Genomic DNA, 288,358 nt, shown 5'->3' on the forward strand with positions numbered 1-288,358 from the left:
GTGCAAAATAACACACTCCTTTGCTTCCTTTTGGAAATTCATTTGCCCTATTGTGGGAATATGTGGTGTTCAGGAAACATAAATCCTTATTTGCACAATGAAAGCATCCAGCTGATCAACATTTCTATGTTGCCCTCAAGATAATACTTTATTTGAGCTGCTTATCTGAGATCTTCTGGGAGGATTAGCTCTTGATGTGAATGCACATGATTGTTTAAGGGGAAATAAAGCATATTGTTAACTGCATTACAACTTTGAATTGTTTTCTGCTTGAGCATCAAGCTCAGCTTAAGTCTTAATTTCTGTTCTCTAGGCTTTTATAACAAATGCTACCCATAAGTAATTTTATTTTAAAAAGAAACAAAATACCCTATTGATAATCAATCACTGTAATTTCTTCTGCTTTACACATAAGGTAGTGGTAAAAGAACACTTTTTGTTTGATTAAAGCATAATAAACATGAGCAAATAAAATAAATTGAATGTGAACAAGGAAAAGAATATTTCTCCTGAAACTACTCTTTAAATCACATCCTGTTAATAACCTAGACTGTGCATTTAATATTGGAATGCATAATTTTAATGTAAACAATTAAGTGTTGTTTACATTTATTTAGTTCATAGGAATGTATAGTAGTCTAATAAATTTCACAGTAAGTTTCCTTCATTTTTATGTAATCAGGAGCAATTGGTAAACTGATATGCACTGCTTAAAATGGTTTTTAATCAAAATTTTATTGATAATAATAAAGATTGTTGTTATATTTGTTATTTTACCTGCTAAATGATTTAATTTGGATTGTGTTTTTCTTATTATGTCGTATACGTATTCGCCCTCTGCTTTGTAAGGACATTTCAGACTATCCTCTCTTCCTTATGTACTGCCGCAGCAGCTGAGATCAGCTGAAGAGCTCATACTAAAAGAGTTCTCATGTTCCAATGATGGGTTGCTGTTTGCTCATGGTATTTTCATTGAAGCATCCTCAACTTTTTGCTTGCTTCCTTGGTCCAGAAGATCCCGGACTTGTTCATCTTAAAGGGATGTTGGGCTCAACAGCCATCTCTTTTTAGATGTTTTCCCAAGAGAGGAAATGGGCATTATGGGAGGACAGGTGATGCCTCCGGGGATTTTAAAATGTATTTTATAATTGATTGTATGTGCTCCTTTTAAAACGTTATGGTTTACATTAGAGTAGAGGAAATGAGTAACCTGATTAAAATGTAGACACAACGTGTCTTAATTGTTTTTTTTATTATTATTATCCAGCAAAAATTGGACTGTTGGGTTATTATTTTCCATATCCTGCACAACCTTTGCCAGCAGGGCTCTTACAGAATCCCAGCCATAAACTGAAGCTTTTGCTCTTGGTAGATCCCTGGTAGGGGTGCATCAGTCATACTCCTCCCTGCCCTTCCCCATGTGGGTGAAGGGGGTTTGAAGTTTGCTCCCTAGGTACTTCCAGGTCCAAAAATCTTTGTGTGATACATGTATGGGTTGTGTACAAAGAGTTATAAATGTGTGCTGGAAATAAGTTCTTAAAATGTGTTTGGGTGGCACTGCATAACCCCAGCTTGCTCTAGGCAATGGTATTTATCTGTCTGACCAGCTAGGTTACTGGCAGAGGACAATAAAAGTACATTTACACAGAAGGTAGACAAAGCTATCAAGCTAAAGAAGTAGGGGAGAAGACCATTTAACAATCACACCAGGGGACAGAATTTTTACCTCAGGAAGCCTTCCTAGCTCTTGAGCCAGAAATGTAGGGTAACATAACGGGAGCAAAAAGACCTTTTAATTATCCATTACTAATGGGAAATGTGGTACAACATCCTTTGAACTGTGAAAGTTGCATCCCCTAGAGTGAAGGGTTAGTGATGTTGGTAACTTGGTGTAAATAAGAAAACTGCTTAGGCAGAGCTTGTAACTTGCTCAGCTTTTTGTTTTAGTCAGTAGAAAGTAAGTTTTTTGTTTTATTTGTAATCATGCCTGTGTCTTTTTCTCTTGCTTAGTACCACTTAAATCTCTGTTCTGTGCTAATAAACTTATAGTTTTATTAGAAAACCATCTCAGTACTGTGTATTAAAGTGACATGTGAGTCTTCATCTAACCTTATGGGCTGGTGTGTGTGCTTCTTCTTTGGAGAGAGCAAACTTAATTTCTGAGAGTGTCCAGTGAGAGGGCATGTTCACTGCAGGAAGATGTCTCTGGGAAACTCGGAAATTGGTATTCACTGATTGTTACCTGTTAGGCAAGGTTAAGATTGGCAGAGTCTTGAAGAGTTTGCTGGCAAGGCAGACAGGCTGGTGTCAGGGAACTGACAAACAATTTAGCGAAAGCAAAGCGCTCCCTCTTGCTAAGGCAGAGTGGTAACACAGTGGCTCCCCATTCTTGGTGTTCTGAGCACAACATTACAACATGTGGATCTGGCACAGCAGGAACGTGTAATACGCACTGACCAGTGAACGTGCAAATTCTGTACCACAATGTAACATCTTCTGGGGGATGAAGTAGGATGAAGGGAGATCTTAAATGGTGGTGGGGCCTATGTAGTGACCATTAAGTTGTATTTCAGAATTTTCTTTTAGTGTCAAATGATTTGTCTGTGCAGCATTTTATGATGCTCTGGCATTTTATGCAAAAACACATTTCTCTTGGGTAGAGGACAGAATCATAGAATCATAGAATATCAGGGTTGGAAGGGACCTCAGGAGGTCATCTAGTGCAACCCCCTGCTCAAAGCAGGACCGATCCCCGACTAAATCATCCCAGACAGGGCTTTGTCAAGCCTGACCTTAAAAACTTCTAGGGAAGGAGATTCCACCACCTCCCTAGGTAACGCATTCCAGTGTTTCACCACCCTCATAGTGAAAAAGTTTTTCCTGATATCCAACCTAAATCGCCCCCACTGCAACTTGAGACCATTATTCCTTGTTCTGTCATGCGCTACTCGGATACTTATTCAAAACTGGAAAGTACGGTTTTAATTACCTTACAGCCCATAAAGTATTTTGACTGAGATTCAATCCTTTAGGTTCCTGGCTTCTGTCATGCTATCTGAGGCTTACCAGTCCAGGAGCGCCATGCCACCATTCAGCCTGGCAGCACAAAAATTAAAGCAAAAGGATGCTGGTGTAATGCTGGTTTGAGAATCTCTGTTCATTAAGCAATTTTCTGTAACCCCAGCTTCCCTGAATCTTTGAGTTTACCCATCTGCAGCCAATCGGTCTACAAAAGGCACAGCAATTTGGGGGATACTGTACTGGAAGGGAATTCAGGGAGAAAAGCAGCAAGGGGAATCACATGGGCATGGAGAACCTGTGGAGCAGCTGGCAACGCCATGCATTTAAGAGAAGCAACGGTGCTGCTTAGCCTAGGGAAGCATCTCCATCTGTGAGCCGGCTGTGCACAGCAATGGAGCACTAATTTTTGCCTTTGTCTTTGATGTTCTGTGTGACTTGTTTACAGGAACATTCACATGTGGATGCAGCTCTCTGCATTGTTTGGGTTCCTCCAGGGGTGATCCTCCATCTGCTCCTCTGTGTTACAATATGTCTCGAAACCTTTGATCTGGTTGAGATTTGACTGGTTTCATGCAGTCTTTTGCTCCAGCTTTCTGTTCCTCTCTAACTTTGTCTCTGAGCCCATGCTTCATAACATGAACTAGCTCCAATCTCTTGCACTAGTTGCATACATACAGTATGTCTCCGTTTGTTTTTGTATAACCTACAGTAATTCCAGGTACAGCCCAGTGGAGATTGGTTTGAGTTACAGAGTTTGGATAGAGTCTCTGATTCAAAATTTCCTAAAGTTTGGAGTCTGGATTTTGGTTCAGCTCATTGTGGTTGTCACCTTTCTCAGAAAGTTCAGCTCTTAAGCTAAATGTCCCCTAAGTTTATGTTGTTTTTTAGAATACTTTTATTTTGCTGTTTTAACAGGAAAAATAATCATGTGCCTTTAAAGGTTTACAAGATCTTTGCCAAATTTGTTTTCCTTGTGTTCAAAACTGTTTTCCAGGAACAATTATACTTAGATCAAAATGTCGTTTTTTCCTTTGTGGCATCTGAGAGCTCTCTCCATCTCATCTGGGCTGGCTGTAAAAGCTCTCTTTCAGAAGCATTCTGCAGAGAGACTACAGCCTCTGATTCCCTATGGTGTGATTACATGCTACTCACCCTTAAAAACTGTAGTTGCTTTAGATAACAATACTGCATTTGAAGCGAGTTCATTTCAGTATTTGCAACTTCACTACCTCAGTTAAGAGTCTTTTCTATAGGAAGTATAAGGAAGTATACTGCAAATACAGAGGTAACTATTTTGCTACGTTTAAATTGGCACATTTGTAGCGACCATCACCATAGCTCCTCCTCCTCTCACAAAGGACCCAATAAGATTGCAGAGTTCCTCATTAGACGAATTAGTAATAGAACAGGTTGTTTTTGGGTAAAAGGGGGGGAAATGTATTTGTTAACCTGAAAGTTCACATCTCGAAGAGATCATCTATTAAGTAGAATATTTTGCTTCAGTTATGGTGGAAAAATAAGTTATTTCATATTGTTGCTCTCTGCTGTACAAATATCTCTATTAATTAAAATGGCCTCTTCCTGTATTTAAAACTTAATATTCCATTTTTTTTACACAAAAGCAATGTACGAGTATTAAAAACATGCTCATAGAAACATATGGGCCAGAATCTCAGCTGGTGGGAAACAGCTGACAAAGCTTGAAAATCTGTCCTCATATAGTTACATGACTGTTAGGATAAACAATATTGCCTTATTCTTAAGTAACTGTAAAAATGGAAATTCACAGGTAAGTGGCAACATTAACCTAGAATTGTTTTGAACTAGAGAAAATCCAGAGGGAAATGAAAATCTGCCCTTAAATAACTTTAATCTATAGATATTTCAGTATCTTGGTAGCACAGTGCTCATAAGGATGGATTTTGAGCATTAACTCTGAGAATTCCCTGACTTTTGTTTGTATAAGATGGTCCTGCACACTTATTTTTGTGATTTAAAAATATTTTAATAAGGAATATTTTCAGCAGATAAAAATATTTTATCTGCTTTTAAAACCTCTACATAAGTGATGTGTTAATTGGCTTCCAGACTTTGTAGATTTGTTTGCTCTGCTTTTTACTGAGAAACTACATAAATTAATATAGATCTTAATTACCATATTGACTACAGCTGTGCAACCATCTCTGAATTCACCCTGTTGATTGATTAGTATAATACTAGCCAGCAGGAACTTATTCTGATGCATAAAAGCACAATAACACTGGAGGAAAAAAAACCAAAATTTCTATGTGTGCTTAATTTGGCAAGAAGGTGATGGTGGATTTACAGATAAGAAGCTGTTTTTGCCTCTTCCAAGCATTTAACAGAGTAATGCAACAGGTAAACCTAAGTCAGGAATTTGAGTCTCTTGAGTTTCCCCACTGTACTCCCACTTAAAATAATTTCTCATCTCTGACTAAATAATCTTCTGTATATACTTGACTCTATGTACTTGGACATTTTATTAAAGAAGGGACTAGGAAATACAGCAAGAGACTGTTTATTGTGTAATCCAGTCACTGCATTTGCAATTTATGGACTGGAACAAATGAATGCTCTCATTCTAGTGGTCAAACTTTCACATCAAAATGCTAGTAGCTCTCAGAAAAAACAGCCTATGTAGGGCTGATCCAAAGCTCATTTAAATCCATGGAAAGACTCCCGTTGGCTTCAATGTACTTAAGATCAGGCCCCTATCCTGCACTTACAATCACACTCAATTATTAAAATAATAATAACAATAATCAGCATGTGACCATAGTCTTACTATGGAAAAGGAACAGACCAAGATTTAAATTATGAAGATTAGATGTTCATGAAACAAAAGATAGGTTAGGTATTCCTAAACTAGAACTATTACACTGAAAACTGACTTTCACAATTGGCTCAATTTCTTGGATTTACTTCAGAAAGCCTACTTACTGTCATACATTTAGAAGCCCCTAGAAATACCCCTTTTCCAATCCAGGCCTGCAATCAAATTTAAAGTCTGTTTGGTTGTGAAAAGAGATTGCCAGATCCAGATTAGATTCCTCATTCTAAAAGAATCTCTCACTCAGTGGTAGAATGTTTCAAAATGGAAGAAACTTGAGGAATGGCCATTGTAGTTGGATTACTGAAAATGATTACTAACCCAGTATCACACTGTAGTAATTATATCTGGGTCATAAATTGATCAATGCTTTTCCAGAATTAACCCATCACTCTTAAATCTGGAATGCTAAAATAAAAATTGAGATCAAGTTCCTTTATTGGGAGGATTAGGAATTGGCATAGATTGTTCCTACTGGGGATTTTTATCCAGAGATCTTTCCAGCTACCTTTGCAACCTCCCTAAATGATTTTAGCTCAATGAGCAATCTACTAGAATTATTCGAGGGACTCAGCAAGTATGTGGACAAGGGGGATCCAGTGGATATAGTGTACTTAGATTTTCAGAAAGCCTTTGACAAGCCTCACGAAAGGCTCTTCAGCAAAATAAGCTGTCATGAGATAAGAGGGAAGGTCCTCTCGTGTGATCAGTAACTGGTTAAAAGCTAGGAAACAAAGGGTAGGAATAAATAGTCTGTTTTCAGAATGGAAAGAGGTAAATAGTGGTGTCCCCCAGGGATCTGTACTGGGACCACTCCTATTCAATATATTCATAAATGATCTGGGAAAAGGCGTAAACAGTGAGGTGGCCAAATTTGCAGATAATGCAAAACTATTCAAGATAGGTAAGTCCAAAGCAGACTGTGAAAAGCTACAAAGGGATCTCACAAAACTGGGTGACTGTGCTGCAAGATGGCAGATGAAATTCAGTGTTGGTAAATGCAAAGTAATACACACTGGAAAACATCATCCCAACTATACTTATAAAATTGTGGTCTTTATAAAAATGAATTGTAATTCTTCTGGGTTTTGCAGTGGTTCATCCTGAGAAGTTGGAAAAGCAGTTATGGACCTCTTTAGAAAGAGTAGTATATTGACCTGGCATCAGTTGCTTCACATGAACATCTTATTTATTAGATTAATGACAAAATGAAGAATGTCAGGGAAACATTTATTTCTTGCCTATTTTCCTGTAGACGTGCAGTGAGAGGCAGATGAGATTGCAAAGGAGTTATTGTGGGCATGAAGTGTTGCAGCAGGGTTTGTAATTAGTTTACTTGTTCTGTTTTGTTTTTGTCCTTACTATTCTATTATGTATAATTTTGCATAACTGTCTTGAAACCAAGAAATAGATTTTAAAAATCAATTCCCTTATGTAAGGGCCATGGATTCTCAAGATATGACGACTTCATTAACTCAGCCAGAGGTTATGGGTCTACTGCAGGAGTAGGTGGGTGAAGTTCTGTGGCCTGTGGTATATAGGAGGTCAGACTAGATGAAGTTGATGCTCCCTTCTGTCCTTAAAGACTGTGACTCTAAATGAAACTATTTAGAGACAGAAAGGCGTTTCATCTGAAGGGTTTAAAAAAGGTTTGTGTGTCTATATCCTAAGATACAAAGGGCTTAAGAGGATGGTCTTTTCAGAGGAAAAAAAATGTCATAATTGCTAAAGAAAAGAAACTTGCAATTTACTGTTTCTGCAGAATATTTAGCTCAAAAACCCCTATATCTGAGATTTTGAAATCTATTTTTCTTTTAAACTTCCCTGCCAAATTACATGATATGAAAAAATGTGTAAAAAAAAAAATGTGTCCTGTTAAACATACGCAGGAGCATTAAGCAAAGTGACCAGCAAAGCTGACGTTAACAAATGAAATGTGAGTATGTAAAGTCTGCTTTGAATCCCTTAGCTCTTGTGATCCTCCCTGGCCTTTGTATTGCACTCCTCTGGTGGCAGACCAAAGCCTTTCTGGTGCCTTGATTCAGGTTAACATTACCTCCACCTCCCTTTGTTTTCTGTGTGGTCAGAATTTTGTTCCTGTGACAAAGGTCAGCTAGACTTAATCCTCAAATTATTCAGGTTAGATAAAACAAAGTAACATCTTTTGGCAGTTTTACCGAAATGAGAGAAAAACAGACATGAAAATCGGTTTCAAATTCATTCATGTCTAAACTATGAAAAACATCCTTAGATTGCTTCTGAAGGTGCTACTGACTATTTACTGAAATATGAGTGCTTTCTTGCTGCTTATGAGAAATGCAACTGCATGGCTTCTGTTGGTATAAAATAGGTGACAAAACACAAATTATCCTTTGGTTATCCTTTGAATGTAATCAAATTATAGGGTTGTCTTTAAAAAGAAAACAGAAACCTAGTTTTATTTGATTAGTTTGTCCCCTGAAATTATTCACAAACATGTAATGTTCTTTCTTCCTGCATCTTATGCTAAAATATTGTTTCTTCTCAAAATTATAAGTGTTGGTGTGTTGTTCTTTCAGTGCTGTGGTTCAGGCTTGGCAATCAAACAAGTTGCATGCCTATAATTGAACTTAGTGTTCTTCGGTTAACAATTCCAGATACTTCAGAGAAGATCCTTCCCATGTAGCATACCTCAATTAAAAAATATACACATAAGTAGCAGAAATCCAGATGAAGCAAAGATTAAAAGTTGGCTTGGCTGGACACAGCTCATCAGGTGGACAGAAGCTATACACATTAAGGACAAATTTCGGTTTAATTTATCCGTGATAGCTTCTGCTGTTGGTTTAGAGGGCTACATGACCCTCTACGCCAAGAAAGAATTCTTAGCAGGTAGTAATTTAAGCTACAGTACAGTTAGGGTCAGACCATCTCTTTGCACTCCACTTAGGGACCAGCCACTGCTATTCTCTGTATTACCTGAGTTCAAACACTGCACTAGCACCTCCTAGAGTATGGCTGAGAGGAGGTGGGATTGAAGTCCCGAAATGGCTGGCCAGGGCATTCCAAAGAGGGATTAAACTCTGCTGAGATGCCTCCTGATGCTCCCACTGGGACAATGCATAGCCAAACCTCACTTTCCCAAATGAAGAACAGTCAATAACTGTCACAAATAACACATGGAAATGAACTTTAATAAGCCGCCCTAGCTGTTTGGGCTTCAGTTTCTGTAACACAGAAAGCCTTGGTTTGCTCTACATTTTATCTACACCAAGGGTTTCTCAAACTTTCATAGTGTGGGTCAGATTTTGATGCACAGGTTGTCGCATGGACTGCCTTCCCTCCAGTTTATAAGTGTATGGGCCACTGCCTCATTTGTGGCATATAGCATTATTGTGGCAAGCAGAACAATTGTTTACTTAGAAAAGAAATCTTACAGTATTTAGTGTATATATAACCAGGTTGTAATGCAATTTAGTAGATGCAAATGGAAAGGAAAGCTAACCTAATTGAATAGCCATCTTTCTGCAGACCACCAGTGGTTCGCACATGATCATTTGGAAACCTCTGACCTTCACCAGTCCATCCAAGTGGAGTCTGAAAGAATGTTTATAAATTGTGTTTCTAATTTGTATTTACAAATTGAAAGAAATCTGTGGAGCTATCTTCACTTTGTTCATATTAAACATTAGAAAATAAAATGTCATGTTTAGACTTGGAAGATAATCAGATAAATCATTTTTGCATCTTAGTTTGAGAATTTAATGAAGAGCTTTTACTAAGTGAGCTTTTCTCTATGGTCCCTAGAAGACTCATTTGTTCAAACATTAAACATCATCTGAACAGAATTTGTCTATTGCAGTTAAAGTAAGATTTGAAATGATACTGTAATTTTGGAACTGAGTCCCAAATTCTGCTTTCCTTATAAAACAATGGGGTTGCACAAATATAGTAAAGAGCAAAACAGCCCAGGGTGGAAGATATTAACCAGGGGTCTTCATGATTCAGATGAGTTTAGTTAATTGTTAACTAGTGGTTTGAATCCTGGGTAACATGCTGTTTGAATCTTAGAATATTGATTGGATTCAAAGACCTAGAAAGACAGGTTATAAAAACACAACATAGGCCTGGTCTACACTAGAGGGTGGGGGGCGGGTTGATCCAAGTTAAATAACTTCAGCTACATGAATAATGTAGCTGAAGTCGACGTATTTAGATCTACTCACCGCGGTATTTTCACTGAGGTGAGTTGACTGCTGCTGCTCCCCCATCGACTCTGCCTGTGCCTCTCGCGGTGGTGGAGTACAGGAGTCAACGGGAGAGTGCTAGGGGGCCAATTTATCACATCTAGACTAGATGCGATAACTCAACCTCCGCTGGATCGATCGCTGCCCGCCGATGCGGCGGGTAGTATAGACATACCCATAGGATGGACTGAAGGAAAGGAAGAGAGAAATAGATTAACATGACATGACATGAAAAGAGGATGCTACTGAGTGAGTTTCGTTCTTTATTAAATGTTTTTAAAAAAATGTATGGTACCCTTTTATTGGATTATGGTAATCACATAATTCTAGTCAATTACAGATTATATCTATATTTAGTATATTTGAGTTTATTGAAAGACATATTCTGTTCTCTGTGTCATGGTAAATTTGGACAATCTTCTGCTGCTATGTCAAGACCTCTATCAGTTGAATAGTAAAAGAATCTCTTCTCCCATCCTTGTTGTTATAGTTGTAGAGCATTTATGGGCCAGCTACTGGTCTAGAGGATGAAATATTCACAAATACTTGAGTGTGATCAATAACCTATGCCTTGTCACAGAATTTAGGTGCAGCTTGACATAGAATGTAACTGGCCTTTCATTTAGTGGAGGGTATATACACCATCAGGGGAGAACAAAACAACCTTATAGTGTCAGGGTAGAACACTTAAACAACAAGATTTAATTTAACTCTCATCTGACCAGCTTGCTGCAATGATTCTCAAGAACATTTCTTACAAGTGCAAATAGATCCTTGTTGGCTTCATAACAGTAAATGCCACCTCAGTTATAAATGGAACATCCAGGCAATAGCTGTGCACCAGAAAAAGCACCCAAACGCAGGCAACTAAATTCAAGTGAGACCATAAGCCACTCTGTTAATAGCTCCAATTTGATTGATTCAGATGCACTATTCCAGACCACTTAGACTCTAGATACACAGAGGACACAAAAGAGTTGGATAATGCTAGCATTATTTCTGTTCTCCTTAGTCTTTAGAGAGTTAGAAATTCTGGAGCAGAGAAACAAAGTAATCTTAACTTGTGGTCACCTATGCAAATTGGTGAGGCTTTTTATCCAACATTTCCCAGGAAAGGGGGCGTGCAAGTGTTGGGAGGATTGTTCATTGTTCTTAAGATCCAAGGGTCTGGGTCTGTAGTCACCTAGGCAAATTGGTGAGGCTTTTTACCAAACCTTGTCCAGGAAGTGGGGTGCAAGGTTTTGGGAAGTATTTTGGGGGGAAGGACGCGTCCAAACAGCTCTTCCCCAGTAACCAGCATTAGTTTGGTGGTGGTAGCGGCCAGTCCAAGGATAACGGAGGTAATATTTTGTACCTTGGGGAAGTTTTGACCTAAGCTGGTAAAGATAAGCTTAGGAGGTTTTTCATGCAGGTCCCCACATCTGTACCCTAGAGTTCAGAGTGGGGGAGGAACCTTGACAAGGAGTAATTGCTTGCTTATAAAAACATGGGGGTGGAGGGGAATGCAGTCATCTTGTGCCACTTGGTAGGCCTGTCAGTAATGTTAAAGGCATATTATGAGCTGGCTTTTAGCTGTGACATGCCTCAGGAGAAAAGCCAGAGTATGACAAGCCATGACTTTCACATCACTGAGAGACATGCTACATTGCAAAATTATGCTGCAGTCCCTCACTCTCACTTAGATCATTTTCATTACAATATGTTGTGTGTCCTCACAGCAGAAGCTGCTAAATACAATGAGGGATATTTCTAATTTACACTGAATTATACTGGGATGAGTGGCTAAATGAAGTATGTTACTGATGCTGTATCTGTCACCCAGGTGTGGGAAAACTACATACAATATACATATCTGTGCATAGAGCCAATGAGATGAGATGTGACCTTTAGTTAGGATATACTTAATCATGACCGATCAAGATTGGGTCAGTCAATTTAGTCAATAATTAAGACAGTAGGATGAACATATGCTAAATATGGACAGACAGAACTGTGGAAGATTATTTCTTCACTGTATGTTTTATTTTTTATATTATTTACTGCATATGAGACTGAAAATTTGCTGTTGAATTCCCTCAATGGGCCTGTTAAAGGTATCTTACCCAATGGCGTCCGTCTCTAGCAAGGAGAAATACAGCCCTGAGCCTAATGTCCCCTTGTTCAAAATGGATAATCATAAATCATAGAGCTTACTATATAATTTTGAAATATCCTCAAAGGTTTCTGGCTACATTAATTGGGCAGGCATGGTACACACATGGGATTGGAGAAAGAAGCTTGTGACCTTAAAGTTTCTGTTGTTTTAATTATTCAGGTTTGGTTTTGATATGTAAGTTACATAGAATTTGCCTAATGAATCCAAATGATGCCCATTTCCCCATAACTCAGAGCCCGGTAGAACCAGAGTGGAAATGGAAGGAGGATTTGATGACCCTGTGCACGGGATCCACATCTCCTGACTTCTTGTCTGTTTTGCTTAGGTGCATAAGAGGCAGTTCATGAAAGGGATGAGGCTGGCTGATCTATGAGAAGAGCCATATTTGATTGACAAAAAAGTTTCCTTGTTTAATTTCCTAATTCTTTAAGGTGCTACCGTTTCTTATTTGTTGTTTGTATTACTGTAGTGCCTAGGGAGACTAGTCATGGTCAGGGCCCCATTGTGCTAGGCACTGTACAAATCACAAGACCCAGAGAGCTTACAGTCGAAGTAAATGGCATGCATGGATACCGTGATAATGGATATGGTATAAGAATCTAAATAAAGTAATCCAGAATGGAGAAAGAACTCAAATTATATGGTTAAAAATTATTTAAAGTATTTTGCAGTTGCAGGCTGTCAGTGCTTATATTGTTTAATATTTTCTCCCAGTTAGTTAACAAAGTGCTGCCTTTTTAACTGACAAAGACACATATTAATAAAACAATAAGATCTTATCAGGACTATTTACAGATTATGGTAAATCAAGTTCTCTGTTCTGTGGCAATGAGTTAGATATTCAGCACCCTGTTAGCAAAATGTGTAATAATATTAGGAAGTTTATTAAAAGTTATTAAGCATTATCTACATGAGTTCAGGGGACCAGGAGTTTTTGAAGTATAAGAAGAAGCCAAATTAAGGACACAAACCCCATATCTCAATTAACAAATGGATCTAGGCATTCAGTATCTGAACAGGGCTTACACTCTTGAATTTAAAGTGTTCGTATCCTTGTTTGGTTTGCTTTTGCTTGCCCAAATTTATTAACTTGCAGTTGGGAATTTTAAGATAAGAGTAAATTAATAAATATATTTCATTTGTGATTCAAATTTGGAATTTTGCAGCTTTTGTCTTCACTTTTTCCCTGTTTGAAGGCAGAGTGTATGGATGCTGTAACAGTGATGGCCGTGACAGCCAGCATCAAAGAGTAGAATTGACAGTGGGACCGAGGTCTCTCAACTTCCGGTCTAGGGCCTGCCTTGGCTTTGTCTTCATTAGAAAAAAGGTGTGGTGTTAACTGAAGTTAGCTGACTGAACTTAACTAACACGAGGTAAAATCCTAATGAAGACCAGAGAGTTTCCGCATGGGTTAGCGGGTCCAGGAAAGTGATAGGCACCTCCATAGTCTTTAACTCAATCTCTAACTTTTTTGAAACATACAAACAGCCTTTTCTTTACGAGGATGTTAGTTAACTTGAGTTAAGAACATACCTTTTTCTCTAGTAAAATCAGACTTTTCCTTGATCCAAGGTCTTGGTGTGTTGATGAGACCATTGTACACCACTGTTCTAAAGTTGGCTAACTGAACCAATGAATGCTAAGTCTTTAGTATTAGGAAAGCTTTGTCTAACACCATTCCGTCTAATTTAATCCAAAATATTTTAAGCAGAAAACTTTGACTATTTATGAATATTGTAAAAGCATTTGACTCCAATATACATATGTTTTTAAGTGGTGCCATATGCTGCTGCCGCATTTCTTAAAAGCCTTTAATCAAGTTAAGGCTTAATAAAGCTAAATCCACAATTTAGTTTGTCATCAGGTTGGAAGCTAGTTTTCTAAATCCCAGCACTTCTAGAGAGTTGAGTTCACGATAGATAGTTGAGTTTACCATGTTGTGGAGTAGACACAGAGATGTGCATTGGGGACAGTTTTGTCTGGGGGAGCTGCTGGAGGACTTGCCCTAGTTTAGCCCCTAGCAAGGATTGTACCTCAAGAAAGCACATTCCTTCCTGGAACTCCCTGCTGTTCAGAGTGAAGTGTGCATGCTACGCTTTCCATTATTATACAGCCAGTAGAGCTGGCTGGAGCCAAGAAGGATTCAGAGCCACCTCCTTTGGAATGGCCTTTTCCCCAGTGTTAGGAGGGAGCATTCCCAGAATTTAGGAGTGAAGCAGTAAAGGGATATTGGGGCAGGCTTCTTTCCACCTTTTGTGCTTGCAGAGCAGCCAGACTTAGTCTGTCCTCAAATGCGGGTGACATATCCAAGCTATTTCAAAGAACAAATTAGGCAAGGTTGTAGTAGGATAAAGTGACTTAATAAAGGAATCTTTATAGAACACATTTCACTCCTGGCTTTGGAAATGAATAGCACTAGAGAACAATAAACTGGAAGAGGATAAATCATCAGTGAACAAATACTGACTTTTATTTTTTTTAATGTACAAGATTGTCAGTAAGTCAGTAGTACTATAATAGCCAAGTGGAAACTCTGTACTATCAAATGGATTTAGAAGTGGCTTTGTGTTGTCTGTCATAGATGCGGCAGTTTAAGCGACTGGAATTATGGAAAAATTGCCAGGACATGCATTTTATTTAAATAGAATGAAAAACAGATGGAAAAAAAAAAACCCTTGTTTTTTAAACAAGGGAACTTATATTATTTTTGTAGAAAAGAATAACACTAGACAAAACATGGAGTCTACATTTGAAGTGACTTCCAAAAAAAGACTGTTGATTTGTTACAGTGAATGTAATGAGTTTTGATATTTGTATATGGAAAAAATCAATGTAAGATCATTTGTAATGCATGCTCTTCCAGGACTGTGATTTTGTTTTCTCCTTCTTTTGAGCTAAGCATGGGTGAAATCAATCTGTGTTTATACTCAATATGTGTCCTTTGTCTGGCTAAATGCCAGCTTAAGTAATTACATTCTGCCTATCAAAATTCTCTCTAGAAATCACACACTCACTCACTTTCCTTGAAAAAACAAGCAAAAAAACAACAACAAAGAAAAACCCCCCTCTCCTACTCTGCCCGTGTAGAAAAACACCAGTCCCAACTTGTTGCTAGTGCACCCTGTAAATGGATGCGTTTTAGGGGTGGATAAAGCAATCCCAATGAGTATAGTCTGTAAATCACTTTTAGATTAAAGGAGAAATATAATAAGGTGTTATTATATTTGCCTTTATTTCCATTAGAATTTCCTTTTCACCCATTTTGTAATGTAAACAGATGTGTTTTAATAGTGCCTTGCCTTGTCTATCATCTATGTTACAACTATGTATATGGATTTTAGAGAGCATGCAAGATTCTTCCTTAAATAGAAACCCTGATGCTGCCTTAACAGTGAGGTGAGTGGCAGTCGCTCCATAATTCATTAGTTATACATCTTGCTTTTGTTGTAATTTGTCCATTTTGGGGCCAAATTCTGAGGCCCTTTCTCAGGCAAAAACCTCATTTTCTTGGGAATATTCAAGAAAAGGGAGAAAGTAAGAGACAAAGAGAAAAGCCAGTGTATATGAACTACAGATGCAAATCCTTTCCTTCAGTTCTGCATAGATACAGTCGCTGCTCTAAAGGAAGAGAAATAGCTGCTCACTTTGGGTCTGGTTGGGACAGAGACATGATCCTTCCTCCGCAGCCTACATACAGTTCATCCATAATTGCAGTCCCTGACTCTGAGGAGTTCTGGGATTGCCACCTTCCTGTGCCCCTGGAAGCATAATCCATCTCAAAGCGGGCTGGGATGGTCCAGGTGGAGCAAAGTGTATCACTTGAAGGAAAAATGTTTTTGAGGTTGGACGTCTCTACACCATATCTTATTGTCGACTTGAGGCTAATTGCACAATCCAACCTTTTATTTTAAATCAAGCCTGCTCTGAATTTTCATACTTTGATTCATGAAAAGTCTTCTTATAATCATGGTAAGAAGCACAGTAGCTTTACACAATAGATGCTTATTTATTAGGTTAATTCACTTTCATCCGGAAAATGTTACATGATTTCTGAAATTGAAAATAAAAGCTTATTTTAAAAATTTCAACACCGCACTTTCCATTGCCACTTTGTGTTTTCATTTATAAATCATATTAAAATGGAAATTTTCCTTCATAAAAATCTTTCACTCAATGAGCTTGTAAGGTTTCCACTCTCCTGAAACTAAATTTAAGTGCATTATTATTTATGCTCTTGTTGTGATACATGAATTGTTACATTTTGGATCTCTAACTACATTTACAGATTTAGCAATGCTCGCGTGTAACATTCCCCACTAGGAGCAAAAATGGCAAAATATCAGAATGTCACATAAGGATGCATCCCTGTTCATCATTGTCACTTCCACTGGTTTTTATTTTAATATTGTCACTTTATTTATTTATATATTTCTCACCAAAGATAGCATCTTTGTCTTGTTAAAAATGCTCCCCCTTGAGACTGAGAGGGCAGGGTAATTCAAGAAGCGAAATCCCTTTTGCTTACTCCTTAGCGATACAATGTCCACAAGGAGCAAACTAAATATTGAGGCGCTGACAATAGCTACAAATAGCTGGAAATGTGGAAGGTCAGCTGGACTCAGCTGTTTGCCTCATGAGCTGTTAGTACCCACTTCAGGACAAGAGCACAGAAGTGGCTTCTTGACTTCTTCAGCTCTTACACAGAGACAGTGCAGACACACAGGTTGTAGAGACAGGCCAAAGTGGTTGCCTCACTGACACAGTGTAAAGACTACCACCCAGTATCCTTACTCTGCTTAACTAACAAGCTATATGAGCAGATGATAATGGGTAGAATAGCAACAGTAGTGGAAGGGCAACTGATGACCAAGCCGGTTTCTACCCACAATGTCCATGCTGTGGCCAAGTTGCGAACTTAACTAAATATATTAAAGATGGCTTTGAAACCTGCAGAATCTCAGGGGCTGTGTTTGTTGATCTGTTGGCTGCTTGCTACACTGTGAAGCATCATGCACTTCTACTGAAAACAGCTGGAGTTTTGAAAAAAGAGCAAGATGGTCCAAGTCATCACCTCCATGCTTGAGAAATCGCTGTTTCTTTGTTGAGATGGATGGTCAAAAAAGTCAATGGCAAACTCAATAGAATGGGTTGCCCCAAGGTTCAATGCTAGCATCCTTGCAACAGCACACATCTACACAAATGGCCAACCAAAATTATCTGATTTGTGAAGATTTCTTCAATCAGATGATCTTTGTATTGCCACCCATTCAGAAAGGGTTGAGGACATTGAGTGCATTCTAACTGGCTCCCTTAGCATGCTTGGAGAATACTATTGCAGATGGCTACTAAATGTGACACCTAGCAAGGCAAAAGTGTGCCCCTTCCATCTGAAACACCATCATGGAATGGTACAATCCTTGAACGTTATGAACATCTGGTCTACCTTAGGGTCATATTATACCAAATGATGATATTCAAAGATCACAGTAAGAAGCTGAAAAAGAAAAAGTGAACTCCAGCAACTGGGGAAATTGGCCAATACAAAATGGGGAGCTGAGCCCAAAACACTCTGAGAAACTGGTCTCACTCTGTGTTACTCAGTTGCAGAGTACTGTGCCCTAGTATGGTCACACTTGAGCCATGCACACACAGTTGATACTGAATTCAGTTGTTGCTGTAGGATCATCACAGGGACTTTGAAACTGACTCCCACATTCTTGTTATACGGCTTACCAGGGATTGCATCACCATCAGTGAGGTGAGATGCCTTAACTAGAAAGGACAGACAAATGAGAGGTGCATGATCCGAGACACCCAGTGCATGGACACATTGCAACAACCAAGAGGCTTAAGTCCAGAAAGATCTCTGCCTCTGAAAATCCCTTTCCCCAAAATACCACAGTGGAAGGCTACAGAGTAACAAAATGGTGGGAAATGCTGATGATCGTAGAGAACTTGGCTCATTCAGAACATCTCTCGCAGGCGCCAGCCTAGAAAGAAAATTCAGGTATACTCTAAATTGTGTGAGCGCTGAGGTGACAATATGACCAAGTGGAAGGTGAGGAATGACCCGAGATGTGAACATGGAGAGACTAGACAAACACGTGAACACTGTCTAATGCAATGCCCTCTGTCAACATCCTGTAGCCTTGAGGAACTATTCAAGATCAGTAACTCCACCAGGTCTTGGAGGTGGTTTTGAAGCAACAAACTACAATGATGATGTTTGTTCTTACCTAGACTAAATCCTGTTACACACAGAAACACAATCCTGACTTGTGATTGACTGAAAACAGTCATGTGACAAGTGACATTTCTATTTTTTAATTCTTCAGAAGTCAATGATGCTGTTGTCTGCAGAAATGTAGATATAATCCAGTGCACAGTCTTCAAATAAATCTCCAATGACAATGTAATATCCATAGATTACTCAATGAAAAGCCTAAAATGTTCAGACCTGGAGGAAACATTACTTTCTTTTTGGTAGACCCAGAAGTTTCACAATTGATTAGAGTCACCATTGTGAGATTTGTGTTACCCGAAGAAAGTTCTATGATCTGTCAAGGCAGAACCAAATATGTGTGGCATGCACTGAAGCCGCGGATAGGCAGCTGCATCAGATTATGTTTATATTAAAAAAAATTAATACATGTTTGTGCACACACACTTTTTCCTGCAACTGTAGACTTGAATAGTGGACCACTGTTGTTTATACATCTAGAAAATGCCTGGATCAGCACATACTCCCATTCAAATGCAATTAGTCTGTTTCTTGGTAAGCCTCTGGACTTGTGGGGAGTTATGTACTTGCTGTGTAAGGCTCCACTGACAGAAAACTTACTGTTAAGCCCTGAATAGACTTAAAAAAAAATCTGTTTTGAGGAAGCAGGAGAAAGACTTGTCACAGAACCTCAACATAGAGGCTTTCCTCACTGGAACATTCCTCTTTTGGCTCTACAGGAAGTATTGCCCAAATACATGTGATTGAATCGGGGCATTTTTAAAACCAGATAAGATTTGTTTAATATAGTGTAGTATTTAAATTTAGTTTTACACTTTACAAATTATTTTCTAAAATATTTTGCTGTTTCCTCACCTAGTGGATAGTTTGAATTGAAAACAAACAGTACTTTGATTACTTAAGTGGGTCATATTTCAATAGTATAAAAAATAACCATGACAAACCAAATAATGAAAGTCAAGAGCCAGCTAATAAAGCATTATCTGTCATGCTGTTGGCAAAGTGCAATTTCTTCAGATGTTGAGTGCTCAGATATTCTGCAAGCGCTCAAATGACTGCAAGTGAGGTCTTCGTGATCCTTCCCTTGCCATTGTGGCCAGTTAGATGATGTAGATCTGCATCCATCAGCACGGGCTGCCTCGTTCCTTCCTAGACTTTGCACAATGCCCTTCCCTCAGCTACTGAATGGTTAAGGCAGTTCGACTAACACTCTCGAGTTGAATGTCTGTGTAAAGGCAATCTCAATAAAACAGAAACCTGTTATCTTTTGATTGTTGTAGGTAATCATTCTTAAAAAAAAACAGTTGCAGAGGTCATTTTATAAGGACACTGACAACAAATACACATTGTACTACCTGAAATAGAAGTATTTATGGGCGTATTTTTAATTAGTGTAATATGTTTTCTTTTTAGGATAACATGCTTATAATCGATTTTGACCTCTCCAACACTGGGTGTGGCTATAGTCTGTTTCTTCTTTCCATGTTGCTTTGGTTTCCTCCCTGGAGATTGTCACCCTCTGTAAGATAGGTGACCTTGCTGTGGTTTGGTCCTCTGTCCAAATTTCTGTGGCAGTAGAGACTTTTCCCTGCACATGGGGAATTCTCCAGGGTCAATCTCCAGCTATTTTAAGTTCACGTCAGCATAGTGAAGAGTCTGACTCTAAGTATTTAATGACATAGAGACTTAATTTCCCCTACTGCCTTTTGAGCAGTTCAGGGATGAGGCATATGTGGACAGTGATGTAAGAAATCTTGTATTGTGACTGCCTGTACTGTACTGTAGCTGTTCTATGAAATATAGAATTGAATTACCAGTACTGCCAATCTAGTGACTTTCTCAAACATTAAATTATTTTGAAAAACTGTTTTGGAAGTGAGACTTTTTCCTTCACTTGAATATTCAGGAAGCACAGACCATATTGCCAAGTGGACTGGCTGGCTAACCTAGTGTTTGTTCCCCATCTGTAACATCTGTGACGCTACACATTGCTTTCAAATATTCCATTACTCTGATAAAGTAGTGCCTCCAACTCATTTCTCAAGTCACCGTTGCTAAGGAGTGAGAAAGAAATGTCTCGTTTAGAACATTAGTCTCTCTGTGCCTGAGTTTCCCATATGTAAAATGAGGATAACTGTACATACTTACTGGAAGGGTGTTGTGAGAGATAAATACATTGAAAACTGTGAGGTCCTTAGATACTATGGTAATATAAGTATTGAAGATGGATGGCTACTTTGTATGATAAGACGTAGTAATGTGATCAGTTGCCTCAGAGTGGTGTTATTTTCTTATACTGTCCAACAGTTCTGTAATACACAAAACGTACAATGTGAGTTGCAGCTTCTTTAACAAATCCAGTTTGCCAAATTACTTTTGGAATTTATCATCTTGAACTAGGAAGACTCAAAATCACTTTGCTTCCAGTACAGCGCAGTGTCCTCTGTGCACAAAGATGTTACAAGATTGCATCATGTTACGAGACATATTCATACTGTATAAGATCCAGTATGTGGTACCACCTAGTGGATATTACATGATGCAGTACTTTTCCACAGTGGTAGTGCTCAAAAAGCTTGTCTCTTTAAAAGCCCCTTTTGAAATGGTATCAGAGGTGCTGAGAGAGTGTTAGGATGTTTAAGCCACTGACTCTCATAAACAAGGAAATAATATTGGTAATCAGAAACCTCAAAAGTCCAGTGAATGAAAAAACCCATATGTTGCAAAATAAACTCAATTGGAGGGGCAGGAGGGGGCTACTAACACAGCCTTGAAGTTCACTAAGGTCTGGTTGCTGACTGAACACTTTTTGGTCACGCTGGAAAAAACACAGACTAGCAACTGAACTGTGAGGGTGAAGCTGGGGGAGATCCTAAGGTAAGGATTACTTCTTTATGTTAAATAGTGAGAAAAAGAAATACTTAGCATATCCATGTCAAAAATAAGGGTGTTACACAGACCCTTAATGCACTGAAGTAACATTTCCTTCATCCTGAAAGGTTATATGTGAACAATATATTTTTAACCCAACAAATCCCAGAATTAAAAGGCCAGAAGTATGAATGAGAGTGTTAGCTGCCAGGAACAAGTTCAAAACATGAAATAATCAAATGATGAGTGCATACAGTGCTGGGGTCTATGGCTGCAGGTGGTTGGGTTAGGATGTTAAGAAATTAAACTAGATTTTCCATGTGCTATGGAGTTGTGTGGAGAAACTGTATAAATGCAACTGAGTGCTGCAGGCATAGGAAAAAGTACAAAACTTGTTTAAAAAAACAAAGCAAGAAAAAAGTTATAAAAATTACAATATAGATGCCATTATTTTGATAAGTATTTTAGGAAATATTTTAGGATCAAAGAGAAGTGTCCAGATTACAGAAGAATTACAAGAAAATCAGTTTATGAAAGTCTGAAGGAAGCAAAAGTAGCTCACGAAAGCTTATGCTCAAATAAATTTGTTAGTCTCTAAGGTGCCACAAGTACTCCTTTTCTTTTCGCGAATACAGACTAACACGGCTGCTACTCTGAAACATGATAGTAAAGTAATTCAAAGACAAAGAGGATAGAATACAGGAAAACTGTATTCAGTATTGTATGTCATGTAAGGGCAATGAAAACACAATTAACATGATGGTTCATAATGACTAATATGAACACTGACAAGCACCCGGATAAAGAAATCCTATGACAAATGGGCTATTGATCCATAGTGAATGAAACTTAATCAGTAACAAAGATTACTGCAAAAAATAAGGCAAGATGGGAAGGTGACTTTAGAGCACAGTTGAGCCAAACAAAATGTATAGTAGTTCAGATGCTGCCTGTAGGCCAATACATATTGAACTGCACAAACAAGTATAAGGACCTCTGTGTACTCTGTCTGATAGTGCGGAAAAAAATCCAATAAACCCCCCTTCTCAGTACAAACATGCTAAGAAATTTAAAGAAGTCAGCGATTTCTACTGGAAATTCCTGGTATGTAAGAGAAATCTCAACTGATGTAAAACTGGCAGAGGTGGCGCTACGCTTCAAGTGCCAGAATCCCCTTTCCATCATAAGGGAAACGTTGGGGGAGGAAATAGGAGAGGAGTTGGCAGTGGGAGGAATGAGGCTCCATTCTCCACTGATGTATGTTCTCTCAGGACCTTGTATCAGAGGCTTATGTTAAAACTGTCCCACTGCATCATTAGCATACACCAGGGCTGAGCAGCTAAAAATTAGGGAGTCATGACTAGCTCCTTGACAGCCTCCCTTCTCCACTGGGCCTGAGCAGGCAACTTGAGCAGAGTTCACGTGGAGTGGTGAATAACGTCTTTTCTGTTCCAAGTACATTGGTCTCAAAAGAAGATCAAGATAGAAACGCCTGGTTCTGAATCAGAAAAGAGACATCCTTCAACAAGAACAACACTAGAACAAATCAACTATGCTGAATTCCTCAGAGCTTCAACTTGGCCCAAATACAAATAAGATGAAATACTGCAGGCAGCAAAAGCAATGGTTTTAGTTGGACAGCCAGATGTGAAGGACAGGGTTCCTTCCAACACTAGAGAGCGCTGGACATACTGTGAGGAAATCAGTGTGCAACAGGGAGTCCTTACAAATGACCAAAACTTATTATATACAAAGTTAAGAAATGTTAGCAAGAATTTATCCTAGCCACCCTAAGAGCAGAAGGACCTGCTTAGAATGCATGAACTGGTCAACTGACCTTATAGCAAAGTGAGTATGGATTTATTTGTGACATAAGATCAAATTTATTTAATACACTCTTTTTAATATTCTGCCTTCCAAGAGGTCTCTTTTCATAGACATATAACAACTTGCGGAATATTTGAAAAATGAATGTTAGCTATAATTCTCCCCATGCAGTGGTGAATAATGGTCTACAATTCACGACTAATGAGCTTGCTGGGTTTGGTAAGGAACAGGCACATAATCTAATTTACATATTGCATACAGTCAAATGAGGAAAGCTGAGTCACCAGTCAAAACAGAAAAAAGTAAAAAGAAAGCCAAGGCCATTTTTGCAAAGCAATGTAAGTCTGGTAGAATACACTAGCAAAAAATACAAATAGCAAACTTGGACAGCATCTAATGTCCAGTTGAGCCCCAGTACTGCTCTTCTGCTCTTTCAAATGTACTTTCAGGAATAATAAACTAGTAAAATCGGTCGGAAAAAGGTGTACCGTGACCCAGGAGCCAAGAATCAAGTAGAGCTGCAAATAAATTAGAGTATAAGGTTGAAACCATCTCCAGCTGAGAGAGAGAAAGTGGGGAGGGGGAACCAGACTGCAGGTAGCAGTATGCTTATCCACTGTGCAGCGGGACAGAAGATGTTATAGTGTAACTATGTTCTGAAAAGAAAAGGAGTACTTGTGGCACCTTAGAGACTAACCAATTTATTTGAGCATGAGCTTTCGTGAGCTACAGCTCACTTCATCGGATGCATACCGTGGAAACTGCAGTAGACATGATATACACACAGAGACCATGAAACAATACCCCCTCCCACCCCACTGTCCTGCTGGTGATAGCTTGTCTAAAGTGATCATCAAGTTGGGTCATTTCCAGCACAAATGAGGACAAAGGCAGGGACGGGTGAAGAGCCAATAGCTTCTCTTGTTTCTGTGGACAGTAGAAGCTGTGCATAACAAAGGCACAGCAGCATATGAAAAGGTGCCAGCAACAACCTCAGCTGTCAATGGATGGTTAAAACATTGATAAGACTTAAAGACCATGGGCTTGATTAGCTCCTGTGAGGTCCAGGGGAGCTGCACTGAAGTCAGGATTCACTCCAGGAGGAGTGGTACTGCTACCACCATCCTGTGGAGTTCCTTGCCAAGGAGATGTGCTGAATGAGCACATTAGCTGCCTTTTCCCTTACCCTGTTTTTCTCCTGCCTGGCTCTGGAAACGTTCTCAGCCATAACAATTGGAATAAAGCCATTCAATTGGAGGTTACTGGCAGCCTGCATTGCTACATCCCCACAACAGAAGACTTTCCATCAGCACAGCAACAGCCTGTATTCCACTGCCTCCGAGTACAGATGCTACTCGTTTATACAACGAGTTAAATATACCTCCCACTTTGGTTCACCAGGCTAATATCAAAGTCAACAACAGATGGTTGTGAGATCCTCCATGTGAATCATGTTGGCTGAATTTCTTGCTTTGCAGTACTGTCTTGACACCTGTAATTTAAGGGCTGCGTAAGCTATCTATAAAAGTGTGTGTGAAATGGAAGAGATTTTGAATAACTATAGTTTTTCAATCAAAAAGAATTTTGCAAACTATGAAAAGATTTAGTGACAGGCAGGGTCCATGATTGGTGTCAGATGTGATGTGCTCATGCACCATATCCCAGTAAGAAAAGAAGGCACCTGGAAAAGAAATATTCAGAACCGTTGGGGGAGAATGGGTACTCTAAACTCAAAAAGAATTGACATGATTATTTTCTTCCTGTCTAAGGCAGTTTGAACTCCTTTAGTTCGTCCTGCCTAAAACAATGTAGCACTTAAATAAAGGTATAATTAAGGTATAATTACAGTCACAATTTACTTGTACTTTTTCAAGTCTGTTTCATAGTTTTCAATTAGAATTTCAGATCTTTTTTCTCTTTACTTGCATTACAATAACAACATTATCAAGTAAGTGATAGGAAGACACTTTTTATGCTGCTAATTTGCATAAGATAGCATAATCATATAGAATAAACTCATTTTAAAATTTCCATTTCCACAGTAGAATCCTTTCAAATCTGGAGTGAGCCTTACAATACTGCTTTGTCACAAAGTTTGCAAGAAAATGTTCCAATTTACATGCAGTACACTAAGGTTTCTTACATCTCAGAAGTGTATTTGAGAAGTTCATCCAGAACCTGGCAGTCAGAATGCTTGGCTTGTGTTCCAGAGTTGTCGACTGATTCCCTCTGTGACCGTGGGCAAGTCAGTTATTTTCTCTTAATTTATCCATATGCAAAACCAGAAAAATAGCATGGCTCTTATAGGGAAGGCTTATAGACACACTACAAGTACTCTCATGTCCTCTGGTGAAAGAAGCGATAAATGTTAAGCGTTATGGAAGAGCAGCAGCATCTCCATTACCAGTAACATTGCCACTAGCTTCTTTTATAAAGCCTTGTGTTAGCTCCACCGCCTCCATCACTTTGGCTTGGAAAACTGGTTTGGCTGAAGTTTGTGGTATTCATTGTGAAGACAAATGAGAATTGACTCTGCAGTGTCAAGAAAATTTAGATAGTGATCTTTGAGTGAAGTCACTTTAATATTAACCTGATCTGATTTTTTTTTTTTTGGCTATCATTAATACAATTTTTTATTGTTAGTATTGTAATAGCACCTAGCATCCCGAGTCATGGACCAGGAGTCCATTGTGCTAAGGGCTGTAAAAACACAGAACAAAAATATAGTCCCTGCCCCAGGCAGTTTTTGTCTCCTACTTGCTTATAATCAACATATCATTAACATTTCAAATTTTTACATATAACTAAAACTTTGCTATATTTGAATGCACTACAGCTTACAGTGGGAACACTCAATTTACCTCCCACTCGGAAGATTTCGCCTAGGGCTTGTCTACACAGTCAGGTAATGCATTTTCTGGGGTGTGATTTCTAAAAATGTACTCAAAGGTGAGCATTAATTGGTCCATGTAGACCCTGCTGGTGTGCTTTAATGTAGTATTGTTTCAAACAGAACTATGCGAAAGTGCACCAGTGGGGTCTATAACATGTACCCGGATAAATTTAATGTGCGTACACTAGTGCACTTTAGAAATCACACCCCAGTACAGCACATTAGACAAGCCCTAAATGGAAGATCCTCTTTAATATTCAACCACTGTATTAATGGAGTATTTTTTGTTTCTGAATAGTTAGAACCAACCCTGCTCCCTCTGATCTCAGTGAAATTTTTTTGACTTCAGTGGAATTAGGCACTATGAGTTGGAAGTCAGTGGATTTACACTGATTTACAGTAGCTGAGAATATTTCACCATACGTCTGTTTGAATCTGTTGCTATATGAGAACAGTTGGCTGGCTGCAGCCTAGAAAGAACATAAGGGTATTTTTTACAGGTGACAGATTGCTTCCTTTAGTTCAAGTGGCAGAGGTCTATGATTTTGGATTTGTAGGATCAGGTTTCCTGTTTCAAGTCTTCACTTGTCTTTCATTGCGGAGAGGCAGTGGCATAACCCCATTATGAGGCTGATTTTAATCCCCCATTTAACATTCCTCATACTGTCAAACTCTTAAGTCTGATTTTTTTTAAAAAAAATGCTTTTTATAGATAAAAGTTTTAAAATGGCTCCTTTTAAATATTTTAATAAATTTTGTCTCTTTTTTTTTTTTTGCCTCTTTTTGCCCAGCAATATCATGTTATGCCATGTCATCTGAAACACAGATTTTTACATTGGCTGCGTGCAAGAGGCAGTTTTCAAGGACAGGAACTATATTTGAAAACTAGAGGTGATTCTCTGTCAGTGAATCTGGTGAATAAAAACAAACATGGCAACTGAGAACGTTTTAATTGTTGATCATTTAGCTGGCCAGAGCTACTTTTCAAAAGAGAAATCTAGACTCCAGTAAAATGACTCCTCCTCACGCATTCTCCTCCAGAATGTCTGCTTAGCCTGAGGAGAATGTACACAGGTGGGGTAGCAGAGATGCAAAGAAGCTGCTTTTCAACTGCCTTGCCTCTTATATGGTCATTTAAACTTGTGCAAAGGATTGCCATTCTGCTTTGGTTGCATTTTATACACACTTTGCACGTTTGTAAATGACCACACAAGGCAATGGAGAATCAAGTCCAGAGAGTTTAAGTGACTTGCCAATTGAGGTTTGTGGCAGAACTGTGATCAGAGCTCTAATCTCTGTGGCTGTGCCCTATCTCTTAACCACAAGGAGACAGCAGGCATTGGTGGGAAGCAGCTTGGAGGTGACTGCTGGTAATGCTACTATGATAAGTACTGTACAAGTAACTCTGCTAATCAGCCAAGCAAACATTCCCAGGTTTTACAGAAATCGGTATCAACCCCTTAGTTTCAGTAAAACTAGAAGGACATCCAAACTGGGACAATCCTGTAAACTGCATATCTTGGTCTCACATTGACCAGACTTCTGTTATGCTAACTAATCTATATAAATAAGTAATTAAACTAAATAACAGCATGACTTTCTTAGGAAAAACAAACCTTACATTTCTACTTCTCCTTGCTTTCTTCACTCCCCTGAGGACACCCGCCCTCACAGTATTTATGGCAGGCAGTGAGATATATTTTTGAAAATCCACTAATATATAAAGTATCCAGTTCCTGAGTTAAATAGAAAGATAAGAGGTAATTATGAATTTTGGTGTGTAATGTGCAAGTCCAACAGGATTTGAATTTAGGTAATTTTAAGAAAAATGAATTGGCTGCATGTTCAAAGTTCCAAACAAGCTAGCAGGGAGTAATATGGTATTCAGGAGCTTCTATTCATAAATTATTTTCAAAATAGCTAATGAATATCTGTTAATGTTCTTAAATTAGCATGCTGAATACTAACTGCAAACTGTTTCATGCATCAGATTAAAAGCCATTTGAAATTATTTATGATCATGTAATATTTTTTAGCTCAACTGCTTCTGCATTTCTTGATCATCCTCTTGTCATATATTCCCCATATTATGCTCAATTCATTTTTTTCATTGTTGTTGCTTCTTTCTGGGAAAAGTCTATTGCATTAGAATTTAACAGAATAGAAGTTTATTTTGGTCTTTGCTTAGTACCCCTAGCTCCTCATTATGAAAATGAACTACCATGAAATATACATATGTAATTGAACGTCTCTAGTGATATCTGGCTCATTGTGTGGATTCTTTGACTGCTTAATGAATTTAAAATGATTCAGGAAAACAGCATTTAAAAATATAGAATGTTCTGTAGATCATTTAACTTACAGTTTTGATAGACTTTATCCTGCTTTATAAAAATTGTACTGAAAAATATCCCTCCAAACATAAGCATTATTATTGTCCCCTCTTGGTATAAATGTTTTTTCCCCACCCCATATATGATGGGTCAGTCTGGGAACCCATACAGCAGGAGTCCCATTCAAATCAGTTGGCTTACTTGTGTATATAACCACGCACTGGGAGTAAGGGTGAGAGAAAGGAGTTCACAATTTAGTCCTAAGAGTACATGTTGTCACCTTCTCCTTCTAGAAGCTAAAGATGCAGGATGAAACAAGTTCATTTGCTGTTTTGTGAGGGTCTCCCATGCATAGGAGTAACCCATTTAGAGGAAAGGTAACTTGCTGAGTTTCCTGTGCATTCTTCCATCAGGTGTAATTTGCCTCCCTTCTCTTTCCCACCTCCTGGGATGAACCAGGGAGTTCCGTCCTCACAAATCATGGGGAACTCTGCACAGGTACTATTGCGGAGAAGGATTTGGAAGAGCCCTCTGAGGGAAGGTATCAGAAGGAGATCCCATCGGCCGGAAGGCATGGCATTCCTTGTCCTAGGGATGGGGATTACATGACCACCACTCCCAAGAGGAGGAGACAGGTGCTGGTGGTCGGGGACTCCTTCCTAAGGGTGACAGAGTCATCCATCTGCCAACCAGACCGGAAAACTCGAGAAGTGTTCTGCTTGCCTGGAGCTAGAATCCAGGAGTGTTTGCCGAGACTGATCAAGACTTCAGACTGCTACCCCTTCCTACTTCTCCAAGTGGGCACCTGTGATACTGCCAAGAATGACCTTGAGCAGATCACTGCAGACTACTTGGGTCTGGAAAGGATAAAGGTGTTTGAGGTGCAAGTCGTGTTCTTGTCCATCCTCCCTGTCGAAGGAAAAGGCCTAGGTAGGGACTGTTGAACTGTGGAGGTGAATGCGTGGTAACGCAGGTGGTGTCAGAGAGAGGGCTTTGGATTCTTCGACCATGGGATGTTGTTCTGAGAAGAAGGATTGCTAGGAAGAGATGGGATCCACCTAACAAAGAGAGAGAAGAGCATCTTTGCAGGCAGGCTTGCTAACCTAGTGAGGAGGGCTTTAAACTAGGTTCGCTGGGGGATGGTGACCTAAACCTAGAGGTAAGTGGGGGAGTGGGATACTGGGAGGAAACACTAAGAGGAAGGTACAAGACGGGAAGTCTCCTGATTCACACTGAGAAAGAAGGGCAATCGGCTAGTTATCTTAGGTGCATGTACACAAATGCAAGAAGCCTGGGAAACAAGCAGGAAGAATTGGAAATCCTGGCACAATCAAGGAACTATGACATGATTGGAATAACAGAAACTTGACGGGGCAGTTCACATGACTGAAGCACTGTCATCAATGGGTATAAGCTGTTCAGAAAGGACAGATACGGAAGGAAAGGTGGAGGAGTTGTATTGTGTGTAAGAGAGCGGTATGATTGCTCAGAGCTCCCTTTTGAAACTGGAGAAAAGCCTGTTGAGAGTCTTTGGGTTAAGTTTAGAGGCGAGAGCAACAAGGGTGATGATATAGACCACCGGATCAGAAGGATAAGGTAGACGACAACTACCGGACAACTAACTGAAGTTTCCCAATCGCAGGCCCTAGTACTAATGGGGTACTTCACTCACCCTGACATCTGCTGGGAGAGCAATACAGCAATGCACAGACAATCCAGGAAGTTTTTGGAGAGTGTTGGGGACAACTTCCTGGTACAAGTGCTGGAGCAACCAACTAGGGCCATGCTCCTCTTGACCTGCTGCTTACCAACAGGGAAAAATTGGTAGGGAAGTAGAAGTGGGTTGCAACCTAGGCAGCAGTGACCATGAGATGGCTGAGTTCAGGATCCTCACAAAAGGAAGAAAGGAGAGTAGCAAAATATGGACCCTGGGCTTCAGAAAAGCAGACTTTTACTTCCTTCGGGAACTGATGGGCAGTTGGGAAGGTAATATTAGGGGCCAAGGAGTCCAGGGGAGCTGGCTGTATTTTAAAGAAGCCTGATTGAGGGCACAGGAACAAACCATCCCGAAGTTCAGAAAGAATAGCAAATATGGTAGTTGACCAGCTTGGCTTAACAGTGAAACCTTCGGTGAGCTTAAATTAAAAAAGGAAGCTTACAAGAAGTGGAAATTTGGACAGATGACTAGGGAGGAATATAAAAGCATTGCTAGAGCATGCAGGGGTGTACTCAGGAAGGCCAAAGCGCAATTGGAGATGCAGCTAGCAAGGGATGTGAAGGGTAACAAGAAGGGTTTCTACAGGTATGTTAGCAACAAGAAGGCGGCCAGGGAAAGTGTGGGACCCTTCCTGAATGGGGGAGGCAACATAGTGACAGATGATATGAAAAAAGCTGAAGTACTCAATGCTTTTTTTGCCTTGGTCTTCACAGAAAAGGTCAGCTCCTAGACTTTTGCATTGGGCAACACAGTATGGGGAGGAGATGAGCAGCACTCAGTGGTGAAAGAACAGGTTAAGGACTATTTAGAAAAGCTGGACATGCACAAGTCCATGGGTCCAGTTCTAATGTATCCAAGGGTGTTGAGGGAGTTGGCTGATGTGATTGCAGAGCCATTGGCCATTATCTCTGAAAACTCGTGGCGATCGGGGGAGGTCCCAGATGATTGGAAAAAGGCAAATATAGTGCCCATATTTTAAAAAGGGAAGAAAGAGAACCCGGGAAACTACAGACTGGTCAGCTTCACCTCAGTTCCTGGCAAAATCATGGAGCAGGTCCTCAAGGAATCCATTTTGAAGCACTTGGAGGAGAGGAAGGTGACCAGGAACAGTCAACATGGATTCCCCAAGGGCAAGTCATGCCTGACCAACCTGATTGCCTTCTATGATTAGATAACTGGCTCTGTGGATATGGGGAAAGTGATGGATGGGATATATCTTGACTTTAGCGAAGGTTTTGATACAGTCTCCGACAGTATTCTTGCCAGCAAGTTAAAAAAAGTATGGATTGGATGAATGGACTATAAGGTGGAGAGAAATCTGGCTGGATCGTCAGGCTCAGCGGGTAGTGATCAACGGCTCAATGTCTAGTTGGCAGCCGGTATCAAGTGGAGTGCTCCAGGGGTTGGTTCTGGGGGCGGTTTTGTTCAATATCTTTATCAATTATCTGGATGATGGGATTAATTGCACCCTCAGCAAGTTCACAGGTGACACTAAGCGGGGGCGGGGGGGGAGAGGGGTAGATATGCTGGAGGATAGGGATAGGGACCCGAGTGATCTAGACAAATTTTGGGATTGGGCCAAAAGAAATCTATTGAGGTTCGACAAGGACAAGTGCAGAGTCCTGCACTTAGGAAAGAAGAATCTCATGCACCGCTACAAACTAGGGACCGAATGGCTAAGCAGCAGTTCTGGAGAAAAGGGGATTACAGTGGACAAGAAGCTGGATATGAGTCAGCAGTGTGCCCTTGTTGCCAAGAAGGCCAATGGCATATTGGGCTGTATTAGCAGGAGCATTGCCAGCAGATTGAGGAGAGTGATTATTCCCCTCTATTCAGCACTGGTGAGGCCACACCTAGGGTATTGCTTCCAGTTTTGGTCCCCCCACTACAGAAGGGATGTGGAAAATTATTAGGGGGCTGGGGCACATGACTTATGAGGAGAGGCTGAGGGAACTGGCCTGATTTAGTCTGCAGAAGAGAAGAGTGAGGGGGGGATTTGATAGCACCCTTCAACTACCTGAAGGGGGCTCCAAAGAGGATGGAGCTAGGTTGTTCTCAGTGCTGGCAGATGACAGAACAAGGAACAATGGTCTCAAGTTGCAGTGGGAGAGGTCTAGGATGGATATTAGGAAACACTATTTCACTAGGAGGGTGGTGAAGCACTGGAATGTGTTACTTAGGGAGGTGGTGGAATCTCCATCCTTAGAGGCTTTTAAGCCTCGGCTTGACAAAGCCTTGGCTGGGATGATTTAGTTGATGTTGGTCCTGCTTTGAGCAGGGGCTTGGAGTAAATGACCTCCTGAGGTCTCTTCCAACCCTAATCTTCTGTGATGCTATGATTCTGTTATACCAATAAAATAAAAACCAGCAGGATCTTATTAAAGGGGAAAAGGCAAAATGCCACATTTATTGTGAATACAGAAAGAATCATAGTAAGCAGTTAGTTATAGCTATAACATTCCATTCAGTTTCATATTTATTCACACATTCATTCATATACACACATACACACAGGTTCTGCAAGGTTGTTATCATAGTTACCAGCCTTAGAGTTGCTCATGCCAAGCCACTGGCCAGGTGGCCTGGACATGAGGAGGAAGCAGAGCCTTGTCAGATGGTCATCTGATGCTCCTGGAAGTTGGTTTGCAGAATCAGACCCCAAAGTTCTCACTTTTTAGAGTCCATTTTTATAGGAATTTCTTCCTATGCCAGTCTATGGGAATTGCTTCATCATGCTGTTGCTGAATCAATCAGCAGATGTCACATTCCTGATGGCTCTGTGCTGCCAGATGTTATCTTGTTCTTTGGTTCTCCCATTCTAGAGACTGTTGGGTGGATTCCAGTCTGCCCTCCAGGGGTCCTCTGGTTATTTCCACTTGACACCTTCTTCAGCCGATGGACACTGGATTCTTAGGCTGGCTCCTCCCTGATCATTCAGTTATTATCCACACCAAGAATCCATCCACATACATCCTCTATTTTAATCACAATTGTTAACAAAGTGAGATGAATACAACAAAAGGACAGGAAGTCTCTGGGTGCTGTTTCTGTTGTTACAGAGTATTGCTTTGAGTCTCTCTCTCTGTGTGAATAGTTGTTGTTACAAAGAATTGCTTTGAGAACAGACTCTGTCTTAGAATGTACTAACACAATTAGCAGCTTACAAGTTTCACACATAGAGGGAGAGAAACAGTACCAAAAACCAAGAGACCTCTTAATTCGTAATACCCTGGAATTTAAACTATGGGGAATCAAACTCATTTGTGATTTTAATACAGAACTTCTTTAATATGATCCAACAATTCTACTTCTCAACTTCACTAGCCCCTGAAGAGTACATCCTTTTGGGTCATGCTTCTAGATACTTCCTCAACTGCACTGTCTCTGGAACCCTCTCCTTAAAAGGGGCTTCATATCAAGAAGAAGGAATAGCACAGATTAGTATATCTGCAGGTTGTATCAACTTTGTGTTTCCCCTTCAGTCTGAAAGAACCTACCTGGCTCCCAGCAGAAATCATGGTATGTTTCTCCTCCCTCCTCATTTGCTCCGTTCAGCCCATGAAACTCTAATCCTATAGAAATCCAGGGAGAGGCTGTTGTGGGAAAAGGGGAGAACATGCAGCAGAGGTGGAGTTTCCCTTCCCTAAATTAATGGACAAAGAGAGGAGCATAGGATTCTTAGTGACTAGTTAGTTTTTCTACGTGACATTATTTGGGGTCAAATCTGAACCTCCTTGACATTTGGAAAAGTTTGGACTGTGATAGGAATTTGAATGAGAGTAACCAGATCCAAGGTTTTTCGTTTGGACTGGTAACATGTTTAGATCTGGGGTTCAGCTCTGGTATTTTGAATTGGACTCACTTGTATTAGTAACTAATGGTATAATGATTGCAGTTTACTTTTGGGGCTAGCAGCGGCGTGGACCTACGGAACCAGGCTGAGGTAGCATAAAAGAAGAAATTCCTTAGTCTCTGTAAAAGCCGAAGTAATTATATTTTATGTGGCTGTCCAACAAAGTAGGAGGAGTATGAAATGCGGTCCTCAATTTTGGGGCAGGTTACAGTGTAGCCTCTTCATTGCATTCTGCCACCATATCTCTAGCCAATAAATTGGAGTACAGTGTCTGCTCTCCCCTCGTGTCCCAGCCATGTGAATGTGTCCAGCTGGAACTGTGTAAGTATAATTCCATTATTCCAGGGCTTAGTTTAACATTCCTCTCTGCATTGGAGTATTTGGATCCAGCACTGAATGCTCCTCTCCTGTGCACAAGACTGCAGGCATCTTATTGCTGAGTGACTTCACCCACATCTTGCCAATGGATGTATTTCATCCTAATAGTAAATTCTGCCAGATTCTACTGCTTAGGGATGTGCATATCTATGCAAGGAATGCCAAGGGTCCAAAAAAGGTAAAGAAAAGTGGGATTCTGACATTTCTGTGCTGAACTGAAAACACCTTAATTAAATACAAATCAAAATAGCAGTTCGGACCCGTGGTTCATTTAATCTAACGTGATGTCTCCAACAGTGGCCAGGTGATTTAGAGGAGACTATAAAAGACCACATAATGGATAATTCTGCAATACCATGCCTATGGGAGAAGTTTCATCTTAACTGCTATCAGTCAGTTGCTCTTTATATCCTGAAACATGAAGTTTAATAATTCTTATACATTTTTATCCTATCTAGTTTTACTATGGGTGATATTAATATAAATGTCTGATCTTCTTATGAATCCTCATTGCCTCAACATCTTCTGGCAGTGAGTACTGCCAGTTAATTATGTGTTATGTAAAAAGTAATTTCCTTTCATTGTAATATAAATAATCAAACAGAATAAACAAAGCTCCCAGTTAAAAAAAGGTCACAAAATAACTGTTACTACAAGCTTCTGGATTCTTGTAGTCATGCATTAGACTTTGAGCAAGTGAGTGAGGGTGGGGTAGAGGGAGCAACGGAGGGTTGAGGGATGGAGTGAGTGGGGTGGGGCCTTGGAGAAGGGGCGGGGCATGGGTGTTTGGTTTTGTGCCATTAGAAAGTTGGCAACCCTATGTATATTCAAGTTCATACTTTTAAATATATTAGGTGAGATTTTCAAGAGTGAAAACTCTACTGTAATACAAGTCAATGGGAACTTTATCATTGACTTCAACAGAAGCAGAGCTAAACTAGCACTGAACACTTTCGAAAATCCCACCCGTTATCTCTCTACTATTGGCATTATTAATGAGAGCTGGAAACAACTGCTAGTTTTCAAGAATGCAAACTGCATACATTTCCCATCCTTGTGTTTGTTTTTTTAAAAACTTACAGACCTGAGTATTCAGAAAATGTTGTAGACTTTGTATTTGTGGATATACGTAATCCACACCATTATGTCAATTAATCTGCAAAAATCAGTTTATGCTACTTCTTTGCAGTTGTCCTGGAAATAGCTTGTCTGTCTGAATAATTACATGAAAACACCTCTCTGGATGGGAGTGTATTGTATTTTTCAATTCTGCATGTGTTTTCTAGAAAAGAAATGAGTTATTTGCAGTTCAGTTCATAGATTAAAATACAATCAGTCCACATACTAGCACTTCTATGAACGGTTTAGGCAACAAAACAGATGCAGAATGAAACTATGTTTGCAAATGCACTGTTTTAGCGGGCAAATATTCTCATCTGATACATTTTAACTTTACTTATACTTCTTCTGGAAACCAAAAAAAGTTATTCTAGGACTCAGAGACTGGAACGTTTAATCTTAGCAACTAAAACTCAAGGAGTACTATGTATCTTAAAATTCTAATTCTAATGTATTTATTATTTTTGAAATTTTCTCCTAGCCTGGGATCTTGAAAGTCAAATTCCAGCTCAAGGTGAATCCAAAAGACTATAGATCTAGATATGTTGGATCTTAAGTTTTCAAATATTGTGGACTGGCACTTGAAGAAAAAAATATATACAAATAACTTTTTGCATAATTTAAATACATTAATTCTTGGAGATGGGTAACACAAGGAAGTATCTTCCTCTGGTAGCAGGCATAAACAGAAGACAGTGAAGATTAAATTTAATTTTAGTTCTGAAAGTATCTCTCTCTTAATGTTTTGAGTTTTTGGTTACTATTTGCTCCTGAAGAGTCCCAAATGATTTCAAGATTGGTTGCTATTTGCTCCTGAAGAGTCCCAAATGATTTTTGGGCTTGGTTTCTTCATAATGACATTTTGCTCAAGTCTATAACACACACACGCACATACGTTTTCTATTCTGAGTTTTATTATGTTATCTATTTTTAAGTACAGAACATTTGATGAGTTATATGAAAAGAATTATCTGTGGGTGTGTGTCACATGGGCTGCATGAGGGAGTAGGATGTACACTGCTGGAGATTTGCTCCTCACACAAGAAAGGACGAGATTTTCAAAAGAGTTCCAGATAAGATTTTCAAAATGCTCAGAACCCACTGCTGAGGCCAGGTTTTCAAAAGCACCAACGTGAGTTAGAAACAAGTCCCACTTTGAATGCTTAGGTGTTTTTGAAAATCCAGACCACCTATGGCCTAACTTTACATATTATGACCCAACGTGCTGAATTCTTGAAAACTGACACAAAATCATCAGCATCTAGGGTCTGATCTAGACCCCACTGAAGTTAATGGGAGTCTGCCCATTGACTTCTATGTGAGTTAAATCAGGCCCTTACATTTAAACAGAAAACTCTCCCCAGCAGTGTCCTTTCCAAAATCTTGGGTGTGACAAATTCCAACGTAGTAATGGGCAAAACTGAAAACAGAAAATGGAAATGCCAGATAGTGCCATTATGAGATGACACAGCATAAGATGAACTGTCAGAGGACCATGCAGCTAAGAAATTTTATCCAATCCAATTTTACAGTGATCTCATAGTACTGTTGGATATAAAATTTGAAAGGCAAGCAGGGAAGACACATAAAAGAAAAAATCTTTCCTCTTTCCATGGACAATGGTGAGCTGAAGAAATGGGTATCAGATTTAGAAGATGTCAAGGTTCCTTCCCCACTCTGAACTCTAGGGTACAGATGTGGGGACCTGCATGAAAGACCCCCTAAGCTTATTCTTACCAGCTTAGGTTAAAAACTTCCCCAAGGTACAAACTTTGCCTTGTCTTTGAACCATATGCTGCCACTACCAAGCGATTTAAACAAAGAACAGGGAAAGAGACCACTTGTAGACGTCTTCCCCCAAAAGAGCTTGGGAAGGCTTGATAATAATATCCTCACCAATTGGTACAGGTGAACACAGACCCAAACCCTTAGATCGTAAGAACAATGAAAAATCAATCAGGTTCTTAAAAGAAGAATTTTAATTAAAGAAAAGGTAAAAGAATCACCTCTGTAAAATCAGGATGGTCAATACCTCACAGGGTAATCCGATTCAAAACATAGAGAATCCCTCTAGGCAAAACGTTAAGTTATAAAAAGACACAAAAGCAGGAATATACATTCCCTCCAGCACAGCTTATTTTACAAGCCATTAAACAAAAGAAAATGTAATGCATTTTCTAGCTAGATTACTTACTAACTTTACAGGAGGTGTAAGGCTTACATTCCTGATCTGTTCCTGGCAAAAGCATCATACAGACAGCTCAAATCCTTTGTCCCCCCCCACCCGCCCTCCAGATTTGAAAGTATCTTGTCCCCTCATTGGTCATTTTGGGGCAGGTGCCAGTGAGGTTACTGTAGCTTCTTAACCCTTTACAGGTGAAAGGGTTTTGCCTCTGACCAGGAGGGATTTTATAGCACTGTATAAAGAAAGGTGGTTACCCTTCCCTTTATATTTACGACAGAAGATAAAGAGATTAATCTATCATTTACTCTTAAAAACCTGCATGCTTTGATCCCATCTCTGTGAAATATTATAGAGGACTCCTTCAATTTTTCTTGTCTATATGTTAAACCATACTAACTTTGGAATTTCTATTATGTGGGTGTGTCAGTCCTCAGTTGCTCTCATGATTTAAATTAGTAATTTGTTCCAGAATGGAACGCATACTAGTCTCTGCAAATAAAATCCCTAATAACCTCAACAGAATGCAAAAGTTTAACATCACTCCTTTAACATAAATTAGTATTATTAAAGTAAGGAGATTAATCTCCTCCTCTCAGTATTTGGTGGATCAGCTACAATAAATTATTTTGCTTCCTTGGCTTTTATGCTAATCTCATCTGTATTTCTATAACCTAAAACCGTATTGTTTCAAAATGTTGTGTAAAGGATTTTCAGCTTTCATTTGGAATAAAAGATAAATAAGAACTATGTTATAAAAGCCTGGGAGGCTTTACTCTGCCAAATTTTAAAACTATAGTTTTGAGCTTGTCACCTTGGTATGACTCAGAATGGGTCATAGGATGTTCTTTCCAATGTGGTGACCTTTGTCTGGATATTGAAAACAATCATGATCATTCATAGCTCAGCAGAAGAATATATTTGTTTATCTCTGTCTATGTGATTGGTTGCCTCATACTAACCAATGCAGGGCCTGATTCTGTGTGCACAGAAGTGAATGGGAAACCAGTGGCTTCAGTGGTGCAAGATCATGGGCTAAGTCATATAGACTAGAGAGATACAATTATATTCAAAAAGACGCTAGATAACGTACATATATTAAGAGTGTGTTAATAATTGATTAATAGATGCTTTAATAAGTGATAGATCATCTGTTAGACAATTACAGAGTCCAACAGGTGAATGTCACTTAATACTATCTTTGATGCTTTCTACTAATATGCTTATAATGATCTAAAACATGAACTAGTCAAATATTTTAATAAACTATTTATAAATGTATCCTTAATAAAAAAGTGTGACCCCAAAGTGTTATGCAACCATTGATGGCATTAGAGTAATTTTGATACACAACCCCCTGAGATGTTAGGAAAATTGGAGGAAATGCTTTCTTTCTCTGTGAATGTCTTGCCATATCACGGACTCTATATATTGACCTAAGTAAATGTTTGGGAACCACTAATAGAGCTAGTTGAAAAATGGACGCATTTCAGGAAAATCCTCAAGAGGCTTTCCCTTTTTAATTTGTTGATGTCATTTCTAAATGTTCCAGTTAGCTTTAATCACTCAGGTGGCCATGTGTGCGTGTAAAATAGGAATCTCCGTCTTTTTTAGAGCCTGTCTGTCCTGCTGTCCTTGTTAGTTTTGTGGAAGAAAACAGCCAGTGTTGTGTCCTGGTTTTTGCACAAGCTGGCTGCTTTCGAGGGCCTCCCATGTGAGGTCTTCTTCCCTGCACCAGCCCTACATGACTCTTCAGTTTCAGAGAAGAAAGGGTTGTGAATAGGCATGGTTTCAGGTATTGTTTGAATAGATTCATGGGGCTGGTCTTCACTGCCGGGGAGATAACTGCTGCAATTGATGCAGCGGGTGTCGATTTAGCTGTTCTAGTGATGACCTGCTAAATCGATGGCAGAGCACTCTCCAGTCGACTCCAGTACTCCAGTTCCCCGAAAAGAGTAAGGGAAGTCAATGGGAGAGCGTCTCCTGTCAATGCAGGGCAGTGAAGACGGTAAGTCGACCTAAGCTATGTCGACTCCAGTTACATTATTCCCGTAGCTGAAGTAGCGTAACTTAGGTCAACTTACCCCAGTAGTGAAGACAAGTCCAGAGGTTAAGGCCAGAAGGGACCACTAGATCATCTAGTCCTACCACCTGTGTATCACAGGCCACCAGCACTGCCCAGTATTTGCACACAAAACTCAACAACAGCATAGGAAGAGGAGAATATGTTGTGATTATTCTGTGATTTTCTCTCGCTTTTATTTATTGCTTCTGTCTAGCCTTTCACTGTTACTCCTGGCTTTATATCTGGAGGAAGTTGTTCATTTACTCATTTAGTCTGTTTGATTTGTCTCTATTACATACTTTCCAGATTTCCTCTCATTGTTGTGAGCCTTTTAGTTGGTGGAGTAAAGTTTTTTTTTTCTGTTAAGACAGATATCAGGGAGGTTTCTAATTGGAGAGGGAGGTTACAGAGAGCTCAATATTAGAGCAGGGAGCTGCTGGATAGGGATCAAAGTCTTCAAAAGGAGCAAAATTATATTGGAGAATGGGGGGTAGAAGTTGCCGAAGCGGTGAAGAACTGTCTGGTAGGGAAGTAAAGCAACAGTGCATAGGGGGGATGTTTGGGAGTGGGAAGGAGGAGAAGAGCTGGGAAAGTACAAGCAGATAACTGGGACAGGAGGAGTGGTACAAAGAATGTTCAGGTAAACAATTTCTATATGGCTAAAGCAATAACATAAGCTTTACTGATACTTGTTTTTGCAAAGTATAAGTCAGAGATGGGAGGCTGCAGGGGGAGCATGAAACATGCCATTTTTATCCAGATTGTCTAGACAATCCATATCTAATGTAATTTTTCAATGCATCTGCTTTCATTCCCTTCCCAGCCCACTGGCTTAGGGGCTGCAGTTCGTAATCAGTTTGCACATTCAAATTATTAGTGGCAGCAGCTCATCTCATGGGAATTCAGAGACTGATGAATGATTATTGTTTCTGTTTGCAACAGCTATATTTTAATTTGTTTATTGCAGTTTTAGCTGGAACTTGTAGGATTGCCACCAACTGATTAGTTTCTAATGCCTTTACATAACACTGGAGAGAAAATCAGAATGAGACGCTTCATTTCACAGGTTTTTTTTATCATCACACCACATCTAATTGCTGTAGTCATGTAATTCAATTCAATCGTGTACATTCATAAAGTTTATGAAGCAGAAGTAGCCGCTCTGTAGTTAAAGTTGAAGACATCTTCCCATAATTTTAAGCTCAAATTTCAAAACCTGTTCCCCCCAGTAACTTTTCTCAAAAATAAAAACCCTGATCTTCCTGAAACTCCCTAATGTCACATATCGTCCCAGGATACTTTGCCAAAAGCACAGTTTGATAAAAATCAGAAATGGAATTTTAAAGCTATTGGGTAAAATTTTCAAAGCTGTAAAGTGAAACAAGACCCTAAATCTAATTTTCAGAAGTGTCTTAACCAATTGGACTTACTCTCTTAAGTACCTAGATCACTTTTGAAAATAGGAGTTAGGATCTTGGGTCACTTGGATGTTTTGAAAATTTTACCTGTTGTGTTTGAAGGTTTGAGTTCACTGTTGACATTTTTCTTTTTCTTTATTTTTAAAACTATTTTAGTTCATTCAAAGCTCCAAAATGGCTTGACCTGTATACTCCACCTTGGTCTGGTTTTGTTGACCTTGCTTAAAAGAACCTTTTGTATTTTGGAGGGGCAAGGAGTGAGGGAATCACAAATATACAAAATACCCAAACCCAGCTTATGATGCCACACACTAAGGATACATCTCTACTGCACAGTTAACCTGGGCTCCTACCCAGGTTTTAGTCCAAATTCTCCTACCATCCACACAGAAAAACCTCTGATCTGAGTTTGGAGGTACTTTAAGCCTTAGCTAGTTCACATGGATGGTGGTTAGGGTAGAGCCCAGGCTTCAGTTTAACTCAGGTTGGAAGCTACCTTTTTGCAGTGAGGATACAGGCAAAATCACTCAAGTACATATAGTCCGCTGATGCCCTTCCCACAATTCCCATGGAAGGGCAAGTTCTCCCGCAACTGACACAATTGCCTGAGAAAGAATCCTAGAGCATCTCAGCAGAAAGAACCTTGGAAGAGGCCCTCAGACACACGTGAGTGAGTACAGAAACAGAGAGGACACAGTAGTGCGGGTAAGGCTTTGTAGTGAGGATGATCACACCTGGGCTAGGCGAACCCAGGTGCTCAGACCCAGGTGCCAAACACTCAGGTTTAAATGTGTAGTGAAGACATACAATGAGGTACCAGAAACAGTTTTAACTAGGGGTTCATTACAGCAGAGTTATGAAAAAGAGCCAGTGGAATGTGAGAGAGGGGCCCTGAGGTTAAATCAGGACAAATGAGTGTCCAGACCGCCAGCAAAAAGGAAATGGGAAACATAAGATATGGTAAGTTAGGATAGTTTATTTCATCCCCTGCATAGCTGCCAGGTCTCCCAATCAGTCCAAAGCTGTCCTAAGTTATAAAGAGCTATCCTGGAACTTACCATCCTCACTGAAATCCTGGGCAGTTGGAGTTTTGTGTTATCCCTTCAGAGTTTCCTTGCAGCCACTGAGGACTACTGAGATATGTCAGCTTAGTGTGCAGCCACTCTGCCCTCCTCCCCCCATTTTGCCGCTCCTCTGCTGGATGTGAGCCAAGGAGGGGTGGTCAGGAGGACATACGTTGAAGGGGACAGTACCAGATCCAGGAACCCCTCTTCCTCAAAGCCCACTGCCCACCTATCAGCCCCAGGGTCCAATCACCCTGAAAAACTCCCACCACCCACCTAGTTTCCCCAGGTTCCCTCACAACCTTCACCACATAGCTGCTCCTAGACTCCCCTCACCACCCCATGGAGCTGTCCCAGGCCCTACCCCTTCCCCCCACTACCCAAATATATTGATGAAGTGGGGATAAAGCAGAAAGGGAAAGAAATGCTTTTACATGTCACCGGTTACCTGGGTTAGTGTTAGTTCCTTTTATAGCCTCAAAGCTATGTCTTCACATGCCACGTAAACAGCCAGAATTCACACTGCTCAGAGGGTGACCTTGCAAATAGCTCAGGCTGCTGAGTGTATTCTTATGAATTTTGGGTTATTTTCTCTGCCTTTTATATTCCGCTTCCTCAAAGAAAAAGAAACCTAAAATTCCCCTCAGTGAATGCACATCCCTCAGATGGCTCAGTCCCTGGTTACCCAGCCTGTGTGAAAATTTGTCCCTACCAAAATTCTTTGCATGTTGGCAACTATGCTAGAGTCAAGTGTAAGTTAGCTTTTGCTTAATGAGGTTTGGTTTGGTTTGGTTTTTTGAAAGAGGAGGAAGAAAATGCCTAGTTCTGGGATGGAGAAATGCTCTCCACAGAGGCGTGTGTTCCTTTAAGATGCAGGATGCAGTAGTTTGTTTTCCCCTCTCCCTCCCCGCTTCTTCTGTTACCTTTACTTGTCACAAGCTGCTTTACTCTTTCAAACATGTGTGCTTCCCAGTGGCACAGTGAAATCTGTAACTGGAATAAACAGCATCTGTTACAGTTCAGGAATGAGCTGTCCCTCTGATCTCTCTCTGTCTGTCCATTGGACAACTGTTTCAAGTGAGTCCTGCATTTCTCTCAGAATAGAATCCCGTGATTCACCACACTTTTGACTGGTTGTGAAAAATCCTGTTACCTGCAGCAGGTTCAAATAGGCCCCTGCTAGAGAATTCTCTCCTGGAGCAGTGACTAGGGTTGCCAACTGTTTAATTGTACAAACCGAAACACCCTTGTCCCACCCTCTGCCTTGTCCTGCCCTTTCCCTGAGGCCACGCCCCTGCCCTGCCCCTTCTCTGAGCCCCCTCATTCACTCCAGCCTCCCTCCCTCTGTCGCTCTCTCTCCCACACCGTTACTCACATTCACCGGTGAAGGGGTGTGGGCTCTGGGCTGGGAGGTCGGGCCGAGGAGATCGGAGTGTGGGAGGGGGCTCCAGGAGGGAGTTTGGATGCGGGAGGGGGCTCAGGGCTAGGCGGGGGTTGGTGTGCAGGAGAGGGTTTGGGGTGAGGCCTCTGGGAGGGAGTTTGAGTGCATGAGGGGGCTCAGGGGTGGAGCAAGGGGTTGGGGTGTGAGAGGAGGCTTGGGGTGTAGGCTCCTGCCGGGTGGCAATTACGTTGGGTGTCTCCTGGAAGCAATGGCATATCCAGCAGGGGCTCCTAGGCTCGAGGCAGCCAGGTGGCTCTGCGCACTGCCCCTGCCTGCAGCTCCCATTGGCCACGGTTCCCCATTCCCGACCAATGGGAGCTGCGAAGTCAGAGCTCAGGGTAGGGGCAGCGTGCAGAGACACACACACACACACGGCCGCACCTCCGCCTAGGAGTCAGAGGGACATGCTGGCAGCTTCCGGGAGCAGCATGGAGCCAAGATAGCTAGGGAGCCTGCCTTAGCCCCGCTGCGCCACCAGACTTTTAGCACCTAAAATCTCCCAGACTGGCTTCAGTAGCCTCCAGGAGATCAAGCCCGATTCCAGGAGACTCCTGGAGGGTTGGCAAAGCCTTGCAGTGACCAACTGGTAAATGCAGTGATAGAGAACAGCTTGTTCACATTAGGGTATGACTTATTTATTCCTAAGAACACCCCAAGTAGGGAGAAAAGACTTAAAAATAACTAAAGCCTTAAATGCATATTGTCTTACCTAAACTTAGCTGACTTTGGGTTGGATGAGATACGTTGTTATCTACAATTGCTGTCTCTCTGACAGTCTGCGTCTCAGTTAGCCTGTGTCCACCTCAAGACACAGGCTGTCTTTTATCCATTTAAAAGGTCCCTTGATTGAAAGTTCCTGCCAGAAGATCTCCTGAGGTTTCAAGTAGAACTCCTGAACCTGGTCAAACTATTCATGCATTTCTCCAGAGCGGGATGGAGGTAGTCTTCATACAGTGGATTCCTGGTATTGTCCATTTGAGCACCAAGCCGTTGTGTGTCTATAGTCATTGTTTTGGATTCCTGCAGGATTTGACCCTTGGCACCTTTTGAGCCAGCAATAAATAAGCCTCAAATCCATATATTATATATACATACACTCTCATACTGTCTCTCTCTGTCTCTCACACTCACAAATTAATGTGGCTGCTCTGTTTTGGCTTTTTATGTCCTTCACAGCATTTCATAGCTAATTTACAGAAAGCCCATTCAAGTCAGTGGACAGACTTTCATAGATCATAGAATAACAGAGTTGGAAGGGACCTCTGGAGGCCATCTAGTCCAATCCCCTGCCCAGAGCAGGGCCAATCCCAACTAAATCATCCCAGCCAAGGCTTTGTCAAGCCTGACCTTAAAAACTTCTAAGGAAGGGGATTCCACCACCTCCCTAGGTAATACATTCCAGTGTTTCACCACCCTCGTAGTGAAAAAGTTTTTCCTAATATCCAACCTAAACCTCCCCCACTGCAACTTGAGACCATTACTCCTTGTCCTGTCATCTGCTATCACTGAGAATAGTCTAGACCCATCATCTTTGGATCCACCTTTCAGGTAGTTAAAGGCAACTATCAAATCCCCCCTCATTCTTCTCTTCCGTAGACTAAACAATCCCAGTTCCCTCAGCCTCTCCTCATAACTCATGTGTTCCAGTCCTCTAATTATTTTTGTTGCCCTTCGCTGGACTCTCTCCGATTTCTCCACATTCTTCTTGTAGTGTGGGGCCCAAATCTGGACACAGTACTCCAGATGAGGCCTCACCAATGTCGAATAGAGGGGAACGATCACGTCCCTCGATCTGCTGGCAATGTTGGGTATTGGATCAAATCCTATTTGTGTTATAAAGTGTCCTTATAAGCGATTCATAGACCTGATAGCACTAAAATGGAGTCAAAATAATAAATATTTGAGAACCGTTAAAGGTAGCTGCAAGCTGGGTTCTTCTGCTTAGTTTTAAGAGCTGAGTCAAACATTTCAGATAATAATAAGGATGAAGTATATGCGATAAACCTACCTAGGGAGGTGGTAGAATCTCCTTCCTTAGAGGTTTTTAAGGTCAGGCTTGACAAAGCCCTGGCTGGGATGATTTAACTGGGAATTGGTCCTGCTTCGAGCAGGGGGTTGGACTAGATGACCTTCTGGGGTCCCTTCCAACCCTGATATTCTATGATTCTATGATTCTATGAACAATGATTATTAATAAAAATGGTGTCAGTTTCCTTCCAATTTACAGTCTGTTGTTTTATTTAATCTCAGTTGTGTTGTGTTTGATTGCAAAAATAATTTCAAACTAATCTCTGATGAAAGATTCAGCAATGAATTTTTCACCAGTCAGGTAATAGAGAGGTTTTGGCTTTTTATTACTACAGGTTTCTTTAAATATTAGCCTTCATCATTGCTCTTTAAAGAAAAGAGATAAGCTTTTATTTTCAAATAGCTCTCAGAAATTCAATATATGTAAACACAAAATGAGGAACCAAACTGCAGCTTGTCACTAGATTTTTTTAGAAACTGATAAAGCAGCTATTTTAATGGTGTTTATATTTTCCATATGTTAACTTAATCTACCTTCGGTCTAAATTCCTTTTCGGCTCAAATCAGTAAAGTTACATCAGGCATAAATTTGGCATCTTTTTAATTATGCTAACACTTCAGTAACACAATGATAAATTATATTTGTAAATGACCTTCTCTTGGATCATTTCTTAATTAGAAAGCTTCAGAAGTTATTCTTGGTTACTTTTATATTTTAAATCATGGGTATGTTAACACACTTAGTGACTGGTATATATATTTTGGTTTGTTTTAGAATAGTTTTTTGAGGCCCCAACAGAGATCCGCTCCTTGTTGGGTAGGCTTTGTGTGTATTGTGTAGAAATGATCTCAAAGAGCTTTCAGTCTACTCTAAGCCCTGATTCAGGAAAACATCCTTATTCAGGAAGGGTAGTTAAGTACATGCTTAAGTGCAATTCTGAATAAGGGCTTAAATAGACAAAGACTGGGAGAAAGAAAATATTATTATCCCCATTTTAAAAATGGGGAACTGAGCCACAGAGAGATTAAGTGATTTGCCTAATGTCACATGAGAAGCCTGTGGCAGAGGTAGGACATTGATGATCCCTAATCTTCTTACACCTTAAATAGAACACCATCCTTCCTCTCTTTTTATTGATGCTCTGAGTCTGGTAGCATGTTACTAAAGTATGACATTAAACAAAATAGGGATTTTTTTTTAAATAAAACTTTCATCACTTAAGAGCAGAATAAAATGTAAGTCCTGCAAAGACTTCTGTAGGCAAACTGCTAAAGCATTTGGCTAAATGCTTTCTTCTGTTGCTTGAAATTCATATGTTAGTAACACTGCTGGCCACCTCACTTAGATTAGCTACCAGAATTTTCATTACTGAAAACTATTGATAGTTCATCTGAATGTATCTTCCCCTGTCATGTACTAAATCAGGTAGCATTGCCTCTTATACCGCTAAACTCAACATGACTGACACATTTAAATAAACCATGCTTTTGATTATGATTACCGACACATTCTTTGTTAAAGCAGGTAAATTGATTGTCTGGATACACCGCAAGAAGGACAGGAGACACTTGTTATAGATTTTAACCAGGCCGCAACTTTATTATATAGATGCCTGGGACTACCCGGCAGATAAAGTGTACTGTGCAGGCAAATCCATGTTTATTCAAATCAGTTCTCTGCGGCTTACTCCAGTCCCCCTTTGTTTCCATCCAGGTCCCCCAGCTGACCCATGGCTTGAACCTTACCATCCACCACCCTCATAAGAGGGTTAAGGTGGGCTATGAGAATGGGGCGGGGGTTGGCTCCCTGCCGTACCAGTCAGAGGAGTACCCAACCCCCTCCTCCGTTCTGTTCCTTTATCCAGTACCTCCTTTTAGGTCCTTTATCAGGCCATTTATCTCGTCACTGGCTGCCTTCCCAATGGAGTACCTGCACTGGACATCTGGCCAACCTTACAAAATAAGTTGCGACATATGGCCTACCACCTTTTCTTCTCACCAGAAAAGATCCTCCCTCACACCCACTGTGGGGAAGGTGAAAAAACCTCACTCCACCGAATCCAATTCAGGTGATGTGGGAAAAATTCCTTCCCAGACCCGCTTTAAAAGGAGCAACTAGCATAATGCCCACAGCAGGTCCTAACCTGGGAGGGAGGGTGCTGGCTTTCTCGCTGCGTGAAACAAAGACACTTGCCCCACCCAGGCCCTTCGGACCTCACATTCCTGGGGGAGTGGGGGTGAGTCATTGCTGCAAAGGAATTGCTATAATTTAATATCAGTGCTTAAATGGCCGATATGTCTCTAACACAAGGAGATAAATAGAATAGTGTCTGTGTCACTGTCTTCCTAATATACAGAAATGAGCAATATGTGGTGAAAATAGTATTTTATATTGGGGTTAACGGCTTTCAATTTACATTGAAATTGTCAATGCAAGGACAGAAATGACAGTAATTTTAGAAAAATAATGACTTTGTTTTAAGATTATTCGATTAGTTGTGTTTCATTGCCATGTAGATTTGACGAGTGTGACAGGTGGACTTGCCTTTGTAGAAGATCTGATTTGAAAGCACAAAACTCCACCTCCCCCATCCCCACCCCTTACCTAATATTCTCCTCCACTACCTTACAGGTTTTAGTAAAAAATTCCATTAAAAAGTACTGGTAAATACATCTTAGAGAGCATAGTAAGTTATTTGCAACCCAGGCTAATTCATCATAGAGTAAATAGGTGGTAATTATGCCATAATTTGCATAGTGTTAATCAGATATGAAAACTATCAAATATGTAGTGATTTTAAAATAAAATACAAAGGATTTAAGTATAATTACCTGTATACCTTAATCTAAAAGACATACAGTCTTTCCATGGAAATAAGGATGTAATTACTGTATTAAGAACTATATATAGCTATTTGCAAAACAAGACAAAATTTGCAAAATGTAATCCACGTATTTGCATTCAAAAGCTTACACTAATTTTCCTTGGCCATCTTGACAATACTATTTGAAGTATTCAATGTTGGCCTAACATTGCTCCCATCAAAGTCAATGGTAAAATTCCCATTGATTTCAGTGGGAGCAGAGTTATGGTAACAATGAGCACTTTGAAAATCCAAATTTTTTTTTTCATTCTTCCTCAAGCTCAAAATGCCATGGGAAGAGCAGGATAGAGGGAGGCCATTTTCAAATACCGTGGATGGAGTATGTTGGCTGGGGCATCTGGACAGAGGAAGGGAGGATGGGCGAGTAACAATCCAAACAAAAAGTGTTTTAAGCAAGGGGCTCCAAAGGAAGATTTCCCTGCCTACACTGGGAAGTAATGGGATATTTCCAAATTAAGCGTAGGATTCCATGTCTGTAAAATGCTAGCAAAGAGAAAATACAATTCTAAAGATATTATCAAGGTTTGAGTCTGAAATCAGGATAAGAATTTTGTGTCAGAGGGTGTGATTTTATATATATAAAAAATCTGTTCCAGTCTGGGAGCTAGGTGTAGGTAAAGGATACAGGTCTGATATGGTGGGAACACTGTCATCAGCAGATGACAATGGTTTGAAGGAAAAACTTTCTGGGGAGCACAACTTGAAAAGACAGTCTCAAGGCACAAAACAGGGCAATATAATTCTGGGTATATCTTACTGAATGTTGTTATTGACTTTCACAGTAGCTATTCAGCATTCATTTTAAAACTTCTTTTTCTGTCTGTGTAGACTTAATGTTCTTTGTTTAGTATATATTTAATCCATTTCCACTTGTGTCTATTAAAGCGCAGTGAGGGGAGCTTTCCAATAATCATTAAAATGTCATAAGAACATAAGAATGGCCATACTGGGTCAGACCAAAGGTCCATCCAGCCCAGTATCCTGTCTACAGACAGTGGCCAGTGCCAGGTGCCCTAGAGGAAGTGAACCTAACAGGTAATGATCTAGTGATCTCTCTCCTGCCACCCATCTCCTCCCTCTGACAAACAGAGGCTAGGGACACCATTCCTTACGCATCCTGGCTAATTGCCATTAATGGACTTAACGTCCATGAATTTATCCAGTTCTCTTTTAAACTCTGTTATAGTCCTAGCCTTCACAACCTCCACAGACAAGGAGTTCCACAGATTGACTGTGTGCTGAGTGAAGAAGAACTTCCTTTTATTTGTTTTAAACCTGCTACCCATTAATTTAATTTGGTGGCCCCTAGTTCTTATATTATGGGAACAAGTAAATAACTTTTCCTTACTCACATTCTCCACACCTCTCAAGATTTTATATACCTCTATCATATCTCCCCTTAGTCTCCTCTTTTCCAAGCTGAAAAGTCCTAGCCTCTTTAATCTCTGCTAATATGGGAGCCATTCCAAACCCCTAATAATTTTAGTTGCCCTTTTCTGAACCTTTTTTAATGCCAGTATATCTTTTTTGAGATGAGGGAACCACATCTGTACACAGTATTCAAGATGTGGGCATACCATGGATTTATATAAGGACAAGAAGATATTTTCCGTCTTATTCTCTATCCCTTTTTTAATGATTCCTAACATCCCATTTGCTTTTTTGACTGCCGCTGCACACTGCATGGATGTCTTCAGAGAACTATCCACAATGACTCCAAGATCTTTCTCTTGATTAGTTATAGCTAAATTAGCCCCCATCATATTGTATGTATAGTTGGGATTATTTTTTCCAATGTGCATTACTTTACATTTATCCACATTAAATTTTATTTGCCATTTTGTTGCCCAGTCACTTAGTTTTGTGAGATCTTTTTGAAGTTCTTCACAGCCTGCTTTGGTCTTAACTATCTTGAGCAGTTTAGTATCATCTGCAAACTTTGCCACCTCGCTGTTTACCCCTTTCTCCAGATCATTTATGAATAGGTTGAATAGGATTGGTCCTAGGACTGACCCTTGGGGAACACCACGAGTTACCCCTCTCCATTCTGAATTTACCATACTTGTCATATTCAGTTTCCCTGGGACATTCAAAGATATACCTTCCTGAATCACCTGATTTTTTTTTTCACACCAATGTTCATATATAATAAAGGCAGGCGTATGCCTATAGATATATGTACATGTAAGTTGGCCAATTCAGTTTTAAAAACATTTTGAATGTCACATAATATTTAAATAATCTGTTAACTTGACATTTTATTATAGATTTGTCTCCTTATTCTTTCCTTTTGTGCATTACTTCTCAGGTTGAAGTGCCACAAAACAGAAAACATATTTGATTGGCTGATTCTCAACATGAACCGTGCTTTCAGCAGAAAAAAAGGTAAATAGTTTGGCTTTCATTGTATGGGAGACCAAAGTAATTCTGCATAAATACTTGTAAAGGTTAAAAAATACTAGTATTACAGAATAAATCCTTTCAGAGTAGTTGTATTAGACCAATTAATTTAGAAAGGAATGACTTTCTGGAAATTGTATGGATCAAGTCACTCCAGATACGTACCTATAAAGAGTCCTCTGTCTGTAGTATGAGGCTCTGAGAGCCTCTACTGAATCTCATGCTATTTCCTTTACTGATTTCTGATCAGAGGGAATGCAAGAGGGTGTTAGAACAGCTAAAGGGAGGCATGTAGGTCTCTGTGCTGCTGTTTATTGTTTCTAGTGGTTGGGCTTTTATTCCTGGTGAAGCTGTTTTGGAAAATCACATTTTAATAGAATTAAACCACCCTGTGTTACAGAAACTTTGTTCATTCTAAAGGCATGGGCTTTGAAGGCTAAAATTAATCTTGTTTTTATGTTGAAAAAGAGACTTTCTAAAACTGTATGTATCTACTGCCAAATAGTCTCTAACAGATAAATTCCCAGTTATAGATCTTTCAGTTCATTCATTTTTTTCATTCTGTTATTTTAATACTTTTAATTTTTAGACGGAGTTTTACAGATAGATTTTTCTTTTAAAGCAAATACAAACAAATTTGTCTGATGTGAGTGAAAACATTTAACATAAAATGATATTTGTGTATTAATAATGAGGAAAACATTAACAATAAGAGCTGCATTTTCTGATCTTATGTTCACATAATTCAAATAGATCTTTGTTCTAAAAACCCTTATTAAGTGAAAAAGACCATTGACCAAAGTCTCTGCTGGTGTAAATGAGTGAAACTCCATTGACGTCAATGTGAATGCATCCATTTACACCACAAAAAAGTTGGCCTCATATTTGCCATAGCTATCTATATTAAACTTAGAAGCTTAAGGTGTCTTATAATAGAACCTAACAAAATGCAGTAACAGTATCTCTGTGGCCCTTGTGGAGCATACATCTACTTAGTTTATTGACACTAAGATCACAGACCCATCTATATGCAGTCATAGATTTATTCTCTGTTCAGAGAGGTAATCAAATGTTTTCCTGGAGATGCATTGTGTTTATTGGTGTTGCCTAATTTTCCTTAGCATATTTGTTTTTATAAACAATTTCCACACATTTTATATTAGTTTCCACATGGTTCTTTTTCCCCACAGCCATGGGAAGAGTTTTTTTTCCTGTAGATAACCTTTCCCCCTATTCTACTCTGCTGGGTGCTGATACTGTTTGCAACTTGGTCTCTCCCTCCTTGAGAAGTAGCCTGTTCTTCCTATGTTTTGTGCTGGTTTTCTTGGTAGTTCACCTGGCCATTGGGTTATCCTATGGTCAGATACTTCCTTACTTAATCACTGTGGCTCCCAATCCTCTGAAGCTCAGGGTTACAGTGCAGAACATAGTCCCCTCCCATCCCCCTGCCCACAACATATTTTACGTCTTATGTGGTCCTTATATGTTTAGTTAAATACAGGCAGTCCTCAACTTTATGACATTCTACCTAAAATGAACGGCACTTATGATGTTTCTGAATTGACATTGTGATTCAACTTACAACCGTTGTTTTCAACTTTACGACACTCCGTCGCTCAGTGATTGCAGTTCTAAGTTACAACCATTCGACTTATGATGCAATTTTCAGGAACCAGTTGTGTTGAAAGTACAAGGACTACCTGTAACAGTAATCAAATTAGGTGAGGGTTTAATTGATTAATTGAAATCTCAAATTAAATATCTAATATCAACCCACCCATCTTTCAGCTTAACAGTGACAACTGAAAGCATTCATAAGTGAATATTTAACAAAACAAACTGGTTGAGTCAGGAAGCACTTATTCACCCAGGCAATCATAAAGAATTAGAATCTCTGCAGACAAAAGTTGTAATTGAAAATAATATGGGTATCAGGTGAGACCAGATTATATGAACACAGGCTTCATAGAAGAATACTTTTTCCTGATTTGTTATGTTAAAGTGCAAGATAAATGTAAGATCATCAAGTATCATGATTATTAAATTTTGATACTTATGCTTTTGATACTTGTGAACAAAGTAGCATAGAACTCAGTGGGAACTTTTCCACTGACTTTAACAAGAGTTGGATTACCTATCCATTTTTATATTTCATGGAAGCAATGTTCTTTGTATTTGACTTGCAGAAACATTAAATAATTTACGAACCATGAAAAAGAAATTAATATTAGAATGAAAACTATCTACTTTTAAAATCAACAGATGCAAATTATATACCAATTTATATTAATAGAGTTTTCATGGATCTTATTCAAAACTAAGTACGACAACTAAAGGGGAAAACTGAGATGTCATTGTCAATGATGTTGGAAAGTTGTTTTTTCTGCAACATGTTTTCAAAAACAGCACTGTGAAAATTCCTGCTTCTTCACTGTCAAAAGATGTGAACATTTTCTTTAGGTCAAACACATAACACATATATGTTTCTCTATGTATTCCTCTGACCCATTTTTCTGCGCCTGGTCCCATCCTTACCACCTTTACCATGTACCACCTTTAATTTAAATGTACCACCTTTAATTTAGCTTTGTATAGTGATACCCAACCAACCAAGGTGACTATATTGAAAAACTTCATCTCCTCAAGTGCAGCAGTAAATAGTTATATTAGTAGAGATGTGCAGAGATCACACTCTCCCTAATCTCAGTTTCCGTATGTCTTGTCTTTATTGTCTTCAGTCTTAGTTGTAAGCTCTTCTAGGAATTTAATATGTTTTATAGTAAAGAAAGAGATTTCGTATTGTAAGGGCAATCATAAATGTTGTGACTACATATCGGTGATCCTTATTAGTAATATTGGTATCCAAGTCATCTGTATATAACTGAAGGGATGATCTGAGTCTAAACATATATACACACATACACGCACTGTGTGCATGTCTATATAACATATTATAAACAAACAGACAAACAGAAGGCATTAGATTATTAACTTTTAAATGAACAATTATCAGTATTTGAGGCCAAATCTTAAAGGGTGTCTGCTTTTTTTGCTGGCTCTGTAGCCTGAGATTTATAGATATTACTGTAGAGAGTGATCATACTGATGCACAAATAGGAAAGTTAACAGAATGGAGCTACAGTTTGTTGATTTATGCTGCATTAGAAACACAGGAAAAATGTATTATTTTTGTCAGATGGAAAGAGACATTTTTAAGCACAGGGTAATCATGCTGGAAATGTAGGAAATTTAAGGCCACATTTTTTCACTCTGGGCCAAATTCAGCATTGAATTACAAGCTGTGAAATCTCACTGACTTGTTCAGGGTATGGATCTGCACTGAATTTGGCCCATAGTTTGTTATACTCTAGTGCCCAGATTTCATCCAAAAATAAATGCGCAGTTGTCAACCTTAGTTTAGATATGGGTACACAGGTCTATGTCCAGACTACTGTTCTGTGGGAAAATCTGATTTCTCTAACATCATGTGGAAAAACATCATTTTTAAAAGCTATGATTGCTGCCCAGTGATTGATTCATGAAACATGGAAGACCCCCACAACACTAAATTACATTGCAGTAATTACAAATGGCAAAGTTTGAGAAATTGTATCTGTACTGACAGCTAAACCAAATCATCATGGTTCTTTATGACAGTCATTTATGGAAATAGACAGACAAAATGTAATGGACAAAGTTTGAAATATCATGAGAATGCCTCAAGGAAAAGTTACAGAATACAATTTCACTTGAATGGACTGTCTATAAAATGATCTTCAGAATTATTATAATCTCATGCTACATTTCACAGACAACATAAGTTTAGTGTTTCCTATTCTTCCTTTGGACACGAAGGAAACAAGTGAAGCCATAAAAGTGGAGGAAATAACTATGGCATATAAATAAATAATGGTAACATGTAAAAATCAATTTCTTCTACTGCTAGTTTCTTTTGGTTTCATATTTCTTATTTAGATGTATGTAATTCATTTATCACAATTTTTTAAATAAGCAATAAAAAAGAAAGAAGGATATTTTCTATTGTATTCTAACCTGTGAAAAGTTGAAGAAAATTAAGCAAACAAACAAACAAACAAACCAGAGACAATATAGCTGCCAGTGAACTTTAAAACTCTCTTTGTGGAATGCATTAGAGTTTTTCCAAAATTTTAAAAGTTATTATCTTTGTTCTTATTAAGAAAAGGAGTACTTGTGGCACCTCGTGAGCTCTTGCTCAAATAAATTGGTTAGTCTCTAAGGTGCCACAAGTACTCCTTTTCTTTTTGCGAATACAGACTAACACGGCTGTTACTCTGAAATTTGTTCTTATTGTGTTCTTGTTGCTGTGGTATTTTTTTCTTAGATAGTCACTCAATAAGATCTGTGTTTTTTTCATAAAAATAACGATCACCTGGCTAAAAGGTTTTATTTCATTAGAAAACCAGGCCTAAACAAAAATAAAGCAAAAAGCTAACACATAATGTAAATGCCTGGCTTTTTTTTCACTAGACAACCATACTTACAAGACAGAAACTGGGAGCATGTGAAAGGTACAGAATTGCATGCCAAATAGCTCTTTGCTACCCCAGTTTTGTTGGCCTTTTGATATAGAAATTGGTCATTTACTTCTTCTTCTTCTTCTAATACTTTAACTTGCTTCCAATATTAGAATTTTTGCATGAAAGATTATCAGATGGTTTCAGTTATAGCTCTTCTAGTGTTTGAAATATAGTGATAGGTGAAACCAGAATTTCAATGAGAGGCCCTTTCAGGTCAGTAACCTAACACATATTATTTTCTCAGGGCCTTTTGTAACTATTATATTGTTCTCAGTTGGCTGCTCAGTTTCCTTTCCAATATGTAAAATATGAGAGAGAATTCAGAAAGTTTGCAGATTACACTAAGCGGGGGGGAGACGTAGATATGCTGGAGGGTAGGGATAGGGTCCAGAGAAACCTAGACAAATTGGAGGATTGGGCCAAAAGAAATCTGATGCAGTTCAACAAGGACAAGTGTAGAGTCCTGCACTTAGGATGAAAGAATCCCAGGGACCACTACAGGCTGGGGACCGACTGGCTAAGCAGCAGTTCTGCAGACAAGGACCTGGGGGTTACAGTGGACAAGAAGCTGGATATGAGTCAGCAGCGTGTCCTTGTTGCCAAGAAGGCAACGGTATATTGGGCTGTATTAGTAGCAGCATTGCCAGCAGATCGTGGGAAGTGATTATTCCCCTCTATTCGGCACTAGTGAGGCCACACCTGGAGTATTGCGTCCAGTTTTGGTCCTCCCACTACAGAAGGGATGTGGACAAATTGGAGAGAGTCCAACAGAGGGCAACGAAAATGATTCGGGGGCTGGAGCTCATGACTTTTGGGGAGAGGCTGAGGGAACTGGGTTTGTTTAGTCTGCAGAAGAGGAGAGGGAGGGAGGATTTGATAGCAGCCTTCAGCTACCTGAAGGGGGGTTCCAAAGAGGATGAAGCTAGGCTGTTTTCAGTGATGGCAGATGACAGAACAAGGAGCAGTGGTCTCAAGTTGCAGTGGGAGTGGTCTAGGATGGATATTAGGAAACACTATTTTACTAAGAAGGTGGTGAAACACTGGAATGTGTTACTTAGGGAGGTGGTGGAATCTCCATCCTTAGAGGTTTTTAAGGCCCGGCTTGACAAAGCCCTGACTGGGATGATTTAATTAGTGTTGGTCCTGCTTTGAGCAGGGGATTGGACTAGATGACCTCCTGAGGTCTCTTCCAACCCTATGATTCTATATAGGGGAGAGCCAATATATCAATATGGTTTCTGAGAGTAACCATGAGCGAGAAATTCAGAGAAAGTTTCTCGGTAGGGATGTTCTTGAGTTTGTAGGGTTCTGGTCGGATTTCATTTCCGAACTTCATGCGGTTGTACTGCTCCTCTTTGGTCCCATATTTTTCACCATGCAGGAAGCATTAGGCAGCACCTGAGAAAGTTCTAACTCATACAGTATTTTGCAATATATTCTCCTCTCCTTTCTGTGTGTGAGAGGGTAGTTTGGCCCTTTAGTATTTCGAATTTGGTATTTTCCTGTTTGCTAATTTGTCCAAAATATCTGTAGAGCATTCTTATTATAATCATATTATAGGTTCCTACTTATCATAGTATTTTAGGCAGCTCAAAAAAAAGAGCTCTGATTTTCACCTGAATAAAATAACCAATTTTCCCCTCTGCTAAGCTTAGGAAGCTCCCTCGAGACATAGGTTCATTATTTGCTCTCCAGGCACTGAAGCTGTAGCTTTCTAGAACATAATAGTTGAAGAATGTTGAGCCTCTTTGTCTCTTTCCATTGTGCGATTCAGGGCCTTAGGACAATTTAAACAGCTTAATGTACATAAGGTCAGATATTTTACATAAAGGCTTTCAAGCTGAAGAATTTGAGCTCTATAACCAATGAATTGTCCATTTAGAATTGGTGTTTGTTATTACCCATTTGTATAGTAAGTTGGACGTTGTGGGCCAAATTTTCAAAACTGGCCACAGAAAAGTGGCTTCAACAGATGCACATGTGCCCAAATCCTGCAGTTATATGGACAAAATGGGTAATTCTTCATGTAGGTAGACAGGCACGTAAACATTTGTGTTAGCACATAGAGGTTTTGTATGTGTGTAAAACTTTCATATAGGCAGTTATGTATTTGAATATCAGTCACTTAAAAGTCTACAGTGACTTTTTTGGTGGAAGGACAAGTTTTGATAATTGTTGGTTAACTTTCATACTAATGCATATTTCTTAATCTTCTGAATTGCCGGCTATCATGAAAAATCATTTCTTGTCTGCTGAATTAAATTTTGGAGCTGTATTCACAATGTCATACCCTGATAAGAGTGATAAGGATTATTTCATATTTTGCTCATTCTCTTATGAAACTGCTAGAAAATTAGCAAGAATATCCAATATGATTAAACTTACACCATATTTCTGTCAAACACAAATGCTCTGCCAGGAAAAATGTTATATGTCTATCTGTAAATACATACACTGTCTCAGACATATAGTCTTGTTTTTTATTTAGGTCTTTTTTAATAGTCATCTCGACCATTTCCCCCCCTTTTGGATCCTCCATTCTCAAATTTTGTATCATTGTGGTGATCACTGGATGACTTTGAGTTCATTAACTTTGGAATATTTCCAACAGTTCTATAAGACTAAAGGTGATTTAATAACATCAGATAAATGTTGTTATTCTTTATACCAGAATAAAGTTTGGTGGACACTTTTCCCTTCAAATTTCACTAGTGCAAAAATGTCACTTCATTGTAGTAATATCCAGCAATTCAGAAAAAATTAGCAACATGCTAGAGTACCAAAAGGGAGAAAAATTAACTGAGGTCAACTTTTTACCTAAAGATTTCTCTTTTGAAACTTCAGGGTCAGTTTAAGCATAAGAATGTAGGTAAGCAGCTGTGATTGTAATTTTTACACTGACAAAAGGCTGTACCTTTCCCAGCCTGAATATCCTGTACATAATGCAGGCAGCAAGATTCCTGTCACCCATTGTGGAGGTCACAACAGTCAACTGAATGGAGCCACCACTTTAGTTAAGGTTACACATGTTCTAATACTGTAACCCCTTTTTGTCCTATGTGAACTTTTGGCTTTGTAATAGAGCGGCAGCATCCCAACAGCTCCATCGTGGCCTGGCTGGCTCTGGAGCCCTTTGCCTCAGTTTCCGTCTTCTTCAGGGCTCCGTAACGGGAGACTGCTGAAGATATGGCTTGACCCTCCAGCCAAGTCACAAAAAAATATGATGCCTTCTGGGAGTAACAAGAGTCCAACCAAAAGTCCCAACAAAGAAAAAGATTCTTCCACTCATCCTGAGCGTCTCTGCAGCCTAACCGTGGTCCTACGCCTCAGGCTAATTAATTATGGGACAGCTCAGGCTGGCCCCACCCCATCTCCCCTTTAAATGGGCCAATGACCCTGTAGCAGGTTGAAATGTTCCATGTTTGATCTCTCTCCAGAAGTGATTTTTTCCCCCTTGGAACACTCTCACAAATTCCCTCTAATAATTTGTGATTTAGGAAAGGGTGGTAAAATATACTTAGAGCTGGTCAAAACTTTTTGATTTTTTTTTTTGGGGGGGGGAGATGTATCGCAAATTGGAATAAAACATTGAATTTCAAAATTTTCCACAAAATGAATTGTTGGTCTGTGTTCCACACCTACACAGGGGAGCAAGGGGGTGTAAAACACTCTCTTACTTCTCTTTGCAGGCTGACTATACCACAAGTTGCAGTCCTGTGGTGAGAACAGCCACTACAGAACCTATAACTCACCCTCTTGCAAAGGTTGGTGGGGAGTGGGTAGTCAATGATGAAGAATGGATAGAGCTTGGATTCCATCTGCTTCCTCTCTGACTTTGTTCACCTAATGTGCCAACCAGTGCAGTTAAATTGTAATGGAAACAGTAGTACTTTGCACCATGCGTTGGGCTGGCAAAAATTACTTCCCCTTCTGGAGCCTGGGAGGAACGAGGGACCACTCTCAGAGTCGCACTACCATCTCTGGCTTGCTCCTGGAGCAATATAGCCGTACGCTGCCCCTTTCAGGGCTTCTGGCTAAGCCACAACATAGTCATTATGGAGCAGCAGAACTAGTAAGATGCACAAACTGACTAGCTTAACAATTCTAATCCTTTTGTTAAAAAAAAGTTAATACATCATTAAACCTGCATAGTTAGTGTCACAAAAAGTGAAGAAATGCAAAAGCTGAGGATTCATGATCAGTGTTACATATCTATTATTGCTGTTCTTTTTTTCTGCTTAAATATGTAGATCACTTTATTATTATCTATGTCCTAAAATGTATGGCATAAAACACACCGTATATGAGATAAGGTTGTGATAATGTCACTGTTCGAATCTAGCATTTACATTTCCTGACTTTTCGTAATTTTGTAACTATGCAAACTCAACATTGTCTTAATAACATTTTGTTATTTTAATGTGAGCAGCCATTGAAAGCCATTCATAAGGCCCTGAATCTCATGATGGAAGGACACTGAAAGGCTCTACATTCTGCAAACTTCATTCTGTTCTAGGAAGATAAGACTTCAGTGTCTTGACAAAGAATGAATGCTTGTCTCCAAGAATCACTGGGGGAGGAGAGATACTGAGGGCGAAGGAAAAAAACTCCAGCAACACAACACTTAGTTTTTGTATCACGTATATTTCACTGGGACTTGTGTATGCATACCTAAGAGCAGAATTTGGTTCATAATTTTGATTGTGTGCTTAATCATAGTAACCTAGTAACTTTAAAAAAATTGCTTTTATTAAATACTTAGGTCGTAGTCAGCATCTGTAATTCTCTGCTCCTACTGTCATTGAGACACACACTGTGGTTGGGTGATAGCAAAATGGATACATGTATGACTACTAATAACACTGTAATTACTGTATGTAAGTGAAAGTTCTGACAATGGTAATCAAATCTCATGCTCCAGGATATAAACTCCTGGCCTGTAGGGGTGAAGAAAAATGTATGTAATATACAGCATTGAGTAATTAACTGATGTGCAATTTGCAGGAGCTCACCTTTCTCTGCAATAAGTTACTAATGGAGGCAAGATACATCACTAGATGAACCAATAGGGTGTTCATTTTTGTGTGTCCTATTGTGAAGTTTGTCTTTACTGATATGAAGATAGATAACCAAATTCAAAAAAGAATGTATACAGTGTGGAAGTGACTACCCTGATACCTGTTCCTTGTCATTCATACAGAGGTATTGACACAGTGGAGATTGCTTTTGTTCAGAAGACTAACGTTATGAGATGTGCTGGGAGAGCAGAGTTAAGCAGAGTGAACTGTAGCATAAACAGCTAGGGAACTAAGATACTGGCATTAGTGCTAGGGAAGTGTTGATCCCCAACCGAAGTAATAATGCAAAACTGTTTTGGTCTTTAATTGAAAAAATTAGTCTAACTATCCCTCTCCTCCCTTTGGTATAGCTGGTACAGATGGTAGTACTATGCAGTTTGGAGAGGGGGTCACCGCACTGGAAGTAGTAACCACTGACATCTTTAACAGTGCCCCCTCATGCAGATTTCACATGAAAGGTCGTCAAGGCCATCTTCTAACTTCCTGTGCAAGTAAAGACACTGTGTTTTAATAAATTTTATTGGCCCAAATCCTGTTGACTTCAAAGAGTGTTTTGCCGTGGTAAGGATTGCTGGATTTGTCCCATAGTTACTGCATAAGTGGTTTTGATGGTAAAGTTTCCCACAATCAGTATGCCCCCAAAACACCTCTAATTGGTTCTTCCTGTTTCCATATACTGTGATACTTTGACCACGCATTAGGCAATGCAGATCATGACAGAATCATTGTTCATTCTGGAGGGGGATACGTGTCGTCGTGAACTGAGCTAAAACGCATTTGAACAATCCTACTATCCCTTACATTTTCAGAATGTTATCCATGCAACTCACATTGGGTCAGTCATTTCATAGAATCATTGAATATCAGGGTTGGAAGGGAACTCAGGAAGTCATCTAGTCCAACCCCCTGCTCAAAGCAGGACCAATCCCCAACTAAATCATCCAAGCCAGGGCTTTGTCAAGCCTGATCTTAAAAACCTCTAAGGAAGGAGATTCCACCACTTCCCTAGGTAACCCATTCCAGTGTTTCACCACCTTCCTAGTAAAAGAGTGTTTCCTAATATCCAACCTAAGCCTCCCCCACTCCAACTAGAGACCATTGCTCCTTGTTCTGTCATCTGGTACCACAGAGAACAGTCTAGATCCATCCTATTTGGAACCCCCTTTCAGGTAGATGATAGCAGTTATCAAATCCTCCCTCATTCTTCTCTTCTGCCAACTAAATAATCCTAGTTCCCTCAGCCTCTCCTCATAAGTCATGTGCTTCAGCCCCCTAATCATGTTTGTTGCCCTCCACTGGACTCACTCTTTCCAATTTTTCCACATCTTTCTTGTAGTGTGGGGCCCAAAACTGGATACAGTACTCCAGATGAGGCCTCACCAGTGCCGAATAGAGGGGAATGATCTCGTCCCTAAATCTGCTAGCAATACTCCTACTTATACAGCCGAAAATGCCGTTACCCTACTTGGCAACAATTGACTCATATCCAGCTTCTCATCCACTGTAACCCCTAGGTCCTTTTCTGCAGAACTGCTGCCTAGCCGCTCGGTCCTTAGTCTGTAGCAGTGCATGGGATTCTTCCATCCTAAGTGCAGGACTCTGCACTTGTCCTTGTTGAACCTCATCAGTTTTCTTTTGGCCCAATCCTCTAATTTGTCTAGGTCCTTCTGTATCCTATCCCTACCCTCCAGTGTATCTACCACTCCTCCCAGTTTAGTGTCATCTGCAAACTTGCTGAGGGTGCAGTCCACACCATCCTCCAGATCATTAATTAAGATATTGAACAAAACCGGCCTCAGGACCGACCCATGGGGCACTCTGCTTGATACTGGCTACCAACTAGACATGGAGCCATTGATCTCTACTTGTTGAGCCTAACAATCTAGCCAGCTTTCTATCCACCTTATAGTTCATTCATCCAGCCCATACTTCTTTAACTTGTTTACAATGCTGGTGCAGTATAGGAGAAGAGGGCATAAGGAGCCAATCCTGCCCAGCCGCAGAGCATCTGTTTGCTTGGGGTATTGCCAATCCCAAGTACATACCACTCAGTTGTCCTTTCCCTCTGCTGCCTTATAGCAGAAAAATATATGTGGGATCCACTACACAGCCAGTATTTCCCTTTTCCCTTTTCCTAGTCTTTGCGCACTCCCAAAATATTCAATGTAGAATTTTACTTTTATGTTTTAATGGGCTTTGGCTGAAGTTCATCGTGGTCAGAAATATATGGGCTTCTATCTTACCTCATTATGCAAGTTCCTCTCTAATGTGTGTAACCAAATTCCTTTTTCATTTAAACAGAAGGCTGTTATGCCCAGTGTTGTGCCCTCATGTTGCTCTGAAGTCATTCATACTACCAGGGGTACTGAAAGCTATGAATTTATTAGTTCAAATTGCCTTTAGCCGTTCAGTAAACTCAAGCCTAGTACACTACAGCATTTTTTAAAAATTTCTTTCAGTATATTATATGTGTATGTTTGCTAGCTTGATTTAGGTTTCAAGTTCTTCTGTGCTGGGGCCTTACTGTTTTATATGTCTGTAAAGCATTAGCACACCGTTGGTGCTATATAAGTGATACAATAATAATAATTAATAATTAATATATCATCAGCTGTTTGTTTTTGTTGATTGCATTATAAAGTTCTGTTTTGTTTTATATTTGAGAATGAATAATTAAGTACTAAATTAAGAAGCCCTGTTAAAATTAATTTTAACAGGAAGGAATGAGGGAGCAGAACAAACTGCATTTTACTCTTGAAAGAATTTGTATATTAAATTAAGTATTCCTGTTTTGTTTTCTCATAATGTTCAGTGTGGCTTTTTGATGCAATGTCTCTGCCATTTTCTGGATTTTATATATCTAAAATGGTCTTGTTTTCCTGTTGCCTTGAAATGAGATGAAATCACAGCAAAATTTTAATAAGATGCTGCAAGACAGTGCCAGAAAGCAAATCAGAACTTAGCATGCAAGGGAAAAATAAGGGTTAGGACAGGGGTGGGCAAACTATGGCCCGGGGACCACATCTGGCCCTCCAGATGTTTTAATTGGGCCTTGAGCTCCCGCCGGGGAGTGGGGTCCAGGGCTTGCCCCACTCTGCGCAGCTCCCACAAGCAGTAGCATGTTCCCCCTTGGGCTCCTACACGTAGGGGCAGCCAAGGGGCTCCGCACGCCGCCCCTGCAGCTCCCATTGGCTGGGAACCGTGGCCAATGGGAGCTGCAGGGGCAGTACCTGCAGACAGGGTGCCCCCAACCGCTCAGCCCCACCCCAGATCCTGCACCCCCAGCTGGAGCCCTCACCCCCTCCTGCACCCAACCCACAATTTCATGACCATTCATGGCCCTCCATACAGTTTCCATACCCAGATGTGGCCCTCGGGCCAAAAAGTTTGCCCACCCCTGGGTTAGGAGATATTTCTTGTGACTTTTCAGTATATCTTCACCATTTATGTGAATTTTGCCTAAGCATGGCCTTGCTTTATGATGCAAACAGTGCTGTCAACCTGCAGCCACAAGCAGCCCCATGCTAATGGGATTCCAATGCTAGTGTAAGGTTTACAGCTAATGCTCCAATGTCCCTCTTGTGTGTTCACGAGCTGCTACTTGCTAACTAAGGGCATGTCTAAGGGCATGTCTACAGTTTGGACTATGGGGTTGTGAATAGGAGTATTACACCAAAGTGCTGTGCTGTCACTCCCCTGTGTGGACACTGCGAGCACAAACTAAAAGGTTCCTACCTCATGTAAATATAGTCCTGTTTGAAGAGAACTACGGTAATGCGAACTAGGAACCTTTTAGTGTCCTGCAGTGTCCACATGGGTGAGTTAAAGTGCATGCATCCAATGAAGTGAGCTGGAGCTCACAAAAGCTCATGCTCAGATAAATTGGTTAGTCTCTAAGGTGCCACAAGTACTCCTTTTCTTCTTATATACATAGACATCTGATGGTATCCCACTGAAGTCAGTGGAAATTTTACAGTCATAAGAAATGCAGAACCATTAAAACATTTTCATTAATATTTTAAATTCACATTTCAAGGTAGGTTGTCCTGTGTAATTGTGCACTGCTTTGGAACTGCACTCATTTAAAGAACAGGGAGAAGTCCAGTTCTCAGTATGTCTTGTCTGTACTGTAATCGTGGAGTGTGATTACAGCTCATTATGACATATCTGAGCTAGTTTTAATCTATTTAGCTACAAGTCCAGAGCAGTGAAGCTCTGGCATTGTGAGCTTTGGTGTGGGCTAGCTCCACGAGTAATTACTCATGGTGGGTTTGGTGTGGGCTAGCTCCACGAGTAATTACTCATGAACTGCCACAGCTTCACTGCTCCGGTACCTGAGCTAGCTAGATTAAAGCTGTATCAGACTGAGCTGTAATTACACCAAGTGATTACAATATAGACACACTCATCTGACCTCTCTCTCTTAATTTGGACCTTCCTGCTACCTGGCAAACCCACTTTTCCCTCATCTCCCTCTAAATAGTGTACTGATTTTTAAAACTATGATTCTTTAAAAAAATATATAATATATAAAACCAAATTAATCTTGGTTATGACGCTTTATCCTTTATTTTTTGTCTTCCAACTGTATTGATTATTAATTTAAAAAAATTTCATTACATCCTGGTGATCCCAGAACAACACATCACATCAGGGCCATTGACAGCTGATTTAATGTAGAGAAGTCTTCAGCTCAGAAATTATGCTGAGAGATTAGCCCAGCACACAGCAAACCCAGGATCAGGGGAGCAGAAAGGTCACTGTTGCATACACTTCCTCTCTCCCCGCCTTACCCCCCTGATATGCTGTGTGCTCCTCAACCATAGCCAAAAGCGCATTTATAGATACTGTAAAATATCAAATATTAAATTATACCACTTTAAGGAACAAGTAGCTAAATCTTGTTCTTTCATGCAAGAGCTTCACTTTCAAAGAATACTGCTTTGTATGCTACAGGACAGATTCAGTTTTTTTTTATACACACACCTTCCATTGAGTGGTGATTTTGTTATGAAAGTGACTGTGTAAAAATAGGTTTCAGAGTAACAGCCGTGTTAGTCTGTATTCGCAAAAAGAAAAGGAGTTCTAGTGGCACCTTAGAGACTAAACAATTTATTTGAGCATAAGCTTTCGTGAGCTATGCATTATGCTTATGCTCAAATAAATTGGTTAGTCTCTAAGGTGCCACTAGAACTCCTTTTCTTTTTGTGTAAAGATATATATCTTACAAATCAGATCTGCTCCTTACGCACATTCAGAGGTATAGCTCTTTGTTTAGTTAAAAAAATAAGTTTTACTGCTTTTACTCCTGTTAAGACTGCAAGAGCAAGCACAACTCAGAGAGAATGAGCTGGATTTTATTCATCCTTGTGTGTTATCAACAGAAAAAGTTAATTATTTAGTTATATCTGTGAAAACTCACTGAAGGCAAAGGGAATTGCATGTGCTTATTCAAGGGCAGAATTTTGCCTTATGCTACTCTTGTGGTGGTTCATTCAATGAGGTTCCAGATTCTGCTTCCATAACTCATGCTAACTGAAATGAGAATAGTCATATGTATAAGTAAGCGCTACTCACTGAGAGTAAAGTAATTCATCACAATTTTTTAAAAATCAGGAATGCCATGTAGTTATTTGAAAAAAATGGCCCAAGCCAAACATTTAATTTCTCCTCTACATCGTGTTTTAAGTGGATTTCTAAAATTCTGGTGTTCAGAATTATTCTTCTGAAACTTTAGCAGATTAGTTTTACATAAAATAGGCATTTTAAAATAGTCATTACAAAGAAAAGGAAAGGCAAATGTGTTTCACTGAGCAGTTAACACATGCTGTCAAAGCATAATAAAATTCACAGCAGGAAAAGTAAGACAATAGTGTACATTTCTTAGATGGATCATTAAAGGAAAATATGCAACTTTATTTAGGCCATCCAGTGAAAGATTAAAGTTTTAAAACTCTGGAGCTAATTGTTAACATGGTTTAAGACATCATTTTTTTACAGGAACCTTCCCTGTAGAAATATTGGAGATAACAGTTTTGTTTTTGATTTATTGTTTTTTATTGATTTTTGAAGAAATGAATACAATAGAGAAATCTAAGAAAAACAGTCTTCTAGATATACAACATAATACATCAGAATAAAGGTAATATGCAGTCAATGTTTGGAACATCTGCATGGTGAAGAAAATATCAGAAAGACAAGGGCAAACCACCTGGGATTGAAATACCACTTTTATAGGGAGGAGGAGGAAATCCAGAGATCAGGGCTTCAGATCTGATTTTAAGTTCAGTGAAAGGTAATTAAAATGGAAAATCTCATAAATGCCCAGGATGAAAAGTTAAGTTATTATATACCATTAAAAAGTCACAAAGCCTTTCTGGATAGTCAAATTTGTTTCTTATCTAGATTGATGTCGCTTATCTGGTCTTATCTTGTCTCCTGAAATAATGGAGTTACGGGACGAATTTGACGTTCATTTTCCAGCAAGAATTTTACCTAGCGGTCAGTGTTAAGCATAGTTTGTCATCATTATTCTAATACTATTCCCATAATATTTTGACATATTATAATTAGTTAGAAGCAGCTGAAGCCTTGTACAGCCAAGGTATGTGATTTTAAATTGACATGCGGGGATCTGCATTCATGCTTGTAAAAGGAAGCTCTTTCACATGACTGTGTATCTGCTGTAACTCCAATACCAAACAACTCTGCTGATTATTTTCTGTTTGGTTAGAGATAAGGTACAGCAATTCTACAGAGTGGTAGTACTTTGGAGAGGAAGGATGCTCCAGTGTAGAGTACTAGCCTGGGACTGGGGAAACCTGGATTCAAGTGCCTGATCTGCCACAGACTTTCTGTGGGATTATGGACAAGTTTGTTAGCGCCAGAGTTTTAAAGGTATTTAGGTGCCTAATGATGTAAATAGGTATCTTTTGGCATCAGAGAGTCAGGCACCTTGGCACTTTTGAAAATCCAAGTAGGTGCCCATCTGCATCTTTAGACACTAAGTACCTTTACAAATCTGGCCATTAGCCTCTCTGTGCCTCATTTCTCAATCTGTAAAATTGGGGAAATAGTACTGCTTTACCTCACAGGGATAAATTTATTAAAGTCTGTGAGGTGCTGAGATACTGTGGTAATGTGGCCCTTTATTATTACCTGCGATAGAAATATACTTATCTGAATAAAATTAGGATGACTGATGCATTTAAAGTTACAATAAGAATCAATAAGGCATTTAATCTAGTGCAATTTTTTTTGTTTTGCTTTTTTGCAGACAAAACATGGATGCACACTCCTGAGGCTTTATCCAAGCATTATATTCCCTACAATGCAAAGGTAAGAAAATGTCAATTAATTTCCTCTTTGTTTAAATTTTTAAAAATAAAATGAAAGGAAATTTTGAAATAAAAAGTCATTTTGAATAGAAAAATTGAAACATTTAATTTTGAAAATGTCAAAATGCTTCCATTTTTTTGATTTTCTTTTACTGAAACAGTTCAGCGAAATCAACCCGAATTTGTGAAATGTTTCAATGTTCCCAAATCTGCTTTTTAGTTTTATTTGTTTGCTGGAAAAACTTTCAGGCAAAAAATTTCACCCAGTTCTGTTTGGTGGATTCACTGCTGCATGGATTCTCTTCCTCTCCTCACAAGGAGTGCTGCCAATGTATCAAGCTACTTCAGCTCATCAGAGAGGTTCCTCAGCCAGCTCGTGGTCTTAGCGATGAGGATTCCTTCCTCATCCCCTATACATCTGACCAGCACCTGTTGTTCTGATTGTGTGCTGGGCCTCTGATTTGTCCTGTAGAGGCAGGTGATGAGAGACTGTTACAAAGATTTCAAATTTTGAAGGTTGTCACATCAGACTGATAACAAGATTTTTTGCTATAAGCTGGGGACTTATCAGTTGGAAGCAACAGAAGAGGACAAAGACCTGGGTGTACTGGTTGATCACAGGATGACTATGAACCATCAATGTAATATGGCCATGAAAAAGGCAAATGCAGCCCTATGATGCATCAGGCAAGGTATTTCCAGTAGAGACAGGAAGTGTTAGTACCATTACACACGGCACTGGTGCAGAGAAGGGCTACTAGGATGATCCAAGGAATGGAAAACCTATCTTTTGAGAGGAAACTCAAAGAGTCTGGCTAGTTCAGTCTAAACCACGGGTTCTCAAACTTCATCGCACCGTGACCCCCTTCTGACAGCAAAGTTACTGCATGACCCCCAGAAGGGGAGCAGAGACCAGGCCCCACTGCCTTGGGTGGGAAGAGAAGGGGCCACAGCCCGAGCCCCACTGCCCGAGGTGGACCTCAGGCTTCAGCTTCAGCCTGGGTCCCAGCAAGTCTAGTGCTGGCCCTGGCGACCCCATTAAAATGGGGTCACGACCCACATTGGGGTCCCAACTCACAGTTTGAGAACCACTGGTCTAAACAAAAGAAAACTGAGGGGAGATATAAGTGCTCTCTATAAATACATCAGAGGGGTAAAGGAGGAGGAGTTATTTAAGTTAAGCACCAATGTGGACACAAGAACAAATGGATATAAACTGGCCATCAATAAGTTTAGGCTCGAATTAGGCGAAGGTTTCTAACCATCAGAGGAGTGAAGTTCTGGAACAGCCTTCCAAGGGGAGCAGTGGGGACATAAAACCTAACAGACTTCAAGACTGAGCTTGATATGTTTATGGAGAGGATCGTATGATTGGACTGCCTACAATGGCATGTGGCCCATCAGCTACTGCCAGTAGCAAAAATCCCAATGGCTAGAGATGGGACACTAGATAGGAAGGGCTCTGAGTTACTACAGATAATTCTTTCCCAAGTATCTGCTTGATGGGTCTTGCCTACCTGCTCAGGGTCTAACTGATTGCCATATTTGAGTTTGGGAAGGAATTTTTCCCTGGGTCAGATTGGCAGAGACTCTGGGGTTTCTTCACCTTCCTCTGCAGCATGGGGCCCGGGTCACTTGCAGGTTTAAACCAGTGTAAATGGTGAATTCTCTGTAACTTGAATCTTTAAACCATGATCTGAGGACTTCAGTAACTCAGCCACAGGTTAGGGGTCCATTACAGAAGTGGGTGGGTGAGGTTCCGTAGCCTACAATTTGCAGGAGGTCAGACTAGATGATCACAATGGTCCACTCTGACTTTAAAGTCTAGGAGTCTGAGTCTTCCTGTCATAGATATTTGGTGGAATCATTGTTTCATCCATGTGTCAAGAGCAAAACCGTAACTGGACTTTGATCTCATAAAATAAATGTCCATGACCAAGTTACCTCCTCCATCTTCATTTTTCTTCTCTAGCTCTGATTTCTTTCTTGCATCTGTATAGAGGCAGAGGAATCTCATAGATAGGAGTTGATACAGGTATTCTGGAAAGTATTTCAAAATGCAGAAGGAAACAAAGAAACAGTGGATGACACAGTAATACCCATAAAAACAACAGTCCAGCATCAACAATTGTTAATGGAAATAATATTCAGTGGAAGACTATCTTCAGGTTTATTGTAAAGGTCAGTCATTCCAAGCAGATATCTATTTGGCTGAATGCATTCTCTAGTATATCTACCATTTAGTATGTGTTCACAACATCTAAGTTGTATTGGGTCTCTCTGTTACTTACCTTGAGCATTGGCAGATTGTGCAGCATACTCACCAGGATATCTTTGTAACTTCTCCAGTGCTGAGAGCATGCAACTGGTTTCCATCAGTGCAGCACATTGGTATAAAATGTTTGGCTGATATATCATAAATGAGGCTGCGAGTCTGTCACGAAGGTCATGGAATCCGTGACCTCTGTGACTTCTGTATCCGCTGGTGCTGGCTCAGCCCCTGGGCCAGCAGCAGCAGTTTGAGTGTGTGGGCAGGGGCTAGCGGTAGGGGGTTGGGTGGTGCAGGGAGCGGGGAGGGGCACTTACCTGGGGTGGGAGGCTCCCCGGCTCCCACTGGCATGCCCCCTCTGCAGCTCCCACTGGCTGAAGCTCCCGGCCAATAGGAGCTGCGGCAGGTGCTTGTGCCCCTGCCCTGGCCCCTGCCTCTGCCACCTAGGTGCTGCAGGGACGTGGAACCGGGTCAGAAGCCACTGACAGCCCCACCACCCGCCCCTCCAGCACAGACTCCGGGCCGCGTGCTGTGTCACGGCCCAACTCCTCCCACCAGCACCAGCGGGGGTCCCGGGCTGCGCACTGCACCATGGATCACCACCCCCCAGCATCAGTAGGGTCCCGGACCACCTCCCCCAGCACCAGTGATGCCCCTGGACCTCCCTCCCCAGCGCACCCATGGTCCCCTGCCCGAGTTTTAGTCACAGCGGGTATTTTTAGTAAAAGTCATGGACAGGTCACTGGCCCGTGAATTTTTGTTTATGGCCCGTGACGTGGCTATGACTTTTTTACTAAAAATACCCGTGACTAAAACATAGCCTTAATCATAAACAAGCCTCTGCACATGCTTTGCTAGAAGCACCACAGCAATAATCACAAGCTCATTAAATAGAATCTTTCAAAATTTCGCTTTAGTCTTGCAAAGACCAGTTGTTTCTCAGCAGTCAGCATTGCTATCAATTCAGGTGCCAGTCATGCTATTATCTTGTATTTTGAAAACAATATTGTAAGATTTAGGGAGCAAAAATCTATAAAAATGGAATACCGCTTGTAACGGATCAGTCAGCGAGAGTGCCTGAGTTTGAAACTACTATATTGATTCCTCTATTTATAAGCCTATATTTCAAAATAATAGCCCCAGAATTAAATTAATTACATTAAGTATAAATGTATGATGCTATAGTGTAGCAGTAGTATGATTTCTAATGGTAAAGAATTATTATTTTACTCAGGATGAGCTTTTTACATGGATTACAAAAACAGGCTGTTATTTATTTACAATATGAATATAAAACCCAATATCCAGCTCTAATATTTGAAACATTTGGCTCCCCACCAATGGCAATAATTTTCCTGGCTGAAACAGAAAGACTGAAATCCAGATCCTCAGCTGGTGTAAATCGGCATAGATCCACTGAGGCCAATGAGCTGTGCAAGTTTACACCAGTTAAGGATCTGTCTTTTCAATCCCAACTTTAAAGTGTCATTTTCATTACATTTTCTTGGCTTCCAATATTTTTCTTAGCTTTTAAGATTAAGGACATACATACATAAGTCCATCATTACTTTTTGTAGCACTCCAATTTTGTAACTCTATAATACTAAAAAGTGTATCCAACCAATTGAATATATTGTGCAAAATAATGGAACAAGCTTACGAAGCATTTATGAAGTTCCTGAGACTGGGATCAATAGTTTTTAGAAAGTGCTTACTGGCCACATAAATAGTACCCCATTGAGAATTCTACAGTATTGCGTATCCTATCTTCTCCTGCATTTGAACACTGACAAAGAACGATACCGTGACACTATTTCTCATGGGAATGATTGGATAAGGTAATTAGTTTCGTGAAAAGAAATAAAGATGAACTGCTTAAAAAGTCAAACAGAATAAAGCTTTATTATGGAAAATAATACCATAGAATCACATCCAAGTACATAACTCAGTTTAAATCAGCTAAACTAAAATAAATTCTCCAGAATAAAAAAAAGGAGTATACTAAGAATTTTTCCCAATTTTTTTTCAAAAAGTTAATGTTTTTTTCTGAGATGATGGAGAAGAAAATAAATTGGTAGTACATAACCAGAAATACTTTTTTTTTTTTTAAAGGCAGTGTACGTGCAATACATTACTATAGGTCTTTTTATATAAAAAGGCCAAGCAAAAGCAAATTCAGTGCAAGCTGAAAGGCCTAGCACCTTGCAGAATGGAGCTTTTATGTACAAATTGTAGAAGATTCATTGATAGTTTCTTTTTCTTTTTTTTGTTGTTGTTGCTTTAGAAAGTCCTTTTCATATATTTTAATAAAGAATTGGCAATGTAATATACTTCAGAGCACAGCATAGGCAACTTTAGTTGGGGTCCATGGCTGTAATTGCATCCACAGAAATCAGGCCAGGTCAGAACAAACCCAAGTGGTGGTATGATCTGGCACACGAGGTTGCAGTGCTATTCAGGTTTTGTTCCTGCCATTGATGGTGTGGGAAGTGACTAGCCTGCCCCAGACAGGCCCAGATCCAGTTGTTGCTGCCACTAGCATAATTGCATCAGGCCCAAAGTGACCCACAGGGCTGAAGTTCAGCAAGACGTGGGACGGGGAACAGCCCCCCAGCAGCACTGCCCTGCTTTTATTCCCCACAGATTGGGCAGCAACTCCACAGGGCTGGGCCCTCTCTGATCCTCCCCTCTCCTCCGCCCCTACCCCCCACCATCCCGTCTCCATCCCAAGTGGGATGGCAGCAACACCACAAGCCTGGGCACTCACTGACCCTCCCTGGTCCTTCATTCACACACCTATTGAATCGAATGGCTACACCCACTCCTGCAGCACAGCAAGTCCTAGACTCCCCACACAAACACACGCACACACACACACACACGCTACTGATGTGTTATTTATTAAAGAGTCTACCTCCAAAGGCAGAGTTCTATGATTTCATTTGTTCCCACTAGGGATGAAATCCTGGCACTATAGAGCCAAAGGGCGTTTTGCATTGTTCTCAATTTAAAATTCAGAGAAGTGCTTTTTGTTTTGGTTTTTATAAACCTAAACATTTGAGATTCCGGCCAGGAAAGATAAGAATGACTCCAGATGTTATTTCAAAAGAAGGGCTTTGTGCTAGTTTCCACCACTGTCCTATCCTGCTCCCACTGAAGTCAATGACAGAAAGCTTGCAGTGACTTCAGTGGAATCAGGACTGAGGGTGTTTTCAAGATGTAACTGTGCTGGAAGCTTAAATGGGTGATAAAAAGCATTTTTGAGCTAAAGGGAGGCAAGCTTTATAAAAAAATTAAATATTTCTCATTGATGTAATTCTCATAGTGCCTTGTAATTAAAAAACAGATTGATGAATTGTCTTCAAACTTTTGAGAAAAATTCTCCTTTGCCTTAAAGGTAATTCTGGGCGTTTTCAGGTTCAACACATTTTCCAAGACAAAATGATTAGGGTGATTAAAATAGAGTTTTATAACAGACTCTGGTTGCACCTTTAGTTATGGAAAGATTGCTCTCTCTCCATAATCTTCCCCTACTGAACTAAGGTATGTGTTCTGCCAATAGCAAGTTATTTCTTCCCAAAGCAGCAATAACTCTACAGTGTCACTTCGGTAGTACATTATATTGTTTTTCCATATTTCATATGTAATCATTTGGCTATTCGCTGACTTCTTTCATATTTCCATAGGGGGCATGCACACACGTTTGTGCTTTTTATTGGATCTGCCACATGGGTCCAATATTAGTGCTGGTGGCTGGCATCATGGTAAGAAGATGGTTTTGGGATTACGCTGCGGCTGGAGGCTATTATTGTCATACTTTACTATACATGCCACACTAAACTCACGGGAATGTACTGCCCAAAGACTGATAATGGCTTGGTGATGTATGAGGCAACCATGTTTTCAAATCAGTTTCAGGCTTATTTTCTTTCCACCACTTAAAACTTCAAGTTTGAGCTATGGATGAATTTGTTGATTCTCACCCAAGTTCATACTTGTCATTTAAAATAATAATAATAACCTTCCAGAAAAAGTTGTTGTGACCCATCTGTGCTACCCTACCTTTGACAATCAATCATTTGAAAACATTCCAGACAGTACACATATCCCTACACAACATGCCATCAGGGATATTTCATCCCCATTACTAAATGTGCAGTTTGGAATTAGAAATCTATAATACAGGCTAGATATGTAACAAGCACCAAATGCATTACAATTACATATCTAGCAACAAAATATTGCCTGAGAAAGTTATGTGGTGTCAATCCTGGCCATAACACACAAACTTTATTCATTGCAGTCTAAACTGATTCATTTTTATCTGATAACACTTTCTCCATCATATGTTAGTCCTGGACTAAGCTCAAAAGTTTTGCCAGAAGAGCTATGTTGGTTAGGAGGGTGAAAAAAATCACACCCCTAACCAATATAGCAATGCTGGGAAAAGTCCTGGTATAGACACAGTTATAAATTGGCAAAAAAAGTGCTTTTTCTGGTATAGTTTATTTCACTCAGAACACTGGAAGAAACTATACCTGCAAATACTCTTGCCCAAATAAGCTGCCATCTCCATTAGGAGGATTTCCTAGTATAGCTGTGCCTAGGTAGCTTTCGAGAGTCGACAAGGCCTTATTCTCTTATAGCCTTCTGCCTTATAGGTCTGTCAGATTCTGAACGCCCTTGGTTTATTTCCTTTTTTCCGTCGTGATTTTCCTTTTAAGCCGATACATTTATCTCAGTTCCTCTTTCTGTTAATGACGCTTTCCTCTGGAATTCCTATTTATGCCTATTATAAATTAGGGTGCCATTGGATGAGGGTAGCCCCATGATGACTGATATTAGCATGAGGAATAATTCTAAAATTGTAATAAATATATCACAAACAAAGGAGGCAAATGACAGAGTCTGGAATGACTATGGTCTTGGGCAGGTAAAAATAAATGAGACAATGCAAAGGGAAATTGTATACCATTTTCAAGAAAACTAAATGTAAAGAATGCCGGAAATGACAAGACACGGTAAAATAAAATAATAAAGATTAGAAGGTAAATGTTAGGTATAGTGAGACATTCTGAAGAGAGCTCCAAAATATCAGAAGTAAGAAACTAATGAAAGAGAAAGGGAGAACATAACAGGACATATAATGAGACATAGGAAAAGAAGATAATCATATTAAAATAATTATATTAACATTGTTTCAAATAATTTTCATTAAATAATACCAAAATATTCTAGATATCTTCATATTAATGTAGCAAATGTTTAAACACACAATAAACTCAGTATTGAAAGAAAAATTAAATAATAGACAGGGCAGAAAATTAAAATTAGTGCAAGAAAATGTAGATCCATAGTTATTGTATTATATTAGGATCCCTAGCTTTGGGTTCCATTGTGCCAGATAGAACAAACACATAGTAAGAGACATTTCCTTCCCCCAGAGAATCTTGAACTTTAGATCTCCAAAGAGAACTGCATGGAAAAACCCTCTGTGACTTCAGAGGGCCGGGAGAGTCTGCCTGTGCAGTTGTGTTTTGAGGGATCAAACATTTGAATAACAAGAAAACAGAGGGTGGGAGAAAGGAGGGGAACTGAAGTACAGAGGGATTAAGGAGCGAGATTTTCAAAGGAACTCACCTGTCACGGAGGCAGCTAAATGGGCCAGATTTTCCAAAGTTCTCAGATCCCAACACTTCCCATTTCTCTCATTGTTCTCAGTGGAAGTGGGTGGATGCTGAGCACTTCTGAAAATCTGGCCACTTATTAGGTCCTTACATGGGAGCTTTACGGTACCAAGCTCTTTTGAAAACCTGGTCCTCAATGACTTGCCCAACGTTACTCAGGAAAGCTGCAGCAGAGCCAAGAATTGAACCCAGATCTCCTGAGTGTCAGTCCATTCTTTTAACCACAAAACTGAGGGATAGCTCAGTGGTTTGAGCATTGGCCTGCTAAACCCAGGGTTGTGATTTCAATCCTTGAGGGGGGCCATTTAGGGATCTGGGGCAAAAATTGGGGATTGGTCCTGCTTTGAGCAGGAGTTGGACTAGATGACCTCCTGAGGTCCCTTCCAACCCTGATATTCTGGTAATATTCTGACCCTCTCTGCTGGTAAACTGTCCTGTCAATAATTAAGAGATTATGGTGCAGTAATATAAATAATATGTACAGAATATAGCACCTATGAATGGAGGCTTCCAAATTCAAAACCACATGCACACTGTGTGTGCCAGTCAAGCATACACACAAATGTACAATGCATGTGCACAAGTCAGGGTAGCTTGCATACCTTAATAGGTATGTGGCTACTGGCTAGTGTATGTGTACAAATGTTTGCCTTATATGTGCATTCGTTTCAGCTCACCCACAATCTTTGGATAATTTGGACCATATTTCATATATGCCGCTATGGAGATTAAACTTCAAAGATTTTGTATTCCTACTTCCTTTTTAAGATATCTGCAGGCTAAGTTTATAATATCAATGCCAAGTTTATAATATCAATGCCCACATCAGAGTACTACTGTTGTACTAGTTACAGGCATCCAGGGAAATATGTGCAAAAGATTTGGCAAAGATATACTTTCATAAGATAATTCATATATGATAAATAATTGAAATAAAGAGAAAACACTTAGCTACTTCTAATTTCTGAAACCCAAACTTTGAGCAAATACTCCTATACCTGGAACTTGATCTGTAACTAAGCTAATGTGCCATCAACTGAATGTAGTTTTAATAAATAGGTGGCCAATGTGCCATCAAGGCATAGCCACAACTCTGACTTTCAACAGTATTCAGTTAGTTTGTTCTAAAGTTTGTTCAGTGCTGGTTTGAATGAAATGTTATGGCATACAATTTGCTCATTTATCCAAATGTGCATTCCTGTCCCTTGCTTAAAAAAAAAAAGATAAAATAAAAGCAACATTGGTCAAATATCTTTGCCTGATTCTGATCTCAGTTACATTAGTGAATTATTGCCTTATTGGAATTAAGCTTTATATATAGCTTTAATTCCAATAAGGCAATATATATATAGGTGTAAGTGACAGAATCAGAATATTGGCTACATGAACTGTAACTAACACACATTAGAAATAACAATTAAAAGGCAAATTCAGATATTCAATCCACCCAACAAATCTCTCATTTGCTACGTATATCTCTTTCATATTCTGCACTTGGTCCCTTCACAATACCAATTAATAGGATTTTTCTGTAGGGATCAGGTACAGAATATAAAACAGAGATCTGAAATGCAAATAAAAGGTATAAGCTGTATATTCCAGAGAAGGACTTGACCTTACCAATTTTTCTCTCTAGATAGATAGATAGAAACATCATATATGTATAGTATTTATATGTATATTACTATATAATGTGTGTGTGTGTGTGGAGAGAGAGAGAGAGAGAGCAAACAGAATATAACCTAGTATACATAAGCTGCCAGAAAACAGTGAGAGCAGCTGTATACATGTAGCTAGGTCTTCCATGTTTGTGTATCTCATTGTTCTTGACTGAAGCAGTTAGCTCCATTTGTTTTGAGAAAATTATTTTATAGGACAAGCATACATTGAGATGATAATCCAACATGCTCTGACGTTTTGTGCAATAACAAAGTCAGTGTAATAAAAATTATTTACAGAGAAGACAAGTGGAAATTTTCCCATTGTGGCAATATCCCTCTTCCTGCAGCAAGTTTACATTAACATACTTTGACATTATACACTATATCAAAGGAGATATTTCCAGAGATATAACTTGAAGTTTAAAAACAGGCATTTGTTGAATCTTTATATAGCAATTTTGAAGGGCCTTTATGTCAGATCCTGTCCCATTGAAGTTAGTGACAAAACTCCCACTGACTTCTCTGGGGGCTGGAACATGCTTCTACCGGGTTAATGGTATACCAACTACTCTTTGGATTCTTCCACCCTGTGGCACTTCTCCTGCCTGTGAGTCTGCACACTGTTTATACTGTCCTTATTTCTCTATTGAATTAAACTAGTGAAACACAATTGTTTAATCTTCTCCACAGGATTATCTGAAAATACTTAATGAGAAAAATTGACTATAAAGTAAATAAATTTGAGGGAGGAAAGAAAATAGTTCTTAATATTTTAAGCTAATGTAAAATAAACCCAAGTGATAAAAGTCATTTATAGGAAAAATCAATAAGCTAAAGACTTAATGTTGATCCATATAAGAGTACATTAGTTAGATAACTAAAAGATTTGCCAGTCATAGTAACTGAGTTGGAAGTAGGATCAATAAGATGACCTTTGGCTTAAGAATCAAATAAGGTGCAAGCGAGCTGGAGGTATAAGATGACACAAAAAAGTAAGGTCCACAAATAATTTTAGGTAAGGGGTTTTTAAAGCTGGAATTGAAAATAATTTATGAGAGTCAACAAAGTCCTCAAAGGTTGGGGGTGATGTGCTCAGAGTTATAGCCCTGAGCAAGGAGCTGTATGTGGTAGAGCTTTGAACAACTAAAAGTTTGGGAAGCAGAAATAAGTGGTGGCGTAATAAGGAATTGAATCTTATGTATGTACTTCATATTACAAGATGAACAAACAAACAGATTGCTGAAAATGTCTTTCCTGCTGTTCAGCGGGAAGTTTTTTTCTGAAGCTCCATGAAATTGGTTCATTTAAATATCATTCGTGACTGGGTCTTCAGCAGCTGAATAAAATATATATATAGCTGCTGGCACAGAATGGGGCTTCATGCATATTATGGCCATGTAGACCATAACATCACAAAGACTTTTTTATATCCTAATATACTTTTGACTGGCATAAACATAGCAAGAGTAGAAAGATGGGAAAACACCTTTAGACTGCAGTGATAAGGAATAGAAATGGAAGATGGTAGAAAGATGAAGGAATGTTGCTGAAAACCTGGAGGGGCAGGAAAGGAACAAATTTAAGGATTGATCCTGTAGGCTACTGAGCTGCTCCTATAGAGGACCCTTGGGAGCTGAAAGGCCTTTGGGGCCACACAGGTACCATTTAGCTCCTTGCAATCTTTTTATAATCTTACCCCCCAAAAAACCTGCAAGGAGTGCCATGTAGGCCATGTTCTGCACCCAGGCAGAGCCTCACTGAAGTCAGAAAGGATCTTTGCAGGCTCAGACGTCCACCTGTGTTGGGCAGCTTGTCGGAGCAGGACCCAAATTTATATTCATTACATAAATATGTATTTTGACATTGACACCATTATATAGTGGTAGTGCTATCTGAACATTGCTGGGGTTATTTGTCAACTAACCATTCATGCAAATACTTAAATATAGTACTACAATAATATTGTTGTCTGTAAAACTGACCACAGTTTACCGAACTAATGATTTAGTGCAGTATTTATAAGGGGGAAAAAATGAATCTAGCTGTCAAAGCTATAATTTAAAGCCATCGGAAAATACCCTTTAAAATTTCTATTCACCTGAAAGTAGTTTCATAGAATCATAGAATGTCAGGGTTGGAAGGGACCTCAGGAGGTCATCTAGTCCAACCCGCTGCTCAAAGCAGGACCAATCCCCAACTAAATCATCCCAGCCAGGGCTTTGTCAAGACGAGCCTTGAAAACTTCCAAGGAAGAAGATTCCACCACCTCCCTAGGTAACGCATTCCAGTGTTTCACCACCCTCCTCGTGAAAAAGTTTTTCCTAATATCCAACCTAAACCTTCCCCACTGCAAATTGAGACCATTACTCCTCGTTCTGTCATCTGCTACCACTGAGAACAGTCTAGAGCCATCCTCTTTGGAACCCCCTTTCAGATAGTTGAAAGCAGCTATCAAATCCCCCCTCATTCTTCTCTTCTGCAGACTAAACAATCCCAGTTCCCTCAGCCTCTCCTCATAAGTCAAGTGTTCCAGTCCCCTAATCATTTTTGTTGCCCTCCACTGGATGTTTTCCAATTTTTCCACATCCTTCTTGTAGTGTGGGGCCCAAAACTGGACACAGTACTCCAGATGAGGCCTCACCAATGTCAAATAGAGGGGAACGATCATGTCCCTCGATCTGCTGGCAATGCCCCTACTTATACATCCCAAAATGCCATTGGCCTTCTTGGCAACAACGGCACACTGTTGACTCATTTTCAGCTTCTCGTCCACTGTAACCCCTAGGTCCTTTTCTGCAGAACTGCTGCCGAGCCATTCAGTCCCTAGTCTGTAGCAGTGCATGGGATTCTTCCATCCTAAGTGCAGGACTCTGCACTTGTCCTTGTTGAACCCATTAGATTTCTTTTGGCCCAATCCTCTAATTTGTCTAGGGCCCTCTGTATCGTATCCCTATCCTCCAGCGTATCTAGCTCTCCTCCCAGTTTAGTGTCATCTGCAAACTTGCTGAGGGTGCAATCCACACCATCCTCCAGATCATTAACGAAGATATTGAACAAAACCAGCCCGAGGGCCGACCCTTGGGGCACTCCGCTTGATACCGGCTGCCTACTAGACATGGAGCCATTGATAACTACCCGTTGAGCCCGACAATCTAGCCAGCTTTCTATCCACTTTATAGTCCATTCATCCAGCCCATATGTCTTTAACTTGCTGGCAAGAATACTGTGGGAGACCGTGTCAAAAGCTTTGCTAAAGTCAAGGAACACCAAATCCACTGCTTTCCCCTCATCCACAGAGCCAGTTATCTTGTCATAGAAGGCAATTAGGTTAGTCAGGCATGACTTGCCCTAGCTGAATCCATGCTGACTGTTCCTGATCACTTTCCTCTCCTCTAAGTGCTTCAGAATTGATTCCTTGAAGACCTGCTACATGATTTTTCCAGGGACTGAGGTGAGGCTGACTGGCCTGTAGTTCCCAGGATCCTCCCCCTCCCCCTTTTTAAATATGGGCACTACATTAGCCTTTTTCCAGTCGTCCGGGACCTCCCCTGATCACCATGAGTTTTCAAAGATAATGGCCAATGGCTCTGCAATCACATCCACCAACTCCTTTAGCACTCTCGGATGCAGCACATCCGGCCCCATGGACTTGTGCTCGTCCAGTTTTTCTAAATAGTCCCGAACCACTTCTTTCTCCACAGAGGGCTGGTCACCTCCTCCCCATGCTGTGCTGCCCAGTGCAGTAGTCTGGGAGCTGACCTTGTTTGTGAAGATAGAGGCAAAAAAAGCATTGAGTACTTTAGCTTTTTCCACATCCTCTGTCACTAGGTTGCCTCCCTCATTCAGTAAGGGGCCCACACTTTCCTTGACTTTCTTCTTGTTGCTAACATACCTGAAGAAACCCTTCTTGTTACTCTTAACATCTCTAGCAAGCTGCAACTCCAGGTGTGATTTGGCCTTCCTGATTTCACTCCTGCATGCCCGAGCAATGCATTCGCTGGTCCTGGTCCAATCTTCCCTGGTCATTTGTCCAATCTGCCACTTCTTGTAAGCTGCTTTTTTGTGTTTAAGATCAGCAAGGATTTCACTGTTAAGCCAAGCTGGTCGCCTGCCATATTTACAATTCTTTCTGCACATCGGGATGGTTTGTCCCTGTAACCTCAACACATGTTTTCCAGCATGACTTTTTAAAAAAAAGTTTATAAGGAACAAAATAGCTATGCTGCATATCAATATTGGAATTGTTTAAAACAATGTTTTTTCCCCAGAACACAATAAGGTATATTAAATATTTTTATATATATAACTTGCATTACATTTACATTTCTCTCTTTTTAGTGAACTCCTATAGGAATCAGCTGTGTTTAATTAGATTGTAATGACACCATATTTGTCAACTGAAAAATATTTTACGGGTGTTTCTTTTATTATTTAGATGCACAGTAAATGATGGGTAGGCCCTAATCTGCTTTTCTTTTAGTTCAGCTTGTTATATTTATGGATGCCAAATTCTTCGTAAACTATCTGTCCTGCTTAACTGTCTTTACCCCAAAATTCAGATTTACTCTAGGGGCATGTGCAGGTTCTAATGTTTGCATTTCTTGTGTTTTTGTTTGTTTTTCACTCAAGAAGCTATTTGTGACCCAAAATAATGAGACACCTGTTCTTTTCATTGGCATTCAATTCATGAATGGTGGAAATACTATGAGAAGATTTCATGTTGCCTTATTTCAGTTCTATAAATGACTTTTGGAGGCCAGAAAGCTTTTGGGAAAATGCAAATACCAATAACCAGATACTCCAGTGTAGTAACATTCTATTCTACACAATGCGCCAGACCCTGTCCAATCGTTAGAGAAATATATAAGGCCCAAAAGACAGCAGAACAGGATAGTTTTCCCACACAAGTAGGGCAAGCCAGAATTTATTCAAGTGGGTTACTATATCCACTGAGTGCTATATAATTGGGAGAGGGACAAATAGATTAACGAAGATGTGACTCCACTGGTGAAACGTCTTATGTGGAGATCTGGTGCTCCGCAACCAGCCCTTCCACCACACAGAACCCTTGTGCAAAGCTCAGTTCAATAGGGCTTTGTGAAGGGAGTTAGGAATTGGCCCAGGCTGAATAACTGATGCAATGCAAATGCCTATGCTATATTACGACAAGTACATAAAGCAAAGGATTGATACACAAATGGCAGAAGACACAGCATATGAACACTTTGGGTCTGATTCTCCAACTGCCTTGCACCTTGTGTAGTTGTTACTAACTGTATAAAAGTGAATGAACAGAAGGTGTCCTTAAGCATTTTATGTTCTTTCTACACCGATGCAAATGACTACACAGAGTGCAAGGCAGTTAGAGAATCAGGCCTTTAGTCTTCAAGCTACAGAACAACATATCAGAATATAATACTGCTTAAGAAAGCTTTTTCACTTTTCTGAAGAAAACGGGGGGACATGCTGTGTTTGAAGCTACTCAGAGCTTTATATGCTTGGAAGTAGTCCTTTGGGGAGTGGAGCCTCAGTTTTTGGGTGGACAGAATAAGAAATTATGAAGTTGCTAGATAATAGGGTGACCAAATGACAAGAACAAAATAATGGGACACATGGGGGAGCAGCCACAGGGCCGGGTCTAGGTTTTTTGCCGCCCCAAGCAAAAAAAAACCACCAAAAAAAGCCGGAGTGCCGCCGAAGCAAAATATCGGGACAAATGGCATCCCAACTGTACATCGGTCGGGACACGGAACAAACAACGAAATATCAGAGGTTTCAGAGTAACAGTCGTGTTAGTCTGTATTCGCAAAAAGAAAAGGAGTACTTGTGGCACCTTAGAGACTAACCAATTTATTTGAGCATAAGCTTTCGTGAGCTATAGCTCACTTCATTGGATGCATACTGTGGAAAATACAGAAGATGTTCATATACATACAAACCGTGAAAAAATGGGTGTTTACCACTACAAAAGGTTTTCTCTCCCCCCACCCCACTCTCCTGCTGGTAATAACTTATCTAAAGTGATCAATCTCCTTACAATGTGTATGATAATCAAGGTGGGCCATTTCCAGCACAAATCCAGGGTTTAACAAGAAAGTCTGAGGAAGGGGGGGTAGGAAAAAACAAGGGGAAATAGGTTACCTTGCATAATGACTTAGCCACTCCCAGTCTCTATTCAAGCCTAAGCTAATTGTATCCAATTTGCAAATGAATTCCAATTCAACAGTCTCTCGCTGGAGTCTGGTTTTGAAGTTTTTCTGTTTTAATATCGCAACTTTAACGTCTGTAATCGCATGACCAGAGAGATTGAAGTGTTCTCCGACTGGTTTATGGTTTGTCTGTAGGCAAGGACTGGCCTGTCTCCCAAGGTTTGTGAGAGACAAAGGATGACCTAACACTCTCACAAATCTTGGGAGACAGGCCAGTCCTTGCCTACAGACAGCCCCCCAACCTGAAGCGAATACTCACCAGCAACCACATACCACACAACAGAACCACTAACCCAGGAACCTATCCTTGCAACAAAGCCCGTTGCCAACTGTGCCCACATATCTATTCAGGGGACACCATCACAGGGCCTAATAACATCAGCCACACTATCAGAGGTTCGTTCACCTGCACATCTACCAATGTGATATATGCCATCATGTGCCAGCAATGCCCCTCTGCCATGTACATTGGTCAAACTGGACAGTTTCTACGTAAAAGAATAAATGGACACAAATCAGATGTCAAGAATTATAACATTCATAAACCAGTCGGAGAACACTTCAATCTCTCTGGTCACGTGAATACAGACATGAAAGTTGCGATAGTACAACAGAAAAACTTCTAAACCAGACTCCAGCGAGAGACTGTTGAATTGGAATTCATTTGCAAATTGGATACAATTAACTTAGGCTTGAATGGAGACTGGGAATGGCTAAGTCATTATGCAAGATAACCTATTTCCCCTGTTTTTTTTCCTACCCCCACCCCCTTCCTCAGACGTTCTTGTTAAACCCTGGATTTGTGCTGGAAATGGCCCACCTTGATTATCATACACATTGTAAGGAGAGTGATCACTTTAGATAAGCTATTACCAACAGGAGAGTGGATTTGGTGGGGAGGGTGGGGAGAAAAACTTGGATTTGTGCTGGAAATGGCCCAATTTGATTATCATACACATCGTAAGGAGAGTGATCACTTTAGATAAGCTATTACCAACAGGAGAGTGGGGTGAGGGGAGAGAAAACCTTTTGTCGTGGTAAACACCCATTTTTTCATGGTTTGTATGTATAAGAACATCTTCTGTATTTTCCACAGTATGCATCCAATGAAGTGAGCTGTAGCTCATGGAAGCTTATGTTCAAATAAATTGGTTAGTCTCTAAGGTGCCACAAGTACTCCTTTTCTTTTAACTAAATATCAGGACAGTCCCGAATTTATCGGGACGTCTGGTCAGCCTACTAGATAAATTGCACTGCCATGTTTTGCATTCTGTTTATGTGGTCCTGCAATCACATGTCCCTGCATTTTATCACATGGGTATTAGATAGTCCATGTGCAAGAGGTAGCAATGTTCCTACCCACCATGATTTTTATTTACTTTCTATACTGCAAATGTAATTGCTTGCAGTGGGAAATCATATTGTCAGGAAAATGACTTTTTACTGAAGCACACAAGTTTTTAAAAAAATTAAATGGAATTTTCAAACCGATAAAGTAGGGTTGCTTGCTATGGTCCTCCTGATATGTATTGTGGTTGTCAAAACTTCAGCAGGGACCTAAGTATGATAGTATTCAATTTGGTGTCTCCAGAGTTTATTACATTAAACTGACGTGAGCACTAAGTTTAGTTCTTATGCATGAGAAAATGAATCTAACTGGGAAGACTCACATTAAAAAGGAAAATGAATAGCAGCACTGTTAAAGCTTTTAAAAATCACATTTTCTTACCCATTAGAAGTAATTTAAATTTGTACACTACATCTGATATATGCAGTAGAGGGATCTGCTGAGGTGTTAAGTATCCTCAACTTCCATTGATTTCAGTGGGGGTTGAGGGTACTCTGCATCCCCTGGGAATTCCCTCAGCACTTGAGAGGACTAGATCCCAAATTACTTGCTTGGAACAAGATGTGTGATGGCTACTCAGAGATGTGGCTATTTGTTCCAGATCGAAGAAAACTAAACCACAGGGATTTCGCCACACAGAATAATAAGGCCTGTTGCAGATAGAGACAAACAAAATAAAGAGAAGTCTACGTGAAAAGGGGGTTGTTCCCTGAAGTCCAGTGAATAGAGATTTGTATAGTTCTCTTAGTGTCCCTTTCTGTTCCTTCCCCCTTGCTGGTATATATTCCTCCATCGCTCCTGAACCAGCTCTAAGCAACCAATTAGGCTCATTGACATTCCCCTCCAGGAATTCTTGTTGCACAATTAGATTGTCTGCTGAATTGTAGGCCACTCAAACCTCAGGTTGCAGTTCCCCCTGAAATCACAAGCAGCAGCTGCAGCAATGTGAGGCTGCTTTAAACAAGGCTTTAACCTCCTGTCTGCCACAGGCCTCAGATAGTTACATGGCAACTATTTCAACTAACATGCTGCACAATCCAGCGAGAGGTTTTAGATTATCTGAGTGTTCTATAAACATACACGGCCCGATTCTCATTTAAACTCAACTCGAAACTAATCTGTGTTTGTATACTGTACACTGCCAGGGTGATGTAAGTGGCCTTTGTTTCAATGAGAATTGGAACCACAGCTATTATATGGATACGGTATTTGTACCTTGTCAAAACCTTTCCATAATCTGTCAGGCAACAGGAACTGGGAACTACCATTCCCTTTTTCTCATTGACTGTTTTTCTTCACTCTGTAAAATTAGCAAACTATCCTCCCTTCCTCTCCTATAAAAAGCTAGAAAAAATAACTATAATGTTTCTACATAAAAAAAAAAAAATCGCTTCTTGAACAGGAGCAGCAGCAACTGCTGAGCAACAACCAGAAAAACCTAATCTGTTTACCAACAAAAACAAAACTACAGGAATCCCACTAACCACCAGTCAAAACAACATGAAAAATATAGTCAGCCATTTTGGAAAAATCCATTTCACACTTACTGAACTGTCTGTCCTCATGTAGAATATCATCCTCAGAAGGAAACTGTTGGACAGATCACTAGCTCCTCTCAGTGACCAGTGAAAACCATCTTTACCAGAGAGTTACATTCACTAGCCAGTCACAGAGGCTGAATCCCCCATTTTGCTGCTGCTGTCAGGAGCCTCTTCTTGAGTGACTCAAGCACAAAGAGAGCACAAAGGTGGCTTACAGCCCTGGCCCCACACTCCAGGCTGCATTTTGCGCTTGTATCAGGGAATTGGGGTTAGGATTTAAAAGGAATCTCACTATTTGTGTTTCAGGACATAAGCAGGCCACTAAGAAACTATTCCCATAGGCATAGTATTGTATAAATGTCTGTTACAGCAGTTTTACACCTTCATTTGAAGTATCTAATATTTGCCCGACACAAAATCTTGAAGGAAACCAAGTCGAGTTCATTGCCTGCATCCTAGCAGGATTACTTTTCAGTTTGTTAATGTTGCTTTAATATCACTAAAGATAAGATAACTGGTAGTAGAATAGGATTATTTAGTCAGATGATAAATGTGTGAATGAATGTTGCACTGTTATAGACAGACAATTTGAGGCACTGCGTAGAAACATCCCTGTGGCATATATCTGATTATAACTCTAATAATCAGCATATATGCACATTCAGAGTATCTAAAATCTGAGATAGAAAAGAGATAAGTAGTTAAGCTAGTTACAATTTCAGTTAAGACACTGTAGGAGGGAATGCAAATCTTGTCAACAATCAATTACAGTATTATGGCTGGAATCTCATTGATACTACAGAACAATAGCTTTCCTTAAGACAGGACTGCATATCCAACATGCACTAGGATAGGGTCTTGAGGAATTACTGCAACTATTTGATATATAACAGTTGAACCTCTGCAAAAAATGTAGACGTATCTTAATGACAGAATTACAACTTTCAAAGGGCAAATACAAAAGCATCTCAAATACCAACTCATTACTCTGCTGTCACTAATTGTGTTCAAGGCTACAGTTAGAGCAAATAAAATTAAGGCTGATTAAGACACCAGAATGATAATCATTCTGAAAAGGATGATCAGAGATTGCAACTATTTTTATTTATTTGTATAATGATGACTTCCACTACGTGTTGTCCACATTTGAGTTCTTCCCTCCCAATATGCCTACACTCCAAAATCAGACCCTCAGCAGTGAGTCTCAGAGCCCGGGTCAGCTGTCTTGGGCTTAGGATAACCATGTGTCCCAAATTGGGCAGGATAGTCTGGAAATGCAGAGTTCAAGTTCCAGTCCAGGGCTGGAGGAGTAGGGGCGGGGCCACAGAGAGGGTGGGGTTCCTGCATCTGTCCCACTTTTGCCTTTTGAAAAGGTGGTCACCCTATTCAGTCTGAACAGGCTCACACTACAGGGCTAAAAATAACAGTGTAGAAGTTTGAGCTCGGGTTGAGAGCCCAGGCTCCGAGACCCTTCCTCCTCACTGAGTTTCAGAGCCTGGGCTCTGACCGAAGCCCGAATGTCTATACTGCTATTTTTAGCCCCATAGCAAGAGCCCAAGTTAATTGACCTGCACTCTGATACTTGCTGCTATGGGGTTTTTTTATTTTGTTTTATTTTTGCAGTGTAGATGCACTCTCAGCTCACAATTAAGAATTAAAAACTTGTCAATCAAATTTTAAACGTGAGGCATAATCCCTCTTTTAAAAGCAGACAACCTGGCAATCTGATTTACGTTTAAGGTTCAAAACACCTATGCTTCACTGAGGATCACAACATTTCCATGCACTACCTCATCACTTGATGAAGCTTATTAAATAGCTTCTTTTCTCCTTCTCCAAATATCTCCACTCCCGGAGTTCTGCAGTCCAACCTTCTCTGCTACTAAACCATGCACATCTGGAAATGAGCTCTTTGCTATCATGTTTTCCCATCTGCTGTTTATTTAGCTTTGATGGTCAAACTTACTAGCAATTGCTTAGATCATTATGTATTAATTCTACCTCAGAGCAGTAAGATGGACTAGATGATCTCTCAAGATCTCTTTCAACACTACATTTCTATGATTCTGTGAGTGGTCTTGGTTTCAGGACGTGATCAGTCTAATCTCCCAGCTCTGGACACCTTTTTCCCCCTGTATAGGCCGTTTTGGCTCTCATGCTCTTGCAATTTTTTCTTTTAAGTTACTGGGGATCCCCATTATTAATGACTTTTTCCTGTTTCTTTCAGTTTTGAGCCTTTGTAGAAAGAGGGATGAGAGGCATTACACACTAGTTTGGCTCTATCAGTTATGATACTTGCACTTGCTAGCACTGCTGTTGGAACAGCACAGATGGGCCACACATGGGCCAGGAATGTGGCCCGATGTTGTTGTTTCTATTTTAGCACCAGCCATTAAATGAGATCAAAACCCCATTGTGTTGGGCACTATAAGTAATTTATTGCAATTATAAAAGCTTACTTAGATTGTAAGCTATTTGGGGTTGGGACCATCTTTCTCTTTTGTGTTTGAACAGTGCCTGCCACAACTGGGCTGAGAATCTAGGTGCTAACATAATACAAATAATAGAACTAATAATAAACATAATGAGACTCAGTCATTGCCTTCAAGAATTCATTATATAAGTAACAAGACAAAGTGTGGGGACCGGGAAGTATTATTGTCCTGAATTTTACAGGTGATGAATTCAGGCAATAACTTGCCCAAGGTCATGGAGAAAGTTGGTTGCAGAGCTCACAATTTAACCCAGCTCTCTAGAGTCCCAGTCCAGTGTATTCAGCACAAGACCAATCCTCTCTATGTATTTTCTAGAATGTTTTCATTTGAAAGACAGCATTTATTATATAAAGCATTTTACAATAGTAAGCCTCTTCCTTATTTCACATTTAATTAAAAATGTGAGTCCCCACTGTAATGACTTAGACTAAATTAATTTTACCTCTCTAATACCTGAAAATAAACCATTTATTGAGAAGCAGAATCACTTTTATAAAATATTACATCAACACTATCAACCAAATCTGATATCAAATTAGTTTAACAAGATGTATTTTCTATAAAACCATATTGATTTGCATTAATCATATTACATTCCTTTCATTCTTTATTAATCAAATCCTATACCAGTCATTCCATTATTTTGTCCTCGATCGATGTCAGCCTGATAGGCATGTAATTACTGGAGTCATCCCATTTACCCTAGCTTTCTTCCAGTTCTTGGGAACTTCCCCATTGTTCCAAGACTTACTGAAAATCAATATTAATGGTCCTCAGAGCTCCACAGCCAGCTCTTCTAAAGCTCTTGAATGCAAGTTATCTGAATCAGGAAGGATCTCCAGGAAGATCACTTGGACATTCTTCTCCTTCAGCGCTCTTCTGAATTCTCTGAAGTCATCTATAACCTGTGAGCTATCCCACAAAGCAATGTCATTAGTGCTGATATACACCATCGCCAGTGGATCTTTGCCCACCAAATTCAGAAGTCTATCGAATCTTAGACTCACATCTCAGAGGTTGCCACCATCTTTTAGTATCCTGTCCATTGTAGAATGTTCTTTCCATTCTTCTTAGAATAGAATGTTCAAAAGGATCTTCTGTCTTCCTTTGGTGGTTGGAAATCTCTTCGTGGGTGAGCTTGATTTTCTTATGGGTTGGGCTTTTATGTGGTGTCCTCTATATACCTCTCCATTCCATTTGACCAGCTGGATCTTCAGAAATATAATCCACAGTTTCCATGCTGAGGCCATGGTAATGATTGAAAACTTCTAGCTCTGTGAAATTCCTCCTGGTCCTCTTTTTTTCTGGTGGTCAAACCCTGTCCTTCCTCATCTGCCACAGCCCTGTAGAATGCTGCCTTGTCCTCTTGTCTCTGGTGATTATGATTTGCCAGACCTCCTTTCTGATTTTTACTCTCTGTTTCTTTGGTAGCCAGCTCCTTCCTTCTTTGAATCTGCCAAATGCCTCAGCTTCTCAGTTTCCCAAATGCCTCAGCTTCTCAGCATATAAATAACCATCAGTTTACATTCCATAGTAGTAGTAATATAATTTAAAGACCATATGATATGCCACAATGATTGTACAAATTGTTTAACAGCTAATGTTCAGATAGTGTCCTAAATTTTCAGTTTATAAAAAAGGTTATGAAAAGCTCTACTAAACTTCTGAACATGAGTAGATTAAATTAACTGCTATGAACATTCTTATGTTTCTTTTCATCTTATCTAACTTTTTCTCCACAATGTTCATTGAGTTTGCTGATGTATGTTTTTGTCTCAGTTTGAAAACCACATATTTCCATGACACCAAAATGAAAACCAGAATATATTTTTAAATCTGTGGTACACGGATAAAACTTGAACTCACAATAGCAGCCAAAACTTTTATAAACGCTGCTGTAGAGCAGACAAGGCATTCTTAAACTAGGGACTTCCAGGCTTGAGCAAATTTGAAAAAAAAAAATGGCCATTTAAACCAAAAAGCAAAGGACAGTAGATTTCTATGTTCCTATTACTGAAGATATTTGTGTTTAAATGAGAATTTTCTTCCTAAATATGACTTGTGCTTCTACTTGATTCCACAGGGAATTCATATTTCTGTGTTTATGTAGTTGTTGTCTATTGCTATGGCAAAGACTGTTCCATTGCAAGTTCAACATTACAGCTTCAGTGAAGGATAAAGGGAGTGGAAAATTGACATTAAAGGGGAAAAGAAATCTTGCCTTATTAATGTATTAATTAGCACAATTGAAAAACTATTCTTAAATATACTTTTGAGTGTGCTTTTGTAGGATAGATTCTTAACATTTCTCAATATGAAAGGGCCTCTTCAACATGGCCACGCATTATCCAGCCGTGTTAGCATTTATATACAATGGAGCCGATTCTTTGATGGATGTGGCAACGCAGAAGTCTCTTAGGAGGGTTGGGGATAGCTCGCACGAGGCATTCAAATAATATGGCCATATAGGAATCTTAATAGACAGATATCAAGCTCGATCTATAACATCCTAAAAACTGATGGTTTCATTCTCAGCAATGCTGAGCAGTTCTGGAAATCAGTTTTTTAGTGAAAGCATGTACTCAGGGTTACTTACAGTGTGCCACAATAACCTGAGGAAATTTACCTTGAAAATATTTGATATCACAATGCAGCTGTTCAGTTAACTGAAGCATTATGGTGGCTCATTTTTCTATTTTGTATTAGCATTGCAGGAAAACTATAGGAAATGAGCCATAACCTAAACTTGTGTAGTCTAGTGGCCTCATGCAGTAAGTAACAACAAAAACATTTTTTCACACTTCAGTGGTTAAGTGGAAACATTACTGATAACTCTATTGTCAATGGATTTACAAACGTATCCAAAGAGAATCTGAAGAGATGGAGGTAGAGGAAAAGCTAATCTCTCCACCCATTTGTTCAGTTTCTGCAAAGAGAATTTCACAGGTTTATAGGTATGTCAAATGCAAATAATTCTCCTTAGCTGCTGAGTCTGTTTGCCTTTAAACTACCTTGCTCAGGTCATTTGGGTGGCATGTAAGAATTCTGAGAGTTATAATTATTGAAGTTATGTCATATGATTAACTTACAAGAGTACAGAATTTATTGGCATTTACTTTTCAAAATGGAATGTCAAATAACATGACAACTTACTCATATTTGAAAAATTTGAATATGAGAGAGCATCCTGGTAGAAAATAGTGGTTTGGTAAGTACTGATTACATGGCTGTGGTGATCTCATTTATACCTAGCAACTGATATTGCCTGAGAAGAATCTAATTCCCACTGTAAGAAATTAAGCATAATGGACTACTTTGTCTATTGTCTAATTATGTGTTGTGCTTGATGGTCCATGATTAACGTTGTTGCTGAGTTTCCATTGTATGTGAAATTACTTCTCAGATCAATAGACAAAGGTCTACTGTATATTCACTGATCTTTGAAGTGTATATATGTGGCCAAAGAGGAGAATTGGACAAGAGATTCCTGAATCATGATACCTTAAAAATAAATATATTTATTAAAGTTCAAGAACTCTTCTATTTTTTTAAGTGAACACAAATTCTTTGAGCCAAAAGATAAAAATAACTTCAACTGGTAACAGTTAGCTTAGGACGTTTTGTGGACAAGAAACAATCTAGGTATAGAATCAAATTTTCTGAATTTAGGCATTCAAATCATATTTTGCAGGTCTAAAATGAGTGGATGCTTAAATGTCAACTTGAGCACCCATATGTGGAATTTGTCTTCCTAAAGTAGGTGCCCACCTTCAATATGCATACATACAGTGGTTCAGATTTACTCACACTACAGTAGAACCTCAGAGTTACGAACACCTCAGGAATGGAGGTTGTTCATAACTCTGAAATGTTCGTAACTCTGAACAAAGTGTTATGGTGGTTCTTTCAAAAGTTTACAACTGAACATTGATTAAATACAGCTTTGAAACTTTACTATGCAGAAGAAAAATTTTGTTTTTAACCATCTTAATTTAAATGAAACAAGCACCGAAAAAAATTGCCTTAGCTTGTTGAATCTTTTTTAACTTCCCATTTATTCTTTTTAGTAATTTACATTTAACACAGTATGTACTGTATTTGCCTTTTTTTTTCTTTTGTCTCTGCTGCTGCCTGATTGTGTACCTCTGGTTCCAAATGAGATGTGTGGTTGACTGGTCAGTTCGTAACTCTGGTGTTCGTAACTCTGAGGTTCTACTGTACACAATATGTATCATGAATATGGAGCTATTTGCATGAGAAATGTCACTGTAGGCTTTGAGTTCCTGGATCTGCTCACCAAATCATTTAGGTAGGGATGTGCTAGAAAGGGTATGTATTTATGTATGTATTTCAGCAGTATGTGTAAAGTTGCCACACACAGTGTTGTCAACCCCAGGTGTTCAAAAGTCATAAGTCAAGGATCAAAATATTACAAGATTGGCTTAAAATAATGATAATTTTAAAATATGCATTTTTAGTTTTCTTCGTTTGTTTTTTCAGCATTTAGGGTTCACATTTTTTAGCTTTTTCCCACAGCTATGAAGCCTAGAATTTTTTTCTTTTTTATGAAAGCTGTGTATGACTCCAGAAAGTCAGGGCTTTAAGAAAACCACAAATATCATGGCACTTGTAATAAAATTACAAGAGTTGGTAACACTGCACGTATTTCTACAGGACACTATGCAGTGCTGTCCTTCCTGATGACTCTCTTGCACTTCTTCAGAGAGATAGGAACCAGATGTAGAGACTAAGGGCTTGTCCACACTGAGACTTAGTGCGTGGCAAGCCAGAGTGTGAATGTACAGAACACCAGCCTGCTGAATACTAAGTTTCTGTGTGGACCCTGCTATCCCATGCTAAAAGCTCCCTAGTGCGCTTTGACTTTCTGCACAGCAGGGTGCACATGGCAACTCAGTGCATGGCAGGCTAATGCACTGTAGAGTTACACCCCAACTTGCCCTGCAGTTGTAGTAGGGATTAGTGCTCTAGACAGCTTTTAAATACAATTAGCTCTGCTGACAATGAATGGTGACTGGCTGCGTAACACCTTCTTCCCCGCACAAGCAAATCCTCATTTGTCGTTAAGAGAGATTGAGAGCCCCCAATAACAGAGGTTTCTAAACAAGTACAAATAGTGAAGACAAAAACATTGCAAGATGACAGCATTACAACTTTGCCACCCCCTCCACAGCACAAATCCACCCCTCAGGTGATAACCGAGTGTAATGTCACAGGAATGAATGGTGAATGATCTTCAGTTGCAGGGGAACAAAACACTCACAAAGCTACATAGCCCACAAGTTTTGTGACAGTGTTCCCTCATGTATCTCTTCCAACAGCTGTACAGGATGTGAAGGTGTCCATGAGCACAGGCAGATGTCATCCTCTGCCTTCCTGCTGTGCCTACATGTGTGTACATATGGTATCCCTGATTTCCCTTGCCCAGTGGGAACCACGACCAGCATGCACGTGGGTGGGATCCAGCTGCCTGTGCAGTTTGCAAACCAGATTTGTCCTGAGCCCACTCAGGATGGAAGAACTGCTTTTCACCCTCACAAATGTTATGGAGTGCATAGTGGGGGACTATTATATGAATGGTATGTGCCACATTGGCATCCAGACAGGTGCATATACACCACCACTGAGTCTTCAGCCTACTAAATGTGCACTCCATGACCATCCTGCTGCTACTGAGCTTGTAACTGAATTCCCTTTTTCCAGGGTAGCTGATGTTGAGGTATGGTTTCATGAACCAAGTTAGGAGTGGGTAGGTAGGGTCACCCAAAATAACAGTTGGCACAAAAACACCATCCAGAACAATATCTGTTCTGGGGAATATCAGCCCCTTCTTCCTCCTTCAAGTACAATCCTGTTGGCATCATGAGAGTTTCCCACATTTGTATTCATGCCTCTGTGATCCACTAAGCTTTGCAGAATGAGTGCACAGTAACTTTTCAGTTCATATATTCACTTACCTCTTGTGCTGGACAAAGTATTAAGATATGGCTGCCATTGATGGCCTTGCATAGTTCAGAAACCGCATCCTCTGAAATCCACCTATTATTTCTGGAACTTCTCTTATGGCAAACAGCTGTGGGTAGAGCACAGTGTTAATTGCAACAGTATGGCAAACACCTGTGTGTAGAGCACAAACCTGCACGACAACTACCCGACAGTGGACTTTCCATCTCCAAAGTAGTTTGCAGTGGACCTGTAGCTGTCTTGTGTTGCCAGATTCTACAAGGCAAGAGAAACCCACTTCTGAAGCAGTGTGGCTTCCCTGTGTCTGTCATTGGAGGTTTGGTGCAAGCTCCTGACACAGCTCCATGAAGGTCTGTTTCCTCATTCTGAAGTGCTGGTTGTCCCAGGTTTCCAAAGTGATGTGATCCTACCGCACCATGCCGGTTCTTCTGCACCAGAAGTGACAGTCCACCCATAGGTATACCATGGAAATATTGGCATTCACTGTATGTGAATGAATGAATGAATGAATGGTCATTGACCTTCAAAGTCATCTGTCTTCAGTGTATCAGAAAGTTCTGTCTAAATTCCATCCAGGGTTCCTGATGATCACCTTCCACTGCATAACCATCTGTCCCACAGTAAGGAGCAGGACCAGAACCGCCTCATCATCCCAGTGCTTCATGTCTTCCATCCAGTTTGCAGGAAGTAACAGTAGGGGAAACATGATCAGGAACTTCCATTAGCAAATATGTGAAGGCGGGGGACAGGAAGGACTGGCAGAGAAAAAAAGGGAGGAGGTGTTGCTTTATATATTGAAAATGTATACACTTGGACGGAGATTGAGATGGAAATAGGAGACAGACTTCTTGAAAGTCTCTGGGTAAGGATAAAAGGGGTAAAAAAAAGGGTGATGTAATGGTAGAGGTCTACTACAGACCCCACCTAGCCAGGAAGAAGAGCTGGATGAGGCTTTTTTAAAAACAGCTAACAAAATCATCCAAAGCACAGGACTTGGTGGTGATGGGGGATTTCAACTACCCAGACATCTGTTGGGAAAATAACACAGCAGGGCACAGATTATCCAACAAGTTCTTGGAATGTATTGGAGACATTTTTTTATTTCAGAAGGTGGAGACAGCTACCAGGAGAGAGACTGTTCTAGATTTGATTTTGACAAATAGGGAAGAACTGGTTGAAAATTTGAAAGTGGAAGGCAGCTTGGGTGAAAGTGATCATGAAATGATAGAGTTCATGATTCTCAGGAATGGTAGGAGGGAGAACAGCAAAATAAAGACAATGGAGTTCAAGAAGGCAGACTGAAGCAAACTCACGGAGCTGGTAGGTAAGTTCCTTTGGGAAGCAAGTCTAAGGGGAAAACAATAGACGACAGTTCACAGTTTCTCAAAGAGACATTATTAAGGGCACAGTCAAACTAACCCACTGCGTAGGAAAGATAGTAAGTATGGCAAGAGACCACCCTGGTTTAACCAACAGATCTTCAATGATCTAAAAATCAAAAAGGAGTCCTACAAAAAGTGAAAACTAGGTCAGATTACAAAGGATGAATATAAACATAACACAAGTATGTAGGGACAAAATTTGAAAGGCCAAGGAACAAAACAAGATCAAACTAGACCAGTCCTTGCTTACAGACAGCCCCCCAACCTGAAGCAAATACTCACCAGCAACCACACACCACACAACAAAAACACTAACCCAGGAACCTATCCTTCCAACAAAGCCCGTTGCCAACTGTGTCCACATATCTATTCAGGGGACACCATCATAGGGCCTAATCACATCAGCCACACTATCAGAGACTCGTTCACCTGCGCATCTACCAATGTGATATATGCCATCATGTGCCAGCAATGCCCCTCTGCCATGTACATTAGCCAAACTGGACAGTCTCTACGTAAAAGAATAAATGGACACAAATCAGATGTTAAGAATTATAACATTCAAAAACCAGTCGGAGAACACTTCAATCTCTTTGGTCACTCGATTACAGACCTAAAAGTGGCAATTCTTCAAGAAAAAAACTTCAAAAACAGACTCCAACGAGAGACTGCTGAGTTGGAATTAATTTGCAAACTGGATACAATTAACTTAGGCTTGAATAAAAACTGGGAGTGGATGTGTCATTACACAAAATAAAACTATTTCCCCTCCTACTGTCCTTGTCAACTGCTGGAAATGACCCACCTTGATTATCACTACAAAAGGTTCCCCTCTCCCCCCGCTCTCCTGCTGGTAATAGCTCACCTTTCCTGATCACTCTTGTTACAGGCTGTATGGTAACACTCATTGTTTCATGTTCTCTGTGTATATAAAACCTCTCCACTATATTTTCCACTGTATGCATCCGATGAACTGAGCTGTAGCTCACAAAAGCTTATGCTCTAATAAATTTGTTAGTCTCTAAGGTGCCACAAGTACTCCTTTTCTTTTTAAAGGGGAACAAGAAAAGTTCTACAAATATACTAGAAGAAAGAGGAAGACCAAGAACAGGGTAGGCCAATTACTCAATGAGAAGACAGGGGAAATAACAGAAAATGTGGAAATGGCAGAGGTGCTTAATGACTTCTTTGTTTTGGTTTTCACCAAGAAGGTTGATGGTGACTGGACATCTAACGTATTGAATGCCAGTGAAAATGCGATTGGATCAGAAGAGGCTAAAATAGAGAAAGAACAAGTTAAAAATTACTTGGACAAATTAGATGTCTTCAAGTCACCAGGGCCTGATGAAATACACCAGGACCTGACTGAGGAGATATCTGAGCCATTTGTGATTATCTTAGAGAAGTCATGGAAGACAGGAGAGATTCTAGAAGACTGGAAAAGGGAAAATACCGTGCCAGTCTATAAAAAGGGAAATAAGAACAACCCAGGGAAGTACAGACCAGTCAGCCTAACTTCTGTACCTGGAAAGATAATGGAGCAAATAATTAAGCAATCAGTTTGCAAACATCTAGAAGATAATAAGGTGATAAGTAATAGTCAGCATGGATTTGTCAAAAACAAATTGTGTCAGACCAACCTGATAGCTTTCTTTCACAGGGTAACAAGCCTTGTGGATGGGGGGGAAAGTGGTAGATGTGGTATATCTTGACTTTAGTAAAGCTTTTGATACTGTCTTGCATGATTTCTCATAAATAAACCAGGGAAATGCAATCTAGATGGAGCTACTATAAGGTGGGTGCATAACTGGTTGGAAACCATTCCCAGAGAGTAGTTGTCAGTGGTTCACAGTCATGCTGGAAGGGCATAATGAGTGGGGTCCCAAAGAGATCAGTTCTGGGTCTGGTTCTGTTCAACATCTTCCTCAGTGATTTAGATAATGGCATACAGTGTGCACTTATAAAATTTGCAGACGATACCAATCTGGGAGGGGTTGCAAGTGCTTTGGAGGATAGGATTAAAATTAAAACAATCTGAACAAACTGGAGAAATGATCTGAAGTAAATAAGTTGAAATTCATTAAGGACAAATGCAAAGTACTCCATTTAGGAAGGAACAGTCAGTTGCACACACAGAAAATGGGAAATGACTGCCTAGGAAGGAATACTGCGGAAAGGGATCTGGGGTCATAATGGATCACAAGCTAAATCTGAGCCAACAGTGTAATGCTGTTGCAAAAAAAGCAAACATCATTCTGAGATGTATTAGCAGGAGTTTTGTAAGTGAGACAGTAATTCTCAGAAGTAATTCTTCCGCTCTACTCTGCTCTGATTAGGCCTCAACTGGAGTATTCTGTCCAGTTCTGGGCACCACATTTCAGGAAGGATATGGACAAATTGGAGAGAGTCCTGAGAAGAGCAACAAAAATGATTAAAGGTCTAGAACATGACCTATGAAGGGAGATTGAAAAAATTGGGTTTGTTTAGTCTGGAAAAGAGAAGACTGAGAGGGGGCATGATAACAGTTTTCAAGTATATAAAAGTTTGTTACAAGGAGGAGGAAGAAAAATTGTTCTTCTTAACCTCTGAGGATAGGACAAGAAGCAATGAGCTTAAATTGCAGCAAGGGAGGTTTAGATTGGACATTAGGAAAAATTTCCTAACTGTCAGGGTGGTTAAGCACTGGAATAAATTGCCTAGGGAGGTTGTGGAATCTCCATCATTGGAGACTTTTAAGAGCAGGTTAGACAAACACCTGTCAGGAATGGTCTAGATAATTAGTCCTGTCATGAGTGCAGGGGACTGGACTAGATGACCTCTTGAGATCCCTTCCAGTTCTATGATTCTATGACAGTAACAACAATACACATCAAAGTGATTCCTAGAGTGTCTTTCTGTCCTCACAGAGCCCTGGGATAATGCCAAAAATGGTAGCGCTAACATTATGAAATAACAGCAGCAGTGTGGACACAGGTATACACGTGTACACCACATTACACCCAGGTCCAGCACAGTGTAGTGTGGACATTTGGAACAGCAACAGGAAGCATATACATGGTCTCATACTCATCTATGCTGGCACACATACTCATAGCCTGAGTCTCCATGTAGACAAGCCTTTGGAATACCATCAGGCCAGATTACAGTAGCATCAATATTGTGTTTATTTTGTAAGTTATTACTTGTTGTTAGTTATCCTAAATCTTATGTCAGTCATCACTGAAATACTGCAAAGGGCTCTACAGGGAGGATAAATAATAATGTAAAAACAGGACAGGTTAGCTTGGTGGCATCTGTCCAAAGGCAATTAGATGTCTGTCAGGTTAGTAGTGAACTTGATAGATTTGGAATAGGGAGTGTAGGAACTGTAGTCATTTGGGGACAGTGCCCTGACTACACGCACAGAGCCCCCAGTGAAGTGCATGGAAATGGTGTGCACTCATGCAAGGAAAAAGTTTGCTCCCTTGTGTAACAGCCAGAAATGAAAAAAAAAAAATTTATGTCCAAATAAAAATCCAAAGGATTGAGCTTGGGAGCTTTGTCTTTTTTGACACTGATAATTTTTTGTTATGGTTTCTGTTTTCCCTACATCCAAAAGCAAAGTTTTCTTGACTGTGAGGAGTAATGCATCATGTGAAGAGAGAGTAGTAACTCAGAACTTCGGACATTCAGAGTTTAAGACACTACCTATAACAAAGAATGTATAAGAAGACGATATTTTCAAGAAATAAATTGATACCATCAGGAGAGAATTCTCTCTCCCTCCTAATCATTTTTCCCTTTCATGCCTGTCACCAACTCTGAAGCTGTCATGTTTACATATCTGCTCTGGTCAGTTTACATGTCAATAATTCAGAAAAAAACAGCCAACAAATTGATGTGCATGCCACAGCAGTATCTCTTATCTTGTACTGTGAAAACATGTATCTTCCTCATACTTGCCTCCCCCTTATTATTTGTATGGGAGCTGCGGGAAGAGGCGTGGGCTAGGCCACTGCTTCCCACAGCTCCCATTGGTCAGGAACGGTGAACCGCGGCCACTGGGAGCTGTGAGCAGCCGTACCTGTGGACGCTCAGGTAAACAAAGCATCTCACGGCCCAGCAGGGGCTTACCCTGAACAAGCCGTGAACCAAGTTTGGGAACACCTGCTATAGAGCCTATGACCCTACTGCCTGATCCTGCAATCCTTGATTCACGTAGGCTAAGACTGTGCCCAAGAGAAACACTCTGAGCCACTTTTCCTCCCCTCCTTGCTCCTGGGAAGTAGCATTGTATTGGTTGCCTACACCAGCAGTACATCGCTACCTGTGGCCGGAAAGACAACAGGAGCGATCCACCCATTCCCCGTCCTCTTGTTCTGGGAAAAAAGTGAGTTTGCATGTAACCCTGCTTATTCTTTCATGCCTGTAGCTAAGATCCAGGTAGCCCTCACAAGTTGAAAGGGATACTGTTTTTTCTGCCTTTCACAGACTCATGGTCTGAGTCAAAATCTGGCTCTATAGGTTTTCAGGATTCAGGTTTGGAGTGTAAGATCTTCAGGGCATGATCATCTGGTTACTTCTTACTAAATTAATTCCATGTCACTGCCATTGGAGGGGTCTTGGACATTGGTGCCCCTCTGTCCCTTTTGTTTGCTGCCTGTGGCACATAATAGTTTAGTCTCCTGAGAGCTGTAATACTTTGATGTAATTCTGGTTGTTGGCTTGGTGTGGGGGCAGCTGGATGGTGTTTTGTGGCCTGTGATGTATAGAAGGTTACACTACGTGATCTGGTGGTCCCTTCTGACCTTAAATGCCAACTCTTTAAAAACATGCCTGTAAAATGCTGTTCAAATCTATAACACTGTAGTATATGTTTTGTTTTGTTTTTAATACCAATATCTTCTGTGGTGAGAGTTCTGTCAAGATAAGCTTTGTCCTTTGCAGGAAGTAATGCTTCCCTCTCTTTGTCTAATCTGCTCTTATCTTCCTTGTAGAGATGTGGGCAGTATCTTTTAATGTTATAATTTCTTGGGGATTTGTTATTCTTACTCCTATTTACAGTCTGATGGCTACCCCATTATCTGATTTTTTTTAATACATCATGTTAATTGCTTTTCTTACAGATCCCTGCAGTGTTCTTTCTCTGATAAACCTGAGAACATGAGTTTTGATTACTTACAAAGTTTTGGGCAATTTTGGAGACAAATTCTGCTTACAAATGAGCTGGGTCAGCTAATACAAATTTATACTCTAGAATCTAGATTCTTGACCTTTTTGTCTCTTTCAAGCTTGGAGGTGTGTCCAGCAACAGTGGGTCAAATTCAGTGATAAATCAAAGGGAATCTAAGATGGTATAATTCATACATTCTTCTGGTCTCCTTGGCTTTTAAACTACACCAAATTAGATTCAGTTACACTCAGCCTCCCTTACCCCCATATCCACTTAGCAACATGCAAATTTGTAATCTACACTTCTTTTCCCAAAAAGAAAAGGAGTACTTGTGGCACCTTAGAGACTAACCAATTTATTTGAGCATGAGCTTTCGTGAGCTACAGCTCACTTCATCGGATGCATACTGTGGAAACTGCAGAAGACGTTATATACACAGAGACCATGAAACAATACCTCCTCCCACCCCACTCTCCTGCTGGTAATAGCAGGAGAGTGGTCACTTTGGATGAGCTATTACCAGCAGGAGAGTGAGTTTGTGTGTGTATGGGGGTGGGGGGGGTGAGAAAACCTGGTTTTGTGCTGGAAATGGCCCACCTTGATTATCATGCACATTGTAGGGAGAGTGGTCACTTTGGATAAGCTATTACCAGCAGGAGAGTGAGTTTGTGTGTGTGGTTTTTGGAGGGGGGTGGGGGGGTGAGAAAACCTGGATTTGTGCTGGAAATGGCCTACCTTGATTATCATACACATTTTAAAGAGAGTGGTCACTTTGGATGGGCTATTACCAGCAGGAGAGTGAATTTGTGTGTGTGGGGGGGGGGCGGAGGGTGAGAAAACCTGGATTTGTGCTGGAAATGGCCCAACTTGATGATCACTTTACATAAACTATTACCAGCAGGAGAGTGTCTTCTGCAGTTTCCACAGTATGCATCCGATGAAGTGAGCTGTAGCTCACGAAAGCTCATGCTCAAATAAATTGGTTAGTCTCTAAGGTGCCACAAGTACTCCTTTTCTTTTTGCAAATACAGACTAACACGGCTGTTACTCTGAAACTTCTTTTCCCATAACCTCTGAATTTGGCCAGGCGGGAGAGGTCAGAAGAGAGGTGTAGCAAGAGAAGCTATGAACTGAAGGGTGTAAGAAGACGTAAATTAAAGCAGAAGCTAGTCTATTTCCCACATTCCTATTCTATTGTGCTGAGGTGGCCTATTTTAACCTATGCCTTCTCTTTGGTTCGTTTCCTTCCTATATCTTCTGGCCCATTGATATGTAAGTTACACCAGTTTAGATTCCCTTAGGCTATGTCTACACTACAAGCTAGGGGTGTGATTCCCAGCTTGTGTACACGTTGCCGTGGTAGTTCGATGAGAGGTAGCCTGAGTATAAATTGCAGTGAAGTTGCAGAAACACGAGCTTCAGCATAGGCTGTACAAGCATGGGTGCTTCCTCGGCTAGTCCACACTGAAGTCCATGCTGCCACAACTTTGCTGCTACCAGTACTCAAGCAAGCTGGCTCAGGGAATCGCTGTACTAAAATTGGAAGAGTGATTGCAGCTTGTGTAGATATACCTAAATCATTACAACACCTCTAGACCCCTAATTAAATTAATTATTTTTATAATTAAAATTAAATTAAACCAGTTTATATTCCCTTGGATTAATTTAGAATTTGCCACATTTGCCATATCTTCAACATTCTCAATGAACAAGACAATTCTTTTTCTTGTTAAGTAACTAAAAATCTAATTTATAGCCCTATTTCTTCTAACTTGAGATTCATGGCTTCATCATCTCCTCAGAATCGTTCTGCAGTCTGGGTTCTCCTGACTAGAATAAGATGTTTACCATCCTTTCCGTTTACTAAAAAAGAACACCTTTGCAGCCTATTACTAAGTCTGGACTGTATTTGATTTATTATGCAAATCTCGTAGAACAGCAAAGAAGGTCCCTATTCCCACAGCCTTAGAAGATAAGCTCAGAGAGTTTTCAATCAGTTGCCAGAGACTGCAAGCCACTGCTCTCAGTGCCTTTCAGGGAATCCAGTAGTGTCCATGCAGTATTGAGCAGTTTCTTAAATGTGCTTCCAATCAGAGACCCCTGGCCCCAAATCAGGTTCCTTTCTGGGGAATTAATATTTATTCAGACTATTTTTTTCCAATATGTATTCACATCCTGGGAAGGACAGTGCTATACAGGCCCTGTGTCCATATTAACAGTGCCCGTACTAACGGGAGAAAAGTCTTAGAGAAAAGTCTTAGAGAACTTAGAGAAAAGTCTTGCCTGTTAATTATTTTCCAAGGTGTGGCCCTCCTAGGACTCCCCTATGCACACGCACACTCTGACAAAGGTTTTAGCTAAGAGGGAGATCAGAAGCCTATCTCAGCTGGAACTGATTGTCAGAGAATCATGAGGGGGAATGGCACAAGAGCCAAAAGTATTTTTAAATAATGCATCCATATCTCAGACTGGAAGACAAGACACCCCACCCCCAAGTCTACACTAACATAGCTCATACCTTGAGTAATGATTAGTAAGTTAGAAATATATTCATCTAACTATTTTCAGCATGAATTCAGAACAACTGAATTTGGTTTCATTTGCAACTCTTACCCTTCTGAAGCACTCCATTTTTGTCCCCCCGTTATTGTTTTGTTTCATTACATACCTTCATTATTGTAGTGTTGTGAGATTTGGGTATATTTAGTCTTACTTTCAGCAGTAAATCAACATCTTTCCAACTTCTACTTTTTAAAGAGTTAATTTATCAGATTTTGGCAGCAGGTTGCTAGTGAAATTTACATTGCTTTCTGCCTTTCTTTGTTAATGGTATGAATTTGGTGGGTACTTTATTTTTTCTATTGCTGCCTTTAAATTCAGATAAATGAGAACTTTTAACATTCAGTGATTTCAAAGCCACAAGGAAATTCTAATTCAGAAAGATTAAAAGCTTGCGGGGGGTTTAAACTAGGACTGCAGTAACAAAAGAAAACAGATCTTATTATTGCATCAGTAAAATATCCTGCACTGCTCTCTACTGGGAGAGTGGAATTTAAAGCTTTAATATCCTAAAATGCATCTAAAACTAGTCTACCAGTCAGATTTATCATTAATGTACCATCATCTTTTTAAAGTGATCAGTAGTTAATTATTGAAACTTGTTTTTCTGGATCTTATATTTTGAAATTTTTTTTTCTTCATTCTGAAAGATAGTTTTTCAGTGTAAAAATGTTTTAAAGAAGTAGAGTATATAATTAAATCTAAAATATACTGTCAGGGGAGGGGAAGTATTACCTCAGTAGAGGAAGAGATTAGTGACATTAGCCTTTGTGGACAATGGACAAAATATAGTAGGAGCTCTAGGCATCATTATTTTTTTATGAATAGGTAACTACTTAGCATGCTCAAGCGTGATAAGCTGGTCAGGTAAAAAGGAGTCCGAGTTTAGACAGCGTTTAAACAGGCTTGGGTGTGTTTCATTTACACAACAAAAAAGCAAATGTTAAGAGAGGCCTCTTTTTATGGAAACAAATAAAAATGCAGCTGGGCTTCAGCCAAGGTACAATTACAAAGGGCTCCCAGTAGCTTCAGTGGGACTTGGGTTGGCCCTAAATGCACCTTGCTTACGCTGAATTGAAAGCAACAGTCTCAGCTGTAGCCATCTTCAAAGTGCTGGAGGACACATGATTCCCACCCTGAGGGGAGGGGGCTGTTTTCTTGCTCCTTGCCTGACACAGCCCTCTGGGCCGTGTTTCTCTTGTTGGGTGGTGGGCCAGGTTTGTTACCTTGCTGAGGGCAGGGCAGGTAAATTTGCTCCTTCTAACCTTTGACTGTAAACTCTTTGGGGCAGGGACTGTCTTTCTGCTGTGTGTTTATACAATGTCTGGCCCAAATGGGGCCCTGGTCCCTAACTGAGGCACCGAGCTGCTACCACAACACACATAATATCCAGAAGGGTAATCTCTGGTGAGTTCAATACAGAGTTGTATATCAATAAAATGCAGTATCTGTGATATAATAATATGTCAATAGTGCCTGTAAAATAAATTAGTAACTAACAGTAGCAAAATAATAAACAATATTATAAAATGTCAAAGAGAGTAAGGCCATGTCCAATATGTTTTAAATATAAAAGTTTGTATTATGGAGTCTGACTTGACCTGTCTCAGAGGATTCATTGACAGGATTCCTGATAGATACAGGTGCAAGTGAGATCAGAATGAGTCCCATGGTTAAAAGCACAGCTTTTGATTAATCTGTGGAGAAAATAAATGTTTGGAAGAAAGGCAAACAACAATTAAAATATATACTATTTTGTGTAAAAATAAATCAACTTTACAACAGTTTAATATATATTTGTACAAAGTGTTAAAATTCATCAGTTTTGAAAATCCAGCTTCGTAAAATATACAAATGAAAACTTTACGCAGCATTACTAAATGTTTGCTTTAGTTCTAGACTTGCACTTGAAATATCTGACAAAGATAAATATAGTCACATAAGTATTATACTGTGTGCCTTTTTGTTTGGAATGTTTAAAAAAACCAGAAGGATAAATCTGTTACATGAATAACTATTTTATCAGTTGCAAATATCAAGTATAATTAGGAAATGTAATCAAATACATATATGTATTTTCTCCAAAGTCAATCCATGCTGTAAAGTGAGTAAGTGAACAATCTCAAGGCATTAATATATTGACTGTACACTGCATAAAGAATAAACTCTTAAAAGAGAAAAACTTTACATATATCATGAAGAGATGTTGATTTTTTTTTCATTTCCCCTTCATGCTTTGTGTGTATATAAAAAGATCTTCTACACTTTCCACAGTATGCATCCGATGAAGTGAGCTGTAGCTCACAAAAGCTTATGCTCAAATAAATTGATGGGAGAAGGTATTTTTTCATGCTTTGTGTGTATATAAAAAGATCTTCTACACTTTCCACAGTATGCATCCGATGAAGTGAGCTGTAGCTCACGAAAGCTTATGCTCAAATAAATTGGATTACCAGCAGGAGAGTGGGTTTGTGGGGGCGGGGGGTGAGAAAACCTGGATTTGTGCTGGAAATGGCCCACCTTGATTATCATACACATTGTAAGGAGAGTGGTCACTTTAGATAAGCTATTACCAGCAGGAGAGTGGGGTGGGAAAAGGTATTTTTTCATGCTTTGTGTGTATATAAAAAGATCTTCTACACTTTCCACAGTATGCATCCGATGAAGTGAGCTGTAGCTCACGAAAGCTTATGCTCAAATAAATTGGTTAGTCTCTAAGGTGCCACAAGGACTTCTTTTCTTTTTGCGAATACAGACTAACATGGCTGTTACTCTGGAACATTGTACTAACTGTATCAGAAGTATTAACTCAATGACTAGAATTGTTCATATTATTAACTATTTATTTTATTATATTTTATTTCATTTGTTTATTTCAGTGGTGCCCAGAGATGCTAATGGTGACTGGGGACCCATTGTTCTAGGGCTTGAACAAACACTAATCTCTGTCCTGAAGAGGTTACGATCGAAAGCCCTGAACCTGCAAACACTTACATATCATGAGTGGTCCCACTGAAACCAATGGGACTCCTGATGGTCTTGAAATTAAACATGCATGTACATGTTTGCAGGATTGGCACCTATTATTTGACAAGGCTCAACAATTGGGCAAAATTATCAGAAGGAAGCAATTGAAAAGAGAGGATGTGGGCAACAGTGATAGGAAATATGTAGTTACGTAGACGAGCTATATGCACATTTAAATGGCTATAGAGTCAGGTGGTTTTTAAATTAGAATTAACTAATCAACATTTTCTGAATTTTGAATTTTTGACAAGATTTTCAGTTGAAAATTCAGTTTTAATGAGGAAAAAAATCAAAAATATATAATTTTTTGCAGGTTGATCAGCTTTAATTATAATACAGATACTCCAACGCATAAAATATGGTTTTGTTCATTGTTAACCTGTACAAAGTTTGTAGCTTTACACATATGACTTACCCGAAGACCAAAGGAGACAGTTAATTTACAAAGGTCATGGATGAGACATGATAAACATATAATAGTCAATTACTAACGTTATTACAAAAATAAGAACATACCTGAATAAAACAGCTGCAGTCAGTGGATGCCATAAACAAATTTCAGATACGGACAACTTAAATAATGACATTAGCCCATGGACTCAGATATTGTATGAGTAATATTGACATTTATGCTACAAACCTTCATTTGTTTTTAGAATAAAATGTTTCCCACTATCTTTTCCTATTCTGCATACTTTATTATGTATAATCTTTGATTCCACATGTAGTATAAAATTGTTGAGTTTAATAAAACCTGTTATAGTGATGCTAGATGTCAAAACTAATATTAATCCATGAGGCACTGCATTGCAAATGATTGGAAGAATTTTGATGAGTTAATTTTTCTTCCATAAATGTTGATGTAACTGACAAAATATTTCCATATAATTTATGGGAAATGCATGGTCTTCATTGTTGATTTGTTTTTGGAAGATTTTGCATAATCTACATTTACATAGTTTTTGAATGAGTTTGTCACGTAATCATGTAATCCTATGCTTGCAATATTTTATCTTTCAATTTTAGATGTCTGGCCCCATCCCTTTGCTCCCCACCCCCAAGTGCTCAGTTGGGAATATACCTGAGAAGTATTAAAATTTAAAAAGGTTTATTTCTACTTTGGGTAATATTCATTGTGGATCTCCATGTACAAGCTGTTGTTTGAAATCCATGTAAATCAACAGGACTGATAACATGGATTTTTACTGCCGTAGCGAGTGTCAAATGTAGGCTCAACAAGAGACAAATTTGATAGTAATTTTATTTGCCTTCAAACCTGTATTGAGAGATGGTGGGCTCCTTACCCTGATAACTCTTTTGGACATGTTAGGTGCAACCACATAAAAGTATTAAGAGGCACCCGTGAGAGAAGTTCTCTTGTGCCCAGGCCTGCACACCCATTTATTCATGCCACCTCCACACACACAACCCTCACTTCTGAGGCTCACTCAAGAATCCTGCCCCAACACCCCATCACATATATTGCACTCAATACTGCCCACATGCTCAAATACCCACATGAACACACCCCACCCCAATCACTCCTTGCAATCTATTCTCATGTATATACATATCCATATTCCCCTTTCATTCTTACCTATCCACACTCACGCTTCTGCCCTTTTACCCATCCACTCCTCACTCCTGCCCTCATCTTTGGGCATATTCCGGTGCTCTAGCTCCCACCTCCTCACACATACCTATCCACCCTGTCCCCTTCTTTCTATCTCTCTCACATACAGCATCAGAGAATTGTTCTTGTCCACCCATAGACAGACATGTCCACTCCATCACTTTTGTGCCCAATATATTACCTCCTCATCTAAAAGAAAAGGGGGAAAGGATATGGACTGAGAGAGCCTCTTTACAGACCAGGGCTCAAAGCTCAGAGGAGGAGGAGTTGAGGGGGTTATAGAAAGATCTTCATTCCCCGCCTTCACATGGGCCTATGGAACTAGAGCTACTGGACAGTCTTCAGTCTCCTTCTCTGATGGTACAGCTGCTGGAAGCCTGAGCCAGTTTTAGTTCCCTAAACAAGAGAGCTGCTGGGGAGTTGACTGAGCCAGAGGCAGGATAGGGCACTGGGGTGCACACTTTGCTGAACACGTGCATTTACTTTGGGGCAGGGAAAGAGAATTGCCACTGGGGCACCTGGCTATATTTGGGATGGAGGGATATCAATAGAGAGAGGAGAGAAAAGACATATACCTCTCCCTCATGTTAATTCTTTAAAATTATTCCCTGAGTGTCATTTATCCAGGGAAGAACCTTCCCTCTATTTTAAGACCTCAGGAGATGCACTGAGTATGTCAACAATTCATAAAAATAAAAAAAACCCCACTGTGTAAACCTTTTGATGTGGCAAAACCTCTCTCTCCCAAGTCGGGTATTACAATAATGTTGAGTGTTGATGACAAACGTGCATGGTATTTTTATGTACACGCTGTTGTACTCAAGATGGCATATTCTACTCAGGTAATAGGAACAGATTTTTAGTGAGACTGTGTTGTTTATTATAAGATATATCGATGGAGTAGGTAAACTTTTATATAGGTGCACTCTAGTTTCTTCAAAATGATCACAAAGTACATTGCTCTGAGTACAGTAGCTGTACTGTAGCAAGAAATTTAATGAAATTCTTATCAAGCACCTTAGGGAATTAGAAGAATATTGGAAAACTGCTGTAACATGAGCAGCTTGTGAATTGCTTTGAAGTCACTTTAAATTCACTATTCATCACCTCTCTGTGCATTATGTATGTTGGTACAAATGAATGAAAATCAAATATTGCATGAAGAACCCTGCTTTTTATTCATATTTAGAGTATGTGTGTATATATATTTCTCTGATTACTATTCTTAAATTTTCCAGAGTCCTCAAAACTTACATGTCTAAATCATTGTCTTAAGTTTTTGTGTTCTTCTTTTCTGACAGAATTGTGCATACACAAACCCTCAGACATGGGTGAAAAAAAACCGTGTAATTTTATGTAGAAATCAGATAGGTACATAATTACTTGATTTAAGCCCACAAACACAATCTGAGCACCTCCACTGCACCTTACACATGCAAAGTTTTGGAATCCAAGCAACTGAGCATGCAAATATCTTAAGAAAGGTGCTTTTGGCCTTCAAATCTCAAAGCTAGGAGAGGTGTCTTGAAATAATTGGCCCTCACTGCACATTTTTATGTGCATACTTGTTTTTGTTAAAACAAGATTTTGTCAAAATATAGAGCTAAATTTCTGATATTCTATTATTGTGTAATTTGTTTCAGTGTTACTTTTGCCAGTGTAAGTCAGAAGCTATTCCACTGAAGTCAATGTATTCCACAATGAGAGTGGAATCAGTCTTCTAATTATCCTTTACCATGCTTGTGAAGCAACCTAGTTCAAACTGGTAGCTGAATTTACATCTTGGAAACATCTTATTTCACTGGTGCTTCTAAAATACTTGCACTGTTCCATTCTTTCCCAACAGTCATGACATTTCCATTATGACAATGCCAGGAGGAAAAGAATAAAATTATATTCTACAGAGGGAAAGTAACTTGACCAGAAATCCAAGGACTTCTGTGAGATCAAACTAAGTAAAATGGGTTTTAAAGACTGCTTCAAAGAACTTTGATGTTTTCACTCTAATTAGGAGTTTAATTTCTATTGCCTTCATTTCCTTTGATTAAAAATAAATATATAAAGATCCACCATTAGACAACAAAATCAAATGCTGAAAGAATTGTATTTCCAAAATATTATTTACAAAGTTAATCAGTAAATTGTGCCTTTCAGCATGTCACATTTTTCTCACAAATTACAATATTTTCAGTTTCTTGGCAGTACAGAAGTGGAGCAGCCCAAAGGTACAGAAGTTGTGAGAGATGCTGTTAGAAAACTAAAGGTAGGGAAGCATTTTTATAAATATAGATAAAACCGATGCATATTATATTGTATTATATATAGCTAAATAAATGACAGTGGACATTTACAGCATGTCAAAAGCTGTGACTTTTACTAACCTCACTACTATGTAAATACTTTTGTATTGTGTATATACCACCAGATCTTCTACTCTTCTGCCCAAATGTTTCAGAGACTGTCTTGCTAGGAAAGATAACTCCCAATAGTAGCATAATACCTGCATTCAGCAAATTGTTTGGACCTTTTTAATTCTAAATTATTTATCAACAGTTTTATTTAGTTTCAGCTAACCACATAACCATTCTAATCGGGATATAAAAAATCCTGTTGCCTGTCAGTGCAAGACAACCAAAAACTTGTTTAGACTTAAGGCTCATTTCTGAGAATCACATCTAATCTGAGGTTGAAAGTGAAAATGCCCTGCTGCATCAGTTTTCCTGGAAGTGCCACCGAACAATCAAAGAAACGGGTGACTGGTGCTCTCAGCTTAGCACTTGGTTGAATTCCAGTCATTTTCATCCTGTGCAGCACTTCAGGAGGAATGAACGGAACTAACAAATCCTAGAATCCTTACTAAGACCTGGTTTACACTACAGTCTTATATTGGTATAACTATGTAACTCAGGTGTGAAAAATCGCCCCCCTTCCCCAAGCAACGTAGTTATACTGCCCTAACCCCTGGTGTAGACAGTGCTATGGCAACAGGAGAGGTGGATTAACTACACCAATGGGAGAAACTCCCCTTCGGCATAGTGGCATCTTCTCTAAGGGCAGGCACACTTGAAATGCTGCATTGGCCCAGCTGCAGTGCTTAAGTGAAGACGGTCCTGCACCAATGGGAGAGGTGGATTTTTCACACCCTTGAGTGACGTAATTATACTGATATAGGTTTGTAGCATAGACCTGGCCTAAAGCTCTATAGCAGCACAGCTGCTCTGCTGCATGTGAAGAGAAGCCCTAAGCAGGGGTAGCCAATTGGCAGACCACGGGCCACTTTTGAATGGACCCTGAAATCTTTTTATTTACTTATTATTTTCATTATTTTTATTATTTATGTTATTATTTTCTCTGGTATCTGGGTCTTTTACTATACCTTGATCAAGAAATTTGGACCTTGACAAAAAATTATTGACTACCCCTGCCCCAAGGTCAATGGGAATTTTCCAGAGTAAAGGCTGAAGAGATGGTGGCCTTAAAAAAAAAAAGAAAAAGAGAAAGAGAATAATTGAATATCAACATTTGACACCTAGGTTTTTCTTGGAAAAGCATTTCTAAGAGCAATTAGTAGCCTCACTGAGATGTGTTGGAATGAAATTCTTAACAATCGTTTTCACTCTGCCCAAATAATGCAGGTGCTATTAGGTTTTCACTTAGACAATCAACTGACAGGGAGACTCACTCTAAAAAGATGACCTCCACTGTATCGATTCATGTTCCCAAACACAAACGTTACAGCATGGCTGCTTTTGAATTTATTATGTTAACACAAGTTTGACCTCTTTTAATCAGGAGTAATGTATGAAATGTACAGTTTTGTACCCAATTCACACAATTTTCAGATAATACTGTGATAAACTGTGTGTTGTTAGACACACTATGTTAAATGCACAGAAAGATGCAGCCAGGCAGCAATCGATCCAGTGGGGGTTGATGCGATAAATCGACTCCCGAGCGCTCTCCCGCCGATTCCTGTACTCCGCCGCCGTGAGAGACGCAGGCAGAGTCGACAGGGGAGCGGCAGCAGTCGACTCACCACAGTGAAGACACCGTGGTGAGTAGGTCTAAGTAAATCAACTTCAGCTATGTTATTCACGTAGCTGAAGTTGCATAACTTAGATCGATTCCCCCCTCAAGTGCAGACCAGGCTCTAGTACAGAAGTCTCTCAAGACAATGCCCAGGCACAGAAAAGTTGATTTTTTTTAAAAGACATTTTAGAGTTTCTAATTCTCTCCATCCTTAAAACACCATCAAGTGATCCCCTCTATAATCAAGCTGGCTCACTGTTAGGCCTCAACTATATTATTATGTAACCCTCAGTGCATTCAGTGGGAATTTTGTATATTGGACTACAAGATCAAGCCCTTTTTGTTGGTTCCAGGGAGAAATCAGATGGAAAAAAAGAAGGTTTCTTACAGTGTAGGGGAATGTACTAGCAAAGGGCTAAAATCTCCAAATGGATCTGCTTGCATGTATCCCTGTCCTAGGCAAATACTTGTGCAAGATCAAACACTAAAGATTACAGATATATATTTATAGTAAGATTTCTGTGCATGATTTGAGTAAAACGCTTTCCATAATTAGCTGGTGCATTGGTAAGCAACTACATGATATCATAGAATCATAGGACTAGAAGGGACCTCGAGAGGTCATCTAGTCCAGTCCTCTACACTCATGGCAGGACTAAGTATTACCTAGACCATTCCTGACAGGTGTTTGTCTAACCTGCTCTTAAAAGTCTCCAGTGATGGAGATTCCACAACCTCCCTAGGCAATTTATTCCAGTGCTTAACCACCCTGACAGGAATTTTTCCTAATGTCCAATCTAAACCTCCCTTGCTGCAATTTAAGCCCATTACTTTTTGTCCTATCCTCAGAGGTTAAGAAGAACAATTTTTCTTCCTCCTCCTTATAACAACCTTTTATATACTTGAAAATTGTTATATCTTCTCTCAGTCTTCTCTTTTCCAGACTAAACAAACCCAATTTTTTCAATCTTCCCTCAAAGATCATGTTTTCTAGACCTTTAATCACTTTTGTTGCTCTTCTCTGGACTTCGTCCAATTTGTCCATATCTTTCCTGAAATGTGGCGCCCAGAACTGGACACAATACTTCAGTTGAGGCCTAATCAGTGCAGAGTAGATGGGAAGAATTATTTCTCAAGTCTTGCTTACAACACTCCTGCTAATACATCCCAGAATGATATTTTCTTTTTTTTTTTATTATTCATACTTAGCTTGTGGTCCATTATGACCCCCAGATCCCTTTACGCAGTATTCCTTCCTAGGCAATCATTTCCCATTTTGTATGTGTGCAACTGATTGTTCCTTCCTAAGTATATTACTTTGTATTTGTCCTTACTGAATTTCATCCTGTTTGCTTCAGATCATTTCTCCAGTTTGTCCAGATCATTTTGAATTATAATCCTATACTTCAAAACACTTGAAACCCCTCCCTGCTTGTTATCATCCGCAAACATTATAAGTGTACTCTCTATGCCATTATCTAAATCATTGATGAAGATATCGAACAGAACCAGACACAGAACTGATCGCTGTGGGACCCCACTCATTATGCCCTTCCAGCATGACTGTGAACTGCTGATAACTACTCTCTGGGAACAGTTTTCCAACCAGTTTTGCACCCATTTTATAGTAGCTCCATCTAGGTTGCATTTCCCTAGTTTGTTTATGAGAAGGTCATGTGAGACAGTATCAAAGGCTTTACTAAAGTCAAGATATACCACGTCTACTGCTTCCCCCTATCCACAAGGCTTGTTACCCTATGAAAGAAAGCTATCAGGTTGGTTTGGCACAATTCGTTCTTGACAAATCCATTCTGACTGTTATTTATCACCTTATTGTCTTCTAGATGTTTGAAAACTGATTGCTTTATTATTTGCTCCATTATCTTTCCAGGTACAGAAGTTAAGCTGACTGGTCTGTAACATCCCCGGGTTGTCCTTATTTCCCTTTTTATAGATTGGCACTATATTTCCCCTTTTCCAGTCTTCTGGAATGTGTCCTGTCTTCCATCAATTTTCAAAGATAATTGCTAATGGCTCCGATATCTCCTCAGTCAGCTCCTTGAGTATTCTAGGATGAATTTCATCAGGCCCTGGTGACTTGAAGACATCTAACTTATCTAAGTAATTTTTAACTTTTTCTTTCCCTATTTTAGCCTCTGATCCTAAATCATTTTCCCTGGCATTCACTATGTTAGACCTCCAATTGCCACCAGCCTTCTTGGTGAAAACTGAAACAAAGAAGTCATTAAGCACTTCTGCCATTTCCACATTTTCTGTTATTGTTTTTTTCTCCCTGAGTTTGCTTAAGTCTGCCTTCTTGAAATCCATTGTCTTTATTTTGCTGTTCTCCCTCCTACCGTTCCTTAAAATCATGAACTCTACCATTTCACAATCACTTTCACCCAGCTGCCTTCTACTTTCAAAATCACAACCAATTCTTCCATGTACATAAGCTTCTGAATCACAGCCATTGTCAGAGTTACACAAAGATCTTCAAACTGTTTTGGAGGCTATCTAGTATGTATGATTGTATATAGTTTTTAATGGCCCAATCCTATAGTTTTTCTACATGAACTACCTCCATTTAAATTTGTTTGAGGACATACTATCCAGATGAGAAAACTTATGGATACAATTGAAAATTTTTAGAACTCCTCCCCTCCCCTGCAAAAGAAAGAAAGAAAGAAAACCATAGATTAATGAAAAGGTTCTGTGTAGAAACAATCCTCAGTAGATTAAAACCTCCCTTTCAACATCACTTCCAATACATAGCATTGACTATGTTCTGAATCTGAATTCCATGAAATACATAGATACTGAGTTTATTCTTATTCAGAAAAATAGCCTCTAGTTTGCTTTTAAAAAATAGGAATGTCCGTTAAAATTTAATAAAACTACAGTAAAATCATAGTTTCAAAAAGGATTCCATTATATAGAGAAGACAAAAATATGCTTAAAGAATTTTTAGACCCATATGAAAGAGGAGTTGTTATTAATGAAATGATTTATGATTAGCTTGTGGTATTGTATTTTTTGGTCATGTAGTTCTGGTTTTAATCAAAATGAAACTAATGTCTTGCACAAAAGATTGGATCCAGCGAGATACTAAGCTACTCCTGAGACATGTTGAGGACTTCCCATGACAGGCCACATTAGTTCATTTTGAAACATTAGCGTATTTAGACTGGTATAAACCATGTTGGTGTGTCATGTTTTCATTATTGAGCCATCGTCACAACAGTCTGTGTCAGAATGAAGTGTTTAATGATAATTTATTATTTCTTACTTCCTTGATTCTAGGAATTAGGAGTTCCCAACTCACATAGCTTGAAGAGTTTAATACTTTCCTGCCAAAAAAACCCCAACATGGTACAAAATCATAGTATACAACTATTTAGAATTTTATTTTTACCAGCAGGTGGAGCTGATGTTCTACAGCAAAACAATAATTGATGTGTTTTTTCTTAATACTTCCCCACACACTTTTATTTCATATACTAATTTCATGTTTTTTAAATGCTCAGTTATTTTACTGGGTCATTTGCAGTTTTAACCATGACATGATTGTTAGAAGACACCAAGCCACTTTCTCACTTTGTCTCATTTACTGAGCAGATCTACTCAATTTTCTTTATCCAGAATGTTATTAAACTTTGCCTTGTTTTCAGATTATTTTAGGGCACAAGTGAAGGATGTTGAGAATCATAATTATGCAGGGAATAGAGAAAATTTGGCACTGTAGTGTTTTACAGCATGTGTTTATAAACACTTCTAAGATGGATAATGGGAACACTTGCCTCTAACATTTCTGAGCTGGATTTTCTAGAATTCTAGTCAAAAGAACATCTAGGAGAGAAAACTGGCATAGTAGAGATAGGTCGAAGAAATTTGCAATTAGATCTGAACTTGCCCAAAGTTTGAAGGAGTTCAGCTGCAATTTTCTAGTTCAAGCCGATCTATAGTACTTGTACGTGTAACTAGATGTATGTGGAAACTAAGGGATATACATCTCTGATTAAGCGTCCCTTCCCTCTGCCTTTCTTCAGTGGCATTATGTAGGGAGCACCTTTCAATACAACGGTCAGTGCAGGGGTGACAGAAATAAGGAAGGAAGGGGAGGTCAGCCATTGAAAGGGCTTTGGCATCTGGACAGCAAAAAGACCAGGCAATGAAGGAGAGAGCCTTTGAGTCAGGCTGACCCATGGCATCTTCTTCCAAGGGCAGCAGAAGGAAGCTACCCTCATCTACTATACTTATTCTAGTCAGAGACTGACTGGGGAAGAACCGTGCTAATATGGGGTTTCAAAATAGGGTGACCAGATGCTAAATACAAAATATCGGGACCGCCGCAGGGGGAGCGCCTTTTCAATTGTTACACTCACTCGGCACGTTAGGTGGCGGGGGGAATAAATCTTGCTGGAGAAGAAAGAAGTACCCGCCACCAAAGTGCCAGGTGAGTGTAACAATTGAAAAAGGGCTCTCCCTGCCTGTCACCGCCGCTAAGGGGGGGGGGGGGGGAAGATGTGCCTAAAACAAAATATTGGGACAAATGGCGTCCCGACCGTACTTCAGGCAGGACGCGGGACAAACTGCTCAATATCGGGACAGTCCCAGTTTTATCGGGATGTCTGGTCACCCTATTTCAAAATGACTCAGGTTGCTTACATTCCTCTGCCTTGCCGAGGAGAAGTGGCATTTCAGGGTGGCCAGGCTGCTGCTGCAGCAGGGAAACCACCTGGAGGGGACAGAGAGGAACTGCAAGTGAGTATTTCATTCCTAGGCTCAGATCCTCTTTCCTTTGCAGCCTCCAAAGGAAGAAGGCCTGCATGAAGGGATCTTGATGGCCAGGAATCACAGCTGCTCTCTGTTCTCCTTCTCCCAGCTTGGTTGTTGTCCAGCAGCAGTGTCTGACAACTCCCAGTCATCAAGCTGCTTTGAAGTCCACTCTCCCTTAGATGGAGATTAGGAGGGAGAGCATAAGAGGCACCAGTCACTTTGGAGCCCGGCTTCAGCAAGTTCATTCCTCAATTTATCCTCTTTTCCTTGATAGGATGTAGAAAATAAGCTATTTCCTGTACATACTACCCAGTGTGTGTTGTCTGCACATACTACCCAAGAGAAGTAGCCACGTCTTGCAGTTATTAATAGACTAGAGGGATGATCAAAGGCACCATTTCTATTCTGTGCTTTAAAAGCTGTTGTGTTGCCCTGTCAGTAGCCGAGCTCCCACCCTTTCCTCCTTTTCACTACATTGGTGGATTTCCAGAGGACACTTTGAGTCCTTTTACCCACCATGTTGTAATCACAGGAGAAAAATGGGGCACATGAGATCTGAAGATGAGGGCTGGTAGAAATGGGGGGCAGTGAAAAGACTATGTGGAGTGCAAAAAAGCCCCTCAGTGCACCCCCAAAAGTCAGCCTGAAAGAAGCATCCTTGACCCATCCAACAACTCTACATGGGTAGGAACACCGACTTACGACCCACTATAGTGTCTGCCAGACTGTGGGGCATGGAAAAAGAACCCTCCCATCAACCTGGAAGAGATTCATCTGCTGAGAGCCTAAGGAGATTACTTGCACGCATATACCTGGCAGCCCTTAAGAGACCCTCAAATGGGAAGGCGAAGGAAGCAGCAATACAGAAAACTGCCTCATCTGTTTCCTTGCCTTCCACTACCATCCTACCCCTTAGCTCCTCATGCCTGCTGGGCTGCCATCCTGTGGGTCTTGTACACTTGGAGGGGAGAGGAGAGAAAATGGGACTGAGTCCCTTACAGCACTTTCCCGTGCAGACTCAGTGGTGAAACCCCTTACCAAAGCTGGCAGATTGTTTAGGCTTCCTCCCAGCCTGATAGGCCTAGTGTAACTCTCTTTTCTACCCACCCTAGCTGGTACAATTCTGAGAAACTTACCCCTTCCAGCTGTATCTTAAGGGATCCAAATGTTCTTCTCTTTGAGTGCTGTTCTTTGTTCTTGCTGTTTGAAGGCTAAATTTCAAGGACCCTCTTTCCTTAGATGCATTTATTGCACCTAGCATGGTGGGGCCCTGCTCGGGGGTGATACGTAAAATGAAGCAGCAGCTGCAGTCTGGCTAAACTCTTCTTCTATCCTCTGCTGATGTTATCATGGCAGGATTGGGAGAAGCATCTTCCCACATTTAGGTAAAGAAGGTGAGAATTGGATGGCGGTCCCCAGATAAGCTAAAATCAAAGTGAGAACAGGATTTGTTTTTAATTCATGGCCTTCATGAAAGAGTTTAAGTCAGTTGCCCAAGTTCACACAGGAAGTTGGTGTGATAGCGGAGAATTGAACTCTGGTCTCCTTGGTCCCAGGCTAACAACTGAACCATCTTCCCTTTAAAAAATGAGGCTATAGGGAATACAATTAAATGCATAAAATGAAATATAAATGTTAAGTAAACTTATATAACTTTGATTTGGCATTTGATGTTCATTAATCATTGTATAATCCAATACTTCTCTAAGTAGATCATCTGTGCAGATTTTAAAATCTCTGTTTTTGTCCTCATACAGTTCTGTTCCTGATTAACCCTCCGATTGTGGTTTGCTAATACTTAATGCATAAGCATTTCAAATGTAATTTAATAATCCCAAACAAGAAGGCAATTTTCCCAAACACTGTTGTGAGATTAATGAAATGCATGCATATATACAGTGTTGGGGGTGGGGAGGAGGCTTTGAATTAAACAAAACCAGAGAAAATCAGTTTAAATATATGTGTTGTGGTTTCCCCTTAAAAAGTCACTTACAGCTGATTACATTGTAAATGTCCATTCCAAAAGCTATGTAAAAAGGAAAATTAATAATTTTCATCTATTTAATTCAAATTTCAATCAGCCCTTTACAGTGACTAGTTAGTTAAGATCCCATTCTACCCAATGGGCTTCTGTTCATGATATTGAGCTAAAATCTGTTGTTTTGCCCAAGTGAGGATTAGGTAAAAACTAAAGAGCCTGTGAAGTTGGCCCATTGTGTTAATTCCCAAGCCATGTTGTGATTCAATTTAACTTTAGGTTCTAAACCTATGATCCTTGCCAATCTTAGCTCCAAGGCTCAATCTGTCGACATGTTCTTCTCCAAGTTCCCAATATTTCTTCCCACTTTCTGTTTTGATGCTAATATAAGGCTGCACATGTTTACCCTCTTAAAGAATTTTATTAGTGTGTAGGCTGCAAACAGGGGTGGGGGAGTGTTGTCTTAAATACATGCTGAAAGTAGAAAAACAGAGTTTGTAAGGACATTTGAGCTACATGGCCTTTTCCAGGCACAGTCTGTTGAAGAATAGAGAACTAATGGAGAGAGATAGAGGGAAGAAAAATAAAAGGGTAGATATTTGGAAAAGAATATTTGCACCAGGATCAATTGTTTGGAACCCTGTGATGCTTTTGGGATGGGTAAGGGTGGGACACAAAGATGGGAGAAATGCTCTAAGTTGCACCACTTGCAATGGCCTCCAAAGTGCCATTCCAGGAGCCAGGAATGACTGAAGTGCATTCAGTCCACAACCCCAATTCTGGGAGGCTGCAGTGGGTGGTGAACCAACGCTGGCTATGTGAGCCCTATGACACATGGGGGTCTGTGGCAATTGCCCAACAGGTCAATTAGCCCAATAAGCTAGTTTATTATAATTTTGTTTTATTTGTATTGCCATAGGATGAGCCAGTTGGGACCAGGGACCCATTGTGCTAGGTGTTGTACAAATATATAATAAGAGACAACTCCTGCACCTGAAGGTTTACAATATAAAAGATGTTAAACTTCATATAAGAAAAAAGTGGTGAAAGCAAGGAAAGAGGATAAATAAGAAAATATGGGAATGAAATAGAAAATATCAAGCTTTAATAAAGGCCTAGAAAAAATGTATATTAATGAAATGCCTGTTTTAACAAGGACAGTGATAGGCCTGCAGGCTTTGTAAAGAACTGGGAGTATGGCTGCATGAAAAATTTAATGACAATTTTTTTAATGGAAAACTGACACCGTTTTTGGAGGAAACCATTTTCTGTGGAAATTTTTGAGTTTTCATTGAAAATCCAAAAACTTTTGGGCCAAAACATGAAAATCTTTTGGTTTTCAGGTTTTTATTTTTCAATGAAAACAAAAAATGTTTGTCAAAAATTTCCTTGGGCGGGGGGGAACATTTTCTGAGCAGCTCTAGTTGAGAGGGAATGGTAGCGATCTTCATCAAACTGTGCTTAACAAGAGATTTGTGAAATATGTTACCTGGACAATGAATCAGGACATAGGAAGTTTAATGACCTGGTTCAAACCTTCCTTAAACCTGTAAGTTGCTACCACATTGCAATCACAGCATTTTATACCCACTTTGTGCAGATGGAGACTGCACAAGGCGAACGGCCTTAGAGAGTTACATGCTAGATGTATAAATACAGCAGTGGCAACTCGGAGAATAGGAATAAGCTTCATAGAATCATAGAATATCAGGGTTGGAAGGGACCCCAGAAGGTCATCTAGTCCAACCCCCTGCTCAAAGCAGGACCAATTCCCAGTTAAATCATCCCAGCCAGGGCTTTGTCAAGCCTGACCTTAAAAACCTCTAAGGAAGGAGATTCTACCACCTCCCTAGGTAACTCATTCCAGTGTTTCACCACCCTCTTAGTGAAAAAGTTTTTCCTAATATCCAATCTAAACCTCCCCCACTGCAACTTGAGACCATTACTCCTCGTTCTGTCATCTGCTACCATTGAGAACAGTCTAGAGCCATCCTCTTTGGAACCCCCTTTCAGGTAGTTGAAAGCAGCTATCAAATCCCCCCTCATTCTTCTCTTCTGCAGGCTAAACAATCCCAGCTCCCTCAGCCTCTCCTCATAAGTCATGTGTTCCAGTCCCCTAATCATTTTTGTTGCCCTTCGCTGGACTCTCTCCAATTTATCCACATCCTTCTTGAAGTGTGGGGCCCAAAACTGGACACAGTACTCCAGATGAGGCCTCACCAATGTCGAATAGAGGAGAACGATCACGTCCCTCGATCTGCTCGCTATGCCCCTACTTATACATCCCAAAATGCCATTGGCCTTCTTGGCAACAAGGGCACACTGCTGACTCATCCAGCTTCTCGTCCACTGTCACCCCTAGGTCCTTTTCCGCAGAACTGCTGCCTAGCCATTCGGTCCCTAGTCTGTAGCTGTGCATTGGATTCTTCCGTCCTAAGTGCAGGACCCTGCACTTATCCTTATTGAACCTCATCAGATTCCTTTTGGCCCAATCTTCCAATTGGTCTAGGTCCTTCTGTATCCTATCCCTCCCCTCCAGCGTATCTACCACTCCTCCCAGTTTAGTATCATCCGCAAATTTGCTGAGAGTGCAATCCACACCATCCTCCAGATCATTTATGAAGATATTGAATAAAACCGGCCCCAGGACCGACCCTTGGGGCACTCCACTTGATACCGGCTGCCAACTAGACATGGAGCCATTGATCACTACCCGTTGAGCCCGACAATCTAGCCAGCTTTCTACCCACCTTATAGTGCATTCATCCAGCCCATACTTCCTTAACTTGCTGACAAGAATACTATGGGAGACCGTGTCAAAAGCTTTGCTAAAGTCAAGAAACAATACATCCACTGCTTTCCCTTCATCCACAGAACCAGTAATCTCATCATAAAAGGCGATTAGATTAGTCAGGCATGACCTTCCCTTGGTGAATCCATGCTGGCTGTTCCTGATCACTTTCCTCTCATGCAAGTGCTTCAGGATTGATTCTTTGAGGACCTGCTCCATGATTTTTCCAGGGACTGAGGTGAGGCTGACTGGCCTGTAGTTCCCAGGATCTTCCTTCTTCCCTTTTTTAAAGATTGGCACTACATTAGCCTTTTTCCAGTCATCCGGGACTTCCCCGGTTCGCCACGAGTTTTCAAAGATAATGGCCAGTGGCTCTGCAATCACAGCCGCCAATTCCTTCAGCACTCTCGGATGCAACTCGTCCGGCCCCATGGACTTGTGCACGTCCAGCTTTTCTAAATAGTCCCTAACCACCTCTATCTCCACAGAGGGCTGGCCATCTCTTCTGCATTTTGTGATGCCCAGCGCAGCAGTCTGGGAGCTGACCTTGTTAGTGAAGACAGAGGCAAAAAAAGCATTGAGTACATTAGCTTTTTCCACATCCTCTGTCACTAGGTTGCCTCCCTCATTCAGTAAGGGGCCCACACATTCCTTGGCTTTCTTCTTGTTGCCAACATACCTGAAGAAACCCTTCTTGTTACTCTTGACATCTCTGGCTAGCTGCAGCTCCAGGTGCGATTTGGCCCTCCTGATAACATTCCTACATGCCCGAGCAATATTTTTATACTCTTCCCTGGTCATATGTCCAACCTTCCACTTCTTGTAAGCTTCTTTTTTATGTTTAAGATCCGCTAGGATTTCACCGTTAAGCCAAGCTGGTCGCCTGCCATATTTACTATTCTTTCGACTCATCGGGATGGTTTGTCCCTGTAACCTCAACAGGGATTCCTTGAAATACAGCCAGCTCTCCTGGACTCCTTTCCCCTTCAAGTTAGTCCCCCAGGGGATCCTGGCCATCCGTTCCCTGAGGGAGTCGAAGTCTGCTTCCCTGAAGTCCAGGGTCCGTATCCTGCTGCTTACCTTTCTTCCCTGCGTCAGGATCCTGAACTCAACCAACTCATGGTCACTGCCTCCCAGATTCCCATCCACTTTTGCTTCCCCCACTAATTCTACCCGATTTGTGAGCAGCAGGTCAAGAAAAGCGCCCCCCCTAGTTGGCTCCTCTAGCACTTGCGCCAGGAAATTGTCCCCTACGCTTTCCAAAAACTTCCTGGATTGTCTATGCACCGCTGTATTGCTCTCCCAGCAGATATCAGGAAAATTAAAGTCACCCATGAGAATCAGGGCATGCGATCTAATAGCTTCCGTGAGCTGCCGGAAGAAAGCCTCATCCACCTCATCCCCCTGGTCCGGTGGTCTATAGCAGACTCCCACCACTACATCACTCTTGTTGCACACACTGCTAAACTTAATCCAGAGACACTCAGGTTTTTCTTGCCTATGCTTCAAGAACTGTGTGCAGGACATACGTAGGAGGCAAAAGGAAGTTATTTAAACTATCTGTTGGGGGGCGGGGTTTAGACAATTGACAGGAAGCTAAGTAGACAGGCTTTTTTTCAGTGGGTTAGCTGTGGTCATCCTGTTACAAGCCACCTTAGAAAAGTCTTACCAAAGATTATCACAGTCCTGGCTGCTGCAATTGAAAGAGGACGTCTACATCTATGAGTATTCTTTAAACTAAAATTTTATTAGTATGGTACTAATATGGATGATAGATTGTTCAGTAATTAATGACCCAGTGCCATTTTAAACTTGGACAACTGGTAACATGGTATAGTGATTGCATCTTTGCTCCCCTTCTTACAGTTTGCAAGACATATCAAGAAATCTGAAGGCCAGAAAACCCCGAAAGTTGAATTACAAATCTCAATTTATGGTGTAAAAATTCTAGATCCAAAAACAAAGGTAAGAAACTTGGTAACTTAACTTTATATTTGTTTTTTACACCAGTAGTTAATTCAACATTGATTTAGAAATTCTATTTTATAAACCACTCTTCTAATAATTTCTTGTAGTGAAAAACTCCCTACTGATGGAACAACTGTAAAAATACCTGTGCTAGTTACTATAATAATTTTTGTCAACATTTACCACACGGAAGTATGTGAGATAACACAGGTTTTCTAAATACAGAATACATAGGGATGCTCACAGTTCTGTAACAGAACTAAACTGGGACTGACTTTCCATATAGTCATACAAGAAGGGCAGAGTGGCTACGACCCTCTGACACCTTTTTCCAACCCTCCTGTGTCCTCCAGTTTGAGAGCATGGGAATAAGAAATAGCTGTGGTAACTATGAGTTATGTGCTGGCAGATGTTGACTAATTAAGGGGGATAACAAAATATGTACTAATGTTGCATATCAACTTTTGTAGCTGACTTTATAAGCCATTTATATTTGCTGTCAGTCTTCTCTTCCACTATTTTGAAAGGGCTACTTGTTTTTCTGGGTTTTCCCCCCCTCAGAAGGCTTTGAAATTCCAGTTGTGCTATAAGTATGGCTTTGTAACAATGGTAGCTACTGATTTGGTGAAATATGGCCTCAACTGTGGTCATTTCTACAGTATTGTAGTTCATTGTCTCCCTATGCTGGTTGAAAATGTAATTTGACTTACATTTAACAAAAAATCTGCCCTCGAATTCAAAGAGGAATAATGACTTAAATGCCAATAAACAGATTTTAAAAGTATTGTAGGTCTAGTCATTCAACAATTTTCAACATTCTACAGTTACTAAACTCTTATACATGTATTAAATTTTGAATTGCAATAAGCACTGTACATTGCTGTGTTTTGTATTATTATTTTTTAGATGAATATTGCAATTCAGTATAATATTGTAGTTGGAGATAAGCCAATTTTAATTCTAAGACATTTCTACTTGCAAACCTTTCTGCTTGAGACCCTTTAAGTGACAGCGGGTGCAAAGTTGGTAGGTAGAAAAACCCCAGCAACACTAAGTTGACTTCATTGTAGTTCTGTATCCTCCTTGTGACATTGTGGGATGAAACGTGGTTTCAAATCTTTGTCCTAGCTACAGCCATTTTAAAAATAATACGTGCCAAAAAATGTTAATCCCTTGCAGGAAGAATTATAAGGAGCTTTACAAAAATGGTGGGACACAAGTTACTAAGGGAACAAGACATTTTAAACTCTTGAAAATATTGTTGTAACAAGCTTTAGTAGAAATCAACTAGGAGCAGTTTTTGAATGAAGCCCTCCTTTGCAATTCAGCAAAAGCAAATTTAAAATACATGCAGTGTTATGACAATATCAAAAGGAACACATTTATTGTGCTAAATAGAGGATAAATAGCTTATTCCAACACAAACACATTATCCCTTTGTACTATGTGTACAAATAGTTGAACTCACGTTTAATCAGTGTGGAGGGATTTTTTATAGATGTTTATGGATATCTTTTTCAGATGTTATAACAATCGCTTTTTCTCTTTTTGTTTTTGTTGGGAATAATTCATTTTAATTAGCTTACTGACCACAGTGAGTCATGGTAGCTGAAGGAATCTTTTTTCCCCCAAACTGGGTTGCATGTTGTTAATATTATTATTAGTTTTAATTGTGGTAGTTCCTGGGAGCCCCTGGCATAGATCAGATCTCCATTTTGGGAGGTTTCTGTGCAAACACAAAAGATGCCCCCTGGCCCAAATAATGTAGGAGTTATACAGTGTTGAACAACCCTTGACTTTAAAAGTGGAGAAATAGAGAGATTGGGGCCCAGTTCAGTGAGGTGATTTAACTAAGGTCAATGAAAGGTGAAGATGCCAAGCCCATGTGGAAGGAGGCACTCAGCATCTCACAGAATCAAGCCCCAAATCACTTGCTCAGACCACACAGCAACAACAGAACCAAGATTATAACACAGGGACATCCTGGCTCCCAGTTGCTGTCAGGCTGAGAGTAACTTGCCCAGGGAAATCAGTAAAAGAAACATGTTTAGAACATGGTCGTGCCTGGCACAGTCCCCTCAACATTTTCTTTCCCCCTCCAGTTTACTGACCCAAAGGTTGAAGAGGAAACATAAAAGAGCTTTTCTCCCTCCCATCTCCCTAAACACAAGGAAGACTTGCTTCCTCCTTTCCTAAATGGGGTGCTGAGAGCAGCTGGCAGTGGCTGCACAGAATTACCTCTTCCCCTAGAAGGCTTCTGGGCTGCACACTGAGGCAGCACTGGGAACACGAGGAAACACAGTCTGTTGTTAAAGGGGTGGATGGAGAGAGTATAAGGTAAAGTTTGGAGAGCTGAACAAGCTTTGTGGAGAGAGTGAAGAATGGGAGAAAGCCAAGAGGGAAGGAGTTTGGGAGAGTGTCTTGGGATGTAGGGGAGAGGAAGAGAGCCTAGAGCATGGGAAAGGGAGGAGAGAGCATTGGGAAGATGCGGAAAATAGGAAGGGGAGAGAGCCTTTTGATGGGGGAGAGAAAACAGATGGGAATAAGACCAGTTTGGAAGGAGAGGGAGAACCTAAGGGATGTGGTGAAGAGAGCGCAAGCAGCATGGATGGAAAAGAATGTGACTAACATTTTTGGCCAGGAGGTAAATGAGGAAAATAGTTTTAACATGTGTGATTTTTTTGGCAAGCTGCAGGAGAGAGAGGTTCAGTGTGTGTGAGACATTTTATTGGGGGACAAGGTGCGCAGGAGAATGGATGTGGAGAGAGTGTAGAGACTGGGAACGGGGAACATGAGAGAGAGAGAGAGTGAAAACATGGAGAAATTTTTGAAAGACTTAAATCCTGTGTTATAGGCTTGGTTCTGCTGTTGGTCTGTGGCCCTAAGCACATTATGTGAGGCTTGATTCTTGAAGATGCTGTGTGCCCCCCTGCTGAGATAACGGCCATCTGCGATCCTTGCACAGGAATCCACAATTTTAAATTAGATAATAGCTCACATAGGAACTGCAATATTTTCCTTCATAACTAGTACTGCTTTCCCATGCTACCGGCCAAATGAAATAAAACATCAAGAGGGTTACTGAGAAAAATAAAATACTAGCATCTTAAATATTCTTTCTATTTCTGTAATTTTGCCAGGCTCTTATAAATTAAGAACACTCTCGTTGCCACCTTTTAAACAGTTAGGCCATAAGAAAATACTGGGCAGTAGTCTGGGGTATTTTTAGTCCCATTCATCAAAAACAATGGTTCACATGGTCACACGTCTCATTCCAAGATTGTATTTTAAGTGTGTGTGACAGAGTACAGGAAGGGGAGGTGGGGAGAGTGCAGGAGAGCATGTACTCTGCTCACTTAGATGCTAATTAGTTCCCCGGGGGATGCTGATTGGAGTAGTTATCTAATCAGGCTTGTGGGCTGGGTGGGATAAAGATCTAATTAGCACCCCAGCCCAGGTCTGAGAAAGAGGCACAGGAAGGAAGTGCCAAGAGGGGGTGAGAGAGAAGAACAGGGCTAGCTGAGCTCACTCACACAGAGGTCTTAGAGATGGGAGACCAAAGGCACTGTGAATATTGTAAATCGACTGTTCTATCGGGACTGTAATAATGTTGGTGGAGGGAACATAAAATGAAAGGTCACTGAGTGTACACGGGTGGAGTTTGCTCAGTTTCTGCAGGCAAGAAGGCAGAAGTGAAGCCATGCCCTTGTCACAGTATAACGTGTGTGTGCTTTAAAATATATGTCTTGAGTTGACAGAATGTGCATATACTTGTATAAAGAGGAAGGTTTTGGATGTGTTCCTTTTTTCATAGAAACCACATGAAGGAATTTGCCAAACACCCCATTTGTTGCCAACAGAAACATTTAGAATTACAAAAGGCATTCTATAAGAAAAGTCATAGTTTCTGTAGAAATTGTTTTCTTTGATATTAACAATAGAATAGTGAATTGAGATGGTTCTGCCATGACACACACAGACTACAAACATGTAGGGAGTTTCCTCTGGGTACTATTCCAAATTAAATCTCTCCTGGCTTTTAGGTGTCAAGAAGGTCTGGACTCCATAATCAGGTTACTTCTTTGCTGGGTGAGATATTAATTGCTGGGTACAGGATATCATATCAAAGTATAATTACCGTAGAAACACTCCTGAGCAGAAATGTTAACCTGAAAAAGCAAAACACAATTTATAACTCTCAGGCATAGCACATCAGAACTCCAAGAAAAAGCTCTGTGTTCAAGTTCTCAACTAACTCGTTCTCGCAAAAAGTGTCCCAGATGCCCTGTGTTTTGTGTGTGTTAACTCTTCTCCCAAACATATTAAATCCTGAGGTTATTATATTCTGGTCTGACACTCAAAATCACTACTCTCCTAGGCACATGATTTATCATGTTTGCTACAAACCTAAAAGTTCTACACTGATGTTTCTTAGGCACATTTGTACACTCTTGTTCTTTTGTCTTGTCTCTTCTGATAGTTACTAGTATGTTTTATTTTCCCCTCTTCAGTTATAGGTTTAAGATTCTGGTTTTGATTCACCACTTTTACACTAGAAATAAAAATTAATAACCATCTAGACCATTAACAAATTTTATTGCTGTTTTCCAATACCCAATTTTACAACCACCTTTATCTAATCTAAATGCTTAGTTACTTCTCCCAGGGCTAAATAATTCCAGATGTCTTTATCCATTCTCCTTTGTAAGCCTTTTTTGTCTTGCAGATTCTGCTTTTTAAGGTTTGCTTCTTAAGAGATTGAGGGCTTGTCTTCACTAGGGGGTAAGTCGACCTAAGTTACGCCGCTCCAGCTGCGTGAATAACGTAGCTGGAGTCACCGTATCTTATGTTGACTTACCCCGGTGTCTTCACTTCACTGTGTCGACAGGAGGCATTCTCTGGTCGACTTCCCTTACTCTTCTCGGAGAGCTGGAATACCAAGGTCAACCAGAGAGCACTCTGCCATCGAGTTTGCAAGTCTTCACTAGACCTACTAAATCAATCCCTGTTGCAGTAGTGAAGACCAGCCCTCAGATGCACTCAGTATTAGCTAGAATGATCACTAACAGTTTAAACAAATTTTGAATTCTTCAAACTACAATAGAGGTTTAATTGATAAAATTAGGTAGCTGTCCTGCAATGAGTTCCACACAGGTGCACAGGTCCATATGAGCAAAGTTCATTGCAGGGCAGGGGCCTTCCCTTGTAACTACATGCACATTGAATGATGCAATATCATTTCCTAAAAAGAGGGAAAGGTCACAATACATTTGTCACAATAAAGTAAACATCATGTTACTATAACATCTAGGTGCGTAGAGTATTAATTTTTTGAATAAAATACTAAAAAATTAACTCATCAAATGTGATCGTTCTATTGTCATTTGCAGGAGGTCCAGCACAATTGCCAGCTTCATAGGATATCATTTTGTGCTGATGATAAAACTGACAAGAGGATATTTACCTTCATATGCAAAGATTCTGAGTCAAATAAACACTTGTGCTATGTCTTTGACAGTGAAAAGTGTGTAAGTATGTCAGATGTTTTACAGTGATTTGGGGGTCTCAAATGGCGTGTTTTGAAATTAGTACTAGGAAGAGGATAAAACGAGCAGCCGGGCAGCCCCTTATATAGGGTCAGCTTGATGTATTGTTTCATGTCAAGATGCCTTTAAAATTGTACTTGTGTTTATTACAGATTTAAATTAAACGTTTTGTTAATACTTTTTCACCTCCGGTCACAATGTTCTTTCTTGAGGCAAATCTTCTTCCCAGTATCCAGCCTCACTACCTGGGCCAACCACCAGGCTTATACACAAGATGGGGAGAGGATCCCTTTCCCTCCAGGCTCTGGAATGTTTGCAAAGCTGCCATGTGGAGGTTACTGCCGCACACTATGTGAAGTAGCCACATGGACTGTTGTGCAGTACACATACATATCCATATGGGATTTGCACAGTAGGCATCCTCCACTCTGCTGGGTCACTCACGTGCTGATACACCACTAGAAGAATCATTTCACACACCACTGAAATGCAGTCGCTTCTGGGGTGCAACATGGCAAGTGTTCGACAATGTACAGTTACATTCAAGAATAGTTTAGGACAGGAAGTGAAGAATACTGTGTCCAGCTGAAACAGTAGGAGTTTACATAGGCAGAAAATAATTGCCTAACGGTAGTTAACTAGGACATTGGCACTAATGCACCCATTCATATGAAAAATGACAAGGGATGTTTAATATTCACAGTTGCTCGGGATCTCTGTTACGTCATGCCTCATTTAGAAGAATATAAAAAAACTCTTGACTTTGACAAAAATTACATCTTTTTTCCTCTATAGCATTAGATACAGTTATATAAACTTTTGCCGTACTGCTTATAGAGTGGGTTTGGTGATCTTGTCATTCATCTGCAATAGTTCAGTGTCAATACAGTAACAATGTGTATACTCACTGTACATTTCTGTTCGCTTCTATCTTCTTGTCTGTCTTCCTTTCTCTCTTCTTTTAGGAAGGGCAGCAATAAACACAGATCACTTCTCGATCGCAGGTGCATTTCTTCTCCCCTTCCGATAATCTCTTTATGCTGGTACCTTTCAGCGATGGGAATATGAGCAGCTGTGCCTTGTGGTTGGTACAGGAGCCAATAGCCAGGAAAAGGCACCCAAGCTCAGAGCAGAGGTCAGAGCCAGAGTCAGATGTCAACAATTGGATTCAAGAGTCAGAACCGGAGTGGGAAAAGGCAGAGGAAAGGCTGAGTCCACCATCAAAGGCAGGAGCAGGACTGAAACAAGATGGGAGCAAGGTTGGGAACAAATAGGCACAGGAGTTATCACAGCTGTGGGCAAATACTTTGAGCAGCTGCTGAACTGCTGCTGCAGCTGAGCTTAAGAGCTGGTCTTCTGACTTCCCAATCAGGTGGTTTAGCCAATAAGACAGCCTACTACAGGCCAGTTGCACTTGTTAGGTTGCCTGGAGACTGGCTCTTCTGCAGGGCCTGATACCTGACTATACCCACACTTGAGGTTGCCGCCTAACCAGGCCCAGTTTCTCCAGGTACTTCTGATGGAACACTTGCAATAGGTCCAGAGTGTGCATGTTCTCTGCCCATTCCCAAGACCACTACTCCAGACTGTAGTTTTCCCAGTCTGCCAGGTACTGGAGCCTTCCCCTAACTTGCTGAGTTGAGGATTCAGTGGGCCAAATAATCCTCCTGTCCGAGAACTGTTATAGGTTGGAGCGGTTTGGGTATAGGTTCTAGGTATAGGGCTTTAAAAGTGTGAGGTGAAAAGGTGGGTCTTTGAGGACTCAAGCAACTGTAACCTGAAGGTCACTGGGTTTATCCACTGTATAATCTTGAAGGGGCCCAGGCATTGGTAATCTAGTTTGGCAGATGGGTAGTTTGATTTAAGGTTCTGGGCAGAGAACCACACCATGTCCCTGTGGCCAGATTGGGGACAGCATGATGGTCTTGATCCATGTGGTGTTTCATAGGCTTCTTTGGCAGGCTTCAAGTGTTTGTTAAGCTCTTGGTGCACCCAATATGTGTTGGGGGCTAAATCCACAGTGCCTAGCACTGGGAAATTTATGGGTAACTCTGTGAAAGTGGGAGAGAAAGCTATAGTCTGTAAAGAAGGGGCTATATTGGGTCTGTTATGTGTTTGTAGTCAATAAAACATGTCAAATAACTAACTCAGTTGACGTTTTGTTTAAGTAAGACAATCAAGTAATATTTAATACAGCACTGTGCAGAAAAAGGAGATATATATATATATATACTACAGAGATTGGTATATACCAATCTCTGTAATGGAGACATGATGGCAGTGTACTTCAGTTCACTTTTGATTAACTTCCTTAAAATCACCCTTTATATATTCATTCAGAACCCAGAAAAATCCTCATGTTTTCCCCAGAGTTGGTTTTGCAGACATTTTGCTTATTTGAATATTCTTAGCTTGACCTAATCAATAAGTTAATAATGTCTGTAACCATATTTAGCTCTTAATGACTTGGACGTTAGTCAACACATAACTTAATGGTTTGCTGTTACATTGATTCCAGAACACATCTGCTATACCAAATGCTCCTTGTCCATTTTGTCAGTTACTAATTTTTTCAGTTACCATGCATTTATGTGTATCCCTTAACAATTATGTCATTTTGTCCATTACAATCCACATGTATAATAATAGGCACCCCTTTATATACAACGGGTACTTATAGACCAAGAAAAAATGACCTATTGACTATGACGTTCTTTTCATGTAATTATAAACACAAGGTATAGTGGGACTTTGGCTCATCTAGAAAGAATCAACAGGTTATGGTTAAGGTTAAGATTTTGTCTCAGTTATTTTTAGCAAAAGTTATGGATAGGTGGCAGGCAAAAAACAGAAATGCATAGGAGCCCGTGATCTGTCTGCGACTTTTACTAAAAATAACCGGGGGCGGGGGGGAGGAATGACAGCTGGAGCCTCATGGGAGGGGACTGACAGTCTGAGCTCCACCGCCAAGGGAGGGGGCACAGCCCCGACCCGAGCTGTGGGACGGGGCTGCACAGATCTGGCTTCAACCCCAGCTATAGCCACTGACAGCTGAAGTCGAAGAAGTCACAGAAGTCCATTAAAGAATCCATGACCTCCATAACTAAATTGTATCCTTAGTTATGGTAGGGTGGTTTAATTATTAACAGGTCAAGGTGTAGATTGCATTGTTATATTCAAATTTGGAGTAGCACATCAGGGAAGGCTAATCATCCTGATGGTAACTGAGAAAACAATAAAGATACTGCTCCAAGATTTGATTGACTCTCTCTGTTTGCCCATTGGTCTTTGGGTGATTAGTGAGTCTCTCATCTCATCCAGTCTGAGAAATTCCCACCAGAATGAGGAAATGAACGGGGATCCTGGTGCAATACAGTGCCAGTCAGTAACCCATTGTAATGGAAAACGTTTTCTAGGAAGTGTGAAGCTGAGTCCGAATGTGGTAGGAAAGGTACACTTTGGGATGAAGTGTGCCATCTTTGTTAGCAGATCAGTGCAACCAGGATTAATATGTATCCCTGTGAGCATGACAGTTCTGCAACTAAATCCATTGATATAGTATACCAAGGCTGCAGATGTGTGGGCAGGGGCTGGAGGAGACCTAGCGGTTTTGATTGTAGGTTCATGGTATGGGGGTATTTGTAAATGGTTTAATGTGTTCTGGGTGAATCAGGAAGGGTGCTGAGATGAATGTTCTCTTCAGTTGATCAAAGGCTGTCTGAGCGTGGGTGGACCAGGGAAACTGAGCCCCCTTGTGCAAGAACACTGTTATGGGTACAACCAGGCTAGAGAATCCTTTAATAAATTGCTTTTAGAAATTAGTGAACCCCAGGAATTGCTGCACCCTTCATACCTCTTTGGCTGCAGCCCAGTTGAATATTTCCACCACTTTATGTGGGTTCCCAGTGTATCCCTCAGGTGAAAAGATATATCACTGTGATCTTATCAAGCTTTTCTCAAGCTTCATGCATAGGTGGTTTGGCGGAGTCTCTCCAAGACAATGCACACATGATGATTGTGGAGCCCTGACGTTCAGAGAGAATGAGGATCTCATCCAGGTAAATGATGACAAACTGGTCCAGCATATCCCTAATATGTCATTTATTAAATTCTGGAAGATCGCTGGGGCACCCAAACAGCATGATCTTCTATTCATCTCCTTGCTAGATCCTTACCAGGTTATAAGGTCCATGAAGGTTCACCTTTCAAACAGATCACTTATAAGTGGTAAGAGGTACCAGTTTCAGAGTGTAATCTTGTTCAGAGCCCAGTAGTCCACACAAGGCTGGAAGGAACCATCTTTCTTCACCACAAAGAAGGCTGGGATTCCTGCTGGGGGTATGGTAGGGCAAATGAACCTCTTTTGTAGGTTTTACTCAAGATAGCTCCGAAATACCTATAGTTCAAGTTCAGAGAGGAAGAAAATGTACCTGATGGGAACCTCTGCTCTCGGCTAGAAGCTGATTGGAGGCCGAGGGGACAGGAGGCCGTTGGCTTTCTTTTTGCTGAACACATCGACATAGTGTTGCTATTTAACAGGAATCCATGAAGCTTTTGAGTGTGGTCATGGTGATTGTTGGGGTCGCCTTTGCATCCTATTTTCATGTCTCTGAATTCTTTGGAGGACCAAGTAAGCCACAAAAGGTTTCTGATCTCCAGTTAGCTCTCAGGAAACAGGACTACTGGAAAAATGGTAGCTCAAAGCACACCATGCCTGAGTGCCAGCAGATGTACAAGTCATGGGAGATGAGCCAGAGGATGCCATTGTCAACTGATGAATGCAGTGAATGAATTAGTTCAAACTGGAGGACTTCTCGGGTAGCCTCAAGGGGTAGTTAACTCTAAGGGAGCTATCTGGTCATGACAAAAGAAATGAGAGCTCTGGGGGCTTCGCTAACTTGGGGGAATCCTTGTACTGGATGGAGATATTGTGTGCTTGGGCAAATTCCAGATCCATGAAACTGCCTGAGGCACTGAATTCACCAGCTACTCTAGGTTGGTGTCAGGCATCACAGGGTGCCAGAACTGGAAAGGGAGTTGAAGATGTGTTGGTTGCTGATTGGCCATCATCAAGGTACTGGTGGATGAGAATAGGCATGGACTGCTGGGGTGAGGGGAAAGACGCCAACCCAGCCCTGAACCCCATAGGTCCGATACCCAGTGTCGATTCTTCTTTGTGTCAGAGAGGCAGGGCTGAACCTGATTGACTTGCATGGGTTCAGGCAATGGAGAAGGGACTGGTGATGGGGAAATGGGGCTGGAGCCAGCAGGGCTGGCAGGAGCCAGGAGGACCATCTTTTTTTCTCGGTGGCATTCATCGATTTTGATGACTAGGTTGAGTAAGGCAGGATGGCGATTCCACCTGTGCCAGTTCATCTTTAATATTGCCATTTAGGCAGAGCCAGAAATGATAACACTACATAGTCTCATTCCACTAGGTGTCTCCTACCAAGCATCGGAACTCTGCTGCACATTTAGCAGCTGGCCAGCCTCCCTGCTGCAAAGCTGCATGTGCGACTTCAGCTGTATGCTCCTGACTTGGGTAATTGAAAATCACCACCATCGCACAAATAAAGTCCTTAAAGTGGCCCAGAAGTGGGCTTGATTTTTCCAGGAGCAGAGATGCCTAAGCCAGGGCCTCCCAGGTAAACAGGCTGATAATCAGCCCCACTTGGGCTTGGTCAGTGGGGTACGACTGTGGGTGTCGCTGAAATAGGAGCCAACACTGATTTAGGAGCCCATGAAATGTGTTGATTGTCATTGAACTTGTCAGGCAGAGGGAGTTTGGGCTCATGAGGAGTGGGGGTTGGAGCTGAAAGCATGGCCTGAGCTTACAGGATTGTGTTCTATGCCTTCAGAGTGGTAACCTGGGCCTGCAAGATCGGTAGGGCTCCCATTATTTCCATTAGAGAGGTATTGGCCTTTGTAGGATCCATGCTCACCATATGAGTTCTAGTTCCCTGATTTTTTTGGCTGCTCAAACTGTCATAAATTGGGACATGGCAGTCGTGCCTAGCAACTGGAATAGGGGTCAGGCCTGGTGGTTAGGAACAAGATGAGAGCAAGGCTGGGAACAAGCAAACACAGGAGCTATGACAGCCATGGGTGAATGTTTTGAGCAGCTACCAAACTGTTGCTGCTGCTGGGCTCAAGAGCTAATCTGCTGACTCTCTTCCCACCAGTCCGGCAGTGTAGCCAATCAGACAGCCTACTACAAGCTACTACAAGCTCGTTAAATTGCCTGGAGACTGGCTCTGCTGCAGGCCCTGATTCCTGACCGTATCTTTCCCATCTCATTCACTATTGTTCTTTCTCTGACACTTCTGTCTACCCCTGTGGTCCCCGAAGTGAGTTTTGCCCCCTCCCTCTTTCCAGTCCGTTAGTTCCTTCAGCATCCAAAGAAGCTCATTCAAGTTGGTGCCTTCCCTTCCAATCTACACACATTTCCTGGAAAGTGCCCATAGTGCCAGCATTGCATGTTCCCACATGCCAGTTTACCATTATTTAATTAGTGGTAAATATAGGTCTGTTCTCTAAAATAGTCAAAATGCAGCTGATTGGTAATGGTAATTCTGAGCAACTGTCACTTTGTTGTGTTAATTTGCATCAGATAAAATGATTAAACCTGTATCAGGCACTTGGTATTACAGAAAGTTATCAAAGGGTAAGTCTCTACTTGCTTTCAAAATTAAAATCTCAGTCTTGCCTTGATATTTTCCCATGTTTTTCTTTGCTTTTCAATGACAAAGAAAACCAATAGTCTAATCCGGTTGACATAAATCCAGTTGTTACAGCGGTTGTCAGAAAAAAATCTGTTTTCCAACAAACAGACCATATATATGCCACAGTTTTTCCTGTTCTAAGTACAAAGGAGAAAACTGAACAAATGATGACCATGTAATGGTGATTACTGGGATTAACCGAGTTTCCAAAAATATGAACAGTTAATGAATGTATTGTATTGTTGGGTTTTTGCCCCTGCAAAAGTTATCCAAAGTAAAATCTTTCCTATGTAAAAGGAATTGAAACATTATGTATGGAGTTCTCAAATATGAAGAGAGAAACTATTTTATTTGCATGGACGTCCACAGATTTGGTTTGGTTTTGCACTTGTGGTCTTCAATACTTAAGCACAGACATACAATATATAGATATATCAACCTTATGGAAATCAATACCCTATTTTTATAATATAGACTTTTGAAACCTAACTAAAAACAATGAAAGAAAAAATTGAATTCAATAAAAATATTTCATTAACAAAAGAAAGTTACAGCCATCAGCCACTTTCAAGAGATGAAAATGCAACAAAAACAGACCCAAGCACATTGTTTATAGATATTAAAGTAGCATAATTTACAAGTAGCATAATGTACACTGCAACATAGATAATCGCATTCTGTCTACAGCAGTTTCCCCTGTAGTTTATTTGCATCAATTATTCTTCAGTTATCTTCCTGGCTGCCATGTTTCTTTTCAAAGCTGAATTCATTTCAGTGGTGGGTGAAGCAATACCTAGGTATACTGTATATTATGTATTATTATGTATTATGTATTACATATTATGTATAGGACCCTACCAAATTCAGGATCCATGTTGATCAATTTAATGGACAGAGAGATTTTAAATTGGTCAATTTCATGTTTTCAGCCCTTTACTTCTGAAATGTCACAGTGTTGTAACCGTGGGGGTCCCAACACAAAAGGAAGTAGGTCTAATCTCCCCCCCCCCACTCTCTCCTCAGAGCTGCCATGCAAGGGAAGGACAAGTCCTGTCTCTCCCCAGCCCAGCAGGGACTCACAGCTAAGAGCTAGGGTGCTTCCAGGAGCAGGGGAATACACCTCCACAAGTCTCCTCCTGCTGCAGGAACCTCCGGTGCTGGAGCGTCCTGCAGCAGGGGGAGGCACTCCAAGGTGGCTCTGATCTCCCCCTGAAAGCGAGAACAGCCATGCAGGGGAAGGATAAGTCCTCTCCCAGCCCAGCCAGGACTTGCAGCAAGGGGGAGATCAGATTTCACAGGGAAGAGCTTATTTCACGGTCTGTGACAAATTTTTCACGGCCGTGAAATTGGTAGGACCCTAATTATGTAATATGTTTTGTGCTCCTGTGAAATGAAAAATACTGTATAAGATACTCTTAATGTGCTAATTCCAATATTTTACTTATATAAAGGCTGAAGAGATAACTTTAACAATTGGTCAAGCATTTGACCTGGCTTACAGGAAATTTCTGGAATCTGGAGGAAAAGATGTTGAAACAAGAAAACAGATTGCAGGGTTACAGAAAAGAGTAAGTCATACATATTTGTTGCTTCTCTTCATGAAAATTCTATACTACGGTAATTTTTTACAAATTTTTGTGAAGTATGCTGGAGCATAAGTTTCAATATATACTAAGGACAGAAGATTATTAAGAGACTCCAGAAACACTCAAAAAGAGGACAATAATCTATGAAATTATAGTGCATTTATGAAAAAAACAGTGTGCATCTCTCCATCATCCTGAAAATTCACAAGTGCTAAGAAATTTATTTCATTCTCAAATAAAATGAGGCATTTGGATCAATTATTAAACCCAATTACTAGTTTTTTGGTAATTAGTTTGTAGTATACTGTTAAGAATAGCAGATCTCAAATAAATGAAGAAATAAAAATGTTATTCATGATTTATAGCTAAAATTAGATACGTCAGAGGATGAGTCTCCCAGTATCTGTTACAATGACTGTTTGTTTTGTAGATTCAAGAACTAGAAACTGAAAATATAGAACTGAAAAATAAGGTACAAGATTTGGAAAACCAGTTAAGAATAAATCAAATACATACATCTCCAGTAAGTACATGGATACAACTATGTTTTCCAGCCATGATTGGTATAACTTAAAATTATTTAACACCATCTTTGTGTTCTGATAACAAATACAGTATTCACACTATTTCTGATTATTATTATTAACACACTATAATCCTATATTTAAGTAACAGTAAGATTGTGACAAACCAACTATTGTAGGAAAATTTAAAGTTATATTCAATAAATGATGTTTCCTTAACTCAGCCTGTTGTGCCCAAACGTTGCTGTATATATGCAAACTCATTTTTCTCAGACACACCAGCAGACTACCTAAGGATGAAGAGCAAAGTCCTGTGTCCCAAGGATCTGGTTCAGTGTGTCAACCCTGCGCTTTGTAACTCAAGATTTCTTAATAACTTTCTGTCACAAACATATCGTTACTTACATCTATTGTTTTGTCTATAACTTACTTCTTGTTTTAACAAGTTTTATGTTCTTCTGAAATTCCCTAGTAGAATCACATAGCCCAAGAGCCATTATGATCTTTCACACAAATAAGTACTTAAAGGATTGGCTCACTAGTTATGACTGTAAGCAAATGAAGATCCTTTATTCATGGAAATATTTTGCCTTCTTCAGAATCAGTGGATGTCGATTTTTATGGAATTTTTAAATGGCAGATTTAGTTAGTGTTAGTGAACTATTATTAAAAGTATAGGTTGTTTAGCAGACTGACCCTAATGGCTCTAAAGCAGTTATAGTTTATTGTATCCAAATATATTTACATAGCTGTAAAAAAAAAACAGTTGATGTGCATATACAAGTCTTTACGAAAAGTATCTAGTTTTTAATCTAAATATCAATGGTGAAATGCTGGTCCTATTGAAGTCAATTGGGACAGAATTACATCCCTTGAGTCTATATTTTTGTCCAAGCAGAAAAATGATTTGCCAATTTTTATTTTTTTATTTTCTTAAGTCAGTGTATTTTTTTGAATTACAGAAGTATCCAAACATTTTACAATGCATTTTCTTTAATCTTTACAGTTGTGTAAATTAAAATTTGGGCCTACCACATATTTTGAAAATATGAGTTTTTTCATCTTGTTCCCATCCTGGCATCAGCCTTAACTGGATATCTACATTTTGATCCACGAAGGCCCCCAGAGTCTGTTTATTATAGCAATGATAATTTATCAGTATTATCACTATACTGAAATTAAGTTCTGTGGAGGTCTGTCTCCATAATGTCATCAAGTGTGATAGTAACGTGACTGGAATGGATATGATTGTATATATGAAGGTCTTTCTTTCATAGGGACTCAGTGAAAACTGTAAATTGTATATGATTTCCCACTTACTATGCATTCAATCAAAAGTACTAATCCCTCAGGCCAAATCTTCAGCTTTTATTCAGGATATTTTCCTTAGTAAAAACTGTAAGAGTTGATCCTTTATTGGTAAACCTAATCATTCAATTTGTCTAAGAGCAAAACCAGCTTTTATAGTAACTCTGTGATAGATACATTCTTCTTATAAAAGAAACAAGAATAGCAAAAAACAATATTTTCCTATTTAGCTTTTTGGTCCAGGAACCATGTGTTCATTATGTGTGCGTCCAGGGTTTATCACAATGGGACCCAGGTACCTGATGAGGCCTCTTGACACTTAAACAGTACAAATAACATATGAGATTGTAGATTGCAATTGTATAATGGCCAAATTATGCGCTTCACTGATTGGGTACTATTATTATTGGCATTGTGGTAGCAATGTGTATATGCTTTCTGTGTATTATTTCAATGTGACTTCTGGCACAAGGTTCTGAGAACAGAATTTGACCCTTAGGATAGCTGTTATTTTGTGTGGTGGAATGCCTGTGAGGAAATCTGCAATACAGTCTTAAAAGTACTGATTTAAAGCATTTTTGCACATTATTTTCTTTATTTTATTTGCTAGTAAATATAAGACACACAGCTGTTAATATCACATTTACATTTCATACCCATTAATTACAAGAATAACATATTTAATTCTTATATTTTCAAAAAATCATCTCCAAAAGTTGTTTCAAATATATGCATATTCTAATTTATTTGTTATTTCTTTAAATTGAATATTTAAAAAGAAAGAATTACCGTACAGACGTTCTGTTCATTCTAATAATTAGAATTACAGTAAGAACTACTCAGCAGCATAAATATTAATATATAAATTAATTCTGCCAGCCAGCAGCCTTAAGTAATCAAAGAGAGATAACAGTGTATCACAGCTAATCAGCAATAAAAAGAAATACTCCAGGAAAACTTCTCATTCTCATATCTTATCTCATAACATAACTTTATCCTTCCTGCAAAACCCTATCAAACAAATAGCTTTTGCAGCATGCCCAGAAGGTCATTCAAATAGGCCAAAGCTGTTTGTATTACCATTATAATAAAATGAGCAGGTACATGTAAAAGACAGGTATGGAATGAGAAAAAAATTGTTAAATATAATAGACAATCAGTGCTTTACATGAACTATTATTTTCCATGACTGTAACTTATTTATCTGCAAAGAGAGTGTGATCCCGGAGTCTGCAAAACCTCAATTCCCATTGTCCCAGACACACACAGGAACAAAGACAAGATTCAATGGATGTGTTGAAATAAGGCTGCACCTTTATTAATTTATCTGGGATCACCCAGCAGTAAATTGTACAGCGCTGGTCACCATTTTTTTCTTAATCATTTCCATCTATTTGGGAGGGCTACCATCAGCCCTTTCCCTTCCCAACCTGGTCCTATCCCATTGCTGGTCATGAGGGTCAGAGGGTCTGGAAAAAGAGGGCTGTCTCCCCACTGTGTTAGACATTAAGAATCCCAATTCCCTTTTCCAGCTTCCCTAGGAAACCAGACCTCCTCCCTTCCTTGCCACCCCATAAAATGAGTACCTGCACTGGACACTTGCCTAATTTGTGACATCTTGACCTAAATTCCTTACCTAACTCAACGGGTCCCTGAACTGCTGTGGGGAAGGCGAAACAATCCTCAGCACCTGGGCCAGTATGGTAGTGAGGGGAAAATTCCTTCCCAGCTCCTAAAGGAAAAAGGCAACTAGCACAGTGTTCACTGTAGATCATAAAATACTTGGTCCTACTTTGATCCCATGGGTGGGAGAGAGGGCGCTGCTGGTTCATGAAGAAAGAGGTCACTTTAGATAAGCTATTACCAGCAGGACAGTGGGGTGGGAGGAGGTATTGGTTCATATTCTCTGTGTATATATAAAGTCTGCTGCAGTTTCCACGATATGCATCTGATGAAGTGAGCTGTAGCTCACGAAAGCTTATGCTCTAATAAATTGGTTAGTCTCTAAGGTGCCACAAGTACTCCTTTTCTTGGTACAATTTGTGTGGCACTGGATATAAATCCCCTTTCCCTCCAGCTGGTGTGCTGGTGGTTCAGTGTCCCCATCTAAACCAGACACTTCTGGTTCCCCCATGGCTCAAGATCTACAATCCCTTTTCTTCCTCCTTCCCAGACAAAGTCCCGCAACATTCAGTTGCGATGAGCATATTATAGTTAGAAGAGGCACTAAAAACTTTGCAGGATGTGGACGGGTATGTGTTTAAGGCTAAATTATGCTTATTCAAACAAGGATATCTAAATTACTACATTTTACAAAAGTAAAAGTAGAATAAATATACCTTTTCTTATATTCTCTATACATTTCTGGGAAGAAAATGTGTGATGTTACTAAAAATAGTAATAAAAAGTAATTGTGGGATTTTGCTAAAATTACTTGAATGCACTTTTTTAAGAGGAATTTTTAAATTCACAGATCTAACCACTGGAAAATCTGCTTCCTCTTTTTTGCTTTTGTTTTTTTAAATGTATGACCTTTCTTGTGTTACTTGTTAATGAGCAGAGACATTTTTCCAATTTAATGAAAATTTAACTTTCTGGGCAAAATATATTTCAAAGCCTGGACCTTTCTCAGAAAACTATCATATCTCAATAGCCAGCTAACCACTTCTAATAATCAGTGTGAAAAATGCTTCTTTTTGTTAATTCTCCTCATTCCCGGTTGAGATATGTGCAGGGAACATAAGGATGTGATGTGATGATGTAACACAGAAGAATTACTGTATTCAGTCAGAAAAATATAAATCTAGTTTTGTTCATTCACATTTAAAATAGCAGATGGATTACTGTGTTTTATATGCTATAAGTGAAGTATGATAGACGATATGCTCTCAATACACATTATTAGGCATTTCCTAGTATGACTCAATAACACAAAAAGAAAAGGAGTACTTGTGGCACCTTAGAGACTAAAGTCTCTAAGGTGCCACAAGTACTCCTTTTCTTTTTGCGAATACAGACTAACATGGCTGTTACTCTGAAACCTGTCAATAACACAAAGAGTTTGTAGTTGTACAGAGGTACTAATCTTCATACAAATTCACAGCATGTATCATAATTATTTCCTCTTGTGTTACACTGTGAAATTATATTTAATTTTTAAGTATAAAATAATTTGAATCCACACTAAGAAATGCATAGGAAATATCTTTATGAAAAGTTCTACATCTAAATTAGCAAAACTTCAAACATCAGACTGTCAATTTTTTCCTTTAAAAAAAAAACAGAAAGAAACTAGCTGGCATTGTATATTAGTGATCTACTAATATTTTTAATACATATGTCTATTTTTAGAGGAGATTAAAACATCTGAATCCAATAAACAAACATTACTAGGTGAATTTTAAGTGGGCAGGACTTGAGCCTGTATAAATATACATATTTATGGTTTGTTTTTCTTTCCTTTTTTTGAAGTAATAATTTTAAAAACTTTTTTTTTAAAGGTGCCAGTGTCTGGTGGGTTTCTGACCCTCTTTTGGACATAATATCAAATAATTAGATCTATTCATATTTTCCATCATTTGGATATTACTATTTATATACATTCATAATATGGTATCTATCGGTTTTATCTTACAATCATTTCGTACATGGAGTTCCCATTTAAGTTAATTAGTGTTTACATGTTAAGGGACTGCAGGACTGAGACCTAATACTTTAACTGTTGCTGTGCAATGCTATAATATCACATGTGCTACTATCGGAGCCAGCCTACCCTCAATGAGGCAGTAGCAGAGCTCTGCTCTCCTTCCTGGTGAGCCCCCAACTGGGTAGGTCTCCTCCTTTTAAGTCCCCTTCTCCACACCTGACACTGTTGGAGGTGTAGCAGGGGAGGCTCTATTGGCTGTCCTTTTCCCTCCTGTTGCCTTGGCACTGGTATTGTCCCATGCAAACTTATTTATTATCCAAAATTATAAACTACTGAATTAACAAAGCTCTAACAAAAATGATAATTTAACAATTCTTCATCTTTATATTTCAGTATCAAAATTTAGTATGTATCCTCATAACTAAGTTTTATTTGAATGGAGAATTATGGAAAAGCTGATGACCCTTTATGTCAACATTTCTTATCTTCTTTAAACATGGGTTTTCAGAGATCTTTTACTCAAAGTCCAACATTATGTTTGTGAATTATTATCCAAAAAAACCCTCAACTTGTTAGTAATTTCCCTGCATTGCATTTTGAGGGGTATCTCAATTTGGGGTCCTTGTAATCATCGTTCCCTGTAATCATCGTTCCCCAACAGTTCTCCCACGCACAGATGAATGGGAAGAAATGAGGAGTGGTTCCTAGTTGTTCTAGTTCCACATCTGCTCCTGGGGCAGTGCAACTGTGCACTGTCTCTTGTGCGGGGCTTCTGGCAAAGCTACAATTGAGCTCGATGTGAATATCCTTTTGAGCAAGAGGTGTGGAGCATTCATAGACTCACAGGCCAGTTCTCTATCCACGGGACCAGACTGCCTCTTTAATTACTAAATATTAACCTGATTCTATCTTGTTGACCTCTCTCAAGGAGAGGCATGGGTATGGATTTGGCAAAGTATTGACTGGACTGGTGACCTGACTCAGCTCTACCTCTTGAGGAATTTTTTTGGCAACTATGTGGTACATATGCTGTGTGGAATCCAGATTCCTATGTCCTCAGTAAGGAATACTGAATTCTCTTAGAAAATTCTCCCAGGAACAATTTTTTTAATCTTTGTTTAAGGATTTCTTCAGCATGAAAAATAATTGAGCAAAACCAGTCATCTTTGTTGAAGGCCCAGCACATGAACTTGAGTTGTTAGGGGACAAGTTTCCATATAGGGGATACATAACTGGCCTGAATATGATCATCATTCCAGTCCAGTAAGAGCAGGTAGTCAAGGTAGCATGAGGCCAGCTCTTCCTCCTGCCCATCCCAGCAAGTCCTACCCATGGATGGACTGGAGGGCCGCATATCAAGTAAAATGGGGGATTTCGTTGTGATAGATGTATAAGATACAATGTAAAAGAGTAGATAAAATGGAATGTTGTTACATTGTTTTATTTTTGAGAGGAGTGCTGACAATCAGAATTTAACACAGCTGTGTTAACTTCAAAAGTGATTGGATACACTAAACAGTATCTAATCAAATAATGTCTGAGTTTAGGGGTTGTAATTTTATATGGAATATGTAGGATTAAATTTCCATCAAGTTGCATCTAAAAAGGTCTAGTCACAAAACACTACAATTATAAAAAGATATGTTATATTTGTCTTAGATCAACTCAATATGTTAACTGCACTTTAAGGATACAAATGTATAATTTCATCTGTCATCCATGTCACATTTACTTTGTTTTTGGTTTGTTTTTTTCTGATTTGTCTTCATCATCTTAAATCAGTATGATTGTTAAAGAAAAGTAAAAACATATGCTCCATTAAAACCATTTGTTTTACTTAATATTAATATGAGTGTTAATTTTTATTATCATGATTCGAAGTACTAGTCCTCTTCCACTTTTTAAAATATTTCCTTTTTGCCTGTAGTATATCTGAGGGATGCAAAAGGTTGTAAGTATATGTATATTTTAGTTCTCAAGAATGGCCTGAGATATACTAAACATTCTGGGCTAGATTCTGATGTACTTTCTCATATGAAGTCCTATTAAATAATCCTTTTAATTTCATTGGCACTATTTGTAGATTGAGGTGCTACTCAGCAGGAGTAAAAATAGCAGACTCTGGCCTTCATGGTAAATTTCAGTGATCAGGAATTGAATGTGTGATCTTTGTATCGCGTATTAAAAGGTTCTTTTCAGCCCCTCAAATTTAACTCCTTCAGTCTCTTTGCTTTCTTTGTAGAGTGTGATATTGGGAAGTGACTGAGATTATTTCACTCTCAGATTCTCAAGGTAGATTGTGACTCCAATAATCTGCTCTTCTTCCATGTGGAGAGTTCACTTTAATTTCAGTGGGTGTTCTATGGATGTAGGGAGAACTGAATCTTGGTGCTAAGAGTTATAGAACAGATCTGAGGGAAACATTTTATCTTACATCTGTACAACTATGATTGTGTATAATTGCTATTTCTAATTAATGCTGGTGATGTTCAGAGATATGAAGAATACTTGTGAGAATGCAATGCTCACTGTGATAAAGGTTTTCTAGATTTTAAAAAACAGATAGAGTCTCTCAGTGTTGCAATAGAAGTAAAAGGTTTTCCCTTTAGATGGCCATATAATGTAAAGCTGCAGTTTTTTTACAGGAGCAAAGGTTCCTATTCAAACAGAAGACAGTTACTGATATTCATATTCTAAAGCCATGATTATTATTGATTTAATATCATTAAAAGGTATTTTAAATTACAAGAACTAAGTCTTGACATTGATATTTATGTAAAAATCCTGCAGAATTCCCATGCAAAGAGAGATGGCAAGTTGTGGTCCCAGTGCACTACAGGGGGATATAGTACATTTAGGCATAAAATGAGAAAAGACTGTACTCTACTAAATTTCACATATATTACTTTTTCTCTTTTCAAATAAAGGATGCTACTATGTATGCTTGAATTTATTGCAAGAGCTCTACTCTGTGAGGGAAGACAGATGTATGTCTGTGCATGGGTGATATTGTGTGGCATTCTGCATGTAAACTTTTAAAAACTAAAATTTGTTATTTGTTAACTGCCTGGCAGTTGAAATTTACAAACAAACAAAAGAAATTGCTATTGAGGACCCTGGAAAAGATCACATGGTATGACAGTACAAAATCTTACTCGTGCCGCCTCCTCTTATCTAGAGTCCCTGAAACAAGTGGGAATGGTAGGTTAGTTGTCCATTATAATCAAGTCCTGTTTTAACACATGGCATGGACATGTGAAATGTAATGCAAAATTGTTAATTTGATGATAAAAAACAAAATAGAAACAAGACTTCCCTAAATATTTTAAGTAAGGATAGAGGCAAGTCAAGTGGAGACAACTGGAAACTAAATAACTGGAAACTAAAATATACATTTTAAATGGATTTATTTAAAAGAGCGGAAATGTAGAAAAACAGTGGAAAATGGGTTTGATATGGGCACATTATTTCTTAAACAATCCAGTCAACTCAAACTATGATCTAGTGGAGTGGTTCTCAACCTGCAACCCGCGGGCCACTTGTGACCCAGTCACCACAGAGTGGTGGGCCATGTGACATCCTTAGGGCCATACAGATAGTATTGGATGCATCCCACATAACACATTGCAGGCCACATATGTGGCCCAGAATGGTCAATAGGTTGAGAACCACTGATCTAATGAGTTTCAGTAAATGATTGGATGGATTTATAATGCTACTGACTTCCTTTATAAAGTGCTTTGAGATCTACTGATGGAAAGCGCTATATAAGAACCTGGTATTGTAATTACACAGCATATGCTCTGCTGATATAGGTAACCCAATGAAATGACATAGAACCTGGCATCCACATAACTTGCAGTAATGGCAAATGCTAATAGAATGCATACCATTATAATGTCATGCATTTATTGCATTTCACTGGAAGTTCCTGGCACACAAGACATTGTGTCCTTTTGATAATGCAGATTATTAAGAAATCTGAGATCATGTGTTATTCTGAGATGGAACACCAATTTGTAAGAAATTTGTTTAAATATATAGATAAAAGTGTAACTAGGAATGGGAGAACCTCATATTTACAGGTTCTAAATTACTATGTAACCTTTTCAAAGGAATTCTTAAAGCATTACTTTGCAGATTCATTATCATATTTGGAGCATTATTTCAGCATGGAGCTTCCCTGAGGCTTTAAAGAGGCTTGTCTGAGGGACTTAAATAGAGCAGCTCTGAAGTTATGCAGCTAGGATACTGCTTTTCATGAGAATAAACTACAGGCCAGTGGAGTATGACTGAGAAAGAACTGTGTAAAAAAACTGAATATAGTCCTATGTTGCATGACAAAGATTTTTTCCAAATTATATTTTTGAAAGCTACTTCTTTTGGCCTAGGATTTTACAGAGCTGTAAATTCTAATTGTTTAAATTTTTCAAATTTACATGTAACCCAGTTTCATCCTGAGTGTAAATGGGTGGGAAACACTGATAGTCATGGAGTTTCACCTGTTTACTCCTGGCATTAATTTGGCCCTAAGCTTTTAGCAGTGAATATATGACCTCTGATTCCCTTGTGTGAAATTTTGTTGTCACTTATTTCATCAATATCTATACCAATACATGATTATGGCGATTGCAATACCATCCAAGTTAACACCCTAATAAAGCTACGATATCCTGAAGTGAATTTGAATTGGAAAGGGGAAAACAACTTTCAGAATAAAATATCTCTAGTTGCATTCATACACCAAGGCATTAAAAGTAATGAGAACCAAGACAGAAAGCCAAAAGTCAAATTGTTCAGCAAAAGAATGAAAGAGAAAGTTAACCATCAAGTAGCAAGTCTTCTGCATGCATGTTTCGTCCATTACGATTCTGTAACTTTATTATTTTTACTATTTGAATTTATATTCATTCAGTGCATTTCTAAAAAATTAAATCAGTTTCTGCATAATATTATTTTAAATTTTATTTTAGAATGATCTCTATCAAAGCTGGTAGTGATGTTAAAAGCTTAAATAGTTGCTCAATATGATATATAACTGTCAGTCGAGAAGTCTTATGCAAAACAGATTAACACATTTGTTACCACTTCCCGAATAAGTCTGTGAGAAGTATTAGTAATACTGTATCGTGGTTAGAAAGATGTGGTTTCCTTAGTTGGGAATAGACTTTGGAGTTTTTGTAAAGCTATACTCGTGTGTGGCATTTGAACTGTTGGCATGGGGTGTTGCTGCTGGCTTTTGGTGTTTTGTTCTCTGCTTCATGCAATCAGTCACTTGGATATACAGCTAAAGTTTCCATTACTCTTGTGTGTGTGCTGTTTACTTTTCCTCTGTGTTTTAGTGGTTTGGCAGTACATTAATCACTGGTCGTTCTTCCATTTGGTCTTGATTATGTGGGGGGCAATCTGATTTTCCCCTTATTGGTTTCATATGGTGGTGCTGCTTACATTTGTATCACAATAAGAGTTTAGATACTGCTTTTGAGAGAACTTGCACACACAACTTTAATGGATCCCTGAGTGCATCTATTTATTTTAAATAAACCTATTTTCATTATTTAAAATATCTGGGTATGCCTTTTTTCACTATTGCTGCCTGAAGCAATCTAGAAGGGGATCAGCTCTACCCACCAGCCTTCCTGGGGATATACAATTGATTGAAAGTGTAATCATTCACAACCACGTTGACTCTATCTGTTTCCATAGGAAGTTGTATACCAAGCCCTGGCTGACTGCTAAGGAACATCTCACCAGACCAGCCAAACAGGCTTTGATCTAGAGACAAGAAGGATTTTTTTTCAAATGTTGGATATTTTTTCAAGACATTCCTCGAGCATCTGCAAGCATTACAGTATCTGACTAACCAGAATTCCAGAATCAGAAAAAAAGAAAACTGAAGGAAATGCCATGACAGCCACAGAACCCCCTTGATGAGAATAAATAACAGGGAACAGTCAGGAAGGAGGGCAGTGTGTGAGAGAAGAGCAATGTAAGGGAAATAGTAAAAGACAAACCATTAGAAGAGTAGAGGAAGAAACTAATCAAAGTGGAAAATAGTGTCAGAGAGAGAAAAACAGACTGAAAAGATATGCGTGCCTTTGGATCTCACTGCATCACAGGTGTCTGCTGATTCCTGGCCTGACCTTACCTTTGTTTAGTGTAAAATATGTCTTTGTTTCTTCCTTGACTAATTTCTTATCTAAGGGTCAGGGTCCTGGCACCTGTCAACCTGGAGCCTCCTTGACGTGTTCATCATGCATGGCATGGCCATTTCCAATATCCTACTCAGGTCCTGAGGGAGCCGTTCCTCTCCCCAAGATCCGTCATGTAGCACTCATGTGCCTGCATAACTCCTTCCTCTTGGCCGGGGGCAGAGTCCTTGAATTCTCTGCCTCCCACTGAGTGCTGGGGGTGAAACCACTGAGTATAAACAGTGTCTCTCTGAGATCTTAGCTGGTAAGGTTTCTTTCAGCTGTTTGCCACTCAAATGGGACCATACAACAGAAGTGCCATGCACAGCGGCAGATGTAACAATCAGCAAGGTCAGCAAGTGCTGACTGGGCTTCACTTGGTTCCCCCCGCCCCTTCCCCCTTTCCTTCTCCTATGTGCCATGGCAGAGGAACAGAGATATGGGCCTCAGCACAAGTCTTTATTGTGGGCTCCCACATGCCATCACATGTCCCACATTCAAATAAACTCTCACTTGCCTCACCCCCTTACACTCGTCCCTTCCTCTGCATCCCTACTCTGCTCCCACCCACCACCTCCCGGCTCCATGCTGTGTCATCTGCTCCCTCTGGCCCAGGCCCTGATGTTGCCACTAGAGCTATCACCATTGCTTCTGCCAAAGCCAAAACTGCTGTTGCGGGAGCCAGAGCCACGAACTACTGCTGCTGATGCTGCCACCAGAGCTACACTCAGAGCCTCCAGGAGGAGCAGCACGTTGGTTCCTGCTGCCAGCATTTGAATTTTCCCAGGCAATGGGAGGGAAGAGTCTTTGACCAAAATGGAGGCTCTGCCATTGGGGGTCCTACCAATCAGAATTCGTGGAGGCCCCCTCCTTGGGCAAATTCAAATGTGGGCAGTGGGGACCAGCACATTGCTCTTTTTAGAGGTTCCAGTAGGCCACAAACAATGGCAGAAGCTGAGCTGGGTATATGTTGTGCAGCTGAGCAGCCCTGGAACTGCAGGAGTCCTACAAGTGCACAGACACCTAAGCAACTGAACCTGCTATTCCTCTGCCTGTGTCGTCTGCCCCCAACCCAATTCTGGGGCCCCTCCCTCACAAGTAACTGAGTCAGGCACCATTGCCAGGGGCCCCCTCACTGCAGTTGCATCAGTCGCATGTGTCTAACACTGCCCCTGGCCACCAGCCCTCATTTTTATAGGAACCTACAACCACATGTCCTGCAATGCCTTTACAAAATTACACAGCATTTGAGCATGCCCAAGAGTGGCTGGTGATAGCAGAAGTTTCCTACCCCCATCCTACAGGGGTCACAGCCCCTGGGCAAGTTCCAGTAATGAACAGGTTGCTGTTGAAAATGAAGTTTATTTCCATAGACTCCCTATCCTCCTCTTGCTCTGGGACACTGAGAAGTACTTAAAAAGAAAAGTACTCTGGGTGCCACAAGTACTCCTTTTCTTTTTGCGGATACAGACTAACACGGCTGCTACTCTGAAACCTGAGAAGTATGTGTCTGCCTGCTCAGGACTCTCCCCAGCCAGCTCCACTTTAGTTCTGTCTGTCTGTCTGTCTCTCTCTCTCTCTCTCTCTGCGCATAGAAAGTCAACATTTTTGAAGGGATACCTTCACAACTGAAGGACAAATTAAGCAGCACAAAAATACACTTTATTTAGGCCTATATTTCCAACGTAGTTATTCTCATAGTGGAAGATACCTGATAATGACAACCATAAATACAAATAAAAGTCTGGTTTCAGCAAATGAAAAGAAAAGGAGGTTTTGTTATAAACTGTTTCCAAAGATGCTAAGCAGCAGGCACTATCATTTTGTAAACTTTATGATCAACTCCTGCAATCTGAAGTAGAAAGTCAAGAACTGCATCTCAGTTCAACAAGCATGAATCTGTCATTGTGTCAAGGTTTAAGTCAGGAACACAATTTGTGAAGCACCATTGAAGTTGCACCTGTAGTAATAGCTGATGATATTTTCAGAGAAACTTTGCTTGAAACAAGCACAGCTGATGACCTGTAGATGAGCTACAAAGCCAAAGATCCCATAAATGATAGAAAACCAAAAAGCCCACATCCTTGTAGATGAGCCGGTCAACAGTGAAGCAGGTCAAAGCAGTCTTCCTGCTGAAATAGGTTTGACGTTCCCATCTGATAAATCACTTTCAAGATTGTTTTATCATCTGAGCCGTTGCACATGCTTGCATAGATTGTCCTTACCAGTCCATAAAGAATGATATGCCATATGGACAGTTTCCTTTTTGTCATATAGGCCACCATTTTTCATCTTCATTTTACAGAATGAAAAATGCACCACGTTGAAGATTTGCATGTCAAGTGGCTAGTATACTCATCTCTTTCAGATTATGCATGCTGTCAAATTTGTTGGTTGTTCAAGGATACAAATGCTTGAAAATCGGCATGGTTAACAGTGATTGAAAGAATACTCTAAAGTCAGTGTCTGTTTCTGGCAGGAGCAAATAACATATGGAGTCACACGTGGCAGCTCTACAGTTCACGAAGGGTCATAGTATCAATGCACATTTTGAAAAAAAGCATCTGAACATAATACGAAATGGCAAGAAGTACTAAAAATATTGCTTGACGCTGTCAAAACTTTAACTAGTTTAGGTCTCCCTTTCATGGCCACTGTGAAGTGCTGTAGAGCAACAATGGTGGTATTTAGTTGAACATCATTACGCTACTTGCAAGGCTCACTATCACTTTTGCCCAACATATCAGTGACACTAAGGGAAATCAAATACTTAAGCAAGACAATTACTGATGAACTTTTAGCATCAGAAGCCAGGAGATGCATATTTAATAGCTGCAAAAAAGCTAAGCTGTTAGCTGTGAATATTAGCCATGTTGATCTGATGACTATTTTGCTTCTGTTTAATACTGATCATTTTGAAGGAAAAGTAGGTATTAAAGAGCATTTTGTAAGCTTTGTGGCTGCAAGTGAGGCAGATGCTGTTTCCTTGTGTGACCAGTTAACTAATGTTGTATTCTGCAAGTATGGATTAGACCCCAAAGACATGTCTGGACAGGGATATGATGGGGCCAGGGTTATGGCCAGAGCTTGTGGAGGACTGTGAGCAAAAAATGAGAGAATATCTGTCAGCAGAGGAGACCAAGTGTATGCATCAGACATTGATTGTTCAGCACATCAAATTTACCTACTTTTGGTGCATGCTGCTGAAGATAAGGCCAGTCCAGATCTGAAGGTTTTCTTCTGAACTTTGCAGGAAATATATAAATAGTTTGTAGACTTTAACCATCAATAGGGAAAACAAGTGATTAAGTCCAAAATTATTGTTACCGTCACGCTCTTGCTTGAAACAGTAAAGTTTTGCAAAGGGAAGAGGAATTTGATGATGTGCTTCAGACCCCAGAAGAAGTTGGCAGGATAGATGCAGCACATGAAATTGAACAGGCTTCTGAAGAATGAAGGAGATCTTTACATTTAAAGACAATCTGCAAGACTAAATGGGCAGTTCAGATGAAATCCACTGAAGAAACGACAGTAAATTTTCAGAATACAATTGAATGCCTATAAGCTGAAACTGTTGCCGAATGCAGGAGCAGTGAGGACACATATCGAGAGCAAAAAACAACTTGTCTTTGATGGCCTGGATGTGCTACCTCAATCTGTGATGGTGGCATAGGATCTTTGTTATCATGGCTGCAGCCGCTGGAATCCTTCAGTCAAAGAAAATTTATCTGTGCCAGGACATTTGAGAGCACAGTGAATGAGGTTAGCAAATTCTGATCTGAAGAAAAGTACAAGGAAATTGTAAAAGAATCTCAGAACAGGTGGGAATCAAGCCACAGGAAGAGACCATGAATGCTGCACATGATGAATTTGCACACAATTCTGTCTTTGAAGCAAAGGATAACCACTGAAGGAAATATTTTGAAGTTTTAGACAGAACAGGGAACTAAAATCTCAACGTGAAGGGTTTCAAGAGGTAGCTACTCTGTTTGGTTTCCTCCATCCCAAGTGACTTAAAAATATAACTTTAGAAAAGGCAACAGAGGAAGTTCTTAATTTCATGGGAAAATACTCATAATTTTCTTCAGACTTGATTCAGGAGATTGTGTCCTTCTGGCTGTATTATTTTTTTTTTTTTACAGAGGGCACAGAGGTGTTCAGTTTTTCACTTGGAATCCAGAGCTACTTGAGTTTCATAGTATCAAGTTTTCGTGATGATGTTTGACCAAAAGGGAATTGGTCAATTGAGGAACTGAGGAATTGCTTCCTTGCAATTGAGGAAGACAAGACCGCAAGGATGGAGCTGGACACCATTATAGAACAATTTGCCAAGGAAAGGTGCTGCTGTGGTGCTAGATTCCAGTAGTTGGCAGCATACGAGCCAACGCAGTTTGGGGGAGATTCCACTTTGTTTAGGCTTGTGATTTTTGTTTTAAGGGTTTTCTTTTTAACTTTTTATCTTTAAAAAGCCTAAGGTGATGTGACCTTTGGGTCTCATGCTGCATGTTGGCTGACCTTGCTCTAACCCTTACATCTGCCCCGGAAATACATGCCTGTTACAGCACCGGCCCTGGCTAAGAGCTTCAAAATTAGCTGAAGAGAGAAGACAGCGTCCATGGATGTTCTGGGTACATCTCTTTTTTAAAAGCGATCTGTAGCACCTTGTGATGGGGTGTACAAACCCCACACTGGGTATCATGGGGTTAAGGGATTATTTTGGGCTCAGCCAGCCCCGCCACACCTGCAGCAAATGCTCCATCTGCTGGAGGAATTAAAAGATAGGGAACTAGTTCATTTGGGTGGCAGAGCTGGAGGTGAGCAGACCTGCAGCCAACAGCCCCAGCAGCGCAGAGCAGAGGGAAGTTTAAGGCACTGACACAGCTGCCCAAAGGGGCCCTCCCTGAGGGAAGGGAGGACCCACCCCAGAGACAACCAGAGAGGGAAGTATCCTGCAGACCTTGGACATTGGTTACCCCCTCTGATTCATTGTGTTAAAAAAGCAAGTATTGGATGAATGGACTATAAGTTGGGAAGAAAGCTGGCTAGGTTGTCGGGCTCAATGTGTAGTGATCAATGGCTCAATGTCTAGTTGGCAGCCGGTATCAAGCGGAGTGCCCTAGGCTCTGTCCTGGGGCCAGTTTTGTTCAACGCCTTCATTAATGATCTGGATGATGGGGTGGATTGCGCCCTCAGCAAGTTTGAGGATGACACTCAGCTGGGGGGAAAGGTAGATACACTGGAGGGTAGGGATAGGGTCCAGAGTGACCTAGACAAATTGGCAGATTCGGCTAAAAGAAATCTGATGAGGTTCAGCAAGGACAAGTGCAGAGTCCTGCACTAAGGGCAGAAGAATCCCATACACTGCTACAGGCTGGGGACCGACTGGCTAAGGGGCAGTTGTGCAGAAAAGGATCTGGGGATTACATTGGATGAGAAGCTGGGTATAAGTCAACAGTGTGCCCTTGTTGCCAAGAAGGCTAACGGCATATTGGGCTGCATTAGTAGGAGTATTGCTAACAGATTGAGGGAAATAATTATTCCCCTCTATTTGGCACTAGTGAGGCCACATCTGGAGTATTGCAGTGAGTTTTGGGGCCCCCACTACAGAAAGGATGTGGACAAATTGGAGGCCGGGGAGTGTGTGGGGGGGAGAATGATGACATCACAAACACTTAAAGCAGGGGATGGAGTGCAACTCCCTGGTCATATTTAGTTGTTTGTAAAGCCATCATTTTTTTCATGAGAAACACAGAACCTTGACCTCAACTCAGGACGTGGCAGGGAAAATCAAACAAAACCTTTCCACTTACTTTTCAAATAATGCTTGTATGTTTTGTTTTTGAAATGAGGTCTATAGAATTATAAATGAAAACATATTATTAGGATAATTTTAAAACAACTTATTTTAAACCTTAACATTCAAATAGATAAAGGAAACAAAAGGAAGTAACAAGTTAAAAATGAAAGGAAATAAAATCGGGGAAGTAAGGTTTTACTGTCAGACTTTTGGGTGATGAGAATAAGTACACTTCTTAGCGCCCACCACATCTAAAACAGGATTCCCTGCTGACTGTGCGTTTGGGGGTAGGGAGGGGAGGAATCCTCTCCTCAAGTCACAGAGCAGACAAGGACCAGCCCCCGTGATGCTACTCAAAGGCTGCAGTAGCTATTCTGGCCATTGTGTGGGAAGGACTTGGGAATTGGTAGAACCTTCATGCTTCACCCCTCTTCAACTGGTAAGAATTGCTCTGCTAGAAGTCCCCAGAATGCTGGACTGTTCACGTGCAAGGGGCTCCCCACTCAGCACAACCACAGAAGTGGGTTCTAGCCCACAAAAGCTGATGCCCAAATAAATTAGTTAGTCTCTAAGGTGCCACAAGGACCCCTCATTGTTTTAGCAGGTCTGCTGTGTCATGAACCCTGTTTACCTGTGCTAGGGGAAAGAGGATTTCAGCCTTTGTGATAGTAGATCTCAGACACTGTTTGAATTATCTAGTTAAACACATCTCATTTCAACTCAAAAGTGCATTAGTTGTTGTTGTACCAAAAATGTTATAAGGATATATATTTCTGTGTAGGAACTGTATAGTTTTCATATTCTATAGCTGAGTAACCAAAGAAGTCAATACAATCTTCCTATTCAAAATAAAACAAATCCCATAAACTGCCTACATAGCAGGCTTTTATTGTATGAGGATTTTATTATATGATTTTTTTTTATTTTGGGGGGGGGGAAATGGTCAGTGGAACTGTGTATTAACATGACAGAGAACCAGATTCTGGCCTGTACTTTAACCACAACAACTTTCCTCCCTAATTATGTGCCTAACTACTGTTTTGCATGTGCAAATATGGGGTTTTGTAGGTATGTTGTTGCATGCAGATTTTTGTGGGTTCAACCCATTGTGCCCACATAGAAAATGTATTCATTGTATTTTTATTGAATTTTTAATATATGAATCTTCTTTGTTCCCACCAATACTGGAATACTTTTAATGACTATGAGTTTTTAAGGTTCTCTTTTCATTCACAAAAAAATTCTTTAGCGTTCTGTTGAACAGCAATTTGCAAACAACTTTTTAAAATATAAAATGTGAATTTTTTCTTTCCCTTACATTACTACTTTCTATTCCTTAGAATATTTTCTCTTTCTGTGATTCCTTTACAGTTGCTGCACATAAAGTCTGATAATGATCAACATATGTTTCAAAGACCCTCCACCTTTTTCTGGTGTAATAATGAGGATTCAACTCCTTGTTTAGATATCTCTTCCATTACACTTACTCCTATGAGCTCTCCTGACTCCAGACTATCATCTGGACTATTAACACCACCACCTTCAAAAAGTGGTCTTCCCAAGCCAGTCAATGAATACAGCATCCCAAGACCTCGTGTAATCCTGCTGTGCAAAAACTTTTTTTTTCTATTTTCCTATGTTCTCTGTTGTGTGTTGATTGTATTAAACTATACATTTTGTACAGTGGTTAAAGGACAGATCAGATGTATTGTAGGTTTTTTATGGGTACTGTTAAAATATGGAGACTTTTGAGATGTTTTATGGTGCCTGCATCATATCCTTAAGATAATACCTTATTTTCCCAACTTCTTAACATTTCTTCTTCTTTACGTTCTAATGGATTACCTGTATGTGCTATATTTATTGGACTAGTTTGCTATTTTGATAGAGTAATTACACTAATAATAGGTATTTACGTTATTCAAGACAGTGTCCCAAAAGTCTGATTTGGAGGGCTTTAATTTTTTCAGTAGAAAGAGAACTTGGGTAAGTGAGAAAGTATTGATTAGCCAGAAGAACTATCAGCCATTATATTTGTTTTACTATAGTTTATATGAACTCTGTGCAAAATGAAGGCTGCAAATTATTTTATTCTAAAATGATCTGTAACATGCATATTGACTGCCTTTTCATAACAATTTGTCAATACTCACAACCTTTTCTCCATTTGCAAATGACATTTGGCTGTATTTGGCAAACATTATCACGGCTTTCTGCATGTGTTTACTGAATAAAAATGCTTCTCATGTTCATCCAGATTTTAATAGTACACATTTATTTTTTGAATTAATCACTAATTATCAAATTTAATAAAAATTAGTTGTATTAATGCTATCAAAATGCCCAATGAATACGACAAGAAATTGGAATATTGAACAGCAAAATATGAATGAAAAGCTTTTACCAAAAAGACTCATTTAAGACTGACCTTAAATATTGTTTACATATCTATCTAGTTTCTGCAGACCTATTTATAACCTTAAATTCTCAGTTATTATCTACTAGCCACAATTCACGCAAAAATCTTCCATGAACATCAGTGGGAAATCTGCATGTGAATCTAGGGTAATCTATGGCTCATAAATACGTGCAGGGCCTGATATACTCCTGATGCAGACAAACCCCATCTCACATCATTGGGAGTTCTGTTTGCACGAGGAGTGTGAGATCTGCCCACTTTTTGATTACTGTTGTTTGTGTTACACAGCCTGAAAATTACACACAGAACTCCCATGATTTTAATGGGAGTTCCATGTGCAGTTAACAAGAGTCTATTGCACATAAACAATATGTTCTCAAGAACCATTGGCCCATAGGCTTTCTCTGAAGTGCATGTGCTAACGCCTCTTGATGTCAACAAGAGTGTGTGTGTGTGAAGTTCCATATAAATTAATCATTTTTAAAAAAGAAGTTGAATTCTAATCTTACCACAAACATGCATGAGAATTATTTATATTAAATAGAATGAAGTAAAAAGACAAGCCAAAATTTTTATATATGGAGCCCTTACATTAGGCATGTCAATACATGTAACTAAAAATGGCCCAATTCTCAGAGGGGCTGAGTATTTCCAGATCCCACAATATATATATATATGTATATATAAAATATGAATTCCAAATTAATGAGCTGGAAATAATGTGGTTTTGAGAAAACAATACCACAAAAGACTATTGAATGACGACTATATAGATGAATATACAGGAAATAAATACTTTAGGACTCTCTCCAGCCCAAGTTTAATATATTATACAGATTATATATACATAAAATCTTTCCAAGCTGCACAGTCTGTAGAAGTGAGAGAGTCAACATATTCAAGAAACAGGTTAGCTTTTTGCAGAAAACACCACTTTGCAGAAAACTGCACACTCGGGAGTAGAGGAACATCTCAATGAGAGAGGAAGAAGTACTGAAAACGAGATTCTGCCTCCACTGATTTCAGAGCCTTTCTCTGCTTTATCTCCCCTTCTTCGCCACCACCTCCTGGAGTGATGCTGAATGAGAGAATGCTGTGGATGAGGGAAATATTTGTGTAGTCTCAAGAAGCAGAGAAGGCTGGTTTTGGCCTGTATATGGATTTTATGTTAAAAATAATAATAATAATAATAACCTAGTTCTATAGGTAGAAGGTTTTACTTTATCCTGCACAGAGTGAATGTGCTGCTAAGGAATCACATTCCGATCTCCAGCTCTGCCCTTCTTTTCTGGAATGGAACTGTCTTTGACTGCATCTCTGTGATGGGACAATTTGAGCTACATAGAAACTACTAAAGAAAGGAAAATACTTTTCCAACATTCCCATTACAGCTGCATGGCCCAAGAGGGCTGTGGAACTCCCATGAGCGAGCATCTGTTAAGGCTGCTTATCACACAGGTTGTAGCACTGAGATAATCTGCCTAAATCAGTTTGTCTTAATCCTTTGGTTACAACCTCTTTCATGTCAGCATTTTGAGCAAATTGGGAATTATTTTGCCAAGTAATTAGGAAATAGTACATTTTTCATCTGGCATTATAGTATTTCCGGAAGCTTATTTTCTATAATGTGAGTAAAACTGAACTTGCATACTTCTGTCCCATATCAGTGGTATATATTTTGCCTTAGTTTGGTTTGTCATTCTGAATTTTTAAGCTATTTTTAGCGTCTGTTCTGTATTGACTAGATTGAGCTGTTTTCTATGTCCTGGGAGTGATGGTAGAACTGCTGTATGAGCTGTGATTCATGTTTTTTATTTCAATGTGAATTTGGAACCATAGTAACTTATTTGCTTATCCAGTATTTGTTGAAGTCTGCTAAAAAATCCGGGGCTTTCATAATGAAATATTTTCTGCTCCCCATTCAAGGATAATTTTTTTTTATTTTGGATTTTAATATTACATTTTGTCAGTGTCTTAGATGTCCGGGTTATTGCTTATCACAACATACATTCCATGCATTGAGGACAGCAGCTCTCATAGGTTGTCAAATAAATACTCATGTTATATAAGGAGAAATTAGTAAAGAAAAAAATATTGGAATTATATCTTTTAATTTCAGTCACTATTTCTGTACATTCAAATATATAGCCTATTGCTGTTGCCCTGTTATCTTAAATGGGTCTTGGGAATAGTACCTCTATTCAAATTCTTATTAATTTAGAGTTGTTTCTTTCCAGCTCTTTCAGGTCTAAATGTCATTTATTTCTGGCTATCTCAGATTTACTGAAAATGTGAAATTTACAATGCTATTTGGGTTTTAGCATGTCCCATAAACTCTTGGTTGTGAATGCCATTTGCTTGGTGTCAGGAGCTGGTTTTTGCATGCTGTTATTTTTGATACTGTAGCTCTTCTGCATGCTGAAAAGTACAGTATTGTGATTTTTTCATGTGAAATATTACCCTAATATTTATTGTCCTTATTGTAGGCAGGCAGTGTGACACCTAAATCACCCTCCACTGACATCTTTGATATGGTTCCCTTTTCTCCCATATCCCCTCAGTCATCAACACCTACTCGCAATGGCACACAGCCTCCTCCAGTACCCAGTAGATCTGCAGAGATCAGTAAGTTTTGTAACGACTGACCTAATTTTTTCTTATATTGTTTTTTTAATAAAGCATCTAAAATGGTTTACTGACATTTTCGTGACAAGCCATTTACTGTTTTTGTTAGTCACATGTCTGATAATGCCATTTCATTTTTATGCCATCTGAACCAAATTCTTTGCAGTTCCTGCCAAGTTAAATAATGAATAAATTCATTTAGTTGATTAAACTATCATATTCACAATTTGATGGTTGGGAATTAAAACTTCCTTACTTTTTATAGTATGGTTTTTTTAAAAAGTTAACCCAGGAAGTATTTTGACTTCCAGTTACATTTTCTTCATTGTTGCTCTCAACATTAATATTTTTTGAAAACCTCCATTTGGTGGGGGGTAAGGGGGGAAAGAGTGGTGATGGTATAGAATGGAAAGTTGGATTCACAACTGAATATTCAGAGTTTATTGGGGTAATAGTGTTCATGTTACTTTTCATGTCATCCATGAGAAACAAAGATCAAAGCTCAGAATCTCAGTATGAAAGTAGTGTATTTTGTTTCCAGCATTTTGCCATGATGGAGGAATATTGCATTTTATTGCCTGACACGGTCTAGAAGCCCTATCCTGAGAATTGCTGAGCTCTCAGATTTTGACCCCAGAATGTTCTAAATAAAGTAGAGTACCCAATTCAGCCCAACTACAAGTCCACTGAAGTCATTGGTGTTTTGCCTGCTCACATCAAGGTTCAATTTGATCTGCAGACCTTGCAGAATGTTTCACTGCACATTTCTCACCTAGTGTACACATGAAGAGCCACTTCCTGGTTTCATCTAGGTCAGTGGCAAAAGTCCATTGATTTCAGTGGAAGTAGAATCAGGCCCAAAGGTACCAGGTACCAGAAATGGTACCTAATTCTTATCACAGTTACACTGGTGTAAATTAGGAGTGACTCCAATTAAGTTAACCATTAACTCAGTGTAGAAAAGTGGTGTAAATGAGACTAAGATCATTCCTGCTTTTCATTTCTTTAACCTAACAGAAAAACACTGCAAGAGAATTTGCCATTTAACAGTGAACTGAAAGGCTGTTTATAGTTGATGAAAGTATTTGTATTTCTTTTGAACAGCAGTGGTGCAATTGTATACAGAGATTTATCATATTTGGTGTTTTTCTTAAAGCCCCATCTTTTGAGTCCTCTGCATACAACATAATCTCAGTTTTCATTTTTTTAAAAAGTATATTTCTAGCCCTCATGGTTGAAAAGAAAATCTTGAAAATGTAAACCTCAAAGGCTCAAAAACCAGAAGATAGATAATGAGAACAAACATTAGTTTTGTTTTAAAATTTCATGATTTTAAAGTCAGTCTCATAATTTTGGGGGACTCCTGAGTTTTGAACACGAGATGATACTACTGCAGTAGTTGATGTCATTAACATCTAACATTGAGGTCAGGTGTTGCATGTGTTAATGATTTCATTAACTGCTTAAGGAATAAATATCCATAAAGGAAATACCAAATCCATATTTTGACAAGGTCCCTCAAAAAGGCTCTTATACAAAGTAAGGAGTCATGGGATAAGAGGGAAGCTCTTCTCATGGCTTAGTAACTGGTTAGAAGATAGGAAACAAAGGGTAGGAATAAATGGTCAGTTTTCACAGTGGAGACAGTTAAATAGAAGGGTCCCCCAAGGGTCTGAACTGGGATCAGTACTTTTCAACATATTCATAAATGACCTGGCTAAAGGGCTAACCAGTAAGGTGGCGAAGTTTGCAGCTGATACTAAATACTCAAGATAGTTAAGTCCAAAGCAGACTGTGAAGAGTTACAAAGGGATCTCACAAAACTGGGTGACTGGGCAACAAAATTGCAGGTGAAATTCAGTGTTGATAAATGGAAAGTAATGCACATTGGAAAACATCATCCCAACTATACAAACAAAATGATGGGGTTGAAATTAGCTGTTATCATTCAAGAAAGAGATTTTGGAATCATTGTGGATAGTTCTCTGAAAACATCTGTTTAATGAGTAGCACCAGTCTGCCTGTAAATTCCATTACTCTAATGGATAAGCTGTTTTTCTGCTAGAATATAGAGAAAATATATTTTAGTCTTGATCTGACTATTGACAAACCATTTTGAATTAATTTTGGAAAATAAAGTAATTTTAAATTGAACTGATAACCTGGATACCTAGTTTCAATCCAGAGGGTGACAAAGGTTCTGAAAAGTGGGTAAGAAGAGTGCATATACCAAAAATGTCAAGAGGCACTGAATGATTGAGATATTCCTGACTGTCTTTACAATTGCTAATAGCCCTAATGTTTCCACTCTTGTTGACACTGAATAGTGCTATACTTCACTGATTTCAGTGGGACAGCTGGTGTAGTTTGATAGCACCAAAGACTGGCAGAATCAGATCCTAAGCATCTGGCAGTAGAAAAAGTGTAGTCTGGCAGTAGAAATCTTTTCAAACATAGCCTAGAACTCTCTTTCTGCTGCCTGGTATGCTTCAGTTATAGGGGATATTCTTGCAATATTCTTTATGTTCTCAAAATCTCATTGATCTCAGTGCAATTTGGGATGCACAGAAAGGACAGATTTGGGTCTTTTATCTGTATAAATTTGTGTTATGGACTAATCTATATTCAAGTTGGGATTTTACAGCTCAAGAAAGGATACAAAGGAAGCTCTAAGCCACTTTTCCTCCTCCTCTATTCATGGGGCTGGCTCCTGGTGAAAGTTATAGCATCTCCCATCCACACTTCCATTCCACCCAAAAATGGCTCCCTTTAGAGCTGGTCAATAGAATCCCAAGGAGGCATTTTGTTCTCAAAATTTACTGATCTGTTTAAATTTAATGTTTCACAGAGATAGTTCGGTTTTGATGATGCTTCCCCAGAACTTAGGCAGGATTTCAGCAGAACCCTGCCTAGCAGATAGCCTTCAAAACCTGACTCGCTTTCTGCCAGCATGCCAGCTGAGCTCCTCAACATCCCCGGCTTCCAGGATCGTGGGGCCTCAGTCGCTGGCTCTACCCATCCCTATTATGTATGGGATAGAGCTATGTGGAGAATGACAATTCTGTTTCACGAAGGATTTCAACGCTTTGAAATTTATTTTTGTTTCAATTAGGAAAACAAACCAAAAATTTAGAAATTTTCTATGAAAGGGAATGCTCAGAATGCAAGATGGGGTTCTTCAAGGTGAATTGCAAAGATAGTTAAACCCAGATTGTTTGCTGAGAGCTTCCACCAGCCAATGTTTTTTTTTTCCCCTTTGTGAAATAATCCAGAATCTTTATGTCTGTGGTATGGCCGATACCACAAGTCTCATTCTAGCAGTATTATGTTATCAACTTTGTCACAAATTGAGAAATTATGAAAGATCTTCAGCAAACCAGGAAGAGCGAGGCTAAAAAAGAATATTTAAAAAGTTAATTAAAACTTCTTTGAATGCAGAGTGGTCTCACCAGCCTGGTTAGTGGGATTAATGAGCACAGAAATCTCAGTTTAACTCAATTTTAAATTAAGTTTTCAAGTTCACCTCCACAATATATAGACATTGCAAATACAAGGGTTGAAAAATCAGTTATTCAGTTCTTATTTTAGTTACCAATGAAGAACTGAGTTCAGCTACTTCCTTTGTGAAAATTCCAATAAACAATATAGAATCCTTTAAATAATCATCAAAGTGTCTCTCTGATATGTCTATAAGAACAGCCACACTGGGTCAGAGTATCCTGTCTCTGACAGACACCTGTACCAGATGCCTCTGAGGGAGTGAACAGAACAGAGAAATTTATCGAGTGATCCACACAATCATCCAGTCCCCACTTCTGGCTGGGGGACAGAGGTTAAGGACATCCAGAGCATAGGGGTTGCAGCCCTGACCATCTTGGCTACTAGTCATTGATGGACCTCTCCTCCTTGAATGTATCTAAATTTTTTAGAACCCAGTTATACTTTTGGCCTTCAGAACACCGCTGGCAATGAGTTACACAGATTGTGCATTGTGTGAAGAAGTACTTCCTTTTGATTGTTTTAAACCTGAAGCCTGTTAATTTTGTTGGGTGACCCCTGGTTTCTGTGTTACGTTAAGGGGTAAATAACACTTTTTCTTCACACCATTCATGATTTTACAGACCTTGATCATATCTACACTCAGTTGTCTCTTCTCCAGGCTGAGCAGTCCCAGTCTTTTTAATTCTCTCCTCATATGGAAGCTGTTCTATACCCCTAATCATTTTTGTTCCTCTTCTCTATACTTTTTTTCCAATTCTAATGTATCCATTAGACATGGGGTGACCAGAACTGCACACAGTATTCAAGGTGTAGGTGTATAATGGATTTATATAGTGGCAAAAAGGAATTTCCAGGTGAGAAATTCTCATGTTTTAAGTTATCTTACAACAAATTTGAATATCACCTGCTTTGTTATGTCATAGATAGTCAAAAAGGATCTGTGTTACCTCTATCCTAATCTGCATAATCAGGATGGGAAATACTGTATTATTACAATGGTAACTCTCATTGAGGGACTGTTCTCAGTCATGGAGATAAACACAACTGACAGGTGCAGTATTTCTAAATCCTGTTTTGAAAATTGCTTTTATACCTTTCTCTCTCTAAGTATAATGCATATGTGTAATATAGTTGTTTTTGTAACAAAAAACTAGTTTCCTTGTTAAGTATTTGCTGATTTTTAACCTGCTGTTAGGCTGCATTTCATACAGGGCAAGTGCCGCACATTCAAACTGAAATGTTGTCTTCCACTTCTTTAGACCAGAGGGGCTTCTCACAGAGTGGGATGGTCACACAGGGAAGCTGCATCCCTTAAAGGGGTGTAGTGGTTCACTCCTTATGCAGGGTGAAGAACTCTGAGAGACAAGCCTGCGGTGATCCCCTAGTGAGGGTGCAGCTGTGCCTAAATGTTGTTACCTAGCCCAAAGTTACCACACAGCTGTCAGCCTCTGTTCAGGAGAACAGCGACAATAATGTGGCTGCTCAGGACAAGGCTGTATGAAGAAAAATGTGTGGGGAAGCTTGCAAAACACCTGCCTGACACTGTGTTAGCTCTAGGCAGCGTTGTCTGTTTCTCTCATAACTCGGAGTATTACATCCACTCACAAATATGTCATGAAAAATAAATGTTATTTTTAAGTACAGCAAAGAGATTGTGAAAGTACAAGAGCAATTTTCAGCCCTCTCCAAAGAATAGTATGTGATCAAACCCAACCCTAAAACAGATATTTAGAAACTGAATGTGTTCAGACATAATTTGCATTGGAAAGTTTACTCGATATGGCACTGGATATGTATCTATAAAATTAATTTTGAACATGAATTAAACTGATGTATGGCATGGTTTACCTCATCTAGAATAAGTTTTTCTATGCTTAGTTTTGAAGGATAAAGTTACATAAAATCAATAACAGTAGAAACAAACCATTTCCTCACCTGAAAGGAGAAATTACTGATCAAACCCTGTAACCTGCAACCCTTACTCATGTGAGTAGTTCCATTAACTTGAGCAGAACTGCTTCTTGCAGGTTTGGGCCCAAATGAGAAATATTCCAGAATAACTGAAAATATTCCATATCAGTCAAATGTTCAGAAACTTCCTTTTAATAATAATGTGAAGTTATATTTCAGCCCTAAGAAATGCAAAAGCCATGTTTTTTTTTTTTATTTCACTGATGTATGCCTTAGGTGTTTGGTAAGGCATGGTATCAAAAACTGACTGCCTTCAGCTATCTGCGAAGGGTAATAGTCGCACTGAAAAGTATCATCTTCTTGGTATTATGAAATGGAAGTAATAAATAAAAATGAGAATAACTCATATCTATAGTAATGAATATACATAATCTCCTGAACATTACAGAAGAATGATGGTTCTGCGCTCATTGTCAGTTAGAGCATCCCTCAGCTGCTCAACGTATGCTGGCTACCAGCTGGGGATCGTCAGAACTGAAGAGTACTCCAGCCATATCTCTTCAGTGCACCCCAGATAAATCCTCTTTGTTGTACAGAAAGCCAGAGGTGCAGAGGCCAGTTACATCAGCTCTATGCTAGCCAAGGATTCTGCTATACCATGGTTGTCTGTATCTGCGTACAATGGACAGCTTTCTGGTGGCATAAACGAGCTGCACCATGGGCCAGGATATGGTCCTAAGGTTCGAGGTCACATCATATAACCAGATGGACTATAATGTAACCACAGTTTGTGAGGTTCTGGTTAACCAATCAAATTCCAGTTTGCTTCAGTACTTTAATGTTAAGTATGACAGAAACATTAAAGTAGCCTCTTAAAATCCATTTGAAACAACAAATATTGACATACTTAATGTTAATTGTTAATCATGGCAAAAAAAAAAGAAAAAGTCATAGCCCTGTCATGGAAAAAATGCAAAAGTAGTCATTTTAGTTAAATATGTTGTGGCACATGATAATTTAAGTTGTTTGTAATTATGTAATTATGAGAACTCTAATATCCTTTATTTTAAAATCAGAATATCTTAAAACCAACTAATAATACTAAATTGTTAGTTTAAAACCCATGCTCCATTGCAATGGACATATAGGATAAAACTTCAAGGAACAGTCTTGTTCAGTAGTGGGCTGGCAAGCCTGTTGGTGAAATCCTGAAGTCAAGAGAGTTTTGCCATTGACTTAAGTGGGGCCAAGACTTCAACCCGTGATTTTCTGTGAATCATACACACATGCACACACAAACACAGAATTGCCATGGAAGTCACGGCTCTCTAGACATACTGTTCTATAAACAGATTTCAGAATTAATATATTAATATTCTATATTCTGTATCTATCCTGTGCAATTTCTTTCAACATTGATTGCATGAACAGTAATACTGTAACATGCAGTTTCTTGATTTAGAAAATACTTTGTAGTTTGTTTTTCAGTGTAACGTAATTGACTGCTGACTCCAACCTCTTGACTCTAATGTTGCAGGTCATATTTTGGGCTAATAGTATCACAGGTATCAATAGCCCTCTTTACTCATAAATTAATACACTTTATAATTTGATAGCATGGTTAGCAGATTTGGTGGATAAAAGATAAGATATAGTTTGAACTTTCCTTTTGGCAGCCATGCAGATGTAGTTACCTAATTTTGCAAGTGATGCAACCAATATGTTTAAACTGTGTTAGCAAAATGGTTATCAAAACCAGTTTAGCTGGCTTCCAGTCTGGATAAGAATAGCATATTTACATGGCACTCGTTTTATGGAGAAAAAAACATCTGTACCTGATGGGAGAGAAAAAATAAATGAACTGGGCTGCAAATCGGATGAAATAAGATTAATAGAATACTGAACTAATACAGTAGAGTGATATTGAAGATATTGGATCTTGACTGGACCTTAAAAATAGACAGTGACACAATTAAGAAAAACAAAGACTAGTTAGGAAGAAAAAATGAATAGTGAGAAGTTGCTGTAAGGCACTGACAGAAAGAGGTGTACAGATGTATTGCTCCATTTCAGATCCAGGTTCTTTGGACATCTATGATAACTGATCTTTCATGGTCCACTACTTTTTGTTTTTTGATGTTAATCTTATGTAAAAGTAAACTAAAATGCCTGTGGGCTAATAGTTGTTTCCATTAATACCAGCTGTGTCCAAAAGAACTGTGTCACAAGTCAAGGCCTTACCTGGTGTGTACAGAGAGGGCCATTTGTCTTTATCCAAACCCTCTGACCTGATTTCAAGAAGCAACAAACAGGTGACCTGGATAGTTTTCAAGAGTCTATTTCTGCCATATATTAAATAAATAAAAAAAGATGAATGCTTGGTGACCACTTCTGCACCTTTTTTCATTTGTGAAACTCCCACACACAATAATTGCAGGACTATGCCATTATAACTTACCTCACAGAGACCAGAGGTAAGGCCTGAACTTCCTTCACCGAGGCTATGATATGATAATTACTGAACATTCCTAAAAAAATGCAAGAGAGAGAACTGAGAACAAGTGAAGAAGTGAAAACATCAGCTTGGTAGCATTCTTAGAAAGGGAAGAAAATAAGCTAAATCAGACTAGCTTCCAAGTTTATATTTAAACATTGCTGTTCACAAAATGGATGACTGGAAATGTTGTTCAGGATATTTTGTAGGGAGACATGTTTACCGTGCACCATGCTACTCCTTCTTTATGTCACTAGCTCTTGACTTAATGTTTTTTTTTCATTCTAGAGAGAGACCTTTTTGGAGCAGAACCATTTGACCCTTTTAGCTGTGGAGCAGGAGATTTCCCTCCAGACATTCAGTCCAAACTAGATGAGATGCAGGTAATTACTTATTTATCATTTCAATAAATGGTTTCCATTAGCATATGAACACTTACCTAATAAGGGTAAAGTATACATCATACAGCTGTCTTTCTGTTATATAGCCTGTTAAGGATTTGTTCTTTACTATACAAAGAAGAATGAACTTTGATCTTTGTGGAGGGATCCCACTGACCTTCAATCAGAGTTGAACATTTGACTCCCTGAGGCAATCTTGAATGTTCTCAGTGTCTTTAGAAGGAATGCATTTGGCACTTAAGTGTACTAATTATTGCTGGCTGAAAATTTTCTGACATCATTTGATATTTTCTGTCAGAAAATGATGTTTAGTTGAAATAAAAATGTTCTGCAAGACCATCCTGATTTTGACAAAATTCTAAGCGAAACTGGCAAGTTTCCAGTAGAAGCCTGCCTAGTTTTCTGCCAGCTTACCTGCCTGGCTCCTTGGCAGCCCAGGTTCCTCGGCAGCTGGAGGCTCCCAAGTAATGGGCAGCTCGGGGAGACTTGGAAATGTTTAGAAAAGGTTACAGCTAAACTTTGGAATTCCCCTTGATGGGAAATGTTGAAATTTCATTTATCATTCCGTTTTGTAACAACTATTTCATTTTGAAATTTATTGCGGACTGGGAATTCAAGTTTCTGACTAGCACTAGTACTAATATTTGCATAGAATAAGGTCAAAGCTAAAGTTAATAAGACAAGAGAAATATCACTCAGAGGTTCGGCATCAGGAAAACCTAGCTAGAACAGTTCTACTGTGGAATTTCCACAGCATTGTTTAAATAATTTCTCCAACAAAGGGGGTTGAATTTGATTGCATAATGCATGTGATATCGTCCTACAAAGAATGCTAGCATAAATCAATGGTTTAGGCCAAAAAAGACTCCTAAAAATGTTTATATTTCTTTATACTATTTCTAATATCTCTTTTATCTTCTTGTGCTTTCCTGGGTGTTTAGCGTCAGCGATGGTTGGTATATCGTATTTTAATATTAATATTAAATCAACTTGTTATAATTAAAATCCTAAAGAATGGGCATGCTGTATAATTGACATCTTTTATATTTTATGTCTGTAATTCAGGACCATTTTTATGCAAATGTTTTTGGGGGGCTTTGTTATTTTTAAGAGGGATTGGTTGGTTGGTGGTTTGGGGCAGGGAAGTTGTCTTTCAAGTCATAATTTATAGACTTTTCTCCCAATTGTTCATTTCCTTATTTAAATATGGTTGCTTTTTCCTTACGGACTTACACTGGTATTGTATAAGTTCACTTTCACATTTTCATCATCAGACCAATGCTAGTGAAAGTGTCTCTTCAGGCACATATTATTTATCAATCTATTCTACCCAAATGTATCTGGAGGGTGAGGATGTTTCTGTCTTGGCTGTTCGTGTTAATTTCACTTGCCTGATCTTTTGACACAATATGAGGCATCTTCCATGCTGGCATATGAAAATATAGGGCTGTTGAAAAACCTGTGGAATTTTTTTGCTTCCATTTCACACTTGAACTTCGGAGGCAAAATTGTTGACATTAAGCTTTTGTATTCTAAGATCTATATAATAAATTAGTTCTTGATTAAGATCAGTCAGTTGCTCGCCTATTTTTAAATGGAAAGAAATATGAAACAGTGCATGATAGGCAAGTTTGGCATCTTAGAAAAGTCATGGGTGGTTTCTTGGGCCCACAAGCCTATCTAAGAAGTCAGTGAAGATGTGAAAAGAATTAGGAAGAAGAAAAACATAAGCAGTTCCAGTTCCAAGAAACCTAGTGAGGCCAAATACCACATGTTCTGAGGAATATGGCAGTAATGGGGAATATGAGACAAAACTGAAGGCCTCATTTATTCTCTATAGTATACATGTATGTAGAGCCAGCATGTTGTACTCATTCACTTTGTAAAAATATAGATTTTCTGAGTTTCAATAAGTGTGTATTTGATCTAATAATACATAATACTGTTATTTATTGGTAGTCTGTCCAGGGAGACAATTTACATAGAATTCAGCAGTGAAGGCAAGATGACAACTTAGAACAGCTGATCATTCAAGAGAACATAAACCTACTGATATAAGTGGGGAATTTCTAAGTAATTTCCAGTAAACAGAGTTAGTATATCTTTATAGCAGGTACTGTTTGAGACAGACAAAGAGTGAAGGCATAACAAGAACATCAGTAAAACACAGGTGATAAAAAAGCACTAAGTAGCTGCTGCTTGTTATTACTGTCAGCATTGCCAAAAAAAGATGGGCTCAAATTAAATTCTCTGCACTTTTGGGTATCTTTCCAAATCCAACTTTAATTTTGGTCCATATTTCACAATTATGATCTTTCCACTGTCACTGTGAACCCGACCTTTTAGGAATGGTCAAAATCCAGACATGTGCTCAGACACATCTCTGGTAAACATTCTGTGACAGGATCCTCTGGGGGTATAGCCTGGGACTGTGGGACCAGCAGCAAACCCCCCTGGCACTGTGATCACTCAGCACAACAGCATGTGGAGCCTGATACCCAGCTAGATTGCATGAATGCTTCCAGATCCACTCATGAATCACCCAGAGAAAGGCACCAGAGCCAAATCCCCCCAGCTCCCAGCACCATACCAGAGGAATATACCATCTTGCACTGCTCAAGATGGGCAGTGAAGATTTATTAATTGGTTCACTACTTCAACAATGGAAAGTGGTTATAAAACCAGCCTTTGTCAAACCTGAGCAGATTTATCACGCACTTCAGACAAACTCACTGGTAAAGATAAACAGTTAAACAAATTTATTGACTATAAAAGATAGATTTTAAGTGATATTAAGTGATAGGCAAAAAGTCAGAGTTAGTTACCAAAAGAAATAAAATATAAGCATGCAGTCTAAACTCTCAATCCTATCAGACGGGGCAGCAGCTAGATTAAGCAGTTTTTCTCACCCCACTGGATATTGCAGTCCTTAATATACAGGTTTGTTCCTTAAACCTTGGCCAATCTCTTCTGTTGGAGTCTTGTCTTCTTCTCAGTGTCTTAGGTGCTTGCAGCATAGGTGAGGGCAGGAGAAGGGCCCAGCACATGGCCACTCTCTCTGTTTTATACCCTCAGTCCATGTGCTGGAAAACACAAGTCCAGGCATGTCTGGGTGCATTGCTGAGTCTCCAGGCAAAGTTGAGAAATTCCCTTGGTGTGGCCTCATGCAGGTGAGTCATTGCATAGTAGCTCCCTTGCTGGACAATGGTTGTTGATGGGTTGATTGATACCCCGATCTGGTGTTGGTTACTTTCCTTGCTGTTGCCTCTGGGGAGCTAATATTTGGCTGATTCCCCAATTTACAGCATGTTTTAGTGACCACCATACAACACAATTCTCATAACTTCATATGCATTAATGATACACATATATGGATAGAGAAATGACTTTCAGCAGATCATAACCTTTCCCCTGATACCTTACAAGGTATGCTTTTATATGTAAGATCATGATTATATGAAAATGAGGAATATGGGGTTTCCAGGACACTCCCCCAAGGTACAGAATGACACACATTCCCTCTGTTTTGCTGAAACATTTTCACCCCTCTGTGTTTTTACCATACTTCACACATAAATCAAATTAGTCTTTCCATATTCTCTAAGCTCCTGAATTTGAAGTTTCTTAAAGGATGTTACATGGATGGAAACTTTCCCATTTCACAAATTATAGCAGCAGCAGCTGTTATATATTCTAAAGTCTCACTTCAGTTGATCTTATACAGCTTTCAGAAGCTGTGGCCATTCTTCTTTCTCTTCCTAATGCAATAAGAGGCTTGACTTTATTTTTCCTGAAATCAATCACAGTTAGATAGAGATCATTATCTGCTCAAATACATGTAAATTTGCCATTGGATCATTGGGTCTGTGCTGCTTTAAGCCCAGTGGGTGCAGTCAGACTGACAATGAAAAACAACTCAACTAGATTAAAAAACAGAAAGTTCTACCATTTACCTGAGCTCAGGACTGTGCTGCATCTCTGCAGTGCTGGACATTGAATGACTGAAGAACGATTGGAATCACTAGTGTGTGTCCTTGCTAGAGCTGGTCAAGCATCTAGATTCCTCAGGTTTCCAAAGTGGATACAGGCCTGAGTATTTCCCCAAGACTGCCCTAGTTGGTTTGGTAACCTATCCTCTGCTCTCAACGTTGTAGATCAGGTGCCTGTACTCATATCGGTAAATCTGGCCATTGTGTGCAATACCAGTTGTCATGAGACGATGCTGATCTGCTCTGAAAGGGGGCGGCCTTTCAGTGGCTTTGAGCTACGTCTACACTGAAAACGCTACAGCAGCTGCTCTGTAGCTGCACGATCGTAGCATTTCAGCGTAGACACTTATTACAGCGACAGGAGAACCCCTCCCATCATTGTAGTAAATCTACCTCCTGAGAGAATTCTTCCATCAATCTAGCGTTCGCTTCTTTGGCATTTAGGTCAGCTTAACTGCATCACTCAGGGGTGTCAATTTTTCATATCCTTGAGCAACAATGGATCTAACTTTCTAGTGTAGACCAGCCCTGGGTTTTTACCTCTTAGAGACATCCCAGAAGATAGTTTGGGGCAATTGCTTTTCTGCATCAAGGATCTATCACATGGAGTTCTCCCTCTCTCCCTGCCTTTTGTATGTATAATTAGCCCTTAAGAGGCATAATCAAGAGGCCATGAGCTACAGTGTTTCCATTACGCTTTTTGCTCTCATCTCTGTTTCTGTTTCATCTGACTGTGGCAGGGCTCCTGAATGAGTTACCCAATGTGTACTAGCTATTGGGGAATGGATGATGGTTAGCTGACTGAAATTGCGTCTGGACAAGATTGAAATGACAGTGGTTGGTTGAAGGAAGTGACTGAAAAATATGCTGTCCTTAACTGAGTGTGTTTATCCACCATTTGGTACTAAAGTTCACAAGCTGGTGGTCCTGTTTGATCTTCTTCTGCTGTTAAACAGTCATGTGGCCACCCTGGCCAGGACAGTGCTTTTTCTACTCTATGTCTCCTAGAAATTGAAATCATATGTTTGAATTTGGACATTGCTATTGTCATTCATGCTTTCATCACTTCAAATTACGCCACTAAAATATGCTGAATTTGGGGCTCTCATTAACTCAACTTGGAAATCGAAGGTAGTGCAGAATATGCAGTTTGCTTAATAAGGGGAGTTTCTTAGCATGATCCCAGCCACAGATCGCAGCCTTCAATGTACCCATCCTTCCCCAAAGACTGGAGATGGGCATGGTTGTGTGCCCTTGAGATCAACAGATTTGAGCTATTTCAGACCCAATGGGGAGTGATTTCCAGGGTTATTGACACAATTACTGCTTGCACTTTAAAAATTCAGGAAGAAATTACAAAGTCATGGTGAACATGCTGTTTTATTGGGACAGCAGCATCTTCAGTAAAAAAAAAAAATCCTGCCTGTTTGCAGAAGCTAAAGTACATATATATAATGATACAAATAATATATTTCAATGTGTTGTGCTTGTACGTGATTCCCTTTCAATGAAAAAATGTTGTGTATTACAGATATCAAATACTATTTTATGTACAACAAATATTATGAAAAATATGTTATTGACTGCCCATAACATATTTAATATCATTATTTTAAAAAGAATATTCTGACTTCTAAAATAATCCTGCTTTTCAAAAATAATGAAACAAAACATAAATGCTCATCCATTTTTCTCCAGCCCTGGCATTTCAACTGACATCATTATTATTACAGCTGAAAGTGTTGGTCTTTGAGAGTGAAAGGTGAAGGGAGATATACACACTGCAATCTGGGTTTCATAATAAATATACAGCACCTTACCTGTATAATTTCTTAAAACCTGTGAATATGAATTGTGTGCCTGAAAGCCTGCACAAAGCTTTGATTGTTCTGAGTTAACTGTGAGAGCTACAGATAAGAGAAATTATTAAAGTAAAAGTAGCCCATGGCTTTATAAATCATCTCACCTCCATAGATGCACACAAAGGGCACTCTCATCACCCAGATCATCCCCTTTCCTTGCAAAAGGGAGTTCATCTGACTTCACAGCACAGTTAACACCCCTTCTCCTGTTACCTAGACTCTACAGAGGATAACGGAAGTCAGCAAGCGAGGGGGGTACCTGTTGTTTTCCCCTCTTCCCCCATGAAGCTTAGACAGAAGAAATATCATAGCCAAGCTGGTGTGAACTATAGAACCTTAAAAAGCTGTTGGCCAAACTTATAAGCAGGTTTAAAAAAGAAAAACAAATTTATGAATCTAAGATCACATTCAAAAGCATGATATGCCCATGGAAACTTCTAAAGGCTAGTGCTGTGCTTGACAGATTGGATCTGCAGATTACAAAAAAAAAATAACAAAAAATATGTTTAAACACCAAACAAAGAGTTGTCAGATTAAATTCAGCCCACTTTTGAGAGAAGAGAACTCTTGAAAGAAGCTGAAAAATGTCAGTCTAAATTTTTATACACTTCTGAGGGCTCCTCTTCTTCAAAAGTAAAATGGGAGAGATTTCAAGCAATCCATGGGCTGTTTGACATTTATGTGACACTCGTCACGTTAATCAATTAGTTTAATTGACGCCAGTGGAATTACTTATGTGAATAAGGCAGACAGGATGTGATTTAAGGAGGAAGGAATGTACTTTCTTTACAAATCTGCTGTAAATTTTTAAAAAATGTAAAATATTATAAAAATATGTGAATAATACGTAAAGCTAATCGTCAATATTTGTGTGGGGAAGATGCTTTAAACTAGACAGACATAAGCACCTTTTTAGTTAATGCAAATAATAGTTTTTGCATTTTAAATAAAGAGAAAAAATGTTAAATTTTCCTTTTTTCATTGGTATCAACATCTTGTTACTTTTAGGAAAATACTGATTCATATTTTTGCCAAAATGTATAAAAATGAACAATCTGAAAAAGGTAATAATTTGTGAAATATAATCATCATTCCAAACTGTAGTTCATTTAAGTCAGGAACTAAGTGGATTGAAGTTTTATGCCATTCTACTACTTTTATTTGTGCCATTGTCAGCCAGATTTTAGGCCAAGTCCTGATGTCCTTACTGAGTTTTACTCCATGCTTTCAATGGGAATTTGGTAAGTAAGGAGAGCAGGATTTGACGTTGGTGTTGATAGAATGCTTTTGATAAGGGTAACAGTCCTATCTAAACATATCTTCCAAATGGTGCATTCTTGATAAGGACAACTGTTTACAGAAACCTATTTAAGAATCATAGAAATGTAGGGCTAGAAGGGATCTTGAGAGGTCATTTAGTTCAGCCGCTGGGCAGAGTCAGGACCAAGTAAACCTTACCATCCCTGACAAGTGTTGGTTCAACTTGTTCTTAAAAACTTCCACTGGTGGAGATTCAACAACCTCCTTCGGAAGCCTATTTCAGAGTTTAACTGACACTTGTCATTAGAAAGATTTTCCAAATATATAAACTAAATCTCCCTTGCTGAGATTAAACCCATTATTTCTTATCCTATCTTCAGTGGACATGGAGACCAATTGATCACCATCTTCTTTATAACAGCCCTTAACATATTTGAAGACTGTTATCAGATGCCCCCTCAGTTTTCTTTTTTCAAGACTAAACATGCCCAGTCTTTTTACCCTTTGCTTATAGGTCATATTTTCTAATCCTGTTACATTTTTTGCTGCTCTCCTCTGGACTCTTTCCAATTTGTCCAGATCTTTCCTGAAGTGTGGTGACCAGAATTGGACACAGTACTCTGAGGCCTCCCCAATGCTGAATGGAGCAGGACAGTTACTTCCTGTGTTTGTCATAGATTCCAAGGCCAGAAAGGGCCACTATGATAATCTGTTGAGTCCGATGATTTTTAAGTCTATTCATGTTAACACTGTAGTTCCTGGCATTATAATAATATTTTATCTTGCCTTTTTTGGAAATCCTTATTATTCAAGAAAGCTGGTTTTTATGTATGGTATTAGTTAAGTATCTGGCAGATAAACCAGCACTTTCCTTTAATCCTGAAGTTTGCTAATTACAATCATAAAGGACAAAAGACATATTAATAAAACTCTGATACAATATGGTACATGAATTCTTTGAATGGATCAAACTTTGACTATGTAATTTATCCCATTCTCTTTGCCATTCATATTATAGACATATGAACATTGAGTTATTTTTGTTTGCTTTGTAAATTTAGAATATTGGAGAAAGTTTAGAAAGGACTGAAGGCCTAAACTTTGTGATGGAAAGGGTAGAGCCAGGTCACAGAGGGACACACAAAGGAGACGGTTGGAAACAAAAACAAAATAGATTTGTCAGGCAAGAAATAGGCTAGAAATATGTAAAAGGCAAAACATGCTGCACACAACAGGTGATAAGTAACAAAACATCAGTTTGGACTAAAAAGACAGGAATAAGTGAAAACAGATGCTCTGTTTCTGATGACCAATAAGAGTTGGGAGATTGGAGCCCAAAAACAAAGCTTGAAAAGAGGAGGGTCCTGCACTGTCAGCACAGTCTCCAAAATCTCCCTAAAGTGCTTTTCAACAATGGAGGGCCTGGCTCATTCCTTCCCCACCTACAGCAGGGATCACACTGGCCTGAGGCACCTGAAAGCACTACTCCCCTGTGCTATGTGCCATTTTTCACAATGTGCAGTGACGAGGACAGGACACCCTGCAAATACACAGGTTTCAGTGTGTCTCCTCAGGTACCATTTTTGTCATGGCCCTAGCTGGAGTTTAAAGCTGTCCTCCATGGCAGATGAATCTCTGTGGTCCCTCTGCTGTTGTACCTGCACCAATGAGCACTGGAGAGCATGCAGATTTTCCCCTCTGCGACATCAGGAATGAGTCAGTTCTTTGTATGTTTTAAGAGCTCAGGAAAGGTTTCATACATATTTAACTGAGGGTTTTAAATGTTAGCAGAGCAAATTTAGGTCTTAATTCTATAAGCTTTACTTATGTAAGTAGTCCTTACTCATCAGAGTGCTCCCCTTGAAGTCATGAAGAGTATGTGTTGTACCAACACTGGTAATAATGTGTGCAAGGTCAGGGCATTATCCTTTGTGTAAGTGGGCACAACTCCATTCATTGCATTTAACTGAGACGTGCCCACTTACACCAGGTTTGTGTTTGGCCTCTGTCACCATGACTCTGTGGGTCACAACTGAGAATAACAAATTCAGGACAAACTGCTGAGAAATAGGGCAGACACACCTCAAAACTGCTGGTTATTCTCCCACCAGACCAGCAACAAAATAAACTTCTGTTTCACCACACTGGCTAACAAGAAGTCACAAAAACAGTCTCCTTAGGGATTCCAGCACTAGACTTAATGATGAGTGGTTATTTAAAACGAGTTTAATCAACCAAAGGGTTCTTCTGATCCCAAACAACCAGCCACATACCCAGGCCAATATATAACTCAGATTTTACCCCAAAATCATGCTGCTGCCAATTCTTTAGTATCTAATATTTAAAGACAGGTTTCAGAGTAACAGCCGTGTTAGTCTGTATTCGCAAAAAGAAAAGGAGTACTTGTGGCACCTTAGAGACTAATCAATTTATTTAGGCATAAGCTTTCGTGAGCTACAGCTTACTTCATCGGATGCATACTGTGAAAAGTACAGAAAATCTTTTTATATACACAAACCATGAAAAAATGGGTGTTTACCACTACAAACACATTGTAAGGAGAGTGATCACTTTAGATAAGCTATTACCAGCAGGAAAGTGGGGTGGGGGAGAGAAAACCTTTTGTAGTGGTAAACACCCATTTTTTCATGGTTTGTGTGTATAAAAGATCTTCTGTACTTTCCACAGTATGCATCTGATGAAGTGAGCTCTAGCTCACGAAAGCTTTTGCTTAAATAAATTGGTTAGTCTCTAAGGTGCCACAAGTACTCCTTAATATCTAAAGGTTTGTTTATAAAAAGGAAGGAAGAAAGTTGAGAGTTAAAAGTGGTTAAAAGAATCAAATATGTACAATAATTGCAAGGTTCTTGGATCAGGCTTGTAGCAGTGATGGAATAAACTGTTAACTAGTTAAGTCTCTGGTTGCTCCCAAATCATTGCAAGGTCCTCAGCCCCTTGGTTAGAATGCTCCCATTAGTATAAGTTCATCGTCCAGACGTTTGAGCAGGAAAGAGTCCAACTGGGAATGTTTTCAGGGCCTTTTATGTGGATGGAAACCCATTGTTCTAGTCTGGAAAATCCCAGGTAACAAGATGCAGTTTGGAGTCACATGGGCAAGTCACATGTCCATGCATGCTTTGCTTAGTCATAGCAGAGGCCATTATCTACACTATCCTTAGAAGGTTTACATGAAAGACCCTCATTGTGGATAGGCGTCTTCCATGGTCCATTGTGAGTTAAGTGTTCTTTGATGGGCCATTCAACTTGAATAGTCCCTTCACAATGTGCTGACTAAATACCTTGTGGATGTTACCACAGAAGCAAACACTTGAAATACAGGTACATAGTTAATATTCATAACTTCAGATACAAACATGATACATCTGTACAAATAAGATAATAATATTCAGTAAACCATAACTTTTTCATAGACACCTTACATGTCACATTTTGTACAAGAGTTGATGCAATTATATAACAGTGGTAACAACAATGATCTACGTGGTCATATTTTAATCATATAACATCACAGCCTCTAACTGGATTATTGTGTTTGCTTAGAACAATTCTTCTGTGTTTAAGGCTTTTGTGCTTTCATTCTGCATTGCCAGCTCTTGTGAAATCCATAAAAAAAATGGGGCAAATTCACCAACATGCTCTGGCTACTTTATGCCACCCAGGCAATGCAACACAGTCACGTACCCAGGCTGGTTCAACCAGGTCTACAACTGCTTAGTCTTGCTGAGCCATAATAGTGATTCTGGCCTGATCTTGGTAGAAATTGCTGTTAGAACAATCTTTTGCTTGGAAAATCTCAGACCACATTATAATTAAACCCCTTGAGCTTTATTTTATTTCTCTCAATATTATTTTCCAGCCATTAATAATCCCAAATGGGATTATTAAATATTTTGACATTTTAAATTCTAGCATGTGACTTGAATTTTTTCATGAGTTGAGGCTAGCTGAATCTGTGATTTTCCTTTTATCTTTAAAAGGTATCTTTTTGATGTACAACACATGCATGCTATTTATTCATGACAACCTAATGAGAGTTACAAGTGTACATAAATAGGAGACTATATCTTCAGAGTTTGAGTTTATATCTAACCACAGTAAGGGTGACTTCAAAATGATTATTTTGTCTTAGATGCTTTATAAAAACACATACTGTTTACTTCATACCGCATCAGCAACATTTCCCAAGTACATCCTACTATCAGGAAAAACCTGAAATGAGCATTACAGCAGGAGCTACTGTGGTTAAAATTATCTTGGCCTTTCTATTCGACATTGGTAAGGCCTCATCTGGAGTACTGTGTACAGTTTTGGGCCCCACACTACAAGAAGGATGTGGATAAATTGGAGAGAGTCCAGCGAAGGGCAACAAAAATGATTAGGGATCTAGAACACATGACTTATGAGGAGAGGCTGAGGGAGCTGGGATTGTTTAGCCTGCAGAAGAGAAGAATGAGGGGGGATTTGATAACTGCTTTCAACTACCTGAAAGGGGGTTCCAAAGAGGATGGCTCTAGACTGTTCTCAATGGTAGCAGATGACAGAACGAGGAGTAATGGTCTCAAGTTGCAGTGGGGGAGGTTTAGATTGGATATTAGGAAAAACTTTTTCACTAAGAGGGTGGTGAAACACTGGAATGCGTTACCTAGGGAGGTGGTAGAATCTCCTTCCTTAGAGGTTTTTAAGGTCAGGCTTGACAAAGCCCTGGCTGGGATGATTTAACTGGGAATTGGTCCTGCTTCAAGCAGGGGGTTGGACTAGATGACCTTCTGGGGTCCCTTCCAACCCTGATATTCTATGATTCTATGATTCATTCAGCCCCCTACTTTTCTTCCAATTGCTCGTAAATGCAATATTTTCACTTATCAAAATGAAATTTTCCAGGCTTCGTCTCTGCTCAAAAGTGATGTTTCTTTTAAAGTTCAAGCCAAAGTAGTTCAGCATTTTTTAAGATGAGGAGAGTGGGGAAAGACAACAAAAACACTTTCTCCATCATAAAAACAAAATGCTTTGGGTCAGATTCCTGCCCTTACTTACATGGAGTAGTATCTTACTTCACAAGTAGTCCTGCTAGAGTAAATGGGATTACTGATGGTGTAAAGTACTTCTCAATGAAAGGGTGGCAGAATCTGGCCTTTAATTTGTTTTTAAACACTTCTACCATGAACACAGAAGGAGAAAGCTGAAATTTGACATGAAAATAAAGAATAGTCTTGAGAACCATCTTTGAATTTTCTAATAGCAATCAGTTTTGATTTGACCAAATTATGTGATGATTTGATGATTTAACTGGGAATTGGTCCTGCTTCGAGCAGGGGGTTGGACTAGATGACCTTCTGGGGTCCCTTCCAACCCTAACCTTCTATGATTCTATGTGCCTTTAAAATGTATTCCTTGAACATGCACATTGAATCCGGTATGATTGTTTTCACTTTTTAGCAATGCGCTTTGAGTGAAGGTAGGCTGTGCAGCACTTGCACGGTTGATTTAGCTGCACAGTGTTTGTTAAAGGTAACAGACCCAGGTGAAAGAGAATGTTAGAGTTCCATGGTTCCACACTGAGAAGTGAGGAAACAATAAAGTTAAGGTTGCTTATGTAACTTTAATGCTGACTGCTTGTGTGTATGGATTTTGCCACAACCTAGTGATATGATCATATGCTGTTTCTCAAAAACAATATGATAACGGTATAGTTGTTGCTACAAATTTAGATACACAGGTGTAACATCTTTGAACATTTTATTCGTTCTCGTACACTGACACTGTTTTAATTGTTATAACAGTCCAGTATATATTAACTTAGACTTTTTATACGTTGAGGTCTCCTCTGTATAAGCTATGTCATATAAGAATCGTGCCTGGATTTTATGTGTGAAGAGCGAAGGAGGTGGCATAAGAAGCGTTCTTTACTGTTGTGTGATCCATATGGGATCTAGCACGTTTTGCAGCCTCTCTGTTAAATGGAGAAAAGGGGCTGTTATATCCCTATTTCTTTTGAGTTGGGGAGGTCTCCACCTCCCCATACATCTCCAGCCTGTAGTGTTGGTGAACCATGTGGAGATAGGTAGTTCCCCGAGTAAGTTTGTTGAAACAGAATGTTTTCTAGTGCTTCACCAGTGTCCTGAAGCATTCAGGGTAGTTTTGTTTTGTTTTTCAACCAGGAGGTCAACATTTCTTAGATCCAATTCAGGGGATGAGGCAGCTAACCTAGCTACGCACTCCTAGAAGTTGCAGTAACTGAAAGTGATAATCTCCCAGCAATATCCCTATTAAAATTGTAATAAGGAGTTTAATATATTGTGGGATTTACCATCCCAGGAGAAATATAGCAGTATTAGTAAGGATTCACATGGTGAATTTTTTGAAAAATTGTATCAGTTTAGTAAACACATGTAAAATACTAAAAATGCCATTATATGCCATTAAATCTTCAGAAGTTTTTCACATTAGTATAGCTACAAACCATTCTTTCATTCTTTTACCACTTGATATTATTCATTTTGTGTTTTAGGTGCATATTGTGTATTTGCACTCTGTTTCATGTAGTATTTTCAGACATTTATGTATTTGTACTACATTTTTTTCTTCTGCACCTACCCTGATTAAAAGGAACTTATTAAAACTCAGCCTTGGAATATGACCATTTTTTAAAAACGTGCATGATTCACTATGTGATGTTCTTTTTAAATTCAATTTGCATTTTTGCACAAAGCCAAAAGATTCTGACTTTCTGGCACTGAAATCTTGCATCCTTGGGACCTGTTCCTGCAAAATTGCTTAACTTGACTCACATGAATAGTGCCACTGGAGCCTATGAGGACTACTACTTATATGCCTACAGATAAGCGTGCATTCAGGAGTTTGCAGGATTGGGGTTTATATATATGGAAAAAGACTATCTTTGTATTAACTATATCTGATTTTTTTTTACAGGAGGGGTTCAAAATGGGACTAACTCTTGAAGGCACAGTATTTTGTCTGGACCCGCTAGACAGCAGGTGCTGATGCCAAGACCAGAAGTTGGAAATTCTTATATGATCCTTTATTTTTAATTCAGAACAAGTATTATAGATGTTATTCATGTGCCAAAAATTATATTTTTAAACATGTTAACTCTTGTGAAGTTTGCTTCTGTAAAACTCCAAATTAGGTTCAATATTTCCCTGTACAAATGTAAAAAATCACACTTGTATATGAAATATGAATTAAATTACACTGTTGTATTTCTCGCTCTCATACTTGGACAGACATTTGCAATACCTAATGAGTATTCACTTTAAGCTGGGAAAGTCCTTTAATGAACTCATAGATACCTTTCTGTTAGAAGACAATATAATTTTTGCATAATATTTGTCTGGTGACATTTTAAAACTAATCACCTCAAGCCACTATTTAATTTCAGGTCAATAGGATGAGTATTGTACAGTAAAAATTTTAAATACCAATTAAGGAAGTAAAACATACTGAAAATTAGTATGTACATAACAATTAAATCTGGATGCCATGTAATTAATTCGAGTTAACTGTACACAATCACTATACTATATGAATAATGTTATTGTTAGTCTATTACAGCTGTAATATTTTAGGCCTTTAATTCACATTTTAAAAAGTAAATAGAACAGATTAATTGTCAATATGCTAGCTAATGTTTGATAAGTGCATTAGGGAGGTATAGTATACATGTTACAGTTATTTTGTAAAATGGACAAACTTAATGCTATGCATTTCTGGTTTGATGTTTTACAGCTAAGCTAGTTGCACATATTGTATCATGTTTGGAATTTGGAATTCATTACATGACAGCTATATTTAATGTTCTGAACCCTAACACCTTCATCCTAAAGAACATGTGGTAACCCCACTGCATTCACTGGGGCTACTCGTGTGTAAAAGTACTCGCATGCCAATGTGTTTGCGGGGATGGGGCCTTCACATGTTGAGAAACAGTGTAGTGTTACTGTTAAATGTCATGCTGCAGCTCTACAGCTTACAGCAACAACTCAGTAATGAAACCTTAAATACCCATAAATAGGTCACACAAAGAGCTAGATATTAAAAATATTTAAAGAAAGTAAGATTCTTGCATGGTGATGAATAATCACACACAGAAAATATTGCTGCTAGGTGTTGGTATGTTGTTGACTTGTCTATGCATACTTTTCATTACCCTTTAACATAAACAATAAGTGAACATTTGATTTGTGAATGTTTGCATTCAGCCACGGATTTGTTCCTTAATGTTTATACTTTGCCATGATTTTGTTCAGTATGTACAAATCATGCCCAAATTTTATGCTAAGGATATTCCCTTCCATCCATAAAACCCTCATTAACCCCACCCTTTAACAACACACATAAGTAGAAAAAGAACTTTCAGGGGATTTTTAGTAGGGTTGGTTGGGGTCTTTTTTCCCTCAGAAAGACTCACTTTTTTGGTACATTATGGTTCATGAAACGTTCCTTTGAGCTTATTGTCGTAAGGTTTACACACACAAAAAAATGCATTTATGCAATATTACATTTAAGCATATATGCTTAGGCCCCAGTTCAGCCAAGTACTTAAGCACATATGTCATGTTAAGTATAAGCGTAGTCCCATTAGCATCAGTGGAGGCTACTCATTTGCTTGAAGTTAGGCATGTGCTTAAGTAACTTGCTGAACTGGGATCTTAATGTTCTACTTTAGGTAAGTCTTCCTCTCTGATTCTTTGCTCAACATTCATATACATATACACACACGCACCCACTCACACATATGTATAATCACTAACAAATACAGTAGTATATGTTTCATAAGCAAAAGTCTTTAGAATTTTGTTTGTCTTATAGTATTTTGGAATTTGTATAATGAGGATGTTTAGTAGCCATATCAATGGCTTTTTTTAACAAATAGAATTTGTATTTTTATCGTACTTTAAAAAGCTTTACGTAATAAGCATATATTTAGTGGCCATTTACTATCAATGGTAACACAATACTAAGATATTTGCACATTTTAAGAAACCTTTTTCTTTACTGATTTTTATGGCAATTGACTCTGCAAACGGCATGATTAAATATTATATAAATTGATCAGTACAAAAATACTTAAATCAATGCAACAGTGCATTTTTAATGAAAATGGTTAGTGATCTGGTTCAAAATTGTATTTCTATGTAATCTCAATTGTCTGTTTAATTTTGCCTAAAATAAATGTTTTTAAATAAATTGCATTGTAGAACATACTATTAATTCAGTAAAATACACAGAACTCAGTGGTGGGAAAGGCACATGAACACCATCTCAATGAGCCAAGAATTGCGTGGCAAGGGACCCAGTACTTGAAAGTCTTACACATGTGCTTAGCTTTACACATTGTGGCAGATCCTCGGCAGGTGTAAATTGTTGTAAGGTTACTCTTACTTACTGGAATTTGACCTCTTCTTCATGGGTGAGAGAAAGTTTCCAATAATAAGAGATGTCTCATGTCCCATACATCCTGATATTTCATACAGGTAAGTAGAAATATGCTCTGCTCCCCCAAATCACACGTCTTGTTTTCATTCTTTGCCTGTCACCCAAAAATACGAATAAAGGTAGGGGGACTGATCCTTATCTTGTTTAAATTGCCATAGTGCCTGTAATGGGGTGGTTACCCCGCTCCTGAAATAAGAGGAGAGAGAACAGCTGGGGAAAACTGACTGAGTAGCTGACCACAGGTGTAGCTAGCTTAATCAGGGTCCAGCTAGCCCTGTTAAGAGGGCTGTGAGGGAGGAACTGGGAAAAGAGTCTCACTCTAGCCCTGGAGTGAGAAGGGCTAGCTGCCTGGGAGCAAGGTACCTGAAGTGGAGCAGTGCTGGGGAAGGGCAAAGGGAGCTGGGGAGCTCCAGCCTGATAAACCCCCAGGCTGCAGGCCTTGGTGAAGACCTACGAAAGGTACTGGGGCTGCAGAGGGGCAGCATGGGGATAGGCAAAGACGGCAGGTCCTATACCCCCTTGCCAATGATGAGTGGCCTTTACAGACTGCAGTCTGCCCCAGTGAAAGGGGGCTAGATGATTACTGGCAGTAGTCACGGAGGTAAGGTGAGTGTAGAGGGTTGGGGGTTCCCCAGGGAGGGAAGACCCAGAGTACTTCTGGGGCAGAACCCCAAGGTAAAGAGCACTGGGGTCTGGGAGGAACAGGGGGGCCAGCAGCAGGCGAGACACTGGCCAGTAAGAGGTGTTCCATACACTGGAGAGCTAATTTCCAAGATGAGCAGCAGGGAGATGCTGCACCGGTGAGTCTTTGCTTTGCTACAGTGCCATTGACTTCACTGTAGCTATGACCCATCAAGTCAATGAAGTACTTGACTGGCTTGCTGCTGCTGCAGGTGGTAAAGCTGGTCATGAAGAGAGGACACTAGTCACTCAAGCTGTCATTCTGATGAGCACTGTCATTTCGTGAGTACTAACTGATCAAAAATAATCTAACCTTTTTTTAATTTTCATAAAACATTACTGGGCACTTTGATTCTTTACTGGAATTATAACTTATTTATGCTTTTTTAAATCTGGAAACATTGGAACTAATTGCAAGCCTTTCACTGGCGGAAGTTGACTTCAGATGGAACTCTGCACATAGAGGGTTTACAGCTGTGGCCCTGTCATAAATATAAAGGGAAGGGTAACCACCTTTCTGTACACACTGCTGTAAAATCCCTCCTGGCCAGAGGCAAAACCCTTTCACCTGTAAAGGGTTAAGAAGCTGCGGTAACCTAGCTGTCACCTGACCCAAAATGACCAATGAGAGGACAAGATACTTTCAAATCTGGAGGGGACGGGGAACAAAGGGTTGGTCTGTCTGTGTGATGCTTTTGCTGGGACTGGATCAGGAATGCAGCCTTACAACTTCTGTAAAGTTAGTAAGTAATCTAGCTAGAAATGTGTTAGATTTCCTTTTGTTTAATGGCTGGTAAAATAAGCTGTGCTGGATGGAATGTATATTCCTGTTTTTGTGTCTTTTTGTAACTTAAGGTTTTGCCTAGAGGGATTCTCTCTGTTTTTGAATCTGATTACCCTGTGAGGTATTGACCATCCTGATTTTACAGAGGTGATTCATTTACCTTTCTTTTAATTAAAATTATTCTTTGAAGAACCTGATTGATTTTTCTGAAGATCCAAGGGTTTGGGTCTGTGTTCACATGTACAGTTTGGTAAGGATTATTATCAAGCCTTCCCCAGGAAAGGGGGTGTAGGGCTTGAGGGGATGTTTTGGGGGAAGATGTCTCCAAGTGAGCTCTTTCCCTGTTCTTTGTTTAAAACGCTTGGTGGTGGCAGCATACGGTTCAAGGACAAAGCAAAGTTTGTACCTTGGGGAAGTTTTTAACCTAAGCTGGTAAGAATAAGCTTAGGGGGTCTTTCATGCGGGTCCCCACATCTGTACCCTAGAGTTCAGAGTGGGGAAGGAACCTTGACCGGCCCCTTCAAGTGCTAACAAGGAATGGGTATGTTTTAATAATCTCCGTAAAATTTGGAAATGCGAACACACCTGTTGCTGTTTCCCACAAGCCAGGTGCATTTACTCCTTTCTATCAATATTCTAAAAGTGTCTATTCTTAATTTCAATCTGTTAAAGCAACATGTAAGCGCACATTTCAGATATTGTAGATTCACATTGTGCAGCACGGTCATTCAGTGGTTGACCCTGTCCTATTGAAGTCAATGGGAAATTTACTACTCACTTCAATGGGAGCAGGATCATGCCTTCAGAACTTGTTTATCAATTGCCAAAAGTACTTCCAGTTTGTCAGTTTTTTTCTTTTAAAAGCATGCTCTATTTTCCAATGCTTCAGGATCTCTGCTGGTCTTTTTAGAAGACATGGCATGTTGTCTAGGACTCAGAGCAGGGACTGTGAATTGGAGGTTTTATGTCCTAATTTCAGGCTCTGCTACTATCTCTCTGAATGACCTTAGGGAATTCACCTAGCCTTAGCCTGCTGAGCTCTAAAATGGGATTAACAACATTTACCCACCTCATACTTGGATAGTGAGGCTCGCTTAATAGTTTTGTGTTTTGGATCCGGAAGTCTGTGCTGTATCAAGCATAAAAGAACATACTGTAACAGCTGGGAGTTGCCAGATTGTCTGCTCTTTTCCTTCTTTCTCTTGAATGTTTTTTTTTCCCTTGCTGGATCTCTGAAGTGCTGTTATTGACTTATAATACTACACAGCTGTGACTAACCCTTTTCCTCCACGTGCATTATTATATTCTAAGTTCATCTTTCAGCTGATTGAATGCCAGGCTAATGCACCTTTCTGAGTTATGCCAACACCTGGAAATAAGATTCTGAACTTGTATTTCCACAGCCATGGAAATTTTCTCTCTGATGACCCAGGTTGATCTAACTGAACTTGCCTAACTCGTGTTCTCAGGTTCATATATATCTTAGCAGAGATAAACTTTACTAGCTAACTGATCTGCTCTTTTCCTCTTGTTCAGGATCTTTCTATTTTCTGATGGATTATCAGAGTGATGTTATGGGCTATTCTCAGTTGAAACCCACTCCCTTCTGCTGCAGTTCTTGCTAGTCTGTTTGGTTTGCAAGTTGTCTTGTTTTGTCCTTCCAGGGCCCAGAGGAAATTTGCCACAGCCAAAATAGCTGTCTCAATCACCTGAACTACTTCCAAAGACTGGTTCTTTCCTGCAGTGAAGCCTTTTTGGCTTCATTTCTGGGGGAAAATGTGGCTGGAGTCTTCTCACACTTGCAGAAGTAAGCATGATTCTGTAATTGCCAAGAAACAGAGTTTGCTCTCAAAAGTTTATTATAATTATTTTTCACTGTGTTGTCTCAACTCTGCAGTGTCTAGTTCCCAGAGAGTGGATTCTATTTCACAAAGGAAGTCTCTGCTGCACATGAAAAGAGTACTCTGCCTAAGACCTCTCTAACCAAACAAGAAAGGGTCCCATCTTCATTCTAGCCTATCAACCATTTAAAAAAACTTTACCCATGTACAGTGGGGTTTTTTTTGTTTGTTTGGGGGTTTTTTTATTTTTTTTTTAAAGCACAGGAAGACATTTTAGTACTCTTCTGGCCTTTATATTTGCCAGAATTGGCACCAGCCAATCGATCAACTTCATTTCTTTGATATTTCATGCTCGTTGTAGCCAGTAAGACAGTGAGAGCTTTTCTTAAAAACAAACAAAAAACCCAGGAAGGATGTTTCAGAGGATGTATACTTTGAAAATCCATCTAAATAGCTGTCCAGGCATTTTAAAAGTCAACCAAAGATGTCTGTTTCCAATAGGTCATGTCCTATAAATGTAACCCTTCTGCCAGGTGAAGCCAGAAGCAACAAGGGCCGGGTTCAGTATCTAGAGGTTCCTTTTCAACAATACACCACAAAACTGGCTTGAGCCCCCACCCACTGACCTGAGACAATTACACACCACCCCCTGAGCACCTCTGAGGGGAAGTATTGCCTCTTAGTGCCCTTTTCCCCTCAGGGTCTTAAGTCCAGCAACCCTAAAGTCCCTTTAACATGCCCATCCCTTCTCTGTACCCCACTCACAGTTGCTGTCCTTGGCCAGTGCAGCCCCAGAGTTCAGAGGTTCATCTGCGAGTTCACCACCCACCCTGTGTGGAAGGTGGTGGGGCGGGGGGTAAGGAGGCACCTTACAAGCTGCATTGCTTGGGCACTTGCTCATCGCCCCAACAGCCGGTTGCTATGCCACTGCAGCCCTGGCCCTCTCACCAGCTTCTCTGCTGGCCACTTGCCATGCCTCTCCACCAGATCCTGCTGCCTGCTCACCAGAATGTCTTCAGGGCCCACCCACACACTTAACACAGCTCTCAGTGATTTCAGCTGTTAGTGGGGGAGTCTCACTGCTGGTGCACACTAGGCAGTCTCTTGCAATAGAGACACTATCCTAAAGTAGGTCGAAGTATTAGACCTAGGTATCAGTGACTTGAGCTCTGCAGCATGTAACAAGACTCTCAGTTGAGTCTAAATTAGCTCTTTTATTACACTATGGAGAAAGAAAGGGTCAAATAGTGTCTAGGACCCTTAAACAAGGCCCACACCACCAGGTACAAGTACTTGTCCCCACCTTCTTTCAACTCATTGGGCTTTGGAACCCATGTCCCCTGCCTACCAAATGCTGCTCAGTTGAGGGTGAGTCCCTCCATTGGGATATGCCAGGTACAGTTCTGCTGCCCTCAGTTCACACAACAAGGCTAGCAACCCTTTATTACTCCTGCCCCAATAACAAGGAGACTGGGGATCCAACACCAGTCACAAGTGATCATTTGGGCAAGCGGTCCCATCATGCTGAGCACTTAAGCAAGGTGGGTGTGTCCATGCAAATGAGATCAGCTTCTAAAGTCTTTTTCCACAGCTCACCGCTAGATGTCAGGGGAGAGTTCATCCAGACTCTGCTTACATAAAGTTCAGCCAAAGAAAGCACACAGACTGTTATGGATAATTGTCCTCCTTTATAATTCCCCATTCAGAGAAATAAACTCATTCCTTTTGATGAGAGGTAAAGACTTTTATGATATATTATGTTAACACACAAATGTTACATAGTATTTCTCATCAATTAAATATGAACCAGATTAGCCATTATTTAATTTTGTCCTATTCTTCTGGAGGTATTTGACAACTTTTGTCAAATGTTAGTGCTATTGCAACTGTGATCTGTAATTCACAAGAAAAATTCTTTAGTCTGTACACCAGCAGACTTTTATTTTATGTCACATCTTACTATATATCCAAATGTTTACTGTAAAAAAAAAAATCCAAATATCTTACTGTATATCCAAATGTTTTCATTGGACTCAAAATGCTTTCTGGACCTACGAACACACTTCTTTACCACTCATAACAGAAAACTTAATGGAGATCACACAATTTGTGTGTGGTGGGTTGTAATTTTACCATTTGTTTATAACACAACCACAACTTCATGAAGTTTCTTGACCAAAAATATTATTGGTTTTGTCTTGACACTGCAGGTTTTCATGTAGCTGTTGTGGACATCATAATGAGAGGACAATTTATGACATTTATCTGATATGAACAGACAGGACCGGTCTGTGGATTAGTAAGATTTCTAAATTGTTTTGAGGATTTTGTCAGTTTTCTCAATCATTTTCTGCCTCACTCAGCAGCCAGAATGACTGTTTGGCTCTCACGCTAATTTTCTTTAGTCTAAACAACAAGGAGTCCTTGTGGCACCTTAGAGACTAACAAATCCATTTGGTAATAAACTTTCGTGGGCTAGAAACCACTTCATCAGATGCATGCCGTGACAATCCAGGAGCAGGTGTAAATACAGGAAAGGATGGGGGGGGAGGGAGTATTTTACCAAGTGTGAGGTCAGTCTAATGAGATAAATCAATTAACAGCAGGAAACTATGGGGGGAAAAATCTCTTTTGAAGTGGTAAGAGTGGTCCATTACAGACAGTTGACAAGAAGGCATGAGTAACAGTAAGGAGAAATTAACTTCCCCAATACTAATCCAGGAGCAGGTATAAATACATAAAAAGATGGGGGGGTTGCTTTACCAAGTGTGAGGTCAGTCTAACGAGATAAATCTCTTTATTTTTTGTCTTTTCTCCTTTTAAAGAAAGCTGTCTATACAGCCCTAGGTGGGACTATAAAAAGTTGCATTCCATACCCATTATTAACCCTTTCAGCACTGTAGTCCCACTGTAACAGAAATCTCACACACCCCTCTCTCTCTCGCATAGAATCATAGAATATCAGGGTTGGAAGGGACCCCAGAAGGTCATCTAGTCCAACCCCCTGCTTGAAGCAGGACCAATTCCCAGTTAAATCATCCCAGCCAGGGCTTTGTCAAGCCTGACCTTAAAAACCTCTAAGGAAGGAGATTCTACCACCTCCCTAGGTAACACATTCCAGTGTTTCACCACCCTCTTAGTGAAAAAGTTTTTCCTAATATCCAATCTAAACCTTCCCCACTGCAACTTGAGACCATTACTCCTCGTTCTGTCATCTGCTAACTGCATGCACACACCCCCCCCCTTTTTTTTTTGGCCATGCTCTCTACAGAATTAACAAGAGTGCATGGCAGCTGTACAAGCTGCTGTGGCAGCTCTAAAACAACTATGGAGTCGCATATGTAGTATGTCTTCCAGGGATCAGGTCATCCAGGTTTATGATAACCTTATATAAGTGGAGTAGCACAAAGAGCCTGGAGTCAGCCCAGGATCTGAGCCTATCTATGTTTGTGTGCCTGGTTTGTGCATTTGGGGGCTGAAAGACAGATTTTTTTTATTCCACTTTCAGAAGTTTACAAGGGATGTCAATCTTTATGCTCCCAGGGCATAAGCCAATATCTAACTGGGGAGGTTAGTGTGATGGGGCAGCTGCCCCGCACTGGAAGAAAAGGGGCTAAAAGCAGCCCTAGGGAGGCTGCGCTGGAGGCAGCCAATTAGAAAGGGGCTGAAAGGAGTAGCCAGTCATGGCCTGACAAGCTCATAAAAGAAGGGCTGCAGAGCAGAGCAGAGTTCAGTAGCTGCCTGGAGCTTGAAGAGGGAAGATCAGGCTCCTAGCAGGAGGAAAGAGTGCCATCACCCTGGACAGAGCAGTGATTCCAGCAGGAACCAGGAAAGCTAGAGAGCTCCTGGCTAGCTGCTAAGACAGGCAGGCTGAAGACCTGAGGTAAGGACAAAAAGTGCTGGGGGGCATGGGGAGGTGAAAGGTATGGAGAGGTTGGAGAGGACACCACATATGGCAGCCTCCTACAGGGTCCCTGGGCTGGGACCCAGAGTAGTGGGTGGGACCAGGTACCCCCTCCTTTCCTCACCACAGAGGAAGTAGCTAGACAATTGGCTGTGGCTGCCACTGAAGGAAGTAGCTGGACAGTTGACTGCAGTTCCCCCGGAATGGGGGAGAATGAAGTGTGACACAGCCAAAGGGCTGTGTCACTGAAGAGGACACCATGGTCCTGGGAGTGACAAGAGTACCAGAGCAGACGTCATACTGGCGAGGCAGCACCAGAAGAGGGCGCAGAGCCAATTCCCAAGACACCCAGGAGGAGGCACCGTGGTGATGAGTCACACTCCATCACAGTTAGGATGAAACTTTCCATTAGGATGGGTTGTGCCATAAAATGGTTGCTGCGGGGTTTCTCACAGTTTCCTCTAAGGCATCTTCTACTGGTTGCTGTCTGGAACAGAGTAATGGACCTGATGGTCAGATCTGCTGTGGCAACTCCTGTGTTTCTAGAAGTAGAACACAGTATTCAATTAACATCAATTGTTGGTCCAATACATTACTTCTTAGACCAACTGGGAATACCGAACATAGCCAGAGCAGCCTTACGCTGTTTCCCAACTATCACCACCAGAAGGATGATCATGGCCTGGGAGCCCGGAGACTTTCCCACTTATAAAAATTGTGGCTTGAAACAAATCACTTTATCTCTCCATTTCTCTGTTCTAAAATGGGGATAATACTTGGGTGTCTACCTGATGGGGTGTTATAAGAATTAATTTAATATTATTGTAGGATTTACAGGCTCAAGTCAGGGGTGGGGTCTCTCCCTTGGGGCTTGCAATCTGATTCAGTGTTGTGTTATCCTACTTTGACACTGTGGAACACTTTGATGTATTGAACCAGTGTAAAACTAGAGTAATGTAGCGGTGAATCAGGTTCAATGATTTATAAGCCCTTTGAACATGTAAAGTACCATTTAACTGCTAAAAACATTATTATTGAAAAGTCAGGAATATGTGGGCAGGAACCTGAATAAATTGCTCCTGGGCAGTACAGAAAACAAGTCAACGGGACCACTAAAACCACACGAGTCATCTAAAATATGAATGTGCTTAAACTTAAGAAAACAAAAAGGATTTCACCAGAACCACAGATCCAGTGTCCCCCAGACCTCTGCAATGTAGAATGCCAAAGAAAATGAAAAATCCCATTAGACCCATTGGGCAAATCTCAGACCTAGAGAAACTTCACTGATGTGAATGGGTTGATATCAGGGATAAATTGGACCCACCGTGCATTGCAAAATGTATGAGAGAAGACAAATCCCATAGTTCAACATTGGTGGCATAATAAGCACAGCTTTTTCAGGAGGAACTCTCCCATGAATAGCTTTAAAAGAATATTAACTGCATTACAACCCTAGGAATCCTATTCTGAAATACAAATAGTGAGATCATTCTATATATACTCTCAGTGCAGAGGTTTGGGCTCTTGTCCTGCTCCTAGAACAAGGAGCTATACAATATATTTTTTTATTTTGTGAGAGACCAGGATGACAGCAGGATATCCAGAGCAATCATATGGGGGAGACAGAAAACAGGACAGCACAAGCTAACGTGAATGAGGTTTCAACAAGGATCACGTTCATTCAAGTGGCAGAAGTTTCAAGGAGCCACGGAACAGCTTAGATAGTAGCACTGGACAACACATCACCTATAGATTTTTCTATTATTAACACAGAGGGAAGATAGGCCTGTGAGCTTCTATGAACCTTTAGGAAAAATACCAAACAACATATCACAGAGCTGCTGATAGGCTCTTGTTTCAGAAAGTCTTCACTGGACAAAGTGATTATATGCATACATCCAAGATGATATTCACCCAACAACCAATCTGTTACGACTAGAATCTTGAAGAGGAAGGCCATGGTTTGTAGCTATCCACTTTGTAGTACCAGGCTAATCCACTAAACTGCTACAACATAAAGAGTCAGCTCTTTATGCTGGAGGTGCATAAACCTAAGGTGCCGAGAACCTCCTGCATAGTCAGGAGGAATAGAGGGTGTTCAGAATGGGAGATGCTTCACAAGATTGCTCCAAAAAGAAACAAATAACCGCCCAGTAAGCTTGTAAGAATGCCAAGTCCACCATGATGAGATCTTGCAGGCTGATGCAAACAACTTCAAATCATATGTGATCCATGCGGAAAGTGACCTTCCCCCGCCCCCCAGCTGCAAGTTATTACAACGTGTTAAGTCATCATTCCTCAATTTACATCTAGATCAAGCTCAGTCTGAGCCTGATTTATAGCCAAGGAATCTTAGCTAATAAAAAACCAAAACCTATTTCTCCTCTTACTTTCCTATTGAATGAAAGATTTTCAGTCAATGACTTCAGATGTCAGGCATCTGATGCCATTTTTTTATGGATAAACACTGGCAGGTAGGTGGCTGGTTTTCTTATGTGCATTCATCTCTAATTACCAAATATCCAGAACAATTATGTGACATTAGCCTTTGATCATAACAATAGACACAGAGAAAACAACATGATGCTTGGCTATCAAAACTAAGCCCAAACTTTCAAAACCAAGAGATATCTTTCACTCAATGCAGTCAGTCTGCAAAACAACTTAACCACATATTGTAGGTCATTAATTAAAAGTAAGGAAGAGTTTTAAATAAGGTTGCACAAAATGCATCCATAGTCTATGGACTTGAACAGTTCGTCTATATAAACCTGATCAATATGCATATTCAAGTCAATAGACAGACTCCCATTAACTTCAGTGGGTGTTGAATAAGGCCCCAAGGCCAGATTTTTTTCTTTTTTCTTTAACATTACATTGTATTCCACTTTCAGGAAGAGGAAACTTTTGCTAGACTCTAATGCCTGATCCAGCAAAGCACTTGAGCAAGTACTCAACATTAAGCATATGAGTAGTTCCACTGAAGCTAATGAGACTATTCATGCAATTAACGTTAAACATTTGATTATGTGCATGCTGGATCAGGGCCTAAGAATATACAGCAGCTTCATGATTACTATCCTGATTGTAGATAATGCATGATATTGTAATTCTAGGTCATTGCATTATGCTGGATTTGATAATTAATTATGGCCAAGTTAGCGTGGTCATTTTGCTTCTGTACACACAAAAGCGTAGCAGCATATCCATATTATTTTAACCTGATTCAAGAACTTTTAAAAATGCTAATCTGTGACTATTTTTAGCATGAACAGCACTTTATTATGAAATGCTATATTCCGCAAGCTTGAAACCTTTTCGTTAATGGAACATGGAATTTCTTGCTATATGTATTCTGGCAACACATTAATTGATAAGATGTGTTAATTAAGCACAAAAAATAGCACACCTTATAGTTCAATCAGCTTTGCTTAGAGAGTGCCAAGATTGATTTTAAACGTGACACTGATTTTTTCCCCTAGGACCATCCTGTATATAGGTATGAATGTATAAAAACATGGTATACTTCTCTTATAGTGGCTAGCAGAACTGATTTCTAATTCCCTTCCCCATATATGGATATCTCTGTCGTCATACCATGACAGCAGGTTCTTAGTTAAATTTAGCTCCTATGTTCCCCTGTGCAATGAGGATCTGAAAGGGATTTGGGTAATATTCACGATAATAAAGTAACAACATGTGCACTGATATATATTAAAGATATGTACAGTTTAGAGAACTGACTATTCAAATGGTTGATATGAAGATTTTCCTAGGGTGAGCATCATAGGAAAGGATATGTCAGTAAACAGTTCATTAAAACACCTTATTAAATTCCAGCTCTTGGTCCTGATCCAGGAAACGCTTACATACTTATCTTTAAGCATGAGTAGTGCCATAGATGTCAATCTAATCAGGTACATTAATTGTTTTCAGGAGCAGGGGTTAACATCCCTATGTCTCTTATGGCTTGAAATGCTACAGTTTATCCATAGTTTGACTGCAGTCTATATATTTACCATGGAAATGTCTGTCTTAGCTAATAGAGCAGTCCAGACTATAAACTTTGCTTTGGGGATATTAAGAAGGCTGTAACAATGTCTCATAACACTTGGATTATATATCTTTTGAATTCTCATTAAAATGACTTGCTGTATAATTCAGGGGAGACATTTAAGGAAATGATTACAATTTGAGATTCTCCATAAATTAAATGTCACATTTGGTGCAGTTTCCAGTTTTCTCCGCATATTGTATCAGTGCAATTACTTTAGCATGAACAGAAAGTGGTGTCTAAAACAGTACATAAAGAAAGAAAGATGCACAGTCTATTGTCCTACATTCACAAGGAGAAAAGGATGATGAAAGATCTAACATGACACACTAGTCATCCTTGTGACATAGTAGATATGGCAAAATAAGAACCATATCCCAAAGACTGTTGTCATGGGAAATAACCAACCCATTTACATGGGATGGAAATGATTATAGATGCGTACAGATTGCTCGCTTGCTCTTGATCCCTCCTGTTTGTGTATGTTTGCAAAATATATTAATCCCAGTAGTGGGGTTATTTAATAAAGTCCTCTCCTGTAATAGTTCTGTGACCAAGCCCTTTAGATTGGATGTTCTGATTATACCACATTGTGACAGAGTGATGGGATGCAACATAAAGAAGCAACCACTAACCCAAGAAGCCAATCCCTTTGGGACTACCTGATTCCTGCTCTCTCTCCCTGATACAAGGTTGTCCTCTGGGAAGGCCTTTTTTTCCCAGCACATCGTTCAGTGGCTGGCCTTTAAATTTCGTAGACCCAATCAGTTTTACTTCTAAAGTGAAGCCATTTGCCAGTGGCAGCTGCCTGCATCATCTCCCTCTCTTCCAGTTGGTGAGTTGTTCTTAACTCCTGCTATGTTTTCCCTTTCTTATTCCTAACGGGATAGCACATTCTCAAAGACATGAAATGGCTGGGTTAAAAAGCAAACTTGTTTGGGGGTGGAGATGGGGGGTCTTTCCACTTCAAATAGGGTTTTTAATCTTTGAGTACTTCATGAGTTTATCAATCATCTAAACACCATAAACAAAACCACCGTACACAACTTAAAACAAAATCGCAAAAGTCAGCCAGGCCAAATGCATGGACAGACATCTTCAAAGTAACTTCGTCCAAAGGGGAATCCAAAAGCTGTCAGTCACCCACCAACAAAATGGGTTCAGTCTCCACTGGCATTGTACAAAGTATGGTAAAAAGATGGTGACAGATGAAAATGGCATGGAAGAAGGGAGGTAAATAAAAAAAACTGTCAAGAATAAGTTATCCAAAAGGATTATGTTCTGGGAGGGAGAGTGATGACTGTGAATGCTTGACCAAGTAACGGCTACTGTCAATAAACTTCTGGGTCAACTTTGGGAGAGAGAGCACATCTTCTCCAACAGACCAAAACATTTGGGGACCTGCCATTTATTTTATTTTTTACTGGTTGTTTGTATTGTGCTAGCTGTTAGGAACACTTGTTATAATGGCCCCTTCCCCCATGAGTTTACAATCTAAGTATAAAACAAGAGATGACAGGCCGATACAGGATGACACTGTCAGTTTGTTCAGACAATGGGGAAGCACTTGGAAATGTGATAGGCAGTGGTCTCAGTGTACAAGCACTCTAACAGCTGTCGAGTTTTTGTAAGTATCATGGCAAAGGAGAAATAGGCAAAGGAGCAACAGGCTCTGTCTAAACTAGAAAAAGTAGGTGGTGTTTTAAAACATGTTGGCACATTTCTAAGCCCAGCTGAACATCTAGTGCAGGCAGGATTTAATATTCTCTTAAAACTGCGTTAGCTGGTCGTGCTCAGCCCTAGGGATTCAATTAAAGAGGAACTACAAGCAGTTCATCTTCAATTATTACTTCTTGTCTGTGTTACAGTAGTGCCGAGGGACTCCAAAGGCAGAGAGCGGGACCCTGTTCTGTTAGGCACTGTGCAAACACCTAAGAAGCAGACCTGGTCCCAAAGAGCTTACATTCTAAACAGACAAGCCAGACAAAGCGTAGGAAGGGAAACAAGTGAAATGACTTTCCTATGCTCACACACCAGGTCGGGGGTAAACCTGGTCTCCTGAGTCCTTATCTGTCGCACCATGCTGCCGCCAAATTTTATATGTTGCCCCCTCTTTGAGGTACTCTCTTGTCCTATGTTATGACTGGGAAAGTAACCGCAAGTAAATCACCTTGGATTGGACAGAAATAAGGAGGTACCTGGCATTCAACAGAACCAATAGTCTCAAACATTTGCTTTATTCGCCTAAATCCATAATTAAGCACCTGAATATGTGAGCTGATTATTTCAGCGGTACTGAATATAGAGTTAGGTGCAGTATTTTAGGCATCCACACTTGAAAATGTTTTCCTAAATGCATAAGTACAAATCCATACACAAGCGGAGGTAAAGGTGAAACACTGCTTGAATTTGCCATTAAGGTGGATCTGGAAGTCCCAATCACAGCAGAAAAGAGCTGTTGCATGAGCTATTCTTTTCAGAGGTCAGAATTCTGATGCTATACATTTAGAATTATTGATGGCTCAAGAAGCCTTACCTATTAATTTTTCTTGGCTGGTGGATTTACTTCACAGGAGGCCATTAGCATCATTTTGATTTCATTGTTTTTGTATGGAGCCAGGGCCAGATTTAGGGGCAGGCGACCCAGTCGACCATCTGGGGTGCCAGGCTTGGGGGGCAGGCACCAGAATCAAGGTGTTGTAGAAAAAATAAGGTATTCAAAAGTTTAACAAATAGAGTGGGGGGAGGAGGAGCACTGAAATTGCTCCACGCCTGGGGCACCATTTAGTCTTGGGCTGGCCCTGTATGTAGCAATACGTCCAACATACCTTTGCAGACTCCAGCCTAGTTTTTCTCCTAACAAACACCTGAAGCACAGAATAAAAAGTACCTTGATGGCACAAAGTGCTCAATGTTTATAGAGAAGGTTTGCATAAGGCTAGGGTTGTCCTGTCTATACTAGATAAACCTGTCACTAGTTAATAAACTATCATCCTAAAATGACAGTGTGGTTAAGATTTCCTCACAGAACCCCTATTCAGTTTTTCAAGGATCTGACTAGAGGATTTTGAACTAATGCTGTGTACCTTGGGCTTCTGAGGATAGATATGGTATAATCCTCATGTACGCTTCCAGCCAGCTTCTCTCCCTTCAGTTTATTATCAAAATGAAGAGATATGAATAACTGTGTGTTTAACAACAGCTGTGGCAGCATATATTGAAATGAAAAATCTGTTTATTTCATATGCAAGGCAAATAAGCCAAAATATACACTTAATGTTTCATACACTCGAAGTGTGGATCGTTATAATTATAGCCTTGAACAAACGTGGTCAAGCAACACAAAATCATGGAGACGGAAGAAATATTTGGCTGTTCCAGCACCCTTCATTCCTGCATGTTTAAATTATCCATTTATGCAGACCATTCCCTCAGTTCTTTCCCCCTCGTTATAAATCATTCCTCTTTCCTTAGTGACCTTTCACTTTTAAGAAAGTGTGCTATTTTTAGATGCCTTGAGCATGTCTTCCTTTAACCAAGCTTGTTTTCAGAATATACTGATTAGAAAGCACCAGTTAATATACATGTTTGGTAAATATTTAACCACTACAGTTATTTGTATGTAGGTCTATGCAACTATATAGGGACTTCAGTATTGCATTTGAAAAATTATAACTGGGTGGGGAGAGTTTGTCTGGCTCCTTTGCTCCTATATAGGTTGGTGGGAGGATCCTTTACTTTTTTAAACCCACTGCCACATGTGTGGCTGTTATAGGCGGTTTGGGTACAGTTACTACTTTCCTGTTTGGGACAGTCTTTTCTTCCTTACTCTCATGAAGGGGAAGACCCTGGCCATGACTAATCTCTTGCTGCAGGCTGATTCTGGGTTATGTTCCATATCTGTACTACCTGACTGCTCTGCCGCCTTCGACACCATTGACCAGCAGCCTCTTGGAATGTTTAGAGCAGACGGTGGGGCTGTCTGGAAGTACTTTTAATCACATCTTACAGATCAGTGCCAATTCATTATTTACATAACTCTAAAAATAGCTACAGCATGCTCTAACATGGGGGAAACTCACCAAAGCATTTAAAGGAAGTCCTATTTCATTTCATTACTATGTAAAGTTGTGTCAGGACCTCAGATGTTTCAAAATACCATTAGTCTTATTAATGAATATTCACTTAGGTTACATTCTAAAACTAACTTCTTTTTGGCCCAACTTTTAAACTCCATTTTTCCTCATGATATATTTTAAATGGTTCTGTATTTGTTGACTGAAGAGTGTCTTTGGGGACTTTTGTTGTGTGACTCAGAGTTGCTCTGTTTTTTTGACGAAGGGAGGCTGTGCACTTAACAGCTATCACTAGTGCCTGGATGCATTATGGCACTGGGCGACGTGATGGCTAAATACTTAAATGCGGCTGAGCTCCATGCAGTGCACCTGAGGCGGGAAGAGATCTAGGTAGCTTTCAGCCACCTACGTACACACACACACGTGGGCAGGAGCTGGAAGCTGGTTCAACCCCCGGTGCAAGTTAGGGAAGCACACCAGCTGGAATAGCCTCTCCTTTTCCAAGCACACCCAGCACAACCAGCTGCGGGAAGGGAGGGGCAGGGGCAGGAGCCATAAATGCTACCTTGCAGCCTTTGCCCTGCCAGTAGCACTCGAGAGCCCTGATTGGTCTCCTCAGCACCTGAAGTGCTGTTGTTATTACCCCATGGGAAGCAGAGGTGTAAAGGTCTCTAATAGGCCCTCTACTATCCTGAACAATCATCCAGAAGCAGCCATGATGTATCACTAAATCTACTTTCTTATATCTTGTCATCCTTTCTTTAACAGTGATTATAGAATGAATACGATCTGTGGTTCAAATGGCATAATGAAGGTAATGGAATGTTGAGGGACATCTTTGGACAGGATAGACTTTCCCAACCTGATGCAGTACCATGATTTCACCTAGCAATGTCACAGTTTTTCAAATGCCAGTTAAAAATGACATAAGATATAAACACTTCAAATGCAATTGCTTCAATTAGTGGATAGCCCATCACCTAACCATAACTAGGAAAATGCTGTTTTGTATCAACAGCTTAACATAGGAAAACTTAACCTGGGATAATACTTGTCCTGGTACAGTGACTGGGAAAATGGCTTGAACAACCAGCTGGGCCGCTTGGATAGAGAGCCCTATACAAGTTTACTGTGATTTTATCATCAACTTCCTAGACCTTGACAGCCCATCATTATCTTAATCTATAGTAGTAATTCTAAAACCAAGGGTAAGTTCTGCCTTTGGCTACACAGGCAATGTCCTACTAAAATGAACCCTGTGCATTGGGTGCAGCCACAGATGTTAAAAATTAATAGCAAACATTTTCATATTAGTGGTCCAAAGAAATATGATCACAGATTGGAAGGTTTCTTCTATTTTACACTAGGGGTTTTGTAAAACCAGTTTAATATAAAACTATTAAAAACCAGCAACTGAAACAACAGGGCTACATTTAAGCTTTTCTTTTGCTTGAACTTGGAAAACCCCTATCAAACTTAATAGAAATATCCAAAGAATACAAACCCTTTAACAATTGTTCCTTCAATACTGCCTATGTTTGTCAAATATATCCTCCCTTTCCCTTAATAACTTATTTTCTGTCTCATGAAAATGTGTGTGTGTGTTCTTTGGTGTGTACATGTGTCAGCTGTTCTTGCAACTGCTAATGAAGGCCCAGTAAAACACTATAATTAAAAGGTGTGCTTTCTGAGCTTAGCGATTTGCCATGGGGGAATGATATTAAGATGTTTTCTGTTTAAAGACATTAGATAGTCTACATGCTGCCAAACGTTCTAAAACATAAACCCTAATTAAAACAATGGAGAATTTTGCTTAAAAATGGATGTCATGATACGCCCTAGGGTATTTACTCTGATTTGAATAATTTGTTTTGTTTTATTGTTTCTTTGACTAGATTGATTATTTATCTATCAGTAATGATACATTCCCCAACAAAGCAAACCTTACATACAGTTCATGTTATTAATACCATCATGCCGTGAACTTTTCAGATATTAATGAGAATTGGAAAAACAGAAAGAATTCTGCTTAGGTCAGTAACTATTTATTTATGGATAAGGAGGAAAAGCTTTGTGTCACTGGTAACCTGAAATTTGTATTTATTTTATTTTATTTATTTTGCATGATCTGACCACAGGCTGAACTCTCCACTGCAAAGTGCTGTTTCCCCTTTTATTTGTTCCCTGATGTGAAGTGATATCATATTTCCGTTGTTTCTGGAGAAGCTCAAGTCCAAGTTAAATTCCAACATGTCCTGTGGCTTTGATCTAAGTCCAAAAGTATGGTTTTCAAGTCTCACACTGCTTTACTGTAAAATCAGCTGTCTGTTTCATAGTAGTTACCAAAATACTAGATTTTACCATGCTGAATTTTGGAGTCATTGGGACAAATTCATCCCAATTGCAACTCCACTATCTTAAATGGGTCACCCCAGGGATATATTTCTCTTTCATGTCATTGTCAACGTTCACTCTTTCACCTGTTTGGCAAAGAGACTGGCTTTCATCCATTTAGTTTAAAGTCAAATCATTGGTCATGACAGATGCTCTGTCACTATTACTTATTAGTATTATTCTCTTGTTTGTTATTTCTATACCACTTATACTACTTCTGTACTACTATGTGCATAGTGCTTTATAGGGAACTATAAATACAAAAAGGTCTGAAGTTACATCAGTTTTACACCAACGTAATGGATGGTTACAGGTAGGATAGTGGGCACAGCCCTCTTGGAATCTGCAGTGAGGGAAAGAGAGAGGCAGTGTGTAACTTGAATTCCACATTGAAGAGAATGTCTGTTGGGATGAGCTACGTAACAAAGGAGCATTAGAGATGATAGGCTGACTGAAAAGTGAGTTTTGAGGAGACTGTGGTCATTTGGCTCATGACGACAGGGATATGAAGATGAGGGCTGGAGAAGGAAAATATATGACATAATTAAGGAAACCCCGCAGTGCCACATGGCTCTATCTCTCAGCAGTACTTTAAGTGAGATGTACCTTGAAATCACCCTGACATGTAATTAATCAATAGCTCTAAATGCCATTGTGGTGGAGCTACAAAACAGAGGACTACAACTCCATTCAGTGCCCTCCCCACTGCACTTCCCTTTGCCGTGGTCAGGTAAGAGAAAAGATCTTGAACCAGGAAGTGGCCAGGCTCTGTTTGGGGTTGAGAGCCACATGGCAGCAGGGAAATGGAGAGAAGCCTTAAGAACCGTGGACAGAGCTGCATGTGTAATGGGCTGTGACTGCTGGACATCACAACTGAATTCAGGTCTATATTGGACTTACAGGTGAGCAGCAGCAGTTGGGCAGGGAACCAGTGCAAAGAAGACCCAATGAACAATGCTAACTGAGACTGTCCTGGAAACCTGCAAGCTCCTATTTGCTTGAATGGAGAGAGACTGGAGAGGGCACCCAGGCACTAGGCTTGAAGAGCCCTGACTCTCAAGGGGACTGCCCCTCAGGACCCAAACAGGAACTGCTATTGCTCCCTTTGAACTATAACTGTTTATTCTCAGTACTTATGGCATTGGCAACCTTTTCCTTTCCTGCCAGCCCTAATACAAACGTTTCCCCTGGCCTTGGCCATGTGTCCGAATGGTTATTGGACCCACAAGGGCTAGTGCCTACAAGGCTTAGCTGCTGAAGCACCTACACTGCTTGCCTCTGAGACACAGTATGCTGGGCACAGTGCTGGGACCCTAGGAGTTTACAGTAGAGAGTTCCCCCATTATCACACCATATTGAAGCCAAACGCTCAGTAGGATTATATATATGAATAATAAGTATGCTCTCAATTTTATTTATACACTGTTTTCAAAAAGGGTTATAAGCTCTTATGCTTTTTGACATCTGCCAACTGCCAAGGAGTAAGAAAAAATTCTTCTGTGAAAAAATTATTCCATGATTACCCATTAAGTGTTTTCTTGCACCTCCTGGCTGCTGTCGCAGACAAGATGTTGGAATAGATGGGCCCACTAGTCTGATCCAGTTTTGCAATTCCTGTTCCTATATTCCTCGAGCAAAATATCAATTTTATTCTACTGCCATGTTAAATATCTATCCCAGATGTAATGAGCAATCTCGGCTCAGCTCATTCTCATGAAGAAATTCTACTATACATCAGGTCACAGACCACATACAACTGTGAAAGTTAGCGTATGAGGGAATGGAGGGCCCACTAACAGTATTCCTATCAGACACTCAGGCAACCCATTACACGAGGCTCTTCATCTCAATTTTTGCTTGTTTTGCTATTTTGACTCATTATATATTATATATTTGACTCACCGTGTATTTCATCTAATCCTATTGATGCATTTCTCTTTAATATGTCATATTACAAGTCTATAATTTTAAACAACTACTGCAGGCCACATGGTTATGCAAACACAGCAGAAGCCCCAAATGTTGTTTCATAAGATCCTTTCAAAATGACTCTGCCTGGTGAATCGCTGACCACACTGTAAGCCAGGCAAATTGCTAGAACATACAGCTGTTTCTCTTAGGGAGCATTTATTTGCATATATCTGTGAACTCTTGCCATAACATCATCCTATCTCAAAGGTGAAAGTGAACCTACATCACAAAAGGAAAAAGTTTAAACAATTTGCTAATATGATGTTTTATATATTTGTTTTATTGTATTTTTGTTTGTTCGTTTTACAATCTTTCTTTTTTATACAAAATCATCTCCTTTCCCCATATTAGTGAAATCAGATTGGTATTTTAGCTCTTGAAGAAAAATCCACAATTTAAATTTATACTCAACATGGGAATTTGTATGTTTGCCTATACTAATAAAAATAACAAACATTCACATGTAAAAGCCATATCCTTTTCTTGTTAATTGCTCTAACATATAAACATTTTGAACATTCTCTGTTTATTGGATCTCATATTTACCAGTCTGTCTCATTTGAAATTCAAAAACTGCAATACAAAATATAACTCCAACCCTGCTTACCATTTACCCTGATATATCTTCAGCATCCTTTGCAAACCTTAAGGCTGGGATTTGCAGAGCCATTTTAGGGAGTTAGATGCCCAAATCCAATTTACTTTCAATGTAAATTAGGCACCTAACACCCTTTGAAAATCTGAGGCTAGCTAATTAATTAATTAATTCTTTGCTTCCCAAGGAGGTATGCAAGTATAAGTGTGACCATTTTACAGATGGAGAAACTGAAGCAGAAAAATGAGGTGACTTGCCTAAGGCCACAGAGGCACCCACTGTCAAAACCAGAATTAGAATTCAGGAGCTCCTGGCTTCCAGTATTGTGCTCAGATGGCACCTCTCTCTGTGCAAAAGAAAACATCGAAAGGGAGACTAAGAAGCTTGACACAGAATTTCCAGTCCAGAGGGAGGGGGCAGATGGTGGCTTTAAGCCACTTTTATGGGTTTCTGTTCCTAGGCTGATGTAATTTAAAGAGCCCTGAGGGCCTGTCTAAGTTATGGCAGCTACTCTGGGCTTCCCTCGGGGCACTGCGGAGCCCAGAATCTCCACAACACTGTGTTCTGTGTAGACCTAACCCCAATACACTGTCCCAGTTGGAACCAGGGTTTTGAGGGCCTCTTTGTGTGACTCCTGATCTTTTACACAGCACAAAGTGGCCAGAGTGTGAGAATCTCACCTCATGTTCCCAGTCAATGTTTAACTAGTAAGAGTAAACTAATTGTTTTTACACAAAATTTGTAACTGTGGCTAGGTTAACCTAAAGGCTTGAGTTCCCTTACTGAATATGAAGTTTGAACTTGAGCCACAACTTATTTCCATAATTTTGTGATACATAATGAATATCTATAGAAAAAATGCACCTGGCAAAATTCTATAGGTTTTCAAAATAAATTTTGTAGCACCTTATAACAATTCTATAGGTTTCTATTGGTTTATTTCCTAATAAATCCTATAGGCTTTTTCTGTAATGGTAATGAGCTTCTACAGAAGTTATATAGCATTCTATAGAATTTACTTTCCAAGCCTAGCGAATTTTACAGAGAATACAGAACCTACAGAAAGGTTATCAACCATCATCTAGAATTATACTGCTGGGATATTTATAAATTAAATTCCATAAGATACTTCAAGATATCTACAGGAAAGATATTTTCTGTTAAATCCTATGGATTTTTTCATTGGAGGGACTCTGCTGGCCAGTTAAAGAACAGAGGCCTGTATCCCCCCACCAATCTTCCTCTGGCAGATGGGTGCTATTTGCAACAATAGGCTTTAACAGGGACATGGGGAGAGAAGGAGAGAGTGTGTGAAGCAGAGAAAAAGAAAGGCTTTTGGGGTGCTGACATGACTTTGGGGAACTTCCTTAAGATAAAAAATGTATTACAGAATATGCATTTGTATGGTACTTCTGGATGTCTCCATGTCTATGCCAGACATGTTTCTCTGTTTCTAGACCTACCTTCTTCATAAGAATAGAATGTCCTACCTTGCTTTATTCTCCTCCCTCCAGGACTCATTTCTGTCACTCCTTAAGGCCCTTTTATCCTTACCTCCAGGTTTCCACATCCCTTCACTTCACCAGGCCATCCTCTTTTCCTCAAAATCTATACCCTACTGAAATATTATGGTAGAGGCATAGCAAGTCCATTCCAAATGTAAACAACAGTCCTTTTCTCTTATCTTGACAAGGCTACCTTCTGATGCAGAGGAGAATAAGGTGGCCTTCAGGGAAATATAGTCCTTGGTGGGTATGAGAAAAGTAGGACACTTATTCACAGTGTTGAATAAACTTGATGGCCAAGAGTGAAAAATTCTGCAACAGCTTAAAACATTCACTGGCCAGATAAACACCTCTGATATATTGCATACCCCTATCTGTGCCAAGTGAAAAATAATGCAACCGTAGGTCATATTCTTTGCTGATGTAAACTGGCATTGCTTCATATAAGAAACAACATTTATATCCACAGTGTACAAATTTTGCTTTGTGCAAAATGTTTCATAAATTATTCCAGTTTTCAGTATTTTATTTTGGAAAAAGTTTTGCCTGTCAGAAAAAAAAAAAAAACCCTTTTAACTTTATCATATTGAAATAAAGCCTACTAATGGACAGTTTGTGCCAAAACCCAGTTCTGCTTTGTTACACAGAGACGTAGAAGAGGGGCATGTCCTTAACATATTTGTCAGCTGAATCATCTAGAATTCTGATAGTCCCAGGCCCAGTTCAGACAATAAACGTCCAAAATATCATGCAAGTTTCTTATTCTCCTCCTCCTCACAGAGACACTGATGCCTCAGGGTAAAGTTGAAAAACATTCTACTGAGATACAATTTTACCCTGAAACCTATCATTTTTACATTGTCTCTCATCCTTCTTTACTGCTTAGTACTAAGGACATTTGCACAAAAATAGGATCTTCTTTGTGTAGAAGCTTCCGTTTCTTATTTACCATTTATCCCTAACTGTGAAGTGTCACAATCCTCTCTATGTTGCAACCAGCTGTGACATCACAAACCAATTATCATATTAGCTGGTAAGTAAGAAGTGGGAGCAGGTAAACTATAAATCAAGGGTCTGAGACAAAACCCATTGAAGTCAATGGAAAGACTCCCACTGATTTAAATAGACTTTGAATCAGGCCCTACATACTGTTTTCCTGCAAATGAGTGGAAGAAATAAAATTCATTTTTAAATGATAAAGGCGGAGCACTCTCTAAATACATTTTCAAAATTTCTCTAAATGTGGATGGCTCTTTAAGCAGAGAAAATGCATTCTATGAACATTAGAAGAGAACCAGAAATCTTGAATGATTTCCACTGTTATTTACTTGTTGTGACACTGCTCGACATTATTATGATAAGATATATTTCTTCCATGAAATGTGAGTATGTTTCATAGCAATGGACATTAAGGATCCACCAGAGAGGAGAAAAGGTGCCATTGTTTTTGTGGTTTGCAGCTTGATTTTCTTTTCCCACAAAATATACTCACACAAAATCAGACTAATATTTATCTTTTCATATGAATGAAAGGGTCTGAGTTCTTATTGTTTGCCACAAGAAATACAATAGGGCCCTAAACTTCACCAGCAGAAATTGTCTGCCTTCCCTTTCCCCCACAATAATGTGGTCATCATTAACAAGCTCTTTTTCTTCCTTTCTATATATGGATTCAAACAGCACAGTCTTCCTTTCATGTCTAGAAATATTGACCATTAAATCAGTATTATACTATTTAGATCCCTTTTAAAATTTTAGTAAATTATTTATGATTAAAGCCCAATAAAGAAGCCATATGGCTTTTCTTTGTACCTTTCTTTGTATCTCAGTACCTTGTTTGAGGCTCAGGTTATAAGCTGGCAGAAATGTCTTGGCTTTCCAGTCTGAGGGAACTGCAGTTACCATCTGTAAGATATGAGTTTTGCAGCTGTTTTCAATAAGATAGTTTTGGATTAACTCTTGGAAAAAATGACTCATGCCAAAAAGTCTATTACCATGTATTTGGCTATGCGCTAAACTTGAAAATATAAAATTCCCTGAACAGTTGGAGAAAAATAATAAAGCCAAATGTCTCATTAAGCAATACATGTTTCATCTTAATGAACATATCACATGCAAGATAAAGAACTATGCATAATTAATTATACACTTGATATCACAAAGAGAGTTCAAATACAGCCTATATGACATTGGCCTATTTCCTAACCTTAACCCTTACACAAAAGATGTTGCTGCAAATTGGAAGGGCCAGTTCATCTGGGGATTGTCCAAAGTAACTTTGCCAAATGAGCTGAATTAGAAAAAGCAGTATCATGTAGTAGCAAACCCACTGTAAACTGACCTTGACAAAGTTCAGTAGGCATGAGAAAATTTCCATCTCCTTTTGCGAGACTGATTTCATAAACTGTTGTCAAAACCAGATGGAGCACATAACAATCTCTGACATTCAGGCTTAAATCAGGTCCTGACTCTGCAAACTCTTAAACATAATTTTAACCCTAAAAGTAGTCCTATTGAACTCAATGAGTGTTAAGTGCTTAAATGTTTACAGGCTTGGGGGCAATGGGGCTAAACCTAAATCCTTTAAAGTAAATGGAGGTCTTTTCTTTGACCTCTTTGGTGTTAAATTTTGTCTTCCACTATTTGAGATATGGAGATGAGACGAGATCTACTGTTTTATTTTAAGTAAAAAAAAAAACAAACAAACATGTGGGGGATAATATTCTCTAGGCACATTTTAGTTTCTGTAATTAGCAAGACAGCCCCAAGAAGGAGACAAGTTACTATTAGTAATTGAAATAATAAAAGCAACTATTTTAAAAGCTGTTATATAGCTGTATTTTAAAGGCAGTTATTGATTTTTCAGAATAGTTCTTGCACTATATTTCATGTCATAGAGAAAGTGATTACAAACTGAAACTAAGTTAGCAAACTTAGCAGAGAGAAATGCTGAATATGTGATGATTGCAGTCCAATTCATAGCATATATTTTTCATCATTATACTTCATGCAATTAGTGAGGTAGTCTTGTCTCATATAAAATGCTTCATTTACAATTATTCAGAGTCCTAAGCACGAAGATTTAATTTTTCAAAAAGAGCACGTAAGTTTCTCAAAAACAATATAATTTCATACTACGTTGTGTTTTAGTTCTGTTCAGAGTATTTGAAAAAAATGGTGCACAAAGTTTTATATGTAAAGCAAAACTAACTTTGGCTCGTTTTTCAGTTTAGGTACAAGGTAAAAATAAAATCACTATATGTTCAGATCCCAAATACATTTCCTCATGTGATAAAAGACAATTTCACCAGTGGAAACTGCTTTTCACTTTGCAGGAGCTGAACATGGCACAAAAGACTCCAAATTTTGGAACACAGTGGTAAAAAATCTCTGGGATAGTCTATACATTTTACTCCAACCAATACATCATTTTTCCCTCCAGTTTGCTCATGGCAATCTTTGTATCTCTTGTCATTGAGGCTTTAACCCCACCCTAGTACCCATGCTCTCCCTTTCCCAGCCAATCTGTCATCCTCTCTCTTTTACATACAAGTTTTGCAAACCATAAGCTTGAAGAAACACTTTACTTGGCTTGCACTACTTCTTTAAAGGCATTTTTCCCGCTTCCAAGGTTCTATTGGCCAATAGTGAGCTTCAAAGCAGCGTTCCAAGCAAAGACTGAGGAAGTGACTGAAAAACAGAAACTCTCTATCCTGAACATCTGTCTGGGAACCTTCCTAAACTAAAATTGTGTGTTCGTTCCCGATGATTGTTGACTGAGATTATCTGATGAAGATTTGAGTGTGTGAGTCATTGCACCTCACTGGGTTTAGATAGCAAGAAGCAAGCTGGGACTAGGGTTATTATGCTATCATGTCTGCTCAGGAGATTAAAAGTGAACAAAATGGGAAAGTATAGAAATGCAAACAATTTTTGAAAATGCAGCAAACATATTGCACATAGTATTCCATCCATGGACACACCCAAGTTTTATAACAAGAAATGCACCTCAGTGCATGGATGATGTCCATAACAAAAAAAAATGGTAACATATAAACTTTTATACACCCTGAAAGCATGGAGACTGGGAGATAATAGTATAAACTGATTATCATGATTTCTGTGTGTATATAAAGTCTGCTGCAGTTTCCACGGTAAACATCTGATGAAGTGAGCTGTAGCTCACGAAAGCTCATGCTCAAATAAATTGGTTAGTCTCTAAGGTGCCACAAGTCCTCCTTTTCTTTTTAGTATAAACTGTGTCACAGTTTTGTTCACCTTGTAGAAACTGATGCCAGAGATGCCTTAGAAACCTAACATAGATGGAAAGAGAGAAGTACACACACACATATCAGTGTAACACAACTTTAAAATTCACCAAATACAGGCCTAGACCTCATCTCTATGATGCAATACTCTGTGTACACATGTTATTCCTGTTACATTAATATAGACATGATAAATGAAAGACATACATAAACGTACTAGGTGGTATGGTTCAATCTATTACTATCCCCAGATTCTATTTCTTTCAGGTCCACACTGAAGCAACATCATCAGTTTGGGTGTACAGGACATGGTACTTGTCAAGTTTTTCTGAGCTTCTCCATACTAGCAAGATGATGAGTCTAACAGCGTGAAGGAATAGTTTGTGGTTTGCCCCAAGGGTGGATGTATCACTTTGGTAATGCTCCAACAGTGTGTTAAAAAGTTAGCATTTACCAATGCTTCATACACCACAACATCTGAGATACCACAGTCATTTCCTGTTCCCAATGCATGGGAAATTGTGATACCTCAGATGTCACGATGTGGTAACAGTTGGCAAATGCATCTTTCTATAATGATAATCTCTATATTGTGTCTGGCATTTGAACCAGAGTCTTCCATGCTTCAGCACAATGGCCTATGGCCACCAAGCAAGAGCTTTTTAAATTAACATTTTCTCTGCTCTATACCGCAAGTATGAGCTATGGAATTTGGGGAGAGACCCCTATCAGCTAGAAGAAAGCTGAAACTGGAGAGGGTCCATGTTTAGAAATGGGAAGCAAGTGGGAACAGCTTTGAGGTCAAGATGCTAGAGAAAAAAAGAAATCTGGAAGAATCCCAAAGCATGATGCTGGTGGAAGGAAGTTTCTTTTTCCAAGATGCTGTATAAAACAATAGGGAGCAAGGCTGACCATATAGAAGCTGGACTAGGAAGGGTCCCAGATGTTCAAAGGGCCTAAAATAAAAAGCCAGCATTTGGAGTCTAGGGATACTCTAATATCCAGAAAGAAAAGGAGTACTTGTGGCACCTTAGAGACTAACCAATTTATTTGAGCATAAGCTTTCGTGAGCTACAGCTCACTTCATCGGATGCATACCGTGGAAACTGCAGAAGACATTATATACACACAGAGACCATGAAACAATACCTCCTCCCACCCCACTGTCCTGCTGGTAATAGCTTATCTAAAGTGATCATCAAGTTGGGCCATTTCCAGCACAAATCCAGGTTTTCTCACCCTCCGCCCCCCCCCCCCCCACACACACACACACAAACTCAGTCTCCTGCTGGTAATAGCCCATCCAAAGTGACCACTCTCCCTACAATGTGCATGATAATCAAGGTGGGCCATTTCCAATAATATCCAGAATTCAGAAGGCAGGAAAAGGTGACAACAAAGAAGTACTCAATAATGAAAGCAAAATTGAGCCTGAACTGCAATGACAGTTCACCCACAGATCCTTCAGGAAACAGGCTCTTCCCTCTATATATCCAGCAAACTTTACCTGCTGGTTCATGGGACAGATGGGACCATGATCTCTCCCCACCATTTGCCTACGGTGTGCATGGAGGCAGATGCCCCTGAACTTATCAAAACTAGAGGAATTGCCTTTGTGCCTGCCTGCTTAGAAGGGGCACAAGAAATAAGACTCCTTGGCCCTCCCACTAGTACTCTTGTGGATAAGTGAGGCAAGAGCAGGTCTTCACACTTTAATATAAACCAAACCCAAAATACAGCTACCTTCAACTGGCAAAATCAAACTCACAAAGTCTTCTCTATCTGCCTTATAGATTAGTTGGATGGATATTATGCAGGATCTTACAGGAGAGCCACTGCCGCAGTACTCTCTAGTTTTGCAAAAAAGAGAATGAAAAAAGCATGCATTTAAAAATCAAGTAATTAGTCAAATACTTATAGTGTGTATTGATCATTCATTGCAATATCTCATTATCTGCACATGGGGAGTCTGAATAACAAATATTCTCATTTGAAGATTTCAGCATGATTTTGGACACAGGTGCAGTCTGTCCAGAGATATACACCAATTTTCAATATGTTAAAGGGATACTTACAGTCAGTGTTCTAAAAATGATTTCAGTAGTAAATTGAGTCCTAGAGTAAATGGATGGCTACCTCGTATGAAACTACCAATCATTTTGTAGCCTTATAAAAATGAAGTCTGATTTAATTTGCAATAGATAATCAACAAATATTCTTAATTATCATCTTGTCCCTTTCCATCACAATCTGTTTCCTTTGTTCCCAACAAATAACTTTGTCCTGAAACATATCTAAATATTGAGATGTATTCACAGGCTCAGGTGATGTTTTTAATGGCTCCATGTAGCATTGACTGCCGTATCCCTTTTTACAATGCCCAAAGTCTTGCAAGTTTATGGAGCTGTTTTGAAATATATGCACATGTGTGGTGAAGCAGGGGAACCACCTACCAGCATGGAAGAGGTTAAGGATAGCCTTTTGGGCCCATTATGTCTGCAGCCAATGCCACGTCTGGAGGGGGGAGAAAAAAAGAGAGCCTGACTAAGTTCAGAGCTGACTGGTGAAGGGGCAGGAACAAGCTGTTCCATTGCCTGATGGGATGAAAACTGGACTGAAAGCTAGGGCAGCCACCTGGAACCAAGTGTGGGCTCCCCAGGAACCCTCAGCACCAGAGGTAACTGACTGGGTGGACCCCAGCATCATTGTAAGGCTTGCCCTCACCAGCCTGCAGCTGCCCTGCCCAAAGGAGCCTGGGACTGCACCAAGGTTCTTCACTGGACCCAAGACTGAACCCCACAGGAAGCCCAGTAGATTGGACTAGAGGGGCCATGCTCCAAACTAAACAGACTGGTAGGAAGTAGCCCAGGGCAGTTGATTCTGACTCCCTACTGGGAGGGACACAAACGCCCACTCCCCCCGAATTCCGAGGTTGACATACACAGGGCCCTGGACCCAGTGGAGAGGAAGTACCCGTGTCCTTCTTCGCCCCCCACCTGCCTGGCCTGAAAGACTGAGGCTACTGTGCTCTAACCAGTAGGCACTAGGCTGCCCAAACCCCTGTTACAACGTAATTTTCAGTCCTTAATTTGACAAGCTCTTGGTCACATAGTGTCTTCGCCACAGACTGACTTGATGTCTCTTTATTTTTGATTGGTTTGTTTACAGACTTTTATTTTCTTTCCCATGGATTTCTTATCCCATCACAGAAGGCATACCCCTTCTTGGGTTCATCTGGCGTCCAGATTTCCCATTAGTGGAGAGCAATATTTTGAAAACATATATGCTTCTAATTGTTTTTGTCTATGTTTAATGTTTATTGTCTTGACTTATTTGGTATTACTGATTTGTTTTCTCCTTAGTCCATGGTCCAAAACTTCCAACCACTGAAGTCACTGGCACAGCTCTTGTTGATGTCATCTAGAGTATTGAGGCTCACATCTTGGGCACATGGATCAGTTTGAACTCTCTGTTTCAGTCTTGGCCTGATCCTATAAAGCCTTATTAATAGAATAGTAAGGGGACTGCTCATATGAGTGAGTACTACTCACATAAGTTAAAGTTTAAACTCACTAGCTCTATCTCTTTTGAAATTCAGAATTAAGGAAGAAAATTATGGCCTTCATTCTCTCTAAGCTGACCCTGAGAAGTCCACAGACTTAATTCTACAGCTTTAATTATATCTAACAAAACTGTATAATGAATTCCCAAGGGTAAAATGCATCGGGGATCAGACCAAGCAGAGAAGGCATTTGCTCAAAGGATGAGGCAAATAAATGGAAATGTGTTTACATGAAATGCTATTACCTCCCAAACAACAACTCAGTAAAACACAGTGCCAATTCAGTGTGAGACATCATTATCAGACAAAACCATTATTCTCCAATCCTGAATCCAATAATGCTTTAATAAAATAATGTTCCATCTTGGATGTAGATCAAACAGCAATTGCCCTACTGCTCTGGCTTTAGAGAAAACTGGCAAAGAAACTAAACATAAGGATTTCTGCAGGCAACTAAAGAGGTTGTTGTGTGTAGAGACCTACAACTATAACTTTTTTATCTAACTTTGTTCTTTACTTTTGCAATTGTCCCTCTATCCTATACAAATAAAAGTAATTCCACAGAGCCAGATCTCCTTCTTCAACCATGTAATCCACAGGAAGGACAAATGGGGAAGAAACCTGCATGAAATTCCCCTAGACAGAGCTTCTCCTGAATCATTCCATTGGTGGAAGATGTTTGGCTCCAATTTAAAATGCACAAGAATTCCACTGACTAACCCCATAGTTTCTCCAGGATTCACAGGAGGCCAGGCCTTTTCACATGAAAGCCCAGTTGCTCTGCACCAGCTCTGAGGCCCCAATGCCCTCTCAGTACCACCACAACCTGATCCTTGCCACACAGCAAGGACCATACCCAGGCTGCAACAACTACTCACGACACCCTTAAAGGATGCAGAAAAACCACATGGAAAAAAAATGCAGCCTGGTGTTTTCAGATAGAGCAGTGGTTCTCAAACTTTCGTACTGGTGACCCCTTTCACACAGCAAGCCTCGGAGTGTGACCCCCTCCATACATTAAAAACCCCTTTTTAGATGTAACATTATTATAAATCCTGGAGGCGAAGTGGGGTTTGGAGGTGGAGATTGACAACTCATGACCCCCCTGTGTAATAACCTTGCGACTCCCTGAGGGGTCACAATAGAGTAAGAGACAGCTGGGTATGGAGGGGAAACCCTCCATGGATCGATTCCGGAGCACAACCTAGCCCCCTTGTATCCTTACCCTACTTGGCCCCATTTGACCCCATGTGTTCTGTATTTCTTGCCTCATTTTCTTGCTAAGGATATTTTCATACCATAATCTTCCCTTTTCTGTGACCTCATAACTTCCATAGCAAGTTGTTGTAATGTCATAAGCGGTGGAGGCATGTGGTAGATAGGCAGCAGTAGATGAGTTTAAGATGTACAATCTATGGCATGTCCTCAAGTTTAAGAAAAAAGCTTGATACAGACAAACTGAAGACTATTGATTTGTTTTTAATCCTTATTTACAACCTTCTACCAAACTTTTCTAATTCATTTGAACACATTGGATTAGAATTAACAATCCTGGATCCTTGGATAATTAGGGCAGTTTAATGACTAATAGCAATGGAAACCAAGTCCTCCACCCAACAAAAAGCAAATAACTTGGGAGTTCTCAGGACTAGGCAGTTTCAGGGCCAGAATAAAGTGATCTTTTCCTCAAGTACAGGGTACATATCTAGTGCTGAAGATAATATTAAAAGGTGCAGTCCAGGTACTCCACACTACTACATTACCCAAGGAAACGTGGTTCACCAACAACGGGGCAAAGCTATGTACCTCCTAGTGCATTCCAAGCTGCTAATACATTCATCTCCAAAAAGGCTGCCCTGTAGTCGTCGTCTTCTGACAATTTATTGGCTATGAATAAAATCATGCTTGGTTGACATGTGTTTGACTACTGACAAAATTGTCAATTCCATATCCATGCCATCTTATTTTATCCTTTTGTCTGACCATTTTTCCCTGCCTAACTCTAAAGCAAAGATCAAGCAGAGTGCACACTAGTTGTTCTGAAGTTGTAGGAAATTATGGGGGAGTCAGAATTTAATTGACATTTAATTTAATTGACTCCATACATCTGAAGAAGTGGGGTTTTTACCCATGAAAGCTTATGCCCAAATAAATCTTTTAGTCTTTAAGGTGCCACTGGACTCCTCGTTGTTTTAATTGACATTGAGTTTCAAAAAGTTCAAGCATTTATAACTATTAAAATTGAGAATTGTCAACATCACATATCAAAACATACAAAATATCTTTACACTCTAAATTCCCAAGTAGCATATTTCTGTCTAGCTGTAAATTTCAATTGATGGTAATATTTCATTGGTTTGCCTGTGTGTACAGTTTTATATTTAACATTATTATAAATGCTGGAAGTGAAGCGGGGTTTGGGGATGGAGATTGATAGCTCATGACCTTCCCCTCCCCATATAATAACCTTGAGACCCCCCCTGAGGGGTCATGACCCCCAGTTTGAGAACCCCTGAGATAGAGTAAGGGACAGCTGGGTATGGAGGGGAAGGCCTCCATGATCGATTGCAGAGCACAACCTGGCCCCAATGTTTCCTTACCCTGCTTTTCGGTTTTTACACAGTTATTCATTTTATACTGCTCTGCTTTGTGATTTACTATTAATGTGTCTTGAAGTAAATATGGTTCAGACTGATAGATGTTATAAGAACATATTTTAATTTTACAAATGTTGCTAATAACTTGGATAGTTCAGCATTAGCTTTTAATTCATTCAGAAAAAGATATTGTCAGTGCAATAGTGGCTAATTAGGTTCAGTGCAATAGTGGCTAATTAGGCACTATTCTGTTCAATCTTCTGTCATAGAAATGTGAGAATTTCTTGGGTGCATATTAAAATCTATGAATCAAATTCTACTTTTTGTCAGCTGCTCTGAAGTAAATGGGGTTGCATCAGTAATGAATCTGGCTTTTAAAAAAAATTGTTGAAAGTGAAAGAAAGGGAAGGTTAATAAAAAAACAATAGGAAGTAAAACTGATATTTCAGTGGATGTAACTTCCACATGGAAAAGCCAGCATCTGCTGACTATGGGACATGGAAAATATCAGTCTTATGCTAATCATGTGCCTCATTGGAATCAAATCACATAGCCCATCGTTCATACACAAAAACACATTTTAAAAAATCCACACACAGCTATCTCCTGAAGGAGAGTAAGGGAGAAAGAAGGAAAGAGCCACATGAGACAGATGCTAGTCACTTCCTTAATTCAGTGGTGGAAGATGCTCAGATACCATGATGATGGTTACAATATAAGATCCTGAATAGAATGAAATAGAATTGAACAGAGAGCACGAACCACGCTCCTCATTGCTGGTGGGAAAGGCAGATGCATCCATTATTGCTGTCTTAATTTAGGCTGTATCCTGTCATTGATTTTTTTTTAAGGACTCTCCACTGATTTCATTATGGCATTGCCTACACAAATCAATGGCAGGATACATGTAGCTTTTAACAATTCTCGTTCATTACATGATCTCAAGCGCTTCCAAAAACCTTGCTGCTACCCCAAAATAGTAACCAAGGGTTGTGATTTGGATTACATGCCCAGTCAGGGCTATAACAATTCCCTTTGTACTCTGGCTACCTGTCCTTGGGTCCAGATGCACAGGATTTGTGGGGATACTTGCCTGGTTTGGACTGCAGATTCCCATCCACATTCCTCTTTTGTCTTAAGCAGAGTTTTCATGTAAGAAATAAATGCTATATCAACTCTCACTCCTTTGGCATCAGCAGTTGTAATACACACTTCTATTATTATTTCTAACCATAATGCCTTTCTACCATCCAATTCCTCCTCTTGCTGCCCTATTGTAGGCTTTGTACTAACTATTCTCTGTAAGAAACGTCACTTAAATTTCTATGGAGGCTCAGCCATCTTCTTTGTTCTTGAATTTGACATCCACTGAAGTCTTGTAACATTGATTTTCTTTATACTCTTCAGATGTGTATAATTCAGCAAAGTATCCACTTAAACTCTTCTTTCAATTAAGGTCCAGTGCCCCTGCTTTCTCTGTATGGCAGGATAAATTATGACCAGATTGTTGGCTGCATGTGAACTTCCCTCCTGCCACTGGATCCCTCTTGTCCTTGGGCTCCAGCAGAGAGCCCTCCACTGAGTCAGGTTCTGGGATGCTGTACATGGAGAGGTGGTGGGCCAGAGGCAGGAAAGGGAAGGTGTGTTATGTATGTCCCCCTTTTATTGAGGCTGCATTAGCTTTTCACAAGAGCTGCTACATGCTGTAAACCCCTGCCCCCCTCCCCCTCCCGCCCTTCAGATGGCACTCCCAGGAGTCCTTGGTAATAAGGCTTCATGGTCAGCACTTAAAAGAACCTATTTTGCTTCAGTGTTGGGATGTGGGGGATTCATGGACATTGTATCCCTCAGTGCTGCCCATGGGCCCATGCTGTGCAGATTCTGTAACTCCATCCCAGGAAGAGGGTAGGCCAACCTCAGCTAATAGAATTAGACTCTCCCTATAAGAAGAGAAAGGGTCATAGTATGATAATACTATCTGATTTTGAGGTTTGAAGCCTGGAGGTTCCAGGTCTATTCAATTGCCCACCTGAATCAGGTACCTGTGTATATCAAAAGAACTTTGCCTATCATAGATACGGAGGTTCCTATGCAGTGTGATTAGGATGGTTTACATTGTTTCTGAAATTTGTATGGCTTGAATGAATCTATGTTCCGACTAAGGGGCATACACTTCATAGCTTGTGTAGGCTGAGCTCACTGCACACACCAGGGGCTCCTTGCATCCTTTCCTTAACCACAGGGCAAGCTCCCTGTATGCCACCCTCCCATCCCTCATGTCAGGGATGCCCTGCAACTTCCTCCACCTGCTCCCACATGCCTGGGGCTCTGTGTTTCCCTATCCCCCCCCATGCCAGGGGCTGCATTCCCCCCATTACCTTTCCCCTCCTTTGTGTCCCCCATTCCTTCTTCCCTGCCATGCTCTGTTCTCATCTTTTCCTTCCCATCTCTATTCCAGGGCTCTGTTCACCCAAACCTCCGTTCACTCTGTCCTCCATGCCAGAGGCTCTGTGCTAGCCCTTCTCCGCCCATGGCCCTTTTCCCTCTGCCATTATCATTTCTCTGCTGTCTCTCTGGGAGATAAGTCAAGCATGTAAATCTCTACTGGGAGGACTGGCAGAGAGTCAAGGTGGATGAGGTAATATCTGCTATTGGACCAATTTCTGTTGGCGAGAGCGGCAAGTTTTTGAGCTACATAGAGCTCTTCTTATGGTCTGGAAAAGGTAGCAGGGGTGGGATGGGTATTGTTATGTGAAAGGTGTTAATAGCTTCTATCAACCAGTTTTTGAGTCCTAGGCAATTGTAGAGGTGCTTGAAGCTGTGGCACTGCTAAACAGATGCTAAACCAATTTTCCCCCTTTTGGTTTCCCCCAAAAAGCAGTATGGTCCTGCCCATTGGTGAACTGCACATTCAATGAAACCTGGGAACTGATTGGTTGCTGCCTTCAAAAATTATTGCATTACAGACAGACAAAAAGATGAATGCCATTAAGTTAAATGTAGATGTAACCCAGGTGTCTAATAGGGAGATATCTCTTTAAGAGACCTATGGGGGGGAAGGTAGGAGTGAGTTGTGTCTGGGTCATTGTAGCAAGGCAGATTTAGCCCTCCACAGCCAGAAGCTTCTGAAATTGTGTGTGTGTGTGGTAATTTTGGGTCTGCTTCCTGGTTACAGGGGTCAGGCTCCATGAAAGCAAGCACTTAGGGCCGCTGCTTTACAAATTGTTGGGAGAAGCTGAGCCCATGGGCAGAAAGCAGGCTGTTTCCCCCCAGTTCTGAAGCATTTTGCAGCAGGTTAGTATATTGGTAACCCTCCAACAGGGAAGAATGGGCAATGCTAATTATAGCCAGGGGAAATTGGGAGGGAAAAATAGTTTCTTCTATTTTAATTGCATATTTTGAATGTTGTTTGATTTGGGACAATTTAACTAACACAGTTTGGCTAAACTAGTAGGGTTCACCAATTTTTCTTTAAATGTGATAATGGGGAAAGAGTTGTTTATATTTTGCTATTCTCAGTTTTGTATTTTCTTGTAACAGGTTTTTTTTTAAAATCAATATACTTAGTGGCTGGTTAATCAGGTAGCTGACTGACTAACAGTGATTTCAGCAGAAGAAGAGACTCCAACTGAAGGTTCCTACAAGCAAGTGGAAGGAAGATGTTACTTTTGACTCCGCAGACTGTATAGATTTGATGATCAAAGACTCTAACTGAGACACTGGTGAAATCAACCTAAGCTTCTGGGAGCTCTGAGTTTCTTCTCACTGTGTTTCTGGGGGGAACTGACCTGTTTAGATTTCATTTTTCTTTATGTTTATGTATAACTGAATATAATATATGTGGATTATAAAATAGCCATGTTATGTTGTAAAAATTAAATTATTTATTGTGTTTATCATAAGATTGTATAAAGTTGTTACTTAATTAAATTCCTTCCTTTCAAGACTTGAATGTGGGGAGGTTGACAGTTGCCACGTCTCACAAGTTAAATATGCTACCCTGCCTTTCAAAAACAAGCCCAAGCCGCTCCAAAACAAGCAGCTCGGTAAGAGGTGACTTGAGCTCCTCCCCGGGCCGGCCGGCTGCCCCCAGGTTCCCCACTCCACTCCCAACTGCCCACTGCTGGCTCGATCCTCTCTCTGCTTCCCTGCACCCCCCCCAGCCCACCACTCTTGGAGTGCTAAGTAAACACATGGTCTGCAGATAAAGCGCTATGATTTTTAATTTAAAAGGTGGGGGGGGGAGAAGTAAACTGGCCCCTTCTAGTTGTATTTAGAAACCTGCCAAAGGCACTAATCAGAGTTTCCCACAGAGTCGATATTCCACAGAGTCGATATTCAGGCATTCTAATGATGTGTCCAACTCAGCATAGTTAGGATTTTATCAGCATGGCCTTGATGCTTATGTCATTTGACTTTTGGAGAACCTCCAGGTTGGTAATTTTGTCCTGCCAGAGGATCCCAAGGATGATGTGCAGAGACTGCATATTGGAAGGCCTCTAGCTGTTTGACATGCCATTTATATGGTGTCCAGGCCTCACAGCTGTAGAGGAGAGATGTGAGCACAAAAAAATTACAAAGTTTTATTTTTGTTGAGAGGGTTATGTTGTGGGATTTCAGGACTTCCTTCTGTAATGTTCCTAATGACTGAGAAGTTTTCTGTATCCTGTTCTCGATCTCTTTGTCAAGAGATCCATCATGGGAGATGTTGCTGCTGAGATAGGTAAAACTGTCAACTTGCTTTAGTTCGTTGCCACTGATGGATATGCTAGGGGATATGGCACAGAGCAGTGAAGAAGATTGGTGCAACACCACAGTTTTCTCCAGGTTGATTGTGAGGCCAAACAATTTTGATGCTTCAGCGAAGCAATCTATGATGCACTGGAGATCTCCCTCTGTGTGCTCTAGGAAGGCACAATCATCTGCAAAGAATGCTTCTCATATTAGTAGTCTGTTACCTTTGTTTTTGCTTTAAGCCTTGTAAGATAGAAGACTGAGCCATTGTGTCTGTATCTGATGTATACGCCTCTGTTGAGCCCATCTGTAGCATGGTTGAGAACTTGGACGAAGAAGAGGTTGAACAGTACAGGGGCAAGGACACAGCCTTGTTTGACTACATTTGAAATGGAAAAGGAGTCAGTGAGCTCTCCATTAAAAAGTACCTGACCTTGCATCTCCTCATGAAATAAACAAATGATCTTTACCAGTTTTGGTGGGCAACCAAGTTTGCTGAGGATCATCCATAATCCTTCTCTATTGACTGTATCAAATGCTTTTGTCAGATTGATGAAAACACTGAACAGCTTCATGTTTTGTTCAATACATTTTTCTTGTATTTGCTTGATACTGAAAATCATGTCTATGGTGCTATGACCAGGTCTGAATCGGCAATGAGTCTCAGATAGGTTGGCTTCTGAGACAGCTGAAATCAGTTCGTTCAGGAGGACATGAGCAAAGATTTTTCCAGCAAAAGATAGGAGAGAGATCCCACAGTAGTTATCATAGACCATTTTGCTGCCTTTATTTTTAAATAAAGGGAAAAGTGCAGCATCTTTTGAAGTCTTGTGGCATTTCTTCATGCTCCCAGATGTCAATAAGGATCTTCTGGAATGTTGTTACCACTTTTGGACCTGCAGATTTATATATTTCTGCTGGTATTCCATCTCTGCCCAAGGACTTTTCTGAGCTCATCAAACTGATTGCCTTTTCTGTTTCTTCAAGTGAGGGTGGTGAGTCAAGGTGGTGCTGAATAGGCTTTTGAGATATCTGATTAATAGTACTTGTTTCAGTTGAGGATGGTCTGTTCAGAGGTTGGCTGAACCCATCTCTGTTCCATGTCATGTTTGTCTTTGATTACTGTCCTGCCATCAGCGATCATGAGCGAACCTGTGCCCACCTTTGGATGTACATAGACTAACTTCAAATAACTTCTTTGTTTCATTTGTTTCTGCATACATTTGAGTGTCTTCTGCTACCTTCTCCCATCATTTATCTTGTATCAAGCATAGTTGTTTTTTGTGCCAGGCTCTTTAGAAGAAAAATGAGACCCAGTCCGTGCCCCCAAGGAGTTTACAGTAGGTAGGCAACATACCAATGCAGGGAGATGGAAAGAAGGCAATAGAAAGCCACATTCATGGACAGACGACAGTTCTCTCAGGATGGACTGCATCTGAGTAGGGAAAGAAATAGACTTCTAGGATGGAGCCTGGTACAACTGATTAAGAGAGCTTTAAACTAGGAATTTGGGGGAGATGGTTGGGAGATGTCCAGGTAATCTCCATGCCGGATTTTAGCATTGAGAGGGAAGAAAACAAAGTAAGAAAGGATACAGCTGTGGGTAGGAGAATGGACATAAGGAGGAAGGGCAGCGTGGATACCAGTCTAATAGGTCATACTGGCTGTAGAATGACCGTGCCTAATCGGGTAAAGAATGTGAGCGAGGCCAAACAGCAAAAATTAAGATGTTTGTACGCCAATGTGAGGAGCCTAGGTAACAAAATGGAGGAACTTCTGGTGCAGGAGGTGAAACCAGATATTATAGGGACAACAGAAACATGGTGGAATAGTAGTCATGACTGGACTACAGCTATTGAAGGGTATGTGCTCTTTAGGAAAGACAGAAATAAAGGTAAAGGTGGTGGAGTAGCATTGTATATCAATGATGAGGAAGAATGTAAAGAAATAAGAAGCGATGGAATGGATAAGACAGAGTCCGTCTGGGCAAAAATCACATTGGAGAAGAAAACTACTAGAGCCTCCCCTGTGATAGTCCTTGGGGTGTGCTGTAGACCGCCGAGATCTAATTTGGATATGGATAGAGCCCTCTTTAATGTTTTAATGAACTAAATACTAATGGAAATTGCGTGATCACAGGAGACTTTAACTTCCCAGATATAGACTGGAGGACAAGTGCTAGTAATAATAATAGGGCTCAGATTTTCCTAGATGCGATAGCTGATGGATTCCTTCCTCAAGTAGTTGCTGTACCGACTAGAGGGACTGCCATTTTAGATTTGGTTTTGGTGAGTAGTGAGGACCTCATAGAAGAAATGGTTGTAGGGGACAACCTTGGTTCAAGTGGTCATGAGCGAATTCAGTTCAAAGTGAACGGAAGGATAAACAAAAATAAATCTGCGACTAGGGTTTTTGATTTCAAAAGGGCTGCCTTTCAAAAATTAAGGAAATTAGTTAGGGAAGTGGATTGGACTGAAGAACTTATGGATCTAAAGGTAGAGGAGGCCTGGGATTACTTTAAGTCAAAGCTGCAGAAGCTATCGGAAGCCTGCATCCGAAGAAAGAGGGAAAAATTCATAGGTAGGAGTTGTAGACCAAGCTGGATGAGCAAACATCTCAGAGAGGTGATTAAGAAAAAGCATACAGGGAGTGGAAGATGGGAGGGATCAGCAAGGAAAGCTACCTTATTGAGGTCAGAACATATAGGGATAAAGTGAGACAGGCTAAAAGTCAAGTGGAGTTGGACCTTGCAAAGGGAATTAAAACCAATAGTAAAAGGTTCTATAGCCATATAAATAAGAAGAATACAAAGAAAGAAGAAGTGGGACTGCTAAACACTGAGGATGGAGTGGAGGTTAAGGATAATCTAGGCATGGCCCAATATCTAAACACATACTTTGCCTCAGTCTTTAATAAGGCTAATGAGGATCTTAGGGATAATGATAGCATGACAAATGTGAATGAGGATATGGAGGTAGATATGACCATATCTGAGGGAGAAGCGAAACTCAAACAGCTTAATGGGACTAAATCAGGGGCCCAGATAATCTTCATCCAAGAATATTAAAGGAATTGGCACATGAAATTGCAAGCCCATTAGCAAGAATTTTTAATGAATCTGTAAACTCAAGGGTTGTACCATATGACTGGAGAATTGCTAACATAGTTCCTATTTTTAAGAAAGGGGGGAAAAAGTGATCTGGGTAACTACAGGCCTGTTAGTTTGACATTTATAGTATGCAAGGTCTTAGAAAAATTTTTGAAGGAGAAAGTAGTTAAGGACATTGAGGTCAATGGTAAATGGGACAAAATACAACATGGTTTTACAAAAGGTAGATCGTGCCAAACCAACCTGATCTCCTTCTTTGAGAAAGTAACAGATTTTTTTAGACAAAGGAAGCGCAGTGGATCTAATTTACATAGATTTCAGTAAGTCGTTTGATACGGTGCCACATGGGGAATTATTAGTTAAATTGGAAAAGATGGGGATCAATATGAAAATTGAAAGGTGGATGAGGAATTGGTTAAAGAGGAGACTACAGCGGGTCATACTGAAAGGTGAACTGTCCGGCTGGAGGGAAGGTTGAGGGGAGATATGATTTATCTTTATAAATATATTAGAGGGATAAATACCGGCGAGGGAGAGGAATTATTTAAGCTCAGTACCATTGTGGACACAAGAACAAATGGATATAAACTGGCCATCAGGAAGTTTAGATTTGAAATTAGATGAAGGTTTCTAACCATCAGAAGAGTGAAGTTCTGGAATAGCCTTCCAAGGGAAGCAGTGGGGGCAAAAGACCTATCTGGCTTCAAGATTAAACTTGATAAGTTTATGGAGGAGATGGTATGATGGGATAACATGATTTTGGCAATTAATTGATCTTTAACTATTCATGGTAAATAGGCCCAATGGCCTGTGATGGGATGTTAGATGGGGTGGGATCTGAGTTGTACGGAGAATTCTTTCCTGGGTATCTGGCTGGTGAATCTTGCCCACATGCTCAGGGTTTAGCTGATCACCATATTTGGAGTCGGGAAGGAATTTTCCTCCAGGACAGATTGGAAGAGGCCCTGGGGGTTTTTCACCTTCCTCTGTAGCATGGGGCATGGGTCACTTGCTGGAGGATTCTCTGCCCCTTGAAGTGTTTAAACCATGATTTGAGGACTTCCATAGCTCAGATATAGGTGAGAGGTTTATCGCAGGAGTGGGTGGGTGAGATTCTTTGGCCTGCATTCTGCAAGAGGTCAGACTAGATGATCATAATGGTCCCTTCTGACCTTAATATCTATGAATCTATGAACATCAAAATAAGGCGTAGTGTCTGGTTAGTTCCCTAATTTTTTTTAAGCATGTGTTGGGAGGGAAGTCAGAGGAATGGACACTAACATTTTGTTACTGGGAAGATTAGGGTTTGAAGGAAGACATTCATATTAAACGCAGGCATGGAGGAGAGAGTGGGTACCTGGCAGCTTGATGCTGAGAGGGGGATCCAAAGCACATGGGATAAGAGTCAGAGTTTTCCCGGGCTCTTTGTTCCCTGAATCCCTTCCCTCACTGGCCCATAGTGTCCTGTCAATCGGGATGACCTGGAGCGTTGGCCTCTCCCCACTGGCCCTGGGAACTGTCAGGATCTTGAGGAGACTTTCTTTTGGTTTAGGGGTTTTGCAGCCAGGAGCCAATCATGCTCTCCAGCGGGAAATTAAAAAAAAAAGCAGTAGCCACTCCCAGACTGGAAGCCCAAAACGAGCAACAAGCAACTCAAGCCACTTAAAGCAAGATGCCCAAACCAAGAAGAAACAAACCACTTAAAGAACCAGAAAAAGCTCAAAAACAAGCAACAGGCAACTCAAAGAAATTACAAGCCAATTTCCAGCCCATAATCAGTGCAGAGCATATGTGCATGCTTTCAGGCTAAAAGGTCATTGCTTTGCATAGAGCTAATTAGGTCTATTACAAATTTTCCCCTTATATGAAGTTGTATCGTTGGTTTTCTTGCAGACTTCCTCCATTTGTTAATGAATGCTAATTTACTTATGATATAATTCCTTGCTAATAAGAGTGAGACTCTTCTCTTCTAGCAATTGACAGCTTCATATTAGTATTAATTTTGTTCACATCATATGTCCTAGGAAATAAAAAACTTCAATCTCTTTGTACAAAAAACTTTGAACAGCAAGCAGGGCAGTGTTTTTGTCCATTTGTCATTGATCTAACAAAGTGAAAAAACACTATAATTTCAAAATATACTCTCCATTGATTCATATTGAGTTGGAGCTCAGAAATTTCTCTAATTTAAAAAGCTTCTGACTGAACTGGCAAGGGGCTATTTCAGCAACAGGCATTAACATTCCATTGTTAATCTTATCCCATGTGGAGTGATTACTTTAAAAGTATTCCTTTCATGATCTGGTTCTTGATTCAAAATGGTATCACACACCAATCAGCAAAAGGATGCTTACCTACCTTTAGGCCTCATGACTGAAATCTGATTTATTATTACTTTATCTTCATCATTACATGTACGGATACACTATGGACACAGCTCACAATATGATGGCCTCATTTGTTTGGGAGGAATGTCTTTTTTTTCCAGAAAGAATGCGCAGAGAAATGTAAAAATATAAAAGGAACAGAGGAAGGGAAGGAAGAGTTAAAAATAAGGGGGAAATAGAAAATAACAGCAGAGAAATACAAGAGTGAAAAGCTATTAAAGAAAAGGAAGTACATAGAGAAAAGAATGTCACAGAGCAGGAGAGACAGCTGAAAAAATTATCACCCAAAGAAAGAGGAAAGAAAAGCTATAAAAATGAGAGATGGGCTCAGCAGTCATGTTCTGTTTTCAGTTAGGTTTAAGCCAAGATTTGGGATCCACATCTGAGGCCCTGCAGGGCTAAGGTTTGAGCGGGAGATTAGAGTATTAACATTGGAGCTGGCAAATTTGGAAATTTCTGAACAAAAAAATAATTTTTTCATGAAAATCAAAATTCCACTGTTAGACCCGCTCATGAGATTTTGGCTACTTTATAACTGGACCTGGAAGAAGCACACCTACTGCTTTTTGGGTCTGTTTTCGATTCATAACCGTGGATCAAATTCATATCCCACCTGTCAAAAAACACAGAAAGTGAGATGCATATTTTTCCTGTGGTGGTTTCGTTTAACAAATTTTACAGTCTTTTTACTTCATGTTCATCCCTGTATATTTATACAAGGCACCCAGTTTACTGTTCCACCATTTTTTGGGGGGGAGGATGTTTTCTCCATTCTACTAGACACTGTTATGTTTATTGTCCTGCAACCATCATAAAGACTGTTTCACAAAGCTAGAGGTTTTATAAAATGCCACACGCTGTTGGGTTGTGCAGTCCATAAATACCTTTGAGAAAATAACAGATCTTCCAACTAGGTCTAAATAATTATCTTCTATATTTCCCTTACTCCTACTGTTCATCTAACAATTATGGCACCACAACAAAATTCATAACATATTTCCTCCATAATTTCTCCTCCTTTTCCTCTCTCGGTCTGTGTCAAGCTTGCCTGTACTTTTCCTTTTATGGACAGCTTCATCTCCCTGTTAAACCAATAACTGTGCTAGATAATGAAATAACCCCCATTGAATCCTAGTTTCCCTTGAGAGGCTTTCCAACCTTGGGGAGCTTTTTGGCTAAAAGACAAGCTCATCTTGGCCTATATTCGTCTGAACTTCTAATAATGTGACAACCCTTCAGCACAACTCCTTCCACAAAAGAACAATTTCTTATCTAGTGGGGTGATTGTTTTCAGTTACTTGACTGTGTATTCATGCTGGTGATGGTCTTATGCACAGATAATTGTAGCATGTATGCAACTGACATTTGCAAAATAATAAAATGTTAAACTATCTTTGCTGAAATTTTATGACTTTCAAAACATATACTAAATATACAAGTCAGAATGCATCAATTCTTCCTATATATAAATCTGTGTGGTATAAATCTGCTCCTTGAACATCTGTCAGATACTTCTTTGTATAATGTATGAGAAAATCTAAGTGCACTGATATAACACACAGGATCACAAGACAGACTGACGTACAAGCAGAAGGACATAAATAGACAAGACAGAGATGCTTTAGTTGTTACCTAAACATAAAATCTTACACAAGATGAAGAACCTCCACAGGCTATGGCAAAGGTGATTTCAAGTCACAGGAAGGATGTTTTTCATGCTCATACTCACAGAGTAAAACCTATTCTTCAGTCTAGATTTGTTTTCATTTCAAGTCAAGGAAAACATCAAAGAAAGGGCTTAACTCTAAGAGGCACTAACCGCTTCCTGCAAGGTACTGAGCACCCTGAACTCCCAATGAAATAGTAGGTGCTCAGCCCTTCTCAGAATTGGGCCCAAAGCCTGAACAAATAGAAATTTTCCGCAACAGAGAAAACACAGTGACTGTAACATGCTGCATCTTAAGGACAAGATGGCAGCTGCATTAGGCAGGGAGAAAATCTACTTTTAAAAGTGTAGCTTTTAGAAAACAGCCTTTAATTTACATTGCTACCTGTAGAAATAGAAAGAATAGTTCTGCATAATAGGCAAGATTCTGCCACCCCTACTCACACTGAGTAATACTTCACTCTACTAACACTGATTTCAGTGGGGCTTGCATGCGGGGTATTGTACTAGTCAACGTAAGTGTGGCAGAATCTGGCCCAACATGAGAACAATGGGCCACATCCTCAGCTCATGGAATGCAGCATGGCACTATTGGCTGGCCCAATGTCATTAGAAGAATCTAGATAACCCAAAGTAGAAGTCAGTTACAGTGATTGGTGTACAAGGGTCAAAGCCAGAGCCTGACAATAAAATTCATATATATACACAGAGAGAGAGAGAGAGAGAGAGAGAGAGAGCAACATTCAGAGATCATCCAGAGCGCTGAGATGATAATAATAGCGAGCCCCTGACTAAGCCAGCCCTGATTACAAATGTGCCCCACCTGAGAGAAATTAGGTGATTCCAAGTTTAACTACTGAATGGGCCCTGCTGAGGAAGGGCTGGAGGAAAGAGAATGCAGGGAGTCAAAAGGTGCCTGTAGGGCCTTCAGTGAGCAGGAAGGTACTCTGAATAACCAGGGAACAGATTGGGAGACCCAGAAGGGAAGTAAAAAGGTGAGAAAGGGAAAACTGCAATATGGGTAGAGGATTTGATGTAGCTGTGTAGTACAGGGCCCTGGGCTATAACCCAGAATTGAGGCTGGGACTGGATTCCCCTGCCAGCCCCAAGGAAGTGGTGTACAAGGGTAGCTGAGCCCAGTGAGGGGGCTGCAGGCTGAATGTGACCTTGCTGAAGAAGAGCTGTGGGGAGGGTGGAAGCTCTTTATTTCTGTTCAGATAGTTTTGAACTTTAGTTTGGATAGCTGACCCGGGAAGGAATGGGCTAAAGACTATGCCCTGGCTGGAGGGATGAGTTATCTGAAAGAAACCACCACAGCCCCAGCGTGACTGGTGGCAAGGGCTGCTACCCCACACGGACACTGTGATGCCATGCCTGGCCATGAGGAAGTGCATAGTGGTGAGTAAACCCTGTTATAATGCTTTTTCTTTACATTACTTTAGCTGCAGCATGTCTGAAACAACTATATTTTTGTAGTGTTCATTGTCCTCTCTCTCTCTCTCTCTCTCTCTCTCTCTCTTTTCCTATACCTCTCGGCAAGCACTGTATCTAGGGTGACCAGATGTTCTGATTTTATAGGGACAGTTCCAATTTTTGGGTCTCTTTCTTACATAGGCTCCTATTACCACCCCTTCCCCCCCCCACAATGCCCTGTCCCAATTTTTCACATTTGCTGTCTGGTCACCCTAACTGTACCTCAGCCCTAGTCTACATCCAGCTCTTACTTCCTTCAAAGGCAGTCTCACTGATGATCGCACCTTTGGCAAACAGTAGATGATTGACTGTCCTTGGCCACTTTTATGATTGCATGAGTACATGTGCTGCCAGACCCCTATCTGCAGAAGGGATTCTTTCAGCAGCAAATTAACATGAAGTGATTTACTTTGTCCATATTGGATATAAGGTTAAGGGGGTGGGGGGAATCACTCCAGGTTGCATTTGCTTTTGAAATCTTTACTTCCATATTCCATAAGTCCTTTGGAAGAAATTTAATCCAAAATGAAATCAAAGATTGCCTACTTCTTTTTTGGATGGGATAAGCATTGCTGGTAAGTCATATACATAATTGTGCTGCTAAGATTTGAATTTACTTTAAGCTCCTGTCCTAGCCCAAATTTGTGTTTTTGGTTGTGTGGGTTTTTTTTTCTTTTTTTTTTTAATTCTACATAGATTGTGCTGCCTTAGAACAATAAATAAACTCCAAACTAGAAAAGGTACATTCCATGCATTAAGGGCTGGCTTCCTCTCTCCTTTACTTTCACTGAGCAGTACTTTTATTCCATGAGTCATCCCCCTGATTTCAGTGGGAAACTTTACTAATAAGATACTAAAAGTGTGTGCTGTAGCAGAATTGAGCCCTTGTTGCCACGTTTTCAGGACCTCTGTTCCCATTTGGGTGCTTTAGTGAAGTGGCCAGACTTCAAAAGTGCTCCACACCTGGCAGCTCACTATCATTCCAAAAATCACTAAAAGCCAAAATGTGCTGGAATTATTGAGATGCAGATGAAAGTATTGTGCTACTAAATGGTAAATAAATGAACCTTTCTCTAGAAATACTTCAACATCAATCTCAAACAGATTGGGCCGAAAAACAAGCCACAATTTGAAACCAAAGCTGTTATGATTCTTCTGGGAGCTCTCCATTTGCCCTTCTCGTTCCCTGTTCCTTCAAGGCCCACATCATGGACATGTGGATTGTGTATGGCTCCCTCCAGAGCATCCCTATCTTGGCTAGAGACGAATTGCTGAAATACAATGTAAGGACACCCTCTCTCAGCCTCTACTAACCTGGGGTAGCTGGCCCAATGCTTGGGACGTATGGTCAGCTTCCTGTCTAGACCACCCCCAATTTTTGTTCTCCCAAGTACTAAAAGCATTGTTTTGCCAAATAAATGCATTACATTTGAAATGTAGCTGCATAATGGCTAGTAGACAGCCAGTGTGGTCCAGTAGCTATGTTTTGGGAGTTGAGACCTGGGTATTGTCCTAGTTTTTTTTAGGAAATCATGTAGCCTCTCTGCCCAAAAAAGGATTAAAAAAAGAACTAGATAAATTCATGGAGGATAGGTCCATCAATGGCTATTAGCCAGGATGGGCAGGGATGGTGTCCTTAGCCTCTGTTTGCCCGAAGCTGGGAATGGGCGATAGCGTGGATCACTTGATGATTATCTGTTCTGTTCATGCCCTCTGAAGCACCTGGCTTTGGCCACAGCTGGAAGACAGGGTACTAGGCTAGATGGACCTTAGGTCTCACCCAGTATGGCCATTCTTCTATGTAAAATCAAAGATGTGCCCACTATTGTTAAGAGATGAGATTCTCAGATAAAAAGCACTACCTTTATTACTATAAGTCAAAGAACACAAGAATGGCTATACTGGGTCAGACTAATGGTCCATCTAGTCCAGTATCTGTATTCTGACAGTGGCTGGTGCCAGATGCTTCAAACAGAGTGAACAGAACCGGAGAATTATTGAGTGATCCATCCTCTGTCATCCAGTCCCAGCTTCTGGCTGTCAAAAGCCTAGAGACACCCAGAGCAGGCCCTGACAATCCTGGCTAATAGTCATTGAAGGGCCTATCCTCCATGAACTTATCTAATTCTTTTTAGAACTCTGTTACACTTTTGTCCTTCACAATATCCCATGGTGGCAGGTTCCACAGGTTGACTGTCAGTTGTGTGAAGAAAGGCTTCCTTAAATTTGTTTTAATCCTGCTGCCAATTATTGGGTGAGCCCTGGTTTGCATTATGTGGAAGAGTAAATAACACTTCCTTATTCACGTTCTCAACACCATTCATGATTTTATAGACCTCTATCATATCCCCCATTAGCTGTCTCTTTTCTAAACTGAACAGTCCCAGTATTGTTAATCTCTCCTCACAGGGAAGCTGTTCCATATCCCTGAATAAACGTTGGGGTCCTTCTCTGTACTTTTCCCACTTCTATTACGTATTTTTTTTTTTTGGAGATTGGACAACCAGTACTGCACATGGTATTCAAGGTGTGGGTGTACCATGGATTTATATAGTGTTATTAGATATGTTCTGTATTACCTGCCCCTTTGATAATGGTTCCGGACACTGTTAGCTGTCTTTTATTCTGCTGCACATTAAACAGGTGTTTACAGAGAACTACCTCCAAGATCTTTTCTGAGTGGTAACAGCTAATTTAGACCCATCATTTTGTTTATATAGCTGGGATTATATTTTCAAATGTGCATTACTTTGCATGTATCACATGAATTTCATCTGCCATTTTGTCATTCAGTCATGTAGTCTTGTGAGATTCCTTTGTAATCCTTCTCAGTCTGATTTGGACCTAACTCTGGAGTAGTTCTTTATTATTGGCAAATTTTTGCCATATCACTATTCACCTCTTCTTCCAGATAATATATGAATAGGTTGAACAACACTGGCCCTAGTACAGATACTTGGGGGACCCTGCTATTTACCTCTCCACCTTGAAAACTGATCATTTCTTTCTATCATTTGTTTCCAATCTTTTAACCAGTTACTGATCCATGATGGGACCTTCCTTCTCATCCCATGACTCTTTGCATAAGAGCCTTTGGTGAGGGACCTTGTCAAAGGTTTTCTGAAAGTCCAAGTACACTATAGCCACTGGAACACCATTTTCCACGTGCTTGTTGATCCTCTCAAAGAATTCTAGTAGATTACCAAGGCATGATGTTCCTTTACAGGTTTGTTTGGTATCAAACATACAATATTACAGTGCATGTTATTTGTATGTAATATGTCACTTTGTTACAAAAAACTGTTTTGATAGGGGGAAAAATACTGAAATTAGATAATGCAAAATGATTCCATAAGTCTCATGTCTTGGTTTAATATTGGCTCAGTGCAGAACATATGTTAAAAATTAAAATGACATAAGTGATGGGGAAAATGCATATTCTTAGAGTGAGCACTTCATGTTGGATGATGACTACTTGGAAAACAAAGTCTTGATAATGATTGTCAGGCCAGGAAAAGTGGTGCAAGGATATCTGCAGTCTGTAAAATATCTGTGGTACAATGCACAGACTTTCAGTAAAGCAGCAGAGGCGGTCCAAGTATCAGAGGGGTAGCCATGTTAGTCTGTATCCACAGAAACAATGAGGAGTCCGGTGGCACCTTAAAGACTAACAGCTTTTTTGGGGCATAAGCTTTTGTGGGTAAAAAACCCACTTCTTCAGATGCACTTCATAGGAGCTCTACCAGTAGAGGCTGAGGTCAGGATACACTGAATCATATCATTCAATAGCCAATTTACACACACCCGTTCCCCAGACAGAACCACTCACTTTTTTGGCAAGCACTGGTTGGCTGCATGCTCCCCACCCAGCAGGCGTGGAGGTTACAGCCAACTTGCTCACTGAAGTTTTACCTTTGTCAGGCTCCCAGCTGTCAAGGGCAGGGCACCCTGAAGCTACACAGATTCGGAGACTCATTTTCCGAAAGATAAGAAGGAACAAAGCAATTAATCACAGCAAAGCTAGTGCTGTAGCTGACACAAAACAGTGCGGAGAAAATAGGACAACTCCATAAAGTCAAGTGTATCCCCTGTACCTAAAACACTTTCTATGGCTTTTAACCCCAGCATTTATGATCAGCTTTGACACTAGAACTTACAGTTCCTGGGTGAAATTGTCAGGGGACAGGGCCGAGAGTTCTCTTTGGAGCCTACTGACCCTGGAACTTGCTCTCTACCTGGTCTGATTGAGCCTCAGGGCTTGCAATGAAATGATCCCTGAAGGCCAAGAGGCTATCTATTTTACCAGGCTCTCCTTATGAAGAGGATAGGTTGAATAACTTCCCCACAATGTGTAGAGATGCCATGCTTTCATACTACTCTCTGTGCATTCTGGTTCCCTGTGACGCATTGCATGGTGGGTATGAAATAGGACAGTCACTGGCTCCAGCTAGAGAATAAGGTATCTGACTCCTGCACATAGTTTTTTGTTCTTAATAAAGGGTTTATCTTGAAACCAGTCTGATCATCAATAAGATACCACAGATGATTGATTGAGCAGAGTGTGGTATTTGACTAACCACCTGAATGATTTAGTTGGTGTTGGTCCTGCTTTGAGCAGGGGATTGGACTAGATGACCCCCTGAGGTCTCTTCCAACCCTAATAGTCTATGAATCTATGATAGACATGTTTTGAAAACTGTGGATTTGAGGGTGGGAACATGGTATTGCATCTCCTTCACCAGTCAGTAGAGTTGAGATAGTGAGAATGGAAATGGTGCAGCTCTCGAGGATACTATTCCAATCTCCTGAGTTGTCATTTCTCCAGGATTCCTCGATGCAGGGTATGATTGAAATACACAATACATGCTACAAAGATTTACCATAATCTTGGTTTGTTGCCAGTTCTTGCAATGTACTCTTTACAGGGTAAGTGAAAGCTGTGGGGTGAATAGGAGGATTCTACTGTGACAATGTAATGATATCCCAAATGTATTGTTTCAAAAATGCTGCTACTGGTCATTTGCCCCAGATATCTAGGTATAAATGTAATTTAAAAAAACATGCAAGGTACCACTATGGCCATCTAATCTGAGCTGCAAAGCACAGGCTACAAAATTTCACCTTGTGATTGCTGTACCTGTCACAATTTGTGGTTGAATTATACCATACTAGAAAGACATCCAGTCTTGATTTAAGGACTCCAAGGGATAAGTTATCAGATCCATTAATTTCTATTCCAACTACTAATTCTCTATCTTAAAACTTTGCATCTATTTCTAGTGTGAACTATGATCTCAATTTCCAGTCACTGGATCTTGTTCTGCTTTGGGTTCCTCCTCTCTTGGTAGTATTTATTTACCTGTCACATTTTTGGAAATGCTTTTATTCCAAGTTGTATTTTTAAACTGAGCATTTTGTCAGGGCTGAAAAACGTGGAACTCTAAAAAACGTTTTTATAGGGTAACTACTAAAAATAAGGTTGTAGCCCATTGTTGATCTTCAGACACCATTCCTATTACTTTCATTGGTGTAAACATGGAATGAAGGCAGGATATGGCTCTGACTGTATCTTACAAGGAAATATTCTGCTCAAACACTTAGCAGGGCTTCAGTAGCAGACTGAAATACTAAACTCAGACATTTTGTATAACTGTTTGCTTTGAATGCTAGCCATTGAATCACATGAGCAGCTGCATCCTACCTCTGGTCTCTCATCCATTTCAATTAACATAATTTGTGGACAGTTGGCAAACCAACACATCTGAGCTTATTTTTAAATTCTGGGGGAAAATTGTTACCTTCTGTGCTAGTTCAGCCAGCCCATTTATCTTGGGGAACATTGCGGATAGCCTAGCAGCAAGAAACAAACATGCTATACCGCACAGCAGAATTTTTAAAGGAGATTAGAGAAATAATCTAATACAGTTTCATAAAGAAGTGTTCAGCTATTGAGGATCTAATCCTCTCAGAAGAAATGAACATTTTCATGGACTCCCATTGTGATATGTTTTCACCCGATAGTATATACAACTCCATTGGCGAAATGCTGTTTAACTAATATGGAAGTATAATTAGCCCAAATAATAAGGGCCAAATTATGGTAATCTTTGCTTGTGGGGCACTTCACAGCAAGGCAGGGAGATCTTGTATTTAATAAACTACTTGTATTTAAACCTAGTGGAACACAGTAACCAGGGCCTGCAGTTATGGTCTGCTGTTCTAACTCTCAGGATGTAGGATGACCTCTGTCTCTGCAGTTGCACCCTCATCCTTGCATAACAATAGCAGCGCCACACAGCATGGGTATTTCTAGTGGTGAATGGGGTGAAAGCACCCCTTCTCCATAGTTTCTGTAGAGAGAGCAGCCATAATATGTCTGCATACACTGACTGAAGCTTGGCCTACACTAAAAACAGAGGTCAGCATAGCTATGGCACTGAGGTGTGAAAGAGCTATATCCCTGAGCACTGTAGCTATGCCAACTTAACCCCCCATGTAGCTGCAGCTAGGTCAATAGAAGAATGCTTCTGTCCACGTAGCTATCATTGCTCAGAGATGGAGTTCCTACAGCAATGGAAATGAAACCCTCTTCTGTTGCTGTAGTCTGTCTACACTACACACTTACAGCAGCATAACTACAGTGTCATAACTCTGCTGCTGTAGTGCCCATAATGTAGACTTGGCCTGAGTGCAAGGAAGGCACTATTGGTATCCATCAGCCCCACAGAGGGGTGATGTGTGGCCAGTGGGTGAAGAGCATGACCATAGACACGCCCGTTATATACACATGTGGTGGTGGGGGGGGTTTGTAACCCTCCAGGCCATTGCATGTAGGCCTGCACCAAAGAGAGCATGTGTTATTGTTGGTCTGTAGATGCAGCAATTGCCCCTTCAGGGCACTGTGAGCGTATGCTCCCAAGACTAGGAATGCCTTTAGCCTCCACATTCAGGCAGTGCAACTCCCACTCCCACTCTTAGAGCCATAACTGAGTCCTACATATATGTATATGTTATAACACTTCATGGGTCATGAAGCATCACTTACTCTATATTGTACATGCTACATTGTGATTATAAGTCCTATTTCCTCTTGTAAAGATTTAACCACCTTATGTAAATTGAGCAAAATGCTTTAAACAGTTCAGGCACATTATGTGAGGAAAACATATGCACTGAAAATGTGTTGCAGTGACAGAAGTATTTCCCAGGCCTATCTCCTTCAGTCCTGCATCTCGGGATACAAGATCTGCTATATCCCTGAGCACTACAAAGGGAGACTGTCTCCACAATATAAATAAGTGAAGTGGTATAAGAAATACTTGCTTTTCTTGGGCAAGACCTCATAAAATCAGATTACATGTCCTTCAATTTGGCTCAGATTTGCTGTGTAAAAGAATGAAAGCTGACACCTCCTAGAGTAGAAAACCTCCCAAACATTTTAAACTAATCAGCCACTATATTAAGTCACACGTGCTGTCCTACCCTCTGTTTATATACAAAACCAGAATACAGGCAGAATAGCTAAGCCGTGCTGAAAGCAGGGTGTGTGCTGAGAAGTCTGTATGCCCCTTGGACTCTGTCCTACCTTTCTTTGCAACAGAATGGAGGGCTGTAGGTGTAGCCACTAGACAGATCTGTTCTGACAACCAATGTATGAGGTGTATAGGAACTCCATTTGTCTCTACCCCTAGAGCACCAGTTCAGTTATTCCATGCCAACCCAGCAGGCTAAGGGGCAAAATATTCCACCCAAAGCCAGATTTTTAAGATTTGTTGAGAGGTGGTACCACTTGGCCCCATGTGTTCTGTTTTTCTTGCCTCATTTTCTTTCCTTTTCTGTGACCTCATAACTTCCATAGCACGTTGTTTCTAATGTCATAAGTAGTGGTGGTATGTGGTAGATAAGCAGCAGTTGATGACCTTAAGATGTACAGTGTATTGCATGTCCTCAAGCTTCAGGGAAAAAATGCCCAAGTATTGATTAGTTTTTAATCCTTATTCAAAAAATTTGGTAGAAGGTTGTAAATTTATTTGAACACATTGGATGAGAATTAACAGTCCTGGATCCTTGGATGATTAGGGTAGTTTAATGACTAATACAATGGAAACCAAGTGTTCTACCTAACAAAAAGCAATAACTTGGGAGTTCTCAGGAGTAGGCAGTTTCAGGGCCAGAATAAGGTGTAGTGATGCTTTTCCTCAAGTACAGGGTGTATCTAATGCTCAAGATGATGTTAAAAGGTGCAGTCCAGCTACTCCACACTACTACATTGCCCAAGGAAATGTGGTTCACCAACAAGGGGGCAAAGCTATGCACCACCTAGTGCATTCCAAATTACTAATACATTCATCTCCAAAAACTCTGCCTCATACACATAGTCATGGTATACTGCGCAGTATATGGCTATGAACAAAATGATGCTTGTTGGACTAATGGCAAAATTGTCAATTCCGTATCCATGCCATCTTATTTTATCCTTTTGTCTGACCACTTTTCACTGGCTACCTCTAAAGCAAAGATCAAGTAGAGTGAAAACTAGCTGTTCTGAACCACCAAGATAAAACAGTTTGATGTCAAAATTGCAAAACCGATATGGAGTGAGGCTAACTCATGCATTATTGCATTAGATAATGTGCCACACAATTAAAAATGGTGGTATATTACACTATATACAAACAAGTAGCATCATGGTTTTTTCTATATTTCCCAAAGTTGGATGACCCACTGAGGGGAAATATTGCTCTAATGAAAACACTAAAGGTTAGCATTTAAAGTGTAGACGCTTTACTTTGACAGAATGGACAAGAAAAATATTGGCCCAGCCAAAGCATAGAAGCAACTTGATGTAACCTCTCTTCAAGCAGGCCATTTTAACTCTTCACTTTTACATACTATCTTCAGAGGCTTTACGTAAACTCTCCCTCAGTAATGACTAAATTGGGAAAAGCATAGGATAGAAAAAGCAGATGTAGATCATCCAGATAAACTGTTGTTGCCAAGTCCTGTTTGCATCTACAGGAAACCAAGGAAGTCAGCAGTGGCTTTGTCCTAACTCCAATACTTCAGGAGAATACTTGTAGCTCCCATCTGAAAAAAGCCAGTGTGATTTATATAAAAATACAACACTGCTTTATCAATATAGTTAAAATCTTGGATTTTTAATTTGAATTCACATGGCAGATTTAATGGAATATCAAGACACCATATACTGTAAAGCTATTCCTATAGACCACAATATAGCTACCCTTCTGGTGCCTGTATTTTCAGTAGAGGAGCCCATCATGAAATACAAAGTGTCCCTAAAACACCAGGGCATGAGATTACTGTAACACAAGTAGCTGATTGCAGTGATGAGACCAGAGAAAAGGGACAGTTAATGAAACATGGGATAGCTTTTGTCTTTAGTTTTTTGGGACTATGCTATCCAGGCAATGATGGTCTACAAAAGAATTATGGATACTCTCTGACTGATAAATGGCATCTGTTTTTTTCCTGTACAAAAATGTTAAAATAGACTTCAGGCTTGATCCTGCAAAGCACTGATAAGGAGAGTTGCACTTAAGAACAAAAAACTAGCTACACAATGGAGTGCAAGGGAATCCAGGCATGCAGTAGTGAGAGTACGTATGTACTGCTGCTGCCATGTTACTCCAGTCTGAGCTGGAGGAAGGCCTCAAATGGCAACCAGTACTAAATGCTTCAGTCCTAACCCAGTAAAACACTTTTGTGTCTTGCTTGACTGGGGCCTTCAATGGCATCAGAGTCCTATGCTTAAGTCCACCTCTTCTCAGACACACTGTTCTCCAGTGATACCATTTGATGCCTCTTTGTACCTTGCCCATTGCAAATAATGGGAGTGGGCACTCACTGGAATTGAGACTGCAGGTATGTGATCTGGGAATTACACTGCCCATCTCAACTGTAGAAGTAGCTGCCATAAATATAAAGGGAAGGGTAACAACCTTCCTGTATACAGTAGTATAAAATTCCTCCTGGCCAGAGGCACACAATCCTTTTACCTGTAAAAGGTTAAGAAGCTCAGGTAACCTGGCTGGCACCTGACCAAAAGGACCAATAAGGGGACAAGATACTTTTAAATCAGTGGGGGGAAAGGTTTTGGTCTGTCTGTTCTGTGTGCTTGCCAGACACCAATCAAGGAAGCAAGCAATCCAACTCCATTAGAATTAGTATGTACTAGCAAGGGAATGCTTTAGCTTATTTTTTGTTTTGGCGTGTGATTTTCTCTGTGCTGAGAGGAAGGTGTATTCCTGGTTTTCTTTTTGTAACTTTAAAGTTTGGTCCAGAGGGAAATCCTCTGTTTTTGAATCTGATTGCCCTGTAAGTTTATCTTCCTTTCTAATTTTACAGAGGTGCTTCATTTACCTTTTTTCTTTCTAATAAAGTTCTATTTCTTTTAGAATCTGGGTTTCTTTTTTTTAGTGTCTTAAAAAACCCAACGTTGGTCTGTGCTCATCTTGTTTATTCTCAAGCCTCCACAGGAAAGGGGGTGGGAGAGCCTGGGGGGATATTAGGAGGGAGTATGAACTCCAAGTGGTCCTTTCCCTGAGTTTGTCTAAATCACTTAGTGGTGGCAGCATTACCTAATCCAAGGTACAAGGGACAATTTGTGCCTTGGGGAATCTTTAACCTAAGCTGGTAGAAATAAGCTTAGGGGGTCTCTCATGTGGGTCCCCACATCTGTACCCTAGAGTTCAGAGTGGGGAGGGAACCCTGACAGTAGCCATGCTGCTAGTGACTAAATATGACTAAAATGACCTAGTATTCCCTTGTGTTGGGATGTAACAGCCTTGTGTGGCACACAGACTTGCAGGATCAATGGCATAATTAGGCTTGGCAGAACGAGGTTTTTTATAATTTGATCTATTTAAAATTCAGTTGTAAGAAGTTTATGGGGGAAGTCAGAATTTAATTGACATTCAAAAAGTTAAAGCTTTATAACATTGAAAATTGTGAACATCACATGTCAAAACATACAAAATATCCTTCAACCAATCTCTGTTCCCCATTGGCATTTTTCTGTCTAGCTGTAAATCTCAATTGATGGAAATATTTCATTGGTTTGCATGTGTGTACCGTGAAATTGACATTTTTCCAGCTTAAATCTAATCCTTCCAAGCCTAACCATAATGTTGCAGAGGGGAAAATGCTTTTCTCTGCCTTAATTGCCCACTGCTTGGCAAAGGGAGACCAATAAAAATCTTCATTCTGAGATTATCCTGCTCTTAACAAACTTCCCATTCCTTCAGTCATCTGAATTGCTATTTTAAACCTCTTGATGAGTTGCTGCATTCGCTGTCTGTCTTGGTGTCTGTGCTGTTCTTTCAGTAAGTGACACTTGGGCCCTGCCCCCTGATTTTTTTTTTTCTCATGACAAGATATTGTATAAAGATATCAGGGAAATCAGTCATTCCTTCTTGTTACTTTCCTAAAGCCTGTCAGATGGCAAGTATGCTCTCTGTGTCTTCTGTGCATTCGAGTGTTGACACCTGCTCTCATCTGGAGACTGCCCTAAATGATCTGGTCAAGTATAGGCTGACGACTAGCCTCTCAGCTTTTTTTCATGTTTTCTCCCCTGGGTTTTTCATAGTTAGCTCTTTCTGCTAGAGTCATAGAATCCTAGACTATCTGGGTTGGAAGGGACCTCAGGAGGTCACCTAGTCCAACCCCCTGCTCAAAGCAGGACCAATCCCCAACTAAATCATCCAAGTCATCTCCATTTCCTTCACTCTTCTCAACACTGGTAAAAGTACCCAGTTAAATGTGTGAAAAGATTTCAGCTAATCCATCAGTTAATCATATAACTTTCTATGCCTCAGTTGGTGAATGTTTTCTTTTTGAGTGATATTAAAACAAAGGTTCAGCAAGAGAATAACCATTTAATGACTGCTTTGAGAGAGTAAATCCTAAGGAATAATTGACATAATTTTCATCACAACCATTCTGAACTTAGACAGTTTAGTTTCTTTAAGAGATGAGTCCAGTTTGCCCAAAAAATTGTTTTATTTTTAATTCTTTTTTCCCCAATATGTTGTAGTCCATGACCACGATGAATTGGCCAGCTCTGTGCCAAGATCACAAGTAATCACTCCTATAATGTCTGCTGGTAACTTGCAATTGAACTGCAGTCTCCCTTCCTAAGTTTCTTCTGTGAGCTGCAGACAAAAGCAGATCAGTTAGCAATCAGTGTATTTTCAATAGACATAGGGGCATAAAACAGTTTGGAATATTTTTTTCTTTGAATGCTCCCACGTATCAGAGAAACAGGAAAAGAATATTGTCTATATCATTCTTCCTGTCAAACATAGTATTTAATGACTAAAGACAAATTAGGGTTCTTACAGGCATATTACAGGTTATTTCTCTCTCCTTCTTCCTTCTTAAGGAAATTTCCTCCCTTCATCTTCAGAAGTCCCACCCCTCATTCCCACAAAATTTGGTTCCCTTGTTCTCATCAGCAAGAAGGCCTGGTCAGATTCAGGGACAAATATTAGTTGTATCTGTTTAAATAGTGGCTGATCTGCTGTAACACCAGACGCTCCCCTGATCTAGGGGCAGCTGATCACTACAGCTGATGAGTCTAAGCCTCACCAATAATGTGTCAAGTGTCTAGTCTGGTTGTGTTGCAGGATGTAGTTTGTCCTGCCACAAGTGGGGGACTTCTGGTGGGGTTGGTGCTGCTCAAACCCCTATAGGCTGAAATTGACCCGACTGCTACCAAGGGATTTCTGGCCATGTGATGCACAGCCTGCAGTATAAAGGAGGAGGTCCAGAGCTGGTGCACAGGGTTCAGTGGGGTTAATTGTAGGAAAGAAGAACATAGAGCTGTCTGCACTGGCACCCTGCTTTGTCTACTCCTAGGTCTGCAGGCTGTGGTAGGGCAGGAAGACTGAACAGAATTACTTAGATGTGTAAAAGCATGTGCTGTGATTCATGTAGAAAGGTATCAAGGTTGTCTCTCTTTCTCCATCTCTGGCACAATGTATATCCGCTTTGACGGTCAGTAAAATGTGACCATGCATTTCCAGGTTCTGTGCCTTTGTCCTAGAAAGGGCAATGTCAAATTCAAAATGTGAGTGAGTCTTCATGGATCTCTCCCTTTTGGAATTTCATATTCAGTCACTAATACCAAAAATGTACATGAGGATGCAGAGCATGACATCTCTGACCATGGTTTAATGTATATATTCCCATCCCAAACAGGCAAGATGAAGTGTCCTCATAAGAATTAATTAATTGCTCAAAACTGCTCAAGCAACAAGGTTGCTTATGAGATACTGATCGGGGGGAGCCAAAAATGATTTCTGTTTTTATAATTTGCCTGCAGTTTGACTAGCAATTGCTCCCAGGCTGAGACCACGTGTATTAGTTTCAAAACAGACGCAAAATGATAGGCAATTGAAAGTAAGGGCTTACAGTAGAAGTGAGAGTTGCCAACAAGCCTTGAGGTAATAAGAAAACATTAAATAAAATAAACAATAAACTGAGTTTTAATGACTGCATTATCCTGTTCCAATAAAATGGCTAAAATGAATAAAATGACTTTCCAGCACACCGGAGTCATTCAGGATCATACAAGTCTTTTAGTACTGGATGAGCTACAGAAGCTGCTAGTCAACTGATCATTGGCAATTGGTACAAAAAGGAAGGGAATGGAGAGGGGACCCCAGTCCCCACTTAGGTCCTAGACCATACCTGGTTCTCTGGTTCCCAGAACCCCTGGCTGCTATCTCCTTATGCTGCTTCCTCTACCTCTTCCAGACCTGCTCTGGAAGAAGGGATGGCAGCTCCATAAGGACATATGAGGAAAACCCCATATACACATGAGCGTCTCGCAACAGTAAAGAGGTATCCTGTTAATGAGGAAATAGTTTAGCAGAGGTTCCCAAGCAAAATTATGGTGGTGCCCCTAATTGGCAATAAGTTTAAAAAAGGAATTTCTTAATGCCAATAGGCACCATTTCCTGACAAGTCACATTTGGACAGTCTCTCTCTCTCTCTCTCCCTCCTCTTTCTCCTGGTAGGGCTGTGTAGGGAGGGGAGGGAGCTGGTCAGTTACAGGCCCCTGGTTAATCTCCCCACAGCATAATGGGAGATGATCAGAGGCTTATGGCAACCCTTCTTCAAGGGAGATGGAATCAATGAAAATGTCAACTCTCCCTCTCATTGATGGTGGTTTTTTGAGAAGGGGTACTTGTCTACCTTCCTCCCGCATCACCTGATTACCTCTGAGCAGGTACTGATTCCCTAGAGGCTGTCTGTTGGTATCTTGGGGGGTCACAGTTTGAGTGCCTACCCTGCTGCCTATTACTGCTGGTCTTTAGGGTGTGAGACTGCTTGGTCCTGCCCTTTCATTCCTGCAGGCTGATCTTTCAATGTTGCTCCTGTTGGCATTTGGCAGGGAGCCTAGGTTTCCCTCTCATTGACATCAAGAGGGAGCACTGCTTATTCATTTTAGACTAGATGATCCTCCTGAGGACCCTACGTTCCTACCCACTTACCCACAAACTTACGCTCGTGCTATGTTAGATTGACCCCTGACTCTCCCTTTTCTACCAAGTATGGAATAGCAAAAAGAGCCACCATCAACAACATACATTGTGGCCACAGTGTTAGCTATTCAATTCCAGACCATCTTTTACAGAAACTTCAGACCATTACGATGACTACACTAAATCTTCTGGAAGCAAGTACTGTGTTGTAAAACTAAATGATCTGACCAAAAATGAAATACTAAGTCTAACTAATAAAAATTCTGCTTGTTTGTCTGAGTACCTGAATTAAATTGGGCCAACTGCATTTGAAAGAGCCCCACTTTTGCATTACAGGATAACCCAAGCCTATGTTGGGGAAATTTAGGTTAGCAAAGAATGCAGGTTCAGCCAAGGATGTGCAGTTTCACTCACATGTAGAGCCAAAGTGCAAAATCTCCTGTCACAGTGCAGATGTTTCATACAGGAAGCCTCTAATTGAAACTTTTCCCCCTCTCTGTTTGCTGGCCTCATGTGGCTTCATACTGCTCTTTACTCATTCCAGAACAATTTGAATCATGGCCAGACAGCTTACAGTCTGTGCTTTTCATAGATTGGAACAATTGTTCCAATCTTCTCTTCTGATCATATTTGGCAGAAAATAAAAGTAGCCATGCTTCAGATATGATTTTTGTATGGTTAATTAGTATCAAACTAACAATATGCTTGTCATGTTTTTTCCTGACTAGTTCCACATTGGGGGAGTGACAGAGCTCTGTTCAAGTTTTTTAGGATGCATTCATACTGTTTGCTGAACTTATTTAATAACTTTTTTAAGTCAATGGGAGTTTCAACAGTTTGCACAAGATATGAATTTCCACCAATGTGCTTAAGATGGAAGTACTTTCACTATTAGATGGGATGGGAGAGGACCTTGACAGATGTAATGTTACTTACATGCTGCTTATGCTGTAAATTGTAAAAATTAGAATGTTTTACCACAGGGACGCTTAAGTCATAATCTTCCCATGAGAAGGAGTGATGGCTAGATACAGAATAAAAGTGAATGACACAGAAGTCCTGTGGTGTCATTTCTCATCATTTCTACACTAAATGATTTACACTATGGGCCAGAAGGAACCACTGTCTCATCTAGTCTGACTTCCTGTATAACACAGGCTATAGAACTTCTCCTCCAAAATTTTAGTTCAAACTAGAGCATATCTTTGTAAAAGCATCCAGTCATTTCCAAACTCCTGGTAAATGGAGAATCCACCACAACCTGTGGTAAATTGTTTCAATGATGACTTAGCCTCAGTTGAAAATGAAGCTAAACAAATTCAGACTAGAAATAAAGCTCAACTTCCAACCATTGGATCATGGTACTGGTAGATTAAAGAGACTATTATCAGATATTTGTTCCCTGTGTAGGTACTTACAGACTGATCACGTCATCCCTTAATCTTCTCTTTAAGTTAAATAGACTCAAGAAGCTCATCACTTGCATGTTTTGCAATCTTTAATCATTCTTGTGACTCTTCTCTGATCCCTCTCCAATTTATCAACAGCCTTTTGGAATTGTGGACACCAGAACTAGACACTGTATTCCAGCACCAGTTACACCAGTGCTAAATACTGAGCTGACCTCCCTGCGCCTACTTCTGATTTCCCATTTATACCTCTAAGGATTGCATTAGCCCTTTTGGCCATAGCACTGCACTGGAAACTCGTGCAAGGCTGATTAGCCACCATGACTGCCAAGTCTCTTTCAGAGTCCTTCCTTCCCAGGATAGTCTCCCCCATTCTGGAAGCAGGCCCTGCATTACATTAAAAATAAATATAACTTTACAGCTAGCTGTATGAAAATGCATTTTTTGCTTGTATCCAATTTACTAAGCAAGCAGTGACCTGTTTTCTTCATTAATTACCACTTCCTGATCTGACATCTGCAAACTGTGATTCTGTTTTCTTCCAGGTAGGTCATGAAGATGTGTGTCAAAAGACACATTCCTGGTCTTTTCAAGATTAAAAGGGATTGCCAAAGTATGCAAATACATCTTAGGGGGAAGACAAGGAGATGGAGGGGAACCTTCTGACACCAAATAATGCGATTGAGGTTCGTTCTGCTTTACATTTGCTGCTCTAGTTTTGGTAAACTTTTTCTCACAGTCAAAAGGGCACCAACCATGTACTTTCCCACAATTAGGCATTGTTCATAAAACAATACATGCCAACTCTTAAAGAGGCCTTTGTACAAACAAGGTAACTGTTTTCAGAACTCCTCTGAAGGTGAAGAGGGGAAATGTTTATAATATGAATAAATACAAAAAGGTTTTTGAGACCCAAATAATGTATTACTATTACACGCTGTAACAGGGTGTGCATACCCCGCACTGGACAAGAGGGGGTTAACTCCACACTATGGGTGGTGGAAGTTCCACCCCTCAGACCGTGCTGGGCATGCTCCACCTACTGCCTCAGTATAAAAGGGAGCAGCCTAGCTCATTCTAGGCTGACCACCGGAGGGGAAGGACTTTGGGTGGAGGCTCCAGCCGAAGAGCCATCACATCACAAAGAGCCTTTGCCTGTGGGAACTGGAGACCCTGAGAGCCAGACTGGAGGGCTGCAACTGATGGAGGAAATCACCCATGCTGGCAGCCCAGGAATCCCAAAGCTCAATGAACTATGATGCTTAGAAATGTGGTGGAAAGTGACCCTGGGAAGGTGCACGAGTGGTACCTCTCACCCACGCTAGGTCTGCCTTGGAGTGGAAAAGGCACTGTCTCTTGGCTTACTGTCTCTTGGCTAGCTGAAGTTGGAAAATGCCAGTTTGGCTATCACTGGTGAGAGTGCAGGAACTGAGCTGAATCCGTTAAGGCACCAAAATTAAACGCAATGTCAAATATCTCAATGGGTCCCTCATTTTGAAGACCAGCTCTCTCTTCAGACTCTCTCCCCCCTTTTATCTCCATCCCCCACAAATCTGCTGTTAACTCATTTTCATTGTTGTCAATTGACAACAAATGTACACAGTCATGAAACCTGTGGTGTCTGGGAATAACAACTTTTGCTAAAGAAATGAATTACTTTTTACTTGACTCCTACTCTGTCTCACTTGAAAGGTGGGAGTATTGGCATGCGTTTGTTAAAATTTCTAATCACAAATTTTGGTATAGACTGAATTGTTAGTATCTTTCAAGAGAGGGAGGTGTTGAGTGACTTTCTATCTTGGTGTAAGGGGTGGGGAGGAATCTAAGTGACTTTCCCTGTGTTATCAATAAATGATCTCAGGAATCAGCAAATAAACTGATCTTAGTGTCAGAAGGGAGAGAGTACAGGCTGCAGATCAGTTACACTTCAGATCATTTAAAATGTCAGCTAAAAATTTGTATCATTTTTTGCTTTTAAAATCTGGTGGTAGTGGGATTAGAGAAGAGGCTTTTGATATAATAGGAAGGCCAATACAATAATCAGAATAAGAGTAATGGAGAGTTGTTAAAGAAAACGAATGGGTTATGGTGCTAGGTGGAGTCCTGGAAAAGAGAGGGAGCGCTAAATGGATTATCAAATTTTAAATATTCCTGCGTCACGGAGGGCATCAGTGTTCATGCAGCCCCATATTCCCCACTGCATGGGTTGGTGGGAAAAGCTCCCGATGGAGTCAGCTCCTGTGAGCCAAGAGACTCCCTGTCCCACACAGGAGCTGAGGCAGGCACAGAATTAATAGCAGCAGCTCTCATGCCTGCCCTTCTCCTCTAGTCCCATGGACTGTGGGGAGACAAACTGCAGGGACTCCCTTCCTGCAGCAAGAGCTAGGCGCTCAGGTGGAAGCAACAGCAAAAATGGCTCCTCTTAGGATTTGATAGACTTTTATTTTTAACGTAGGTCTTGATTCTGGACCCTTTTTCCCCTCCTTACTGATTTGTTGTCTTCTACAATTCCCTCACACCTTTCAGCATCTCTGTCCTTTATCCTCCCCCACCCTTTCATCTCTTCCTCCCCTCCCACCAGCTCCCACAATTTTTAGCATTTTTTTAAAGAAAAACCAAACTTTAAAAACCTCCCTCCAAACATGCTACGTGTCACCCATCATCCTGATTTCTTGGCTTAGGTGTTGCATCCTTCCCCCCACTCCACCCCACCTTTTATCTGTGTGGCCTAATTAGATTGCAAAATCTTTGGGGTAGACATGTTTGTGCAGGAGATAGCACAATGGGGCCTCAATCCTGAGTTGGGGCCTTCAGTGGCTACTAAAATCACTCATGGCAGGGACCAATGATGAGTAACCATATGTCTTTAAAGAAAGATATGTTTATAAACCTGTAATAGAGCACCATCCTTGGGCAAATGCATGTGCCTTTGGCCTGGTCTACCCTTAAAACATACATCAACGCAGCTATTGAAAAATCCAGCTGTGCTGCTCTAAACCCTGGGGCAGTTGCAGCTCGGTTACTAGAAGAAGGTTTCCATTGCTTGGGGAGGTGGAGTTCCTACAGTGACTAGAAAAGGAAAAAGTCTCTCCCTGTAGGTTTCAGAGAGGTAGCCGTATTAGTCTGTAACAGCAAAGAATAAGGAGGACTTGTGGCACCTTAGAGACTAAAAAATTTATTTTGGCATACACTTCTGTGGGCTAAAACCCACTTCATCGGATGCATGCAGTGGAAAATATAGTAGGAAGATATATATACACACAGAGAACATGAAAAAATGGATGTTGCCATACCATCTCTAATTAGACTAATCAATTAAGGTGGGCTATTATCAGCAGGAGGAAAAAAAAACTTTTGTAGTGATAATCCGGATGGCCCATTTCAAACAGTTGACAAGAAGGTGTGAGTAACAGTAGGGGGGGAAAATTAGCATGGGGAAATAGTTTTTACTTTGTGTAATGACCCATCCACTCTCAATCTTTATTCAGGCCTAATTTAATGGTGTCCAGTCTGCAAATTAATTCCAGTTCTGCAGTTTCTCGTTGGAGTCTGTTTTTGAAGTTTTTGTTGTTTGTTGAAGAATGGCAACTTTTAGGTCTGTAATGGAGTGACCAGGGAGGTTGAAGTTCTCCTACTGGTTTATGAATGTTATAATTCTTGACATCTGATTTGTGTCCATTTATTCTTTTACGTAGAGACTGTCCAGTTTGACCAATGTACATGGCAGAGGGGCATTGCTGGCACATGATGGCATATATCACATTGGTGGATTTGCAGGTGAACAAGCCTCTGATAGTGTGGCTGATGTGATTAGGCCCTATGATGGGGTCCCTTGAATAGATATCTGGACAGAGTTGGCAACGGGCTTTGTTGCAAGGATAGGTTCCTGGGTTAGTGTTTCTGTTGTGTGGTATCTGGCCTGTAGGCTGAGTGTATGGGGTTATGCTACCATAGCTATGGTACCGTAGCTCTGTAGCCACAGTCCCTGTCTTACATTAAGGCCATGTCTGCATCTGTGGGCTTGGCACTTTAAAGTTGCCATTTCAACAACTAGGAATAAGTATGTGCCCTTTAGGAAACCAAATATAAGACTTTCTGCTTGTGGGGCAGAGGCAGCAGACACAAGGAACCCAGGTTGGGGAGGGAGACTCTCCACAAGGACAAAAGCAGCTCAGATGGGAGAGAGAACAAGGACTAGGGAAATCCTAGTGCAGGTCTTCCCATAACAGCTAGGCAAAGGGTGATCAGTTAGAAGCAGAAGAGGTATACTGCAGACTGAGGATGACAACAGAGAATGCCTTGGACCAAGGGATGACATCCTACTTGAGCCAACCAGGGGCTGATGGATTACAGACCCTGGGAGGGATTGTGCTCCAGTGTGGAAGGGGAATGGACTGCGAACATCGTGCTGCACAAGGGGAGCACCTGTGTGTGTCTGAAAGAGAAAACAGATGCTGAGTAATATTACCTGAACCATGTGTGGGAGGAGGATACATGCTTCAGGGAGCCAAGAAGGAGAAAATGAGGCAGCAGGCTTAGTGACCTCAGGACAAACCCTTAATATATTTCACTAGGTGTTACACTGGTTATCAAGACCTAAGTAAATGCCTGATGACTGTATGTATGTAGGATGTTATATGACCTGCCGGGATTAAAAAACACAAGCTAAGATCAAGGCCCTGTATGTTAAATCAGAACAATATTGTTAAAACATGCTAAATTCTGTAGACCTCTCGAATCTGAGATGTGCTGTTTATCTGAAAGTTTTGGCTTTGGATACTGAACTTGATGAAAGTTTGCAAAACTGAGACATTCCAAACAATTGTGACACATCCAATAGTTTTGGATGACCACTGAATTTGTAGGTGAACAAGATTCTGTTTCCAATTAAACCACACAATCCTGCTGATGTCGGATACGTGTAGTGCATGCCAGTAGCTTGCTCCTTAAATCCCTAGGTGAACTATTCCTATACCACAGATGGAAAAAAGTATTTAAGGGGAATGTATGCAGATTCCGGATTATACTGGCTGGATATATATATATAATTTTAATTTTTGTGTATATACTGGCTAAACTGACTAGTGGGCTGGCCTAAATTTCTACAGGGCTAAATCGTGCTTTGTTTTTGCCCTGCAGCTTCAATGACGCTAATGGGGTTGGGAAGTCCTAAGAGCAGAATTTGTCCCTTTGTATTTTTTTCATCAAAGTTATGTTAGGGAAAACCATATATAGCTTGTTAGAATGTCACAGAACACCTCATAGTTCTTTGTTGTGATCATCAGACTGTCTCCTCTTAGCCACTAAATTTGGCTGCTGTAATCCTGACCCTGATCAGGGTCCTGAGGCCATTAAGTAAAGTTCAGTTGTCTCTCATCAGCACTCCCATGAATCATTCTTTTCTTACATGCAGCATTAGCAGAGTTGTAAGTGTATAACAGCTGACTGAAGACTGACCAAACACATTTTTTTTTACTCTAACAAGCCAAAGAATACAGCTTCCCACAGTTCTGTATTCCTAAAAGCTTCCTATTGAACAAACAAAATGCCACTAAAATATATTCTCAGTGGCTGGATTCCATGCTTAACAATAATAATTACATTGCTGCCCAGCCTTCCTAATAATTCATTTGACCTCTTTGGCATTCTTTTAGTGTGACTTTTTTTTTTAAAGTGCTCTTAGTTGGCAAGAAAGTATGTTAAGTTAAACTTAACCAGGATCTATTGCAATAAATAAGACAAGTAAAGGATTAAAGAGAAAGAAAAGGACTAGTTAAAAAGAAGAATTATGATTCAGGACATGTTTATGTGAGAAGGACCATTTGTAATGAATTGTATGGAAATATTATTCAGATGTTTTCATGCATGGTTGATGTGGCTCCCTGACTAGCCAAGAGTCAAGCTTTGGTAAGCCCTGAGTAGGAGGGTGAGTGGAATGTAAGCTTCCCATGGCAACTTGCTGTGGTTGGAATGAAGAGATTCCAACAGTGGTGAATGTGGTAAGATTGACAGGCAAAAAAGAGCTCTACTCAAACATCCGCAAGCTTACCACTCCAGAGAGCTCTGTCCCCAACCAGCTCTTTCCCTTTACTTCCTTTCAGCATGTCACTTGACTTTTTTTTTTTTCTGTCTTGCCCCTGCACTCAGAGCCTGTAATAAATGTCCTAGACCCCATGTTTGTAACCAGGCAAATTCCTGTTAATCCACCTGGTGTTCGGGTAAGGCTGTCCATGCAGCCTAATGCCTTGAGTTGTAGCCCCCAATGTCTGAAGCTGTCTTTCTTTTAGGCTCAATAGAAGTAACTGAGCCCCTATTTATATAAATAGAGTGCTTGTCATCCCTATTGATTTTAATTAGGTCTGCAGTAGTTTTGGATCCAAGATCCTGCCAATGGAAGGCATTAGCCCCTTTCTGCTTAATATTTACAAAATTAAATGCAGCATCTTGATAGCAGGCACTTGTCCATTAAGATACAGTAACAGTTGCTGTATGGATAGTTGAAGGAGTGTTCATTTGCCAAAGGTTCTTTTCCATAGGTGAGTACCAGTACCATAGGTGAGTACCACAACTTTGGAAAAGATCCCTGGTTCAGGAAGTAATTCTGAATAGTGTCCCTTCCTGTTCCTAGAAGAGAGAATCCATGTTACAAAAACAGTAACAGGATGAGTCTCCTCCAGTAAGAGACAGATGTACTACTCTGGTTTAATGAACTTGTGTTTGCACCAATAAATAGACCCAGAGATTCCACAAGAACACACAGGGCCAAGCCCTTGTAAAGCAAAGTATCTTAAAACCAGCTTGATTATCAAATGGCACCTGCCCCACGAGCAAGGAAATTACCCTGTAGTATAGGGTTGCAGTAGCTACTCCTATGTCACTCTCTGTCCTAGCCCCACTCATAGGGATGTATCCCTGGAACAAAGATGCCCTGTCCAGGATGTGTGTATGCCCTGGAGGTGGTAGTTACCAGAATGATCCCTCAGTACTATAAACAGTCAGAAATAAAGCCGAGCAATACTGAGGTTACTTTAAACTTGGAAATGAACTGGCGGCAGCTCCAGGATTGGAGGCAGGGGTGGGACATAATGGTGGCTTCTTTGATATCAGCCCCTTTCTGAACTGTGCCAAGTCCAGCTTGGACACAACCCAGAATCTGGACTACATTTATTAATTTGGGTGGAGTTCAAGGTTTTCAATCCCACTATTTAATATAAGTGCAAGTTCACGATACATCAAAGTCTGCTTTGGCATTTAAAATGTTTCAGAACAGTTTCTTCCTTCAACTTGTCTAAAATTGATTGGACGGGATTTAGTAAAAGGGTCTGCTTTTCTAGTTGCTACAAACACCACCATATGTAGCTGACCTAAGCTAATGATTCAGGCATTCATACAAGCGCATTAGTTCTGATACTTAATAAAAGTCTGCCTGATGTTATCTTGTGGGACCTGGCTAAACTCTTTCTTACAGTATAATGCCTGGCGTGAAAACACAACCGTGAGACTTGAAGTTTCAAGAAATTCATCAGTGTTCCCTCCCTGCAGAGAGATTCAGCCATCAAAAATGTGTTACTTTTCTCACGTTTCCAACTGGCATTCAGTTAGGTGCCCCCCCCAGCCCCCATATGTTAGCTCATATGAGGGTTTTATGTAATTCTGTAGCGTGCAAATGACCCTGTGAAGAATACCCTGATTACTTTCAAGATAGACCTATCCTCGTTATGCTGTTATGGTTTAACCCTTATGCAACTGAAATTTTCCAGACTGCCAGACTAATAATTGCGGGGCGGGGGGGAGATTCGTGAGTGTATTGAAAGATCTGGCTGAGTACTATTCTCAATTCATTTTTAAAATGAAGAGTATGTGTACATGCGTGTATGTACAAATACATTGTAGCGACCGTGTGTGTACCTGTGCAACAGGAAAGCGAGCTTAACCGAGAAGTAGACTTCATTGCTACAGTAAATGGTGCTTTCTCCGTGGTGCAAGCAAACATTTACATTTGCATAATGGCTGAGATTCAGTGGAGCAGTGTGAGGGGGGAAAAATCCGATTGTGTTATATTAAGCAGTATTATTCCCAAGTGGAGAAAATAGGAGGGGGCAGGGAGTTGGAACTGTCAAATAAACCTAACACGGCATGTCCAAAGGCCTACTATAATACTGGAAATGTGATATGCATAGTACTAAACTTTGGGCTTAAATACTCCATAGGGAGCAACTTTGGAGATCACCTGTGTGCTAGGTGAGCATAGGGCTGGGAATCAGGAGGCCTTCTGGCAAGTGTGAAATTGTACCTGTATATTGTGTCTGCAAGTAACTGTATACGTAAGTCCCAGCATTTTTATGGTTAAGTACATAGTTGCAGGCCTAAGTCCCACCCTATCTTGTTGAGCACTCTGGCTTAAATCACTTTATAGGACAGAGACCCTTACGTTGTGCCATTTCAGTTGGAGCATCTCAATGTTCTCTTAGTATAACTACTTTTCATTTCATTCACTCATTAGCAAAATGTGTCCCATTGTTTATTATGCAATTACCCTCCAGTAGCATGGGATACTCATGATGCACCATTTCATTATTTTTCAAATCCATTTTAAAAACTGGCATGAGCTACGTGAATCAGTCTAGAGCCTCACATTTGATTAGACTTAATGATGTAAGGAGAATTTTTTTTTAAGTCAATAGTTCCACCACTAAAAAAGGAGCTCCACATTATGTGGCCAATTGTAAGTATATTTTACTAATGACACAAAAGCCAACTTTTTGCAATGTTAATCCATGAAATAGTCTGTGAAATACTCAAACTGGAGAGTTGATCAGTAAGGCAGCAAAGTCCATCTGCTGCAAAACATGTAATTTAATTACACTGATTTTTTTACAATTGCTTTCAATCAGAATAATGTGGCAGTCTTTCTGCACTTTTGAATCCTCATCAGTTCTCAAAATTTACAGTAAATACTATGACTAATTTTGGCTTACATGAAGACTTTGCAAAAAAAACAAAAAACAGTCAATAAATCTACACTTTGAGGGCTTAACCTCACCAATGCCAAAGATATCCAGAATGTTCTCCGGGACAGCTAGCCTCAGCATTTAGAAACAGCTAAAGGAAGAGACACAACTGTTCAGTGTTATCACATGTGCTCTCTTATTCATGGTGAAAACACCCTTCACTTTGTTTAAGAATCTTTTTGCTTTTTAGAATAGTACCTTGAGACTGAAATTACACACTTATTTATATTAAATATCAAAAACTATAAAACAAGTTGTAGGAGTAGGATAAAGAGTTGTGTGCAAAGGCCATTGTTTCCATTGAAGTCTATGGGAATTACCCCTGCATGCATAAGGGCACATACTGGATGTTAGTTTTCACTGTGAGGACCCAATCCTGCAAAGGCGCATATGGGTAACTTTAGTCACATAAGATTTTTGTAAAATTGAGTCCTATCACAGAAAAGTCCTCCAAAAGACATTAAATCAATTCATAAGAATGTAATCTATATAGTTCATACAAAAGATGGTTCAGATAATAGTGGAGTCTATTCTTTTGTTAAGATTTGAGTCCAATTTCCTACCTTGATTGCCTTATAGCCAATCCTTCAATCCCAGAATGCAGAATTCCCATTGACTTAAGTGAGCATAAAACAAATGCTATCAAATCTCTATTGAAATTTTGGGGACTCCAGACTTTCTAAATTCCTCCTGCACCCAAAACATTCTTTAGAAAACCAGGAGCCCCTAAAGGTAATATCAAGTAATAGCTGGACTTGGCGTGAGAGAAGGAGCATGCATATTTTATTGAAGTAGCAAGTCATTTAAATGAATACCTGTTCAAGTTCAACAACAGCTTGGAGAGCTTTAAACAAATAAAATAGAAAGTCTGAGCAGAAAATACTTTCTATCCATTTTGGTTTTAGTACTGCTGTGTCTTTTTACTATTTCATAAATTATGAATCAGTCTTCTGAAGCCATTTCAAAAATATATTTATTTGGAGAAAATTTTAAAGCAAATGTATAAAATTGCTTATGATTGGGTGGACCAAGCATTTGCTGTCCCCTGCTGCAGACCCCACTTCCTCCTGACCAGGGAAGCAGCCCTTTAAGAAAAGAAGGGCAGCACATTTGGACCTCCAGGAATTGCCTAGAAAGGCCTCCCAGGATCAACTGCTTGTGAAACCAGCCAGACCTTGTTCTCCAGAAGCTATTAGGGCTGGAAGCAGGCACAAGCCAATCAGGAACCACCACACCAGATAAAAAGGGATGGCTGCTTCTGCTAGAATGGCTAGTTTGGGCTGCAGCCAAGAGAGGGGAGGAAGGTGATTCTTGTCCTAACCCAAGGAACCTGGCCCAGTCAGGTGCTTAACTTTTGACAATGCTGGCCATCGATATCTAGAAAGGACTAATATTCTTTAGATTATGCCCAGATAAGATTCACCTTCTGATAACCCCCAAAAGGGAGTGGAGTGAGATATGGCCTGCCCAGAGGGCCCAGGTGTGTGTACACACATGCACACAAATCAGGAAATGCAAAAGTTAGGGTTTTCATAGCAACATCAACTCTCCACTTATATGGTACATATTGTATGTCCACAGAATAGCTTAGTGCCTTAAAGAGGTAAAATCACCAACATGTCCTTCAACACTCCCCTCAAGTCTTCTGCAAGGTCCAGGTGAACTTGGCCTGTTGGTAATGGATAGGTGATTGAGTTAAAAATAGACTACTGTTTATAAAAATGTGTGTACAGTGATTGTACTTACAAAATTTCTTAAGAAATTTGACTGGTTTGAGAAATATTCCTTTTCTTAAAATGGAAAATACACCTAGAATGGGTAATAGCTCTCAAACTAGTAGAAATTTTAAAGTTTCCTCTGTAAATACTAGGCATATTTTGATAGCCTCCCACTCTTTCTATATTGCCTCTCTGGGGGCAAAGAACACCAAAACAGGACAAAGTGCAAAAACAGAACTAACAAGATCTGTCAGCACCGTGCCCATTTTTAATGTACATTGAATCCCACTCCTTCTCCTTACATCTGTTCTGTCCTGCTACGCTATAAACTCTTCAGTCTATGGCCCATCTCTGTATATGCTTGTACAATACTTAGCTCAATGGGGCTCCTGTCTGAGCTACCAAGATAGATACAATTTAAAATCTTTTTTTTTTTTTTTTGGTAAATCTGGCCTGGACATTCCCCTCTGAGTATTGGGAGGGGACTGGTTCTCTCCCTGTCCTCACAGAAAGGTTGGGGGTGCAAGTTGTGCAGCACCATCCACCCCCACTCCCAGCGACCATGCAGATAGTCCATCCGGGGGTTCTGGCTCTGCTGAGTTTGGGGATGGAAAAGAAGTAGAAGGGGTGCAGCACAGAACTGCCCCCTCAACAGCACCACTACCTGTAGGCTGGCCAGATTCTATTCAGAGATGAACTAACTCCCTAAAGATCCCCTCTGTGGCTCATCCATTGAGAATCCCAGACAGTGGCCAGGGTGATGCAGCCAGAGAGTGCAGTGTGAAATAGTATAGATGCAAATCTGGCAGGAGGTCACTTATTCTTCCCAGGATGTACAATGTGTTCCTGCTCCTCTGGCCCCCACCCTGCAGACTTCCCCACACTGGGCGTTTAGTAAGCAGTGACTGTGTCCTGCTACAAACAGGTTCTTACAGGCTGCTACAAAACACTGAAGTGTTCCTTATCTAATAAACAGATACATTAGTCAAAATATGTTGAAACTTTGTGAAACGGCTTAACAACTAAACAAGTTTTCACAATGTTTTAATTAAAATATTTCAGCATTTTTTTTAAAAAAGGGGTTTAGCAATGGGTTTTTAGGCTTTCAGATATCTGTAAAAACTTAATGTCAATTGTCTACTAAAAAAAGTATCACAATGAACTCCATTTTTTTTAAGTGGAGGAAACCTATTTTCCATCCTGCTCAAATAACTAGCCCTTCTTTATCTTTAAATGATAAACCACTTATGAAATGGGTTTCCATGTGGTTCCTTTCCAGATTTCCAATTATGGTACAGTACTAATGGAGAAAAGCTGCCTTACCAGCAACTGAATTGCTTCTCTGCACAGATTTTCAAAGTAGTTAGATTGTATTATCAAGAAAAAACATCAATTGTGTTTTAGGACAAATTGATTTTTTTTCCCCTCCCAGCTACTATTTTGTTAAATGTGTATTATTCGTGAAGGCAAAACCAAGATTCTTTTGTCAGCTTACATCTGTCTCTTTCCTATACAATCTCAATTGAAGAAAGCAGGGAAGTCTACAATGTGTGCATGGCCTTGGAGTTACTGAGTTAAGGAGAAAAATTTGTTCTGCCTCTGGGTGTGTTTCCCAAAAAGCTTTAATCTGAACAAGCTGGGCTAAGTAAGTGGTTTTTTAAAAAAAGCTATTTTTATTGTCTTGAAAAAAATGAGCCAAGCAGCTTCCTAAATATAATGATGTTTGGAGACTGGACCTGGAAATAGTGTTGAAAGAGGTATTTTGGGAGCAACAATATTCAGGCCTTCAGTCCAGTTTTGGAAAATGTACTGTGCTAGCCATGGGATGAGCTTCCGAAACCCATTGGGTTGCTGAGTGGAACTTTCCAATACCTTGCTTTTCCACTGGTCTGATTGTCACATCAGACTTAGACATGCTACCCATAAAGAGCAGCACTGTTGGGAGTGACACCACGTTGTCAGCCAGTTTTGTGATGTCTGGAAATACTAGTTCAGAGACGGGTCAGATGACACAACTCCTCCAAACACTCCAGTGTCTCAAAGTAGCTGAAAGTATTCCCTGATTCCATTCTTCAATCCTCTTTCATCTCACAAGTAATGACGGGCACATCTGTGGGTTTGCTGAACTCTGGAGAAACAATCGATGTTCAGATGCCAATCTGTGAACTTTCTGACATTCCTAACTTTCCTTGATACCATGCAATAGGCCCTGAATTCCCCTTACCATCAGCTGATCTCTGTCCCTCCTGGAGCAGAAGAATATTTTGGGGAAAGCAACACAGCTCTTTTCTCCTCCCACACCTCAAATTAGCAGCAACTTTTCACGGGAGATCACATGGCTTGAGACAACTCAAGTTTGTGGGAAGCACTTCATCCCTCCCATTGACAGCAGCAAATGATAGAGTAGTCTCTGAGGGACCCTACTGCTGTTCTGGTTACTGTACTCAGATTTCTTAGTTCTAGACAAACCCCAGAATTCACAGCACCTCACTGAAGATTTACTGGCCCTGGGGCTTGAAAGTTTGGTGTTTGTAGCTGTGTTGGTCACAGAATATTGTGCGACAAAATGTGTTGGTCCCAGAATATTACTCTTTTACTGGAGCAACTTCTGTTGGGATGAGAGGCAAGCTTTTTGAGCTTACACCGAGCTGCTCTTCAGGACACTTGAAAGTCCCATGCACCTTAGTGAGAAACTAATGGACAACTCCCACTATACCACTAAAGGTGCAGCACTCAGACCAGTCAGATGTACTCTGCTGCTAGCCTCTGGTTAACTAGGAAATGTGGGGCATGTTCAAGGGGACTGGCATGGTGAAATAATCCAAACTTGGTTTTGGGAATGAGTGATATTTCTATCTGGCCACTCTCCTCAGTTGAGGTGTTGAGGACCAAAAAAGTGTCTCTGGATGACCTGCAATGTTGACTGATGAAAGGGACCGGACTTTAAAAGGTATGTAGGTGCCTAAGGATGCAGATAGGATTTTCAAAAGCACCCAGGCTCCTAACTCCCACTGTTTTCGATGGGAATTAAACATCTAGGCACTTTTGAAAATCCCACTGTCATAAATATAAAGGGAAGGGTAAACCCCTTTGAAATCCCTCCTGGCCAGGGGAAGCTCCTCTCACCTGTAAAGGGTTAAGAAGCTAAAGGTAACCTCGCTGGCACCTGACCAAAATGACCAATGAGGAGACAAGATACTTTCAAAAGCTGGGAGGAGGGAGAGAAACAAAGGGTTTGTGTGTCTGTCTGTAGTCGCCTTGGCCGGGGACAGAACAGGAATGGAGTCTTAGAACTTTTAGTAAGTAATCTAGCTAGGTATGTGTTAGATTATGATTTCTTTAAATGGCTGAGAAAAGAATTGTGCTGAATAGAATAACTATTTCTGTCTGTGTATCTTTTTTGTAACTTAAGGTTTTGCCTAGAGGGGTTCTCTATGTTTTTGAATCTAATTACCCTGTAAGATATCTACCATCCTGATTTTACAGGGGGGATTTCTTTATTTCTATTTACTTCTATTTTTTATTAAAAGTCTTCTTGTAAAAAACTGACTGCTTTTTCATTGTTCCTAGATCCAAGGGTTTGGGTCTGTGGTCACCTATGCAAATTGGTGAGGCTTTTTATCCAACATTTCCCAGGAAAGGGGGGGTGCAAGTGTTGGGAGGATTGTTCATTGTTCTTAAGATCCAAGGGTCTGGGTCTGTAGTCACCTAGGCAAATTGGTGAGGCTTTTTACCAAACCTTGTCCAGGAAGTGGGGTGCAAGGTTTTGGGAAGTATTTTGGGGGGACAGACGTGTCCAAACAGCTCTTCCCCAGTAACCAGTAATTGTTTGGTGGTGGTAGCGGCCATTCCAAGGATAACGGGTGTAATATTTTGTACCTTGGGGAAGTTTTGACCTAAGCTGGTAAAGATAAGCTTAGGAGGTTTTTCATGCAGGTCCCCACATCTGTACCCTAGAGTTCAGAGTGGGGGAGGAACCTTGACATGGTGGCACAGTGGTGGGATTAACCTGAAATCATTTTGAGATCCAGTTGAGATTTTTTGAACTAGAAATACAGATTTTAAAAAGGAATTTTTAGGAAGTCCAGAAGCAGCTTTGAAACTGAAAGCAGCTTGGTTTCTCTCTGCTTTGTGGCCAAGCAGAGACAAAAGGGGATTATCTTGTGAATTGCAGGTTTTCTTTGCCTGGAGGCAGGGTACTTAACTCCTGCAGGGAAATTCACAGTCTTCCAACCCAGAGGTTTTTTTTTTTCTTTTCTTCCTAAAAGTAAATAGGGGGTGTGTGCTATACCCATTTGCCTGGAGACAAAAGTAGCAGGGGTTTTTTTTAGGATTTTGATTTTTTTTTTTTGTTTTACAAGGAGCACAGGTTTGAAAAGAAATTTTTTTTCTTCTTTGGGCTGGGTAAGCAGGTTTCCAAGTAGTTGGAGGGTTTTTGCTTTAATTTGGGCCCAGAGCAGAGACAAGGGAATTGTCTTTTTCTGTAGGCTGACAATCACTATCAGAGAATAGGTATTCTATTCCAGCACAGCAAAATTTTACAGCCAAGTTTTGTTTGTTTATTTCTAAACCTCGGGTGTAAAGTTAGTTAAAAACAGAGAGGTTAGAATGGCCAAATCCTCAGCTCGACTACAGCTGGAATTAGCCAAATTTCAGGCTGAGGAAAAACAAAGGGAACATGAAAGACAGATAGAACTCATGCAGCTGAAGAAGGAACAAGAAAGGGAGGCAGAACAACACCAAGAGGCTGCCCACAAGAGGGAAATGGAGGCAAGGAAGCATGTGGAGGAGGAGAAGGAAAAAGAGAGGAAGCATGTGGAGGAGATGGAGAGGATAAAGGCCCAGCAGAATATACCAACAAACCCTAGCAATCCTTCTCCAGGTACCACTTCCCATCCCAGAAAGTTCCCCACCTACAAGGCAGGTGATGATACTGAGGCCTTCTTAGAAAACTTCGAAAGGGCCTGCCTTGGGTACAACATCTCTACTGACCAATACATGGTAGAGCTGAGGCCGCAGCTCAGTGGACCCTTAGCTGAGGTGGCAGCTGAAATGCCTAAAGAACACATGAACAAGTATGAACTGTTTAAATCCAAGGCGAGAGTCAGAATGGGGATAACACCCGAGCAGTCTCGTCGGAGGTTCAGAGCCCTAAGGTGGAAACCAGACATGTCATTTACCCGACATGCCTACCACATTGTAAAACATTGGGATGCCTGGATATCAGGAGCAAGTGTTGAATCTCCAGTAAATTTGCCCTTCCTAATGCAAATGGAACAATTCTTAGAGGGTGTTCCTGAGGAAATAGAAAGATACATCCTAGATGGGAAACCCAAAACTGTAATTGAGGCAGGAGAGATTGGAGCCAGATGGGTGGAGGTGGCAGAGAAGAAGAAAACTGGTCGCAGTTGGAGCGGAGACCAGAAGGGACCACCCCAGACCACACCCTATTACCGGGGGCCGCCCAAAGCCCCACCTACCTCCCAAAGAACCCTCCAGACCCCTTATCGTCCCACCACCCCGTTCTCCAGCAACCCTCCTCGCCCCAGTGACCCGTCAGCTGGACAATGTTTTAAGTGTAACGAGCTGGGGCATGTAAAGGCCAACTGCCCCAAGAACCCCAACAGATTACAGTTCATTGCACCGGAATCACACCAGAGGTCCACAGGCCCAGATACCTCCCAGATACCCTTGGAGCGGAGGGAAACTGTGAGTGTGGGTGGGAAGAAGGTCACCGCGTGGAGGGACACCGGAGCACAAGTGTCAGCTATCCATGCTTCCTTAGTGGACCCCAATTTAATCAACCCAGAGATCCAAGTGACGATTCAACCCTTCAAGTCCAACTCTTTCAATTTGCCTACAGCCAAGTTGCCTGTCCAGTACAAGGGCTGGTCAGGAATGTGGACTTTTGCAGTCTATGATGATTATCCCATCCCCATGCTGTTGGGGGAAGACTTGGCCAATCATGTGAAGCAGGCCAAGAGGGTGGGAATGGTCACCCGCAACCAGGCTAAACAAGCCGTGAGGCCTAGCTCTGTTCCGGAAACTTCTATCAGGACCCAGTCAGAGGTGATGGACCTGGACCCCAGGCCAATGTCTGCAACAGCAGTAGTGGATCCAGTCCCAGAGACCCAGACGGAACCAGTCCCAGAACCGGAACCAGCCGAACAACCAACACCAGACCCCGTGTCAGCACTGAATCCAGTACTTGCAACCTCAACACCAGAGGGCCCCACCGAACCTGAACTGGCAGCAGCCGATAACCCTACACAAGAGGCTCAGCCGGAGCCTGAATCCCAACATAGTACACCAGCGGAGAGCGGTTCACAGTCAACAGAAACAGCTCCATCCCCTATATCGCTTCCAGAGGGACCAAGCCTAGGTCCACAATCCCATGAGGAACTGATGTCTCCAGCATCAAGGGAACAGTTCCAGACCGAACAAGAAGCAGATGAAAGCCTCCAGAGAGCTTGGACGGCGGCACGGAGCAACCCACCGCCTCTCAGCTCTTCTAATCGATCCAGGTTTGTTGTAGAAAGAGGACTTTTATACAAGGAAACTCTTTCTGGGGGACACCAGGAAGACTGGCATCCTCAGAGACAGTTGGTAGTTCCAACTAAATACCGGGCCAAGCTCTTGAGCTTAGCCCATGATCACCCTAGTGGCCATGCTGGGGTGAACAGGACCAAAGACCGTTTGGGGGGGTCATTCCACTGGGAGGGAATGGGCAAGGATGTTTCTACCTATGTCCAGTCTTGTGAGGTGTGCCAAAGAGTGGGAAAACCCCAAGACCAGGTCAAAGCTCCTCTCCAGCCACTCCCCATCATTGAAGTTCCATTTCAGCGAGTAGCTGTGGATATTCTGGGTCCTTTTCCGAAAAAGACACCCAGAGGAAAGCAGTACATACTGACTTTCATGGATTTTGCCACCCGATGGCCGGAAGCAGTAGCTCTAAGCAACACCAGGGCTAAAAGTGTGTGCCAGGCACTAGCAGACATTTTTGCCAGGGTAGGTTGGCCCTCCGACATCCTCACAGATGCAGGGACTAATTTCCTGGCAGGAACTATGAAAAACCTTTGGGAAGCTCATGGGGTAAATCACTTGGTTGCCACTCCTTACCATCATCAAACAAATGGCATGGTGGAGAAGTTTAATGGAACTTTGGGGGCCATGATACGTAAATTCGTAAATGAGCACTCCAATGATTGGGACCTAGTATTGCAGCAGTTGCTCTTTGCCTACAGAGCTGTACCACATCCCAGTTTAGGGTTTTCTCCATTTGAACTTGTATATGGCCGTGAGGTTAAGGGGCCATTGCAGTTGGTGAAGCAGCAATGGGAGGGATTTACACCTTCTCCAGGAACTAACATTCTGGACTTTGTAACCAACCTACAAAACACCCTCCGAACCTCTTTAGCCCTTGCTAGAGAAAACTTACAGGATGCTCAAAAAGAGCAAAAAGCCTGGTATGATAAACATGCCAGAGAGCGTTCCTTCAAAGTAGGAGACCAGGTCATGGTCTTAAAGGCGCTCCAGGCCCATAAAATGGAAGCATCGTGGGAAGGGCCATTCGTGGTCCAGGAGCGCCTGGGAGCTGTTAATTATCTCATAGCATTCCCCACCTCCAACCGAAAGCCTAAGGTGTATCATATTAATTCTCTAAAGCCCTTTTATTCCAGAGAATTAAAGGTTTGTCAGTTTACAGCCCAGGGAGGAGACGACGCTGAGTGGCCTGAAGGTGTCTACTACGAAGGGAAATGTGCTGGTGGTGTGGAAGAGGTGAACCTCTCCATGACCCTTGGGCGTATGCAGCGACAGCAGATCCAGGAGCTGTGCACTAGCTACGCGCCAACGTTCTCAGCCACCCCAGGACTGACTGAACGGGCATACCACTCCATTGACACAGGTAATGCTCACCCAATTAGGGTCCAACCTTACCGGGTGTCTCCTCAAGCTAAAACTGCTATAGAACGGGAGATCCAGGATATGTTACAGATGGGTGTAATCCGCCCCTCTGAAAGTGCATGGGCATCTCCAGTGGTTCTAGTTCCCAAACCAGATGGGGAAATACGTTTTTGCGTGGACTACCGTAAGCTAAATGCTGTAACTCGCCCAGACAACTATCCAATGCCACGCACTGATGAACTATTAGAGAAACTGGGACGGGCCCAGTTCATCTCTACCTTGGACTTAACCAAGGGGTACTGGCAGGTACCGCTAGATGAATCTGCCAAGGAAAGGTCAGCCTTCATCACACATCTCGGGCTGTATGAATTTAATGTACTCCCTTTCGGGCTGCGAAATGCACCCGCCACTTTCCAAAGACTTGTAGATGGTCTCCTAGCGGGATTAGGAGAATATGCAGTCGCCTACCTTGACGATGTGGCCATATTTTCGGATTCCTGGGCAGACCACCTGGAACATCTACAAAAAGTCCTTGAGCGCATAAGGGAGGCAGGACTAACTGTTAAGGCTAAGAAGTGTCAAATAGGCCTAAACAGAGTGACTTACCTTGGACACCAGGTGGGTCAAGGAACTATCAGCCCCCTACAGGCCAAAGTGGATGCTATCCAAAAGTGGCCTGTCCCAAAGTCAAAGAAACAGGTTCAATCCTTCTTAGGCTTGGCCGGTTATTACAGACGATTTGTACCGCACTACAGCCAAATCGCTGCCCCACTGACAGACCTAACCAAAAAGAAACAGCCAAATGCTGTTCAGTGGACCGGAAAGTGTCAGAAGGCCTTTAACAAGCTTAAAGCGACACTCATGTCTGACCCTGTACTAAGGGCCCCAGACTTTGACAAACCGTTCCTAGTAACCACAGATGCATCCGAGCATGGTGTGGGAGCAGTTTTAATGCAGAAAGGACCTGATCAAGAATTCCACCCTGTAGTGTTTCTCAGCAAAAAACTGTCTGAGAGGGAAAGCAACTGGTCAGTCACTGAAAAAGAATGTTATGCCATTGTCTACGCTCTGGAAAAGCTACGCCCATATGTTTGGGGACGGCGTTTCCACCTGCAAACCGACCATGCTGCACTAAAGTGGCTTCACACCGTCAAAGAAACTAACAGAAAACTTCTTCGGTGGAGTTTAGCTCTCCAAGATTTTGATTTCGACATCCAACACATCTCAGGAGCTTCTAACAAAGTGGCTGATGCACTCTCCCGTGAAAGTTTCCCAGAATCAACTGGTTAAAATCGTCCTTGAGATGTGGAAAATATTGTTAGTCTTTATGTACTTGGTAGTATATTTAGAGATGCATGTGTCTTATTAACTCTGTTTTCCTAGAGCTCCAGGAAGAAATCCCAGCCAGTGTTTCACCCTAGCTGAGATTTGGGGGGCGTGTCATAAATATAAAGGGAAGGGTAAACCCCTTTGAAATCCCTCCTGGCCAGGGGAAGCTCCTCTCACCTGTAAAGGGTTAAGAAGCTAAAGGTAACCTCGCTGGCACCTGACCAAAATGACCAATGAGGAGACAAGATACTTTCAAAAGCTGGGAGGAGGGAGAGAAACAAAGGGTTTGTGTGTCTGTCTGTAGTCGCCTTGGCCGGGGACAGAACAGGAATGGAGTCTTAGAACTTTTAGTAAGTAATCTAGCTAGGTATGTGTTAGATTATGATTTCTTTAAATGGCTGAGAAAAGAATTGTGCTGAATAGAATAACTATTTCTGTCTGTGTATCTTTTTTGTAACTTAAGGTTTTGCCTAGAGGGGTTCTCTATGTTTTTGAATCTAATTACCCTGTAAGATATCTACCATCCTGATTTTACAGGGGGGATTTCTTTATTTCTATTTACTTCTATTTTTTATTAAAAGTCTTCTTGTAAAAAACTGACTGCTTTTTCATTGTTCTTAGATCCAAGGGTTTGGGTCTGTGGTCACCTATGCAAATTGGTGAGGCTTTTTATCCAACATTTCCCAGGAAAGGGGGAGTGCAAGTGTTGGGAGGATTGTTCATTGTTCTTAAGATCCAAGGGTCTGGGTCTGTAGTCACCTAGGCAAATTGGTGAGGCTTTTTACCAAACCTTGTCCAGGAAGTGGGGTGCAAGGTTTTGGGAAGTATTTTGGGGGGACAGACGTGTCCAAACAGCTCTTCCCCAGTAACCAGTAATTGTTTGGTGGTGGTAGCGGCCATTCCAAGGATAACGGGTGTAATATTTTGTACCTTGGGGAAGTTTTGACCTAAGCTGGTAAAGATAAGCTTAGGAGGTTTTTCATGCAGGTCCCCACATCTGTACCCTAGAGTTCAGAGTGGGGGAGGAACCTTGACACCCACTAAACATCTGGCTGCATGTTTAGCCCCCTAAACACCCTTAAAAATCTGCCCCCAAGATAGCTCTGAATAGCAAGGGAGGTGGCACTAATGCTACCCACTGAGCGGGATGGGGGTTTGAGACAGAAGCTCTACTCCTACTTTTTTAAATTCATCGGTGGAATTGGTTTGCCTCCACCACCCCACAATAACACTTTCATACTTGCCCAAAGCAGGTTTGCTTCTCCTTCCATTTCCCAAAAATATACACTGAATGCCCTTGATCCTTTTTCAGAGAATGGAGCATTTTACACATCCCAATGGACTCTTACTCTATTATAGGTGTGGAGAAGTTAAAAATGGAAAAGACCTTTTGAGTCATTTAGTCCAGACACTCTGCAGTGCAGGATAGTTCCAATACAAGATATTCTCCAGTGTTGTGTCCAGCCCAATTTTAAGTGGCCTAAATGACAGCCTCTACCACTTCCCTGGGGAGGATATTACACAATCTACTAGCTATCACTGTAGAGACGTGTTCCCTATTTAGCCTATACTTTTCCTTCTCAATTTCATCTATTACTGTCTGCATTTTGTTCCCCAATAGGTAATTACTCTCCTTCATGTTTATGCCTTTCAGAATTTTAGATCTGATTTTTCCTCTTTCATTCCCCAATGCACATTAATACTAAACCTTTTCCTTTGTTCTATATATGGGTCAGTGTGTCATAAAGTTGAGGGGGTGTTTTACAGAATTGTTCAGAAAACTGTCTCATATTCATATTGCCGCCTAGAAAAGTCTAATATACCAGGGAAGTATGCATGCCACACTATCACTAAGGAGCATAGTCTGTGTTCTCCTCTGTGCAGGGTCAGATCAGCTCCCCTTGCCCCTATAGCATGGACTCCAAGGAGTGCTAGTGGGCAATAATCCCTGTGCTCAGTGCAGTGAAGGAAGAATGAAACTTTTAACTTTGTGAAATGTGACTCTTCAGTGAAGATATGTTGATGACTACAGTATGTTCTAGGAGCCCCCCTCACATTTCAAGGAAAGCTGATAGAATTCAGTTTCCATTTTTATTTTAATCACAAAAGTGCAGGATGCCACTGAGTCCCCAGAAGCAAACTAATCGCCAGGTCAAGATGGGTGCTTGAGTGTTTCCTCCTACAAATAACAAGCAGGTGTAAGTGGGAATTAATGGTTTGTGGGGTGAGGATCTTAACTCTATGTGTAAAAGAAGAAAGCCATTGCTGATGGTCAAGGAACCATGTTTTTCCTTTGTGTACAATGCCTGGCACAATGGGACCTTGACTCTGACTAGGGCCTTTGGGCCCCACTGCAATACAAATAGTAAATACTACTAATAATTCTTAAGGCGGGTGTATAATCTGAACTGTCTTTATGGTGAAATCCCATTTACAGACATTGCACATACACAGTTAATCTTGTATTTTTCACTTGTTAAATTATTTTCTTTCTGTGTGGGATGGATTGTTGGGTGTCACCGTTTTAGGCCCCATTGGGAGGATGGGTGAAGCTGAGGCTACGTCTACACTACTCTTGTCAGTAAAACTTTTTTGTTGGTTGGGTGTGGAAAAAACACCCCCCACCCCCTCCCCGACTGACACAAGTTTTATCGACAAAAGCACTGGTGTGGACAGCGCCATGTCAGCAGGAGAGCGTCTCCTATCAACATGGCTACCACTGCTCATTGGGGGTGGCTTAATTATGCCGGAGGGAGATTGCGCTCCCGCCAGCATAGAGCGGCTTTACGGCAGTACAACGTGCTGCTGTAAGGTCCGTAGTGAAAGCACAGCCTTAGCTGGAGGTTTTACGAGCTAAATGAAACTGGTTTGGATTAACCTCTTTGCGATTGGGTGTGAATTTTCTCTTCAATTAACATGATAAGATAATGAATCAAAAACCCTAACTAAGACAAAAGGGGGTTGTAAACTGGCCCAGGAGTTTGGACTGAGTGAGTGGAGGAGTTTTGTTGAATGTTCTGTGTGCGTGAAAGCAGAACACGCAAGCTGAGAACAGAGACAGAGGGAAAAAGCGAGAAAGTTACACAATAGACTGAGAGAATGGTACATAACCCAGACAATCTAGAGAGAGCTTTTCAGTTCGGTAATGGCTAAAGAGGCTTGAGGCTGTAAGCTAAGAAACTGATCCCTTTTATTTTCTTGGTTTTTCCTGTGTCTGGAGAAGCTGGACTCCGAGTACATTCCTTGTAAATAAACAAACCTACAGCAAAGAAATAGGATTACCACCAATTTCTACTCTCAGTTGGAACATCCCCATGGCCCCAAACTTTAACTATCTGCTAAGGTCAAAAAAGGGCAACAATAGCGATTGTACTTAAAGACTCAAAGTGTTGAAACAAACAATTAGTAGGCAATGGTCTAATGGGCCTCTTAATATGACTCTTTTGCTTCTGAATTCTATACTTGGGCATCTCCAGAATTGTATTTCTGATTATCTGAGAACAAAAAAAAGTGAGATTAGGACAGCAATAAATAGTATCCTGCTAACTAATCAACTAACTTCTCTGCTGTTTTTTATCATTTGACGCTATAAAAGGCTTTAACTGGGACCAGAAGAACTTAATTTCAATACCTTAGATTTCTATGACTTTAAAATTTATTTCAGACATTGGATAACTAGCTTCATAATCACTAGGATATTGGTATAAAACAGCTAGAGTCAAACCTCATACGTGCAGATATTTTTGTCAGTTTGCCCCACAGCTCTACCAATGCGACTCATTTCTGACACACAACACACTTGCCATTCCAAACCTCATTTGAGAAGAAACTAAAGTGGTGAGTTTGACATGCCCATGAAATTGACAATTGCCAGACTCCTACTCACTGTAGGGGGTTATGATCAGAATATATGGGTGAAATTAGCCCCATATATGGGACAACACAGTCCCCAAGCCACTAGTTTTGTTTCACTTATATCAGTTAATCTGACTTCATTTAGTGTTCTGTTAAAGCACATATGCGATGCAGCCTTTTTTTGCAGGGAGGGGATGAATGTCTTAGAAACTCCTCCCATGCCTTCCTTCCAAGTGATTTGATTACTTCAGGATGCCTTAACTTCCATTTTGTTGTTTTGTTGAACAGATAACTGGAAACAATGAAACTATATTTAAACAACTCTTTGGCAGCCATGTAAGTCATATTGACCCAGTTTACATCACTTGCCTTGTGAAAGTATATGAGCCATTGTTTGCCAAAGTTTCCATAATCGCAAAATAACAAGAAAATAATAGTGGAGTCTTCTTACCCCCTTCCTTCTCTCTTTGCTGTCTCCACATATCCTACCGAGCCTACATAATGAAATGTTTCATCGGATGGGTTTGTTGAGTCAGCATGGAGAAACAGAATCAAACCCACATTGGAAGTATCCATTAAGCAATATGCCTGCAGCAGCCAAAGTTCATGCCTCAGCTGTTAAACGTACGATGCTAGGTCTCTTATTAAATAAATATGTTTAATAGCAGTGACTATCCTGCAAAGTCTGTGTGCAAAAAAAAACAAAACAATTCCCCTGTCCTTCTGCTCCCCTGCCCCCAAAACCCCAACAAAAAACCCCACTCAAATTAAATGTGGGTCAGACTATGCCTCCATATATGTGCATTTGGCTTCCTCTGGGCTTCAGTATGTATCTGTGGGTTGAAATTAGTTCTTTTCTAGTTCTTACTCCTATGCGAGTCGTTATGCATAGCTAGGATTCAATTCAAATCTCCTATTCAGATTACCATACACTAAACATGAATGTGATGAGTTCCTAGATATTCCTGTAGCATTATTATCAAACCAATATTTGCTGGAAGAAATGGTCTCAGAATATTCATAGACCACTATTTTTGGAAGATGCAACCCCTGGAGTTTTTACTTTACATCTGTCTTGTTTTCTCATTAGAAAACAGGATTTTCATGATGAAAATACTGCATAGACATTGGAGTTTCATTTTTTGATAAATGTACTGTAAAAACACATTTTCAAGGTGTGCTTGCCAACCCCCACCCCCAATCTGTTACATAAATTTGTGTCCAGCAACTACCTACACATTCCAATTAACATCACACAGATGAGATGCTCAGAAACAAGCCCCAGAGAGTCCTTATGCTTCTGCTGGGAAGCTGTTAGACAGTTACAAGATGGTCTTGTTGTTCGTGGCAAGTACAAATGTACTCAATAGGCTAATCATGAAAAAAGGGGTCAGGAAAAACGATAACTATCGGGATGATTATATGAAGTAGAAATGCAAACTTTCTTGAGCTCAGGATCCAGTGAAGTGACACAGAAGGTGGCCACTTTGCAACCTGAAAATCTTTTTGCAAAACAGTCACACAATGGATCATTTTGGTTCAAAATGTACTAAATTTTAAATTTCCAGATTTTGCTGTCAGAAAACAGATCTTGATCCAGAAAAGCGTTTAAAATTTAAAAGATTTTGAAATTTACATCCATTTTTGAATGAAATCCAATGAGTGGAAATAAAACTTGTAAAAGTATGATTTTTTTTAAATGTGTTGTTAAAATCTCTATATTGGCGCTTACAGTGGAATGTTTATACTCAGAATTTAAGTTTTGCTAAATGACACACAGCTGTAGCTTTGAACTCTTTCACAACTAGACTGTCAGAAATTACTAAGGTCCCATTGTGGAAAGGGTTCCATATGAATGTCTACACATCCAAACCAACTGCCACCCATTGCCTCCAACTTCAGCATAATGGTTCATTGAGGTGGATCATTTTGCAAGATGTGGACATAAAATAGGAAGATTACCTTCCTTGGAAGCCTGTTCCCAGTGCTTAAATACTCTTATAGTTCTAAAGCTTTTCCCTAACATCTAACCTAAATCTCCCTTGCTGAAGATAAAGCCCATTACTACTTGTCCTACCTTCAGTGGACACAGGGAACAATTGATCACCATCCTCTTTAACAGCCCTTAATGTAGTCGAAGACTTATCAGGTGCACCCTCTTTCATCTTTTCTCAAGACTAAACATGCCCTGTCACTTTAACCTTTTCTCATAGATCAGAATTTCTAAATCTATTATTTGTGTTGCTCTCCTCTGGACTCTACGACAGATGTGAAGAAATTGGAGAAAATGTGACACCCACAACTGGATGTAGTACTCCAGCTGGGGCCTCACCAGTGCAGAGTGGAGTCAATTGTCCCACTCTAATGTCTTACATGCAACACTCCTGTTAATACACCCCAGACTGTTAGCCCTTTTCACAACTGCATTATATTGTTGACTCTTATTCAATTTGTGATCCACTATAACTTCCAGATCCTTCTCAGAAGTACTACCACCTAGTCAGTTAATCCCCCATTTTGTAATTGTGAATTTGATTTTTTTTCCTTCCTAAGTATAATGCTTTGCATTTCTCTTTTTACTAAATTTCATCTTGTTGATTTCAGACCAAATCTCCAGTTTTGACAAGGTCATTTTGAATTGTAAACCTGTACTCCAAAGTGCTTTCATGATGTCATCCACAAATTTTGCAAGCGTACTCAATTATCCAAGTCATTAATGAAAGGACTGAATAGTACTACACCCAGGACAGACCCTGGTGGAAACCCACTAGATACATCCTGCCCACCCATTTTGAAAGTGAACGATTAATTACTCTGAGAACAGTCTTTTCTTTCAACCAGTTTGACACCTGTCTTTATAATAATTTCATCTGAACAATGTCTCCCTAGTTTGCTTATGAAAATGTCACCTAGGACTGTCCCTTGCTAAAATCAAGATGCATCACATCTACAGCTTCCCCTCTAGTCACCAGGCCAGCAACCCTGTCAAAGAAGGAAATTAGGTTGGTTTGGTATGATCTGTTCTTGACAAATTTGTTATAGCTTATAACCCTATTATCCTCTATGTGCTTACAAATTGTTTGCTTACTAATTTGTTTCAGGTTTCAGAGTAACAGCCATGTTAGTCTGTATTCACAAAAAGAAAAGGAGTACTTGTGGCACCTTAGAGACTAACCAATTTATTTGAGCATAAGCTTTCGTGAGCTACAGCTCACTTCATCGGATGCATACTGTGGAAAATACAGAAGATGTTTTTATACACACAGACCATGGAAAAAATGGTCCCCCCACCCAGAAAACCCACTCTCCTCCCACCCAGAAAACCTTTCGTAGTGATAAACACCAATTTTTTCATGGTCTGTGTGTATAAAAACATCTTCTGTATTTTCCACCGTATGCATCCGATGAAGTGAGCTGTAGCTCACGAAAGCTTATGCTCAAATAAATTGGTTAGTCTCTAAGGTGCCACAAGTACTCCTAATTTTTTTCAGCATCTTTCCAGGTATTGAAATTAGGCTCATTGGTCTCGGATACTTCAAAGTGACTTCTCTCTTGATGTGTCAGAGAAAGGGATTGAAGAAAAGAATTGTGGAATCTCTAGACTTTCTCCATTTCCTTTTATCTACACTGTCTCTCTCTCTGTTCACTACTGTAGCACACTTAGACACCTTTTTAAGTGAACTTGCCATTCCTGTTTTCCTTTATCACAGTTCCCACATGACCGTTACATATTCAGTAAAAGAACATGAGATTCTTTTTCTTTGGAGTTTTTGGGCCCTAGTATAAATATATTCAAATACTTATATATATGAGGCTGTCTGTTTTTAAAATAACACTAGCAAGTCTCAAAACAGATTGGTGTTTTGTATTCCATGTATAAATTTGTTAAAACATTTATTTAAAAGTATTAAATTATATGGCATTTTTCATTTGACAGAAAATAAATGCCAAATATTCACTTTTCCTGTAATCCATTTACACCACCTCAGACATTTTAATAAAGTCAATTGAGATCATACTTGTGTCCAAAAACAATCAGACTTTGTTAAATTCATGGATAATCTGTCAAAAAGGTCATTAATCAACCAGAAGGCCAATAGCCAGTCTGACATATCTGTGCAGACACATTTAGTGCAATAACTGGTGTTTTTGCTTTGAAATATAACTCAAATGTGGAGTGATGTAGCTGGCATTAATTTTCAATCAGACCTTTGTAAAGCTGCAAGGAATGCCCTTTTAAAGCCTTGATTTGAGCCGTTGTACTTCAAGACTTTTCACAGTAGTCATCTGCCTAAAAAAAGAGAGCTGATTCTCAAAAGTGAAGTGATTCACTGCAAATAATGGGAGGGGACTTGACACAGTTTCCCAGAAGTATTCTTAACACAAACATGATGACATTTTTAAAAGCCCTCAAGCTTTTATTTTCAGAGAGAAACACAATACTATTTTAGCCAACATGCATTCTGATGCATTACAATTTCTAGCATCACTCCCATTTTAATGCTCACAAATGTTGCAGTAGATCTATTACTGCTCGAGTAACATGTGGGAATGCATTTAAAAACCTTTGCATGAATAACTCATGTTAAAATAAGTACTCCTTCCTTAGTCACACAGTGGAGTTATCTATGTTGGAAATGCAAAGACCCAGCCAGAGCTCTGATGCATTTTTCCATTTTGTTTTCCTCCCACCCCGACCCCCACTGATTTTTTTTTTGAAGTTTTTTTATCTCCAGTTAACATACCAAAATTCTGGGTACAAAATTAAAATGTTGGGGGGGAACTCTCAAGACTTTTAAACCAAAGCCACACGGAACATATTCTTCTACTGAACTCTAACTGCATTCAGCATGTTGTCATCTTTGTCTGCTGGTGGTACACTAATTGGGCCAGCTATGAAATTGTCCTTGAATTAGATTATAATCCTACAAAGGTCTCAGTATGGCATGCAAAGATGTACTAAAATTAATGTGAAATTAAATGGCCAAATTTTAATTGCCTGGAAAACTACTGGGGCAGGGCATACTATGAAACCCCACATTCACAAATTTGACCAGATTGAAAATGAATGACATCCATCACTAATCTTAATTATGGAGCTAGTTCAGGCTCTCTGATGGAGGGCCCAAGAGGGGCAATTGCCCAGGGGTCCACGAGGTTTAAAAGGGCCCAGGGACCCCCAGCTGTGGTAGCAGTAATGGCAGCTGGGAGCCCTAGGCCCTTTTAAATTACTCTGGCAGACCGCAGGGCTCCTAGGCGCATGTGACCACTCCGGGCCCCAAGCTCTGAGGGGCCCCATGGGCTGGCGCGATTGGCCTGCGTGGTCAGTCCCAGAAGTGACGGATTTGTCATTTCTGCCCAGGCACTCCCCTCCCCACCGTGGACAGCCCTGGGGCCTGGAATTGCTGTTGGTGGGCCTGAACTCGTTAAAGATCCCTGGCCTGACCTGAGAGTTTGAGCCCATGCACCTAATGATTAGTCAAATGGGAGCTGCAGCAGCTGAGCATCTCTTGGTACGAGGCTCTTAGTGACTTAATGATCAGACAGAAGTACTGGCAAAGAAAGGCGGAAGGCACAGTGTAAGAAAGGTGGGAGTGTTTGAGGGGAAGGGAAGGTCAGCGTACCTATGAACTTTACCTTGTTTTGAGGACCATCACTCATAGGCAGTTTTGTGAATATGTGCCTCATAAATATGGTCATTCCCTCACTTGTTGAAATTTTTTTATCCCAGGAAGTGAAATTCAGGGGAGAGGCTATAGGAATGTATTTACATGACATTTTAAGCTTCCTGTATGAGTAGCTTTATTTTCTCCCTAGGGTTGCCAACATTGTCATATTTAAAAAACCAGACATTCCAGCAGTAGTGCTGGAACCTCTCCCGCCCTAACTCTTTTTCTTCCCTTCCCCCCCCCCCCCTCCCAAGACCTGCCCACCCCATTTGCTCCTCTTTCCACCTCCCTCAGTCACTCTCTGCATTTCCCTTCTCCCTCCGTCTTCCCAGCTCAGGAGGGACTCGCCTGCAGGACTGGAAGCTGAGTAGGAGCTGGCGCAGGTGATGACTTGGTGCCTCCCCCACCTGCAGTAATCAGACTTTGGATGTCCAGTCAATAGATATGACTGGTCACTATCAGGTCCCCTTTTCGACTGGACTTTCCGGTCAAAAACCAGGCACCTGCAACCCCTCCCATTTTGGGTCTTTGCAATTTAGTGCATAATACATTTGAGCCTTGGCAGATTAGGAGGTATCAACACAATTTTCTTATCTGAATGGAAACCATAATGGATTCTGAAGCTCAGTACATGAAATCAGAGCTGAAAAATACCTTGCTAATGCAAAATTATTCAGTGTGTGCATACTACATTACTGTGAAGAAAACATTCATGTGTTCCTATGGTATAGAACTGCCAGCATCCTTGTGGACTCTCCACATAATAAACATTTTCCATAACAAAGCAAATGAAGAGCAGAGTATGTATAAATCAAAATCAAAAGATTATACTATCACCTAGGTCTTCACAAATGCCAAAGAAAAAATAGAAGCAACCCTTGTATCCAATTGAACTAAAAATGAACAATAGGAAAACCCATATATTTTTGACTCTGGGGATGCTGAAAAATCTCTAGAAACATTGGAGGGGTATGCCTCAAATGAATTGCTTTAAAAGCCTTGGTATTTTGGAGCCATATGGCTGGAATGAAGGGTCTTCCTGATTCATCATGGCACATGAATGAAGTTAATTGAAAGGAGTGGGGTTCAGTGCCTGCAAATGGATATGCAGTTTTGCTCTCCTCCCAGCTCTGGTAAAAATTGTCTGACTTCCTCCAGCTGTTAACTTTTGACAATAAATGAGGACAGGCCCCTGGAGCCTTGTCATCCTGGAGTGATCGTAGGAGTTGGAGATTAAGGAGACAGATTAAATACACCATATTTACGATTCACCGTGCCTTCCTAGGATAAGCATGGCTCTTCTCTCTGTAAAGTAGAGAAAGTAAACTGCAGATTGTTTAAAGTTTGTGTTCCCTTCCTGAATGGCTCAAAGCACAATCCCCCATTAAAGAAGTGCAGATCCTTTAAGGACAGCCAGATCACCTAGGGAAGTTGGTGACTGTGACAGAAATAAGGGCCAGACTCTCATATTCAAAGTAGGAAAGAAAGAGCCCTGATTTAAATAAGTCTGTATAATCTACTAGAGAAGCTTGATGACCTGAGGAACAGCTTGTTCAGGACCTGCAGAAATATTATTAAGCTCCCCAGGCTGCTTTGAGGGCTCAGAGTATGAAAATTTCCTTCAGGATTCCCACACTAAAAGTCTTGGCCATGAGATGTTTCTTGCTCCACTTAATGAGGCACATGGAGCACTTGCTCAAAAACCTGTGCCAGGCCAGCCAACATGGGAAGTAAAATCTAAACAATAAAAAGGATATAATTCTTAGTGCAACTAAATGGCTTCAAGTTCCCCTAACTTCAGTGTATGTAGAGCTGGAAACAGGTGCAAGACTCTTACAGAAGTCTCAAACTACAAGAAAGCAAATCTAGAATGTACTGTAGTTTTACCAATTGAACTATGAATAATTGTTTTAGGAAAATATCTTTTTTCTATTACTGATGCAGAAGAAATATTGTGGTGTTGGGGAAACTCAGCCAGTCGAAGCCTTCACAGGCCAATAACTGCTACAATGAGCTTCCAAAATGATGGACTTCCCTCCATATCACAAGGAGACCTATCCTGTGATCCTTTCCAAAAGTCATTATAGCCTCTGTCATAAGCAACCCTTGAATAATATTATTGCCTATAATTTTAAAAGCTATAAGCTGTTCTGAACTCACGTACTCTGAATCATAGAATCATAGAATACCAGGGTTGGCAGGGACCTCAGGAGGTCATCTAGTCCAACCTCCTGCTCAAAGCAGGACCAATCCCCAACTAAATCATCCCAGCCAGGGCTTTGTCAAGCCTGACCTTAAAAACCTCAAAAGGAAGGATATTCCACCACCTCCCTAGGTAACACATCCCAGTGTTTCACCACCCACCTAGTGAAAAAGTTTTTCCTAATAGCCAACCTAAACCTCCCCCACTGCAACTTGAGACCATTGCTCCTCATTCTGTCATCTGCTACCACTGAGAACAGTTTAGATCCATCCTCTTTGGAACCCCCTTTCAGGTAGTTGAAGAATGAGGGGGGATTTGATAGCTGCTTTCTCTTCCGCAGACTAAACAATCCTAGTTCCCTCAGCCTCTTCTCATAAGTCATGTGTTCCAGTCCCCTAATCATTTTTGTTGCCTTCCGCTGGACATTTTCCAATTTTTCCACACCCTTCTTGTAGTGTGGGGCCCAAAACTGGACACTACTCCAGATGAGGCCTCACCAATGTCAAATAGAGGGGAACGATCACGTCCCTCAATCTGGCAATGCCCCTACTTATACATCCCAAAATGCCATTGGCCTTCTTGGCAACAACGGCACACTGTTGACTCATATCCAGCTTCTCGTCCACTGTAACCCCTAGGTCCTTTTCTGCAGAACTGCTGCCTAGCCATTCGGTCCCTAGTCTGTAGCGGTGCATGGGATTCTTCCGTCCCAAGTGCAGGACTCTGCACTTGTCCATGAACCTCATCAGATTTCTTTTGGCCCAGTCCTCTAATTTGTCTCCTCTATATCCTATCCCTACCCTCCAGCGTATCTACCTCTTCTCCCAGTTTAGTGTCATCTGCACCTCTGGTGCAAATCTGGAGTAACTCAATTGACTACAAATGCAATAAGATTGTCAAATGCTAAATTGATGATTACCTTCCTCTCCTCCCTCAGAAATCAGTATCCTTCTTAGTATGGGGGTAAATTTTACTGTTTAAATCTTGACCTTGAATTCCTTACTGACTTATCCAGAAATTTGACCAAGGGAGAGAATTAGCGTTCTCTTGATGTAGGGGTGAGGTAACCTGAAATAATAGGAACTTCTGTCTTGTGGAAGGGAAAGGAAATATTTAGGAACACAAATCCCAGGGAGTACGGAGCTAATATTCATGGGACTCAGTTAATATATTTGAACATCAATACAGTTGTTAATTATAGACTCATCCCATTTTTAAGGGATGGTTTATAACTGTGCCACCTCTGGAGAACCAGCAAGAAGTCACTGTGACTCACTCTTCCCCTACTCCCCACTTGCCACAAGGAAGGAGCATGTATCTTCTTTCTGAGTGGTGGCATGTGCCCAGCCCACTCTGCTGCATAGTGCATGTGGAAATTGGGGCCAAGGTTCTATCGTTCCTCAGGTCCTTCTGGGGAGGATCTATTGGGCATGTTCCTCCTCTTCCTCTTTTCAAGGTTGCTAAATCAAGTACTCAAATTAGGAAATGCTGTTATTAAGGATGCCTGTCCCGTCTTAATTTTCCCCCCTCCGTGTGTATATGCATTATGATTAAAGCAGAGCAAAATTATTCAGACGAATAGTTTTTGTCAAAAAAATGCAGTTTGGGGTTGACCAAAACTATGGTTTAGTTTTCCAAATAGCTTTGGCCAAACCAAACAAGGCAGGGTTTTGGCGATGTTTGGTTGGAACAAGACATTGTGTTTCAAACACTCCATTGAGGCATTTTCAGAAAAGCAAGCTCCGGATTCACAAAATGCCAGAAGGAGGTAGTGCTGTTTGATGCTGCCACCTCCCTTTATAAACTTTAGGCCAATGGTTAGGGCACCGACCTGGGCTCAGGGCTCACCTCTGCCTGGTGTGGAGAAGAGATCTGAACTTACATCTCCTTCATTGTAGGAGAATGCCCTAGCCACTGGGCTACGCTCTGTTCTGATGTTGGGCTTCTTTAGACTTTCCTATTGAAACTGGTCCACTTGTTATAACTAGTCAGCCATTGGAGCAGGGACTTCAACTTGGGTCTCCCACACCCTGAATGAGTGTCCTAACTACCAGGCTATAGAGTGATTCTCACTCTTTCCCTGGCCCAATGGTCCATTGTCAATTTAAAGCATCCTTAATTGTAGCATTTCCTAATGTGAAGCTTGACTTTGCCACCTTAATGTTCTTTTACTGTAGGTTTTGTGTGTTTAATATGTAGTTTAAAATGAACGCCTTTCCCAGAAGTTTAGTGTCCACTGATGAGTAGGTTTGGGTACAGACACGGGAAGGGGGGAAGCCAGGGAAGTATTTGAGGTTGTCATGCTGCTTTTTTCCTTATATAGAGGAGCAAAAATGCCTGGATTTTAATTTATTCACTGTTCGGGAATATGCTGTTTCCCACTAAGATTGTAACTCCCCTTGACACGTTTTCCCTAGAGAGGATAAGTGCACTACACAAGCTACAAGGTATAAGTATCTGACAGCACATATGTACGCTTTAAGCTCTAATACTTTTCGAAATACTAAAACTTACTCTAATATGCAGGGTTGTGTTTACTATTTACATTCTTACAGGGCATAAGAACATTAGGGGCCCACTTCTGCAAACCTGACTCAAGTTGAGTATAGTCTTTACTCACAAATTTTCCTGTGAAGATGAAGAGGAGTCACTTACGAGAGTAAGGACTATTCAACATCAGTAAGGCTGGCAGAATCCTGCCAGAATACATCTCCAAATGTATAAAGTCATATAATTTCTCATTTTCTGAACTGACATGCTGACAATTTCCAAAATGCAAATATTAAATGTCTGTATTGGGGATCATGTTTTACAAGATTTTATGCAGCAGATGCTGCACAGAAAAGCATCTAACCAAGATCATCCTGAAGCGTCCCTGGAATGTGAGGTTGGCTACCAGAGACAGGAAACCATTCTACATTTCATGGAACATACACAATTATGCAGCCAGTTCAAACAGGTGCAGATGCATATGCCTCATCCAGAAGATGCAGACACAGGGGGAGCAGAATTGGCCTATATATATTTTTAATTTTGCTTATTTCAGTTCCCAACACATACCGGACCTTTTTTTGTCCAAAATATCTGCTTTTCCTATGAGCTCTTATGAGCAGATTTAGCAGATTAAAATGCATAGAAAAAAAGAAACATTCCCCTCCCCTGGCTGTGCAAGGAGCACCTAAACCATAGGGGGAAAACACAAATGCAGTTTATGCATTGTTTCAACTATACCTTTTTACGCCTCAAAGGAAATGCATCTTTCCTTTTCTATCTTAGCTGTGAAGAGCAAGCCTCCTTCTGGATCACGAGACAACTATTTTATCTGAAAGCTCCTTGGGGGCAGAGACACTTTGTTCTGTTTTTACTATTGTGCCTAGCACAATGGGTCCTGGTCCATGACTCGAGCTCCTAGGCAATTGTGGTAATAAAAATAATCAATAGTTCCCTTCTGTTGATGAGACAATTACTGATTATCCAAAGTCAGAGAGAAGGAAAGAAGAGAACTAAAAAATAGGTTAATGCAGGAACAACAACAGCTGCTTTATGGCCTTGTAGTAGCGAGACCACAGTTAACATTGTATCAGAATTGTTTTCCAGGGACTGTGCCTCCAGTGTGATTTTTTTTTTTTTTTACCCCTTTGGTAAATGTTCCATGGGAATTTTAATCACATTTCTGCCACTAATCAATGTGTGGGGAATGGTCTCCAGTATGTATTTTGTTTGCATATTGTTGTTTTTTAGGAAACTTGTGAAAACCAGATTCCTGCCCGCAGCACACAAGCACTGTCTGAGCAGTAACCTTGTGGCATTGGAGATAATCAGCCACTCTCTCACTCCAGTTTATTTGCATGCTTGGGGAGAGTCCATACTGCTCAGGTTGTCATGACCACAGCTGCCTTTGATGACTGATTTACTACAGTTATCAAACATTATGACAAAGAAGGGTCAGGAGAGGAATTGTAATGAAAGAAGACTGGGATTTGGTTAAAATCCTGCTGTACTCCTTTAGTGTTTGTATTGGGGTATGTTACACTGTTTATTTTCAAATGGTAGTTATTACTTTCCTGAAAGGATCACATGAAAATAAAATAGAAAACTCCAGCTCCTTTTTACATATATTGTTTATGTGCTACTTACAAATTAGGAGCTATGACTTTCTGAATGATAACCTTTGTTTAAAAAAAAGCAGGAAAGCAGAGCTGAGTCTTGACTCAGTTTTGTGTTGTTCATTTAAAAGTTTGTAGCAAAACTGAAGTTGCCTCTTGTAAAATTGTTTTGTGTGAATACAGTTTCAGTATATGGGTCAACATGGTGCAACTTGGTGCTCCACAAAGATAACAAGGACAATAAAATATACACTAAAGAACATTAATGTGTACATATATTATTGAAACAGAAATATTTTATACAGATGCTTTCTATTAAACTAAGGATATTGACAAACACCTGTTAGTGAAATTTGCACTTGGAGGACCTGGACAGAGGGCTAGTACTTAGCTCAGTCCTGCCCTTCCTTCCCAATAGTGCCTGTTGATTTTCCGTTTCTCAGCCCCCAAGAAATTGTTCTTCACCATCAGCGCTGGCCTGCAAGGACACCCTCTCTGTCATGTGCTCTCCTTCCACCTGCAAGTTAGCATCCAGCTGCTGCTGCTGGCAACACAGGATACCATGAAGGACCACTTTAAGCTCCCTCTGCCCTATCAGGGCTCTCTTTAGCATGGCCCCTATTCACTGGGGGAGATTCAGTTCTTCCTCTGCCATGCTTTGGGGCACACCTGGAGAGACGGTCCCTTTGCCCTCTTCAAGGAGAGATGCTGGGCACTGGTCCTGCCACTGCCTGCAATCTTACCTGCCAGGTTCCCCCCACCATCCTCTTCCTCCCAAAACAGCCAATAGCCCCACTTGGGCATTGGAGATGACTCCTATTATACCCAGCTAAGCAGAAATGCCCAGGTGCTCATAGGCAGCAGGTAGGGTGTGCGGAGGATGGGATTGCAGTGATATCACGAAGCCTGGGAGAGGTCCCATGTTGGAGACATTACCCCTTTGTCTGTTGCCCCAACCTGTCTCCCCTTGCTCCGATCCAATTGCCCTTGCTCTTTGAACCCACTCCCTCTGGCCACTTCTTGTACAACACCAAGGAGGGCTGGGGCATGATAATGGGGAGTAAGTGAAGCTAATGTAAGGCATGGGCCCAGCACCTCCCTCTTGAGGAGGAAGAGGCCTTGAAAAGTAACTCAGGGAGGCTGCCACTGGGCCTGGGTCTGTGCCTCCCTGAGAAATTCAAGCAGGTGGAGCTTGCCAAAGAGGCGTTGGCAATGGAGAGGCATGGTATCCTGGGAGTCCCTTATAGAGAGGGCCTTGGAGGGACCTTCCCCAGCCTTTCTCTCATTTGTCTTCCCCACTTGGCACCAAGGTGGAAACAGGCTCAGTCACTGAAGGAAAAGGACCCTTTTCTGGTGGTTGGTGGCCTCCAAGTCATCTTCCAGGAAATTGGGCCCTAAATCTGACCGCTGTAGCTCAGGGGGGAAGACAACCCTTTGTTAGTGGGCCTTGATCTGGGGCTCTTGTCCATTGTGGTGCCTCCTCTTCCACCTCCCACCCTCCCCCAGCTTGCTGCCCAGGACACTGCCTCTACTCTTGTTTCTAGGGCATCCCCTGCCCTTTCCACCAGCCTGGCTACGGATAGCACTGAACTTGAGACTGACAAGCCCACTGAAGCAAAGACTGGTGCCGAGCAGCTGGGATTAGAGCTTTCCAAGGCACCCCTCCTGTAATGCGGCAGTTGTTCTGGAGCAACTTGGGGACACTGACTCAATCAGTGTCCAACCTGATGCCAAGGCTGTGGGCACCAAGCCCATCAAAGTGCCCAAGCCCAGTGCCATAGATGGCCTCCCTGCCCCTACCTGCCCCACTCCTGTGCCTGGTGGGGTTGTGCCACATCCTGGCGGCTCAGCTGCTGGGGATCCCAATCTACTCCCAGAACCTGCCCTTGCACCTCCTATTGCCACCCCTGGGGCTGTGGTCCTTCCTTTCTTGGGAGGTGGGAATTGTGTTCCCCTTCCCTGCTCCACAGAGGGCTGCTGTGCTCCCTCTGTTGCTCACTCCTTAGTCTGGGGATGAGATGGACAATGTGGTGCTGGTGGTGTGGTGCTGGGGTTCCATAACTATCAAGGGAGAGGCATATGTGCCTCAGACTGAGGACCTTGGGGATGCTGATGGGAGCTCGTTGGAGAACAACGAGGAGTCCATAGGCTCAGATGAGTCTGTGGATCTCTCAGACCATGCCAAGATGAGGTGTACTAGTTCATGGTAGACTTGAAAGGCTCCAGCAGGAAGGTGTAGTTCACTCTCCAGTGATGGTGGGGATTTTCATCTCATCCTCCAGAGCTTGAGGGCTTTGTGGGGGGAAGTTAAAGGGATTCTGTAGTGTATCAGCAAGCCCCCATCTTCCACAACTCCCTTGTTACCTATGGGATTGATCATGGATTGTTTTGTGGTCCTTCTGTGAGGATCTCCCCCACGAGACTTATTCCACTGCATCTCTGAACATCAAGGTCTATAGGGTGCCTCCCCACAAGTGCCAAGTACATTCCTTCCTTCAGGCAGGAGGGTACTTTGTGGTCTTCCTGCAGGAGACTTTCACCGAGCTGTCTTCTGAAGCCACCTGGTGACTGGAGGCTGGGAATCAGGGCATACTTTAGCCCCATCACCAAAGTTCTTGAGCAGCGTGATGACCCTCTTCTCCCTGGAGTTACGGCCTGAGGTGTTGCTGGTTGCTGAGGTTGTGGTTGGATGCCTGCTGCATCTCTGGTTGGTGTGAAGGGGCTGATCCTCAACCTTTACATCTGTGCCATAATACTGGTTGCAGAGGGGGTGCAGTTCTACCAGGCATCTACCTCCCTTGGCACCTTGTATTCTTGCAGATGCCTAGTCTTGGGGCTTGTTTACATTACCCACTGAATTGATGGGCAGCAATCAATCCAGCAGGGGTTGATTTATCGCATCTAGTCTAGACTCCTATCGACTCCGGTACTCCACCAGAGTGAGAGGCGCAGGCGGAGTCAATGGGAGAGTATCAGCCATTGACTCACCATGGTGAAGACACTGCAGTAAGTAGATCTAAGTAAGTCGACTTCAGCTACGTTATTCACCTAGCTGAAGTTGCATCGATTCCCCCCCCCCCCACCGCACCGCCAGATAGACCAGGCCTTGAGCAGGGACGTATAGTACTGCCTTAAGGGACAGAAATGCCAGGCCACCGTGGATGTCCTCAGGGTGATCAGCAACCATCGCTCACCTGTGGATATCTAGCACAACCAACCCCGATGACTCTATCATCTATACTTATATTTGAGTGGACAACACTCGATCATACCACTCCGAGCTGAACCACATTTAACGTCTTATGGGCCTATTTCATCACCATCAGGCCGCTCCCATTCTTGGGCCACCATCTGGTGACCATAATGGCTTTTCTGGCACCAAGAGACCAGCACTGACCTACTGGCATTTTAACAACTGCCTGTCAGAGGATGTGGGCTTTGAGGAATCCTTCTGGAAGTCATGGCTGACCTGATGTGACTACCCCTGGGGTGGGCAGTCGGAGGCGGGATGCAGCAATGGAGGAGTTGGAGTGGCAGATTTTGGATCTGGAGAGATACCTGGCCACTCACCTTGGGATCCATCCCTTGCAGAGTTTGTCACGAGAAGCAGAATGAGCTTCACGCCCTTGATGACCATCGGGCCTAGGGCACTTTTGTTGGATCCTGCATCCAGCTTCTTTGCAAGGCGGATCACAGCTCCCCTTTCTATACTCTTGCAGAAAAAGAGGGATGCCACAAAGCACATCACCTGCCTCCTGGTGAAGGATGGCACCCTCTTGCAGATCTGGTGGAGATGTAGGAAATAGCCAGGGCTGCCTACAACAGCCTCTCCGCTTCTTGGACCTGACTGATTCTGACACTTCCAGATGAATTCTGTGATGGGGCGTGCATGCCCTACACTGGAACTGCAGGTTTAATTCCTTTCTTTGGGCCGAGGAGCCCATACCTCTTCGATCCTGCTAGGCTTGCTCTGGCTGGAGGCCAGGTATAAAAGGGAGCAGCCCAGTTCATTTGGGGCTGAGCACCAGAGAGGAAGGAGGTGTGCTGCAGGCTCCTGCTGAAAGACCGCCAGCACTTCACAATGTGGTAGTCAGCCAGATGGCAGTGACCCCAGACCCCCAGGCTCCGGATGCCACAGAGGGAGGAAAGACCGGGGGAACCATGAGACCACAATCTGCAGAGAAGTGGGTTGGAAGTAACCCAGGGAGTCTTTGCAGGGAGGTGGTTGGAGAACCGGAGACTAGCTTGGCATGTTTCAGCCAGATCCCCGCTGAGCTGACAGGGCCCTGGGTTAGGAGCCAGTGTAGAGGGAGGCCCTGGGTCCCCCATCCTGGCCACTGCCCATCCTGGGATGGTGGCCCACCTCACCAGCTCTACTGACTCTAGCTGCTAGGCTGCATGGCCCTGAGCACAAGGGCAGCAATAGGGATTTGACTGTTAGACCACCTTGCTCTGATAGAGAGGGCGAGTAGGTTGACTTTGCCTGTTAGGCCACATTACTCTAAGACGCAGAGGAGTCCTGCAGATTTGATTGTGGGTGTATAATGGGCACTGACAGGCTGTCTGTGGATTTTTACCACACATTCTGGGATGTCCTTGGCTCACACTTTGTTGCTGTTTGGGCCAAGTCCTTGGGGAATCCAGTGCTCCCCCTGCTATGAAGGCAGACTGTGCTCATCCTGCTGCCCCAAAAGGGGGACCTCCATGGTCTAAGGAATTGGCACCATTTCACTCCTCAGCACAGACTGCAAACTCATAGTGAAAGCCATCTCACTGCAGTGAAGTCCATGCTGACGAACATGGTCCAAACCTACAACATCCCTGGCCAGATCATCTCTCAGTCTGTATCTTTCTCCATCTGGCATGTAGGGATGGTTTGTCACTTGTCTGCCTGTCCCTGGACCAGAAGAAGGCAGATGATCAAGTGAAGCACAGATGTCTCGTGGGCACTTTGCAGGCATTCAGTGTTGCCCCTGCTTCATGGGGTTTCTCCAGGTGTCTGGTCAAGCTCAACAGGGCCTTGACTGAACCAAGCACCTCTGGTTGAAGGATGCATCCTGGTTGCTTGCTGTCTGGCCAGTTGTCTGCCACTGCTATCAAGCCCACCCTTTGTCTCCTCTGTAAGATGATGACTGGGTTGGTGCTTTGAGAGCCAGACTTGCAGATGGTTCTGTAGGTATCTGCTGATGACATGCTCTTTGGGGCCCAGGACTTGGGAGTCTTGGGGAGGAGGGTGCTGGTAATTAACCAGCTAGTCTTGCCCATGCTCTGCCACCCATTCAACAATTTGAGCTTGCCTGAAGAGCCTCTAGACAGCCCCCAAGAGAGGATCCTGGAGTTTTTTTCTGGCT

At 40.4% G+C, this 288,358-nt stretch overlaps 1 protein-coding gene across 2 annotated transcripts; it reads left to right on the forward strand.

Annotated features, from left to right (window-relative positions):
- The first annotated feature begins 50,881 nt into the window (after positions 1–50,881).
- GULP1 (GULP PTB domain containing engulfment adaptor 1) lies at positions 50,882–185,401 on the forward strand. Of its 2 annotated transcripts, XM_073306130.1 has the most exons (12): positions 50,882–50,953; positions 67,011–67,106; positions 67,882–67,943; positions 111,079–111,150; positions 124,328–124,426; positions 129,820–129,957; positions 138,149–138,265; positions 138,714–138,806; positions 157,121–157,345; positions 160,655–160,793; positions 168,988–169,082; positions 183,163–185,401. In XM_073306130.1, the coding sequence occupies exons 2-12, from the start codon at positions 67,052–67,054 to the stop codon at positions 183,232–183,234; spliced, it is 1,167 nt and encodes a 388-aa protein (XP_073162231.1). In that variant the 5' UTR covers positions 50,882–50,953; positions 67,011–67,051; the 3' UTR covers positions 183,235–185,401. The 2 variants fall into 2 exon arrangements, with proteins under 2 accessions (XP_073162231.1, XP_073162232.1); XM_073306131.1 differs by lacking the exon at positions 157,121–157,345.
- The last annotated feature ends 102,957 nt before the right edge of the window (positions 185,402–288,358 follow it).

This window comes from Lepidochelys kempii, chromosome 11 (genome assembly GCF_965140285.1).
Source record: "Lepidochelys kempii isolate rLepKem1 chromosome 11, rLepKem1.hap1, whole genome shotgun sequence".
Lineage (NCBI taxonomy): Eukaryota > Metazoa > Chordata > Testudines > Cheloniidae > Lepidochelys > Lepidochelys kempii.

Excerpts from the sequence above, each read along its gene's own strand:
- GULP1 (XM_073306130.1), top strand. The coding sequence starts at position 67,052 with ATGGAGTTACGGGACGAATTTGACGTTCATTTTCCAGCAAGAATTTTA. Across the intron at positions 124,427-129,819 it reads TTCTAGATCCAAAAACAAAG|GAGGTCCAGCACAATTGCCA; the intron begins GTAAGAAACTTG and ends TGTCATTTGCAG. Across the intron at positions 138,807-157,120 it reads ATCAAATACATACATCTCCA|TTGCTGCACATAAAGTCTGA; the intron begins GTAAGTACATGG and ends ATTCCTTTACAG.